Here is a 288,358-nt window from a genome sequence, read left to right as displayed (position 1 = left end):
TCCATCTGAAAAATAAATTCTTTTCCTTAAGTACAAATATGATGAAATATTATCAAGCTATAATTTTCCTTCTCACATAAGCAATAATCCTAAGTTTAATGAATATTTCACTTAATTTCTCTATGATTAAGTTATTACAACTTAATAATAAGAGTAAAGTAGGAACAAAGCTTCACTATTTCTTTTTTTTTTTTTGTAGAGGCAGAGTTTCACTTTATTGCCCTGGGTAGAGTGCCGTGACGTCACACAGCTCACAGCAACCTCCAACTCCTGGGCTTAGGCGATTCTCCTGCCTCAGCCTCCCAAGTAGCCGGGACTACTGGCGCCCACCACAACGCCCGGCTATTTTTTTGTTGCAGTTTGGCCGGGGCTGGGTTTGAACCCGCCACCCTCGGCATATGGGGCCGGTGCCCTGCTCACTGATCCACAGGCGCTGCCCCAAAGCTTCACTATTTCAAAGCACATCTTTTCAGGAAGGTGAACATTTTTGCATGCTGGTTAGAGAAAGCCTACTACAACTTGCAACGAAGCTTATTGACCTAGCAGGGATGGTTTAGTAATGGAAACCACAGATGATAGTATTATAATGACTACTTATTTAAAATGACATTGTTTGCCCAACAATTAGGAGATAAAAAGACATACTGAAAATGTATATACCAAATATTCAATTCATTTGATGGATTTTTAACTTGATCATATTTATCACGGACTACAAGCTAATTCAATGCTGATGAAATAATTTTGTGATTGTCATCTTCCACTTTTAAAGGCTAAAATGATATTGAAGACCTCTAGAAATTAAATAACACGGATAAAGTTCACATTCATAACTGTGCTTGAATTAAGACTTAGCCTTTGCCACCATGGAGTTCCTAACTTGGTTTACATTATACAACAAAAGTAATTATTTTGCTACCATATAAACAAAGATCCATAGGAAGGCATAGGTGCAAATATTTATGGCCTACTACTTCATTGAGAGTATAAGTTAGGGTGCCAAGGAGGAGAGGAGAGAGATGAAGTTTGAAAACGAATTTGGTGAGAGATCCATTATAAACACTAAGAGTCAGAACAGCTTCTGAAGTAATAGAAAGTATATTTATTTCAGGAAGATCACATTAGCTAACAATGTGTGGGAGAATTCAAACAAGGGGGCAATCAAACAAGGAGGCACAGTCCAAGCATTATTTATGGGCAGTAACTGCAGTGAAGCAATGACACTCGTCTCTCTACTAAGTATTTATACTTTAGTAAGCACTTTACAAGCTTACTTACTCTCACCACAAGCAACTCTTGAAGAGATGCTTAAGGCTAACAATGGAGCCATAGGATCTGGAGTGAGGTACAAACTCCTTAACATGGCACATGTGTGAAAGAGAGAGAGAGAAGAGGAGAGGAGGGGAGAGGAGTGGGGAGGAAGGGAGGGGAGGGGAGGAGGGGAGAGAAGAAGAGAGAGAATATGAATTAAGGTTTTCAATTAAGTCTGGGACAATGGTAATAGAGAAGAAGTAATCATTCTAAGATATGTTTTAGAAGTAGAATCAAAGGGATTTTGAGGACAAACTGACATTGAGTGGTGAGTAAAAGAAGCTGGATATGGTAAGCTGGTGTGTTTTTTTGTTGTTGTTTGTTTGGTTTTTGTTTGTTGTTTGGCTTGTCAGTTGGGTAAAGGATTCTTTGCTTAGCAAGGGCTGGAACAGGGAAGATCATGATAGTTTTGAAAAGATGATTTTGAATTCCTTTGGTGGGCATCCAGACAGAGATGCCCATGTTGGAGCTGTAAATACTGCCCTGAAGCCCTGTAAAGAAATAAAATACAAAATGGAGTGCTTGAAAATCTTGAACATGGCTGAAATCCCCAAATGTATGAAATAGCCCAGACTCAAGGGAAGTGTTAGGCAGTTAGCTAGACAGAACAGGGCAGATGATGGAAGTGGCTAGGCTACTTTGGATTGGTCTGGGTCAGGCTGACTGGGGCCATTAAGAACTGGGGTGGGGAGGGGCGGTTGTTACCAAGACCTTGCAGGTGGCTTGCGTTGAGAGGGGTTAAGACCCTAGGAGACTTCCAAGAAGCAGCTGATACTCCTCAAAGTTGTGTATAAAATCTCAAACTGTGCTTTCTACAGAGCCTGCTGTCACTAGGACGGGCCTGGCTTGCTTTCCCACTAAAACTTTTATTTGCTCTTTTCAATTATTTCTCCAGGTAACTGGCACCACCACCCGGCTCTAACAGCACCTTGGGCTGAGTGTGGTGGCTCACGTCTGTAATCCCAGCACTTTGGGAGTCTGAGGTGGGTAGATTGTTTGAGCTCAGGAGTTGGAGACCAGCCTGAGCAAGAGTGAAACCCCGTCTTTACTAAAAATAGAAAACTAGCCCGGCCATGTGGTGGGCACTTGTAGTCGCAGCTACTGGGGAAGCTGAGACAAGAGGATCACTTCTGCCTAACAGTTTGAGGTTGCTGTGAGCTGGTGACACCAGGGCACTCTACCCAGGGGGACAGAGGCTCGTCTCAAACCAAACCAAACCAACCAACCAAACAAACACTCTGGGTTAAGTAGATTTTTAAACTGTAAATGTTAGGGGGCACATTGCTGTGGAGTAAGATGGAAGGACCAAGAAGGGGTGAAGTCAGGAAAGCTAACTGAGAGGTCTCAGGAAAGGCTAAGGGTTCAATCAATTCTGTCAAATGCTGCAGAAAAATACTTCTCAAATACACGTCAACCATTAAAAGAATGCGGCTTCATAGCTACACGGATGAACTTAAGCTCTCACCGAGCTACTCCCAGCCGCCCAGTCGACTTTTCTTTTTTCCCACAAGATGCCAGCCTTTCCCACTCGCGTCCTCCTCGGTCGCTCTGCCCTTTCCGACCTCCCTGCAGGCAGAGAGCAAGTCTCCCCCGCCCCGCAGCGCGCTGGCCTCGCCTCCCACCCCTGGAGCCCCCGCCGCTTCCCGTCTCCTTGGAGACCTTCATTTAAGTAGGTCAGGTAAAGGGCTTCGCTGGACAGAGCGAAACCTCCCGCGCAGCAGCGCCAAGGGCTGCAGCAGAGCCAGAGGAGAGGACGGGGCGGGCAGGCGGCGAGGTGGGCTGGGACCCGGCCCGCCGCGGGCAGGAGCCGCTCCCCGCGTCTCCGGCTCCGGCCTCCCGGGGCGCAGCAGCCGCCGGTCCGGGTCCCAGGGGGTTAGCGCGGGGTGCGGGCGGCGGGCACCTGTCCCTTCTCGGCTGTGCATCCTCCAAGCCGTGTCTTCCAAGTTTCTGTTCTTTCCTTCTTGCTCTACCAGTCCTCAGTCCTTTCCTTTATTCTATGGCCATCCCTCTAGTGGTCAAAAGCTGGCGCCTATTTCTAAACCGATGCACCCCGGGACGCCGCTCTTTCTCCTCTGCAGGCGAGAACACTGTGACTCCTGCAATTGAATTTGAGGAGCTGTTTGGGTGGACGGTGGGGTGGGGAGGACTTGAGCGAGCAGCCGGGAGGTTTCCTCCTTCCCTTTCTTATTATAGTACCTGAGTCTTAAAATTCCACTTTGCATTTAGATTTAAGAGGGAAATTAATAGCATAACCCAGAGGATAGAACAGTCACATCAGATTGTGATAATGGACAGGGTTAAAGCTTTGCAGTTTTGTGGAAAACTATGCGGGTTTAATGATTAGGTATTTCTTTTTGGGTTGTGTTTTATCTGAGGTAAACACCTGCCTATTGCAAAAATAAAGAGGATTTTGTACGCAGAAAGTTGCTTTGGTGAGCTTTAAAGAGCTTTAAAATGATTCTGGGAACCTTTTTATTGTTAAAATGGTATTTTCAGTTTTATGAACACATATAAAGTATGGGGATATTCTTTTTTTTTTTTCTTTGTGCCTTAAATTGAATGTAAAAGTTTTCAGGTCCTTCTAGAGACTCCATATTCCTAGTGGATGCTACACAAGCTTTTCAGATGAAAGGAGTTTTAAAATAAATTGAGTTGAAACAGTTATTGACCATTTCTTCTATTTAAAGTTCATCAACAGTATTTTGAAATATTTTTCATAATGATAGTGTAATTTTAAAATATAAGGAATTATTGCCGTGAACAGCAGTGTGTGGGTGTTCTAGATTTCCATCAACTGAGGTTAAATAATTTCACACAATGCAGTGTAATTTTGTGTGATTGCCTGATAATTCATTTTATTTCTAACACCTCCTTTATATTTAATTAATGCAGTTTCTAGAAGCAAATTCATATATTATTTGTTGCAAAGTACTGTTTCCAATTTTGTTAGGTGGATAAAATTATGCAGCGGATACTTCTCAATGAGCTAATAATTGACTCCATTGGATGAGCAGTCTAAAGCACATGACATCAAAGTGACACACACGTACACCACCTGCAGAATGTCCAGTAGTTTAATTCTGAAGTTCAAAATATACATGTTTAACTGAACTGAATACCCTTGACTTTCCAGATGGAGAAACTAATTATTCTGATCTGGTTACAAGATATTGTTCAGGTAAGACATTTTTGAATGTGCTCCTGTTGGAATAATTTGCTGAAGGGCAGGATAAGACTGCACTGAGTCTATGTTTCTGGAAAATGAAGAGTGTATTGAAGGGACATGACACTAAAATGTAAGATTTAGTACCTAAGAACATTTTTCCTGCTGGGTATTGCACACACGTGGGCATATAGATGGCATCTGTTTTCATTGCTAACAGATTTTTTGGGGGGTGGGTGGGTAATCAGTGAGGGAGAGTTTAGAATTTGATAAAAGACATGGCATAGTAAGTTATTTCAAGGTTAGTTTTTGATATACATACCGTTCTCTTGGGAGTTGAAGGTTTATTTGTCATTTAGGGAACATAAGAGGTCTTTGATCTTGTGGTCTATTTTACCTTGTTTGCTAATATTTTCATCGCATCAAAATGAACTGCGGGTCTAAAATGACTCAGAGTTAAGTCTCTTGTACCCAAATGTGTGTTGCCGAGAATGTCTAGGAAATAATGTGATTTGTAGACGTTAGCAGCAAGGTATACAACTGACACTTTGTTTTTCTTAAGACTTTGAGGCTTCTCCTCTTTGCCAACCCAGAGGGACACCATGCTTCCAAGTTAGAAGCACAGACCTTACATTTTCTTGCTCTTATATTACTTGCTTTTCTTAAGTAATTACATTTATAGATAGAAGAACCAAATAGAATAATCCCTGTGTAAAACTGCTGAAATGTTTTAAATTACAATTTTGGCATATTTTAGGTGTCAATTTCCTCATGACATAAAAACCTAGAATGAGTTTTTACTAGTTTTACAGTTACTTCTCTTTCCTGTTTCAGATCTCAAATAGTTTCCATTACATACCAGTGAATAAACGCACCACAGAAATTGTTATTGAATGGGATGAATTTCCTAAGGGAGGAAATCCTGAATTTTATTTTTTAAAATATCAACTTGTTAATAATGTTGCTCAAAATGTAAGACATCTTTTCGTTTTTAGTTCTGAAAAAATTAAACATAGCATAAATTTGTTTTTACTAAGTATCATATCATAAATAGGAATTTAATAGTTTTTAGTCTTTCTTATTAATACATAAAATGTTAGCACTTCAGTGAATAGTTGACCAAGTTAATATTTAAATTTTTATAGGAATGACTATGTAATTGTCTTTTAAAATTTATATGCTAAAGAAATGATTTTTAAAAGTAATTCATTTAGGTGAAAATGAATATTTTATATATTTATATTCCATATTGAAAACTGCTTCTCATGAAAGAGATATACAAAAGTCAAACTTTTAAGTGATATCTTGACATAGAGATTAATTTTCAATAAAAATTTCTTAAGCAGGTAAATCTCATTATTTACAGAATGTCAAAAGTATTCTCACAGATCCACAAAAGCTTCAGAAATCAATAACACTAGAGGAAAATAAAGACTATCAAATAATTATACAATCTATAAAGTGTGGAAAAATTTTAAGTGAAAAGTCATTTCAAACCTGTAAGTATTTTATATGTGTTGACCAACTTTATCAACTATGTTACCTAACAATAAAAGGTAAATTTTTATTATCAGATATTTTGAATTTTACAGTGATTTACAGGTATATAACAATATCCTAAAATTACATCATAATATAGTATTTTTTAATATAATGTAGATTTTAAAATTTGAATAAAATTATAAACTAAGGTAAGAATATAATTTCCAGTGGCATTTGATGTAGACTAATATGAGTGGGTAGGTGTAGTGGAGATTTTAAGTATAATCCAGATTATGTAAAAAATATACTGTGGATTTGTAATCCAATTCATTCATTCTAGACTAGAAGAAACTCCTGTATATTCTAGAAAAATTTTATGGGTAGATAATATATTTTCCCATCATGGTGAATCTTTTCTAATTCAATATCTTTTGTGTTTCATTCATTGGTATTTGAATCAGAACTAATTATTCTCCGTGATTTTTTAGGTGGAATCTCAACTAGCAATATTAAAATAATAACAACAACTACAAGTGTTTCTTTTAACTGGAGTGTGCTCTCTTCCAAAGATATATCCGTGTCAATATCTTTTAATAATTCTTCACAAATGATGCAAAATAATGTTGTGGATTATGAGTGGGGTAATTTGAAACCTGCAACCTTGTATGCTTTTACATTTGAATTTAAGCAGTTGAATTTGGATTTCATAAATGTATTTCAGAGACTGTATGTTCAAGTTGAAACAGGTATATAGACATTTGGTTTATTATTAATTAATATGCTTATTATGTATTTTGAACATAATCTGGCAGTTCTATTGTTCTTTTTCAAAGTGATCGAGCCAACTATTAATTACTGAAAACTGCTGAGAAATGAATTAGCATAGTCTCTTTTCTAACTATATAATTTTGGTATCTTAGTGATTTATTGAAAAAAAAAAACAATCTTAGCATATTAAGCACCACCTTGCCAACTTTCCATCATTTCCTTTAAATTGTATTAAATGGATTCTTTTTTCCTTAACTCTGGCAGTGGCTTGTATAGATTTCATAGCTCCTTGGGGGCCTTTAAAATACCAATGAGGCCAGGAGTGATAAGGCACGCCCGTAATCCCAGTACTTGGGAGGCCAGGGCAGAAGTATCCCTTGAGGCCAGGAGTTCAAGAGCAGCTTGGGCAACATAGCAAGACCTCATCTCTAATAATAATAATAATAATAATAATGATGATGATGTACCAATGAACAGTCTGATTTTTCAGATATTAAAAGGTGCATTACAGGGGAGTATCTTTCAGTGGTGACCATTTGACTGCAAAAGATCCATTACATTCTATTATAAACAGATCAGGCTTTAATCCTATTTAAAACTTTCCATTATTTATCTCTGATCAGACCTAAGTTTGGAAAACTGAAGGTTTTGGAAAGGGGACTATTTTCCATTTTCTGGTCTTCCTCATTTCACTTCCTCCCACACAGTGGGAAGAGGTATCAGAGAAGAGAACAGGCTCACAGAGGGCTGATGAAGGCAGTACACTCTCTGTGATGGCCTACGCACCCCATTTAAATAAACCACAGTACACGTATTGTACAGGTGAAGTATAGAAACATTCAGTAAGAAAAAGATGGTAAAGTAATGAAAGCATCTCCTCTTCCCCTCTCCTCCTCCCCCTCAGCCTGTGAAAACTCTGCCCCTCTCCTACTCTCCCTTGCTGCAAAAGATCCTTCTCCCATATTATTCATATGCTGGGTTGAGGCACTGGTGAGGTTTCAACATTAGTTAATGAGCACTATCTTCTCTGAATCAGTTGCTGTTTTCTCTGGTCTGTCTCTGGTGTGCCATCTGGGAGAATAAAACCAGGAAACCATTCCAGCTTCTATTGGAAGGTGAACACTTTTGAAGTCAACTGACTGAGAGCAGAATTCTAAGCAAGAGTTGTATCTAGTGATCTAAAATAATAATCACCTGAGACCTATTAAGGAACACTCTACCAGTACAAAAGTAAAGGAAAGGCAACCTAAATAAGATTTCTTTTCTTTTTTTTTTAGAGAGAGAGTCGCACTTTATTGCCCTCAGTAGAGTACTGTGGTGTCACAGCTCACAGCAACCTCCAACTCCTGGACGTAGGCGATTCTCTTGCCTCAGCCTCCCAAGTACCTGGGACTACAGGCACCCACCACAATTCCCGGCTATTTTTTTGTTGCAGTTTGGCCGGGACCGGGTTCAAACCTGCCACCCTCAGTATGTAGAGCAGGCCCCCTACTCACTGAGCCACAGGTGCCACTCAAAGGAAGATTTCTTTAAAAATACCTGTGGTTTTTATTTTAATGAAGAAATAATTAGACAATTTTTCTTTATAACTATAGCCATTTTTTTTAACTATTTTAATTGGTGGTAATTTGTTTAGTATGTGTTCAATAGTAGCTTTAACATTTTTACTGGTTTGAGAGAAATACAGGGAAATTGTACTTTTCATAGAATTATGTTTTCACAGTTAACTTCTATATAAGTTAAGAGCTGCAATTTTGAAACGTTGTGTTACTGAATTTATCTTTAACCTACTTTTCTTTTGGTAGGTTCATGTTCATTAGGATGGGTAGCATTGAAAAATAACTGTTATAGAATTAGCGATGAGGGTAAGCCATGGAATATAGCCCAGCAACATTGTGAGTTATCCTTAAGTTCTGCGCATCTTGTGGACATAAAAAATGAAGAGGAAAAACATTTCATATTTTCGCTTCTCAGGTCAAATAATCAAATAATAATATGGACTGGTCTTAGAGATATAAAGGTCAGTAAGTATCAAGAAATACATATATTATTGTGATAAATAAAACTATTTTATCTATGTTTACTTATCCCTTATTAATCGATTCCTTTCTTTCTTTATTAACTCAATAACTGCAGTAGGACCTCCACCGTTGACCACCTCCCTCCCTACATTGGCTATATCCTTAAGTTGACCTAATTTCTATAGACTGGACATGCACCCCATGTACTCAATGGAAGTTCCCTATGTTGACCTCCTCAGTTTGTTAGCCAGTTTGTTACAGTCCTTTGGGTAGTCAACTTCCAGAGATTCTACTGTATTTATTTAGTACTTCTTATAAGCCACTCTTTTCTCTACCTGTAGAAATTTCATTTTATAGCTATCTGTTACATATTTAATTTTACTTTAATTTTGGTTTTCTCTAGTCCTGTCCTAACTTCATTTGGGTGATCTTATCCATTTCTTCACTTAATTTACCCCCAACCTAATTATTCTCAAATCTTTATCTAGCTCACTTTTCTCTTACAAGTTCCTGACATACATTCATATTTTTTTCCTGATATTCCTCTGGTTCTTCCTGCAGACACTTTAACATTATCAAGACTGAAATTGTCATCTCTCTCATATTAAACCTGCACTGATTTTTTAATTTCTCACCTCTGCAAACAATACAGAAATACAAACCCCCAAACTTGGAAGTTTTTTCCATTTTATTTCTTTCATTCCACACATCCAGGCTTGTGGAGCTCAATTATACTGAAAGAGATAAGGAAGAGCTGAAGATTTTATTTAGTGCTAGTGAGATAAGGAGTGTGTGATATTTTTCTTTTAACATTTCTGACCCTTTGGAGTGTCCCATGAAATTTCTTTCGAGCCAGCATTTTGCAGAAAAACCCAAGACCTAACATAATCATCTTTGCCAAGTCTATCTATGCTTTCTTCACGATGATCTGTTAAAGTTTATTTTCTGGCACTCAAAGATAAATCTGTTCTTAGAGATATAAAGGTCAGTAAGTATCAAGAAATACATATATTATTGTGATAAATAAAACTATTTATATGATAAATTTATATGATAAATTCAGTAACCCGTAAGATGTCCTTACCTGTAGTGACCCAAGGCAAATCCTATCAATTTGATACCAGTTTTTTCATGAAACTTTACATAAGTGGGGGCAAAACTCTGGGCAATATTTAATTGCATTTTTATCACTTGCATATTGAGTTTTCTTTCTCTCTTAGTAGGCAATGAATGAAGCTTTAATAGATATTTCTTGGACCAAAGTTCATCTCAGATGACTTCTTCCCACCATACTAATCTCTTTCAAAGTAGACCAGTTAGTGTACAGATAGTTGTTTCTTATTGTTAGCGTGATTGTTACAAACCATTTAAATTAGAATATACATACTCTTCCAACAGTTATGGTTACTGGTTTCTGTTATAAAGGTCACAGTATCATAGCCAAAGTGGGACTCACAGGAATCATTGTGGTTGCTAGGAATTAGTCAAGATGCAGTCTTTGCTTTAAAGAGTCTTAAAAATAATTTGGGATGTAAATGAAACATCAAAGTAACTATGACATATCCTTTTATAATAATAGCTTAGTGCTGTAGTCCTCCTAATTGTTAAGCACTATTATATGCATTTTACTTGTATGACAGATGGAGAAATCGGGGCACAGGGGGATTAACTTGCCCATACGACTGTGCTTGGGATTGTCTTCTTAATCCTAAACTCTTGACCTCTACATTAAGCTGGTTTTGGAGGTTGTCATCAAAGTCACCTGCTGGGCCCTAATCCTCATACTGGGTCGGGAAAGTAATCCCTTCTTGAAGCAAACCTGTGCTGAATACGTGTGAATTTGTGATTGGACTTCAAAGATAAAGACTGTGTCTTACTCATAATTGCATTCTTAGCTTTAAACTAGCACCAACTTAGTGAAGGAAAGATTAATAGTCTCTTTTCTCCATTTGGGGAAGGCTATATAGGTAACCTTCATTTGGTTCTCACCACATCTTTGTAGTTATAGAAGGCAATATCATTATTTCTCTTTTATGTAAGGGCAATGGATCTCAGACAGGTAGGGCACATAGCTGATAAATGGCCATGCCAGATTTTGAACCTGTATCTGTTTGATCAATTCTCATGCCCTATCCACTTGAAATACTGCCTGTTTTCAAACTACAGTACCACTTATGCAATAAAGCGGACTTTTTGAGGAAACAGTATTCTTCCATTCTGCCGGGCAGAATGGGAATGTGTTGCTTTAAAGTCTCCTTAGACTATCTGAAGTGAGCGTTCTCATTAATCCGCATCCATGCAACTGGGTCAGTGCTCTGTGTGGTTTTAGGGACGGTCTGACAAGCACGATATAGATATAATATCTGTTTTCATATTATTCTCTCCTCAAGAATTACATTTATTTTTTAAGGAGCCAGTATATACTTGGTGTTTTATATACATACTCTCTGAGCCTGTTGACACCATGCAAAGTAGTCATAATTATCTCCTTTGTACAGAAAAGAAAATTGAGTTTCTAAGAGATTCGAAGTTGCCAAGCATAGATAGTAAGTAGCATAAGTTTGATTAGAACCTAGGTGTATTTTGTCAAAGCTTATACTTTCCCTACTACCCTTTTCAAAGAGAGTAGCCACATAACTGTCTAAGGAGATATCCATTACTTAGATGAGAATTGGGGTTGGTGATATTTACCAAGGACATCCTTTAGCAGAAAGTTATCAATAACCTCTCTTGATACATGCAACTTATTTGATGAAATAAAATACCTAATATTTAATGAATATTTGCTTTGTACCTCATTGCATTTATCCCTTTGAATGCACTGCTTCTTAATGATCACAAAATGATAAGAAGTAGGTTGTATTACTATCCTCTGTGTACAGATGAGAAAATAGAGGCTTAGTAGGAGATTCGGTAACTTGTCTAAATACATATGGCTAATGAGCGAATGAAATTGAACTCTGTCTTTAGCTTCTTCTTCCAAAGGAGTTCTAAATAAAAATATGGAAACTGATGATTTAAGAATCTTGGAAAATTTTATAATGATGTGACTAATGAAAATCTTCAAATATACATATTTAAAATGCAGTGATTGAAGATATGACATATTTCCTTTTAATTTGTCCATCTGATTATAGAAAAAAGGTCATCTCAAGTGGACAGATGGATCATCTTTTGGCCTTAAGAAGAATGAAATATTTTCTTTTTCATTGATACCCAAGAATGAAACAGATTGCTACATTTTACAGCAAAATGCAACTGGATCAAACTATTTCTTTAGAAGATTTTTCTGTTATCTTCCATTGCCATATATTTGTGAATATGAATGTAATGACTTTTATTAATATTCTCTCTTATATTCATGCATTTTGGTTTTTCCTTAATTTTAATTTATTCATTATTTTATTTTATTATTTTTATTATGGAATTATAATTTCTAATTAAAAATAATTCTCTTTTATATTTTTCAGTACCTTCTCTGCAAGAAAACTTTTTGTTCTATATAAAAAATGTTGGAACAACTGAAGTTGTATTTACTTGGAATCCTTTGAGTGTTTGGAAAAATTTGAATAAGTGGCTTAAACTGGGATATAAGATCATCATTAAATATTATTTAGATTTTAAAGAATACCATTTTGAAAGTGTGCCCCCACATACTACAGAAAAAGCAATTACCCAACTGTTTCCTGGTCATATGTATAGATTTTTATTCTTTGCAATAAACAAATGGGAGGCAAAAACTTCTTTAAGTCCAATATTCATTGTAGAAACACGTAAGTTGCAAGACATCTGAAAATATAATTTTTCAAATATTTGATACTGTCTTTGGAGGATACTTTCTGAGGATCTGTTATTTTTTCATAGCACTCTGAGAAGACTGGTTAATCATTTTAAATTGCAATGAATCTCTGTACATGTTTGACTTTTCTGTTAAACTATAAGCCCCGTGAGGTAGGAACTACGTTTTATTTGTCTTATAGCACCAACCAACGTGGAGGATATGATCAAGGAATTTTTATGGGATATGGGCTGATATGGGCTCAGAGCAGGAGATAAACAGTTATGCATTCTTGTCTTTAAGAGGTTAACAATGGAGGTCACTAGTGAGGAATAAAAATAAAAGCAAAACTATATAGCAAAATAGAACAACCTCAGCACTCAGCCAGTGGTTCATTCAATAAATACTTACAAGAGTCCACATGCTGAGTGACAGGGGAAAAGTCATGGAAAGGAGAGGCTGAGACTTGAAGGAAGAAAAGTATGTCACGAGTAAAAGTGTAGAGACAAACATTTCTGAAAGAAGGATTGTGCAGACTGACTGGAGAAGAGGATTTCCTTCCACACGAAGGTAAAATCAGTTTGAGATTTGGTGGTGCCAGGTTTGGGAATGCGATGGATGTGTCCCAGATGGTTGGATTTGACCTAAAAGCAATGGAACTCTATTAAGACTATAATATGTGCAAGATAGTGTTTTAAGAATATTAATCTAGACACATTCATTAGGAAAATTACTAAGTGAAATGGTTTGGAGTTGGGAAATAGTTCTGTAAGAAGTGAGTACCTAAATAGAAGTAATAATGGGAATAAAAGGTAAATAATATAGTCTCTGCCCCTGATGTGATGATCAGAGCTGTCATTAGATGAGGTCTGACAAGTTCATGAACTTGCCATGTGTACTTACACTGGCAGCCCTGTGCAAACAACTCAGTAAGATTTCATAACTTTGGTATGACAGTGTCTCCCGGCTGTGTTCGTGTGCACATATGGCAGTGTCTTGCTGAATGCCGGTCATTATTGTAGCGTTTTTGTGACCAACATGAGGACAGCTCTGATGGTCATTCCAGAGAAAGAGTTTCAGAATTGCTTTGAGGTGTGGACTATGTGCTGGTGTCAGAGCATAGCTTCCCTGGGGGAGTATTTTCAAGGTGACTGTAGTGATTTTCAGCAATGAGGTATGCAGCACTTTTTCTAGATGAGTTCACAAACTTTCTTGTCTTAACCTTGTATATAATAATTTCACACACGCCATTTTGATGGTGAAGGTAGCAAAAATAGTGAACAATAATGTTTGTCAAAGATTGTGTCAAGTGCTTTACATTCCTTATTTAATTTTTATAAAAGTTTTAGGAGGCAAGTACTCCTATAATTCCTATTTTAGTCAAGGAAATTGAGTCTCAGAGTGTGAATAATTTGCTCAGGTAGTGGAACTAGAAAGTGAAAAAAACCAGACCTCAAGCTAAAGCATTTGGAAATACTGAGAAGTGAGAGATTATTCTGCCACATCATATCATTAATACAATGTATTTATTTTATTTTATTTTATTTTTTATTTCCCAGGCCCGTTATCAGCCCAAAATTTCAGAGTTATGCATGTTACCCCAACAGAGATATTTTTACAGTGGGATCCTCCAGATTCTGTATTTTTCCATCATTATCTTTTAATTATTTTGGATGTTGAAAACAATAAATCAAAAGAGGTTTTGGTTGAAAAACTCAACACAACAACAATAATTGAAGACCTCAAGTCTTTTCATCGTTATCTGATATATTTGTTTAGTGTAACAGAAAAAGGAACTTTAAGTTGCTTTGAGAAACCTATTTCAGCTGTGACAGGTAAGCAAGGCTGTGTGCTGCCTTAATAACAAACTGCATGTTTCTAAATATTATTTTGCTGAAATTTAATTGTGCCAATCCTCCATAGGTACAAATACTCACAATTTAAAATGTGTTTGAACATTGGATCATAAAGCATGGATTGTAGATACTAAATTTATTTAGATTTACCTGAACTCTTTAAACATTATTCCAATATGCATTTTTTTCCTATCAAAGTTCCCAGGAGACTTTTTAAAGGCTTGGTTGCAAAATTAAGTTATCTTTATTTAACATAATATAAATAAATATTCATAAGGTAGTATAAATATTAGTTTACACAGTTCTTTTTAGTAACAGTAGAGTCAACAAGTCTGCGTATTTTAATCAGTTTCAGTTCTCTATTTTCTCACGTAGTGTGATTGAGGTGACCTCTAGAGGGCAGGCTCATCCCAGGATTTTTTTTTTGGCAAAAACATTTCTACTCTCTTGCTTTTACATGGTAGTTTTTGAATCCTTGTCTAGAAAATAATCATTAAAGCAATCTACTATCCAATTAATAATTCTATTTATACGTTTAAGTATAAGGGTGTATATATATATATATATATTTTTTTTTTTTGAGACAGAGTCTCACTTTGTCACCCTTGGTAGAGTTCCATGGCATCGCAGCTCACAGCAACCTCAAACACTTGGCTTAAGCTGTTCTCTTCCCTCAGCCTCCCAAGTAGCTGGGATTACAGGTGCCCGCCACAAAGCCCAGCTATTTTTGGTTGCAGTTGTCATTGTCGTTTGGCAGGTCTGGGCCGGGCTCGAACCCACCAGCCTCAGTGTATGTAGCTGTCACCTTACTCACTGAGCTAAGAGCACTGAGCCAGGGCTATATTTTTGAAAGATAAACATTATCTTATAAAACAATGTGTAACTGAGCACGTTCTGGCAGTATATCCCTTGGCATGTGTTTCTTGTACGTGTGTATTTAACATGCTAGGTGCACATTTCTTTGATTAGAGTTTCGACAGATAAGCTTTAAGCACACTCAGGCTGAAGCAACAGGAACGGAAAATTTGCACATGCACAACTATAGATTAATTAACCATCCCATACTTATTGAGGATACTTGATATTCTTTCTAAGTAATTGTAATAATAAAAGGTACAAGTTATTGCTTACTAAAAGCAAATGCTTAATGCATTAAATTTTCATTGCTGCAAATGCTAATAAAAATATTTTTGCAATTGGATACTAGATAGAGGTTGTTTTCTCTTCCTCCAGCTCAAACAACGTACAATGCATCCTTCCATTGGCTAATGCTTGGGTGGGTCCCTTACATTTTAGAAAGGTTCTTTCATTAACTCACAGGTAGACTAGGAGGATTTCTCATAGATCCACTAATTTTGAAGCCAACTTAAAAATCTTCCATAATGTGTACTTATTTGTTTAATAGCGAGAAGAAAGATACAGTGTTGAGCCTGCACATTTAATTTCTGAGTAATTTCCTCTGTATATTGGCTGTAAGCTGACATTCTAGTGCATGTCCAGATTTAGTAATCCAATGCTCTTTTACTCTCCTAATGCTGGGATAATATTCTTCTTTTCATTCATTATTCACTCAATAAATTATTTTCAGCATTAGGAACTGGGATAAGCCCTAAAGATGCAGAGATAAGTGAAACTTAGTCTCAGGGGGCTTGCATAGGCATGGGATGAGACAAGACATTAATGAACAGTGACGATGGTATTGCATGAATTATGCTCCCCGGATACTGTGGGAACACAGAGAGAGATAACTTAGCCAGCCTCAGGGTGCAGGAATAATTAAGTATGTGGGCAGTCAGGAAAGGAAGTGGACTCAGCCAGCAGGTGGAGTAAGGAGGCAGAAGGTTGCTTCTGGTAGAGCAAATGGTACGTGCATATGTTAAAAGAGATCAGAGAAGAGGCATCTATCTAGCGAGACACAGAAAGCCAGGGAAGGCTTTTTGAAGACACTGACATTTGAGAACTTTTTTTTTTTTTTTTTTCCTTTGGTTTTTGGCCAGGGCTAGGTTTGAACCTGCCACCTCTGGCATATGGGACCAGCGCCCTACTCCTTGAGCCACAGGCGCCACCCCTGACATTTGAACATTAGGAAATTGCAAAGAGATTGACATGTGGAGACCGGAGGGCATGTAGGAGAGTGTAGAAAATGCAAGACAGGCACAGAACATGCGCAGCCTTGAGTCTTATTAGGGCATATACTTCATTCCACAAAGTTTAACTTGTGGGAGTCATGGAACCTTTTGAGAATGTGGAAAAATTTATTAACTCTTTCTTATAAAAATGTAAATGTATCTATAGAAAATTCTGTCAGCAATTTCAGGGCTATCCCAGACACTCCCAATTCTATCATTTCCTCAATCTCTGCTTCTATGTGGCATTCAGTGGTTTTCCTCTCAGTCCCCATTGTTGTAAATGTTTATAACAATTTTGCATGTATATAAGAGCAAAGATCTAAAATTGTTTTACTCTGGGATCTTGATAGTTTTTCTAATTGGATTATCCCAGCAGTTTCTAAAATTTTCTTGATTTTACCTAAATAGTCAATTTAAACATCAACTACAATTTTGTGAAATTAAACTGTGGAATGAATAGACTAATGGAACCACCCAGAGCAATATTTTCCTGAGAAGTTAAAATGTGGCAGTTAATTGCATTGATAAAGGAGCGAACTTCAAAACAAATAAAAGATCAAATTATGGTTTCTGCAAAGTAATTATAAAAACGATGGAGAATTCTTTAAGGATTATTTAAAGGAAAACCAGTAAAGAGTTTAAATTGTATGATTATCCTTATAAACATGAACTTATGATGTATTGTTGTATCTGAGAACTATTAAAAGATCAGGAGAAAAGCACAGTATAGGACAAACCATTAAAACTGTAAGGAAGGCATTTCCAGAGAATTGTATAGTTGTAAAAATCACAAGGCATAGTATCACCTTGTGCAAGGAAGAAGGTAGCATTATCTTTAGTTATAGAAGTCAGAAAAATATAATTTAAGGTGCAGCTATCTTTATAATATATACCAGTTCTGAAACCCTAAAAATATCCATGTTAATGATTCCTAACTTTGTATTTCCAGTCCAGACTTCTGTCCCTAAGTTCCACCATTGGGCTGTCTACTTATTATCTCTTGTTTTAAAATCTGAGAGAAATCTTAAATTCAGCATGTCCAAAAATGAACTCCAGGTGCTTCCACCCCAATCTGCTTTACTCACAACAGTCCTCGTCTCAATTCATGGTGATTTCTCTCTTTCAGTTATTTAGTCAAAGACCTGGGAGTTATCCTCGACTCTTTTGTTTCCCACACAGCCCTCGCCCCATCTGTCTGGAAATCCTGTTGGTTCATAGCTGAGTAGGGCCTTGTGTGTGACTTCTGCTTGGTACTATACATAGGGAAATTTCAAGGAGCACCTTTCTGGAATCTTCTTAAAAGCATCTTGAAATCACTATTTGATACCACAACTTGCTCCCCAAAGTGACTACAGTCTCTATCTCCCTCACTTTGGTTTACTATTATTTTTCTTTAACACTTATCACCTCTAAAATACTATATGTAATTATTATATGTACTGCTTCTTGTTTGTTTTCACATATTAGAATATAGACTCCATAAAGATAAGGATCTTTATTTTTTATTGATGTTCTTTACATGCCTGGAAGAGTGCCTGACTCAAGTATATTGATAATGGAATGAATAATTTCAATGAATGGAAACATCGTTACTATTGCATTCTTAAAAATCCCAAGTATTTGGCAGCTGCTTGAAAGTTATATTTCTATTTCCCCTCGATTTTTAATGTTTATGTTTAATCATTTTGCTAACTTTTGTATAATAATGAAAAGACATATGTTTCTCTAAACTTCAGTCCTTTGTAAGACGTGGTGACATAAGGATTTGTTAAATTCACTTTCATATTAATATTGACTTCGATTTTTTTTTTACTCAATGGCATGAATAATACTAATTAATAAACTAAGATATGTGTACTTATTTGTTTTTCTAAGGTATTAATCTACCTCAGAAAGTTTATGCTAAACCTGAAGATGTGGGAGAAGACAGTGTAATTCTTCCTTGGGAACCTTCACGAGATAGACACAAGATCCATATTCACATATCAGGTCCTATACCAGGTCCAACTGAAATTAGGAAGCTCTTTATGGAGTATGGTAATAGATTCAAAATTTATAATTTAATCCCTGGAATGACATATGACATTGGAGTGGCAACAATGATCAATGGGAATGTGAGTGAGCTGGTGACTATTCAACAAATTCTAAGTGAGAATCAGATACTTTTCATTTTTATGAGGCATTGGCTAATTTGTGGGTATTATAAAATATTCTCTGATGTGCCCCTCCAGGAGCAGGTGGCATCTTTCAAGTAGATTTCTGGTGTGGTTTATTTAATGTTGGCCTTGGAACTTGAAGCAGTGTGCCTCTCTTTTTTCCCTGAAAATGCTCCATTAAGGCAGCTTTGTCTTGCTATTGAATTTGATCTTAGAGCCACAGGCTCTTGGTTTAAGTCTGAGACCCATGATGTGAATAACTCTGGACAGTGTACCCCACCTGTTTTTGCCTCCTCCTTTGTATTTGTAAAATGAGGAACATATTAGTATGTATTTCATGGGATTATTCTGATTGTAGCTGATTGAATAAATGTAAGGACCTGTAGTACTGCCTGACACATTGTTTGTATGTATAATAATTATTGAATTCACAAAGACATGCCCTTATATTATAGCACATTAGAAGAAAGCACAGTAGAACCACCATCGTGACCACCTCCCTGCAGGGACCACCTCCTTCAGTTGACCTAATTTTCATAGACCATACGTGCGCCACATGTATATTTCAGTATAGTAGGCCTAGTTTCTTGTGTTGACTAGTTGATTACAGTCCTGTGAGTGGTCAACTTACAGAGGTTCTATAGTGTTGACAATAAAATCTTTGGGACCAAAGCAAAAAATATTTCCATATTCTTTCTCAAATCTGATTAATTTAATCAATAACTAATCATTGAGCATTTATTAGTGAGGGAAGCATATTTATTTATTTGTTTGTTTAACCTATTCTTTTTTAAATTAATATGAGTTTAATGGTTACAGACAATTTTGTTAAATGGACATATTGTGTGGTGGTGAAGTCTGAGCTTTTAGTATAACCATTATTTGAATAATACACGTTGTTCCCTTTACGTATCTTCTCATTTCTTATGCCTCTCCTACCCTCCCACATTTCCAAGCCTCTAATGTCCATATGTATGTATTAGTTAGCTCCCACTTGTAAGAGCATGCAATATTTGATTTTCTGTTTCTGAGTTGTTTTACTTAAGATACTGGCCTCCAATTCTAGTAATGTTGCTGAAAAATTAGGATTCCGTTGCTTTTTAATGGCTGAATAGCATTCCACTGTGTGTGTGTGTGTGTGTAATGTACATATACACACACCACATTTCTTTAGTCATGAATTGACAGATACTTAGGTTGACTCCTTATCTTTAATATTGTGAGTAGTGCTGTGATAAACATATGAGTTATAAGTGCAGGTCTTTTTTTATATAGTAAGTTCTTTTCCTTTAGGTAGGTGCCCAGTAGTGAGATTGCTGGATCAAATGGTAAGTCTGTTTTTAGTTCTTTGAGAAGTATCCATACTGTTTTCTATAAAGGTTGTACTAATTTACATTCTCACCAACAGTGCATAAGACTTCCCTTCTTGCTGCGTCCTCACCAATATCTGTTATCTGTTATTTTTTTTTTTACTTTTTAATAGTAGCCATCCTGACTAATATATCTCATTGTTGTTTGAAATTACAAGTTTCTTATGTTTAGTAAAGTTGAGCATTTTTTCACATGCTTGTTGTCCATTTGTATGTCTTCTTTTGCAAAATGTCTATTCATGCTCCTTGCCAACTTTTGAACAGGTTTATTTGTTTTGTTGTTGGTGTTAATTTTGTTTGTAAATTTTGAACATCAGTCTACTGCAGATGCATAGCTTGAAAATATTTCCCCCCATTCTGCAGGCTCTGTATTCACTCTGTTGGTTCTGTCTATTCTTTTGCAGAAGGTAATAGTTTAAGTCTCATTTGTCTATTTTTCTTTTTGTTGCTTGTGCTTTTAAATCTTAGTCATGAATACTTTGCTTAGATCAATGTGCAAAAGAGCTTCCCCTAAGTTTTTTTTCTTTTCATATTTTTATAGTTTCAGGTCTTATGGTTAAGTCATTGACCCATCTTGAATTGATCTTTGTAAATGGTGAGAGGGGTCTAGTTTCAATCTTTCACATACGGCAAAACAATTTCCAACACCGTTTATCAAAAGGGCTGTCCTTTCCCCTGTGTATGTTTGCATCTATGTGCCTATTTTTATGCCAGTACCATGCTGCTTTGATTACTACAGCCTTGTAATACAATCAGAGGTCAGGTAGTGCGGTGACCTCAGCCTAGTTCTTTTTGCTGAGGATTGCTCTTTTTTCAATTGATATAAATTTTAGAATTTTTTACTCAGGTGAAAAATTACATTGGTATTTTGATAGGAATTTCACTGAATCTCTAGGTTCCTTTGGGCACTAGGGTTGTTTTGTGATATTAATTCTTCCAGTCCATAAGCATGAGATGTTTGTTTGCTTGTGTTATCCACAATTTCTTTTTGTAGGTTTTCATGTAGCGATCACTCTCCTCCTTGGTTAAATATATTCATAGTTCTTTTCTTTTCTGTCTTTTTTTTAATGGCTATTATAAATAGGATTCCCTTCCCACAAGCACAGAAAGATATTTGTTTTTTAATGAACTATAATAGGCATTTAGAAGACAATGTAATTTACACATACATTTATTTCCCTTCCCCTTTGAAGCTTGTATGTCTGTTCCTCTCTCTAATTTGTCCTGAATGTAGCGAGCAGAACATGATCTGCAGCTATAATTGTGCACCTGAACCATATAATGTGCCCTTGGGAAGAAGGTGGTACTTATAAGCACAGACCTTGGGACTGGACTGCATGGGTCAGAATTCCATCTCCACCACTTGGCAGCTACATCCTTGACCAAGTTACTCAGGCTCTTTGGTCCTCAGCTTCCTTCTGTCTATAATAAGAATGCTAATTATCTATCTACTTTATGAAGTTAATGTAATTTTAGGACTTGTTGGAGCTAGACACCAAGTAAGCACTAGGAGAGCTTGCTGTTGTGATTTGCATTTCTCAGCACCAGTGGAGTAGTGGAATTTGGAAACTTTGGCCATGCCTAGTACGAAGGGAAACCATTTCAGCTGTTGGAGTGATTTCTCTTTTTGGAGGAACTAACTAAACCCAGGTTTTCTTGAGGAAAGAAGATCTATAGGAGGGCTAGTGTTTGGGTTTCCTTTTATCCTCTAGCCATAGCAGAATAAATTTCATAATATACTAAGCCTCCCCCAGACCTGATTCTATCTTGTCTATGAGAAAAGCCTTTGAATTTGGCCTAGTTCAGTTTGTCTTATGTTGAGAAAACCTAACAGAGCCCCCGATGCTATCACTTCTTTTGGATAGAGCTTTTGTGGGTAAAATAATAAGACTAAGAACAGGCTGAACCTGTTCAAAGTCCCACGATGTGGCAATATGTTTCTTTTCTTTGTTTTTAATGAATTCTTTTTCCACATGATTTTTTTTTTTTACCAGATTTTCAGGATGTAGTTTTGAAGATAAAGCTTAACTTCGTCCTTCTCTATGCCTACCCAGTTTTGCTGACTCTCTGCTTTAAATTGTCATGTGTTAACACAATGAACCCCATTCCCTAAATGGAGCCGATGGAGAACTTCAAACTTATCCACTCGAGGTCATGGCACTGACTTAATATAATTTTAGAACCTACATTAGGCCGCATTTACTTGAAGTCTCTTCTCTTTATAGAAAATGTCAACAGTACCCAAGAACATGGAAGCGAATTGGTTCCATGATTATGCTGGTCACTAATTTCTCAAACCCAGATCCTTTAATTCCTGCTCAAAGCACATTGAGAAGCTTTCACAGATCATCGCCCACAGATTCAGATGGGTCACATGCTTGTGGGATGTCCTTCTTACCTTGTAAAATCCATGATTACTCTTAGACCTTTGTACAAAAGATGACTGTACAGAATTTGAAGAGAAAATCCACAACAATGTTAGTGATGACACAAAAGTTGAGATAATCTAATGGGAAATCTTGGTAAAAAATGCAAGGAAACCACCAGGATACCATCTGGAATCCATTCTGGTTAGTTTACTAAACATTTCTTCCTCAGTACTGAGAAGGGAAAAGGCAGCAAGTGTGACAATTACAGCTGAAGGAGTTGATGGAGTTACTTTACTGAATTTATGTTTTAGGATGTTCACTTCAGGCATATGTGAAAAGTCTTTCTAAAGTTCAGTAGCAGATTCACACTACCAAGTATTAGTTCAGTAATTTAGAACAAGTTCCATTGCATCAAACCGGGTGTGACAAGTAAAACTGAGAAAGAAAGAACCATCTAGTTATTCTGTGAAGGGAAAATATTCTTTTTCAGAATAGACATTTTAGAAGGTATCTGCTTGGGGGGAAAGGCAGACTTAAGAAAATTCTGGATGGTATCCTCAAAATCCACAAACGGAATCCAAATTAAAATTGACCCAAGGGAAAATAATCTGAATAGAAATCGTCTAGAATTTTAAATCTGCTCTAAGTAGCCCAGCAGAGAATTGAGGCACAATCAAGCTCTAATAGAGTCAGGGAGAGGATAAAATGTAAATAAATCCTTCCTCCAAACTAAAGCCGGAACCGTGTTTCTAAAAATGAAACATCATGCCTACTCAAAATCCCTGTAGCCTTGGGGATAGTCTGCCCTCCGTAGCATGGCACGCAAAATGCCCTGCAGAGAGCGTCCAGCCTCAGAGCGGCCCTTGCACGCCCAGTCTCTGACCCTCACAAACAGCTCATGCTTTAACCACCTGAGTGCCCCCTGTTTGGGACTGACCTGGGCACTTTAAACATGAATGCAAATGACCCTGCAATGTAGAGACCAGTTTCCTTCCCAGGGCTGGCATGAGGAAACCTGGGCACAGGGACTAAGTAACTTGCCAAAGAGTCTTCCACTAGGAAAGAGCTGAAAGAGTTTAGAATTCCTTGCACACATGGAGATAACTCTTTTTGGTTTTCATACCTTGTTTATGATTTTTCTCTGACTGGAATTGCCTCAGTAGTACCTTTCTCCCTTTACACATGCTCTTTCTGGTAATCTTGTACTATCTTTTAAGACTCAGATAAAAATACCTTCAACTCTGCAAAGCCTTCCCCAGTGTCCTCTGCTATAAATGATGACTTCCTCCCCTGTTCTAAACAACTTCTTGTTCATGTCACTAGCTCAGGTCTGGCTATTTTGAGATGCTAGTGAGTGAACCAGATATTTCTTTCCTGAGAACGGGAGCCCTTTGAAAGCAGGAACCTGACCTTATTTACTTTATTTGAGCATGGTAAGCATAAAGTTTAATGCATAGGCATTTAATATTCTCACAAATATATAACATGCAAGATAAAATTTAAATACATTTTTAAATTGCTGATTATAAATCTCTCTTTTTTCTTTTAGAGTCCAGAAAAGTCTGGATTGTTATCCCTTATGGAAGTCATAGTACCCCTGTAATCTTATTTGTTCCAATGCCCGGTATTGAAGTGTTTGATGCCATACATATTGTAATTAAAGGAGGACCAAACATAACCAGGCTTTTAACACACAGTAATAAAGTAAATGTTGAAAATTTAACCCAGGCATGTTTTCTTTCCATTATCAGTGGTACTAAATTAAACAATATGTATTATGTGCCTGCTGTAAAAACATGTATTTTCTAGACTTTTCTATTTTGTGTGCCATTTTAAATTGGTAGTCTGTGCTCACTTCAATGCCACTGTTTTCAAGAATCTTCTAAAATAACTTTATTATGTATGCCTCATTCATTGAGCCAGCCCTTTCACTGCCCAAATACATAGGTAGAGCTAACTTATGTAACACTGAGGTCAAGATTTTTTAAAAAAATCTGTACATTAACAAAAAAACACTTGCCTTTTCACCAGAATTTTAAATAACTTAATCCAAGAGTGAGTAATGTGACTAATTTGTTGGACAATTATGAAAACAAGATTATATTTTTTGAGACTGGTGGTCTTGGTAGTCTCAGAGCACAACTAAGCCTTTGTTTGCTCTTATCCATGTTGCTATTTTTCTGGAAAAAATTAGTACACATTTTCCTTAGGTTTATTTTGAATGTTTAAAGTTAATATTTGTTACCATCTACATACTGTATGTTCATATCAAGAATTGCATTTTGAGATTCATATTGATTTATCTTCTCTTTAAGTCACTTAAAAATTTTGCAAATATTAATTCGGAACACTTAGAATGCATGAAATTTATTTAAATGATCCATTCAGTAGATGTGGAAATGAATAGCAAAGACTAATAAATACCATAGAAAAATCACCTGGGGTCCTAAAAGCATTACAATTTTAATGTAGACAATAACATGCTCACTTTCTCCATTATTTGCTCTTCCGGTCCCGTGTCATCCTGGTATCATGTGTCTTCTTCCCCACGAATTAAAACCTTTCCATTTCTGTTTAAACTCAACTTTTCCATAAAATACTCCCAAATGGACTCAGCACCTATTCTCAGTGGTTAGGACAAGGTCCACATGCACCCAGGCTGGCAGGTTAGAACCTGGCCTGGGCATGCTAAACAACAATGACAACTACAACAAAAAAATAGCTGAGTGCTGTGGCTGGTGCCTGTAGTTCCAGCTACTGGGGATGTTGAGGCAAGAGAATCACTTAAGCCCAAGAGTTTGAGGTTGTTGTGAGCTGTGACACCACAGCACTCTACCCAGAGTGACATAGTGAGACTCCTGTCTCAAAAAAAAAAAAAACAACTTCCAAAATGATGTCAGAAATCATATTATTTTGATAGCATTTTAGGATATTTATAATCATTCAATACATGTTTATATTTTATATCTGCTTGCTTATAATTTTGATCTACTTTTTATATTATATATCATCATGGGCAGCATTCTTTTTATTTGGCAATCTCATATTTAAAAACAATTTATCTGAATATACCAATATTTGGAGATTGATATCCCAATATAAAAGATGAAAGTTTAAAGCTGATGATATCTCAACATAAAAGATGAAGGTTTAAAGCTGTCATTTTTCCATTTTCCTAAAATAATCATTTTCCCTTTTGCTAGATGAGATCTTTAAAGTGAGAAAAATGCATACTGAAAGTCATCAGATACAGTTTATTTTTAGCTTTAATGAATATTTGATACAAAGGGGTACCTTTTCCTCTTTGTCTAGACTTTGTATTTCTTTCTCTACCGTCCTTTCATCTTGTCCTAATAGTTTCAGAAACCTTTTGTTCCTTTGAATATTGTGTATTTCTTCCTGTAAATTTGGACCCAGGTAGTTTTTGCTGCAATATCAAGATTGGCTATGTGTAATGGTATTTACCTTGGCTCTCAGTATTACAACTGATTATCATATTTTATAAACTGTCATTGTCTATGGAAGCAACTATTTTTAATGAGGACAGAGACATGGTTCGATTAATACATTTTGTTGTTCTTTTTTTCACATTGTGCTTTTAATTCCCGTGGGAGGGATAAGTTAACACTTAGAGAACATTCAAGAAGAATCTAAGGATGTCACATGTTTTGGTAGGTCTGGAAGCTCCATTGAATATCCAGGAGGACAAAGTTACAGACTCTTCCACAGAAATTCTTCGGACTGGAGCTAATGGGAATTTTGAGAATTATGAAATCACACACATAAACTGTGCTGCTACTTTCATGCTATATTGTTAAGGGGCCCTTGGAGGAATTGAACTTGAGCTTTTCATGCTGAAACCAATACTACTGCATTCTTAACAATACATAGAAGTAAAACTAAATACTCCCAAGTTTTTGTGTTTTGTTTTTGGTTTTTTAATTTTCTTTTGCTTGTATTTGGGGCATTTTTCCAAATGAACCCTTGGTAATTTCTTCCTTGGCATTGACAGTTTCAGGAGATAAATCGAGAAACAGCAACATTCTGTAACCTGGATCCTGCCACTGTGCTTACCTTTTCAGTGCAGATCCAAAAAGAAGATTTTAAAGACAGGGCCCCTAATATAAAAGAAATGCAGACAGATATAGCCTGTGTAAGCACCTTAGGCATTTCTTTAATGTTTAAGTATTTATTTGGTTCTTTAGGAAAGATTCAGTAAGTAGTCCATTCTTCCTAGTTTCTCTTTATGGGTAGCGTCTCTTGTTTCTTTTCCTATTTCCACTAATAGGGGTTATCCCAACATCCTTTGTGTATGTACTGACAGATGGTAGAATTGCTAACTGCCTGGGGTCTGGCCAGATTCTCCATTTACGATTTAATTTCCCTATTTTTCAGTTAAGCAGACAATGAAATGCCATTTTCCCAGTGCAAGCAGCTTACTCTCAATGGCAGATGGTGAATTATCCCTTGGTAGTTATACTATGTATGAAATAAAAGATGACTGGGAAAGATGTATGCAAAATGTATACGTTGTCATATCTAGCGAAGTACATTCGTCAACTTCAACTACTCCCCTAAAATGCGAGAACATTGATTTATGTATTTGCAACCTGGTCATGTCTGGTATTCTTTTACTATGACAACAAAGAAAGAGACTGAGAGAGAATATCTTGGAAATTGTGTTCCTTTTTTATGCACAGAAGAATTTTAAAGAGGAAACAAAGTTTGTGTTATATACACATATGCTAATTTAACTTTTTTCCCTGGGAAAGAAGGAAGAGTTTTCGTTCTTAGACTGTAATTACCTGTCCTGATCATTAACCTTGCTACTCTTCGGTGTTTCGTTAGAATGAGTCCTAAAAACAAATATTTCTGAGATTGGTGGTTGCACAACACCAAGATATGAGCCACTTCCTATGTTTTAGAGAGAAGGGAAATTTCAAGTACAGTACTACTAGGACACACGTTAACTTTATTTCAAAGCTTGAACTCGTTTTTTTGTATTGTACTTTTTTTACTTCTCATATCTACCAGGTAAAATAAAAGGAAGGTCTTGGTTACTCTCAGGGTTTTCAGAAATTCGATCCTAAGTGTGATTCAGGGCTATTTTAACTCAGGTAGTGTGTGCTGTAGCAAATGTTATTTTATTGTCTATGTTTTAAATGCTACAGCCCCCAGTGCAGTTGAATTTATGAACCCCAGCAGAGACTCAAATGCAATGACTGTTGGCTGGCCTTTAGCTGGAAGTCTTCTGGATGGATACATTATTTCAATATCCATTGGAAGTTTAACCAAAGAAGAAATCCTGCCTTCCACCAAAAGGTATGAAAATATTGTAAAGAAGTTATGTCAAATGACATGGAACAAATTTAGCATTTTATCTATTTTAGAAAGCTATGATAGTGGATAAATACAAACAGAAATTGGGAAATTTTGCAAGATAACTTTTTGGACTGCAGTGTGATCAGAATATGTACGGTAATAAGTTGTTTTTGCAAATGAATTTAATAATGACTTTGTTTAAGATATTTCATGCGTTTATGTCTAAAATTCACTTTCTGGGTTAAACTTTCTCTATGTAGGAAGTTATGATTTCTAATTAGCCATTTATGTTTAAGCATAGCAAATTATCTCCATGCTGGCAATAAAAAAAGGAATGTACATAAAATTTTTTTCTGCAGATGTGAGAAAATGGAGTTTTCCAAATGTTTCTGAGCTAAATGTTGTAATATGTGACTTTTCTTCAATGTGTAGGACATTCACAGTTAATAGCCTTTCTCCAGGGACTGACTTTGTAATTGGTGTTATGAGTACCAAGCAGCTAAAGGGAAGCCATCCTACTGTCCTCAGGATGAGCCCTTGTAAGTTCATTTTATATTTAATTAACTTTTCATGGGCAAAAAGAAGGGAAATACTTTTGTTTAAAGACAATATCTAATTAAAAATGACTATGAAGTGGTTTACGATATGCTTGAAGAAGAGGAATACTGCATTTATATGGAGACTGTCTGAGTTCTGTTCCTGCCTCTCTCACTTATTATGTGCCCTTAGGTAAAACAATTAAGTTCTCACTTAGCAAATGAGAATAATTATTCTTGTTCGGATAACAGATCTTGTTACTAAGATCAAATGTGAAACTCTTTTTGAAAAAAGTGCAAACTTCTCTAAAACCATAGGGTACTATTGTCATGAAATACTCAATGTCTTGTTTTCTAATACTTTGACTCTATCTATTAACATTTCATGAAAATAAAAAAAATCTTGGGGTATGAAGAAAATAGGTATCACTCTCTTTTCTATTGCATTATTGGTTTTCAATTTGCTTCTTCTGACATTTTATCATCACTTTACCTATATGCTTTTCTTAAACATACGCTTTTCTCAAACACCTGTTCTGAAGAGCTCTTACACTTAGGCCTAGTCCCATGAAAGTGTGCTCAAGTACCAAGTCTTAGTTACGAGAGGAGGCCTAACTTTAGAAGTTGCAGGGTGAAGGAAAGGAAATTACTTAAAAATGTAGCAGTAGCCTAATCAATTACTTGAGAATAAACTCCCCCCAAAATTAGCAATTATTATACACCGCCATGGTATTACACGCTTAAGTCACTGTGTTGAATTTCTACAGGTCACCCAAAATGTAGGGTGAGGCTCAGAGGTATTTATAACTCACAATTAAAGATGGATTGAAGTTCTTATGACACTCTGCTGCCTCTCATAAAGACCATTCTGCCAAATATCCTGAATAGACGAGAAAAAGTTCCATTTTTTAATGTGATGGCTCATGATTTTCTATCAGTGAAAGGTTTGCTGCTTAGATGTGGGCTGTGTCATTCACACTGTCACCATCGTCACCATTCTCATCATTGTCATCATTGCTGTCATCATTACATCCAATGAGTCACATCAAGTGTCTTTGTCAAGCACTCTATGAAGCATTTTTCTCTGCTTTATATCACTTAACTCCTACGGACAACCTTCATTCTAACAATCATAATGAGATGCATATTTTTACATGTTTTACAAATGAGGATTCTAGGCCTGGAGAATTTCAATAGCTTATACAAGATGACACAGAAATTTGAGCTCACATTTCCCTGACATTGAATTCTGACCTTATAACCATTGAGCTTCAATGGGAAGTCCCCTATCTTATAGGAAAGACTAACTTTTTTGACTTGTGTTTTCTCCAATAAGATAGGTAATTTTTTTCACCCTTCCCATTTTATAATGTGTCTTTTTTCTTCTATAATATATTAGTGATTTTTTGTCTTTTTGTACCTTCTTTTCTTTGAAAGCTGTCTTAAATACATTTGTAATTAGTTGGACTATTAATAAATGTACAAAGTAGAGCTAAAATATGTTGTAGGAATTATAAATTGATTCCCGTTGGAAGGGAACGGTCGTCTCAGAAAAATAGAATATGTGTGAATCAGTTTCACAGGTTTACTGCTGAGTTGAATTCCAATAAACTTAAATCCATATGGAAGTAGACAGAAAATAGTCCATGTAAAATTTGAATTTTAGAGTTGGAATCAGTCTAATAAAATATTATATTTCTTCATTAAGGAAAACAATATTTTAATTTCAAATATGAGTTCGAAATAAAGACACATTACTGATTTGAAAAATAATTTTCTGAAACCTCAGACAAAAATGGGTAAAAAGAAAAGGAGTTTGTGAACTTAAGGAAGGAGCATGTTTCTTTTACTGTATGCAGTGTGTAAAATCATAAATAAATCCTAATTGTACGAACTTCATATAGAATTTTGCGGTGACACAAATACATTTGAAAATCCATAGTTCATATAATTCTATTGTTGGATGAAGATTCCTAGAAAATTATTTTTTCCCTTTCCCTGCAGAGATGGAGAGACTGAATTTAGGGTAAACCATGCACAAGGTCGCACAGTGCTAAAATTGACTAGAAAAACCTAGCCAATCTGTCTCCTATCTGTGTTTTCAAAGTCCAGGTGATCAGTTCAGTCGACATGATGGCAGATGTGTCTTTATTTACGCTATTACTCCGTCGTCTTATTTCACAGCTCTATATCCAGACCCACCATCAGATTTGCTAATTTTGGAGCAAGAAGAAAACAGGAAACATTTGTCTTGGAAACTACTACAAGGAGGCGTTGGAAAATTTCAGGTAAGGGGCAAAACTGCTCTCATGACATCTTGATGTTTACAGAGGTCTTTATTTGACCCCTTTTTGTGGTTGTTTTTACATTAATGGTTTTGGGAAGTTATTGTACCGTTCCTTTAATATAAGATTTTCCCCCAACTAATTTTTAAATTTACTTCGAGAGCACAGAGTTGTCATGGGAGGTGTTCAAATATGTGGAAGAGCTGATCCTTGACTTTCAAGGGGTTACGTTTTCAGTGGGATAACCATGTGCATAAAGGGTTGGGGAAAAGTGAACGAAGGTGTGGTGGTGCTGGAGAAACATGTGTCTGTGGCAGCACAAAATTCCAGAAGTGAAAGCAGGGTGGCGAAAGCCAGTCAGGGTGGCGTGCTGAGGCTCCTTTGCTGTCTCATCCCAAAGGTTTAGTTGAGTGGATGGAGACTTTTAGCTAGGTAGCAGGAGAGGACGAGGCACAGAGGGGCCATCTTCAAACTGTGTCTGTCATAAGGTAAATATGCACATGTTCATTGCTTTTTGTTGTTAATAATGCAACCTGACATCACGTGAGGTCAGATTGTGCCCACCCTATGTCTTATGCTTTTCAAAATAATGTGCTTCTAGTTCAGCACTATTGGTTCGTATTCTATGGGGGCAAACATATCCTGTGGTAGGAGGTGGTAACTTTAGTTGCAAAGGATTGAAAACAACATGAAATTGTCTAAATAATAAAGAAAAAATATATTAATACAAGAGTGCTTCATGGACAACAACAGGAAGGATATAGCTGGATGTTGGGAAGAACTAGAATCCAACTGGTTCTTTTTTAAGGCCACTGAGAACCCAGGCATACTATTCTTTTGGTCCTTTATTTTTCTGAAGACCAGCTTGTCCTGCTAAGCAATGCATGTGGCAAGGAGAAGAATGCCACATAAAATTTCTGAGCACAAATAATTAACAGCCATGGAGAACATCACTTTCTCCCTGAATTCCCAAAGAAGAGAATGATTATTCCAGGTTGCAATGACATCCAATCTAGATCCATTCAACATAAATACATGGAAACTGTCTGCAAAAAATAAATTCTCTAGTCACCAAGTATTGTCAGCTCCATACTAGATATTACACTTGGCTTCTCAGGGCTCCCCGAAGAGCAAACTAATGGAAAGTTCTTTACCAATGTTAAATACCCTGTTTCCCCGAAAATAAGACAGTCTTATATTAAGGTGTGCTCCCAAAGACGCGCTAGGTCTTATTTTCAGGGGACGTCTTATCTTTCCTGTGAGTAGGTCTTATTTTCGAAGGATGTCTTATTTTCAGGGAAACAGGGTAGTAAAATAAAGGTGTCCATGTGTCATGTAAGATAATTAAGTCTATGCCAAAAAGATCATAAGGACACTCATATCTAAAATTTTCCCAAGATTAACACATATTAACTTCAACAAATTTTGTTTTCTTTTTTAGAAGAAAGAATTAAGTGATATACTTACAATATTCTGGTAATTAAATTTTACAAAGTGGAAATTCTTGTTTTGTTCGACTTTCTCAGAGTTCAAAAGATAAGGAACTTTTATTAGTATGGACGAACTGTGAAATTCATTTAAACACTAAATTTTTGTTCTAGTTAGTAATTCTCCGAAACTATCAGATTGCCGGCTTTCTTTTCGTGCACGCTGGGAATACAAAGAGATTTATAGCCTTTAAAAGAATCTCAACACTGTAATGGCACTGAAGGTATAATCTATTCCAAGCATGAAAATAAACATTGGCTTGCATATTTAAGACCTAAAAGAATTCAGTATGAATTAAAAAAAAAATCAAGTATTAACATAGAATATTTATGGAAGTTCACTGTTCTCTTTCTTATGTCTTTCAGCTGGTTTTTTTGAACTCTGATTATATTTTTATTATAGCTAGATCACCACTGTCCAGCAGAAATGCAGAATAAAATAAGTAACGAATGAGAGGCATACGTGTAATTTTTAAGTTTTCAAGTAGAAACATTAGAAAAGTTAAATTTGTTTTAGCAATTTTATGTACCCCAATATATTCAAAATATTAACATGTAACCAATATAAAAATTATTAATGAGATATTTTACATTATTTTTTCATACTAATTCTGCAAAGTCTGGGATCTGTTTTATACTTAGAATGTACCTCATTCAGACTAAACACACATGAAATACTTCATAGATGCGTGTGGCAAGAGAGGACTATTGTCAACTGGATTTCATGATAAACTGGAAGAATTACAAAAATTGGCCCATCAATATCCAGCTCAAATCTGTTTTCCATGAAGCCTCTCTGGGCACATCGGCAGGGAATAGCATTTTCTTGCACAGGGCTTTTATGAAGCATCCCTTTAACTTTTTCTCTGTTACTTTACATATAATATCTTTTACTGTTATTATTGATGTACAAGTGTTAACATCCTTATAAAATTTCCTTGAGGAGCCTGTTATTTCTCCTGAGGGGCAGAGTTCCAAAGTTACTGTGTCCTGAATAAAGCACACTTCTTTCTACTTGGGCACCGTTTCTTCCTTCCGGATCTCCTGTGCTGATATTCTAATGCTATGCATCTTTGATTTAAACGTGTACGTTCAGCTTATCTGTAATTTTACAAGGTGTGGTAGGCAGTATGGTGTCATGGAAGTATCATGGCCCTGGAATTACTTGATTTCAAGTCTGACTTTACTCCTGATAGTGACCTTGGGCAAGTTTTTAATCCTCTTTTGTTCTATTTCTTCATCTGTAAATGAAGATCTTTGTTATTATTCTATAGACTTGTTGCAGGAATTGAGTGTGATAATCTGTTTGGCAAATTCTCCGACATGTAAATTCTATGAGGACAGATGTTTTATCTTCTTCAGTAACTTTTGTGCTATTCCTGAGATAATGTTTTGGTGAACGAATGATGATCAATTTTCCTTTTTTTTTTTAGTTTTTGTGTTTCACATTGTATAGTTAAGAAGCTTCATTTTCTTCTGATTTCTTCCCTACCATCTCCTTTGCCACACAGCAATCAGAGGACTCTTTCTTAAAAATAAAACAAAACATGCCATTCTTGTACTTAAAATTCCTCATTGTGGCTTACAAGATCTTACCTGTCCCTTGAGATACCACTTCTGCTCCTCCCGAGTCCCTTCCATCTCGGGAAAGGAAACTGTTCCCAGTAACTTGCTCAGCTGCCTCAGCTCTTCCCCTTCCCGCATTCCTCAATCTATTGTCTATTCAGCCATTTCTGCCTTTAAAACAGATTCTGAACATGTTCACTTTTCTCCATCTCCCTGGCACCCCTCAGATCCTAGTCACTACCCTTTCTCACCAAGACTAGCAGTCTAGACGATAGATGATAATATTTCTCTTCCTAACTGTTTTCTGTTTCCTTTCTTGATTTCTTTCTTTCTTTCTTTCTTTTTAATTTCAGGTTAATATAAAGGTACGTATGGTTAGGTTACATTGTTTGCATTTGTTAGGTAAAGTCCAAGTTGTAGTTCAACCCCTCACGCAGGAGGTGTGCCATGTACCTCTACATTGTACCTGCTGGGGGGAGCTTACCAAACCTTATCCCCCACCTTCCTTCTTAAATTTAATTGTTTTTTGTCAGGTGGGCTTGTAGTTGTTCATCTACTATTTTTGTATTGGTATTGAGTACATTGGATGCTTGCTTTTCCATTCTTGTGACACTTTACTTAGGAGGATGTTCTCCAAATCCTTCTAGGTAAATACAGAAGATGGGAAGTCTCCTCCTTTGGCTGAATAATATTCCAGGGTGTATATGCACCACCGTTTATTAATCCATTCATAGGGTGATGGGCACTTGAGTTGTTTCCACACACTGGTGATTGTGAATGGAGCTATGCCAAACATTCTAATGCAAATGTCTTTGTGGTAAGATGACTTTTTTCTTTCAGATAGATGCCTAGTTATAGGAATGTAGGATCAAATGGAAGGTCTATTTTTAGCCCTTTGAGGATTCTTCATACTTCTTTCCATAAAGGCTGTACTAGTTTGCAATCTCCCCAACAGTCTCTGCACCCACGTCAGCATCTGCAGCCTTGAGACCTTGTGATGTGGTCTGTGCGCATTGGGATTAGGTGGTATCTCAGGGTGGTTTTGATTTGCATTGCTCTGATGATTAGGGACGATGAGCATTTTTTCACGTGTACATCTGCCATTCGTTTGTCTCCTTGGGAGAAAGTACTTGGATTAGGCATTCAAATGCCTGATTGATTTCTTTACAATTCACATAACATTACTTTAACATCCTCTAGTAGATTTGCATTGCTCTTCAAATAAAATCCCTATTTGCCCTGGTCTCCAGGACCTCATGTGACCGGGCCTTTACCTAAGTATCCTGTCCAGTCAGTTACTGTGCTGCAGCCATACTTGTCTCTCTTCCTGTGCCTCAAACCTGCTAAGCCCACCCCCACTGCAGGCTTTTAATGCTTAATTTTCCCTTTACATAGGCATCTTGCCTGTAGGTGTTTTGTTTTTTTTTTTAATTTCCCCCTTTTGCGTTGGCTTTTTTAAATCATTGTGTTCTCAGCTCAAATATCATCTCATATCCTTCCTTGATTACTAAATCTAAATAAAACCCTTCTAACAGTCACTCTGTGCTTTAGCTGAATTATCTCATTCATTTCTATGCTTGGTGCCACCCCTGGAATGTAACTTCCCTACAATCAGAAGCCTTTTCTGTTTGGTTTACCACACTATCCCTATTGTGTAATATAATGCTTGCCCTTTAATAGACACTAAATAAATATTTGATGAATAAATATAACTTTACATTCACAGTGTTTCTAAATACACTTGGGGATAATTATGGAGAGAAGATATCAATTCTAAATACAGTTATCAAGAAAGGGTGGAATGTAACATGACCTTTTAATAACAAGTAGAATTCAAACGCATGGAAATGAGGAGAGGATATTTTACCCAGGCAAGGTCACAGAGTCAGGAATGACTATTCTATTTTTCATTTGTAAATGTCATTCAATGATAGGGCATCCTGAATAATGAATCATTCATGAAAACCTCCATCCTTTCTACAATGATTCCGTTCATTCCTATGTTCAGTGTAGGTATTCTGTAGTGAAAAGTCTCAGCGTCTGTAATAGTCATTGTAAAATATCTACCTTTCTTACTCTTATCTGTCTGTCTTTTTTCATGGCAAATAACAAATATTCTTCCATGGGGGTTAAGTGAGGCCATACAATTATTTGTTGTTGGATGGATAACCATACAATAACTTTTTATTATATCTATATGAACCCGTTTCTTTCAGAGGCTATTATTAAGTGAAGCTAATTTTAAGGAAGTGTATGAACATTTAGGATTATGATTATTGACCACATTATATCAGTAATGGTTACCTGAGTCTTTCTCAACCAGTGAGATTATTTGTTAAATTTTAATGAATTAGGCAACAGTATCCTGGTTGCTTAGCGAAGTGCACTTGTATAATTGGGATCATTTCTCTGATCATTTAAAATTAATCATCCCAGGTCTCCAAATTATGCTTTGAAAGTGGAAATAAAACACAAATTACGTTTCTAGGAGACATATGCACACTCTACATACATTTTGGAAGGGATAATCCCGTGTGTTTTGAATTGCATTTAAGAAAATTAGTTATGTAATTTTATTATTAGATCACCACACTTTCTTTTCCTTCCACCCTCCATTCATATGACTATGCCAGCACTTCACACTCCATTAAGGTTGTATTCTTATATTATTCACGGTGTTTTCTCCTGCCATCCTTTTCCACAGCTGAATTCTCAGCATTCTGTTCCATCCTCTTATCTGTTCATATGACGCACGAGCAAGGTTGTTTTCAGTGGCCCCTTATGAATCAATAAGCAGTGATCCGCTTCTGGATCCTCCGATTACCTCCCTTGGTTAACAAAGCACATTTCCCATGAGACAGGGACAAATATGTGTGGGGGGGAAGCTTGTCTGACTTCCACTCCATACTGTTGTTTTTTTAAACCCTAATAAAGTTGAAATAATTTCTAAAATTGATGCAATTCCTTTTATTTAGGCATAATCTTACTGTTCTATAAACATGAAATATGAAGTGAAGGAGAATAAAAGTTTTTATACGTCGCCCTTAATGGATTTAAAATCTCCAGGGTATCAGAACTGTCAGATTACTCCACTGAAAATTTCTGAAGGCAATGCCCCTTCTCAATGCTTTAATTATCAACCTGACCTGGGTTACGATTTTATTATTGTATTTTATTATAATTTATTATTCATTCATGTATCTAACAAAAAAATTCAGAATGGCTTTTCTATTGTAGGTGTGTGCCACTGCAGTTTTCTCTCTTGTTAACTTTTACTACTCCCCTGATTGGCATTGACTGGCTTTCGGGGACATCTGTTTAACGGTTCTCCAAATACGGGCTTTCCCTCCAGGCACATGTGGATAAGAGTTCTCTGGAGCTCTCTGGGGCTCCTTTTCAATTGTCCACATCCTTGACATGACAGACCCAGCTCGAGCGGCTCAACCTTTTCAATTCCTCCCAGCTTTCTCTCTCTCTTTTTTTTTTTTCCTGACATTGTTTTTCAGTGCTTTTTGCTTCCAGAGTCTCCTTCCACAGAGGCCGGCCTTTTTGGGTAAAGTCCTGGCAAGATGATTCAAGCCTGACAACTCTCTGTGTTTATACTTGACCCAGGGGAGACTCTGGCATTTTTGTCTGGGCAAAAGTAGTTTTGTGAATTATGTGCAGTGATGCAATCACAGCTCACTGCAGTCTTGAACTCCTGGGCACAAGCAATCCTTCTACCTCAGCCTGCTGAGTAGCTAGAACTTTTGGTTTTAGCCAATTAGCCACCACTCCTGACTAATTTTAAAATTTGTTATATGAGTGGGGTCTCACTATGTTGCCCAGGTGGTCTTGAACTCCTGATCTCAAGTGATTTTCCTGCCTTGGGCTCCCTAAGGACTGGGTGTGAGCCACTGTGCCCAGCTTGTTTCTGTTTTTACTTTCCTTTTCTAGTGCTCAACAGGCATTAGGGAGAGATCAGGAGGTCTGCTGCCTAAGGACATGCCCTCTCCCATTCACCCTGTTTATGGTAATGATTCCCATGGGACGGAGTGTGGGCAGAAGCAGGCTATTGTTCATCCCTTGAACCGCCAGGGAAAAGCCATGATGTTCTACCCTAGGCCAGAACCTTGGGACTCCATCGCTTCTTGCTTTTACCCCCCCCCCCACAGTGTGGGGGGAGTAGGTAGTGGGTACTGTCCCTAGGGTTAACCACCTCCAAAGTGCGATTTTACATAACATTGCAGGATAAGTTTTACTTATTATATAGTATATCTATTATACACATATACACATAAAAAACAGTGCATGCGCACATATAGACACATGAAATGTGTCATAAAACAGTTTGAGACTACTGGTCTGTTATGTAGTTGTCCATTCACCATACTTATTATCATAAGAACTTCACTAAGTTATTCAGTCTCAACTAGCCCCCATTTGCTCCTTGGTGAAGATGGGGAAAGATCACAACCCTAACCTTGAGGTAGTAATCTCTGTAAATATAACTAATAACAGTGTTGGTGCTAAGTTAATCCTTTCTAAATTACATAAAGCATAAATTTATCTCTTTCTTCCTCTAGATATCCTATTGTATGGCATCTAGAAAGAAAAAACTATTTAAAGTAATTGTTGATGGCAACAAAGGCAAAATAAAAAGTTTGACAACAGGCGTGAACTGTGTGTTTCAAATGAAAACAGTTAGAGGCAAAGATTGCAGTGTGCCCGTGAAGAAAAAAGTGACTACACGTAAGGAAATATCATAAAATAAAGTCTTTATTTTATCGTTTGATAACACTTGAAGGTATTTAGGCTCAGCACAATGTGGGTATTTAAAAACATAAAGCCCGATAATTAAGGAATCAATGGTGATAACAATATCAATAAAAGAACTAAAAGAAGCGAACTTCTAAGAAAGTATTTGTGTATCTACCTATGTTGGAAACTGGAGTTTTAAAAATAATCTGAAACCCAATGTATACATATATGTGTGCGTGTTCATATGGTATGTATCACAGACATGGAATATGTAGTTTCTGTCTTCATTTCCCTGAAGTTTTTGAATTCATGGTAAATTGGTTTCGTAATATTTGGGGTTGGAGTAATGGAAGAGTATTAGGTATCTACAGACCTGGTGAAAGTCTGTGAGACCCCCCTCTCTGTGGAGACTTGTGGTAATGCAAGTAGCAGTATTAGTTTCATTGATGAGTGAATTAAAGATGCAGCAATTTAGGAATGCTAACAAGGTTGATGGAACCTGAGGATTACATTTTAAAGTGCTGTTTCTCCTGGCCCTTGCTCCATTCCTTATGCTCCTTCAAATGCATTACCTGTTCACCTTACTGAGTGGTATATAACACAACCATAATTCTATCACTGAATAGCATTTAGGACTACAAACCCTTGGAAATCACAAACCTCAAGAAATGACTCTGTTAAGAGTGATCTATCATTCCTTAAGGGAAAATATTGGGGGACTAAAAAAGGATATGGTTGTGCTGCTTAAATTAAAACCCATAAGTAATGACCTATCCCTCTATTTGCAGAGCTCCACATGTAGGATGGTAGACATGAGTAAATTCAAGGATTATTACATAGATGTTTAAATTTTATTATTGACATTTGCTTTATTTTATATGCATGTGAAATTTCTGTTCATATATAATTTGCCTTTTCAATAGAACCATCTAGGATTTCTGCCTTAACCTTAGAAGCCATGAATACTTCTGCAAATTTAATGTGGAATCAAACAGAGACCAACTTCACTCATTACAAGATTTATATATCAAACAGAACATTTGAAAAAGAATATCATATTTGGGGAATGATGACTGAGCACACAGTTACAAATCTTTCTCTTGGTGTAATTACAGTACCTAGAATAAAAGGCAATGTTCAAGGATCTGACACATTTATCAGGGTTGTTGTAGGTATGCAAATTCTTTTCAATGTTTTAAATATTCACAATTATATTGCATATTGTATTATTTAATATAACATTTCAATAATGGTTTTAGAAATTTGAAAACTTACACTCTCCAAGACTATTTCAGAGGGCACCAACGCTCATTTTGGGGATAAAAATATTCTGAAGAGTTTTGGGATAATCTGTGAAATGGAAATTGGAAGAAATGTTATCTGACACACGGTGCTCAATAAATGTCATTTTAGTTTCTTACTATGCTATTTGCTGCTGTTACAAATTATCACAAGACAGTGGCTTAAGCCAACTCAAATTTATTGTCACGTTGTTCTGTAAGTCTTAAGTCCATCATAGTTTTCTCTGGTTGAATCAGGGTATTGGCAGGGCTGTGTTCCTTTCTGTCCGTCTGGGAGAGAATCTGTTTCCTTGCTCATAAAAGTCGTTTGCAGACTTATTTCCTTGTGTTGTAGAACTGAGGTCATCATTCCCATGTTGGCCATTAGCAGTTGTTTCTGGCTTCTGGATGGCGCCTCATTCCTGGACCTGTGATACTCGTTCCACATCTTCAAAGTCACTCATGCTTCAAATCTCCTCTGCCTTTCCCCATTTTACTGGATTCCTCCGCCTGCCTTGTCTAAGGGCCTGTATGATTAGATTGGGTCTATCTGGATAATTCAGGTTGATCTCTCTGTTTTATGGTTTATGTTCTTAATTCCATCTGCAAAGTTCTTTTCACCACATAACATTCACAGGTTCCAGGATTTAGCCTGTGGGAATCTTTGGAGGCCCATTATTCTGTCTACCATATACACTATTGTTCTTGTAAATGTGAAGTATGTGATAATGCAAAATAGGGAATGAGTTTAGACCTCGGGATTTGATGCTTTTACCTAAGTACTATTGCCAAGTTACCTCGTTCTTTGGGCATCAAGTATGTGAGAAATTTGAATTAGATGACCTCTGATTTCCTATAATTTCTTTTATTTTCTTTCTTTCTTTTCTTTCTTTTTTTTTTTTTTGAGACAGAGTCTCACTCTTTCACACTGGTAGATTGCCATGGCATTGTAGCTCGCAGCAACCTCAACTCTTGGCCTTTGCTACCTCTTGCCTCAGCATCCTGAATATTTGGGACTATAGGCACCTGCCACAATGCCTAGCTAAGTTTGTTTTCTATTTTAGTAAATACAGGGTCACTCTTGCTCAGACTGGTCTTGAACTTCTGAATTCACCTCGGCCTCCTAATGTGCTAGCATTACAGGCCTGAGTCACTGTGTCTGCCCTCTATTTAACATTTTGGTCTCCCTTTGTACATATCCTATTAAGAGCCAGGATTTTCCAAAGAGCTCCCTATGTAGCCATGTTGTTGCATTTGAATTCCTCTTTCTCAAAGTCTAAGGTACCATGGTGTGTAACAGGGTTTATTGCGGCGGTCTTCCCACCTCCACATGTGACCAGGTTTGTTGTGGAGGTCTTCCCACCTCCGTGTGTGACAGGGTTTGTTGCGGAGGTCTTCCCATCTCCGTATGTGTCAGGGTTTGTTGTGGACGTCTTTCCACCTCCACATGTGACAGAGTTTGTTGTGGAGGTCTTCCCAATTAATGTGTAACAGAATTTGTTGTGGAGGTCTTCCCACGTCCATGTGTGACAGGGTTTGTTGGAGGTCTTCTCGCCTCCGTGTGTGACAGGGTTTGTTGTGGAGGTCTTCCCAACTAATGTGTAACAGGGTTTATTGGGGGGGGGAGTCTTTCCACCTCTGCATGTGACAGAGTTTGTTGTGGAGGTCTTTCCACCTCCACATGTGACAGAGTTTGTGGTGGAGGTCTTCCCAATTAATGTGTAACAGAATTTGTTGTGGAGGTCTTCCCACGTCCATGTGTGACAGGGTTTGTTGGAGGTCTTCTCACTTCCGTGTGTGACAGGGTTTGTTGTGGAGGTCTTCCCAACTAATGTGTAACAGGGTTTATTGGGGGGGGGGTCTTTCCACCTCTGCATGTGACAGTTTGTTGTGGAGGTCTTTCCACCTCCACATGTGACGGTTTGTGGTGGAGGCCTTCCCAATTAATGTGTGACAGGATTTGTTGTGGAGGTCTTCCCACGTCCACGTGTGACAGAGTTTGTTTTCGAGGTCTGTCCACCTCCATGTGTGACCAGGTTTGTTGTGGAGGCCTTCTCACCTCCTTGTGTGTCAGGGTTTGTTGTGGAGGTCTTCCCAATTAATGTGTAACAGGATTTGTTGTGGAGGTCTTCCCACCTCCTTGTGTGTCAGGGTTTGTTGGAGGTCTTCCCACCTCCGTGTGTGACAGGGCTTGTTGTGGAGGTCTTCCCACCTCTGAGTCTGACGGGGTTTGTTGGAGGTCTTCCCAACTAACTCTTTTGATCCATTTTTCTTTATAGACACTGACCATAGGATAATATTTCTGTTATTTCTTAGCTTCTGGAAATGCAGTTTAGGTAAAATCCACTGAATTGGCAAAGGAAGAAATTAAGAGATGTCATCATGTTGTATGGTTTGATATGTAGCAATGAACAGTATGTGACTGCTGGACCTTGAAATTTGGCTGGTCCAGATTCAGAGGTGCCACAAATGTAATCTACAGTTAGGATTGAAGAGACTTAGTAGGAAGAAATCAATTTCATTGTCTCAATAATTTTTTTTTTTTTGCAGTTTTTGGCTGGGGCTGGGTTTGAGTCTGCCTCCTCCGGTATATGGGGCCGGCACCCTACTCCTTTGAGCCACAGGCACTCCCTGTCTCGATAATTTATATAGTGATTATATATAAAATGCTTTTGATATATTGTTTTAAATAAAATATATTATCAAAATTCATTTTAAATATTTAGTTTTTAAATGTGGCTACTACAAAATTTAAACTTATATGTGGTGGACATAAAATTTATGTTCAATTTACTACATTAAACTATTTTAAATTGCACACCAACTTTGTGTCCACCTATATATGTTGCTCATGTTACAGATTTATTGGGCAGTGGCGCTTTAGAGAATCATAAGATATATTAGCATTTTTAAGGCTTTAAAATATCCCACAACCAAGAAAAACTGCTTAACTTAAAAAGGACTTATTTGACAAGGCAGTTTGGTCACAGAACATCTATTAATCTCTAACAATAGAAGGTACTCAGGGTTAATTTTTAGGAAATTATAGTCTAGAATAAACATCTACTAAGAGTAGCATTTGCTAGCCTTAATTAAATTAAATTTATGGTGTGATTCTTTTATTTTTCTTAAAACTTCAAATATTTATACTTCATTATGTGATTTTTATTGGTTAATATTAAATGGAGAGCAGTGTTTCTGCTCTATATTTTGCTACCTTCTGAAAGGCTAAATTCCATGGTGAGCAAATCATATATTTATTATACAGTGTATTTTCAGTTAATTGAATCTTCCAGCTCATAACCAGCCGTATTATTCCATAATGATTAAGCATTGCTCCAGCTCTACCTTTTTCTGAAGGCAAGCCTCCCTCTGCCCTGCCCAGACTACCACAATTTCCTATTTAATTAGCTTCCCTACTGCCATTTTTAGCTCTCTCCAATTTACATACATATTTCAGGGTGATATTTTTATACAAAAAAAAAACAAGTCAGATTGCTTTCTTGCTTAAAATTCTTCAATGGCTTCCTGCTGCATTTAGAAAAAAAAAAATCTGAAATCTCTCGGATGGCCTATATGATCATCAGACTGTTTCTCTTTCTTACTTGATCCCAGAAACTATGTTGGCTTTCCTCTGTTCCTCAAGACTCTTCATTTTCAAGACTTCCAATTGCCTTGTTATTTAGACAGGTCTTTACCGAACTCTTGTGATGATTCCAGGCCTTTCCTCTTAATCAGATTGGCAAATTTCCAGACCGCTGTATTCTTCCTTCTCTTGGTGAGACACATTTCTTTCCTAGCCAAGAGTTGCTCAGGGTGTAATCTTAATTCACAGTCTAGGCAACCTTATCTCTTGTCACCACCATCCACCCAATAAGTCCTTCACATCTTACATCTCCCTTCCTAATGTCTTATTTCTGGTCTTTATGAGTTTCTTGCCTAAGACTTCATAGACATAAATTATTTTCCAGGATCTCTGAAGAAATAGTGTTAGCCCTCACATCAAATCAGTAAATCTGAGCTGTAGCTGGTTGCACTGGTCAGTCATCCTAGGCTTTTGCCTATTTTAATGTGAGCTGGAGAGGAGAGTTAAGCTCTTTTCTATCAAGCTTAGAAGAAAGGATATAGCTCTGCATGCAGAATAGTCTAGGAAAAGTATCAGCAATAAAGGAATTCTACTCATCACAACCTCGGTATTTCTCTAAATTTTGCTTTGGGTTTGTAATATTCCTGAAGAGTTATTAGAAAACGGCAGGGGTCAATGTGTAGAAAGGTTGGGGTTGATGCCAAGAAAATGATTGTACCTTTGAGAATGTTGCAGATAATTAATCGATTCATACCAGGATCAGGTACTGGGGAGAAAGTTCTACTATTACCTTTAGAGGAACCCTTCAAAAGAGACAAAGAAAAGGGATTTCAGAAATATTTATCCTCCCCGATATCAAGATATTGACCTACTATGATAAGACTTCTATTTTATGCAATGTACCCTGTTTTGTTGGAAAATGTACATTTTATTTTTTTATTCTATTCATTGTCAAATTATATCTGACTGAAGTATTAACATGATAAATAGAGTTCAATGATTAATTCTGACTCCTCTCTTTTGGAAATGGTGTTAGTTGAGTCTGTATCAGGTATGTTTTTACATGCTTGGCTTGGCTTGGTAACCTCTCTCCCTCCCCCTGTATTGTCTGGAATTTGCTCTAAAGATAAGGCAGATTGCAAGCCTGGCTCATTGGCAGCCAATCAGAAGAACTTTATGTGAAAACTTCTTTCAAGAAGGTACAGTCAGCATAAACAAAATTTTGGAAAAAGTGGAAGCAAAGGTCAAAAAATATGCTTGAAATTGCTAGGAACAATTGGTGCTTTAATACTATCTTATTTCCAATATAAAAAAAATCTATCTTTTCTTTTAGAGAAACATCCAATCAAAGATTTATCAGAAATTCTCATTGTTTAAAAATTTGGTAAAAAGTTTTGGTAGATATTTTTTTCACTGTCTACTCTGTGGTAAATATCTAAGTAATTAGATAACTAGTTTATACTTACTTTGTTTTAACATGATCAATTTTTCAATTAGAGCACAAGTTTTCAAAAACAATCTCACCAACCAACTAATTATCATACATAAGAAATATACCAGAAACAAATACCTACACTAGTATGTAATATTTTTATAATTATACTTAAAAACTACATATATACTAATGTATGACTTTTGATAATTCTGCATGCCTAACCTCCAAGTATAATCATTTGTTGCTGATTTGAGAGCATTCGAAGGACTCCAGGCTTTCTAGCAAAATGATTATTTTGAAACGTGGCCCTTAAAATGTTGACTTTTATTTTTTCCTTTTGAAACTTCATGAGAATAACTTATTTAAATCTCTATTTTTCAATATTCAACCAGAGAAACAGAAAGCCTACAATATTTCTGCACATTCCTCTTCTCTGCACTGGAGCCTGTTCTCTGGCCATGTGGAGAGGCATCGCAGGGATCTGGTTCCTGAGAGTGGCTTTGTTACTATCAAAGATCTTGGAGGTGGAGAATATCAGGTATAGTTTTCACTACCGTACTTGCTGAGCCTCCTTGTATTTATATCTGGTGCTAATAAGAAAGTTCTTTATGAAATTCATCCACCACCCAAAGTTATTCCTTGGAGGGTTTTTAAAACCTAAGATGAAGACAGAATCATTAATGTCAAACCGATGAGTTTAGGCTTCAGCATCAGTGGACTGTTACCTTAGCAACGTCTATGCTTTTTTTTTTTTTAAGTTTACCCTACAGCCATCCATCCAAGGGTTCATGAATAGTTTAACAAAGAAAGGGCAGAGCTATTGAGTAATCCAGGCTCATTAATTGTGTACTTGCCAGGAGGATCTGTCTTTAAATCATTAATGCAGGCAACATTTCTCTCTAGAGCCATCAATGTGATTCTACTGCCTGAAAAATGTAATAATGATGGATTTTCTTATTGTTTTTCTTTTACTTTTTATTGGGACTTCAGAGACACAGGTATTTCCTCTATACTCTTTAAAAGTAAGGGACAATCAATGGGCTGTAGATTTCTTAAGATTCAAATAGTTTACTTGTGACCAGGAAATAGGATAAATAGAAATACTGATTTAGGCTTTGATAGTGTAGTAGGTTTTATAAATGTTTATTTGTTTCATAAGTTGTCTGGTCAATAGTTACATGATACAACAAAGTTATAATTTACAATACTATGGAAACTTTGTGATATTTTAAACAGGGCAGAGTTATCTATAAAAGTGTAAATTTTGTTTGTTGTTAGTAATACTTTAATTCTTTTAATATAATCATTTGCTTCGGTGTTCTAGGTTGATGTTTCCAATGCTGTTCCTGGCACTGGGTATGAAGTAACTATCTCTTCAATTTCTGCTACAACATACAGCTCACCTGTCAGTAGAACAGCCACTACGAATGTAACAAGTGAGCATTTAGGTTTTAAGTTACTTTTTAAATAAGGTATTTGGATGGAATTTAAATACGGTAATTGGATGGAAATAGTTATATTGGCAATTATGTACATTATATGCATGAAAACAGTGTAGAATTAAAGCAAAATGGAAACTTACAAGTTGTAAGTGATCTGCTTACAACTTGAGTTCTACTGGTTTTTTTAGCCTCTTTTATTTTCAAAGTGAAAGATAATTACACTATACTTGTTTTTCAAATGGATCAAAGAGACTTTTAACGATAATGTTTAATACAGAACTATGAAAATAAATTCACTGCATTTACTTAGGAAGGATTATTCAGCTTGGAAGATGGTTTCTTATTAGTTTTTGTGTGTAAACATGCATTAAGTTTCTTTTAAAAATGACTTGGCATCAAAAGTATATTTGGCATGTAGCATTCAGTACCATTTTCATATTTTGCATTCTTATAAAAGAATGTTTTTGGTATTCCCTAAGTACTTAATCTTTTTTATTTTTTTGGTAGCAGAGTTCTGGGGAGTATAAACTCCTTAGTTTGGGGGAACTTCAGGAGTTTATATTTGTAAATACTTTCCTTATGTGTTTTTGTGAAACTATAAGAACTGACTATTTAGCAAAATGATTTTTTTTTTTTTTAATAGAACCAGGGCCTCCAGTCTTCTTAGCAGGGGAAAGAGTCGGATCTGCTGGGATTCTTCTCTCTTGGAATACACCACCTAATCCAAATGGAAAGATTATATCCTACACTGTTAAATATAAGGAAGTTTGCCCGTGGATGCAAACAGTATATGCACAAGTTAGAACAAAGCCAGACAGTCTGGAAGTTCTTCTTACTAATCTAAATCCTGGAACGACGTATGAAATTAAGGTAATTATTTTTCCCACCTGTTTAGGCATTTTTACCTGTATACAATAGATGGCTAAAAAAATGATGAACTGAGCCATGGTCTCATACTCACCTGGAATGTTATAATCTCTTCTTTGTTTCGATTTTGTGTATATTCATATGTTATCTATTTTAACAAGCTTTAGTTTCATGACCTGTTAGAAAATAAATCAGGTTTAAATTAAATAATAAGGCTTTATAAGTGAAAATATTCCATTTTTTTTGATTAAACTTAAAGTTAGCCTTGTTATTTTTCTCCTAACCCTGTTGTATTTGCATTTCTGTTATTGAACTTCGGTATGATGGCGTGGACATTTTTTAAAGTGTCAGTTTTGGCTAAGAATAATGATCAATTTAATTCCATTCAACAAATATTTCTTGAGGATTTATTTGTCTTTTGTGTTTCTAAAAATTTTTAGTACTTTGCAAGGTTAAATATACAAAATTCAATAACATTTTATTTGAATACTAAAGTAAGCACTTATATAAAGAGGTCCTAAATTAGTTAAGCCACAGGAAAATGTTTCCAATTAGTAAGTGATGTCTATGACATTTCCAAGGGATAATAATAAATGCTGATATCTTGTGGCTCTTCTCAGAATAATATCAGTATGTTATTTAAGCCTTGAAGATAATTAAATATAGAGAAGAAAGTCCATAAAATTGATTATGATTATATATAACTAAGAAGCTCTTAATAGATGCTAAGAAATATTGAGAAAGAGAGATTTTGCCAGGAACTTCTTTTGGACTGGAGGTTGCCGATTTGTAGAATAAAGAGCACGATCAGAACAGGAGAGCATGCACCAAGACCAGGGTTGCCACAGTGCAAAAAGAAAAAAAAAGCCCAAACTTTCACTTGTTCATAAGTCAAAATAAAAGATTCGTGATGGCTATTTCGCGAAGAAACATAGGTTAAAGAGAAGGCAACCTTGTTCTGGAATCTGAAAATTTATGTAATATGGATAGTTTCCATAAACATGCACATATTCAGATTAAATCATATGTTAAAATATGGGGATAATAAATAAAGACTAAATTTTAATGTGCTGTAAGAAACTACCAACCTGGTTCTACTTAGATCTATTTTTGCAGAGTTTAAATTTTTATTCCTGTGGATTTTCTTATTTCAGGCCTATTGGGGCCTGCTCTCTATTTCATCTCATACTTTATAAGTCATTGTTGCGACCTATGCTCTTTTCAGATAAATGTTAGCCATTGACAAATTCCATGGGGCATTTGCCATGGTCGATTTTGACATCTTCAGTCTAAGTAATACTGTGGAGGAAATCCTGTCGAGGATTTTACATGTGTTATTTAGTTAGTTCTCAGGATAATTCTATGTGACAGAAGACGTTATTATTCCCAAATTAAAGACAAAATGTAACTTATACCAATTAAATAAATTTCTTAACGTTACTAACTGGGAACCAGTAATGCTACAATGAAACTAAGATTGTCTGATTCTAGTCATGGCATTAGCAAAATTTTGAGAGTTTTATTCTCATTATAATGGCTCATTCTCTGTCTATTCTATTCTATTTAAGTAGATTATTCAAGTCGAAAATAATTTTTATATATTTTAAATTCTCAAATTCTTAGTCTAAATAGTTCATTAATCCTATCTTTGAAAATAGTTTCAATGAATATTTATTTGTGTGATGAGATTGTGAATTTTAAAGTTAGATGCCATGTAATTGGTCTCTTGCATTCATTACAGTTATAGTATACAGTGGATTAACTGATTGAGCTTTGGAAATAAACACAACTACAGCTGGATTCTTGTTGTACCATTTATTCCTGTGTGACCCTGGTCACAGTTTTTGACCTTTCTCAATCAGTTTTCTCATCTATAAAATATTGACAATAATACCTTATATTTTGATTAGATGAATAGGTCTGGATTTGCCTTCTTCAAAGAAGCATCTTTCTCATTTACCTTATGAGCAAGTCAAAGTTTTATTATTTCAGATTATGTTTAATGAGGAAGTAAAATGTTTGAATACACACATATATATATGTATATATATATATTTTTTATCTATTCCAGGTTGCTGCTGAAAACAGTGCTGGCATGGGAGTGTTTAGTGACCCATTTCTTTTCCAAACTGCAGAAAGTGGTAATTTTTCTAAGTCATTTATTCTAAATTGATTTTCTCATGAATTTTTGTGATTAAAATAAATAAGGGTATAAACAAAATCTGATACTAAAATACATAAAATTCTCAGCAGAATGGCCACTCAATTACTTTTTGAGTCCTTTGGGATAGTTACACTGTGTATATAATATATATTTTATATATACTGGGTGCCAAAATTATATACACATTTTAAATAATCTTGTTGGAAGTAAAATTAGTCATTCTCCAAAAGTGTATAAATTACAGGTAAAATGGATATGTAAGGCATGCCTAGGTGTGCTTGACCAGTAATGGTGCCTATAATTCAACATCCAAAAGTAATATACAGATAATATCTCTTAAAATGTTTATACATTTTTTGGTACCCTCTGTATATATATTAAAATATATAATATTTATTAGAATATATAATAATGCATATAAACTATATATTATTCTTTCTAATTACAAAAGTAGTAAGTGAATAAGAAACACATAATGAAATTATCCATTGACTTTGTCATGTAAAAATCTCATACCATTTTCTGGTTGGGCTACTTCTCTCCAATGACTATATGTCTGTGTGACTGTATATTAACAAAAATACGCTTGAACCATGGGTGCAAGTTTATATCCTGCATTTTCCTCTTAACATCAAGTCATAAGGATTTTGTGACATTAGACTCTTGGAAATATGGATTTTAATGATTGTTGTATTTTTCTATAACATGCAGTCATTACCAAACTGAGACACCCCCTCTTCTTTTCTTCAGAGGAAAAATCTTGCTGTTGTCCTTGACATTTCTCTTTCATCTGACTCATCTAATTGATCAGCAACTCCTGCCAGCACCATCAACAAAACATATACCAAATCTCACCGCATTGCGTATCAGGCTCTCCCACACCATTCCCAATAATTGCTGTGTTTATTTTTTCCCATTACAATGCAGCTACCCTGAAGTTTCCTAACTACTCCCTCATAATTTACAGCTCTCCTTTCCAGGACCTCATTTTCTCAGATAATTTATACAACTTTCATTTACAATTTGTATTTTGATATTCTTCTGCACCATGTGAGCCTAAACTTCAGGGATTCAGCACTGTAATACCTGCAATCACTTATTTTGTTTTATTGCAAACATTGGGTTTTATTTTATTTTGATTGATTTCTTATGTTTGTTTTATATTCCAGAGGATAGTGTTAGTTTATTTCATCAGTTTTCCATATCTTACCACAACCTGAATGGGCATATTTTTTTTTCATTCTGGCTTTATATTGCTCTCATATCAACTAAAATAGGACTCAGATTATTATTATCACTACAGTAGATTATCACTATAATCATCTATAGTAATAGACGATTAATGATTGGTAGCAAAGTATGATGAAAATCTGAAGAAAGTTGATTTTGAGGGTGTAGGTATGAAACTCAAAATACAATAATTGCAAGCTATTTGGTGGGTATCCCCTTGATTTTAGGCACTGGAGCATTTCAGAAATGTGCTTATTGGTGCAAATAGATGGATAATTTGTTCCTTTGTTCATATCTAATGATACTACATAATTCCAGAATATTTAAGGAAGTAAGATATGTGTCCCAACTTGTTTGTATATTCACAAACAGCTACTGATTTAAGTATTTTTTATACTTACATGAAGTGTTTCATCAATGCATATATTAGCCCAATTATCCTGAGGAAAAGCTGATTTGTCTCAACTAGAGTTTTTTAATTTAAGCAAAAGTCAATTAAATATTCTTTTAAGGTCTCACATAAATAACTTTTATTTCATATATTTAATTTAATTTCATTTAATTTCATATATCATGGAAATTTTAACAATCCCAAATTATATAAATGCCATTACAATTTCTTTAACTGTTTTTTCCTCTCTGATCCTCTTTTCTCCAGCTCCAGGAAAAGTGGTGAATCTCACAGTTGAGGCCTTCAACTATTCAGCAGTAAACTTGATTTGGTATTTACCTCAGCAACCAAATGGCAAAATTACCAGCTTCAAGATTAGTGTCAAGCATGCCAGAAGCGGAATAGTAGTGAAAGATGTTTCAATCAGAGTAGAGGACATTTTGACTGGAAAACTGCCAGAATGTCATGTAAGTATCATGGAACTGTTTCTATGCCTCAAAAAGGTTAGGTAAACTTATGATGTCAAATTTCTAGCAGCTAGATACTATATATCTTATCAAAGTGGTTATTACTTATTTGATTACTTATAGTATTGGGTTACAATATCATGTTATACACAATTGGCTTTATCCAGCTCTTGGGAATTCAAGAGTGAGATTCAGCTTCACTTAGGGAGCCCCAGAAGGACTTCATAAACGATTAGCATTTGTGATAGTCCATAGTGGAAGGATGAGTTGAGATCATGTAAGGACAGAATTTGAGGTAGAGGATACTTTATAAAGCTCTGAGGTGGAAAAATATAATGTGTAACCAGATAAAAAATAATAATTTTATGTGACAGGAAGGGAGGGTGCGTGCAGACTGAATAATCAAGGTTAAATTTGCAGAGGTAGAGTTCTTCTTTTTTTTTTTTTTGGTATATATCTTTGATGAAGAGTTTGTTGTTTTTCTACTCATTAATGGGAAACCTAGGAAAGTATTATAATAATAATTTTCCTGAAATTATTTTGGCAATATATGTGTTGGAAAACTATTGATGGAAAACAGTCAAGCAATTATCCTGGTCTTAAATACTTTAATTTATAGAGGTCTCAAAATCTTAATTTTTAAAATTTGTATGTATTTTGAATGCACACAATCGCACGTTTGCACATATGCTTACATGTGTACTTACGGCATTATCTTTGAGTATTGATGAGGAAACAAGTGATAGTAACAGTGAGAAAAAGGCTTCTGCTTGGAATCTCATGAAAGTAAAATTATTTTAGCCCTTTGGATCTTGCACTATTAACATGAATTAAAAAAATTCTAACTAATGGTTTTACTGTAGTTGCACATTTGCTTTAAGCCTCTTGAAATTCAGCTTATGAAAACAATGAAGATAAAAAGAATACAATACATATATTCTGTTTTAAGACTGTAGCACATATGGGCATAATTAAAATCCAGGAAATGTGTCCATAACTTAATGTGTTATAATATTACACTACTAACACCCACACATACACACAATTGAAGAATAATATTTTAGCATAAAGGGAAATGAAATTAATTACACTTCTCATGTTTGCCAAGACATAGAACATTATTTTTTCATTGACATTTATTTTATTTACTAGGAAAATAATGAATCTTTTTTATGGAGTACAACCAGCCCTTCTCCAACTCTGGGTAGAGCTACGCCTCCATCGCGTACCACTTATTCATCCAGCACGTTGGCACGGAATAAGCTGGGCTCTGTGTGGAAAGAGCCTATCAGTTTTGTAGTGACACACTTGAGACCTTATACAACTTATCTTTTTGAAGTTTCAGCTGTTACAACTGAAGCAGGTTATATTGATAGTACCATTGTCAGAACACCAGAATCAGGTATGGGTTTATTTTTTATTAGATAAAAAGACTTAAATTATTTATAGAATAATCTCTCATTTTATTCAAATAGATCTTTTTATTATTCTTTTTTATCTTTCAGTACCCCCCCCTTGTAATACATAACAGGCAATCTCATCTGGGATATTTTCAGAGTGCTGTGCTTTTTTGTACTCTAATACTAAAATAAGTATCTAAAAGGAGAAAGAAGATTTGAAAGAAAGGATTCTTGAACTTTAAATCATCATTCTAAAACCAGTTTTTTTTTTCATTTTATAATCCTAACAACTTTTTATAAACGTATCTGCCCTTCTAAATCATCCGCAATCAGGCAGCCCCTTCCCCCACCGCTACTGTTATTACTACACGTGGCAATAACATCTCAAAAGTGGAACATGCATGAGGTTAACATTTCAGCGCCAGATGAAAGCGGTAGCTAAAAAATATACCTTACAGCCTCTTTGCCCTGCTGCTTTCTTCATCTGACAATTAAAAACAGTAATAGTACTTTCCTTATGGTGGTGCTGTTAAAATTAAATAAGTGTAATTAGATATAATTATGACTATCAAATTATAAAAATATATATTTCTAGGTATGGGTATTTTTATATTTGATCATAGTACTATATCAGCATTCGTGTAAACCTATATTTATCTATATGCATTTCATGTGCATATAACATTATATGGGTATTGATATGGTACCATGATATAACAGTTATACATTTTGTGTATGTATTATACAGATAACATATACCTGAGATATTATGTATGTTGTAATATAGTATCAGGAGTTTAGTTGTGATTGCTAATGTTTGAGGATACTTAAAATGATCAATACGGTAATTTCAGTAAAGCATGGAATTATTTTTGCTAATGACACAACTGTCAGCTACTGTTATTCTTTGTGACATATGGATTTGAAGGCTTCTCTTTTGATTTAAAGAAGCCTCTTTGAATTGTACTTTTCCTTCTTTCATACTCTTTCCTTCTTACACAATTAAAAAACAAACTCATGAAAGTCATACAAAGGGAGATTTGATAGACAATAATTTTTTTTTGGAAAAAATATTTGGAATTGCTTCATTTCAATTTAAAAAAGTAAAATGTAAATACATCTCTGACAAACAAACTACGCGTAATTGACATTGTTATTTTGATGTGTTACCAATGTTACAGTTAAATCTTCTAACTGTAGATTATAAATTTCACCTCAGAACAAAATATAAATAATGATATAAAAGTTAAAGATCATTGCCAATAAATTATGAGGGTTACTTCCTTGACCCTTCTACCCATGTCTATAAGAGATTGTCATGCCACAAACCTAGACCCTGTAGAATACAATATACGTGTGCGTACGGGTATAAATGTTCCGGGACAATTTAACATTTACAATGAATATGTTACAATTAAAAGAGGACTAAAACTTGAGCTATATAATCATATATATCATTAAATAAAAGTTTTAATTTTGCACATAAATTAATTGGATGCTCCAGTATGTATTATTCAGATGATGTAATTATATTCCATTTTTTCCTTGTTAAAGTTAAATAACCTTTTGCTACTAATGTGATATATTATTTTCTCTCTTGACTTTGTGTTTCTAATGTGTATTTAATAAAATGCTCTTTTATGTTTAGTACATATTACATATACAGTTTTTCTTATAACCATTTTAGTGCCTGAAGGACCCCCACAAAACTGTGTAACAGGCAACATTACAGGAAAATCTTTTTCAGTTTCATGGGACCCTCCAGCTATAATAACAGGGAAATTTAGTTACAGAGTTGAATTATATGGACCATTTGGTAAGTCTTTTAATTTTGTGGTTACTTCTTAGAGAAGAATTATAAAATATTTTAGTAACATTAAATCCTTTTTAAAAGTATCAAACTCTTTTTAAAAGACTCTAAGATTGAAGCAAATCATATTAAGGTGATAAGGAAGGTAAAGACTTTTTTTTTTTTAAACCATAAGTGAGTATAAGGATGACAAAACATTATTCATGTTCCATATTCTCTGGAAAATATGAAAGAATTAGAAATAACCCTTTAAAGAAAAAAGTGTTAGCAGAGATGTAATCCTTCCAATATTTGAACAAGAGGACTTGGACTTGTATTCATGAAGAACAGTGGGCTTTGATTATATTAAATCGGATTTCCATTTAGAATAAGGAATTTATTTCTAATAATTAGAGAGAGTGCTCTAAAAGTAAGATGGAAAATCTCTGTAACTTCTGCCATATTTTTCTGTGAAACTGATAGTATTCTCAAAAAATTAAGTCTGTTAAAGAAATAATTGGTCAGCTTTAGACAGTGAAAATTTCTGCATCTTTGAAAATAAGCGGGGCATAAACATCCACTTGCCAGAGATATTTTAAAGGGTTCAAATAGTATATTATTAGAAATGGATTGAAAAGGCTCTAAAATTTGTCCCTGATCTCAGATCCTATGGTTCCATGGAAAAAGTTCAATTCAAATAATTATTAAGTAACATATACCTACCTATTGTCATTTTGGGGGGGAGAGATTCGAGAAAGATATAATGTTTCAGCTCATTTAGTTTTGAAATTTCTATATTATGAATCTAATTAGTAACCTTTGTTTCTCATCCCTAAGTAATTTATGCTCCTAAAATTATGAAATATTTGCAGTTCCCCCCAAATGATAGTTGTCTCAAATTACCCATCCAATACACGGAAATAGACATGGACACACAGATATATCTTTCCTGCCTGGTATTATTGTTCAATATTTCACTGAGGTACTTTTTTCATATATAAGGCTGGCTGATAAATCAAGTAAGGCTTTTAGCAACTGTTATATTTAGCATCATGGAAGTGAGAAGTGTTGACCAGAGCATTATGGTGGCATATACGGGGTGAATGTCTGATTGACATAGCGTAAGACGGAATGGGACAAAAGCATTGAAGCAGTGAGCGTAGAAACACTTAGTTTCACTGCAAAGTGAAGCAGGGAACGGAAGTGGCATGGAGATGGGGTAAATGGAGTACTCAGGTTTCTTTTTAGTAGGAAAATCCAAAATGTTTATTTCATGATGGAAATAAGGGCAAAAAGAGAAAAGTTAATGATATGAAAAGGTGAGAATTACTGGAAGGGTGTATGTGTAGGTAGAAGGTAGATCTTTTGCTCAAATGTGGGACTGGTTTGAGATAAGAATACAGATAATAACAGGTCATAAGATAGAGCATATGGTGCAAATGCTGGCAAACGTGGTTGTGTTAGCAGGAGTTTGTGGCAGGTATTTCCAATTGTGAGTGAAGAAGGGGCAGAAGGTATTGGAGGTCTCAGCAGGGAATGGAAAGAGCACTATAATCATCTCGAAGGGTAGAGTGTGATTGGGCCGTTGGACAGTGGAAGTTCAGTAAGATGCCAGGCATCATTTAGGGCCCATGTGAGGTGTGACCATGAATAAAGAGATACTGATCATGGGTTCTATATTTTTCTCCAGTTCCTTTCAGCAAGAGAAGGGGAAGGGAATTGAAGGTTTATGTAAGGCAGTGATTATAATCGACAGTGACATTGAGGTTGGTAAAGAGTGTAATTAAGTAGTAAGGGGCCAAATAAAGCAAAATTAAAATAGGTGGTAAAATCAGTGGCTTTGAGACCCTACTGAACTTAAAAATTCTTGGTTCAGGGTTTTTGAGTAAGTGAAAGACAGGAAAAAGTGATCAGAGAGAATTACATGAAATTGAGATTATGAAAGATGTGCAGTTACTGGTAATGGTGATATCTAAGTTACAATCAGGAAGGAGTAGTTAAGATAGGTCACAGCACTAGAATATTCAGAGAGATTTAAGGCTTATCTCTTGCAGTATAAAATCAGCACAAACTAAGATGACAACCTTGAATTAATAGCTAACCCATGTGGAATGAGAGTAGGTGGCCCTGGGATCAGTAGAAGATTCCTACAGCCAGAAGATGTCTTTGGTGACATGGGATTAAAGGGTGCAGACTTTTATAAGGAGGCAGGGAGAAAAGTCTAAAGTGACGCAGTGTAGGGTCAGGATAGCACCTGCCACCCATGAAGGTAGAGTAGTCTGCCGAGCGGGGTGGGGAACAAACAGACTGCCACTGTCTGAGGAGGCACCGGTGGGAAGGAAGCAGCGTTCTAGGGCCAGAGCCAGTCTGCATAAGGTGGTGAAAGAAATATTGAAGGTACGGTAGAAGATGTTAGGGATGTGGCTGATAGAGTAAGGAATTTTGGTCAGAAGCTAAACTAGAAATGCTTTCTCAATATATCCTCTTACAGAAGATAACAAGACTAGCATTTTAATTGAATACATTTGATTATAAAATACTATTTTTATCTTGATAAAATCTAATGTTTCCCTTTTAAACATGTCAAAAATAAAATGGCAATTCAATGGTGCTTTATAATTTAATGCAAGTAATTTCAAACTGGAAGATTTTCATGTTCATTCTATCATTTTAGTTCATTCTATCATTCTATCATTATATCATTTGATATCAACGTGCTACTAAGTCAAATGTTTAAAATGTACTCACTTTGATACTATAATAAATTTTATTGCCTGGGTGAACGCTTGAATTGTTGCCTTTGGTTCTACACTTAAATATGAAAATAATTACATACTTGATTAAAAAAATAACCCATAGTTATCTTTTACTTTTTGCAGGCCAGATTTTGGATAATATCACAAAAGACCTTAAGTTTGTATTCACTAACCTAACACCATTTACAATATATGATGTCTATGTTGCGGCTGAAACTAGTGCAGGGATTGGACCCAAGTCAAATCTGTCAATAATCACTCCACCAGATGGTAAGAATTTCTCCTTTAGAGAGTTAACAAGATATTTTTGAGTTTTATTGAATTGGTAAAACATAATATTAGAAAGAATTTGGTTTACATTTACTTAATTCATTGATATCTTCTTTTCAAATTACTACCTAATTCATTGTGAGCATATGTTCTTCAGAACATTAAACCCATTGCATGCTTCCCAGTAAAAGGTTCTCAAGATCAAGCAAGATTAGGAAATACGATATACAGGTATCAGCCTGACAGAGATTCAAAATAAATTTTAGCAAAACCTCAGGAAATCATAAGATAAAATTGCTTAACCACATTGTTTAAGGTGGAATTCTTTTTTAATCAAAGAATTAGTATTCAGAAGAATTCCTGTATTCCCAGTGCTTACAACAAAATATGTTAACACATATAATTGAAAGTGTATTCTAAGCGAGTAAGGATTCCTGGGAGGCATATGATACAAATTTAACAGCATTTACTATAGTTAAAGAACAATATTTTTCCTCAAGAAGCTTTCATATTTGTATTTATTAAACATCAATGTTTTAGATGAATAATAGTCTTTGAAAAAAATGTTACCATCCCATTTTATCACATGTATTCCTGGCCTACACTGGACTTGCATTCTATTTAGGGATTGAAATTATTGAAAAAAATACAATAATGTCTTACACTATATTAACACTTGACAAAGTTTCAGATTTTGTTGTGTGGTACTGTTTGTGTGCAGTCATTTACAAGTTAAGTATACACACAGAGAGATACACACACACCCCTAGAGTGGGCATGCATGTATCGGATATTTCATTTGCATGTTTGACCATTAGAGGGCAGCAACTATTAAGAGAATTTTGCATTTCTCCCCTTCAAAGAAGTAACCCTGGATAATTTGTTGAAAGAACATAAAAATTATGTTTTATCGATTTCAAATGAGAGTCCTAATGTATATATAGATTCAATATATGAGTTAAGAAAGAGAGGCACGCTTATAGGGATAATGTTCTCATTTTTTTTTTGTATTAAAGTTTTACCACTGTGATTCTATCAGAAGAGTCTGATAGGGTGGCTTTTCTACTAGACCTTAAGTTTCTCCTGATTTCCACCTACAAAGTGCCCTTAGGCACTTTCCAGAAAGCTAAACAGATTTGTGAATAGCTTTCAAATACAGAAGCACCCTTGACTTCGCATTTTCTCTGCCAACCCAATTTACCCACCAATTTCTGTTCTTGCTATAGAATTAAATGACTCCTGAAATTTTATCTTCCTTCACGTCAGCTAATTTTGATGCTTCTAACGGAATCCACAGTTCAAGGTTATCATTTTGTGTCATCATTCTTGGCCTACCACATTTGACAAAAATAGAGAAATGATAATACACAAGACTCACACAGTGCCATGTTGTTTGTTTTGATCATTTAAACCTTTATTTCCCATTATTTCTACATTTTTGTATTAACGAAATAAGAAGTAAAGTTTACAGGCCTTTTTCCAATACATTTAACATGGTCTATTTTTCATACCCAATCGTTTTGAATGACTGTATGCGAGCTATTTAAAAGTCATCCCTTAGTTTGTGCTGATTTTATACTGGACACTTCTCACTTCCATGATGCTAAATATAACAGTTGCTATGCGAGCTATTTAAAAGTCATCCCTTAGTTTGTGCTGATTCTATACTGACTTTTGTTCTGAGTTTCATCGTACTACCTTTCTGAGCCACTCTTCATAAAAAATATACCCTGGTGGCTCTTGGAGGAGTCTATTGGCAACAGGTGAAATCCACTAAGGCCAGAGTAGCATGTTCCTTACACCCCAGGTCAGCCCTCCTCCGTGGTGTTCTCAGGAGATGCTTTAGTGGACGGCCCCAGCAATGCAGTTAGTGTGGCTTTCTGCTAATGACAACACTAATTAGTCCTGGTCCCACTAATTAAGACCTTGAAATAAAGGAAACTTTAAACTATAAGGGAACAATCTAATAACTTATTAGAACTATCTACTTTCAGTTAAAAATTGGTGTTTTAATCCTTTTTCAATGATTAATAAAACAGGGTTCCTGTATTCTAATTAAGGTTATTCAATTTATTTTCTTCTTATTTAAAAGCAGTCTGTAGTCTATGCAAAAATAATTAGGGCTAGCTTGCTTCTTTTAAATTAATATCTTAAAACAACCTGGGCTCCAATACATCTGCAGATATTGATAGAAAAATGTTGTCCTGCCCTCTGATGGAGCATGACATGTGCAGCCCATTACAGTACTTCAGGTTTCATTAACACTCAGGGTTCATGGGTCAGTCCACTTTGATTAGCAAACAAAACAAACACCCTAGTGTTATAGTAATTCTCCTATATATTGTCTAAGGTTTCTATATATATCCCTTAATATTTAACTGAGTGGATTTCTGCATAGGCATGAAGAGATGGTTTTGGAAAATAATGATAAAAATCTCCACGATTACAAAATGATGTCATAGAGTTGCCCAGTCTAAAATCAGTGCTAAATCATTTTCTTATTTGTATGAGGGGAAAAAAACAAAATAAAACAAACTTTGTTGTTTCAACCTCCCTTAATAGCTTTTCTGTTGCCAGGGTCACGTTATCTTATAATTTTTTTTTTTAATTTCACTATTTCTTAAAAGGAAAGAAACTATTGAAATTCTTAATCTCCCCCAATTACTAGACTGTGGCAGGGAAGGCTTATGTCCTCCGTGATTTCAACTTGTTGCTTTTTGCAAGTGGTGGCAAAACCTTTGTATAAAAATCATGGAGAGCCTGTCAATTTTGCCTTTTTAGGATTTGCCGTGAGTGTAATTTTTCATATATTTTTAAAAATACACTTCTGGAAATTTAATTTGCTATGTAATTTAATTTTCTATGTAATGGCAAAAGACGATTTTAATGTATGGTACTTCCTTCTACCAGTGCTATTTGGCTCCACTTCATTTCTTCTAGTAGCTACTCATTTGAAAACATCACACAACTTGAAATAATTTTTATCCATTATTTGTCTACTTGGTTTCTCATTTATTAATAAAATTTATAAATGTATTGACTTGAGAATGACTCTTAGGTACTGCCCGTAAACAAACACCTTCAAAATTAAAATCATTTTTTGCCATTAGCTAGCAAATTCATCATTCAGCATCACTTTTTATGGTGGAAACAAATGGAATTGGGATAAAGAAAACATGGAATATTTTTTAACAGTCATATATCGACTATGTTTCTCATTTATTAGAAAAAAATTATAAATAAATTGACTTCTGAATTACTATTAGGTATTCTCTTTGAACAACATCTTTTAAATTAAGGCTGAACCATTAATAATTGCCTTGTGTGTTTTTCTTTAGTAAATATTGTATCAATGATAAAGGACTTTGATCTAATCCATACTTCTCTGTAAGAGTTTGTGGTCTAACAGCTCAAGTATCTTTCTAAAGACAAGAAACAATTCTGTCTATTCTGTTTCCTTTATCCCCTAAGTTATTTTTTTTTTTAATTGGAAAAAGAGACAGGTTTGCAATATATATTTTACAGTAATATAAAACCACTTAATCTTTACTTGGTTTATAATTTTAGGCTGGCAACATTTAATTATATTGAGAAGTAGATTATAAATTGATCTATAAAAAATAAACAGTGTCAACTATAACTCTTAGGTTTGGCTAGCAAAATAAGAGTAAATATTTTTTCTGCTGTATTAGGTAATATTTGATATTCTACCACATTATTGTGTTGCATCAAATGGAATCGACCCTTTTATTTATTTTTCAACAGGCAGGCTTCAGTTGTCTGATTAACATCAATGCAATGATTAATTTTTTTTCAATCGAGACTCTACATCAGTTCAAATTAAATAAAAAACACAGCAGATCTTTTCTGTGGTTTATATTATACAATGCTGGTTGAAGTTTCATCTGCATAGAGACTACACACTAAAATTTTGGGGAGAAATGGAATAAGAGCATTTTTATTTAAATAGACTCGCTAATTTTGTACTACTCAGTTCATTAGACAGTTTGTCCACCTTTGGGAAGTGAATATTGGTAAACATAATGGCAGGAATGTAAGTTCAAGGCACAGTATATTTTAAGGAAATAAAACTTGTGCAAGACAAATGACCTTGACCAGAGGGTTTTGTGTCTTATTCCTCCTATTCTAGATGTCTACAACAGTGATCATATGATGAATGGTTAGAGTGCTGAACAATGGATGATGAAATGATTGTCCCAGGATTTAGAGAGTCTTTACTAGTTACTAGAGACAAAGTAACAGTTCTTATTGGATGAAATTTGTAGATTTCATATGTGTGAATCCATATAGCAGTAGTTTGATACATGACTAATTTAATCATAATTATGTTCACTAATTATAAGTAACACTTAAGGGAGTTGTAAAATTATTTTTCAATTACTTTCTATTGTCTTAAAAAAGAAAATGGGATTATTCTCTGTTGGTGATCTTCAGGGATCATAATTTTATGTCATACTTTCTATTTCTTGAAGATTTTATACATTTACAATATTCTCTTAAACCATTTGTTTTTTATAGTAATACCATGTAGTAATAGGAAAGCTATAATCCCATCCATTTTCTAAATGAAGAAAGTGAGGTTTGGAGGGATAAACTGACTATTCATAATGACAAACTGAGCTATAAACAAAAATGGTCAAAATCCCAGTGTGCGTTTATCCCTGTGGTCCTTCACGTCTGTGAAACTGGGAGGTTTCCTATGTGTCATTCTTGGTGACTTTATTACTAGAACTTGTTTTCAGTACTTAGTACTGAAGTTTTATTTCCTTAAAATATACTTTATCTTAACCTAATTGTTAGTTTGTTCCTACTGCCAAGAATGAATTCACCTAAAATTTGAAATCACATGATTAATTTAAAAATCATGAGACAAAACTCAACCAACTCTGAAAACAATTGTATGTAATCAAATAAAAGGCAGTGTAATTGCATTCAAAGCTCCTGGATATTATATCTTGATCTCCTATTATAATTTTTATGAAGCTGTCTTGATTTCAATTGGGCATTAATCATCCCTAAATAGGTGGCTTCTCAGAGAAATTATTATTATTAATTTATTTGTTTTGAACAAATGTCATGACATTTGGATTTTGGAAAATCATTTTGTAATTGTGGGACAGAAGGAAAACTTGCCCTTCTTCCCTAAAAGATTCACTGAAAGATCAAGGCACAAGGCAGTAGATTAATAATTGAAAGAAATTACAAATTTATTTGCTGGGTTCTTGGGGAGAATCACAGAATAATTACCCAACATCCTAATGGGGTCCAGAAGTTTATATATTCTCATTTTAGAGTGGAGGGGAAGATGAGGAGCATGGGAAATTGTATTTAGTGGCAATACCTGGTTACCAGGGAGGATAAATAGATAGTTGAGAAAATGAATGGATGGGAAAATGAATGGATAGTTGAGAAAATGAATGGATGGGAATCATAAATGATTCTTTTTGGAAATTAACCAGAGAAACAGATATTATCTTGATCTTCTTTCCTGAAAGAGATAACAGGTAGGGGAAGGAAAAGCAATTGTTCCTTTGGACAGGTCTACCTGGTTTTATGCAGATAGAGGGAAAGTCCCCATACACGTTGATCTCTAAGGTCCTTTAATTCAAAATACTCTTTGTACCAAGGAATTATATTTTGGGGTGAAATTCCCTGGGCTCCTTCATTCCCCTGTTCATTATTTACATTTTGAGAATAATATTTTGAAATTTAAAATTTAAATATCTATTTATTTGAAGACTCCTATACCGTAGGTGTCTTTTAATAAGTTATTAAATTGTTTTACAGTGTTTTAAGATAGAACTGTTCATATATCCTAAATCATGAGCCAAGAATTTAGGAAATATTTTCATTTGAAAATGTCTTTTTAAATAACTTTTTTCTTTTTTTTCTTCTTCTTCCTCCTCCTCCTCCCCCTCCTCCTCTTCTTCTTCTTCCTTTTTTTTTTTAGTTCCAGGTGCAGTATCTGATTTACAGCTTGCAGAGGTAGAAGGCACACAAGTAAGAATTACTTGGAAGAAACCACAACAACCGAATGGAATTATTAACCAATACCGAGTGAAAGTAATAGTTTCAGAGACAGGAAAAATTTTTGAAGATACTTTGCTCACAGGGAAGAATGAGGTATTGCATTTTCTTTTCTTTTCTTTTTTTCTTTGCAGATTTTGGCCAGGGCCAGGTTTGAATCCACCACCTCCCATATATGGGGCCGGCACCCTACTCACTGAGCCACAGGCACCATCCTACAATTTCATTTCACGTCTTGGTGAGCCCTTTCTGCTTCGTGCTGGCCCTGACAAGTTGGAAGATTTACCTGTACTCAAACATAAAATACCTAACAACTTCCTAGTACAAAGTGAAGCTAATTTGGGACTGTTGATAATTTAGCTAGGTCATACGTTATTAGTGAAGTGCTATTATTCTTTTAAAATTCATTTTTAGCATATGAAAAATGTTAATTGCACCATTAAGCTGGACTAAAGGTTCTCTCATAAGTGAATATTATTATGCTAATTTAGTTAATAAATTATTTGGAAACTCATGGTATGATTTAAATATGTCTTCAAAGGCTGTATTTGCAATTTGGAACAGTTGCCAGGGAAAAGCAGAGTCATTTGAATAGCTGTTGTCAGCAAATGTGTACATCCAATTTGGTCTTGGCAAGCTAAATTTCTGAGAGCTGCCATGATTTAAAAAATAATAATGGCAATTTAATTAAATAAATCATGTAACTAATTAATAGAGATTTAAGTCATTTTATATATTTAAAATGAGAGGACTGGGATCTTGGACAATGTGTTTGCTTCTGTCCACGTTGGAAGTCGTGTTTTCTGTGTCCTGTGTTTCTGTTTGAAAGTGCAGACAACACTGATTTTCCTTCACTGTCTTCATTCACCTCACTGAACCACCTGTTTACCTGTGTGAGGACGCTTTAAGCCTCACACTAGTCTTATCCAGATATCGGCTGCTTCCTGAGGCATGCAAAGAATAAATGTACCTAGGACCACTGCAGCAATCCCTGAGCTGAAGAGACATCCGAAACAGCTCCTGGCTTCTGCTGTTTTGTTTCAGAATTTCTGCTTCTTTTACCTGTGCTGTTACTTCCCACCCACCCCCAACCCCCACAGATACGGTCAATCTTTTCCTAGTCTCAGCCTTCCTCTGCTTCTGGCACTTACCTGGATATGAAAATTGACCATACCATATGTTGAATGCACTCTGGCCACCTTGGAGTCCCTGACATGATTTGGCCTGGCTCATGATGGGAAGGAGGAGGTGAAGTTGAGACGAGGAACAGATACTAGACAGAGATCCTGGGATGGCGGTGGTGACCTGTGAAGGTCCCCACAGGACACATGATAAGAAAGTCTTCCCAGGCAATGAATAGTCCCAGTGTGTCAAGAACAGGGCCTAAAGAGAAACTGACTGGAAGCCTCTCTACCAAGTCGCAGGGTGAGAATTTGCTAATGCCTTGGGCTGGACGTACCACAGATCTCTGACCTGAAGGTCATTGTTGAAGGAACCGTAGTTTAGAGGTGTTGAGGGTGAGCGTTTATGACGCTGCTGTACATCCGATGTTTCTCTTTTTGGTTAATGACATCATCCTCCTCTTTGTTGAAGGTTTCAAACCTTAGAATTACCTCTGACTTGGGGTCTGCTTAGCATTTGATAGACACTTAATATAATATAAAGGTCAGTTATTTCAACCCCCAGACTGGAACTCTCGTGTCTCTGTTTTATTCCTGGGTCCCTATCCCACTCCAGGATCACATAATCTCTTGTCTGAAGTCCTGTTTTTAATCTCTCTATATTGGATTTTCATTGTTGTGTAATAATTTGCCACAAATGTAGCAGCTTAAAACAACTGAGAGTTATTATCACACAGTTCCTGGGGGTTAGGAGCCCAAGCATAGCTCAGATGGGTTCTCTGCTCAGATTCTCATAAGGCTGCAATCAAGGGGCTGCCTGGGCTGTGTTCTCATTGGGAGGCTTGACTAGGGAAGAGTTCACTTCCAGGCTCACTCATGTTTTTGATAGATTTTATTTCCTTTTAGTTGTAGAACTAATAATGGCCTTGGCTTCTTACTGAGTCCTGGGTGGAATCTACCCTCTACTCCTGGAGGACCCCTGCCTTTTCTTGCCACACAGCTGTCCCAAAATGGCCATTTCCTTCATTAAGCCAGCAAACAGGGTCTAAATGATATAATCATGGGCCTGCCATGCCAACCCTTGTGCTTTATTCTATTGGTTAAATGCAAGTCGCAGATCCTACTCAACTCAAGGGGAGGAGAACAAACAAAAGTGTAAACAAGAGGAGGTGGGGGTCTTGGTATCCACCTGAGACGCTAATCACCCTCTCCCAGCCTACTATTTTAGATTTCACACACATGTTAGAATAATCCATCTGGGTATAAGTCTATCATTTGCATTATAAAAATAACTTAACAAAAGTTGAGTACATTTGGGGACGTGTGTATATATCTATTTGGGTCAGCCAGTTCCTCCCTGTCATAGCAGAAAGTCAATACATCTGAGGGTAAATGAATATTAAAAGAGAAATATTAGAATATTATTTAATGATTTTATAAGTAAACACCATAAAACTGAACACAGGATTTAACTGAAGTACTGCTCCTGGGGAGTAAGGCTGGGAACAGGGAGAATCTGAACCAGGAATTACTTTCTTTACAAATCTATCTTCATACCCTTGTACGTATCATGACGATGAATGTGTTTTACACTCAGTGTGACACATGGCAGCTCAAAAAATAAGTCTTTACAGTAATAACAGCAACACAACAAGTTAACTTTTTCTCCCTGAAGACAATGGTCGTAATTTTCCTGAAGCTTAATGTCCTTAGTTTTCCATTGGTAATGGTTTCTGGGCCCTTCGTATCATGGATTACTTTTCCATGTGTATTTTACAGTCTATCAATAATCCTCTTACTTAACTGAACACAATATTCTGTATAGAGTTTGATTAAAGACAAATTAAGCTTAATTATTTTCTCCTTTGGTATAAATGTCCTCATTCAATCAAAACATTTAAAGAATAAAATTAATTTCTTTGGAGCTTCATGCCGCTGAGACTGAAGTCAAAAAAACCTTAAAGGCATTTCTCCATGGACTGTTCTTTGGTTGAATTTCATACTCAGAGCTCATCAGTACTTGTTCTTCTATTAGGAAAATGCCTGAAACATTTTTCTGCAACAGACATCTAGCTGCCTAGTATCACAAAATTTTTCATCCAACATATTCCTCCAGTATATCAAAGTTTCTCACTGATGGATGTGGGAAGAAAGTCAGCTAAGTACTTAGCCAGTTAATAGAATGAGGCTGAGGACAGAGCCTGAAAATAATTTAGTAAAGCATTGAGTTAAGTTTAGTTTATTGAGCACTAGGAACATAAATGGAATAGATTGAATTAAGCTTGAAACTATTAAATGATTCAGAGTCCTTCAGGAGGCTTCCAGGCCTATGCTCATTACAAACTTTTCTTTTTATTACTTCTTGATAACTGCATACATCACATTATAGTCTATATTAAAATACAGATGCATTTCTTAGGAATAAGTCAAACATTTTATTAATTCAATTCAGAAGACCTCCACTTCCTCTGAATTGATAGATATAGTATAGTAGGTTTTTTTTTTTTAAATAAAACCACATGTACTATAATAAAGATTATTACATGGAAAACCAAGATGGTTTACTCAGGTGGATTAGGAATTTAACTCTGAAGACTTCTAATTCTTTCATGTAAATTCCAAGGATTCCTGGGTAGCATGTACAAGGCCTTTCATGTTGATGAATTGTGACATTTCCTAAATCAATGGTGCTCAACCAGCAGTTCCAGGAGACATTTGTTAATCTCTGGAGATACTTTCAATTGTCACAAGTAGGAGGATGCTTCTAGTGGGTAAGGACCAAGGTTCCTGCAATGCGCAGAACAGCTTCCCCAATAGAAAATTATATAACACAGAATGACAACAGTTCTGCAGTTGAGGACCTTGTATTAACTCAAATAGCCTCAAACTACTGGGCATTACAAAGGACATTTGTCCCCTCCTATTACCCTCATGTGCATCCTGCTTCTCTCTGCTTCTTTCCATTACTCTCTTAAATTCTAATTCTTTCCTATCACTTTTGCTCTTACAATTATTATTTTTTTCTCCTTTGAAAAACCTGACTAACTTCTAATCCAATGTCTTTTTAAGGAGGCAAAGTGTGGGAAATATTCATGATATGGCACACTTCGTGACCATTAGTAGCATTCCGAGTTGTTACAAAACCGAGCTTCAAATCATTGCCTTAGTGACGGAAGGTTTTTCAATAGCAGAATTGGAGAGAAATTCACAGAGCCAGAAGCATTAAGGTCAACTCTGATGCTGAAGTGGCAGGTTGTCCACAGAGAGGCTTAACTAAGGTGATTGATGGGATACTATGGTTTAACTCAATAATTTATCTGACATGGGGTAGAAAACATGGAGAGATTTAATGCATAATTACAGTTCAGGAGAAAATTCTTTGTACTACCTCACTCTCCCTTCTACAGCACTTTGTGCACAGTAGATTCTCAAAAGGTGACTGATTGATAGTGGAAACAGCTGTGTGGTTCGTGCATAAACTACTGACTGGAACACCAGAGCATCTCTGAATTATGTGTTTGGGATCTATACCTCCCCGATTTCCCAGTGGGACAGAGCTGAAGTGAGTTGTTGGAAAAAGGAAGACCTTTACCTTGTGCCACATAGGGTTCCCTGTCCAGAGTTCTTTATCACAGTGTTTTTGAAGTATTTAATAGATTGTATGGGACTCCTCCTTCTGTTCAGCATGATACTTTTCTGGCTAAAGTATTAACTAGATTTAGATCATTTTATTTTGTAAATATTATTTGGAGGACTGGAGAGTTTTTGAATCCTTTATTCTTTCATCTCTCAGAAAAGTAAAAATTTAAATAACTTGCCTTTGAAAATAGTTAAATTAACAGAACTAATCTAAAATTTCTTGCCTTTCTGAGTTTTTTTCCCCTGAGCATCTACCATTAAAAAAAATGCTTTGATGTTAATAAGGAATAGAAAATCCTTAAGCATAAAGACAACTCCAAAATATGTCAAGTAATTAAAAGACAGAAGCACCAAAACTTATGAACACCTGCAACCTGTGTTATGAATTTATAATAAATTCTGAAGGTATTGGAATTTGGAATCGAGAAGGAATAGAATAAATTTTTTAAAAGGGGTTTTAGAGGTGAATTTTGAAGCAGAACTTGAAAGGGAATTGACTAAGAGACTAGTTTTTGCAACACGTTCTTTTTTCCCACAACTATTCTACTTTGGAAAATTTCACACAGGCAGAGAAGTAAAGAATATAATAAGCCTCCATAGACCCACTGCTGGGGTCCCAATGTACTTTAAAACAAATCACACACTTCACGTTGTTTTGAGGCTATGTGCCTAAGCATGAGTATTTAAAAAACAAACATTTCAATACAAACAATAATGCCTTGATTACAATGAACAAAATTACTAATATTGTCTTAATGTTGTCTAGACCATATTTCTCTGATTATCTCCAAAGCCTATGTTGATAGATATGTTTTAATTAGAATCCTAAATCCGCACATTATACTTGGTTGTTAAGTCTCTTAAGGCAATATTTTCTTTGATTAATGTTTAGCTTTTATTCAAAAGTTAACATTCTAAACAATCAGCTGTATTATTTGATCAGCTATTTTGTTTCAATCAATTATGCTGGGTAGGAATGGAGAAGGGAAAGAGTCATCTTGTTATCTTAACAAAAAGCACTACTGTATACATCTGTAATCTGTTCCTGATATTTTCACTGCAGCATCTGCCACTTTGGTGAACTTGACATGTGTGAATTACATTATGAGGTCTAGGAACAATTTCAGTTGCTTAAAATATTCCTTAGATTGCAGAGCATGGGATAGGTGAACTATGAGTCTTATTATGTAGTTTTATTCTTTTTTTAAAATGCAGTTTTATTCTTGTCTGTAACTTCACTCTATTATAATCTACAATCATTGATATGCATAGTATATATTCAGCAGTCATGCAGGCCTCTCGCACTTCATATACAAATGAGGACAAATAAATAGGGAAGCAAAACATGTATTAATGTATCAGTATGGCCAGAACACTGACCTTTTGGGGAGTGAGCAGTTAAAATATTTCAGCCATGAAATCTTGGCATGAGGATGTCTAATCTTACCATAACGAAAATAACCAAGTCCAGAAACAAGTATCTGCTTCTTTCCAAAATATAATATTGGTCTCTTGAGAAACAGAGTGATCACAAGGTATTAAAACGATTCAAGAGATGAAATTTCAGAATCTAAAGAAGATAAGAGTCAGGGAAATGATAATCTTTTTAAAAAGCGTGATTCCAAAGTTGCAAGTTCTTCAACAGTTGATTTAAGTCATCAAGTGTAAATGTCACAAGCAGTCTTTATAAATGTTACTTTTAATTACAGTATATAAACGATCCTATGGCTCCAGAAATTATGAACATATTAGAGCCAATGGCAGGATTATACGAAGGTTCAGCGGAGATGTCTTCTGACCTGCACTCACTTGCCTCGTTTCTGTATAATAGTCATCCATATAATATTTTTCCTGCAAGGAGTAGAGCTGACGATGAGAATTCACCAGCTGGTAGGTAAAACTTCATTTTCTATAGAGTGCATTTAAACCACCAGTGCTAGCTAGCAAAGATATGAACCTTAGCTTAGAGTTCAACTGTATTATTAATGGTCCATGGGCTAGAGTCAGATTTTTTTTTAACTGTCAAATAACCTCATGCAGCAAATGGAAATGCCACACAGGCAGAAGCTGGCCCCTCCTAACCCATCTGACCTTCCTCCTAAAGAAAGTAGCACCCTAGAGTTTCTGGCCAAGCTGCAGAGACAATCAGTTATTACAGTTGCCAAAGCAGGTGTGATGGGGAGGGATTAACATATCTTCAAATCATTTACAGGCCTCACACTCTCTGCAGCTTTTGACTAATAGGTTTTCAAATGTCACTAAAGGTAAATAGGTCAGAAAGTTACAACTCTAGTGCATAGTGTGATAAACAGGTGTAGGTGACCCCAATGACGTGGTGATGTCATTAGTGTATACACTTGCTCTTCAGTGTCAGTGGCGCTTCTTGTTTCTAAAAGAAAAATGTCATATATGGCAACCTAAAAAAAAAACACTCGGTAAGGTGACACAGGACTATATTATCTCTCTGGTTTTTCTGAATGGTTAAGTGAGAAGAATATTTTACTGCCTTTTTTCTAACTTGGTGTTTGTCCCATTCTAAATGAAATGTGTTATTTTATTATATTTATGGTAGAATTAGTAAAAAAAATCATATTATATTCAATCTATGTTTATTTCATTTAGTGATTCATTTTGATTGTGCAAGAAAGCCTACGGGCAACACAGAACGGGAAGAGACTCATGATTTCTGATGGAGATGTTTCCTTAAACACTTCAAGTTTCTCCGAATGGCTTATTGATAGTTTTGCAAGCACAAATTCTAAATAAAGTAAAAATCTATCGTTTAAAATCCTTGTTTAGGCATATTTATGTGTCAATTATCCAAACATGCTTGCTTTGAGGAATTACTGGTTTAGTGAATATATGGTGAATTTTGAGTACAAATAAAACTCTTACTTTTTAACTCTTCTACTAAAAGCTAGTATTGATTTATAATATTAGAATTTTACATTGTTACCTACTCTTTCTTCTCAGAAAAATCTTCGCCAGTCTCTTGAGTTATATTTTCTCAGAACACTAATCTTATTTTCAGAATACTGAATAGTGTATAAAAACTAGCAAAGCTATGTTCTGAGCACAAAATGTTTATAAATATTATCAGGGGTATTAAGAATTCATAATAACATTCAGTATGATCTTTAAAGTTAGTGTTTTATATTTACTATTAATTATATACCTAGCTTTAATACAGAGGCATGCACAGAGAGATTAACGAATAATATGCAATCAAGTTTAAGATTTCACAGTGTAAGGAACAATACTTTGATGTGAAGCCAAACATCTTTTTAAAAATTTTACTTATTTCAAATAGTAACGACGAGGAATCAGTATATCATTGATATTGATGCTGCACAGCTGTCTTACATTATCAGGCGACTTACACCTTTCACTGAGCACATGATTAGCGTATCTGCTTTCACGGTCATGGGAGAAGGACCACCAACGGTTCTCAATGTCAGAACACAGGAGCAAGGTAGGAAAGTACTTCCCTTTGAAACGCTCGCCTGCAAATACTGCTCTCACGATATTTTCATTCGTATTAATTGTTTACTATTCTTTTCAAGTTCCTAGCTCCATTCAAATTATAAATTATAAAAATGTTAGTTCTTCATCAATTTTGTTATACTGGGATCCTCCAAAATATCCCAATGGAAAAATAACTCATTATACAATTTATGCCATGGAACTGGATGCGAACAGAGCCTTCCAGATGACTACTACAGATACCCGCTTTCTTATAACAGGTAGAACAAAAAGTTCTTTTTTTTTTTTTTTCTTTAACATTCCTAATCTGATGGAAAATACACATCTCTCTCTGTCTTAAATACTGCGGGACAAATTCTGTGTCATTCCACATTGTGTTGTTCTCAGCTTCCAGGAATATCTTTTAAAATAGATGTGGAAAAAATTGATTAAAGGTGTTTTTCTGTAATTATATGTATCCACAAAGAAATAAAACCCTTGGATCACAAGTTTCATAGAAGCATATTTAACCCAGGGAATATTATATGTGCTACATGAAAATAACACATTCTGAAAGACTAGAATGAATGAATGTGGAAATAAGCTGGACGTCATGTTTGTGCCAAGTCAACTCTACCCTTTGATGTGCCAAAAATGATTTTTTTCAGATTTATATTATTGCCTTAACATTTTACACAAAGCTCAGAGGTCATCAATGGAGACAGGCCCTCAAGCCCAAGGAATTTGAGGAGATTGAGATTATATGGAAGTTGATTTAAATAGTCCCCCTAAATTATTTTCATTAGCCCCGTATTAAATAGCACTAATCCAAAAATGTTATTTTAAAAAATTGCCTATTGTCCTCATAGGATTAAAGAAATATACAAAATACAAAATGAGAGTGGCTGCCTCAACCCATGTTGGAGAAAGTTCTTTGTCTGAAGAGAATGACATCTTTGTGAGAACCTTAGAAGATGGTAAGAACATCAGTTGCAGTTTTAATTTTTTTTTAAAGTGCTGTTACATGCTCACTGCCTTTATCTCATGCCTCCTCTGGTAGCTGAAGGAACAAGCATGAAAACAATACATGCACTTAACATTTTGTTTTCTTCCCCCAGAACCAGAATCATCGCCTCAAGATCTTGACGTAATTGACATTACTGCAAATGAAATATGGTTGAAGTGGTCACCACCTGAAAACCCCAACGGGGTCATTATTGCCTATGAAGTGCTATATAACAATATAGATTCTTTATTTATAAAGAACTCCTCGACAACAAGCATAATTTTAAAGGACTTAAAACCTTATACCCTCTATAACATTTCCGTAAGGTCATACACTAGATATGGCCATGGCAACCAGTTATCTTCTGCGCTGTCTGTGAGGACTTCAGAGACTGGTAAGTTGCTTTCCTTTGATGGTACATAGTGATGTAGTAAAGATAGCTACTAATCACCATACTGTTTATAATTTATACAATCTAAAAACTTTCAATATTTTTCTGGTAGAATACAGAATTCTATTTTATTTCCCTTCAAAAATGTGGGGAAAGGCTTGCTATGTAAAATTTTAAATTCTGAGTCACATATAAAAGAACTCCTAATAAAATTCAGTGAATTTTTCAAATGAAAGACTTTGAGAAACTAAAGAGTCTTTCCATGTGCCTGCAAACTTTGGGTTGAATAGCTACGTGCTTTCAAATTAGGTAAAAGCAGGGACTGCTCATGCAGACGGGGCTCTAAGGAGGTGCGCAGACAGGGCTGCTGCAGGTTGTGGTGCAGAGCCAGAGCACAAAAAGGACGTGCCTGGGGAAGCGTTATTCAGGGGGTAGCATTTGGCGAGGATCTTAATAAGGAGGGTGGAATGGGCAGGAGGATGGTATAGAGGTTGCTGGCTGGGTGGGCAGGGATAGCCCATCTAAAAAAAAAATATAATGCCAGCAAGGAGTTATTTGAGTGAGTTAATTCATTTTCAGTGAAGCTAGAGTGCAATTTAAGATATTGTGCATGATAATCTTCATTTATTATTTATATTGTATTTACAACCACTTGTTGGAGGCATAACTGTTATGCCAACTCCACACTGTAGATTGAGAATTAATAACTAAATATAAAGTTATGGTTTTATACATATATTTAAAATAAATATTTATTGAACCACATGAAATTGCTATTTTTATAGGTCATAGATAACCAAATATCAGCAGCTTTGAGTACTCTTAGTTCAGCCACATACTGTAGGTGAAGTTCTGTCCCAGACTGAGGAGCTAGTAATCTGGGAAAGCAGCTTACCTTTGAATGAAAGTATTCTGTTGAGACTCTCCACAGAAATGAATGAAATAAGATGACCCAAAAGTGCCCATAGAAAACAGCAACAGTTGAAATTGCAGGATTTAGAGAGTTTTAAAGGAAGCACTTTATATCTTTGAAGACTTAAAGTGAAACCTAATTGATATTAAACTACGTATCGGCATGTTTCATTGCCTTCATATATATTATAACTAAAAATAAGTATTTTTGAGCAAACTGTATGCTGTTTAGTGACTCAGTTTTATTTAACAGTGAGTCAATTTTTGAGCATCTGCTAAGTGCCATGGGCTCTGCTAATGGCTTTTACATTTGTCTTTTTTAAATTTCTTGAGAAAGAACTAAGTCATTATTATCTTCATTGTCTAGTGAAAAACTGAACCTCTGAGAGGTTCATTCATTCAATAAACATTCAACAAATATTTTTTTTTCTTTTTCTTTTCTTTTTTTTTTTTTGCAGTTTTTTGCTGGGGCTGGGTTTGAACCTGCCACCTCTGGCATATGGGGCCAGCGCCCTACTCCTTTGAGCCACAAGCACAGCCCACAACAAATATTTACAATATGGGAGGCTCTACTAAACAATTTCCTGTCCTTTTATATTCATCAGTGGGTATTTGTGGGTATTTAATTGCTTAATATCACTGATTTGGTAAGAAAGAAAGTCAGAATTGGAACCCAAACCCCTCTGATTGTGAAGTCCATTTCCTTTCACGGTATATGTTGCTTTGGAAACCACCAATAAAGCAGGTACATTTTAAAGTAAATCGAGGATTTTTCTGTTCATTGCTGTAGTGATATTTTGCTGTTTGGGCTCAGCACAGCTTGGGGAAGGAAAGTAATAACTTTCAAGGAGCCTGTTCTGTTGTTAAAGAATCGCCAAATTGATGAATGCTTATCAAGCACTTTTTTTACTTACATGGCCAGAGCATGAAGAACACTTTAATGATAAATGATCAAGCAATTATTTTGTTTGCTTACTATTACAATGCATGTGATATTTTACTTAGTATATTGAAAAAGTAAATTTAATATCTCTTTCATATGTTTGTATAAGTTTTATTCTAAGGCAGGGATAATAAACCTCAAGTGAATATAAGAATTTAATTTGAGACAATTTAAAATGAGAATTTTATGTTTGGAACGTATCTGAGAAAACATATAAAAGCCTTTATTTTATGTGTAAGGAGACCTACGAGTATTTGGGTAAAATGACTCATGAGTCATAGTACACAAGAAGTAATGTTGGGGCTTGACAGTGGCTCTCCTGACCCCATTTCCGGGCTCATTTAGTAGTCCCCTGAATAGGCTAGAAAAATTAAGCGAAGAGGGAAACAGCTTATCCCATGGTTTACTAGCCCAAGTATAATTGGATTGCCTTGACACTTAGACTCCTCAGACACAAAAAGAGTCCAAACAAAAGACTGTAGGGTCCTTTTAATTTCTGTCTTCTGTCTTGTATCAGAGTAGTCTCAAAGTCTGTGAATTCTCCCCATTAATGGAAACAGTAGACAATGGAATCTACATTAGTGACTTTTTCTAGACCGGTTTGCTACTATTGAGCCATTAATTTTAGCTCCCCGGGCAAAAGAGGAGGCTAGAGTTTTAAGAAAAGCCTCAAGGTGTCATTTGAAGCAGGCAGGCTCAAGAACAGCCATCTGTAACCATCTGCCTGTGCTCATGGCTCAAGAATCTTACTAAATATAAGAAATACACTTTCTACCCTTAACAAAAACCAAGATTCTACCCTTTAATATCGTTTCATGGTAAATAGAGTGATGTGTTAACTTAGTGATGTATTATAGCTACTAATTATACATAGGAGTAAATTATTTGTTCAAATGTCTTCTCTTGCTTAGAGAACCAGAGTTTATTAATGCTTGGAAGTAAAATACTGTAGTGTTAAAATAGGTTGAAACGAGATCGATTACATGTGTATCTGTTAGTGTGTTTGTATTTTAATCATAGAATATTCAATTTACAAACTTGAGATTAATTTTTATTTTCTCATTCTTAGGATGCAAAAATCACTTTAAGAAGTTCCCATACAAATTACTCTTTTGATGATCTATACGTATTCCCTTATCTTTTAAAGACATAACTTTCCTTACAGTAAGCCTTTAACCAAACACCTTGAACATGTTTGATTTGGGGCAACCCCTCTAGGGGATAGTAACTTAGATGTTGACCAAAATTTTGTGTAGAACTCTGTACATTTATTTGTATTAATGAATAGCATTTTAAAAATGGTCTATCTACATTAAAACTATGTATACCAACCATTAGCCTTTGATATGATCGAGGTAACCTGTCTTTTTAGTATTATCATGAACTAAATTATTTCTTTTATCTTTAGACCTCTAATTCAGCTTATTTCAACTGATTATAATCATTACTTTTTTCATACTTTATTTACTATCCAAAATATTTCTACAATTGGAAACACTCTTTATCCTATTTTGGAAAATTCTAAGTGCACCATCACTCTCAAAGTCAGTAAGTCATCAAGTCTGTCTTGCTAAGTCTACCCAAAGATCCACTTACTGGTTATCCTATAAAAATAAATAAGTATAAATCCAAAGGATATCAGCTTGGAGTCAGGAATGCATGTTTATATACTGACAACCAGTGGTAGGCAGATAATTCCAGAGGAACAACTTAAATTCCAAAGAGAATTTTGCAAAATCAGAAGTTTTACTGAGCTCTAAGATTCAAAGAATCACCAATTCCTTTTTTCTTATGATTGAAGCATTCTCAATATAGTATTAGATATATTCCTTATTTGTGAGTATCTCTCTTTTTAATATATTCTGTATCATATTGAACATAGTTATTCACTCACTGAACAGATTTTTATAGATTCCATATCCTTCTCTACAAATTTACTGTTTAATACACACAGAGGGTGCCAAAAATATGCACGTATTTTAAGAAAGGAGAAAACTGTATTAAATTTGTCATACTTGATTTGACTTCTACAATTACAAGAGGTGCTCATTGTGACTTGTATTCATTTATTGTTATCAGTATTACTGATTATTATAATTTTAGTACAATTTTTTCTTTTCTTAAAATATGTACACATTTTTGCACCCTTTGTATATAGCAGTAAATAAAACAAAATCCCTACCTTCATAGAGCATAATGAACTTGTGATGTGAGTTGGAAGACTAAGAAAAGGCTTCACTGAGAAGTTATATTTGCATAGGGATATTAATAATCTATAAGATTATATGAGGCTAAGGAAGGAAAACGTCCTAGAAGGAGGAGTAGAAGGTGCCAAGTTCTTGAAGAGGAAGGGAACTTTTGTGTGGAGAGGAAGAGAAGGGCAGTTCTGCTACTTGAATAGTGTGAGTTGTGGGTAGAGAATTAGCAGATGAGGAGATTAACGTGTAGAGATAGGTCATGAAGACTTCTGGGTGCCATTCTCAGAAGTTTAGAGTTTAGCTTGAATGGGAGAGTATGGAGAATTATGAAACAACATCAGGATATGGTTTACAAGTTTGGATGATTGCTGCTGAATATATTGAATGTGGGAGTCAAGAAAAAAAGTCATGGTGAACTACTAGATTTTTGGTCTGTGTGTCTGGAGGATTGGTGGTGCCACTCAGTGAGATGGGGAAGTCCAGGGAGGAGATCAATATGAAGAAAATTCAAAACTTCTGTTCTAAACCTGTTTGAGATACCCAAGTACCTGTTATGAAGGCAATGACATGAGTAAGTTTGAAACTCAAGGAGAAGATCCAAGGTTTAATATATAATTTGGAGGTCTCACCGTGTCCTTGGTATTCAAAGTCAAAGGATGAGATAGAGTCACATCAGGGTGTGTGTAGCAAGAGACGTCATGATGCTTACAACCATGTACTGGGCAATATGACACATAGACCTACGGGGAAGTCAAGGAAGGGTTAATAAAGGAAAAAGCTGGAGTCATCAGTGATGTAGGAAGAAAATGCCAGGTGAATAAAGATTTTAAAGTAAAAGCAATTAACTTCCTATGTCAAATGATGCTAACAAGTAGAGTAAGATGAGGAAATGCAATTGATTAGTGAGTTGGCAAGATGGAGGTCATTGACGACTTCACAGAAGTAGAATTTGTTTTTAAAAGAGGGAAAAATGCCTAACTGAAATGGAATTAAGAATGGGTGGCCAATATGAAAAGTATAGAAAATGAGTAAAGGCAAATTTTCTGGCTATAAAGTGAAGGATAGAATTGAGCAATAGCTGAAGGGTCAAGTGGAAACAAGAGACTATTTCTACTGTGATAGATATTACAGTGTGTGTACATGTGCTTGAATATCTGAATGACTTCAGGTGTAAAGTCCGAATAGACTGGAGGAACAGAAATAATGCAGAAGTGGAGAGATAGGCTCTCAGAAGGAGGAAGACAAGAAGGCAATTCACGAAAAATTTGTAGTAGGAAGATAATGTAGTTCTCGTCTGAGTGTTTTTATTTTTTCAATGAAACAAGAAGCAAGTTTATCAGATTAGAATAAGGAGAGGGAGGATATATTAAGGGTGTGTGGAGAAAGAAGATGGTGAAAACATATGTAAAAGAGTGGGAGAGTGAATTAAATAGAATACTTCGGCTGCCAGGCAATGAAAAAGATCTGTCTGAGATTGATGTTACAAATTTAAGTGGGGTTAGTCAGCATGAAATGGTATTTTATTCAACCATTCTCAGCTGTTACCTTAAGGATGTGGAACCAGCACAGACTTTCTTTAACTCAAGATGTAATTTTGCCAGGAAACAGAAAGAGTTGATGGAAATTTCGAGGAAGTGGTTATAGTGATTATAGCAGCTAAAGAGTGTAGCCTGAGAATGTAGGGAAATGAAGATGTGAAGGAGATGATAACCAGGGAAACTTTGATGAAGGTCAAAGAATTGTTGGATTGGGAATGTAAAGGGTAAACTGGAAAGATAGGAGGTGGTTGCCAACAAGAGGAATACTAGAAGAATACCAGGAATACTAGAAGCTGGTAGCTAAGGAGAGGTGGGGGAAAGATTATTGAAATTGTAGAGATGAAGGAATACAGAGTCCAAGAAATTGGACAGGTCATTTAGATGGGTGTGAACATCTCTTAGAGTGGTACAGAAGAAGTTAGTTATCCATGTGATAAAATCTTTAAAATGTTTAGAGAAATGGCAGAGCATCTCCAGATTACTGTCTCAAGGAGGGGTAGCTCGTGGTAATATCTGATGGAATGGGCTTCAAAAGCCTCTGTGGTTCTTCAAGAAGAAGAAAAGAGAAAAGATCTATAAATGGAAAAAACGAGTGATAAATACAACTCCCCATGTCTAGGCCTTGTGATTATAGGGATTAAGAGACAAAAACAAACCTGGTACCCAATAGGACTAAGCTATAGGTCCACCATTTCATTCAGAGGCAAAAGTTTAAGAAAGCATTTGGGATATTTGTTGAGGACTTTTTTCAATGTGATAGTTTGGCCTGGGAAAGACACTAGACAAGTTTAGGGTGTTTCAGGTAGAAAAAATAGTAGGATATCTTGGTACTTACTGATATGTCAAACTATGTATTTATTGAATTGTAATCCTCCCCAAAGTTTTAGGAGTATCAACAGTCTTAAGTTAGCTTTTCATATTAAATCTGTTTAAGACACAGAAGACCCGTAACTGATAACCATTGGGGAATCTCCATTTTCAAGGTTTCTGAATTTTATTTCTCTACTATATGATTAGTAGCAATATTTACATGCATGGTATTTAGAATACCAATAAAAAAGCTTCAGCTTCTTTCATTTAAAGGAAAGAATCATTTAACAGGACTCTATAATGGGAATAATATTTAAATATTTAGTTTATATTGCATAATTCTCAAACTTAGCATTATTGTCATTGTTCTATGCAGACAATTGTAAACCATTGTTTTTGCAACTGCGGTCTTTTATCTCTGGTTAAAAAAAAAATATATATATATATATAAATAAATATATAATGTGTGTGTGTGTTTACCTGAAGTGCATTGTCTACAATTTCATTTATTGAAGGTGTATTGATGACATTATCTTTCAGTTTTTAATTGTCTGAATATATTTTTAATTTTCTTTTGTTAATTTTTCTGGGTACAGAATTCTAGTTGTTTTTTTAATTGATGTCAGTTTTTAATCTGTCATTCTTATATAGCTGGTTTTTCTACTTTCTGGTTACCATGATTATCTATATATAATTTTTTTTAAAGTCCTGTTTGGGATTTACTGAGATTTCCTTGATTTGGAGTTTCCTATCTTTCAATAATTTTTGATAAGTCTCAGCCATTATTCTTTTAACTATTTCTTTTTCTTTATTCTTTCTATTATTTTAGCCACGCTTAACATACCATCTGTATCTCTTAACTGTCATTTTATATTTTTTGTAATTCTTTTCTTTGATCCATATTCTTGATACTTTCTTCAGTATTATCATCCTTTTCACTAAAATTCTCTTCATTTCTATTTAGTCTGCTTTTTTAAACATTAAAAGAATTTCAATTTTTAGTTATTTTGTTCTTCTGTTCTAAAAAGTGTATATGGTTCTCCTTCAGACTTGCTCGGTTATTTATATTTTTAACATTATATAAATAATTCTTTGTTCATATTTTAAAATACTTTTGATTTCTCAAATACTAAACATTTGTGTTTTTCTTCTTTGATAATTTATTTGACGTCTCAAACTCTAAGTGTTCTCTGTGTGTATTATTTATTTTTTTCTTTTTTGTGTTTTATATATATATTTTTTGCTGTCTTTCACTATTGAGATCTGATTTGCTTGTGTGTTTTTATTTGATTTTATCATTGAGCTCATATTGTTTGAAACTTTATCTATGAGAAATTTATATGGCTTGAGTCAAATTTGAGTTCCTCCAGAGAGGATTTGTATTTACTTCTTATACTGATAGTTGCTTAGGCGTAATAGCGACCGAGGACTACACTTTTAGTTTAACTTGATTTCACAAGTAAAGGTTTTTTCAGGCTACATCAGACATCATGGATTTGGGCCACGTACACTCATGGGGATAGGCTTGTAATCTAAAGCAACATATTTTTTACTTCTTTTCCACCTCTCCACCCAAAGGATTGGCAAGAGAAAAGCATTTATTTCTGTCCTCTCTGCAAGGTGGGTTTATTTCTCACTCCCCAGTCCCTATTAGTGAACGCACCACCTTGCACCAGTGTGGGAGTCGGCAGACATGGAATCTATGGCACGTGCAGAAGAATTTAAGTTGTCCCAAGAACACATAGATTCAATATAATGGCCCAAGTTAAAATTTCTTTCTTTTGGGGTTTCAGCTCTTTATATTGGAATCTCCCTCATCCTTCAATTGGCCCAAGCTTTATGTTCTTTCCCTGGCAATCTGTGCTGCTCTTAATGCGGAAGCACAGAATCACCAGGGTTAACCAGTAGCTGGGAGGCAACGCTCTCTTCTCAGGCTTCCTAATTTTACTTTTTGGTTTGTTTGTCCTTGGGGGGCTTTTATGGCGGCTTACCATTGATTTCTAACTTTCTGGCCAGCTGCACACAATTTCTTACAGAAAATTTGTCTTAATGTTATGCAGAGTTTTAATTATTTTAAGTAAGATATTCATTTAGTTTAGGATATCTATTCCAGTATCTTGCCAGAATTGGAATCTCACATCTTTGTGCTTGAATATACGTGGAGAATTGCTTATGAACATTGCATTTAGTACAAGAATGTTATTAGGTAAAGAACACTAGTGTTTTATTTAATGATATCCTGGATTCTCAGGAGACAATTTTGCTGTCACATCATACTTGCCAGCCTCATATCTAGGAGGGGTTTCTTGCCTTATCACGGTCCTTGTTAGGGACCCAAACTAACCTACTGACCTTTTAATATTATAACTCATGGAGGGAAGAATCCATTTTTAAGTGTTTTAAATTCTCTTTCTTGTGTCTGTATGTTCTGCAATACAAGATAGCTTCTTACGTTTTCAGTCTTTTAATAAATACATAATCCTAAAATGTTGTTCTGTAGAACCATAATATGCATTTTGTTTTGAATAAAATATTTTTTATATGTTTGGGATATCATTTATCTACATCTTACTATATTTAGGATGTTTATTATAACCACACCCTAGTAAATGCTCACACATCAATAATAGTGCACTACCGTGAGAATTTCAGAAGAGTGGATTGTAGGATGGAATTGCTTTATACATTTATACACATATTTTTGTTTTTTCCAGTACCTGATAGTGCACCAGAAAATATTACCTACAAAAATATATCTTCTGGAGAGATTGAACTATCATTCCTTCCCCCAAATCGTCCCAATGGAGTCATACAAAAATATACAATTTACCTCAAGAGAAGTAATGGAAATGAGGAAAGGACTATAAATACAACCTCGTTAACCCAAAACATCCAAGGTAAAAATCAAATCTAATGTTGGTTATAAACTTTTATATTGACATTGTGGGAATAAAATATTAGCTTAATGTTATGCTATAAATGGCTTCATTGCAATTATTTTCACAAAGTATGGCAATTCTGTATTTTTGGTTAACTAAACGAGGAGATGATTGCAGGTCATATAAAAGAGCACCCCGAGTCCATCCACTTCCACATTACCTGGTATCGTCTCATCTTCATAAGGAGAGCTACTATTGGCAAAGAACTGAATTTTCATTTTGTTTTTATTTTTGGAAGATTGTGGAGTTGAGAGATGTTTTATAGTTTGTCTTTTGTATGCTATTAAGTGATTTTTTAACTATCAATATAATATCTTATTTCTATTTAGGACTAAAGAAATATACCCAGTATTTGATTGAAGTGTCTGCTAGTACCCTCAAAGGTGAAGGCGTTCGGAGTGAACCCATCAGCGTACTGACTGAGGAGGATGGTAAATATAGCCCTGGACGGCGACATAACTTTGATTCCATAAAGCTTCAAGAAACACGTGTATAGAATATAACCTAATGTAAAAACTTGCCTGGGCTTGTATCACTTATGTACCATGCCAATGTTATACAGTGATTTCATTGTCATAGTATAAAAAAGGCTAATAACAGTATATTAACATTCAATAAAATAAAGTATGGAAATGCTTTTTATGCTTCTGAAATCATCAGTACTCTATAAAAAATTAGTAATTCTTTTATTTTAAGGCTAAAAATGTGGTTTGAGTGGTTTGAATATTAACTGATGTATGGCATGACTGTGTTTTTCAACTTTTATGTTCCTAAGAATGGACATGTAAGTTTTGGAGTATATTCTGTTACATCAACATTCAACTGCTTTTGTAGTATTAGGATTAGTTTGTTAATGAGTTGAGGCTATTGTCCAGGCTTCTCTACATAACTGACCGAAATGCTCTCCTCCAATGTTAATACTTTTCTTCCAGATTGAACAAATATATCTTTTCCTAATCCACTTTACTACTGAGACAACTTTACATTGGTACCTTAACCAAGCAATAGACATACATTACCCTAAAAAATGACTTTTGGGTAGTATATTTGGGATTACGATTTGCATCATATGTTTTATATGTTGTGTATTTTCAGACTTTTTTTCCTATGAAAGGAATTCCTGTTGTCATGAGAAGTGGGTCTGGAAGTATTTTAAGTGTTTGCAAAGTATCTTTTTTACTTTTTTAAGTTTCCCCATCTTCAAGTGAGGCTACAACCTGTGGACATTCAGAAGCTGGAATCATTCACTAGGGCAGGATGTACAGAATGTACCATGAGGCAGAAAGGCTTTTCTCTGCATTGCTCTTCTTTGATTCAAAAGAATAAAGTTTTTGGAGCCTTCTTCTCCCTTTGTAGGTCTCTCGCTTTCACCTGAACCAAACATTTCACCTAAGTGCGTGCTCTGAGTTGCCCCGGGTTTTAGTGTGATGCCTACAAGGGTTAGTCTTCCCTAGATACTTCTTTTACTTAATATTCTTCCTTCTTCATTGATGGCAACTTGTCCAAATTTTCATTTTTTTTTCATAGATAGATTCTCTTTTTTCTCAAAGTGAAAATGAATGGGTCAATGGTTAAAGGGTAGGGAAGACTGTTAGTTTTCATTTTTATCTTAAATAATTTCTAAAATAAGATGTGGTAAATCATTTTAGCAAAACCTTTCTGGAAATAGTTCCTACCTCTGTATGTCTAATCAAATAGTTCTGATGGTGAGAATTTGAGATCTTACATGAAGGAGTCAGACACGTAGTCTCATACTTTTTGAGCAGACAGAGCTTTTCTCCATTCAAGTCAATAGTTCCAAAGGGTGTTATGCATCTGAATTTCCAGGAGTGTTAGAAATGTGACATTTGAAGATAAACTTCTATGTAAGTTATTGGCCAACTCATATAATTATTAAGAAACAAGGTAAAGAATAAGACCCTTTTTTTAAAAAAAAAAAATTTGGCAAATAAGAATGGATAAAGGCTTAAAGTAGCTGGGCGTTGTGGTGGGCGCCTGTAGTCCCAACTACTCGGGAGGCTGAGGCAAGAGAATCGCTTAAGCCCGGGAGTTGGAGGTTGCTGTGAGCTGTGTGATGCCATGGCACTCTACTGAGGGCCATAAAGTGAGACTCTGTCTCTACAAAAAAAAAAAAAAAAAAAAAGAATGGATAAAGGCTTAGAAAATTTGCTTTATTGGATGTTGGGAACTTGCCTTTGTGAAGCTTGTGGATTTATAGATGAGATCTAAATTTGATAAATGTATAGACAGATAATTTTTATCATTTTAATTATTGGCATAAATGTTAAAAAATTATTCACTAAGACAGAAGACAGACCTAAGATAGAAGAGAGAGCTTCAGGGAATGTGTAGCCCTGGAAACTTGGTCTAACCTGTGACATAGAAAATGGGTGAAGGCAGAGGGTGAGGGGAGGAAAGACTGAGCCAGGCAGAGGGAGGAAGAGCTTCACAGCGTCGTCTCATTTAGGCTCAGATGCTCTGACATGATAAATTGAATGGATTGCCAAAGTTTCCAACGTTCCTTGTTTCATTTTTGTTTAGATTGTATTTCAGAATACAAATGTGCAAATGATTAAAACTTAGTCTACTATAGTAGATATGCAGGGTTTTGTTAAGGGAGACATGCTAATTATATTTACTTAGCAACGAAAACTTTTACATAAAAAAGAAAGAACTCCAAGATATACTGAAGATTAACTTATAAAAATACCAAGAATTATCTGATGTTCTACACAAGCATCTTAAGAAATTTTATAGAACAGAATAGAAATGCTTAGTCCCAACATGCTGATTTCTAAATTAGTGCTATTTTTGATTTAAGTCCTATTTTTATTTTCAAATAATAAACAATAGTTAGATTTTACAAAGATGCTAGGAAAAAATATTTATTGGTTTTTGCTTTAAAAAATGAAAGAGTTTTCAGAGGCAATTCATATCTTGGGAAACAGACATCTCTAAATGATATATGAATTCTTGTGATAATATTTTGATAGCATTTTTATTGTAGTGCCAGTGAAAATAACAAATACAACTGTCACTATTATTCCTTAGAATTTGCCTCATAAACCTTTCTCTGCTCTATAAATTTATTTTTAAAAAATTATTGTTACTAAAGTAATGAAAAAACACGTAATGTGAGTATACACACAACTGTGGCTGAGATTATGCAGAGAATAAAAAAAATGAAATAACTCTGGTAGCATTTTCTCCAAATTGCTGGAAATAGTGAATTGTACATGAACTATATATAAATTAACATTCTTTAAAAATCTAAACAAGTTTTCTGAATTTCTATTAGCTACCTATGAGTCCTTTTCCTTTACATAATCATAATAAACCAGTTTTTTAGTGTTAAACTTTATATGCAAAAAATTGTATTTCAATATTTTAAAATATTGCTGTGCTGTTACACAGCGTCTAACAAATGCCATTCTAAATGTTTTATCTACGTGGAAATAAAAACTTGGCTAACAGTTTTCATTAGTTTGCAAAATGTTTATTCAATGCAGAATAGCTAAAGTATTTGTATTCTTATACTGGTATAGCAGAATTACAAGCAGATACTGAAATGATTTCTTGTTCATGGGCTACACGGGTGTTTCCTTTGTAAACCATTCCATTCTGAAGACTCTGCGAGCAGACTTTGATATTACTTTACAGTTTAATGATACAAATGAAACTGAAGAATGTAGTTTTCATTTATGAGAGTCCTTCTCGCTACTCTCCCAATGCCATGCTTATCACTTTCTCACTTAACGGATATGTGATTTTTTCCCCCCACATCTTCTTATTGTCAAAGGAGGTCTTTTCCTGTATATTCATTCACTCCAATAAGTTTTTGTTTTTATCAGAGGATAACAATTTGTCAATATGTACTTGAACAGTAGGTGAGTCACTGTGACATACCCCTTGTTCTATTTTCTCATGAAATACTTTTTTCCATTGAATCACAGAAACAGATGTTTTAACACTGCCATGCAAAATCTTCTTTATTATCTCAGCCAGAGAGTAAACAAGGAGTCTCTTGTGCCCATGGAGAAAAACACTAGACCCGATTCCTTTACTAGAAAGTTTCAAATAAAAAATTATGTACATGTCAATTTTAACCTTTTCTTATATATATTTAATAAAATGCAACTTTCTGTACCCTAATATTTCAGCTCCTGATTCTCCTCCTCAAGATTTCTCTGTAAAACAGTTGTCTGGTGTTACTGTGAAGTTGTCATGGCAACCACCCCTGGAGCCAAATGGAATTATCCTCTTTTACACAGTTTATGTCTGGTAAGAATGTTTTTTTTTTTTTTTGGAAATAGTTCTGAGAACAAATATTAATCTGTAACATAATAGGAATGTAGGTTTATTTCAGAATGTTATGCTACATTAAGAACATGATTGTTAATAGGCTAGTTAATATGTTTTTATCAAGAAACAAGTTTTTCTTTGTTCAAATAAAATGATATATTTTTTCAAATAGAACAAAAAATGATGTTATGCATAATTATACAAAATTTCTACTCTTAAAAATCATTCATTGATCAATTTTATGTGAATTCAAGCACATAATTTTAAGGCTTTCTAAACTTTTACACAAATATTCTCTATTTGATCTTTTTGTTTTCTTGAGCAGAATAATTTTAAGTAAAATTTAACTAAAAGAAATATTTTTTCCAGAAATCTATTATTTAAGGTCATTTTTCCATTGAACCCTAAATGGAATATTTATGTTTTCTCATCACCTTCACCCTGAGTAACTATTTATCCTTTGATTTGTGAAAAAGATGAAATTGTACATTGCTCCGCAGGTCAGTTAACAACACTGTTGTTGTTATGAGGCCACACTGCCTCATAAAAACATTGAAGTCTTTACTTGTATTTAGTGTAAATCCTCTTACGAAGACGTATCAGTTATATAACATGTTTTCCAGTGGACTTCAAATATTTCAATTCAAAATACAATTTGTGGCTGGTGCTTATAGCTCAGTGGCTAGGACACTGGCCACATACACCGGGGCTGGCGAGTTCAAACCTGATCCAGACGTCCCAAATAACAATGACAACTACAACAAAAAATATAGCCAGGCATTGTGGCGGGCATCTGTACTCCTAGCTACTCAGGAAGCTGAGGCGAGAGAATCGCTTAAGCCCAAGAGTTGGAGGTTGCTGTGAACTGTGACATCACAGCACTCTACTGAGGGTAACATAGTGAGACTCTGTCTAAAAAAAAAAAAGAAAAAGAAAAAGAAAGAAAATACAATTTGTACAATACCTTACAAAACATAGTCATTTTTATACTTTTGATTTTCTGATTGAAAGGGCCAGCATTGAGAGGCTATGATATTTTAAGGAAGTCCACTTTTATTGTTTCCTAAATTAAGATTTTTCTTTCTCCAATTCTTCCTTAAGCCCTTTGCACATTATTCTTTAAGACTATCCTTTCTGTTTTCATTGCCTGATTCCTAGTCACTTTGCATGGGCATGATGAAATTGGGAATGTCCTAAGATATGCTAGTGAAAGAGCAGCTGCAGGAAGAAGGTAACCATTGGCCTCTGCTACCCTCTCCTCCATTCATTTATTTATTCATTCATTCAGCCATATTGTTAGAGTACCCATATCTCTGTGAATAAGGCACACATAAGACTCTTGACCCCAAGGAGCTTGCATTCTAAAGAGACAACTGAGCTGTGTACCCATCAGCAAAGAAATAGGGGAACATCAGGGGAAACAGGGTTACTTTTGATGGCATGCTCTAGAAAATTCTCTTCTTCAAAGAAGTGGTATTGATCCAGTGATCTGAATGACAAGAGCAAGCTTCTTGTCATGTAAAGATGTGTCCAGAAAGGTAGAACATTCCAGGAGGCGGGACTATCACTTGCACAAGTTCTGGGGGGAAACACAACTTGTCATTTTAATGACCGGGGAGGAGGTGGGTGCGCTGGGAATTAGAGAATCAATGGACAGTAAGACTGGGAAGGAGACACACAAAATTCACAAGTCAAGCAATGATTTGGTTTTCATTTTAACTATTATTAGAATTAATGAAGAATTTCAAGCTCTGAATTCTTTCAGAGAATAAGTTTTAGGGAACAAAAATGTCAGTAAGAATACTAGGTAGGACTCTATTTTAACAGTGTGGTCAAGAGATGATAGTGGCAATGGAGGAGAGAAGAGGGCAGCTTTGAACTACATTAGGGAAGAAGAGCCAACAGGACTTCGTGGTTGACGGGCTGTGGGGATAAGGTAGAGAGATAACTCAACGATGGCTTGATTTTCAAATCAAGGGTGAATACTCTTAGATTTTTTTTTTTACTTACACCATTTACCAAGTTAGAAAAAAAATGTACCCAAAAATGGTTAATAAAGTTAGAATCAAGATTTTTCTGGCTAAAGTTCCCAGCCCTGCACTGGGAGAACCTTCTTGTTCCTCTCCACAGCACACATGCACCTGTCCAGGGGCCTCCTGCTGTTTTATTATAGCACAAAGCACAGCACACGTAGACACACACAGAGGGAGCATTTTAAGCACTGCTGTTTACCTCATTTTTCTCTTTCTGGGCATGAACTGTGAAGGAAAATAGCAGCCACTTGCTCTAGGAACGTAGCCATAATTCTAGTTGTCTATTTTCAGTTCTGAAATGTACAAAAGTAGCAGGATTCACTGGGAATAACAAAAGGAACTTGCGTATATTACACTACCTCTTAAGAATACAGCAAGGTGGGGCGGTGCCTGTGGCTCAGTGAGTAGGGCGCCGGCCCCATATGCCGAGGGTGGCGGGTTCAAACCCAGCCCCGGCCAAACTGCAACAAAAAATAGCCGGGCGTTGTGGTGGGCACCTGTAGTCCCCGCTGCTCGGGAGGCTGAGGCAAGAGAATCGCTTAATCCCAAGAGTTAGAGGTTGCTGTGAGCTGTGTGAGGCCACGGCACTCTACCGAGGGTTATAAAATGAGACTCTGTCTCTACAAAAAAAAAAAAAAAAAAAGAATACAGCAAGGCTTGGATTTTCTGTGCTGCAATTTAGATGTTGTATAAAATACGACCTTATGTGTATTCTCTGTAACTGGGTCTCTGTACTTTTTGCAATGATGGTGGAGGTGGTAAGAGCACCAATTTAAGGTAACTCACTCATTTCTCATTCCCTCTGGGTTTCATTCAATCTCTTTTGGTAAATATCCAGGCACTTTGAAGTTCAGCTCCTTCATTGTGCCTTTTGTGTCCTATTTCAAAAGGTGTTTCTTATTTCTTCTCACTTTTCAACGTAGAATCTGGGTGCAGGGTCGGCCCAGTGAAGGTGCAGGGAGGAAACCTCACCTCGGTGATCTTGTGACTCATCTCGCCTGTACTTTTTAGGATTCATTCTGGCACCAACTTGCAGTTTTCGCCTCAAGGTTGCAGGTTCTTACTTTCTGTTTTATACTTTGTCTTTTCTCACAGTCAGCCTAGCTCCTGGGTCTCTTAGCATTTCTGTCTTGACCCTCAGGTACCAGATGATTTCAGGCAATTTCTCTGCAGCAATTTGCCTTGTGCGCTGTTCAGGAAGGTTCTTCCCTACCCTTCTCTGGCTTGGATGGGCTGCTGGAGAAGCCACAAGATCTTGCTGGACATGGTACCACACTGAACCCAGAGATTTTTAGAGAGTCTTGCCACTTTACTCTCTATGCAGAGAGGAAAGAGCAGGTCCTTTTCATACCGGGGTTTCCTCTCAGGTCTATCTGCGTGTTCCCTAAGATCTTAGGATGTTCACATCTGATGGATGTTTTTGTTTCCTCTCACTTTTTCTTAGTAAAGTTGTTTCTTATTTTTGACTGGTAAAAATTTGCTGTTCCATATGCTTTCCATACAATGACTTAATTGCAAAGCTTTGTGGTCTCAGGTCATCCAAAATTGACTCTTGATGTGTAAACAGACTCTTGATGTAGAAAACACTTTTCCCTCAATAAAACTTGGCTACATTTCACACACACACACATAGATTCATCTTACTGCTTCAACAACCATTTTGTTCATAGCTGCATTTATTATAGAAGAGACTATTACATAGCACATAGTTGAAACTTAATTATTAGTTGCTGAATGAACAAAGAATGTATTTTAAGAGTTAAAGACTTAAGGGCGGTACCTGTGGCTTAGTGGGTAGGGTGCCAGCCCCACATACCGAGGTGGCGAGTTCAAACCCGGCCCCGGCCAAACTGCAACAAAAAATAGCCAGGTGTTGTGGCAGGCGGCTGTAGTCCCAGCTGCTCGGGAGGCTGAGGCAACAGAATTGCCTAAGCCCAGGAGTTGGAGGTTGCTATGAGCTGTGACGCCATGGCACTCTACCAAGGGCAACAAAGTGAGACTCTGTCTCTAAAAAAAAAAAAGAGAGAGAGAGAGAAAAGAGTTTAAGAGTTAATATTTTTTTCTTTCTTTGCATTTCTGCCATCAGAATTTATAAACACAGCATCTACAAATGTGACTCACACAGCGATGTGTACAACATGATTACACATTAACCCCCGTGAGCTACTTGGTGAAGAAACATTTAGACAGAGAGAAGTCACAGCGTGTGCTCTTGTGTGTGTGTAAAATATAACCAAGTTTTATTGAGGGAAAAGTGTTTTCTATATTCTGTTTATACGTCAAAAACTGGTGCTTTGCAGATAATAGACAACTCAGTGGAATAGAGCAACATCACATGAAAACAAGAACCAAAAACAGGGAAAACATCTCAAACTGTTTGAGAATACTATGTATGATAGACATAGTATTTAGACAACTGTTTTAAATTGCACATGAAGTTAATGGACACCCTGTGTGTGTGCGTGTGTGTGTGTGCGCGCACATATGTATCAGTGAGCATCCAGAAAATATATAAATATATATGTTTATAAACAGATGTATAAATAAATGATAATGAAATATACACAGAGATATATTAACATTTCCTTCATCTTATATGATACTTGCTAAAAGTTTTAAACATTAGTGTCTTACTAAGATATTTGGTTGGGATAGTCTTTAAGACATAGAAAGTATGCTGGGCGTAGTGGCTCATGCCTATAATCCCAGCACTCTAGGAAGCTGAGTGGTGGATTGACTGAGCTCACCAGTTCGAGACCAGCTTGAGCCAGATGGAGACCCGCCTCTAAAAATAGCCAGATGTGCTGGCAGGCGCCTGTAGTCCCAGCTACTCAGGAGGCAGAGGCAAGAGAATCACTTGTGCCCAAGAGTTTGAGGTTGCTATGAGCTATAATGCACGGCACTCTACCAAGGATGATAAAGTGAGCCTGTGTCTCAAAAAAACAAAAAACAAACAAACAAAAAATATAGAAAGTGCAGCCAAGTGAATGATCATAATTCTGGGTCCTTTCATTGGTAATTACTAATTATTTGGGAGAGTTTTGTGATGGGAATACGTAGCAGGTATCAAAAGGTAATGCACTTGGGTTTTGAGTCAGTGACACGTGAGTTTGAACTTTGCCTCTATCATTCATTTCTCTGTGATTTTCTTAAAGCCCTTGAATACATGGTAGCTAGCAGTATTAGCAGGATTCCTGTTTTCAGGGGTCCATATTTCTCCTTTAATTCTCTCTTGCCATTATTTCAGTTATTCCAATAATTACCAAATTCTTGTAAGAACTTTTTTTGGGATCTATTGCTCTTTTCCATGTGCATTCAGAATGCAAGCTGCCTACTCTATTTGTTATACTGGGCGACTTCTCTCTTTGTCGTGAATATTTCTCCACAGAATAGCTCACCAGGGGCAGTGTGTAATCATTTCACAGGCATCGCTGTGTGAGTTGCGTTTGTAGGTGCTGTGTTCAGAAATCTGTTTCAATGCATTGCATTTTGCAATAATTTTCCTTCTGAAACTCACTTTATTTTTTTCTTTTTCTTTTTATTATTAAATCATAGCTGTGTACATTAACATGATCATGGGGCACCATACACTGGTTTTATAAACAGTTTGACACATTTTCATCACACTGGTTAACATAGCCTTCCTGGCATTTTCTTGGTTATTGTGTTAAGACATTTACATTCTACATTTACTAAGTTTCACATGTACCCTTGTAAGATGCACCACAGGTGTAATCCCACCAATCATCCCCCCTCCCTCCTCTCCCTCTCCCCCTTCCCCATATTCTTAGGTTATAACTGGATTATAGCTTTCATATGAAAGCCATAAATTAGTTTCATAGTAGGGCTGAGTACATTGGATACTTTTTCTTCCATTCATGAGATACTTTACTAAGAAGAATATGTTCCAGGTCCATCTATGTAAACATGAAAGAGGTAAAGTCTCCATCTTTCTTTAAGGCTGCATAATATTCCATGGTGTACATATACCACAATTTATTAATCCATTCGTGGATCGCTGGGCACTTGGGCTTTTTCCACGACTTAGCAATTATGAATTGGGCTGCAATAAACATTCTGGTACAAATATCTTTGTTATAATGTGATTTTTGGTCTTCTGGATATATACCTAGTAGAGGAATTATAGGATTGAACGGCAGATCTATTTTTAGATCTCTAAGTGTTCTCCAAACATGTTTCCAAAGGAATGTATTAATTTGCATTCCCACCAGCAGTGTAGAAGTGTTCCCTTTTCTCCACATCCACGCCAACATCTCTGGTCTTGGGACTTTGTGATTTGGGCTAATCTTACTGGAGTTAGAAGATATCGCAAGGTAGTTTTGATTTGCATTTCTCTGATGATTAAAAATGTTGAGCACTTTTTCATAGGTCTGTAGGCCGTGTGCCTGTCTTCTTTAGGGAAGTTTCCCTTCAAGTCCCTTGCCCACCCTGCGATGGGACACTTGTTCTTTTCTTGCTTATACGTTTGAGTTCTCTGTGGATTCTGATTATTAAACCTTTGTCGGAGACGTAACCTGCAAATATCTTCTCCCATTCTAAGGGCTGTCTGCTTGCTTTATTTGCTGTGTTCTTGGCTGTGCAGAAGCTTTTTAGTTTGATCAGGTCCCAGTAGTGTATTTTTGAAGCTGCTTCAATTGCCTGGGGTGTTCTCCTCACCCAGATCGATTTCTTCAAGAGTTTTCCCTGCACTCTCTTCTAGTATTTTTATAGTTTCATGTCTTAAATTTAAATCTTTAATCCAGTGAGAGTCTATCTTAGTTAGTGGTGAAAGGTGTGGGTCCAGTTTCAGTCTTCTGCAGGTTGCCAGCCAGTTCACCCAGCACTGTTTGTTAAATAGGGAAACTTTTCCCCAGTGAATGTTTTTAATTGGCTTGTCAAAGATCAAATAACGGTAAGTAGCTGGACTCATTTCTTGGTTCTCTATTCTGTTCCAGACATCTACTTCTCAGTTTTTGTGCTATAACCATGCTGTTTTGATCACTATCAATTTATAGTATAGTCTGAGGTCAGGTAGCGTGATTCCTCCTGCTTTTTCTTTCTGAGTAATGTCTTGGCTATTCAAGTTTTTTTCTGATTCCATATAAAATGAAGTATTATTTTTTTAAGATCTTTAAAGTATGACAGTGAAACTTTAATAGGGATTGCATTAAAATTGTATATTGCTTTGGGTAGTATGGACATTTTAACAATGTTGATTCTTCCCAGCCATGAGCATGATATGTTTTTCCACTTATTAACATTTTCAGCTATTTCTTTTCTTAGAGTTTCATAGTTCTCTTTATAGAGACCTTTCATGTCCTTTGAAACTCACTTTACAAAACAACTTTTATCATCTATCAAGATAGTAAAGTAGCATTCCCCCCTCAGTTATATTAATAAATTATAAATATATGTCTTCAAATGATGCATAATCCTTGCACTCCTAGGGCAACCATAATTAACTAGATTTTTATTATTTATTATTTTATTCTTGTATACATTCTTGTTCTTTTGTTGTTGTTGTTGTTGTGACACAGTCTCATTCTATGCTCTGAGCAGAGTGTAGGGGTGTCATCATAGCTCACTGCAACCCTGTAACCTGATGCTGGGGCCTGAGCCACTGGGCTTACAGGCACCTGCCACGATGCCCAGCTGCGATTTTTATTTTTTGTGGAGACGAGACAGGGTCTCACTCTGGCTCAGACAAGTCTCTGAACTCCTGAGTTCAAGCAGTCCTCCCCCCACAGCCTCCCACCGTGCAAGGATTATGGAGAGAGTTGCCGCACCCGGTGAGGCAGGGTGTTCTAGAACACTGATATAAAGCTTATTTAGTTGTATGTTCTTAAATTCTACTTGAATTTGTTTAACAATTTTGTGTCATTAAAATTTAACAGTATTTTTATTTTTTATTGATTAAGGAGATACTTATATTCCCTTATAACATGCAGGGAAAAGATGTGGACAAAAGTTGATGCTGAAAATTCCAGCTTATACATGAATCTTTGACTTTGAAATCTTTCTCAGTCTTCTTAGCAATGATTATGAGAAGTAATTCTAAAACAGTGAGTCTGACAAATCTTTAAACTCTGTAGGGAGATATGAAATATATAGAACCATAAAAATGATGTTAGTTATTAGAAATATGTGAAATAATTAAAAAGAATTTCTGGAAATATATTAGAAAGACACAATTCTAATGTAGCTCTTTATTAAATGTCACTGGTCAAATAATTTCCTCAGTAACTTAAAAGCTTATCTTTTATGCCACAAAGCAAAGCTAAAAAGTGTATGCATAGTCTTGGGTTTTTCCCAGTTTTGTAAATGTTTTTCATTCTATAAAAAATTACCTAATGGAGTCTACAATGTGATCAATAATCATGATGGGAAGGGGCCATTTCGATTTCCTGAATTTGTCTCTTTTTTAGAATGAAGGTAAAGATAGATTAATGAGTTGTGATTTCTCCACATTATGTACTTGTGGCACAAAATATCTCAGAAAAGTGAAGAAAAGGGCTCAGAGGACAAGTGTAATAGTTACCACTTGGAGACACATGTTTCTTATGTGTATTTTCTTATTTATTCTTATTTGTTTTCAAAAAATACTATGAAGTAAATAACATTTTCCCCATTTTACAGTTGTAGAAACTGAGTCTGTAAGGTTAAAGACTTGTTGAAGGTTACAGAGATAAAGTGCTCAGAGTCAGAATTCATACCCAGATCTAGTCTTACCCCCAAATTATACATTTCCTGCATCAGTAAGATTAAGTATTATAATGGGCCTTTGTTCTAAAAACTAAACTGCATTTATAGAACTAAGGAAGTCTGGTAACAGCATGTATGAAAAAGATTTAGGGAATTATAACAAAATTAAGCTTATTGGATCAAGTCCTAAGGGATATGTCTACTAAAAACACTCACTGGCTTGATATGGGTCTGAATTCATTGATGAACCGTATCTATTTCGAGAGGGTGATAATTATGCTGTTTCATGTGTCAAATCAGTTGGATTATTGGTTAATGCAGTTGAAGCTGTATATGGACAGGATAGAGCTTATTCACGGAGAAGTGATGGGGATGGGGGGGAATGCTTAGGATCAAGGCAAATGAGGGTCTATGGAAAAGATGGGAATGGGTCAAGATTAATGATGGTTGAGATTCTTTTAGTTTCAAATACTGGACCCACCTTAAATAGTCTCAAGCAAAAATGGGATTTATTGACACATGTAGCTGAAATATCCAGGAGTATCCTAGTTGAACATGGCCTCTCAATTAATTTTACCAGGTGTGGTTAGCGGCAAGAAGGTTAGTGGGGTCAAGGGTGAACTGGCCTTCGTGTCGTGAGTATAATGACCCAGGAGAAGGTTGGAGGAGATACCTAATAAGAGAAAAAACAAAATCAAGACACAGGAGACCATCTGCCTTCAGTGAAAACACAACTTGATAATGGAACATATAATAATTCTATTATATTTTCCACTGTGATTTTAAAGCTGATTTTAAAAATCAGCTAAAACCAAGAGTAACACGTCGTGAAAGCAGTGTCAGAATTGTATTTCTTAGGCATGAGAGAGAGTCAACTGTCCAGCCGCAGTTTTGCTCACAGATCTCTTGGAGAGCAGAGAGCTCATGCCTCAGACGGGAGATTGGTGTGTGTCACCTCCATTCTGAAAACAGCTACTAAGAGCAAGAAGGACTAAGGCTGATCCTCACTGCCAGTTCATGTCTCCCTCCTTTTCTGTCCTCTCAGGTCTCAGTTTTACAGCAAACCACTTCTTCTGTACCTAACATACATTCTAAACTGTTTGAATTGAACTTTATGCTCAGGCATTTTTCTACTTTATTCATTAAAATGTTAGTCACAATCCTAAACTACAAAGGAAAAACAAACCCCAAACAGATACATAAGACATACTGGTATCTGAAAAAATTTTTGTTAGCACTTTTTTTGTCTCTGAAGTTAAACCAGTGTATCTAGCAGATGTAGAAACTATATCTAAATACATCTATGTGCTCAATGAAGTGCATTATGAACTTTCTAATTCTGCATTATCTCTGAAACATAATCTGGATTGTTCTTAGAGTAGGCAGGTAATTATCTGCAAGATTTTGCTCTATAGATGAAGGCAGGGAGGTAGTGATACAGAGGTGTCAGATCACATTGAAAAATGTGCTTGAAAAGTCGATTTGAAAATACGTGTAATGCAATTAGATTACTTTAGTTAGTTTTCATAACGACAGAGCTCGGTGTTGGATCAGTAAGTTCTGTAGCATTCTGATGACCTGTGACCAATGACAGGAATATGGAATTGGATAAAGTTCTATGACAAGGCATCTTTTCTGAGATTAATAGCCACAGCATTAAGAGTTTTAAAAGCCCCTCTCCTGTCGTCTCAGTGTAGTCAAAGGGAGCCCTCCTGACTGCTTCTGAAAGAGGATGTCTAATGAAACTGTTTCAAATTGCTCAATAGCCTGGCTCATCCTGCCTGTCTCCCATCACATACTCTGAATCCATATTTTTCTCCCTGTGGTAAGCTTTCCAACTGTTTTTCAGATACTTGTATTTGGAGTGATTGGTGCTTCTGTAAAAGACAACCATGGGTGAAATGTATCTCGTGTGGATTCTTAAATCACTTCAAATCTATTATTCCATTTAATGATTCAAGGCTTCACATATTTCAGTAGTAAAGAACAATGAGCATTTCCCATTCAGAGGGAATATCCACTTACTTCTTAGGTGCCATGTCAGAAGAAAGATGTGAGATTACATAAAACATATACTTTTTCTGTAATATCCATTATATTCCTTTATCTAAATCCTTTTATTGTTCTTAAAATCTGAATTTAAAAAATGCATATTTTTCAACACCACTATATACATGTTCATTCTTTGCTTTTTTTATTAATTTTATTTTTTTATTATTTTTTTAATTTATTTATTTTTATTGTGAAATCATAGCTGTGTACATTAGTGCAATCAAGGGATACAATGTGCGGGTTTCATATACAATCTGAAATATTCTCATCAAACTGTTCAACGTAGCTACCTTCATGGCATTTTCTTAGTTACTGTATGCAGGCATTTGTATTCTGCATTTAGTAAGTTTTGCCTGTACCCATTCTAAGATGCACCGTAGATGTGGCCCCACCCATTACCCTCCCTCCACCAAAATCTATACCCAATTCAAAACTGTGCAAACTGAACTGACATGGCCAAAATGAAATAGTGCTGCCTTTTAGATAGCAGTGTTCTATTTCTTAGCAACAATTTACTCTTTAGATTTTTTTTTTCACCTTTCTAGGAGTTTGGTGCTCATGTGGAGAGTTTTGAGTCAATATTTACCTGACTCGTTCCCTTTTCTGGACTCACATTTTAAATACTTTTAAGATTTTGAATAAATGAGAGGTGTGAGCTCTATGCATGATATACATTATTTTCAAACTCATTTCTGTTAAAAAAGTATACGTATCTCACAGTCTCCTTATTTTAGATACTACTATTTATATATCATTTATTTATCTCTGGAGTAAATATTAATTTTATACAATAAGTAAAAGATGGTTTTATTTTATTTTTTTGTTTATTTTTTAATTTTTTTAATTTTTTTTAATTTTTATTAAATCATAGCTGTGTACATTAATATGATCATGGGGCACCATACACTTGGTCATCTTACAAGGGTATATGTGAATTCTAGTAAATGTGGAATGTAAAGGTCTTAGCAAAATAACTAAGAAAATGCTATGAAAGCTATGTTAACTAGTGTGATGAAGATGGTTTTATTTTATAAATTAATAGTTTAAATAAGATTTTGCACACATTTAGAAACAATAAATGTTTGGACATCTAAAACACTCATATGAAAGGGTATACTGTAGTTACTGTAATACATATTTTTCCTGGAATTGTATTAAAAGTGGTCCAAGCCTACTCTAATTATCAGCGTCTTACTGAAAGTTGATTGAGTTACTGAATATAATTGAAAGCAAAATAAGTTAATTTACTAAAAATGTTCGGAAGTTTACTATTAACAGTATTTTGGAATAAGTGGCATCTTGTTCTATTAATCTGGATTAATATATTTCTGTACCTTAATATTGTTTATTTTAATGTAAGTGTGCACAAAACGTATGTGTTAACTTTTAATTTAAAATTTGATTACACAGACAATATTCTTTTTATTTCTCTCAGGGATAGATCATCATTAAAAACTATTAATGTAACTGAAACATCACTGGAGTTGTCAGATTTGGATTACAACGTTGAATATAATGCCTACGTGACAGCGAGTACAAGGGTTGGTGATGGGAATACAAGAAGCAGCATCATTAACTTTCAAACACCAGAGGGGGGTGAGTTCCTGAGGATGTAAGCCTTTTAAAAGAATATTGTTCTCAGAAAAAGGTATTAATATCAAAATGTATGGTAAGTCTAACACCCAGAATCAATTGCATACAAAATTTCATTTTGGTCAGTTTCTAGCTGTGTGATATTGGAAAAATGAATCTCTCTGTGCCTCAATTTCCCATGGGTATGTGGAAACAATATCTTATCTACCCCATGGGGTCCTTATGAGGATTAAAGAAGGTTACATTTGCAAATTCACTCAACAATGTGAAGTGGAATGAAACACAATAAAATGCAATCACTTCTCCATTTTCCTATGACCCTTTTATTCAATATAGAAATTCTAAGTTAAATTGGAATTTCATGTTATGTATTTCATCTTGCAAACTTGTTACAATGTTGTTTTCAAACACAGGACAGTGGGTATGCTCTGGAGTCGTGATAGTATGTCATGAGTAAGAAATTCGTCAGTTCCCTGCTTGAATATTGTTAAAGCGAGTGTTAGAGAGATGGTCCAATGAACTTCATAAATTTTATTTTTGATATCTAAATGGATGTCATTTCTAGTTTAAGTTTTATTTGAGAAACAATTGTCATCACCTTCACTTATAAATGTAGGTGAAATTCAGGATATTTCAGGCATCTTTGAAAACGCAGGTACAGTTTATTTGTTCAATTCTTTTGTTTTATAGCTCCTAGTGATCCTCCCAAAGATGTTCATTATGTAAACCTCAGCTCTTCATCAATAATTCTTTATTGGAAACCTCCTTTAAAACCTAATGGTATTATACAATTCTATTCTGTTTATTACAGAAATTCTTCTGGTACTTTTATGCAGGTAAGACCTGGATTTTCTTTTAGTTCTTTGTATCTTTCAGTTTTCTTGGCCACGCAGACTTGCCATGGTAAATCATTTACCTTATATTGCTAATTACATACAGTTGTATTTTATAAAATGCCCATTGACATAGAAAAATGTGATGTGGAAATGTCAGCTACATTTTAATCTTTCTCTCCACCCCTCACCCCCAAAACACACACACGGGGGCACACACACACACATACTTCTATTTTAGTTTCACATGTATTAATATTAACAACAATGAAGCTGCCATCTATTTTAAATTCTGTATATTTAGCTATTTATTTATTTTTTATTAAGTCATTTGTACATAGATTATAAATACATTTATGCCATTGTGGGGCTCAATGTGTTGATTATTTGTACAAATTGGAGTGCTTACATCCTACTAATCAATAGAGCCTTCACCTCATATACCCAATTACAGCATTAAGACATTTGTGTTCTACATCTGATAGATCCAACCTGTACTTGCAATATGCTCCATAGGTGTGGTCCCCCTACTAACCCTCCCTCTATCAACCCGCCCCTCTCCCTTCCCCTCTTCTCCCCTTCCTTCATCCTAGGCTGTAGTTGTGTTTCATTTTTCATATGCAAGTGTGAGTGATTATAAATTTGTTTCACAGTAATACTGAGTACATTGAATATTGTTTTCAATTCCTGAGATACGTTACTAAGAAAAATATTTTCAAGCTCCATCCATGTTAAACATAAAAGAGGTCAAGTCTCCATCTTTTTGTAATGCTGCATAGTATTCCATGGTATACATATACCACAATTTATTAATCCATTCATGGGTCGATGGGCACTTGGGCTTCTTCCATGACTTGGCAATTATGAATTGAGCTGCAATGAACAATCTGGTGCAAATATCTTTATATCTTTATTGCCAAATGATTTTTGGTCCTTTGGATATACCCAGAAAAGGAATTGCAGGATAAAATGGCAGGTCTACATTTAGTTAGATTTCTGAATGTTCTCCAAACTTTCTTCCAAAAGGAATGGACTAGCTTACATTCCCACCAGCAGTGCAGAAATGTTCCCTTTTCTCCACATCCACACCAACATCTGTAGTTTTGGGATTTTGTGATGTTGGCTACTCTTACTGGAGTTAGATGGTATCTCAGAGTAGTTTTGGTTTTCATTTCTCTGATGATTAAGATGATGAGTATTTTTTCATGTGTCTGTAGGCCATGCGCCTGTCTTCTTCAGAGAAGCTCTGTTCATGTCTCTTGCCCACAATGAAATTGGATCACTTGTTTTCTTCTTGGTAATAAGTTGGAGTTCTCTGTGGATTCTGGTTATTAGACCTTTGTTGGAAATATAACTTGCAAAAATCCTCTCCCATTCTGAGGGCTATTTGCTTTACTTAGTGTGTTCTTGGAAGTGCCAAAGCTTTTTAATTTGATCAGATCCCAGGAATGTATTTTTGATGTTGCTTCAATTGCCCGGGGTGTCTTCCTCATAAAGTATTCTCCCAGGCCAATTTTCTCAAGCATTTCCCCTGCACTCTCTCTAAGAATTTTTATAGTTTCATGTCTTAAGTTTAAGTCCTTTAACCAGTGAGAGTCAATTTTTGTTAGGGGAGAAAGGTGTAGGTCCAGTTTCAGTCTTTTACAGGTTGCCAGCCAATTCACCCAGCACCATTTATTGAATAGGGAATATTTCCCCCCAATTTATGTTTTTAATAGGATTATCAAAGATCAAATGATGATAAGTGTCTGGGTTCACCTCTTGGTCTTAAATTCTGTTCCATACATCTACCTCTCTATTTTTGTGCCAGTACCAGGCTGTTTTGATCTCTATCGATTTATAGTATAGTCTGAACTCTGGAAGCGTGATTCCTTTAAATTTGTTTTTATTTCTGAGTAATGTCTTGGCTATTCGAGGTTGTTTCTATTTCCATATAAAATGAAGTACTAATTTTTCCAGGTCTTTAAAGTATGACAGAGGTGCTTTAATATAGATAGGATTAAATCTGTAGATTGCTTTAGGTAGTATGGACATTTTAACAATGTTGATTCTTCCCAACCATGAGCATGGTATATTTTTCTATTTGTTAACATCTTCAGCTATTTTTTTTCCTCAGAGTTTTGTAGTTCTCTTTATAGAGATCTTTCATGTCCTTTGTTAGATACACTCCCAGATATTTCATCTTCTTTGGCACTATTGTAAAGGGAATAGAGTCCTTGATTGTTTTTTCCCCTTAACTACTGCTGGTATATATAAAGGTTACAGATTTGTGAGTGTTAATTTTGTATCCTGAGATGTTGCTGTATTCCTTGATCACTTCTAGGAGTTTTGTAGTTGATTCTCTGGGGTTTTCCAGATATACGATCATATCATCTGTGAATTGTGACAGTTTGATCTCCTCTGGTCCTTTTGGATCCCCTTTATTGCCTTCTCTTCCCTGATCGTGGTGGCTAAGACTTCCATTACAATGTTAAAAATCAGTTGAGACAGTGGGCATCCTTGCCTGGTTCCTGATCTGAGTGGAAATGATTTCAATTTTAGTCCATTCAATACGATATTGACTATGGGTTTGCTGTAGATGGCCTCTATCAGTTTAAGAAATGCTCCTTCTATACCTATTTTCTTAAGCATTCTGATCAAGAAAGGATGCTTGATATTATCAAAAGCTTTTTCTGCATCAATCGAGAGAATCATATGGTCTTTGTCTTTTAATTTGTTTATGTGATGTATTGTATTTATGGATTTACATATATTGAACCATCCTTGGGACCCTGGGATAAAACCCATACTGGTCATAATGTATAATTTGTTTGATGTGTTGTTGGATTCTGTTTGCTAGGATCCTATTGAATATTTTTGAATCAATATTCATTAGAGATATTGGTCTATAATTTTTTTTCTTTTCTTGTTGGGTCTTTTCCTGGTTTGGGGATCAGGGTGATATTGCTTCATAGAATGTATTGGGAAGTATTCCTTCTTTTTCTATGTTTTGGAAAAGGTTAATTAATATACGTCCTAGTTCCTCTATAAAGGGTTGGTAGAATTCTAATGTAAAGCCATCTGGTCCTGGGCTTTTCTTTTTGGGGAGATTTCTTATAGTTGATGCTATTTCAGAACTTGTTAGGGGCTTGTTCAACATTTCCACTTCTTTCTGGCTAAGTCTAGGAGGGTGGCATGTTTCAAAGTATTGATCTATTTCCTTCAGATTTTCATACTTCTGAGAATAGAGTTTTATGTAATATTCATTAAGGATTTGTTGAATTTCTGAGGAGTCTGTTGTTATTTGGCTTTTATCATTTCTGATTGATGAAATTAGGGATTTTACTCTTCTACTTATGGTTAGGTTAACCAAAGGTTTATCTATTTTATTGACTTTTTCAAAAACCGAACTTTTTGATTGGTTGATCTGTTGTATGATTCTTTTGTTTTCAATTTCATTTAGTTCTGCTCTAATTTTAGTTATTTCTTTTCTTCTGCTGGGTTTAGGGTTGGAATGTTCTTCCTTTTCCAGTTGCTTGAGATTATTGTTTTGTTTAAAAAATGTGGTAATTTCCTTCTTAATCTCTTCTATGACCCAGCTGTCATTCAGCATGATGTTATTTAGTTTCCATCATTTTTTATGCGTTTGAAGATTCCTGTTGTTACTGAGTTCAACTTTTATTCCATGATGGTCCAAGAAAATACAAGGAATGATCTCTATTCTTTTAAATTTGCTGAGGTTAGACTTGTGACCTAGATGTGATCAATTTTGGAGGATGATCCATGGGCTGATGTGAAGAATGTGTATTTAGTTTTGGTAGGATGAAATGTTCTGTAGATGTCTGTTACATGCAAATGTTGAATGGTTAAGTTTAAGTCTAAAATTTCTTTGCTTAGCTTCTTATTGGAGGATCTATCCAACACTGCCAAAGGCATGTCAAATACTCTGACTGTTATGGTGCTGGAGGAAATCACATTGCTTATGTCTGTTAGAGTCTCTCTTATAAATTGAGGCACATTCTGGTTGGGTGCATAAATGTTAATAATTGAAATCTCATCATGTTGAGTGTTGCCCTTAACAAATATGAAGGGACCATCCTTATCTTTCCTTACATTTGTTGGTTTAAAGCTATTGTATCTGCGAATAAAATTGCAACACCTGCTTTTTTCTGATTTCCATTTGCCTGAATTATAGATGACCATCCCTTCACACTGAGTCCATGTTTATCTTTTAAGGTAAGGTGAGATTCTTGAATTCAGCAGATGTCTGGCCTGAGTGTTTGCATCCAGTTAGCCGACCTGTGCCTCTTTAGAGGGCAATTTAAGCCATTCACATTAATTGAGAGTATTGATAAGCAAGATAGTATTTTGGGTATTGAGTTTTTCAAAAGTCCAGTGGACATTTTTAATCCTTTTGCCACTGTGGAAGTTGAAATTTGATCATAAGTTTCTGAGTGAGTTTACTTTTGTGGTGGAGGATTGTGCTGTTCATTATGGAGGATAGGTCTGAGAATATCCTGGAGAGCTGGTTTAGATAACCAGCTGCAAATTTCTTCAATGTGTGCATGTCATTAAAGTATTTAATTTCTCCATTATAAATGAAACTCAGTTTAGCTGGATACAGGATCCTGGGTTGAAAGTTATTTTGTTTAAGGAGATTAATGGTCAATGACCACCCTCTTCTAGGTTGAAAGTTTTCATCAGAGAGATCTGCAGTCATTCTAATGTTCTTCCCCTTATGTCTTCTAATGTTTTCTTATGTCTTGCTGCTTGCAGAATTTTCTCCTTCATAATAACTTTGGCGAAGCTAATTATAATGTGTCTATGAGAATTTTTATTTAGGTTGAGTGGTGCCAGTGTTCTACAACTGTCTGCTATCTGAATTTCAGAATCTCTTGGTGTGTCTGGAAAATTCGCATTTAATATTTCATGAAGTAAAGCGTCTATATTCTTTGCAGCAACCTCATCAACTATTAGGCAAATATTAGATCTCTTCGAATTATCCCAGAGCTCTCTGAGAGAATGATCCATTTTTGTTCTCCACTTTTTTCCCTCTTTGAGCACTTGGAAGCATTCAAAAGCTTTGTCTTCAGTGTCAGAGATCCTTTCTTCTACCTGCTCTATTCTGTTGCTGAGGGATTCTACTGTATTTCTCAGCTCTTTGAGGGCTGAAAGTTCTTGCCTCAATGTGTCAAAATCTTTGGTGATTTTGTCTTTGAATTTGTTGAATTCTTGAGACATCTTTTGAATTACTCCTTGAAATTCTAATTCCATGTTTACCTTCATTCTGTTGATCTTATTTGCTATCCAAATTCTGAACTCGATTTCTGACATCTCAGCCATTTGTTTATGAATGGGATCTTGTGCTGTGTCTGCCATATCATTCCTTGGGGGGAGTTGATCTACTCTGATTATTCATGTTGCCAGAGTTTTTCTGCTGATTCTGCCTCATGATTGTTTTTCACCATTTGCTAGATGGGAATATAAGGTGAAATTGGATTGGGAGTTCCTGGAGTTGTGGTTAACCACCCCTTTGTCAATGATCTTGGACTGATGACTGCAGCTTTTTCCCCTGTAGCTTTGCAAAGGACCTGTATAGTACTACAGTCTGAGGCTGAGGAAACCTGCTTGGTGTGGTGGGGTTAGGTGTCTCTGTCTTGTATTCAGCTGGTTCTTGTCTGATTCTAGTGGATCAGTGACTCTGGTGAAGTCTTAGCTCTGTAGAAATACAAGCAACTAAGACACTCCACCCCCCTTGGACAACAACTGGAAGAGGAAAATCAACCCTTCCTGTTACCACACAACTAGGGTCCCACCCAAGAGGGTCCTTGGGTGATTGGCCCAGGTTAGTTCCAAACCAACTGACCCAGTCAGTACAAACTCTCAAGTGGAAGAGTTTGAAAGGTCTCCAGAACTAGATGGTGGAGGTCTACTGGCCACTAGTAGACCTCACTAGTCTAATTTGGCTCACTCCAGTGCTCTGTGGAGTCAGAAAGGCTTGCCCAGTAGCAGAGTTGGACCAGGGGGCTTAGTCTCTTTGTCCACATTGCTCCTCTTTCATGCCCAGTCACTGGTGATCCCACAGGGCTGAGGTCCTTTTCCTAAGCAGATGTGCCAGGGCTTTGCACCTGTCAGAGTCAAAGGAAGGCCAATGCCCCCACGGCCCGGCCACTACCCTCTGCCACTAGCCAGCTGGGGGAATTGAGGCCTGCCTGCCACAGGTACTCAATAGCCACTGGCGAGTGTTCCACTTGGACTCAGTCTAATCCTGAGGGTAACAAGTCAGCAAATGCTTTTCTCCCTTAGCCACCGTGCCTTTGCTCCTGCCTTTAAAAAGGCTTGTAGATAAAGTGATATAAATGTAATTATAAAAATTTTTAAACAAATACCTTAAGAGCAGAAGGTAAAAGAAGAATCCAGTTTTATATTACTCTGTATGTCAAGGAGTTTTTTGCTTTGTCTTGCTTTTTTGGGGGAAGAGAAATGGGAACTAGTGAGGCAATTTATATTTTACCAAAATGTTGTTTGTAAACTTAAGATGTTATATTAGTAGAAGACATTCAAATTTGAGATTTTTCTTTCATGCATTTATCAAAAACATAGAAAAATTATTTCAGTCATTCAAAAACAATAGTAAAGCAATTTATGTGTGGCTTATACATGATCATATTTTGGTTCACTTTATCCACCTTTAAATAACAAAATGTAAGCATCTAAATATGGTTTCAATATGATCTACTTATTCAAACCTTGCTGTGTAATATGATCCCATCTGCAATTCCTCTGTCTCAGAACATGTTATCTTTTATTAAATAATCTTAAGAATGCTTTTAAGTGTGACAGCTGCAAGAAGGCACAGGCTAATGATGTTAAAACAGTTCAGAAGTATAGTCTCGTGTTGCTTGAAATTCATCTGTGCTTTCATTTATTCCTATAGTTAATGTTAAAAATAGCATCAATATCTTCATGACTTAATTTTCTATTTTGTATTGATGCAATAGACCAAATTCTCAAAAGGAAAATTATATAGCAAAATAGGTGTGTAGAGTTTTTATTGTTCCTTTTCTTTTCTCCTCTTGCAGAACTTTATAGAGTAGCCCATGTCTGGCATGTCACATTCTTCCTGTTTTCCAGATATCAGCTGCTTGTGTTAGCCTCCTATGCCTTTGCAAACATCTTGAAGAAGAGGGTTGTATGATGTTTGTCTTTATTTACCCTGAAGTTCCATAGCATAGGTTCGATGTTCAATAAATATTTTAATTTCAATAATATAAAGTTGTTGCAATAGACCATCATTATTTTCAGTACATAGTTATAATTATGGAGTATTTGAGTGTGTATTGAAGTGATGTTTCTTTTTATCTGGGGGTATTTAATTATTTTGCTGCTACTTTACAATCCATTTTGTTCTTTATTTAGTTGTTTCATTTTTTCACTTTGTATAGCATATTCAATTTTCTCCATTTTTATTTGTACCTACTTATGTTCTATCTCCTCCAGGTTCCTAGTGTAATGTCTTATATAAAAAGTGATACATGAATATTGGTTAATTAATCAAATTTGAAAGGATTTTACTAAATACCTTCTGACTGTATTTACATATATTATATATAATAAGGGATAAGATTTTAATTTGTTAAAAAATAGATAAATGATTATCTGGATAATTAACCTAGTTTTGTAAATTTCTTACATGTCTATGCATGTTAATTCAAACACTCAGCAGGAATTTATAGGGTGATTCAAATAGTGTGTTACTTATTAGTCATCAAGATCATAGGTAATTGTAATAAATTCTATAACAGAAATTAAAATTTACATTGAAAAGATACATTGGTATTTGTAAGTGGTGTTTATGTAAGCCAGTCATTCCATGTATAAAGTTGACCTATTGGAAGGTATTACAGTTCATGGATCATACTTGGATCACATTTATGTAAGATTGTTAAATTGCTTTAACTTGTTTGTTTTAAAGTAAGTCACCACAAAAGTGGAGTAAATCTTTTATTACACTCACTCTTTGTTTTCCCCCACAAAAATTTGCTGAGTTTAATTTGTTGATCAATTTCAGAACCATTCCAAACACAAATTTAGTTGAGTTGCTTTTCCCATGTTATTCATTTAAATAAAACTAATTAACATTTATTATATTTCATTGTGTGCTGGATATGGTATTAATTGCTTTATGTGCTTCATGTCATCTAATCCTCAAAAAGTTGCCTGTGAAATGTAGATCATTATTTCCATTTTACAGTTAAGGGAAGAGAAGCTTTGAGATTAAATAATTTATCCAGGATTCCACTGTCAGAACTTGAATGTGGGTCTACAGAACCTTCATTTGGTTTGGAATGATTCAGATTACTTTGGATCGATGGACATTTTAGTAAAATTATTCATATTAATTACCCTACGTGCTTTAAAAAACTATTTTCCAATTCATTTCACTTGACTATGTGTTTTGTTTTTAACTTTTGGAGAGAAAGGAAATGATTGCATAAATTCCCTCATAATTCAGAACATTTCTTGAGGCAAATATAACCAGGAGTTAGGCAAGAAGATTTAAAACTTTCTCTAACCCTCTAGATTAGACTGTGAATCTAACAGCCTTCCCTTTCCTCCCAATAATTATAGAAGAAAGAGGACACACGGAAGATAAATAATAGTAACTTTGGGGATTCATTGAAAGAGGCAAACACGTTTGTAGCCCTTCATCATTAGTGGGAAGAAAGAAATTAAAAGTTTTATAGTAACCCAAACTTGTTTAAAATCAGCCAATGCTTTAAAAACTACTTGAACACTCATTAGGAAAATGGACACTGATGGGCACAGTCGCAGCATTGTCCGTTGGCCACGTAGCCTTAATTGTCAGCTTGGAGATTTTACTCTTTACTTTGATTTTTACTCTTTGTTGTTGGGGCATTGGCTTTATAATAGAAAAAGGCACTACTATTTATTCTTCTTTTAGTACAAACATATTTCCAGTTTAATTATTGCAATAAAAATAATTACGTACTTTGATTTTTGTAAAGAATGAACACATTCAAATAATGCTATGATCAATTTATGGATAATAATTATTTTGAAATGTTCATGCATACTAAAAAATACATTCTGAACAGTTAAAATAATATGTTTATTTTGCAGAATTTTACACTCGATGAAGTAACCATTGACAATATGGCCATATCTGCAATAATAGATAAACTGGCAATATTCAGCTACTATACATTTTGGTTAACAGCAAGTACTTCATTTGGAAATGGGAATAAAAGCAGTGACATAGTTCAAGTATATACAGATCAAGACAGTATGTAAATAAAAAGCATTTACTAATCTTTAATAAGACAATTTAAAACTTTTTAATTATTTCAGAAACTTTTTCTATTTCTGTATATATTTAGGATAATATATATTGTATTTATTATAGGAGTTTTAAATTGCATTTACTATAATAGTTATAAAATGATTGCAATAATAACAACGTCTTCTATTCATGAAAACCATCACTATCTACTCATGAAACTTCCAATTCTTTTAGTGCTTTGAAAGATGTTACAGCCATCCAGTGATGGGCGTGAAAAATACTTCTGCATGCATGGAAGAACTTTTTAATAGTTAACATGCTTATCCATTTGCTTTACGAATTAAAAAAAAAAATCTCTAACAACTTATTTCCTTTTCAGATGTTGAATCCACATAGGACTCTATGTAGATCTTACTGCGTTTTACTAATATATCCAGAGTATCATTTCTTTTTTTAAATCCAGAATTTCCTTATTGGCAACTTCCAACGAATCCAGTTTGTGCTGAGTATTCAGAAAATTAATGTCTGGAGCACTTGACATATTTTTTAGGTTTCAGCTTTCAGAATACAATGATAAGTGGATCATTGCACATTTCTCTGGAATTGTTTCTTTTGTCCATTTGTTTGTTTATTTTTGAAAAGATTAGTCTCTTATTAAGAAATGGTGTGCCTAACCTTCTGCTGAGTGTAAAATTCCACGTTTATTATCTGAAGATCAGATACTATAATCATGGGAATGAACACATTCCTTGTTGTTGAAAAATCTTTGAATCATTGACCAAGTCCATCAAAAAAAAAAAATCAGAGATGATAAATGTGTGAAAATGTGCATTTGGAGAGTCTTTATTAAAAAATGTTTTGGTGCAATCTATGTTCAGTGTCATCTTAGATGCAGATCTCTCCCAAAGTTTTTGCCAACCTATACGATTATATCAGATATAATTATAGCACCTTGAATAGTAGGTACTTGCTTAATACTGTTCCAGGTGGATGATAAATTTACATTAATAGAGTCTAGTGATACAACACAACTAATATCTGATAATTAGAATTTTTATATGTAATTTCTCTACTTATAAAAATTTGGTTTGGATGGCTTATGACCAGAGAAATTCTGAAAATAGATATTGGAAAAGCTGCTAGTATTAAGTCTTCCGATTACAAACACGACCTTGGGAAAGTAACTTAATGGGTCTGAGCCTCAGTTTCCTCATGTGTATCATGAGGATAATTTTTAGAAGAAAGAAACTAAAGCTAAAAAAAGAGTTTAGACAATGTAAATTCTCAAGATATTTTCATATCAGAGTATATCTACACACATTCGTATGTATTTATACACACCCAGGCTCTGCGTAGTGGTAGAGAAAAGCCTAGAGAATATTATATAAAATAATATTCACATATATTAAAGATGACAGGATTTATTTTGAATTATTTTAAAAACAATCATTTAGAAGATATTCTATAATAGGTAAATGTTTACCACATCTGCCTTTAAATGATGTTAAGAGCTGATGATGCTAATAACTAAACTCAGTTTGTGAATTGAATTTCTATTTAGGGTAACATCATTTTTTTTATCTTGCCCATTACCTATCATAGTACCTGAAGGGCTTGTTGGAAACCTGACTTATGAGTCTATTTCATCAACTGCGGTAAATGTAAGCTGGGTCCCACCGGCTCAACCAAACGGTCTAGTCTTCTATTATGTTTCATTGAGCTTACAGCAGACTCCTCGCTACGTGAGACCACCTCTAGTTACCTATGAGCGAAGCATATATTTTGACAATCTGGAAAAATACACTGATTATATATTCAAAATCACTCCATCAACAGAAAAGGGATTCTCTGATACCTATACTGCTCAGCTGCACATCAAAACTGAAGAAGATGGTAGGCCAGACCCTTTCATTGCCTATTTAGCAGACAGTAGTTCTTCCCATTTATATGGCTTTCTTATTGGAAACATTATTTTTATAATTATATAGATTCTGTTTATTCTCAAGTAATTATCCTTTCAATAAACACAATAAGCTCTATGTTTCTTAAAATTAGAATAATCTGATGATAAAATTAATTCTCACGATGATTGAAGAAGCCTCTTCTTTGTAATGTGAATTCATTTTTGTTTCACTTAAAATTCTCTTTTTCTTTTATAGTCCCAGAAACTTCACCAATAATCAACACTTTTAAAAACCTTTCCTCTACCTCAATACTCTTGTCATGGGATCCCCCAGTAAAGCCAAATGGTGTGATAATAAGTTATGATTTAATTTTACAAGGACCAAATGAAAATTATTCTTTTGTTATTTTCGATAACTATATAATATTGGAAGAACTTTCACCATTTACACTATATAGTTTTTTTGCTGCCGCAAGAACTAGAAAAGGACTCGGTCCTTCCAGTGTTCTTTTCTTTTACACAGATGAGTCAGGTAAGCCGGAATCCACGTTTCTTCAAGCTGTTTCGCTGTCACAGCTCTTGGTCTTTCTTTTTAAGGAACAGCATGGAGAGTAAAGGATGTCTGATTGTCTGTTTCTAACAGCCTTATGATTATTCCTCTGCTCTGCTGACCCTTTTCTTTTTGTTTAGAAGAACTTTGGAATTGAAATTTCAAGCTTTAGAATTACACTTTCTGTTTAAAGCTTCTTTGGAATTACTGTGTTCCAAGTACAAAAAAAATTACTTATTATATTTGTTTCTGAAATTAAAATAGGATCATTTTATGAATCTTCCTTAACTAGTCTTCAAGAAAGTCACGGTCTGTTTTTATTCTGGAGGTTTCATGAATGTAAGTTTTATGATGTCTTTTCCTGCAGCACCTTTAGCTCCTCCTCAAAACTTGACTTTAATCAACTACACTTCAGACTTTGTGTGGCTGAAATGGAGCCCAAGTCCTCTTCCAGGCGGTATTGTTAAAGTCTATAGTTTTAAAATTCATGAACATGAAACTGATACTATATTTTATAAGGTAGGTGGATATGGTAGTATGCTTATTTCAAAAATTCATGAATCAGATTAAAATCTTTTGACATGTATGGGGAAAATGGACTGCTTTAAATTAAACAAGGACAATCTTTTGAAATTTTTCTTTTTATTTCCTACAATTGAAAGGTGTATATAGGAAACACAAGCAAGCATTTGCCAGATATGTAAGCTGAATACTTCATAGAACAATGCACTTAAATTTGTTATTTCTAGATAGCTACAGTTTAAGAAATAACAGCATCATTTTGTTAATGCTGAAAAGTATATAGTAATTTTGTTCTGGCTAATTTAAAACCTGTTGTAAAATAAGATATATTTTTCTATCTATTGGCAATAGAAGTACTAAGTAATTCTTTTTGCTCTTTTCAGAAAAGTGTTTGTACTGGACTTCTGATTTTTTTTTACTTTCAATACTAATTCATTTGCAACACTAAACACTCATTCCTTCCTTTGTTTTTAGAATCTAGAATCAGTGAAAAATGCCCAAAGAACTAATGCAACAAGGAGTCTCCAATATATACCTATGATTTCTCCCATCTAATTGCCAAAATATGTCATAATTAACTAGTATTTATGATTATTTTCTTTTTTATTTTCCCTCAAAGCAAATGAAATCCTGAAATACTCTTTTTAGAAGTTATATCAAGAAGAGTACAAAATAATTGCAGTAAACATTTCCTTCAATGTCACCTGTATTATATTTATGACTATGGTAAATCATTTCTATAGCATATGTGGCTTACAAACGAATAGCAGGAATCAAAAGCAGTGAGTCACATTGTGTCGTTACAAACAATGGCTTTCCTTCTGGAAACCAAGATATTACTTTAAAATCTGTTAGGCTGAATAGAATTTGAATTATACTACTCCATCATAAATATGGAATCTCTTTCCCAGAAGTGTGAAATTTTGTTAAGGACACAAAGCCTCTAACCCTCTAATATCTATCTCTGGTTCAATCTTAACATCTTCTCATTTTTTATTAGCTTTGTCTGGAGGAGTCATTGAGAAATAGATATCCAAAGGACAAAAGAATTCTTTTCTTAAATTAGCCATATTCCTAACATAATTGTGTCTGGGTATTCAAGTGTGGATGTCTATATATGATTGTAACTCCTCAACATGGCAATCTCTAACATAGATACCCTGTGTCTGGTAAAACAAGGGTGCTGACATCAAATTACCTGGTTCAAGTCCTGCCTTTGAGACTTACTGTGCATATGACAAATATGTTAGCTATGATCACTGTTGTTATACACAGCTTTAAAAAAAGATTGAAAATCTGTTCAGCATTGTGAGTGTTAAGCATGAAATAACAGTATGCAGTATGTGAATATGACTAAGTTATATTCTGGGATTTGCAAATACTGTTTTTTCTAGAAAAACATGCCATTCATATCTCACTAGTTGCAAAAATGCAATCTGTACCATAAACTATGAAATATATTATTTTGGGGGGGGAGGAGAATAGGCTTTTTTTTTTAAAAACAACTACTTTTTATCACTTATTTGTGTCTATTTTCTCTTTTCATCAATTTCCATACTCTTTTTCTTTCAGATTCCTTTCAATGCATGCTCATGCTGTCTTACCACACAGTTGACTGTGTCTGTTTCCCCCTCTGTTTAGCTTTTCTCCTAGTGGGTTGTTCTCTTCCCTTTGCCTTTCATCTATATCCCAACAGTATCAGTTCCTATTATTTTCCATTTTTGTATTTTTTTCTATTTTCAAATTATGCGGGGTGGCCATAAAGCTCATGTGCAATTTAAAATAGTTTAACATAGTAGATTGCACATGAACTTTATGGACACCCTGAAGGTGGGTTTGTGGAGGCAGAATCATTCCCGAACCACTTTAGATGTTACCGTTGTGTCACGGACAGTGAGATCAGTAGATAACTCAGACCTGCCCAAACAAATTACTTATTTAGGCAAAGTTCTGTAATTCCTCAAAAAAGCAACCTTACCATAGACACCCTTATTTCTAGTAAAACAAGGGCTCTGACATCAAATTACCTGGTTCAAGTCTTGCCGTAGAGACTTACCCTTATTTCTAGTAAAACAAGGGCTCTGACATCAAATTACCTGGTTCAAGTCTTGCCGTAGAGACTTACCCTTATTTCTAGTAAAACAAGGGCTCTGACATCAAATTACCTGGTTCAAGTCCTGCCGTAGAGACTTACTGTGCATATGATTAAGTATGTTGGCTATTACAGCTGTTATTGCACAGAGCTTTAAAAAAGATAAAAAATCTGTTCAGCATGGTGGTAGTGTTAAGCATGAAAAAACACTGTGCCATTATGTGACTATGAGAGTAAGTTCATTCTAAGACGTGTAGTATTCAGAGTAGGTTTGTAAGTTTTCACCACTTGCATCCCTGTCTCACGCCGTCCTCTCACGTAAATCTTTTCACTGTATAATAAGCTACTTTTGCACTTACTGCTGTGATACTGTCCCTTCCTAACCAAAATTTACTTGTTTTGTGTTTTGTTTCTCCTCATTTAGGGATTGTTTGTAGATTTCTCTAGTTAATAGAAAACTTCCTTCATAGCAGGTACTATCTCTATGTGTCTTTATAATCTCATGATCATCTAGCAGTATGCCTTGCAAATAGTAAGTAGGAAAAATGAGAAAAAAAGGGGTGGGGGGAGATTTGGTAAGTCCCCAAAGAATGACACTGACTTCCCAGTGATTGTAGGAGTCTAATTGTAAGTACCCCAGGTGTTAATTGCTAAATTTTTGGTGCTGAAATGTTTAATAAATAATCAATATAACTTATACTTTGCCAAATGTAATGTAATATTCTTAAATGTACACGACATAGGAGGGTTCTTTCTCTTTCCATAGAATAATTCATCAATCTTCACTTTTTTTTTGGTTAGAACAATATTTGAATGAAAATTTTATATTTAATGGTAAAATTTTCTATGAGAAAGCACATTCTTCCTTGAGCAACTGTGATACTCTTTTGTTCTTTTTTCATTTCTCATTGTGTCAACTTAGAAAGATAGGAGTTGGCTAGAAAATCTCCCAGGTTTTTTTAATTCACTCTGTATTCCCAATGCCTATGTACAATAGCTGAAGAAGAAATTAATTTATACAGGAGTGTGGTGAGTATTACAAAATGAATTTAGATAAATCCAAGAAAAATCAAGTATCTCTGACCACCCACAAGTTGGATTTAAACTGGGGACTTTAATTTTAGCAAATTTAAAATTTACTTGTTGGAATAATTATATAATTTCAAGTAAAAATCAGGAAACAAAATGAAAACATAATACTTCAATTTAAAAAATATGGCAATTGTGAGATTTTTCAGGGCAAAGAAGTTCCCCAGTTCAACCTTCTCTCCAATGCTGAGCATACTCTATGGTATAAAACACATGTTAATATCTGTTATATTTTAATTAAAACTATGCTTCTTAAACATAGGTTAAATATGACATTGAATAGCTTTGATGTATTAAAATAGTTCTTCCAATGTCAACCAAATTTTTTTTTATAGTGCATTGTGACTAAGAATTTTTTTCTCTGCTTTTCAGAATATTTCAGGTTTTCAAACTGAAGCCAAACTCGTTGGGCTGGAACCAGTAAGCACCTACTCTATCAGCATATCTGCCTTTACCAAAGTCGGAAATGGCAATCAATTTAGTAATGTAGTAAAATTCACAACCCAAGAGTCAGGTTAGACGAAGTTTTTGAACCTAAAATATTTTCTTTATGTTTAACACATTTACCTTCCTCTTCTCAGTTTATGTCATGAAATATCATTATTACTAAATAATGGACTACTTGGTTCCCTGAGAAGAAAGTTGAATTTCAGGACTTTATGATCAGGCTGGGTCTTGTCTGAAATTACATGCTGTTCGTGTGTTTCTACATATATATTTACATGCCATTTTTCCTTTTGAACTGAGGAAGTTGAAATAAAAGACTAGTTTCAGAATAAAGTAGCCTTCTAGAGATCTGTGGAAATTACCTAATTCTTAGGACTACTTGAGACATCTGGAGGAAAAGAAGGGTAATTAACTAGCTATCACTTTTAACAGATTGATTTAGTTATAAAGCAATATCTGTAATTTTCTTTAGGAAGATGAGTTTGTGACATTTGGAGAGCGTGAGTCACTATATGAGCCCTCTCCTTCCATAGTCCTGTGTTAAGATGTGGATGGCACCATGACATGCCCCGGGCCTGATTCATCAGCAGTTTACCTACTTGTGACATGAACATTCACATACCGTGCCCATGTTTTGCCTTTGTGTGTACATTGAATAGTTTTTATTGATGACATATTTATTAATGGCTTAGAAATGAGATATGTACTTTTCTTTATCTTAACTGGGCCAATTTCTTTTTTTTTCTGAGACAGAGTCTCTTTCTAATGACCAGGCTAGGATGCTATGGTGGCCTCAGCCTACCTCACAGCAACCTCAAAGTCCTGAGTTCAAGTGATCCTCTCGCCTCAGCCTCCTAAGTAGCTGGGACTACAGGTGCCCACCATAATGCCTGACTAATTTTCTATCTTTAGTAGAGACAGAGTCTCGCTTTTGCACAACTTAAGCTCAAGCCATCTCCCACCTCGGCCTCCCAGAGTGCTAGGATTACAGGCATGAGCCACCGTGCCCAGCCTTGGCCAATCCCTTAAGGACATATTTTCCATATATTCTTTTTTAGTGAATGTTTATTGAAGGAGTGCAAGATTCTGTTGTAGTCATTTCTTCTAGGCCCATCTGGATGCACTTCCTGCTGTTTTAGTGAATTTCTAAATTCAGATCAGTGACTACTGTCCAAAACATTTTTTACTTAGTGTGACTCTAAGACAAGCTAAATAAATAAATTTATAATGGATAAAGCACATACTATGAAATCAGGGTCTAGATTTGAATGCAAGCTCCATGACTTACTAGTTGTATAATCTTAGCAAAGGCCCATGACTCCTTTAAGACATTTTTTCCTTCACAGAAAAAAAGTGCACAGGAGTAGTCATCTCACAAGCTGTGTCAAAAGTATTCAAAAAGGCCCATATATGCATAAAGCACTTAGTAGAGTGTTGAATGCACAGTAGATGGTCCGTAAATATTTCTGTTGCCAGCATTCCCATGTTACAGATGAAGATGCCATGACTCAGGCAGATTAGATAAAAAGGGCCGTAAGAAAATGAGTGAAGAACTGACTAGAACCTCAGCCTTCTCACATCAAGTGTGCATGGTAATATAAAATGCATGTTGCAAATGAGTGACAGTTCATAAAAATATTCAATATATAAGGAAAAAGCATTTTAAAGATATTTATATATAAGGTTAATAAAAATCAAGACTAATCTTGTAGAAAGCACCCTGTAGACCAACAAATATTTTTATCAGTAAGATAAAATTGTTCTATAAAATTCTATGCTCTGGTTAAATAAAATAAAATATTTATTATAAGGGCTATAATAACCACTGGTTAATTATTTTGAGGTTCACAGAGTTAGTGAAGTAGATGTCTACAAGGTCTAGGTTTATAAACGAAATTTAAGCAAATCATCAACTGTCTCGTGTTATTTTATGAAAATAATTGTTACATGTTTTTGAAAATATTTAAGTGAATAGTTGATGTAATTTAATTTCCAGGTTCTTTGATCAACACATAAATTATCTTTTCTTTAATTTTACACATCCCCGAAGTGTTTTCCCTTAGTTGATGCCTTTATTTTACAGAAGAGGAAAGGTTTACAAGAAATCAATTTAGATCAAGGGAGAGTATTGCAGGCAATTCAGAGGTTACTCGAATATACTTTAAGTCACTATGTTTTCCATAATGGTAGCAAGTTACTTTTTTTGATGTTCATTATTTCTTTTTTTTTTTTTTTGGTAGAGACTGAGTCTCACTTTATGGCCCTCGGTAGAGTGGGGCTCACAGCAACCTCCAATTCCTGGTCTTAAGCGATTCTCTTGCCTCAGCCTCCCGAGTAGCTGGGACTACAGGCGCCCGCCACAATGCCCAGCTATTTTTTGGTTGCAGTTCAGCCGAGGCCGTGTTTGAACCCGCCACCCTCAGTATGTGGGGCCGGCACCTTACCGACTGAGCCACAGGCACCGCCCCGATGTTCATTATTTCTAATCCATGAATTGACTATGTGCTAATTTCCTGCTACCGTTGTCTTCTTACTGTAACAAGAAAAGGTCTCCTATAAATGTCCTCTGATGTGATCAGTTCAATATTGCAAGGATTAATGAGATAGCGTAAAAAAATGGGCCACAGCCCTCTGAGTGAGTGTATGTTAAGAACTTCTTAAGCACACATTGAAAAGTTGATATATTAAATTTACATTCCATCTCTATTCTTAAATATGATTTTACCTAATAACCACATAATTCAATCACTTATCTACTACTATATGTGTAAACATTTTAACTTTGGGCATATGTTTATCTCTTAAGTTCCAGATGTTGTGCAGAATATACAGTGTTTGGCAACTAGCTGGCAGTCAGTTTTAGTAAAATGGAGTCCACCCAAAAAGGCAAATGGAATAATTACTCATTATATGATAACACTTGAAAAGAATTCTACAAAAGTCTCTCCCCAAGATCACATGTACATTTTCACAAAGCTCCTTGCCAATACCTCATACGTCTTTAAAGTGCAAGCTTCAACCTCAGCTGGTGACGGGAATGAAAGCTCGTGCCACATCAGCACGCTACCTGAAGCAGGTAACTAACTTCAAACAACCAACTAACATGAAACATGTATCTAATTGTGGCATACAATTGTCGAAACAATTAGTCATCTTTATAGTACATTTATCTAAAGATACAAGACACATATTAAAAATGACGCCATACTTTTTTAAACTCGTAGTTGCCTGAGTACCAGCTGTGATTTTTCCCCAAGATATTGACGGGTTGAAAGGAGGAAAAAAAGGAGAGAAAATCTGCTTTACTGTGTTTCCACAAATTTTAAAGATACCCACTTATTGAATTTTGCTTTATCGTAATTTGAAAGAAGGAACAAACATGCAATCCTTTTGGTCTGTATTTTTTTCTTAATTGTTTTTATGAAATACTTCCCTGGACTCTAAAGGTTTGCAATATCAGACTCCTTTTCATTCATTTTCTTCCCTACATCCTAGTCTTTACCTTTCATGTTATTGGAATAAACTTATCTGGGTTGCTATGCTCTAGTCAGCAAAACAATTTCTCACTCTCTGTAAGTTGCTCCACTATGACATTATGCTATGTCATCATCTCCTTCATTCTTATACTTTCCCCCTATTCTACCCATTTATATAAATTAATACCCGATTATTTCCTGATAACATGACTTCCCTGGATGTGTGGCCTAATGGGAACTGTGGATATTGGCATAATTATTAACCTCTGGCACATCCAGATTTTTTTTTTATCTTGGAATCATCTTTCAACCTTCTCCCCTTTTGAAATCTGCATCACTACCCTTGAGGCTGTAAACCCAGAACTTCAAGACAAAGTCTTCCTTCTGTCTGATTTCAGCATCAAACTCAGCATCCTTTCCTTCTCATCCTCCCATTGTAACCTTCCTTTGGAATACAGTGTTCCCGCTTCTGGGCTGGAATGATTGCCTTTCAATACCATTTCTTTTGCTCCCTTGATTCCATACCAGGCCATTGTTAGTCTTTGTCCAGGAAGATTCCTAACTCTGAGAAGACCCCCCTGTTGTTTTTCAAGCTGCTGAATATTGCTAGAAAAAACAGAAATGGTTCTGCTTTGGTCAGATAAATTCCTTTTCCATAGCTGCTCTCTAATCTATGTATTCTTTGTTTATACTTTATAGGAAACATGTTTATACACCCTGTACCATAGGAAAATTTTGCTGTCTTTCTGTATCTAGTCTTCTCCCTCTATCATCCATATTTTATCTTCTTACTTATTTGTTTTTTAATTTTTTATTTAATTATTTTGGATACATATAGTTGTATACATTTATAGCACACGTGTTGTTTTGATATAGGCATACAGTATGAATTAATCAAATCAGGGTAATTGGGGTATCCATCACCTCAAGCATTAATCATTTCTCTATGTTACAAACATTTCAATTCCACTCTTTTAATTAAAGCATGCCCTGAATCACTGTTGATTGTAGTCACATTGTTGTGCTATGAGATATTGTTCATTCTATCTAACTGTATCTTTGTACCTATTAACCACCTCCCTGCTATGCTTCCCAGCCTCTGGTAACTATCATCTACTCTCTTTCTCCATGGGATCGATTGTGTTTGATATTTGGCTGCCACATATGAATGAGAACATGTGGGATTTGTCTTTCTGTATTTGCTTTATTTCACGTGACATAATGTTCTCCAGTTCCATTTATGTTGTTGCAAATGATAGGATTTCATTATTTTAGTCCCTATATAATATTCCATTGTGTATATGTACCATAATTTCTTTATCCATTCATCCACTGATGGACCTTTACATTGATTCCAAATCTTGGCTGCTGTGAATAGAACTGCAGCAAACTTGGGAATACTGATATCTTTTCAATGTTCAGAATTTCCCGGCTTTGGATTTATACCCAGCAGTGGAATTGCTGGGTCATATGGTAGTTCTGTTTTTAGTTTTCTGAGGTACCTTCACACTCCTTTCCTTAGTGGTTGCACTCATTTACATTGTCATCAACAGTGTGGGGGGTGTTGCCACCTCTCCACATCCTTGCCAGCATGGATGCCAGCTTTTTTGATAAAAGCTCATTTTACTTGGGGTGAGATGTTATCTCACTGGAGTCTAGATTTGCTTTTCTCTAGTGACTAATGATGTTAAACATTTCTCATGTGCCTGTTGGCCATTTGTATGTCTTCCTTTGAGAAATGTCTATTCAAATCCTTTGTCCATTTTTCAATCAGATTATTTAATTTTTTTTCTATTGAGTTATTGGAGTTCCTTATTTGTTCTTATTAGTTATTTTACTGATCCTATCGAGAACATTGATTTTTCTCTCTTCAGGGTTTATCCATATTTTCATGTATACCAGCGGTTCTCAACCTGTGGGTCGTGACCCCTTAGTAACAATGAAAATACATCCTGCATATCAAATATTTAAATTATGATTCATAACTAGCAAAATTACAGTTGTGAAGTAGCAATGAAAATAATTTTATGGTTGGGAGTTACCACAACATGAGGAACTGTATTAAAGGGTCATGGCATTAGAAGGCATTAAGAATGTTGAGAACCACTGATTCATACTCTCTAGATAACCTCCCTAGAACATTACTCCATCAATTCATTCTACTCTCTCTTGCATTTTATTTCTTGAATATGCACTCAAATTGTTGAACCACTTTGGCATATCACTTCCAAAATGTAGAGGATGTAGGTTACATTAAATCTCCTTATTTTCCTCATTTTTGTATGCCTGATCTTGGCAGTCAATGGGACCCCAAGCCTCATAGTTTTACATAATTCCTTTCTCCATCTGTCCTACTTCTAATCAGATATTATGAGTTCAGTTCCATCACAGCTCTATACTTTGCTCCTTCTGGAATTCGCACTTGACTGCCACCAATGTATATCATGCTCTCGTTGCTTCTGGTAATGACATCCTAACTAGCCTTATCAACAACACAACTTCATTCTCATCTTTCCACCTGCTCACTTTAATTAAGTTGGTTCTAACATAAAAATTTAGTCCATGTATGCATTGACAGTTGAAGTTTATTATCTGGAAAGTAAAGATTAGACATGTATATTTGGAGATCTGAAGGCTAGAGGTGACAATGAAAGGTATAATGTGTAGGAGATGCTTCAGAATACTCCAGATGTTTTACTTACTGTCATTGGCGATAAAATATATCTTATAATTCACCTCTAATTAGAAGCATAACTCCAGCTTATTCTGATACTCTGTAAGTTTGAGGCAGTAGTAGGATGTTACTCAAGAATTTTTAAGACCAGGCAAACAGTGTCAGAAAGGTCCACCAAAGAGTAACAGGTTCTTCCCAGTGGGTGGGCAGCCTATCTTTGCAATGTGAAGTCTGAGAATAGAGAATGTTTTGAATCTAAGCAGGTGGTCTGGTACCAGGTAGAATGGTCTCCATTATTGGACAAGAGCTGAGTCTTAGAGAACTGGGAAATAAAACGCAGGGCAGTAATTCTGAAGTAAATGAGAGAGGTTCAGGACTCATTATTACCGAGTTCACCGGTACTCAATGTGATAGCTTAGTCACAAGAATGAAGCAGGAATTTAATTAGTAGAACTGAGATACATAATCAAAGTGGCAATATGTACTTGTTATACAGCTGCTTGAATTTAAGGTCTAGGTATTTGTAATTGGGAGTTTGAATCGGATCTTCTTGGTATTAAAAGGCAATATAGACGAGGACTGAATGGATTCTAAATCAAAGAATTAGGCACTTACTGGACATGTTATATGATCTATCTCTTTACTTCTAAAGAGCATTGCTTCTCAAAGTTCAGACTTTGGGCTCCGCATCAGAATGTGCATCGGATAGATGTTCAAGTGATTTGTCTTTGCAGGCTTGTTAATATGGTGATTTCTGATAGATTTTCTAATGTTGAACTATACTTGGGTTCCTGGATATCAATTTCTCTTGGCCTTCACATATACTTTTTTTGACTTTTTATTGTGTAAGGGTAACACTAGCTTCATATATATTAATTTCTTCTAATTTTGGAATAGATTGTATAGAATTGGTGTTAGTTATCCTTTAAACATTCAGAATAATTCTCTAGTGAAACTGTCAGCCTACAGAATTCTTTTTACTGAGTTTTGCAATTACATTTATGTGTTCTCAGAATGCAAAGTTGGAGTTGAAACATAATATGAAACCACTTGCAAAAGTGGCACTTCTAAATAATTCATGGGTCCACAAGGAAGTTAGGGAATTAAAAAAAGAGAGAGAGAAAAATTCAGCACCGAGTGTGCTAAAATTGAAAATTACTGAATTGAAATGAATATTCAGCATATCTCTAGAAATGAGGAAATATCTTAGATCAATAATATAAACTCCTCCAAAAAAAGTCTAGAAATAGTAAAGGAAGATAATCCAAATCATGCAGAAGAAAAAGGATAATAGACATAATTACAGAAATAAATGAAAGTGAACATAGAAAAACAATAGGAAAAAATCAGTGAAACAAAGAACTGGTTGTTTGAAAAGATAAATACAATTGAAGAATCTCTAGCAATCCAGCAAAGAAGAAAAATGAAAAAAGATAAAAATTACCAGTATTAGAAATACTGGAGTAGGTGTGGTAGTTATTGTCTAAAAATTTTCTGTCTTGCTAGACTGTATTGTTTATCATGGTTTTTATTTTTTGGCTAAAGAGAGCAGATATTTAAAAAAATTATTTTTAATTATTACGAGTGCATGACTGTTGTAGAGAGCAGATTTTTACTGGGCCTTTTTTAGTTAGCATTTCCGGATTGCTGGCTTCTGGGATATATGAGGCAAAAGGAAAACAAGATTCACCATCACCCCCCTGTAGGGTCCTGGCCTCTCTGGCTCTCTGGCTGGCCTGTCATCTTATCTCTCCTTTTTAGCATTTTCTTTTGGTTGTTTTATATTTAATATCTATGGTTTTCATAGTGGGAGAAATAGGAAAAGTGTACCTACTCCATTTTCCTTAAGGTAGAAGTCCATCTATGGATATATTTTTAATATCATGACTGATACTCTTTTTACCCATGTATTAAAGAGCAAGATATTTAATACATATAAAGTACTGTGCTGGGGATTATTGGGATGACTATGATGAATCAAATATTTTCTGATGTTTTTGAAATTTAGAATGATAGAATTTTAGGTCTTCATTGAATATCATAGATAACCTCATTTAGTTATTTTATTTTGCAGTTACGGGAAACAAAGCACAGAGGTTAATGTCTGCTTGGTTTGCTACAGTAAGTTGTTAACAAAGTTACTACTAGTCCAGAATTCTTTCTGATATGTTATGATGTCTCCCCTACCTTAGAAATTTAATAAATCACATGTGTTCATGGGAGGGAATAAGACTAGCTGTCTTCCATTATTTCAGTGTCCAAATAGAGTCATTGGAGATAGGGAAATTTATTTCCATTATAGGATTTCCCTCATTGTATCTACAAACATGTTTATGATGTGAGTGCATACATACTTTTGTCCAAAAATGGTTTTAAAATTCAGGAAAACTAAATTTCTATCATCAAATCTGTGATTCGCCTATAAAACCAAAAATATTATGAGTTACTATTATAAGATCTATAAAACACTAAAGCCTTTCTGGGAAATATTTCAAGTCCCTAGACTCAGAGTGGTTTGTTGTTGTTGTTGTTGTTGTTGTTTTTTAATCTGGATAGCTTCCAAAAGTGTAATGTTTGCTATTTTGAAATTGTCTTAGGTATCAAAGTCTATATTATAAATTTAAAAGTTGTTTAAATGTAGTTGCTTTAATAAAAAATGAATTTCAGTTACTCTGCATAATTCTCCTCGATCCTATTGACGCTCTAATACTTTTCATTAAGTGGACTTCAGAAAGCCACCCTTGGCTTCGTTCAAGTTCCAGCTAATGCCAGCTGTTCTTTGAGCAGCCTTTTTATTAACTTGTTTAGGAACTGGGGTATATCTTATTACTTTTCCATTCCTATCCTATGCAGCTGTAGCTGATACTTTTCATAACAGCCTGTACATATCAACCTGCCCATTTTTTTCTCGTTCTCTTTTACTTCTCTTTTTAAGTAAATTAAGTGTGTGTGTGTGTGCAAAAGCCCTTTTTCTTTCATTTTTTTCCTGTCTAGTAACCACATTACTGTGGTTTTGAAACTTTGAAAAGTTTCAAAATGTGCCTGTTGTTCGTATGAGGTTATAAACTTCACCCAAAAAAGCTTACTACTGGTGTTAACATTCTGAAATGTAGAATAAATGAATTTTAATGACAACAAATGTCTTAAAAGTTACACTAATTTATATTTAATTGAAAATCAATGCAATGTAAATACAAAGAAAAGGATTTGAAAGGATAGAAGGCTGTTCACCTTACTGTAAAGCTCAACTTAGTGAATTTCAAATGTTGTAAGTTCTATGGCACACCAAACATGCAAATTTGGGGAGACAGCTGTTTTATAAATATGTTCATAAGTAACGGCCACTATGACTTTAAATACTTCTAAAAATAAAGTAAAAGTCACATTTTTAGTACATTAATAAGTTATTGCAATTTGAATTTTCATCACCTCCTCACTGCAACCTTGAATAAGTCACTCACTGGTTTCGTGTCTGGATGCTGTATTCAGAAGAATTACTTCTTTAAAAGTAATTTATGATATTGAAAAGATACCAATATTATTCTATCTAGATGCATGTTAATCTATGTCAATTAAAGGATATATTTAAATTTTTCTGCCCAATTTTATGAAGCTTTATTTCTAAATTAACCTACTTTAGATGGTGTTTACAGAAAAAAAAACCAAGATCCCATTTTATAATTTTTTTAAGCACAGTTACATTAATGGTATTCATTGTGTATGGGGCATCTAACATTTTTTAGACATGAAATTTAAAACTAATTTTATATTAAGGATGGTATTCCAGAGAAACCTTTAACTGTTCAATCACTCACCTAAAAAGTGGGATAGGATGCAATTCTCAGAAGTACTATTGGGAAATTTACCTATAGATTTAACAGGTAACAGATGATGGTTGAAAATAGTTGACATTCTTGGGCTCATCACTAAGGCTTCCTTTCTAGTATGTACATGTGAGAAATACAGTAAAATTCATAATTAGCTTTTCTATTTAAAGTCTAGATATATAAACTGTTATCAAGAAAGTATTAGTGCTAGTACTTTTAATTTCTCTATACATGCATAATTTGTGACTTACTTTGAATATTACTGGTACATTTTCATGGGAAATACTTTCTCTTTTTATTTTTTTATGTTTTCTACTTATGAGAAATTTATATACAGTGAAACGCACAGAACTTATGTGTATAATAAAGTGAATTTTGACCAATGCTTCCACCCACATAACAACCATCGAATCAACAGGCAGAACATTTCCTCATTTCCTTCTTTCATAGAATATTCTCTTGTATACCCACTCTTCAAGACAACCACTGTTCTGATTTCAATCAACACAGATTAGTTTCACTTGTTCTTAAGCTCTAGGTATTCTTTTATATGTGGACTATTTCTTCTATTTCTTTCCACATAATTTTGAAATGTGTGTTGCTATGGTTTCAATAATTTGCTCTTTTATTATTGAGTCATTTTCTATCATATGACTTTCTGTTATTTGTGTGCCTGTTTTCTTTTGGTGGATATATAGAGTGTCTCAAACTAACTGTTATGAATAAAATTTTTATAGATAGTTTGGTACAAATTTTTTTTTTTTATGTGTAGAATTGCTGGGTCATTGCCTAGATATATCTTTAATTTTCAGGAAACTAACAATTTTCTAAAGTGGTTGTACTATGTTAAATACACATCTAAAGCAAGGTATGAGTTCAATTCTCATTCAGAAGAATTTAGTGTTATTAATCTTTTTGATTTAGTCATTTTAGTTGGTGTAAAAGAGTATCCATCTTATTGACATTTTAATTTGTATTTCCCTAATGATTAATGTTGTTAGATACTTTCATGTTGTTAATGGCCATTCTTATACAGGCAGTCTTCGTTTCACGTGGTAGTCTGAGATCATAAAACTTACTATACAATCTGCATTTGTGTAAAGAAATCTTAATAACCAATGGGGAAGATCATGGTTGTTCTATGATATTCAAATATTTTTGTTATAACATTTAAAACTGTCAGTTATAAATATATAGGAAAATAAAAAAGTAATAAAATCAATACTTATCTAGACTTAGTGCACTGATTTAAAACATTAAAATCATTGGGAATTAAAGTTTTTTTTTGTAGAATGCTTATCAAGAGTAGTTGTTTTCTTTTTGTCATTGTTTAGTTTACAATAAAAGAGAAGATATCTTTTCTGTGTCTTGACAAATGTTTACATTCTTTTCAATGTTTAGATCAGCTTCTAAGCTTTTATCCTTTACACTCTCACTGTTATAAAATATCTGCAAGAGTTCCCTTAATGTCAAGTTTTTGGTAGCATTACTTTCTTGGGAACATCTTCCTACTTTTCATCACAATCAGTTTTCTCCTTTACGTCTTTGAGTTCGCCTTTGCTGAGTTAACCGGGCTTAAGGCCTAGTTTCTTGAATAGCAATAGTGTCATCTTTCCCACAGCTGCTATATGTTTTAAAATTCCATTTATATTTGAGTCAAATTTCACTTCTAGCATCATCACTTTTTCTTTGCTACGTATTTTTGGCCAGTGTCACATGAGTCCCTCACTGGGACACAAAGGGGCAACACAACTAGATAATTTGCTGTCTGTGCATGAACTGAATGATAAATTCCCAATGACCAATGGCAGCCTTTGAAAGAAATGACGTCGTTGATTAGTTACTGATTCTGATGTGCGACTGCTACTTATGTAATAATTTTGTGAATGAAAAAGCTAGAAGCAAAGTTTTATTTTTAATAAAATTACTTATAGTTAATAGAATATGATAAATTTAAACCCTGTTTGGGGGAGACAAATGTTATTTAACTTATCCATAGACACAGATATTTAAGCATATGGGATATGCAAAGTAAGAAACGTCTTATCTCCTTTAGGGGAGTTTCTGTTCAGTTCTTCAGTGTATATTTTTCTTGAATTGTTTGTCTTTTTAGTATTGAGTTACAGGAGTTCTTAATGTATTTTACATACAATTTCTTTATTTGATGTATGTATAACAAATATTATCTCTCAGTCAATAGCTCGACTTTCCATTTCATTAATGGTATTCATGGATAAGCAGGTGATTTTAATTTTGATGAAATCCAAATTAGCAATTTTTAAACCGTATGTTAGTACATTTTGCATTCTATCTATGAAACCATGTCTACTTAAAGATCACGAAGATATTATCCTGTTTTATTGCACAAATTTTATAATTTTAGTTTATACCTTTGTGTTTATGATTCATCTTAAATTATATGTGTAATATAATTCAAAGTTCATTTTCTTCATATATTTAGTAATATTTTCCCGAATTATTTGTTGAAATACTTTCTTTACTATTTTTGAATTGCCTTGGAAGCTTTTTCAAAAATTACTTGATCCTATGTGCTGGAATCTATTTTCTTCCATTGATTTATTTATCTATTATCATAATATTACCATACTGTGTTGATTAATATTACTTTATGTCTTGAAGGTAGCTAGTTCAAGTTCTACAAATGTGTTCTTTTTAAAATTGTTTTGAATTGTTTGAGTTATTTTTGGTATTTGCATTAGATCTACTCATTATTATATAAGTTTGCATAAAATATCTGAAATTTAAAGAAGTATATTCCATGTATTTCTCTATGGTTCATTTTGTCATTGTCATACGTTTGATAGCTACATATTTTAAATATTTTACATTATAAACCTCACAATTTATTTTATTAATTTTACTTACAGAGCCAATAGATATTTAAATTAAGAAAAGTCCACATAGCCATATCACATATTTATTGTTTCTGGTCTTCTTCATGTATTTCTGTGGTTATGAGTTCTAACTGGTGTCATTTCCCTTCTGACCGAAGAACTTCCTTCAGCATTTCTTGTAGGCTAATTACGGTCACATAAATTATCTCAGGTTTTGCTTTTATGAAAAAGTAGATATTTTTCCTTCACTTTTGAATGATATTTTCTCTGGACATAGAAGTATAGAAGCATTAGTTGCTCTACTATTTTTCATTTTTAAAATATCATTCTTTTGTTGTCTGATACCTGTTTTTTGCTTTTTTTTTTTTTTTTTTTGTTTTTGTCTTTATGAGACATAAGCCACCATTTGTACCATTAGGTCTTATGTCAGAAATATATAGATAGGCTAATCAAATCTGTAGGTAAATGGTATCCTGGGGAGAACTTCTGTAACTCAAACAAGTAGGACCTCTGTTTTTTCCTGATATAGTTATTTTTTGTGTGTGTCTAAAAATTTTGTTCTATATTTATATGTATAGTATGGGTTCTTTGAAGACTTTTTGCTTTGAATATATATATCTGGAATTAATTGGATGTTACAAAAGAATGTATAATGTGGTCAATATAGAAGCTATAACAAATTAAGTACTCAGAGTACTCAAACAAATCCATATACACATATTCAAAACAGTACTATTCGCAACAGCTAGCAGGTAGAAACAACCCAAATGCACACAAGACGATGAATGAATTGTGTTACATTCATACAATGGAATTCAGCCATTAAAAAATAAGTACTGATATATTCTATAATGTGGGTGAAACTCAAAAACATTAAAGAAGCCAGAAACAAGAAAAAAAAAAAGAAATATATAAATTCTTCTGACACATTTCAAATTTTTTATCTTAACATTTAAGCAGTTTGATAATGATGTAGCTAATGTGATTTTGTTGCATTTATTTTGCTTTGGGGTCACTGAGATTTTTGTATTCATAAATTAATATTTTTCCAAAACTGGAGAAATTTTGTCCATTATTTTAAAAATATATTTTTTACCCCCCTCTTTCTATACTATTCTTTTGGGACTCCAATAACTTCTTGGTATTTCCCTTACATGACTAAGTCTCTATTCGATTCTTACTCATTTTGTTGTTCTTTCAAATTAGAGAAGTCCTATTGATCTATCATCAAGTTCATTAATTCTGCGTTCTTCTACATTTATTCTGCTCTTAAACATATCTATTGCATTTTTCATTTCCGATATCGTACTTTTTAATTGCAGAATTTTCATTTGGTTTTGTTTTATTATTTCTACTTCTGTGCTGAGACTCCCCTTTTGCTTTCTAATTATGATCACATTTTCCATTTAGTCAAATAAAATGTTAATAATAGCTTTTTAAAAATCATTTCCTTTTAATTCCTACATCCTAGTTATCCTATGATCTTTCTGTTGACCATTTTTTCCTTGTGAGGGTGCTTCAGAGTTCCTATCAGTAGTAATTTTCCTGATTGCTTCTAGTAATTTTTTAACTTTTTCTGGACATTGTTGGTGATGCATTGTGAAGACTATGAAGAGTGTTGGCTTTTGTTCTAATGGGGTAGTCATTAAATTAATGAATGAATTTTTTTTTTGATGTGTGACTTAATGCTTTGTTAGTCTCACCCTTCTTTTTAGAGTGACTGCTTTAGTCCTATAATGGAGAGAAAAGCAAATGGATGGCCTTTCTTACATTTCTGTAAGAAGTGTGGGCTGCTTACCAAATCCTCAGTTTGGTGGGAACTCCAAGGTGTGTCTCCTCTATAGTAGGAAGCAGCTAAAATTTCCATTTATTCATACAAATTTTGGGGGTACATATGCAATTTTAGCAGCTACAATTTCTACAGTTTTTTAGCTGTTGCTTGCCACTGTGCTCACTGGATTCTCCATTATGTACATATAATTAAGCTATTAGTCAAAGATTTCAGGAGAGTTTAGACCCAAAATTTGTTTCTAACCCCTCTGCGGCTTCCCTCTTTAACAACTGTTTTAGCAGCCTCATATTCTCATGTACTGACACTTCAATAGTCAACACCTATTTTCCCCATTTTTTCCAAGTTCATAGCTGTTATCTACAAGAAGGTTAATCTGAGACAAGCTATCACCAGATCAGAGTTACCACAGAGATACTGTGATCTGTGACTGGAATATTTTGGTATATAGTTTTAGGCTATTTTTGCCAAATTATATTTTTTAACAAAAGGAGAATCTGAGATCCCTTCATGATTTTGATAAAAATTCTAACCATACCCAGAACTTTGGTGTAGAATACCCTTAATGAATATTTGGTGATGAGTACATACAAGAGGGGTTTATATTTCAATAATAGACATGAAATTAACTTGTCCTTAGCCATTTTTGTTCTTTGAGATCTTTTGGCAATTGGGGCTTTTCTATTGGTTGTTTTAGGCCATAGAGTCCCCATCCTCACACACCTCTGATCCTTTATCTTCTATTGATTGTTTCTCTTCTCTCTCTCCCTTTCTGTCTCCATAAAAAATTTCATATATTTTATTTTCTATTATGGATATTTTTCCAAAGTTGAGATCTAGGACTCCCTTGGTGGGTTTTAATCAGTAAGGTTTTCTGTATAGCCACAGTCCTTAGGAAATCAAAACTTTTTAAAGTAGCATTCAATTACAATTAGCATTTGGTGGCACTTGTCTCCTTGAAATCCATCTATTCCTTCATCTATTAATTTGTTCATTTATTCATTTATTTGCTATTGAAATGTCTGTTAAATTTCAATGAATCTAACATTTTATTTACTCATACCCATCCTCAAGTGAATCCCCACAAACCAAACATCTGAAATTATATGCATACCTAAGTTTCTTTTGATCATTTTTTCCTATTCTATTTCACCGGCCATTCACTATTTATTTTATATAATGGATGTTTATTTTCTCTCAATTCTTTTTTTATTACAAATTATTATGGTAGTGCAAATATTTTTTGTACATGGATCACTTTCATAACACTTGAGTCATTGGTATATGTGTGCCCATTACTCAACAAGTGTTCAGTGTTCCCGTTAAGTAGGTTTTTACTCATGAGCATACATGTTTTTTTACTGATGAGCACACATTATGTATAAAGGGAAGTAAAACTCAATGGAAATTAAGCAGTGGAAATGGGGAGGAAGAGATACACTAAAATCTACCTGACAGGTAAAATGAACACTACTTGAGTGCCAGACACACTTATAACAATGACTCAAATATATAAAACTGATCCATGTAATCAAGTATATTTGTACCCCTGTATTACTAAGTCATGAAGAATGACTTATTTGGATAGAATTAGAGACCATTATTTTAAGTGAAATATCTAAGGAATGGAAAAGCAAATACCCATTCACTACTGACTTGGTTAGAGACACCATTATCTGCTGTTCTGAGTGTTCCATTCAAATTGTCATTCACTCTCATGATTTCAATTACTTACATATACAGATATTGTCCCAAATTGCTTTTACCTGAACTCTTATGCTAATATAAACTTCACCTTTTACATAAATATTTATCCTAACAAAATTTGAATCTAACATTTTATTTACTCATACCCATCCTCAAGTGAATCCCCACAAACCAGTATATCTTTCTAATTTCTTCCTGTCAATGATTTGATTTAGTCTCTAGGTGTTATATATAAGAGCAATCTTAATAGACAATTAAGTCTGCTATCTAATTATTCCCCTAAGAAATGTTTCAGTTAGACTACTTAAAATCTAAGTTGTCATTTTTGATAGTTATTCTCATGAGATCACTTGCTGTATAGAGCTGTCAAAACTAATGACTGTATAAACCAATTCAACTTATTTTGACTTCAAATCAAATATGCATAACCAATTTTCCTTGTAGTGCTCTCCAAAAATGACTTTTTTTCATGAGTTTTACTAAGATATTTTTATAAAGTTATATGTTTAATAATATTAGATGTTGATACTAAAATTTATATAACTATGGTCCATAGAATTTGGGGCTATCAGTTGTCCAACTATACCTGCATTGGAATAGACACTTGAATTTTTTTATGAAATCTTAAGTCTTAGTAATTGATATTGTCTCAGTTCTCTTTCATGATGTATGCGAAATAAATTTCTATTATAAGATTATTTAATTTGTCATTCTAGTATAAATGTGCCAATCCACATTCTCTTCACATTCTCATTTCTGTAGACCACCTACAATCATGTTTGTGTGGCATATGCTTTGATAAATGCTAATCCAGCCACTCTAAAATCTCTTGGATTAGGTCAGATTACCAGAGAGAGGTAATCTGCATGTATACAATTTCTGAAAATGTAGTTTGATTAACATGTATGTGAGAATTATTCTACCCACCTACACAGAGAGACATTTAAAAAAGGCCAAAATTAAATGTACTTAGTATTTACTCTATGAATATTATGAATATTATTGAGGACATTGTTCATTAAATTATATGGTACCCTTTTTATGAGATTTTTTTTTTCAGGAGAAATATCTCTTTGCTTTCAGTACCAGAGATTATTGTATTTTTGTTCATTTGTTCATTTCACTGTCAGAAATTTAATATTGATTTTTTCCCTTGGGATTATTGTTGTAACACTCAGAGCCAAATCTGTAACTTACTTCTACGAAGTCTACAGCATACATTTTGTCTATTAACCTAATACGTGTACTCATTCAATTCATTTTACTCCTACTTTATCTATGCCCCGTAAATCTTCACATTTTGCCAATCTTCCTTTGCAGTTTCTTTTAGTTCTATTCCTAATTATACTTAACCTATCAAATCATTATAATTTACATTGTATTTTATATATACATCAAACCAGTTTCTATCAAATTTATCTTTTCCTAAAAACAAGCCATATGAAGGATCAGGCTTTTCTTTACATTCATTCTTCACCAGTCAGGCTCTATCAGTTCTTCTCTGCTGTCTCTTCCATGCTGAAATGAGTGTAATTCTTTTCATATCTGTAATTCAAGAGGGCAGTTGCCTTGAAATCGTCTAGTTCAACACATAGTTCATGAAAAGAGAAGATACTGGATATAAATGAGGGTTACTGCTGGTCACTTAGGATTACTTCTGAGATAGCCACTGTAGAAAACAGTATAGAGATGCCTAAAGAAATAAACAAAAGAGTTCCATTAAAAAAAAAAAATCTTCAAGTCATACTATATATTTGGCTTCAGATCAGATGTTTTTCTATTTTATCTTTCTAAATACATTTGATTGAAAAATGTGGGCTATATCTTGTACCCCATGAAATCCAGAAGACTGTTTCAGTGAATCAAAATGTGTTCACACAGTAGGTACCAAAACTCGTCTCTCAGACTTTCAGGGACACCAAACTTGATTTTCTCTTTTTTTCTTTTTATTATTATTTCCTTAGTTAAACTATTGTTTTCTAGTCTACGATACTTTCCGGACATTGACAAACATTTTATTACTACTTACTCATCTCTCCTTTTGTTGAAACTTCTTGAACATCTTTTCTTCCACATCTCTACTAATCCTCCATTGATCCCTCAAATTCTAAGCCCCCAGATTTTTTCCTTCGATTTCTTATTGTTTTCACCTTGTTGTGGCTGTTTCTATTATCTAAATGATCTTTGCTTATATATTAAAAGGAGATTACAGTTTAAGACTTGTAACCTGCCTACTCTGCTCAATGTGGATGTCCAATAAATGCTATCAATAAAATTTGAGTTAGTTCAAAACTTATATCTGGTATACAGAAATATGATTTACACTTAAGTTTTCAGGAATTTCAATTTTATATTAATCTATACTATATTAGTGTTAGCAAAGTATACTTTTATTTGTGTATGTTTAGATTGTATATCTATGTCTTGTGCTTCTAAAAGGACAGATTATTTAAAATTTATAGAAACAAAATATTCTTTAGAAACTAGTAAGGATTGGTTGATACATTTTTATGTTTAATAAATTGATTCACATATATACATTTTCAGGCATCTGTAGTACTTAAAGGACAGTACAACTGTGCCCGAAGACACAAATATAGTAATAAATGAAGAATTGAAACTATACCTTCCATTTTAGTGCACTAAACCATGTCTTTGAGAAGTCAATACAAACCAACCACTCTCAGGATACTATCAGGGGAGGTTTTAAATTTCTAATAATTGATATTCAGAAGATTACAAAATTGCCTATTATACACATTGTCATCTTCTAAGTAGAATCTATCAAACAGTCACTGAAAACTTGCCTGAATTTAAAACTGTAATGAATCTTAATTACATAGATCTATAGACTTTCATTTCGACCATGATAAAAGTATTTAACCAATAGGAATAATTTATGAATAAAATGTAATATACTGAATACCTCAGCAGTTAATGTTGATCGCTTCATCACAGTTCGTCATGTTTAGAAAATCTTGGCAAGCTGTGTGATTACTCTAGGAAGCATGGAATGATGTGTTCAAATTAGTACCATCTGTCAGTAGAAAAAGTTTGAGGTTTTTAGTCATTCTTAAAGAATGGCAATCTGATTCTCCATGCTGAAATGAGTGTAATCCTTTTTGTATCTGTAATTCGATAGGGCAATTGCCTTGAACTTGTCTAGTTCAACACACAGTTCATGAAAAGAGAAGATACTGGATATAAATGAGGGTTACTGCTGGTCACTTAGGACTACTTCTGACATAGCCATTGTAGAAAACAGTATAGAGATTCTTAAAGAAATAAACAAAAGAGTTAAGTAAAAAAAAAGTCTGCAAGTCCTACTATATATTTGGCTTCAGATCAGATGTATTTCTGTTGTATCTTTCTAAATACTTTTGATTGAAAGATATGGGCTACATCTTGTACCCCATGAAATCCAGAAGACTGTTTCAGTGAATCAAAATGTGTTCACACAGTCTGCAAGCACTTCCTGAGAGCTCTTATGGTCCAGTGTCTCTTCACTATGCCTGTCACATTTGGGGGAATTATTGCTATTCTTCCCATAGCCAGTTTCCCATAGCTCTTGCCTGGACCTTGTTTCTTGGTCAAGTTAAACTGATACTGTATTTAGACTTTTTCTTTTCTCTTTTTTTTTGCCGTTTTTGGCCAGAGCTGGGTTTGAACCTGCCACCTCTGGTATATGTGGCCAGCACCCTACTCTTTGAGCCACAGACACTGCCTAATTTAGACTTTTTCTCTTCTGAAAAACTTATTTGGAGAATACTAGAGTTTGTGAACCAATATTGATCTGATAAAAATTTTCCTGTGCAGCAAAAATTTGTCATTGAAGTCTTCTTCCCTAAAATATGGACATTAGAGTTGGTCGTCAAACCAGTGGCATCTAGTCTTCTCTCCTGATGTGATCAGGAAAGGGCAGTCCCCTCGGTCTTCTCAGGTTAATTTGCTAGTGAGCTCCCGCCTATAGTGTTGCAGCAAACCACGGGGAAAGGAAATTGAAATGTGAAAAAGGTGGTTTGTGGCAGACAATATAAAGGCAGTGTCTGGACCATACCTTTTGGTTTCCATGGGGGAAAGAACAGAGGGTAAGGTTGTAATGAAAACAGAAAAGCATTATGAAACTTCTCAAGTATCCCATTGCACTTAGAATAATAAAAATCTTGAATTCAGTCTGGAAGGCTCAAGATGATGTGATTCTGCCCTACATCTCTAACTTTCCTCCCACCCATCTCCCTGTGGACCGAAGGCTTCTTGAAGCATTTTCTATGTGCAATGCTCTCTTTCTCTTCAGGATCTTACCAAATCATGATGATTTTCATCTCGGAAGCTTTTTTTTTAATCCTTCTGGTCATTGATGAAATTATCCTTCATGAGTAAAGACTTTCCTGATTATCTACCTAAATCAAGTCCCCTCTTGTAATTTGTAAACATTTGCTCATACATTCAGAAAATATTTATTATATGGCTGTTTTGTTCCAACCTTAATCTAGACTACAATAGATGCAATACATATAATATACAGATTGGCATTATTGTGTACATACAATTTATAAGCAAAGATACATATTTTGGAGTGATTCCTCAATGTTTTTCATTGATATGGATTCAAAAGCAAAAGAAAAATCTTTCTAGATCATTTATGTAAAATATTGTAGTAAAATGCAGATGAAAGCAGACCAGGGTTCTTTGAGGGTAGGATTTCAGGGCAGAACTAAGATTCACAGGAACACAAGTATCAGTTTGAAGTAATGAAGGCTGTAGAAACCAAAAGAGGGATCAGAAAATAAAATGTTTTTCATTCAATGATTATTTATTTATTAAGTACTTTGTCACAGGGATTCTGACAAGTCATAGGCTTGACCTGCCTCTATTAATTAGTAACTCTAGAACATGGTATATAACTTTTAAAGTTATTTTCTCAGATATAAATTGAGATTAATGGCACCTAACTAGTAGGGAAACCCCTCTAGATTGTGAGTTTTACTTTGTGTGTTTAAGCAGTGATTAAGTAAGTTATGATTGGTCATTTTGTAGAGGAAAGTTGTGATGGTTTTCTGTGTATCAGATTATCACAAACTTGGTAGCTTAAAACACCACCTCTTTATTAGCCTATAGCTCTATGGGTCAGAAGTGCAGGCATCATGTGCCCAGGTTTCCTACTTTTCTCACAAGTTAAGTCAAGTTGTTAGTCAACTATATTTTCTTGTGGAGTCCAGAGTCCTTTTCCAAGCTCACAGGGTTATGGCAGAATTTAGTTCCCTGAGGAGGTAAAACTGACCCATTTCTTGGCTACTTCTTGGCAAACTACTGCTCTCAGCTGCTAGGGAGGGCCTGCATCCTTTATCATGTGGTCCCCTCCTTGTTCAAAGCCAGCAATGGAGACATTTTGGTACATTGAATCTGTCTCATCCTTCACATCTTTTTGTTCCCCTTCTGCAACTACCAAGGATAATGTTCTGTTTTTAGAGGACTTTAGTTACAAGGTCAAGCCCACTAGATAGCTCTCTATTTTAGAGTAGACTGGTTTAGACTCGTAATTACAGCAGCAAAATTTGTTCCCATCTGAACCTAGATTAAGTATTTGGTTGAATAAGTGGAAGAAATTCTTTGTATAGGCACTGAGAATCTTCGTGGCATCCACAGATGCAAAGTTGACCAAGACAATCTCTAAACCTATTTAGAATTCTGAGATTCTATGATATTCACATTTATTTGCCTATGGTAGGGGTCCTCAAACTTTTTAAATAGGGGGCCAGTTCACTGTCCCTCAGATCGTTGGAGGGCCAGACTATAAAAAAAAAAAAAAAAAACTATGAACAAATTCCTATGCACACTGCACATATCTTATTTTGAAGTAAAAAAAAAACAAAACGGGAACAAATACAATCACACAGCCTCATGTGGCCCGCGGGCCACAGTTTGAGGACCCCTGCAATATGGGACTCAGCCACCAAGATAAATATAAAAATCTGGCTTCTTTCTTGTTGCTTCCATCTTATTTCTTCTTTCCTGGACAAATCAAATGGTCTTTGAAAAAATTTCCTTTTTTTTTATTGTGCAATTACCAGGCTGGAATTGATAAACTGTCACCCTGAACATCTCATTCTGACACCTTTGATAACTTTTCATGGCCTGGAAAGCTATCCATAATTTCCCCTGACACAGTAAGTCCCCAGGCCATTGTGCCGCCTTTCTGGGGTTTGTATTGCCAACATGAACTATAAGCTTCAATCACACTTGGCTTAGCTTCCATCACCTCCTCTTCTAGGCTTAGCTCTTTTACAATCTGTGAAATCTCATCTCACATGCCTTCTCTTCTCTGAAAACTTTTCCTGAACACCCAAGTCAATAACACTTCTATCATTTATGTTAAAATATTTTGAAAATGTATCATATTCATGTGATCTGAGTTCACATTTAGTGACTAAAGGATTTAAATACATTATGGAAATTCTACTTTTTAGCCAATTTGAAAACCTCTTTTGCTACACATGTTTCTTTATGCCAAAAAGTTTTCTCTAATTGCTTTTCTTTATGATAGGTACAGATAAAAGAGTGTGCTGTAAGTGCTGTATCAAGTATTTTGTTCTTTTAAGGTTAACGTTTAACTGACTACAGTAAGATTTGACAATAGATATTAGTATTTCAAAACAGAGTAATTGAGTGGGGTGGCACCTGTGCCTCAGGGGATAGAGCGCTGGCCCCATACACTGAGGTGGCGGGTTCAAACCCGGCCCTGGCCGAACTGCGACAAAAAAATAGTTGGGCATTGTGGCAGGTGCCTGTAGTCCCAGCTACTTGGGAAGTTGAGGCAAGAGAATCACCTAAGCCCAGGAGTTGGAGATTTCTGTGAGCTGTGACCCACGGGCACTCTACCAAGGGCGATAAAATAAGACTCTGTCTCTACAAAAATAAATAAATAAATAAATAAAAACAGAGTTATTGAGTCTGATCATCTGACTTTAAGTAATTCAATCATCATTTTTCACTGCTTTCTGTCTTCCAGTTTCATGCAAATATAATATATACATGTATTTTATATATACACACACATACTATACGTGGGTCACTACAAAAGTTTTGAGACAGTATTATGTTCCATTATTTCACCTCCAACTTGCTTGGCTTATTGTTGTTGTAGAGGGGGCTTCGTCTGTTTCCATCCGTGCACATTTTATGTTTCTTAATTGTCGTGTACCTCAAAACTTTCATCATGACCCATATATGCAATAGCTTTGTAGATAATTTAGTAAAAAATTAAGAGAAAATCTGAAATTTTACCTCAAGTCCGACCTCTCTATACCGAAATCCTGACTAAAGCATCCATCTACTAGTTGACTTGTGCTCTTGGGTATCTCGGAGGAATTTCAGTTAACATACCCAAAATAAATTCTTAATCTTTGTCCCCAAAGCTTACTTATCCCACCGTCACCCCCTCCTTGTTTAATAATGTCGTCAGCTCTTTATTTGGGCAATCTAAGGAACTCAGAGCTTTTCTTTGCTCCTTTCTTTGTCTAATACGCTACACCCCCCTCATCAGCGGAGCCTTTCAGCTTGCCTTCAGAGGATGGTGGGCATCTCTGTTTCTCTTCATTTTTCATGTTGCTGTTTGACCCAGGCCATGATGGCCCCGGCCTTAAAGTTGCAGTAATCTACTAATTGGTGTCCTTGCTTCCATCCTTGTCTCCCTTCATCAACTCTTAACACAGTAGCTAGGGTGATGAAAACACATGTTAGAACCTGTCATTTCTCTGCTGAAAAGAAAGCCATAACGTCCCATAATGTCACATGCAATCAGCCTTCAGTGTACCTTCTCAGACCTCAGCTCCTACTGGTTACTCAGGGCTCGTTATTCTCCAGATGAAATGGCACGCTGCCAACTGTGGGCATTTAATCATGCAGTGTCCTCTGCTGCAAATTTTTCTACTTGAAATATTCATATGGCGCTAACTCCTCCACCTTTACAAGGAGCTTAGTGTCTTCTCATCCATTTTCTGACTACGTAATTTAAATTTTCAATGTCACTGTAGCTCTCTCCTTCTTCCCTTCCTTATTTCTCCATAAATCTGATCATCTTCCAAAATACTATGTGTTGGCCCTTCATATCCACGGGTTCTCCATCTGTGGATTCAACAAAAAAATATTTGGAAACAAATGCATCTGTGTTAAATATGTACAGACTTTTTTTTTTTTTGCATGAATCCTTAAGCGATACAGGTCAATGACTACATGCACAGCATTTACACTGTATTAGGTATTATAAGTGGTCTAGAGATAATCTGAATTTATATGAGGATGTGCAAAGGTTGAATGCAAATATTATACCATTTTATGTATGGGACCTGAGCATCCTCTGATTTTGGTATTCAGGGAAGCTCCTAGAACCAGTCCTGCACAGATAATGAGAGGTGGACGTGTCCAATACTTTCATTGTATATAGCTCTCCAGAAAGCAAATTTCATGAGGTCAGGAACTTTTGTCTGACCTGGTCGGGAAGGAAACTTTTGTTTCATTCATTGTATTTCCAGTATCTGCAATAGTACCTACATATATTAGGCAGTCCTTAGAAATTTATTAAATGTTGAAATGAATGTGATATATTTATGAAGGAATGATTTTTCTAAATATCTATTTTCTTATTTTAAGTATGAATATTAGCACACTTCATGAACTATAAAATTTTTAGATAAGTCATTGTTATCACACTCTTTATCTCAGTTTTCTGAGCAAAGGCCTCTGAAGATAGGAAAATCATAGTTGAAAAAAGTTATAATACCACTTAGCTTATTTCTTAGTTAGAAAGCTTATATTAGCTTTCTAACCTAATATACTTATATTATGTGCCCAATATACTATTTCTTGAAAACAGGACATGAGCTTTATTATACCTTGAATCCCTAACACCGGGCTCAGAGCTTAATACATGAGAAGCATTTACCAGACCAATAGTTAGTATGAAGTGTAATAAGTGACCACTAGCGGGACCATGTGTATACAGGGGATAAACAGATACCTTACTCTGTGTACTAATATTGGTGTTCTGGATGATGGTCTAGAAAAAATTAATTTTAAGTGTACAGAAGATAAAATAAAAATCAAGTAATCATATAAAGTAATTCATTGAGTAATACTGCTTATTTAAAATTGTTTTATAATGAATACTTACTGTATGTAATATGTGCTTATGTTTATCTAGACATTTAAGTAAAAAAAACTTTCGTGGGAACCAAATATTAAAAAGTCAAACCATGCCTTGGGAAATACTTAGGATGACATGAGCAGGCAATTTTCTTTTGTACCAGTGAAATTTTTGCTTCTATATGAAGCCAAAAACATTTATATAAACTACTTATGATTGACCTTGTAGGAAAAATTAAGTCTGAAAAAAATCGCCATTTTTTTTGTCTTCTAACCTTTTGAAATGGTGGGGCCTGAAGCACAGCCTAAGGTTCTGCTCATTAAGGGTGGGGATCATTTAATCTAAGGTCTATAGTAATTTTGGAGATCTCTACTAGGTGCACCATCATAGAATTATTAATTTTTATTTTTTTATAGACAGGGTCTTGCTTTGTCATGGCTAGAGTGAAGTGGTACAGTCATAGTTCACAGCAGCCTCCAACTTCTGAGTTCAAGCAATTCTGCCTCAGCATGCCGGGTAGCTTGGACTAAGGCACACACCATCAAGCCTGGCCTTAAAAGTGCTGTGACTTCAGACGTTAGAGATTATTCCCGGCTGTGCTGTTTTAAAATTCTATCTTTTTCTTCTGTTTACAAAATGTTTGATAATTCCAATTATGTTTTCCTCCTTTTCCTTTTAATTTTTAGTTCCCAGTGTTCCCACAAATATTGCTCTTTCTAATGTTCGGTCAACTAGCGCAACACTGACGTGGCGAAGGCCTGACGCTATCCGCGGCTACTTTCAAAATTACAAGATTACCATTCAACTTCTCGCTCAAAACTGCGGAGAATGGGAATCTGAAGAATGCATTGAATATCAAAAAGTTCAGTATCTCTATGAAGCTGACCTAACTGAAGAGACAGTGTACGGATTGAAGAAATTTAGATGGTACAGATTCCAGGTGGCTGCCAGCACCAACGCTGGCTATGGCAATGCTTCCAGGTGGATTTCTGCACAAACCCTGCCTGGCCGTAAGTGTCGTCCTGATACCTACATGTGGGTTTCTGTCATATTCTATGTCTCGGTAATAATGATATCTATTTAAGCCAACTCTGTGTAAAATCACTAAATACAGAAATAACTGAGTATACAAACTAGCTTACATGTTTAGTTTTAGTTTTATTGAAATCTAATGAAAAATTCAATTTCGGTCATTAATTAGGGCTTTTCTAAACTCCTAGAGTTTAGAAACCCTTAGAGTCCTAAAACAAAGGGTGAGGGAAGCCTCTCTTGTTATCTACCCTTGGGCCGTACTGACTGTCTGCTAATGCCATGAAGCTTGCCTACCTTTTTTCTTCCTATGTGGGGGCTCCCCTGCCTTTCAGCAGGACTCTACAGCCTTGTCAGTGACTGCAGGCTTGCATACACACGTGTGAGCATAATGACCCTACTGATCTTTCTTTAAGCAGTTTTTGAATTTGTGTTTTCATCTGCACAAAATTCCGAGGCCTTGAAAAACCAAGTGCTCATCTCCCAGCTTGAGATAAGGAGAAGAATAAACAAGAAAAGAAAAGAAACACAAATAATCTCCCAAATGACTCTGCCTTCCACACAGTTTTCAGGACTTTTGCATTCAGGAAAAAGCTCTTTGAATGTTTTTCCATAGAAATCACTCAAAGTGTAGGTAAGGATTGCTTTGGCAACTTGAGTTATATATTTATAACAACAGGTTACCCTGCTTAGTCAGGCAATATCATTAACCCTAATTAAGTAAATACATTTCTATTACTTATCCTGAACCCTGTCTACATAGAGTTGTGGTGGTTTGCCTGCAACATAAATAAATTTCAAATAAAGTCTGGAATGCAAGAGCTCTGAGCAATATGGATGTATTCTCTGAAATGCCATTTCTACCCAAGGCCCAGTCCTCTGGAGCAAAGTTCAGGTCTACCAGGTCACCCAACCCAACCTCACACCAGAGAAGCCCTTCAAATATGGACCATAGTCTTTTTTTTTTTTTTTTTTGTAGAGACAGAGTCTCACTTTATGGCCCTCGGTAGAGTGCCGTGGCGTCACACGGCTCACAGCAACCTCCAACTCCTGAGCTTAAGCGATTCTCTTGCCTCAGCCTCCCGAGTAGCTGGGACTACAGGTGCCTGCCACAACACCCGGCTATTTTTTTGATTGCAGTTCGGCCGGGGCCGGGTTTGAACCCACCACCCTCGGTATATGGGGCCGGCGCCTTACCAACTGAGCCACAGGCGCCGCCCTGGACCGTAGTCTTATATTGACTGAAATTCTTTTTTTTTTTTTTAGAGACAAAGTCTCACTTTGTCGCCCTTGGTAGAGTGCTGTGGCATCACAGCTCACAGCAACCTCCAACTCCTGGGCTTAGGCAATTCTCTTGCCTCAGCCTCCTGAGTAGCTGGTTGATTGAAATTCTTATTAGATAATTTCTTTCAAATTCAAATCACATTTTCTTAAAAATTTGTGGTCCCTATTAGTAGAATAATATATGCACATATATTTGTGAATATATCACTCACAAATAGCTTTTTAGTAGTGAAATAAACTTTGATCTGGAGGCTTTGTTTTCTTGGCCACCAGATGTGTCTCTTGTTACAGTTTGCCAAAGTGCCTGCTATAATGTTTATAACAGTAAATGTCCAAAAGATGCTTGTTAACATATAATAATTCAACATTTGAGGTAGAATCCAGACAACTCGTCCTTCATCACGTTGTCCAATCTTTCCTCTTTTTACTACATTAAGTCTATATCCCTTGTATCTCTTTCTTAATCTCCTTTGCTGAATTCTCCTTATCTTTTTTCTTTTTAACCCTAAGTGTTGGAACGCACAGAGATTCTGTACTTGAACCTTCCCACCCCACTTTTTTTGAGACAATGTCTCACCCTATTCCCATGAGTTGCCTAGCTTACAGCAACCTCAACTGAACTCAAGCAATTCTCCTGCCTTAGCTTCCTGAGTAGCTGGTACTACAGGTGCCTGCCACAATGTCCAGCTAATTTTTTCTTTTCTTTTTTTTTTTTTTAGTAGAGCCGATATCTTGCTTCTTTCTTGGGCTGGTCTTGAATCCCTGAGCTCAAGCAATGCTTCCTGCTTCAGCCTCCCAGAGTGCTAGGATTAGAGGCATGAGTCCCCATGCCTGACCCCTTTCCTCTTCTTTATAAACACACAATCCCTAGGAGATTTTAATCTTAAGTGACTTATTCTATACTACACTTTAAAGTCTACTTGTATATCGATTATTCTCAGACCTCTATTTGCAGCCCGGAATGCTGCCTAGAAAGCCAGGTCAATATATTTATCTGATCAACTGATACCACTAGTCATGTGTGTTGAATATAGTTGCCTAAATTAGGACAAAGTCTAAGCATCAAACCTCCCATCCTCCTCCCTTCCTTATCTTAGTAAGGAATACCCTTATTTATCAGGTTGTCAAAAATAAAAATCTAGACCATTTTCCTTTCCTCCTCAGTTCTGCTAAGGCTTCATTTCAGCTGCACCATCTAATCACGTCCCTCTGTCTGCACTGCTGTGTGTCTGTCTAACCTTCTGATTACTGCAATGGCAACTCCTGGCTGCCAGACTGATCTTTTCAAACCTAACACGTACATATGGTGTCACTTTCTTCATTAAAGCTGCTCAATGAATTCTCGTGGCTCCTAGAAGAAAATACAATTTTTTTAACTTGATTAACAAAGCCCTCCATGATTAGCCTCTTATCTAAAACTTTAACCTCATTTATAGCCACTATCCCTCTCTCCGCTGCTTCCTACTCACTCCAGACTTTTTTTTTGTTGTTGCTTAAACAAGCTAAACTCCAAGAATTTGTGAATTTGCATTTCATTTTCCTTTTGACTAGAATGTCATTTTACTTCCTTTATGTGAGTACTTTCTTGTAATTTCAATCTTTACTTAAACGATTTCTCCTTAGATGAATTTCCCTTGTGACTTAGTTTGAAATAAACATCATCTCCTTTCAATGAACATTGGTCCTTTTTAGATCACTTGTAATTTTTATTTGCTTGTTTGTTTGTAGAGTCTGTCTTGATCATTCCTATTTCCTTATTGCTTAGAATAGTGCTCAGTTCAAGCAGATATTCTTTGAATATTTCCTAAATAAATAAAACTTGGTCAAATAAGCTATGGAGGGTCAGGGCGAAGAAATCATTTTCCCATGTAGATGATGATGAGTGCCACAGTGCCAAAACAAAGGAAAGAGAAATATGGGGAAAAAATCAAATTCAGTTTGGGATTAGTCAGTAAATGCAGGTGTTTTGAGCTAGCTGATTTTGAAAAGAAACTAATTTTTTAATCAAATTAGCTCAGTAACCAAAAGAAATAAGTGCTTCGAGATTAGAACACAGCTAAAGCTGGGGATTTTAGTTGCTTCAGCTGTTAGAAGATTTCATCACAATTAGATGAAAAAATGGGACATTCAACTCAACAAATAAACTTTAAAGTTTCAGAGGTGACTGGAAGTTACCTGAAAGAGTCCAACAGATCCTATAATGAATAAAGCTGGCTACTGTAAGGCAGCTGGGAGTGGTGGAAACCATGGGCAAATTAACTGAGAACCGGGCAGCCACGACTAACTTCTGATAACTATTGTCATATAAGACAGGTTGTGCTACCAGATCTTCTGATGTTTTCAGAGAAATCAGAAAAGTTAGATCATTTTATGTAAAAATATTCAATATTTTGCTTGCAACTAAATGTTTTAAATTAAAAAAAGATCTTAATTGTTCAGACCAAACATGTCGGCAGCCCAGATCCGGTCTACAAACCTCTGATTTTTAACTTTTAACTAAAACATACCTTTGCAAATATGTCTGCTGCCACTACGGGTTCCCATTTTGCTTTTTATGAGCATCTCAATTGAGACATACCCACTTCTACTTACAGTGAGCCAGAGGTGGCTTTTTTAATGCACCATCTCTTGCCATGCACACTTAACACTAGTATAGAAAATGTTTAATGAGCATAATACAACCTATAACACAATCAGTTCAAAAGCTGGTAAATTCAACTAGAAAGCTGGACTTTTAAATAATCCTCAGCTAGGTGTGGTGGTACATGCCTGTAGTCTCAGCTCTGCTGGGTAGGCTAAGGAGGGAGGGTAATTGGAGTCCAGGAGTTCGAGGTTGTTGTGAGCTGTGATCACAACACTCTGGCGTGGGCGACAAAATGAGACCCTGTTTCTTTTTTTTTTTTTTTTTTTGTAGAGACAGAGTCTCACTGTACCGCCCTCGGGTAGAGTGCCGTGGCGTCACACGGCTCACAGCAACCTCCAACTCTTGGGCTTACGCGATTCTCTTGCCTCAGCCTCCCGAGCAGCTGGGACTACAGGCGCCCGCCACAACGCCCGGCTATCTTAACAGGAGAAAAAAAAAAAAAAAAAGAAAAAAAATACTCAGATACTCCACCATGGATGTAGAAAAAAATAATCCCACATCTCAAGTCTTTCAACTTGAATGTCATTCCGTCTACTTCTTACCCTCCCTCCTTTTAAGGTCTATGGCCATATTTCCAGAGGACACAGAAAAAAATTGACTATCAGTTTGATTAAGAGAGAAAGGTAAAACAATATTGTGATAACAGGCATTCTCAAAATCCACAGATTTTCAGATCAGTAGTCATATGTGGTTGAGGGAAATAACCTAGTTTGTTTAGGCTTTGAGTTAATTTCTCTTCCTTTAGTCTCCAGAACAGAGAAATTTTTTGCCTCTAACGAGGAGGGGCCTTTTTAAAATAATAAATATTGTGTATTTGAATTTCCAAATTATATAATTAACACAGTAAAAGAAAAGTTTGGTTATTATATTAAACCACAACTGGTAATCTTACATATTTAACATGAAAGACACTTTTGAGGCAGAGTCTCACTCTGTTGCCCTGAGTAGAGTGCCATCACATTATAGCTCACAGCATCGGGCTCAAAATACCCTCTTGCCTTAGTTTTTCTATTTTTAGTAGAGATGGCCTCAGTTTTTCTATTTTTAGTAGAGATGGGGTCTCATTCTTGCTCAGGCTGCTCTCAACCCCCTGAACTCAGGTGATCTACTCGCCTCGATCTCTCAGAAAGCTAAAGGTGTGAGCCGCCACGCCCAGCAAACACCACATATATTATTGCAACATAATAGGTATGTTGAAATAACATATGATATGATAATAAAAAAAATCTAGAATAGTTAAGCAGCAAAAGTCTTGAAGACCAGTAATATTTTCAATGTAAAAAATAAGTCATACTTAACGTGTTGCTTCTGCATACCAAAGAGGAAAATGTTCTAGGCATTTTGCAAACACAGAAAAAAAATGTGGATGGAGAAAATTAATAAATTTTGTTTTATCTGTGATGGACTCAAAAAAGTGGTATATTGTTTCATATATAAAATAAGAAAAAATGATAATTCTTTGAATTAGAGAAAAGACTACCCAATAGTATAAAATAATATAAAATCACCGTTTCCGGTAAGTGTGCATTGTGTTCTAATGGCATCAAGCATTTACTAGTTTGGTGTCTCGTCAAAACCTGAAGCTCCTTGATAAGGAATTAGCAAGCGATGGCTACTTCAAAGTCAGATTGTTCAAAATTGGAATACTTGAAAGACCTCTCAATTTGTATAGTAAATATTATAAAAGTTTGTATATGGCTTATATAATAAAATAAATACATTGCTGTTAATTCTATCTGAGCTCAGACAGAAGAGCATCAAAATTGAAGATTCAGGAAGAGAAGTTAGAATGTAAGCTGACAGTTAAACTACATTACTCGGTGAATCTGAATGTACCCCTGTAAAATGGAAGAATGAAGGAAACAGTATTCAGCCACCTTAAACTAGCCTTTCTCTCACATGTTCTGATCTAGATAACTGAAGTCAAATAATTGCTTTTCTCCTTACATAATTTGTATAATAGCCGTAATTCCGCTTTATGCTGATGTGTATAGATAAGAATGTAAGCATCAAGGTCACAAATGGCAGAAATATTTAAACGTCAGACTTGGAGATAATTTTACCCATCTCTGCTTTTTTTGATTATCCTTATACCTAAAAGCAATTTGAGTTGCGGTATATTGTTTCATATATAAAATAAGATAAAACAATGATTCTTTGAATTAGAGAAAAGACTAAACAACAATATAAAATAACATGAAATCACTGTGTTAACCACCTCCTTGGCATAGAATAGATACTTACCCTGCTGAGGTTATGATAACTTTAAACAAGCGTATGAAACAAAATGGGACTCTCGTGATGTGCATCTCCTGTAGACCACCAGGACTGGAAGAAAGCAAGAAAAGAAAATTCCTGGGCTAACACTTAGGTTGTGAAAACCACAGGACACCATACTCATGAGGAATTTTAACTACCCAAACATCTGTGAGGTTAAAAAAAAAAAATTCAACAAAACATGCCTCATCAAAGAAGTTTCTAAGGAATGTAACTTTATGATCTAAAAAAAGAAAAAGGAAAACCAAGTAGAGGGCAACGTATACCTTAACGTTCTTTAAAATAAGAAGGTCTTAATGCGTCACTATACACAACATCATTTTTCTTAATTTCTCCTAAACTGTGTAATGCACTTACAATGTGATCAATGTTGCAGTAACAGTATAAAAATCATTCTTTGCCTAAAGAAACGAATATGTACTGACAAGAAATGATGTTAGCCCTGAATAAACAGGCAATTTTATCCCAATACATATGGGAGCCTATTTAGCGGCACTGCATTTTTATTTATTTATTTTTTTATTTGCTCTTTTTTTTTTTTTTTGAGACAGAGTCTCGCTATGTCACCCTTGGTAGAGTGCTGTGCTGTCACAACTCACAGCAACCTCAAACTCTTGGGCTTAAGCAATTCTCTTGCTGCTGCCTCAGCCTCCCAAGTAGCTGGGACTACAGGCGCCCACCACCATGACCCACACCCGGCTATGCAGTGCGTTTTTAGAATGGGCTCTATCTTGCTACTGCTAGAGAAAGCAAATATGATTTATTGTAGACATGATGGCTGTACTCTGCAAAATTATTTAGATGCTGTTGAAAGTCTCCTAATTTAGTTGCACTAGACTCCCAGATGTGTAATTCAAGACCATATCTTTGTCATCTAGACCTGTATGTTGGAGTTTTGGGTATGATCACTCAGGTTTCCACAGAGCAGCTCAAACTCCATATTACCGTCACCCCAAAGTAAACCTTTTCCTCCTGCGTGTTCCCTGTTTTACTGTGTTGCACCACCGTTCCTGCTCAAACGAGCAACCTGGGAGTCATTCTTAATTCTTTTTTAGCTACTCCCATTCTCCAGAGGTCAGTACCTGAGTCCTATTGCGTTTAACCTTCTAAATATCTCTTGAATTTGCTTATTTTTCTTTGGCAAGAGTATTTAAATCCAGACGTTTAATATTTATCTAGTAGATTATTACAAAACACTTCTAAAAGGCATTTTGCCCTCCTTTTCTTCCCTTCATATGCAGTCAGATAACACACTTACCTGATCATGTCATTATTCTGCTGAAAATCTGGCTGTTTTCTATTTGCTGCCTTAAACACCGTAACTGTTAGAAGCTCTACAGTGCCATTCGGGACTGGGCTTTGCTCCTCACACAGGTGTTGTCCTTCTTCTTCAGGCCCCAGGATCTTTGCTCTTCTTTCTTCTATCCTTTCCCTTCTTCTTCTTTGGTGACCAGCTACCTTTTCTTTAGATATTACTTTAAGTATCTCTTTGGGGGAGCCTTCCAGAAATGCTTTCTCCTCTTACTTCCCTAAACTTGTTTCTGAACTAGTAAACATATTGATCATAATTATTTCTCTCTCTCTGGTGGGACTCTTTTCTACTCTTTAATAGTAGAAATGACCAAGTGAACATATCTTATGTACGTTTCCACCCTCTGCGGCTACTTGCTATCTATGACTCATTAGGAATATGGAAGGAAAACATTTTTCTTTTTTTTTTTTTTTATTGTTGGGGATTCATTGAGGGTACAATAAGCCAGGTTACACTGATTGCAATTGTTAGGCAAAGTCCCTCGTGCTTTAATGCAGAAGTATTTCTCTCTCTCTTTTTGGGGGGGCTGGGTTTGAACCCGCCACCTCTGGCATAAGGGGCTGGCCCTACTCCTTTGAGCCACAGGTGCTGCCAATAATGCAGAAGAATTTTCGATATCAAAATTCTCCTTATTCAAAAATAGTTCATACGAAAATTTTTTCAACTCTTTTATTTTTGCTTAAAGCTTTTCTTTCAAACACTTGCTTGGTTATTGCCAAAATTAAAATTGTCTTGGTCAGTTGTCTATATTTGATATGTTCAGCTTTTATTTTGGAAAATCAGTCTGTATATTGTTGATCATTTTGTGATTTTCCTTTTCGTTAATTAACATAAAATATGAATTATTGCATGTAGAAAAGAAATGTGTTCATAGTACATTTAGAAGGATTTTGAACAGTGAAGGAAAATAAGACATAACTATTTCAGAATGGATCAAAACATTAAAAATCTCTACATGATTACTTGAGATAGTGAGCTGGTAATATGAATAGTGAGGCAAAATCATACTATGTCGATGGCACATGAGGAACATAAAGGAAAAAATACAATGTTTATATTTGGGATGTTTAATGTAAATATAAAGGAAACATATTTGAGCAAAATGATAATATAAAGGAAATGATAGTAAGCATATATAATTAAAATATTTAATAAAGTCTTCAACTACATATTTAATGACAAAAGACTTTTCCAGGTTTTCTCTAACTTAAATAAAAGTATTTATTTTTGAAATCCTGATTATATAGCAGAGAAGAATATGTTGTTCAGCAAAATCACTAAAAATTAAACAAAGGATATTATAATTTCAAGTTTAACTCAATTTATTTTTACTCTTCTGAGAATCTTCTTTCTCTCGGCTTAGAAATAAGTGTGAAGTAGACTTAAGGCTTTGTGAGTTTTGGTCTTTAACTTCACCTCAGATTCTACCTTAGCATTAGACCATAGGTCAACAAAAAGTCAGCTCCATTTCTTTTGCATTTATGTAAGAAGTAGAGAAAACTCTGAATTTGACTATGGAAAAGTCCAAATTCTAAAAACATCTTAGGATTATGATGTGTGGTGGTTTGTGCACTCTCTGGTCAGGCCTAATAAGTGAATTAAGAGACCTAAGCTGTTAACATCTTCAACTATTTCTTTTCTCAGAGTTTCATAGTTCTCTTTATAGAGATCTTTCACATCCTTTGTTAGGTAAATTCCCAAACATTTCATCTTCTTTAGCACTACTGTAAAAGGAATAGAGTCCTTGACTGTTTTTTCAGCTTGGGGGTATATATAAAAGCTAATGACTTGTGAGTATTGATTTTGTATCCTGAGATACTGCTGTATTCCTTGTTCACTTCTAAGAGTTCTGTAGTTGAGCACCTGGGGTTTTCCAGGTATAGGAACATATCATCTGTGAAGAATGAAAGTTTGATCTACTCTGAACCTATTTGGTTGGTTACCCTTGATTGCTTTCTCTGGCCTGATTGCGATGGCTAAGACTTCCATTACAATGTTAAATAGCAGTGGAGACAATGGGCAACCTTCCCTGGTTCCTGATCTGAGTGGAAATGTTTTCAATTTTACTCCATTCAATATGATATTGGCTGTGGGTTTGCTATAGATGGCCTTTATCAGTTTGAAAAATGTCCCTCTATACCTATTTTCTTAAGTGTCTGATCATGAAAGGATGCTGGATATTATCAATAAGTGTAGAGTATAAATGTCTTAACACAATAATTAAGAAAGTGCAGTGAAGACTATGTCAACCGGTTTGTTGTATTTCAAATTATTTATGAAACCAGCACATTGTATCCCATAAATGCATTAATGTACATAGCTATGATTTAATTTAAAAAAGAGACCTAAGTTGTACAGTTAATAATAATAACAGCAGCATCTCAACTTATTGAGTGTTTGCTATATGTTGGTCTTATTCTAAATGCCCTACACATTGATTCATTTGTGAGTCTCCTTCATTTCTAGCACAGAGCCTGCAATGTTTGATCTTGCCAAGAATCAGGGTGGTATAAAGCACCAAAAAGTAGAGAGGTGCTAAGTATGATTTCACGGAGAAGATATTCAGGTGAAATCATAATTTAAAGGAAATGATAGTAAGCAAATAAAATTAAATAATTCAATAAAACAATTATATATCCAATGTCAAAAAGCTTCTGCCAGGTCATTAAGCCAGTTTTCCATAATATAAATAAAAAAATCTTAAAATCTCATTTGCATAAGCACATAGGGTATCTTTTCCAACAAAGGAAATTATAAGGATACTTATAAATACTTATAATAATACCATATTATTACTTATAAAGCTAATAATACCATATTATTAGCTTTGACAACTAGGACTAAGAAAGACCTCAAGATATTATATAAGTTTCTAGTACGCAATCCATCCACCTCCGATCCCAAACAAAAATTGACCATGACTTTTTTCTTTTTCTTTTTTTCTTTCTTCTTCTTCTTCTTTTTTTTTTTTTTGTTGCAGTTGTCATTGTTGTTTAGCTGGCCCAGGCCAGGTTCGAACCCACCAGCCTGGGTATATGTGGCCAGCACTCCACCCACTGAGCTACCGGTGCCGCCTGACCATGACTTTTGACATATGTAACCTCAGACTGTATTTTTGAGTTTTCTGATATCCTTGATTTTTATTTTTCCTTTAATGATATATCCTTGGTAACAAAATAGCAACATTTATCCTGGCTCTAAAAGCCATAGAATGGTAATACTATTATCATACTATTATATACTATTATAGTATATATTTATACTGTTACACCATACAGTGGTTATTCTAGGTTGTTCCAGTGCGGAGTTTCACAGTAGCATGAGACTGGTGGTATTTTATCTTCTTATAGAACATGATGACGTGTTACTGTGATAGGAACTTTAGGAATGTAAGAAAGTGGTAGGAAGAACCCTCTTCATGGTGTGTCCAAAATTAAAATAGAATTAAAGGTGGTGGGAGATGCAAATATACAATGTCTGGTGGCTTGTGCATGTCTTCATGTTGAGTACCAGCTCCCAAATTTCCTCCATAGCCACTTCCTTAGCCTTCAGAAAAAACAGAAATATAATCCTCCTTTCCACCTTATTCCAAGGGTTATGATTATTGGCCATCCAATCTGAATAGCAATGTCACTACTTTTTCGAATGGCGTGTAGGTAATTTATAGAGCAGTGGCTTTCACACTATAGTCATTACCGTTACCAGGAGGGTTTCTGATCCAGTGCATCTAGGGTATGGCCTCAAAAATCCCTTAGCTACCACTTCCCCAGTGATGTTGATGGTGCAGGACTGGAGACCACACTGTTTTGTTTTGTTTTGTGGGTTTTTTCTGAAGACCACTTTTCGAGAACTACTATTATATAAAGTTATTTTTATAAACTCGATGTAATTCTAGGAAAAGATTTATTATCTGATTGATCCTAAAGTAATAGTGCTATTTTTTTTAAATGTTTTATTCCTACTTGGCATGGCAAGTATTGAAAGTGAGAGGAATATTTTTTTTTTTTTGGTATTTTGTATTTTTTTTTAACTTAAGCCAGTTTGAAATGAGTAAGAAAATAAGTAATTTAGGAATCAGATAAGATGGTCATATAATTAAGTCTAATCCTATGAACTTCCATGAATCATTCTCAGTATTCAACAAATAATCTAATTTGTCAAGTTCTTAAGCTTGCAGGGTTTCTCATACCTTTGTGCCACACCCTTTGAAGTACCGTCTTGTTGAGAAATGTAACTTAAAACAAGACTAAAGTTTTGTACAATGGAAGGAAATATTTCCCACACCAGTAGTGGTGTTCCTTGTTGGCCAGTGAAATCACGGGGCTCTAAAGAAACATCCAACACTAGGGAAGGATAGCCGGTTTTCACAGAGTTGTGATCAGCGGACAGGGATATGTCCTCAGATACTCTTGGTGTACAGAACTATGGTGAATCAAATTGCTAAGCTTCTTTCGGGGCCTTGATGCCTTGAATTAAGACACAAAGAATCCACTGGGCCATTTAGATTTCCTCTAGTCCCAAGAGCCATCTAAAGCTCAAAGATAAGTCTTCCTGGTGTCTCAAATCAAAGTTAACTCACAGTCGTAGAATTTTCCCACTCCTGTATAGCTGAGAAAAAACAGAGTCCTTCATTTAGTGATGACAGTCCTCAGAAATCTAGTGGTCCAGTATACCAAATCTTGAAATTAAAATACTCAGAATGGCAGACCTTTTAAATAAACTTTATACTGAATTTAAATTCAAATAGATGTGGGCCATTTAAATCACAGGAATACTCAGTTCAAGATTTTTTGAGTTTCTGTCAAGTCATTTATTTATTTATGTTTATTCTCTTAGGAAAGGCACCATTGCATGGTAAACTAGAAATCATAGAGTACTTTCTCTGATGTTTTTCACCAGTAAGTTAGATTTACAGGGATCTACATGTGGAGAAGTTGCTAATAACTCTTTGAATGTGCTTATTCTAAAAGTATAGTATTAGACACACCAAAACTTGTTGGTTCTTAATCAAAGTGGCATAGACGTGTGACATTCAAACTTTTATAGGGACCTGACTAAATGATGGTCTATCCAGACTCACCTTTGAGCTAACACACTTAGCATGGAGACACAGATGGATGGGAAAGATGACCCTGACCCACATAAGACCTACATTCCTGTGCAAGGATAGAAGCATGATAATCAGGAAATGATGGTTGTTAGTTACAGAAAATGCATTATAGTGAAAACCAGGGGGAAAGTGCTTATGAGAGGAAGTGATTGGATTATGGGGAATGAGAGAATAAGGATAGATCATTCCTACTGAGTAAATTTCTGTGATTTATAAGAGAAAGGGTATAGTGATATCTTGGCTCATTACTGATGAGATTCATTTCACAAACAATCCTAAATCAGAATGTGACAGTTTATGGGAAGATAAACAAAGTCTACCAAAGATGCTTATAAGTTACTAAGCTTTTAAACTGGCATGTTTTCCACTCCCCATACCTTCACCACCGTCAGCTTCCTTTATTTTTGTATTTGGCATTCATATTTTAATTTTGTAGCTTTGTAGCTCCCCTTATGTGACACTAGTACTTGATATATTTTATTATGCATTTTTGGAATTTTGATGAATTCCATAAGGAAGTTACCTAAAAGGACTTTGACATTTGTATATGCTTATAAGTACATCATGATATCAGATAGTACTAAAATAATAAGATGCTGTTTTATAATGGATGAATATTTTGGTGTTGTAAATCTTTATGTTGCCTGTGAATTAATCAACTATCCTTCAGTGCTCTAAACAAATGAAATATCTATATTTTATACATAACACATAATACATCATATATATTCAGTAATATATGTTTACTTTTTTGTTTATATTTAGGAGCTCTAGTGCTTCGAGAATACACGCTGATAAAATGCAGTAAGAAATTTTTCATTAACAATTCAACACAGGGAACTTATGTAACAAACAGACCATTTCATTACCAACTCTACTGAAAATGCTTAGAATAATTTTTTCTTAAATAAAAAAGAAAGAAGGAAAAATAATTTGGGAAAAGTTCAAGAAATGGCGCAGCTCAGCAAGGGGCTAAATACTTTGCCTTTTTCTAATGACTGATTAGAGTAAAGGACTTAAAATATTTAGTAGTACAGAGATTAGATGTGTCACAAATGATCTTTGAAGGTCCTTTTCCTCTCATCTCTGCTTGGGGTGGCAGACACTCCTCGAGGAGAGCTTTGATTACTAGTATTAAGGGAGTAAGTGCAGGGTGGACATTTTACTATGAAAGATGAGAAGTTGAGGCAAGGCATTATACTGCTTCCTGGGTTAGTGTACAGACATATTTACAAGCCAAAGTTTCCTTGGAAAATTGTTTTGGAACTGTCTTCAACTGAGATCCTAACTATGGATCCTCACTATGGAGTAGAGATGGGGATATAGTTTCTTAGAAATATTTCTAAACACAAGCTACTATCAATATAGTCGTACAACAATCTCACCAACTTTCTTAGTCACAGAAAATTCTCAACAAGTTGTTCATGAAGTCTGAGTAACAATAATATGCCACCCTGCTTGCCTGCTGGAGTGAGTCTGACAGTGTCGTCCTAACAGCACTGAGTTGGTGTACTTTATACAGGGACATGAGTCAAATATATTCTGGAGATAATCTTTCCTTTTCTGACTTAATTAATTTTGGCCCATTTTTCTGATATAAATTAGATGCCAAACACCACCATCTATTGTGGTCTCCTCTAGTTTGTGATAATAAACTATGACATTTGAATTTTTGCCCACGGTAGCCATTCTTACAAAGACTTTAGCTATGGTCTTAAAGGCTCTGTGCAGTCTGGCCCCTATTTTATTTTAGACTGTCATTCCAGCTCACATGACTTCAGCCTTACTTTGGAATCATTGTTATTCCTAGAAGACATCAGGCATAATCCTGCCTGAGGGCCTTTGCACTGGCCATTCTCCTCTCTGTGACAATCTTCCTCCAAACATCCCATCCTCCCCAACCTCCTTTTCATTTTTCTTTAATGTTATCTGCTTGGTGAGGCATGTCCTGACCATCCTATTTAAAATAGTAACCCCTCAAAACATCCCCATTCCCATTATCCTGCTTCATGGTACAAAACACTTCCTAATATGGTATATAATTTATTTGTATGTTACATGTTAATTTATCTAATTTTTTCTAATATTCTGGAGTATTATTTGTCTCCATTGTTGAAGTAGAAGTTCCATGCTCTTTGTCTGTTTACTTCTCTTATCTATTTCCAACAAGTAAACACCTGGCATGTCGTAGGTGTTCAATAAACAGTGGTTCAATGAAGAAAATGGTTAACAGCTGGAGTTGACGGATAGTTCCAAACCTATCTTGATCATTTGTACAAGTATTGTATCTTTCCAGTGCCTTGCACATAGCAGATGCTTAATAAATATTTATTGGTTCAGTAAATGCATAAATTTAATCTAACAGCCAACTAAACACTTGAGTATAAATAAAGACAAGGGGGCACTAAAATATTTTCCTAGTTTATACCACTTGAAATATGTGGCCTGTCAGAAAATTTTTCTTCTCCATGCTAGTTCTTGCATAGCTAGAAATCAGGTTTTGTAAAAATATTAATAATCAAGGGGCCCGAATATATCTGTACATACCTCTTATCCCATCACCCTCCCCCGCCCGCCTTTTTTTTTTGAGACAGTTTCACTATGTTGCTCTCGATGGAGTGCCCTGACGTCACAGGTCATGGCAACCTCAAACTCTTGGGCTTAAGAGATTCTCTTGCCTCAGTCTCCCAAGTAGTTGGGACTACAGGCACCTGCCACAATGCCCAGCTATTTTTTGTTGTATTTGTCATTGTTGTTTGGTAGGCCTAGGCTGAATTCAAACTCACCAGCTCTGGTGTATGTGGTTGGCACCCGAGTCATGGAGCTACAGGTGCCGAGCCTATCCTATCGCTTTTTATAGAGTCAGAGGCAGAATGCACGGCATTGAAACCCACAAAACATCTTGTATTTTTCCCAGCAGATTTCTCCATGAGGTGAGTATGTAATAGTGTTCCGTAATAGTGGGCCTGGTCCTGAAGCCCACCCACTCCTAACTTAACATCGTGAATAAGGAGATTCAGAGCTGCAGGTTATTTACAAAACAGCGGGCATAAGTCTCTAAGGAATATCCACTTGGAAAAGGTAAGAAGAGGATTGCTGCTCTTGAAACCCCAGTGCATTATTCTGTGAGATCATCCAAAAGTAATTCATTATGCTCGTGGCAGGAGACCACTCTTGCTCTCTCATCTGATGTATGTAATTACCTAAGTAAATTGGACTACAATTTAAGGCAGTTTTCCTCGGGTCATAAACATAGAAGTAATAAGATCAAAAATGTCAGGTTATGCAGGGTGGGTGTGTGTAGATCTAAAGTAAGATATCCTCTGCTTTGGTTGTTGGAGAAACTGTGTACCCAACTCAGTCATCATTGCTAGCACCTCTCAGCTCATCAGAGCTCTGATCCTGGAACGTCCCTCTTTCCACTTTCTCCTGGATGCTTTCCTGGGCAGTATGGATTGTATCCTTGAGCCAGGTGTGTCAATGTTTGTATTATTTTGAAATTTTCAGAAGAAGTCCAAGTAGGAAGGATATATATGTCACCCCAAAGGTATTTTCCCACAAAAACTACCTTATATATATTTGCTAGATTTCTCTATAGTTACATTCAACTACTATCATTAAAATATGTCACTGCTACTATTAAAATAATATTTTGTGTTGAGTTGTGTGACAAAATTCCACTCTTAATATATTTCTAAGAAATAAACTCTAATATGAATCATTCATTCATGTTTTAAGACTATCACTACTATTAACCTCTATTTCAATCGGTTTTGTCCTATGATAACAAAATATCAGAGACAGGGTAATCTGTAAGAGCAGAGATGTGTTTTCTCACAGTTCCAAAGGCTGGAAAATTCAAGATGAAGGTGCAGGCAGGTTCGTTGAGGAAAGGGAAGGAGGCCATGTCCTCACATGGCAAAATGCAGAAGGGCAGGGGTAGTCCTGTTTATAAGGATCCTGTTCCTATTTGTCAGAGCAGGAGTCCTCAGGAATTAACCACCTCTTAAGACCCCACCTCTTTTTAATAAACAAAATAAACCTTTTGTTTATTTTCCACAATTTTTTTTTTACATATACATGTGTTTATTAGGTTTCCACTTTTTGCCTTCACAGAATTAAAAAGGCTTAAAATTCAATAACAATAACAATGTTTACGATAAGGACTAGAAACAAAAACCTCGTAAAGAACAAACGAACATAAATACATTCAAAAAAGAAATCCGACGATTGCAAGACCCCACCTCTTTATGCCATCACACTGACCATCAAGTTTCATCACTTGAGGGCGGCGCCTGTAGCTCAAGGAGTAGGGCGCCGGTCCCATATGCCAGAGGTGGCGGGTTCAAACCCAGCCTCGGCCAAAAAAAAAAAAAAAACCACAAAAAAAAAGTTTCATCACTTGAATTTGGGAAGGGACACATTCGAATCATAGTGACATGTTTAATACTAATACGTATTAAAATAAACCTTTTCGTTCTCTTCAGAACATGTGGTTCACTGAAGCAGATCCACTGGCCATATGTATGCATAGCACTATCCTAATTTGTAAGGAGCTATCTGAAAAAATTTTCTCTAAATCAACAACACGTTTCTATCCTGATCCAGTCTTCCTCATTCTAGGCTCCCCTTTCCAACTGCCAGGTAGACAGCTCAGTCTTCTTGAGGTTCTCATCCTCAGTGGGTACAAATCCATTTTCATCATCTCTTCTCACAGCCTTCTCACACCCCCCAAACCTGAACATATCCTCCGGTGTGCTGTTGTGAACTGTCAGTGTTCTGCTGGGATTAACACGTGAATCAGCTTCACTACTTCTTCTATCTTAGGTTGAACCCACCTCTAATCCTCCCCAGAGTTATTTTTATTAAGTTTTCTAAGTGCCTCTCATTCTATTTTCCTCCTATCTATACCTACTGGCACTAATTTGGGGTTTCATATCTTACCCTGTGTTTTAGGAAATAGCCTAATAGACTCTGTGTCCTTTAGAGCCCTTGACTTTCTCACAGCTATCTGAGTTGTTTTCCTAAATCATTAGAAGAATACTCTCTTTCTCAAACACCTCAATCACATTCTATAATTTAAAGAATGAAGTCCAAGTTCTTCAACATAACAAGTGGTTCCTAGTTCAGGTCCCAGATTACTATTTGAGGCTTGTGGTCTATGATATCTTGAACACTGGTCTATGATATCTTTATTCCCTAAATTTGAGGATTCTGAACCTTATTTGTACCATAGATCCTTTTGACCATCTGATGAAGTTTATGGATCATTTTTTAGAGTAATATTTTTGACTATGTAAAATAATAAACGTAAGAGTACCAAGGAAAGCCCTTCTATGGTAATACAATTCTGTCTGTGGACCCTGTTATTTACGTTTTTGTGGCATTGCCATGATCCCTTAGCATGGCCCCTCATTCTGCTCATCCGTTTATTGAAATCCTGCTCATCTTGCAGAGCCTCCTGCTAGAGTCCCACCTTGTGTCTTTACCTTGCCTCCCCATCAGCGTTCATCACTTCACCCTCTCACAGGAGAATACTATTTATTTATAGTTAATGCTTACCTTTATTCGGCCCTATGTATATTATATTAATTGGCAACAATGTGCCAAATTATCGAAGTAGCCAATTTCACATATTTTGAAGGACTATAAAATATTCATCTGATAGAGAAACTGAGCTCCAGACATTTTGTGTTTAACTAAGATCACAACTTGTTGCTCTCACAGGATTATAAATTATTTGGCAAAGGGAATATTTTCTGTTCCTCTTTACATTTTTTATGGGATATTACATGTTCAGTAATCTTTGCTCGCATGGATTTAAAACTCAGAAATGTGGGGAATTTCTTATCTCCCTCTATTTAGTATCACCTGATTTGGCTCCATGCCCTGGGAGGGCAGAGATGTGTAAACCAGTGTTCCTAAATTAATGTTTATGTCAGATTTAAAGTGTCTAAATCCTGAACATACTACTGACCCTTCTAGTTCTTAGTGGTTTCACAAATTGAAAACTTAACATCGGTGTTTTCTTAAGATTTCTTAAAATATTATCTCATTTTGCACTCTTGGGAAGCAAATCAGGAAAGTAGGACAAATTTAAGAATTTGTTTGAAATCATAATGAATGAGAAAATATGTGAAGATCACACTTTTAATAATAGATCAGAGGAATTGGATGGCCCATTTTCTATTCTTCCCCTTCAATAAAAACAATAAAACCAACCCAACATACATTTTTAAGGCAATATATTTTAACTATAATTCCCTTATACCAGTTTTAATTCTTTAACTGAGCTCTTTTCTCTTTTTGCTGTCAGATACATGTCTGCAAATTTTTAGGTTATCTATTTTAAAATAAAAATACAAAATAAAAGATTTCTTTTACTAAATTAATTTCTTTTTAAAATATTACTTTTTAAAATATTACTTCAAGTGTTAAAATCATTTATTTATTATTTAATTACACATGTGGAAGTGCTTTGTATATACTAACTAGTTTTAAGAATTAAATGTTTTGATTTGAAATACTTGAGCATGCTGTGAAGTATAAATCAATGTCAAATTAATTCACTATGATTCATTGTGACTATCCACTTTTCATGGTATTTCTACCATTGTACTACAGCCGAGACTTACTCTATGCAGCAGAATAATTGGTTTTCTATTGTCATAGCTCCGGATGGTCCTCCTGAAAATGTTCATGTAGTAGCAACCTCACCGTTTAGCATCAATATCAGCTGGAGTGAACCTGCTGTCATTACTGGACCCACTTTTTATCTGATCCATGTCAAATCGGTAAGGTGTATCTTACCTTTTGTAGAAGTCAGTATAGAACCTGGTTAAGAATATGGGTTTAGAACCAGATTATTCAAATTTGAACTTTGCTCTGTTAGGCGTTAGGCAGCTTACTCCACCTATTTGTGTTTCAGCATCCACATGTGTAAAATAAAGATTCATAGCGTACAGAGGACAAAGATTCTGTGAGGAGTAGATTAGTTACTATGAGTAAAGAATTTAGAACATTGCCTGGCCTGTAGTAAGTACCCAATAAATGTAAAGTGTTAGTCACATGTTATCATCATATTTATTCTCAGGGTGTAGATTTTATATGCATACACACACACAGGTGGTTATGTTGATGTTAACACACATATCTGGTTTAAAATACAGTGGAAAGGGACTCATAATACAGAGTGAACAGAGAAAAAGCAATAAAGACAGTATCTCCCCAATAGGAAAATGTCAGAGCTAAGTCCTGAAAAAATAATTCAAGCAGAACATTATAGGAAAATGGGAATAGAGATAGAAAATAGTAAACTTCATTCAAAAAAAGAATCAAGTACTTCAGCAAAGCCAGGGCATAGCAGTCAGCACGAAGAGTGGGTGTTGAGAGATGAGGCTAGATCGGGAGGCCGGCTCTGTTACACCTGGCACAAATCAGGATGTATGTTAAGGTTGGTGAAGTGCCTGCCACTTTGTGCAATCCATTGGTGTGGTTGCCTCGTAGAGCACGGTTTGAGAGCGGTGTGGGAGCAAAATCCAGCAAGGTGACAGAAAACTATGAGTAAATTGGGCAGCACCTGTGACTCAAAGGAGTAGGTCACCGGCCCCATATACCGGAGGTGGTGGGTTCAAACCCAACCCCAGCCAAAAAAAGAAACCATGAGTAACTGGACAAGGAAAAATAAAGAACAGAGGAAATGTAGCAAGAGGACAGAATGAAAAATAATTTAAATCTACAGGATTTATTAAAAAATCAAGCAACTCATGATGGTGAGTGAGAGGAGGAGTCAAGGATACCTGTAAGATACAGGACCTATTAAAGTACAAGGAGCAGATCTGTAGAGGAAATGGATGAGTTTGGTACTAGACACACGAGTGTGAGGTGCCTGGGAGTCCTCACATGAAGACACCCCTCACAGTGTTAGATATGGATCTGGAGCTCAGGCGAGAAATTCTGTATTTGCAATTTGGACAGCGTTGTATTTATAGGAGATAGAATTATAGGAGTGGATGAGATTCACTACAAAGATATATCCTGGGGTCCTGGGAAAGGCAAACATTTAAATAAAAGACCACTGAAGAGACCAAATTGGGGTAGACGGCCATTCAGAAGGAAACCCAGGCACGACAGTCAAACCCTTTACCTAAGACAGCAATTATTTACTCAACAATGTAGATGATGTAGAATCCGGCTACATCATCCGGCTATCTGGCTAGGATAAGGATTGGGAAGATTTCCTCTGCTCCCTGCTTAGATTTTTCTGGGCGTAATTACCACTCTTTTCTAGCGGCATCTACTATATTAAATTGAGTAACTTATGATGAATACTTCTCTCCCATTTGTTCTGCTCTGTCTCCTCTCTAATTTTTATAATTGCATTATGTCTTTGGAGAATTTCTTAGAAGGAGATACTTACATCCCAATAGACCTGTCATCACTAAAACAAATTTTAAGAGATTATTGGTGCATCTGTTCTCCCAGCCTGCAGTCTATGTTTTGAACATATTTGTGAAGATTTTAGCACACAATTATCCAACCACAATTAATGTGAATGACGAAAGCTCTGGGAATATACATTAAAAACAAACTTAAAGAATGACAAAGCTGTGCTCTAGCAAATGAAAGGCAGTTTGTTAACAAAAAGCAGCATTCCCTTAGAATTTGATGATGCTTAAAAAAAAGAAAAAGAAAATGCTTTGGAGAGCAATTTTGTAATCTCATTCTTGTAGCCTTCTTGTCGAGTTTTAAAATGAATACAGAAAGTAAAATGATGAGAAGATAACTAATGTTTCAATTACTTAATTTATTCCAGTTTTCAGTTCACCTCTTGATTTGAATTATTACATCTCATGTAGCAATATTTTGATGTAAACAACATCGCCTTCATTTTGCATAATGGGGCACTGAGGTCCTGTGAAGACAACTTCTCACTAAGTTAATACTTGACTAAAACCAGCAGACATGGTGCCACAGGGGAAAGAAAGAGCCATAAAATAGCAAATAAAATTTGCCAATTTAAACGTAACCTCACCAGAACGCCTATGGATCAGCAGTAGCAAAAACAGCTTCAAACAGATTCTAGTACTTCACAGTTTTTCTAGGATTCTCGGAACTAAGTAGAAACATTTTTCTTTCCCTTCCCTCATTTAATGCGCACTTTTACATACACCCAAAGTGCCAGAACTGTGCTGGGTGTTGGATACGTAGAAGTGAACGAATTGGATAGAGCTTATCAGCAGCATATCTCATAGATTCACAATTATCACTACTCAAGAGTCAGTCCCCCCAGACTAAGGAAGATCACATATCATTGCACTGAAGATTTATGGTGCAGCCTGTCCTCTGCAAAACATTAGCCACACAGCATGACACTTTTTCCTTATAAAACTTAAACAAAAATGGACAACATTATATAAAGATGTATAGGTACAAATACCAACCTGGTTGATTCTGCTGGAAATTAATGCATTTTGTAGTCATATTCATTATTCTCTTTATTCTTGCGCTTAACAAATAGTTACTGAATAGCTTCTGTTCCTCAAGGTCAGGATGAAAGTAGCTCACACTCGAAGGGGAGACCCTGGAATATAAACAGCTCACTGTAGAGGGTGAGATATGAAGTTTGGGAGTGAGGGATATAAGCTAGCAAAATAATTAAAGAAGACCTGGAATTTAGAAGAGACTTCTCAGAGCAGATTAAATTTGTTCTTGGACAAATGAATAGAGTGCACCAGATTGGAAGGGGTACAAGTGACGTAGGAAGAGGAAGCAGAGTCTAATTACTGTTATTAGTCATAATGTCACACTTCAAAAATGATCAAATATAATATGAGCCTTCAGACTTTGAATTGATTGAAAAAAAGTAGGGGTCAAAAAGGACTGAAGTTTCAGTCCCAGTCGAGCAGATAGGTAATAGTTAACAACAACAAAGGTGGAGAATGTTTAATAAGGTTGGATATAACTGGATGGGGGAAGAGGGAAAGGGAGAGGAGGAAGGGCGGAGGTGGGTGGAGGGAGGGGGATTGGTGGGCTTATACCTGCGGTGCATCTTACAAGGGTACATGTGAAACTTTGTAAATGTAGAATATAAATGTCTTAACACGATACCTAAGAAAATGCCAGGAAGGCTATGTTATCCAGTGTGATGAAAATGTGTCAAATGGTCTATAAAACCAGTGTATGGTGCCCCATGATCATATTAATGTACACAGCTATGATTTAATAAAAATAAATAAATAATAATAATAAGGTTGGATAGTGAACTTCTGTACTTGGTGAGTTTGATAACCCAGAATTCTTTTTGAATTTAGTTAAATATTTTTAAAGATATGATATAACACATGCATGCCATGTCATATTTTTATGACATCATTTTTTACCTCTTGTTTTAATGGAAAGCATTTGAATATTACAATTGATCTTAATTTACAAGATCAAGTCCAGTGACCTTGTGGCAGTGTATAGTTTCAGATACTTGAAAGACCTGGACTCAGGTCTTATCTCAGATATTGAGTAGAAGTAGAATCTTGAGACACCTTAACTCTACAAAATCAGAATTCAAATAGCTGTAGTGGTAACACAACTATTTGAATTGAGGCAAGTGACACAACACAGTAGTCAAAGGGAAGCCTTTGATGGAGCTCTGATGAAAAGAGACCCACGCTCCGCTGTAGGGGTCAACTTCTACTCGGCTCTAGATAATACTTATTCAACATGAATATAAGCTTAGTCTTTAGGAAAATTCAAAAAGCCATACTTTCATGTGATGAAATAGTGACAATTAATTTAATGCATACATGCTTTCCGCTAATGGAACATGTTTCTGATCAATACAATTCCCCTGTTGCTTATCATTTTGGCAGTTCAGAGAAGTGGGGGTGTTTCCATCCATTGCTCTGTTTTAAGGTGGGGATGATTAACTGGATTGTTTGCCATACTGTTTATTATTTATCACCCTTTGGCTCTGTTTCTCATAGCAAAATCTTTAATAAAAAAAAAAAAAAACTTTTGAGGAGCACCTGTAGCTCAAAGGAGTGGGGTGCCGGTCCCATATACCAGAGGTGGTGGGTTCAAACCCAGCCCCGGCCAAAAACTGCAAAAAAAAAAAATACAAATTCAAATAAAAATAAAATAAATTTTAAAAAAACTTTTATTGAAAAGCATTTAAAGAACATGTTGAACTAAAAATAAATAATCTTTCAAAGTTATGAGGGAGGGTCAAATTAAAAATGAACTTGATTTTAAAATGTTCAATTCAGGTGCTGTGCATAAAACCTGATTTTGAAATGTTCAATTCAGGTGCCTAAAAGAAATATGCATAATAGGATTTTGAAATTTCTCATGATTATCTTCGGAAAGGCTCTTCTATTTAGCGCTAGACACTTTAGCTATGCTTAATGTCTAGAGTGAATAGGCCAAAAATCTCCATGAACAATGTTTGAACAAATACAGCTATATTTAATGAACCTACGCGTGTTCATTTGGACACATTTAATAATTATGCCTTGCACAGTTGAGGACTTTCCCAGTGCAATGCAGAGTGCTAAGTCAGAGTTTTTCAAACTGCAGTCAGGTCAAGAATTTGTAAATGAATTGGAATACAATAAAAAAGAGCAGCAAATGTCAAAGTGCATTTAAGGTATGTTTTTGAAAATTGTGTTTCAGTTATAAAATACATGAGTATTTATGCTAATGTATCTATCTATCTTTCTTCTGAATTATGTTACAAAGAGTGTTTCTTTTTATGGAGTTTCTTTTTATGGGTAACAGTTTAAAAAAATCAAAATCTCTGTGCCAGCTACTTCAGACATGCTCTTTCTAAATCTCAATAAAACACAATAAATAGGTGTTGTCATCCAATTTCACATACGTAGAAAGTAAGAGGCCGAGAGCATAAGTGGTTTGTCAAATGCTGCAAGAGCTCGAAGTGTCCAGTGTGGGGTATGAACCTGGATGGCAGGGGACCAAAACCTCTGTACTTTCTTCTGTAAAGTTTTGGAATAGAAAGTAGAGTTCCTCCGACCGCACAGATAATTTTGGCTTTTTAATTTGATGGGTTGATTGATCGTGAATGGTTGTTTGTATTCTTCTCTTTTACTATCAATTAGTGAAATAGCTACGAATCAGTAAACTGTTACAGTGGCGTTTTTGATTTCCTAGGGCAATCCGATGGTAAAATAGAAATAAATCAGTCTTGGCTCGATAACTGTATGTGTATACCTCACGTAGCTTTGTACATCATGTTTGGCAATTGGATCTCAAGTGGTGATTCCTTAATTGTTACTTACTTTTTCCAATAGGTAGACAATGATGAATTTAATATTACTTTCCTCAAGTCGAATGAGGAAAATAAAACCATAGAAGTTAAAGATTTAAACATATTCACAAAGTATTCTGTGGTCATCACGGCATTTACTGGAAACATTAGTGCCGCCTATGTAGAAGGGAAGCCCAGTGCTGAAGTGATTGTCACTACTTTAGAATCAGGTAAGGAGAATTTTTCATCCTTGCTAAAAATCAACAGAGATTGAGCTAGATTTCCTACAGGATTCACACTCCACCCTAAAGGAGAAGTTTTAAATGCCTATGAACAAAAATGTAATGGATTACTGCAATTGACAAAAATGAAGCTTTCTATTTATACTTTTCAGGAAAGTGGAATGATGTATAATATTCAATCTTTGTAAATACAGAAACACATGAAAAGTGCCCAAATATGCTTTGAACTTGTTTAACCTGCTAAATGTTTCTGAAATTGAGTTAACTTTCCTGAGAGATATTTTTTCCTACTGTCTGTAGCCAATAATGCTTCATCTAATTTCCCATTTCAGTTATTTCTGTCCCATGACTAGAATAAAAATTGAAGTAATAATACTCTCTGACTAAATAATCTGGAATTCAAAAATTAGAATCCAGGTCAAGTTTATCATAGCTGTTTTGTCACTTAGTCAAATGATATCGTTTATGTACAACTATTTGGTAAATGTCAGAATCTAAACTGATTTTCTCAAGTCCCTTTGAATAATAAGATTGTAAGTAACAGAATTAAATGGGAAAGTCAACGTCCCTGAGCTTGCTTGCCCCATCCTGATGTCATCAGATATGTGATTGGAAAGAGCAGGTGAAGGGAGGTGTTGCTATAGTTTTATTTGTTGCTAAATGTAAAGTAAGTATCAAAGATGAAACTATTTTTCAGCTAGTTTTTTCATGATGTTATATTCTCTATTCATTTTGTCTATAAAGTCATAATTCTACATCACAAGGTAAATGTTATCCTTGGCCACTAAAATTCCACTGATGTCTGTTTGCTGCGAAGTATCCCAGATACCTGATTATACTTTTTCTACTTCTCCCCATCCTACCTATCCGCGAGGAAAGACCGATGAATGTGCCACATTTATATCACAGGCATTGGTTGTCAACTCTCAGTGTGCTATTTCTCACGGATATCATAATTTAATAAATTTTTGCTGAATCTCTAAGACTGAAATTTTACACTTAGTTCCAAGGATATTTGAGGGGTAAGAAATCTTTCATCAATAAAGAATTTCTTTTCTCATCCAACCTCCAACCTAATTTTAAATTTAAAATATCATCAATTATTAAAAGAAAATATACTTCTTATGTGTCATAAAAAATGTATAACAGCATAAACGAAAAGATGTCTCTTTCAATCAACTTTATCCTTATTTTATCTTTGCATGTTTCCACTTAAAATGAAAGAGATAGTTGGCACAGTATGATGCTTATTTGTTTATCTCCCTTTTTTCTCACTGTTTACTTTTTTTTTGCAAGATTAACAGAGGTTGAACATCTGAAATATTTAGCCAAACATTAACTTTCTTCATGGAAATTTTTTGCTTAGCATGGAAGACTATAGTCGTTTCAACTTGATCGGAATAAATGTATTTCTTCAATCAGTCGTTTATATAAAGGACACTAATTATGCTGTACAGCAAAATCTAGCTCCTGTATTCATAAAATAATTTTAATCTCATATTATAATTTAATTTGAAAATAAATTTATGGCTGCTGAGCTTGTCATGTTAAGCTGTTTTTATTTGTTTAGAACAAACAAATATTACTCAAAACTTAGGACTTTATTTTTTTATTTTTTATTGACTCATGAACACATAGATTATATATACATTAATGCATTTATGGGGTACAATGTGCTGATTTCATATACTACCCTGTTCCCCGAAAATAAGACATCCTCCGAAAATAAGACCTACTTATAGGAAAGATAAGACGTCCTAGCGCATCTTTGGGAGCACACCTTAAAATAAGACACTGTCTTATTTTCGGGGAAACAGGGTATTAGGAACGCTTACGTCGCACTGGTTATCTTATTTACTTAATTATTGTGTTAAGACATTTATACTCTATACTTAACAGATCTGACATGTACCCTTGCAATATGCACCATAGGCACTTTAAAAAATATAGTTCAAAAAATTAGTAGAAGATATAAATAGATATTTCAGCACAGAGAAGTGGCAAACAAACACACAGGAAGACAGGCTTTCACCACCTTCAGGCATTAGGGAAACGCACATTCAAAGCACAGTGGGATTTCACCATGTCTATACTAGAACAGATACAATAATAACTTTTAAAATAACAATCATACAAAATGCCAGCACTATTCAAAAAGACTGTACCTGTTGCACATTCCTAGTGGGAATGTAAAACAGTGTAGCCACACCGGAAAATAGCTTGACAGTTTCTTGTAAGACTAAGAAACTGTCTTTGTATTTGTATTTGCTATGTGACCCAGCAATCATACTTCTGGGCATTGACCAAATGAAACCAAAAACATATTCACACAAGCATCTGTGTGTGAATGTTAGTAAAGAGTTTCATTATTGGTAACAAAAACTGGAAACAGCCCAAATGTCTTTCCATGATTGATCAAACCGTGGTAGGTTCATAAAGTGGAATATTACTCAGCAATGAAAAGAATGAACGAGTGATACGTAGAGCAACCCTGGGGGACCTCAAGGTCATCAGGGTGTTGTCGTTCTCAGAATGAAAAACCTACAGAGATGGGAGCACGATTAGTGTGGTGGGGAGGCATGTAGCAAACACACAAGGGGGTAGCAGGAGAGATTTTCTTTAGTGTGATATAAATTTGTCATCTTGCTTGTAGTTGTGGTTACAGGAATCTATACATGGCATAAAATGGCATAAAGCTACAGACTTATATATGAAAGCATGAAAATGTGCTGAAATTGGGATAAGGCCTGTAGTCCAGTTATCAGCACTGTACCCAGGTTAATTTCCTGGTTTGATATAACTTATATATATATAAGATAAAATCTTATATAACTCCAGTTCTATAAGATTCCATGACCAGGGAGATGTGTACATAGGGTACATTCAACCCCATGTACTATTCTTACAATGCCCTGTGAATCTATATTATTTTAAAATGAAAATTTTAAAAACCATAGTAATACATTCTCTATAAAAATAAAGGCATATCAAAGTTAAAATAAAAACGGAAACAAACTATATCGCCATTATGTTTTCTGAGAATTATAGACGTCTGTGATCCCATGACACGTAGGCCATAAATAATTTGTTTAAATAATTTGTGTAATACTGTTTAAAAACAGAAATTTGAGGCAAATAAATTTTATGTGGAGATCAAAAATAACACAATTAAAAAAATTGTTGAATTATTTCACTTTAGCCCCTAAGGATCCACCTACCAATATGACATTTCAGAAAATACCAGATGAAGTTACAAAATTCCAGTTAACATTCCTTCCTCCTTCTCAACCTAATGGAAACATCCAAGTATATCAAGCTTTGGTTTATCAAGAAGATGATCCTACTGCTTTTCAGATTCGCAACCTCAGTATTATCCAGAAAACGGACACATCTGTCATTGCAGTGTTGGAAGGATTAAAAGGTGGACATACGTATAATATCAGTGTAAGCATCTGTAGTTCTTAATTATTTAGTATTAATTATTACTATTTAAATTATGAAGTTAGTTTATAAACTCAGTGTTCTAAAATGTTGTAGTTTGTAGTGAATATTACCTATCATTTAGTGAGGTTATTTGATATTTTAACATAAAAAAGAAACAAATAAATTGCCTATTTCCTGCTGCAGTACAGCAAATACTGTTAAAAGGCACAGACCACCAAGAAGTTTGCATAAAAATGGTAGAAATACAGAAATAAAAAAATATATGAGAGAAATGCATATTAAAAGTAAAAGAGCAATGATTAATATAAAGAGATAATTCTGCTAAAAGAAAACTATGTGTGATTATAAAAAATGAAAAAGTAAACTTCAAAGACAAAAGGCAGATATAGCTACGCGTTTAAAATTTACATACCTTTTGCACAACATGACTAATAGCTTACAGTGTGATATTTTAATTCTGTGTGTGAGTTCAGACGCACACAATTTATTTCATTCTTTGCCCATATTTGTATCGTGTTTTGGAATTTTCAAATAGAAGTATATAATTCAAAAAAATCATCTTTCAAGCAACATGGAATCCATTCAAGTAGCTTAGTAAGTAATCCTCCTACCAACTCTTTATATCATGTTGATTATCAGAATACTGATGTGGATATGCGAAATGAATATATCTATTTCTATTTATTATTTCTGTCATTCAATTTAAGTTTGTATATTGATATAATCCATCTTGTTGCAATTCTTTCGGCATGTCTTATTGAATGGACCACCGTGATAAAGAATCGTAGAAGGCTGGTGGTTTAGAGAATGAAATTATCTGGCTTCAGATGCTGGAGTCAGTGTCTGATCTTTATCAAACCTGTGCTTCAGTTTTCATATGTGAAAAATTGTTAGTAGAAAAAATAACTTTCTTGGAGGATATTTGTAAGGATTAAGGTAGTGAGGGCTGTATTAGTTTTGGCTATTACAAGTAAAAGAGAAAATGGAAAATAAAACAAATTGTAACAAATTAATAGATAATATAAAAATTCAGATCCTTTGTAAAGTATAGTTTACAATATTTTTAATACCTTGAAGTTTTTTAGAATGTATACCTTTGCACCTGTCCTGATCCACTGAATGAAAACCTGCATGTTTACATTGAAACACAAATGACTTCTTTGCGTGCTGCAATTTGAGACATGCTCCCAACGTTTTCACATATTATTTTACTTAAATGTTACACTGTAACAGAAGAAATAAATAAACAGAAAGAAATAAAAATAATTAACCAGACTATAACATCACATTTGATTTTTAATATGTCCTTTTAAAAATTTATGAATGCCAATAAATATTTCCTTTAGGTATTTTTTAACCAGATTTTATGGTCTTGGTTTATTTACCATATGTACCACATAATATATAATATGACAGTTTTAATCCACTAAAACAATTCCAAAGCATCTATGGTGTTGAAGAGTTGGCCACTTATTTATAAAGCAAATTAACTCCAATAAAGATGTTGTATACTGAATTGTGTTTATCAAGCACAATGAAATTACTCAAGAATGTAGTCTTTATTTTACATAGCAAGATAAAGTGAATAAAAGAAGATTCCATGTCTACGACCTTTTAAGCACAGAGGTAATCGAAAGGACTCGCATTTTGTAAATCACTCCCTGTATATACAAAAGGAAATGCTTTATGTGTATATGCCGTGTTATGAGGGTTATAGCATCAGATACCTTGGGGCAGGGGTGAAGAAGGGCATAAAGGCCAACTTTCAGAGGGATGATTTAATACAGGAAAATGGGGAGGCTAGAGGAATAGGATTTCATCTCAGAGAAGGGAAAAAAGGGGATCTTGAATACAGATTTAAAGAAAGCCTGAGTTACCTCCTAGCTACGGAGAGGAGGAACAGATGTCGGAGTAGGTGAAGAGAGTGTGTTGATGAAGTGGCTTGACTGTCCTGTTCCTCCTACGAGTTCAAACTGAAGTCACAGTCCTCCCTGGTCTCTGGGACAGGGCTGGTAGGTCACTCAGCCTTTGTTCTTTGGGTTAGTGCCAGAAGATCAGTTTTAAGAAATATTTGTTGATGTTTTCCCTACCTATACATATTGTATTCATTTAACTGGATGTCAGAAACTGTCATAATAGACTACATGCAATTGTTTTCAAAAAGGGGAATCGTTTTAAAATTATATATATCATAATAAGTTATAATACACATTAGCAGTAACTTAAAATAGTAACAAAATGTTTCTTTGTCTTAGGTTTATGCAATCAATAGCGCTGGTGCAGGGCCAAAGGTTCAGATGAGAATAACCATGGATATCAAAGGTATACACGTGAGCTGCCATCCTAGGAAACGCGATTGTCTTAACTGAACAATGATTATAATTTGAATTTCGCACTTGAGTTAAAGATGTAGGCAAATCTTTCAATGATACATATGCCTGCAATAAGCACGTAAAAAGTAACGATGCATGCTTATCAAAGCTACAGTGACTATGTCTAAATAATGATGCAAATTGCCATGTTAAAAGAATGCTCATATTTTATATTTCTTTTCCTCTAAGTTTAAATTTTTCAAAGATAGTCCGTTATTTTATATGTTTAAATTTTATTGAAAAGAAAACTTGTTTAAATCGGCTTTGACTAGATTCCTTCAGTATTTACTGAGCTATATGTTTGATTTCATGATTCTGGCTATAAAGTAGATTTATCAATTCATTATTCCGGTAGGTAATTTTTATAGAGAATGTAACTAAAATTTAGGCCTCTCCCCTTCAAAAAAAAAAAAAAGGCCCCACAAAACCCCAAGGAAAGATTGTTAAGAGAAATTTGAACCATTCAGCACTGCTTTCTAAGACCGAAAGCAACAAAGTAATTGTGCCGTGGCTCTAAAGATGTCTAATGAAACCTTCAGAGAGATTCAAAAAACTGAACTGGGTGGACATTTTGTAGAATTCTACCTTATATTTTTCCTTATAAAGCAAAAAAGTAACTTTTCTCAATCTTTTGAGAAGGACAGCAGAGCGCAGTGATTACAAGTACAGACATCAGTCTGGGGATAGGGTCAAACTTTTGAGATTGAATTCTGGATTGGCCCCTTGATATCTGTTCAACTTTCAGTAACTTTCTTCACCTCTGTAAGCCTGTAAAATGGAGATAATATTAGTTCCTAAATCACAGGTAGTTGTGAAGGTTAAAAGACATAATCTTGGAAACACCTTTGGGACAGTGTCTGGCAACTTGTACTATGAAGAATAGAAACATTATTCCCTGTTAGATGAAGTTGATATATTTTGTCTTTTCATCAATAAATACTTGATATAATTTTTATACTATGTATAAATAATATGTGTGTGATTTTAACGGGTAAATTACATACATTGGAATGTACAAACGCACAAGTCTTTGAAAATATCAATTGCTTCACAAAATGACTTCCCAAAGAAGAGCATTATTCATACAATCTTAATTTCTCTTTGTTATTCAGTGGCAGACACATAGCTGTGCAGACAGCAGTAGATGCTTTATTTTTATGCTTCAGTAACACTTCCTGTGACAGGTGCTTTGTCCATCCCCTGTGACGATCTTTAGTTCAAACTTCCATTCCTTAGCTAAGGCAGGCAGACTTCTGACTAGTCTAAAGAAAATATAGACACAAGTGGCAGTTGTGTGGTCCTAAAGAAATTAATTTTTCTCTACTAATACCATGATATTATTTGTGACATGTAGTATTGAATTAATAGTAGTCTCATTAAATTTGCATTTGGCAGGTAATATGCAGGTGGATGTTAATGCCTGATGCTGGATGCTTTTAACTGGAAACCATTGCTTGGGGCTCCCTAGTGGTCTGGCTGGAAGTCGCGGAGCTCCCTGAAACCCTACTCTATTCTTGTTTAATCCTTCCTACTGCTCTTTCGTGGGCGTCACACCTGTGATCTGCTCCTGCTCCTGCTCTCTGTCCCTTAATTCTTTCTAGATATTTTCTCCATAAGCCTCTTTCACATTTAATCACATTTAGCCTTTACTTTTCAGAGCACCCAAACTGAGGCACAAACAAGAAGTCTGCCTTTGAATCTGCTGCTCAAAAGAGAGTGACCTAAAGAAACAAGTCTAAAAATTTTGGTTCAAGTCTTGATATTTAGCTTTGAAAGCTATGTGACATAAGCTCCTTTCTTTATTTCTAAAATGAAAACAATATTGCCAGTTGTATGGATTTATTGAGAGGCTTTTGTCTGTTTTTTTTTTATTATTATTTCTAATGTTTTCTAAGACTATTGTGAAATAGCAAACAGAAGCTTTACTAAAAGATTTTAAAATATGGAAATTGAGATTTGGTTAAGTAACTTTCTGATGTTCAAAGGATATATATACAGAGTGGCTATACAGCTTGTGTGCAATTGTCTATTTTAAATTGAACATGAACGTTACGGCCACACTGTGTATGTGTGTCTGTGTACATACACACACACACACACACACACACATAGATATATAGCCATAAGAAGAAATGGAATAAGCAAGGCTTCTACAGATATTTATTTTGGAGATATTTGTAAACATTGTTGGTAAAACATGAATTATCTTGGCACTTTTATTTTTTTTTCTTGGCACTTTTAGAAATAATTCTGCAATATCTATTAAAGCGGAAAAAAAATGTGTGTATATTTATCTTTTGTTCCAAAAAATCTTCTCTTGGGAATCTCTTTCTTAGAAATAAAAAGATCAGTAAAGAAAGCTGACTGAACAGGCTAATTATTGCAGTAAACATCCAAAAGCTGGAGAAAAAGCAAATTCTCATGGCTAGGGGAATGTTGAATGAGTGACACGTGAGATATAGTAAGATGAATGAGTTAACACCATACCTGGTGACTTGACAAGAGTTACACACGTCATATTTCAGCAAAAAAGCAATATCTGGGGTAATTGTAATACATAAGAGGGCCATGTTACAAGAATCAAAGAGCAAGAAGAGTCTGTTATGTAAGACTATTCATGTATTTTAATGATGATTATGTGAACATTGAGAAAAATATGGAAACTATCATTCAGATGTTTGGTGTGGATTAACTGTGGGAGGGTGCTGGTATGACTGGAACGGAAATCAGTGAGCCACCTAAGAACCCAGGGGCCTGAGTTGGTTGTAGCAAAATACGGATGACCGCCCACCAGAGCAGAACTCAAAGTGCTGATGCAGACTTCAGCCCATGGAGATTGTTTTTTTAATCTTCACAGTGTTTTAAAGAACACGTAAAAAAAAAAAAATCAAATAATCTAGGGCTCCTGTTGTCCAGATTTCTGTCATGGGAAACTTGTTTGAGAGTAGTGTTAATAAAATTCTATAGCAATTTATTTTTTTTTTGTTTGTTTTTGAGACAGAGTCTCACTTTGTTTGTCCCCAGTAGAGTGTGTGGCATCACAGCTCACAGCAACCTCAAACTCTTGGGCTCAAGCGATTGTCTTGCTTCAGCCTCCTGAGTAGCTGGGACTACAGTTGCCCACCACAGTGCCCAGCTATTTTTAGAGGCTGGTCTCGCTCTGGCTCAGGTGATCCACCCACCTTGGCCTTCCAAAGTGCTGGGATTACAGGTGTGAGCCACCATACCCAGCCCTTACAAAATTTTTTTTTTCTACCAAAAAAAAAAAAGAATACAAATAAAGAAGACATTCCAAAGTAGTAAAACTTTTCTCAAAACAAAAGAAAAAGTAATTTCTTACTATTTGATTAAATAAAATTTACTTACATTTCATTAAGGTTAAAAATAAATAAATGAAGTTAGAAAAAAGAAAAACTACACTAAAATATCAGTAAGATGTAAACATTTTTGCATATATATATATATTGAATTTTTTTAAGATGTAAAAAAGGAATCAGATGTCTGAAAGTCACACCTAGGCCTCGTTACCTCAGGCAAGCCTCACAAACATAATTATACCTTCCGAAGATAATAATTGCCAAATATATGCTAAATCCAAACACAATTCCCTTCTGTGTATTATTTATGTTTATAATCACTTTAATCATAAATTATTTGCCTGAAATGAGAATTTGAATTTTTCTTCTTTTTGGAAACAAAAAATTCTATTATAGTGATATTTTCTCCTTGTTTTTAGCTCCAGCGCGACCAAAAAACAAGCCAATCCCTATTTATGATGCTACAGGAAAACTGCTGGTGACTTCCACAACTATTACAATCAGAATGCCAATATGTTACTACAGTGATGATCACGGGCCAATCAAAAATATCCAAGTGCTTGTGGCAGAAACAGGAGGTAACAAGATAAACACTAGTTTATCTTATTATGTTGGGGAATGTGAATTGCTACACACTGAAAACATTTTAGTTCAAAATTAGCAATATAAGATTATTTCCCAGTTATCACAGAACTCTTGTAATTAATGGATAGTATTATCATTATTTATAGCAATCCGTTGTTGATTCAAGTATTTTACCAATATAATAAAAGGCATAGTTAAAATATGTGATTTATTTATTTTATATTCTACTAGGATTATTTTTGTTTTGGCAAGATGGAGTCTCGATGGCTTCTTTAGAGTTGTGAATAAGAAAGTTGTCCTTGGCTAAGGGATGTTCTTTCTTTACCTGAGAAATCATCCTCCCTATCAATGCCTGTAACTTCAGATGTGATGGGGAAGGACAGAGTTACCTGCCTTTCTTTCTTCTTTTCTTTTCTTTTTTTTTATTAAATCATAGCTGTGTACATTAATGCAATCATGGGGCACCATACCCTGGTTTCATAGACCGTTTGACACATTTTCATCACACTGGTTAACATAGCCTCAGTTGAATCATCTGATGGTTCATAAAGTGACCAATGTGTCCAGATTCCCCTTGGGTAATTATTGTATAAAAATACTCTTTACAAATGTGAAAATGCATTCATCTAATACTTATAATCATCATTCCTCTTTTTCTGAAAACAGTCCAGCTTGATGGAAATGTAACCAAGTGGTATGATGCATATTTTAATAAAGCAAGGCCATATTTTACGAACGAAGGCTTTCCTAACCCTCCATGTACAGAGGGAAAGACAAAGTTTAGTGGCAATGAAGACATCTACGTTATAGGTGCTGATAACACATGTATGATTCGTGGCAATGAAGATAAAATTTGCAATGGACCTCTGAAGCCCAAAAAGCAATACTTGTGAGTATAGCACGTATCTACCACGCATCAGGTCAGCAAGCTCGTCAATAGCTCCTGATACTTATGAGTATAGCATGTATGTATCTACCACGCATCAGGTCAGCAAGCTCATCAATAGCTCCTGATACTTGTGAGGATAGCACGTATGTATCTACCACACATCAGGTCAGCAAGCTCGTCAATAGCTCCTGATACTTGTGAGCAGAGCACGTATGTATCTACCACACATCAGGTCAGCAAGGTCGTCAGTAGCTCCTGATACTTGTGAGGATAGCACGTATCTACCACGCATCAGGTCAGCAAGCTCCTCAATAGCTCCTGATACTTGTGAGGATAGCACGTATCTACCATGCATCAGGTCAGCAAGCTCCTCAATAGCTCCCCTCTATCCGCCATCCTTGCTGATAAACACTGGATGTCTACCAGTGCCTTGTAGTGACTTGATCTTTTAGGCTTTCAGAATGGAAAGATAACAAGGCATTCTTCTTACATTCCATAAACATACAGTTTTATAGGGGAAACAAGCAAACATAAATGTAATTATGATTTTATATGAAATAATTACAAAGGACAAGATGAAACATGTGCTACTGGAGAACCTAAGAATACAGGAGCATTTATTTCTTTCTGTAGAGTGACTAAGGTGTTTTTGCCATGAGGGCTGACATAAGTTTTTAGAGACACTACCCTATTCTTCAGTTACGATGACTTCCCCTTATGATACTTGTAGCAATAACTTTCTTTTATTTATTTATTTTTTTTATTTTCATATATACATGTATTCATTAGGCTTCCACTTTTTGCCTTCACAAAATTAAAAAGGCTTAAAATTTAACAACAATAACAATGTTTAAGATAAGGGCCAGAAACAAAAACCTCGCAAAGAACAAACGAAAGCAAATACATTCAGAAAAGAAATCAGACAATTGCTGCAACGAAGTATTAAGCAATAATAACAATAGTAATGCAAAGAAAGTAACATTCACATTGTCAAAGAAAAGTATATCCATTATAGAATGCTTTGACTCTGAGGTTTAGTATGGAGTCATCAATTAAATACTTATTACTTTTTTTCCCAAAGTATCAAAGAATAGACAACTAATATTTATAAATAAAGATAAAAGATAATTTCAAAAATAGACCATGCCAAATCTTATAGACAATAGAAAAAGAAGAAACACTTCAAAATCACTCTACTTAATCTGGATCCCCCTGATATTAAACTTAGACAAAATATATTATTACAAAGGGGAAATTACAAACATAATTCACTTATAAATGCAGTATCCTGTATCCTAAACAACATATTAACAAGTTGAAGTAAAAATTAATGTTTAAGTAATGGACTTTAGTCAAAATCAAATCCAATTTATGTGCAAATTAGTCACTATTTTCTTTCTTCTTTTTTTTCTTTTCCTTATCCTCACCCCCTCCCTCTTTCTCTGTCCCCTCGCCTCTTCCCCCATGCCCCACCATGTAATTAATTGTCATTAATTGTCATTGTAGCAAACTTTCTTTTGTATTTTTTTTATTTTTTGAGACAAAGTCTCACTTTGTCACCCTGGGTAGAGTGCCATGGCGTCAGGTTTAAAAGCAACCTCAAACTCTTGGGCCTCAAGCATTCCTTAGGTTCCTGGGTAGCTGGGACTATAGGAACCCACCACAACAACCAGCTATTTTTCTTCTTTTTTTTAGTTAAGAAGGGGTCTTGCTCTTGCTTGGGTTGAGCTCAAACTCCTAACCTCAGGCAATTCACCCATCTTAGTTTCACAGAGTTCTAGGACTACAGACATGGGCCACTGCACCTGGCCAGCAATAACTTTCTACTTTTATCCGGACAAACATCAGAATGAGTGATGGAAATCCTCACTATTCTCTTTAATATTTGATATTTTATAATCCTTAATAAGCCAACATATTAAAATCAGTGCTGATAGTTTAGCCTGATTAAATTTATTTTTCAAAAGTGATTAATTTTTTCCTGTGGAATTGACTACATTACTTTTGTATTGTAAGACTGCTGTTGAAAATCATTTTAATCTTACTCGATTTTCAAAATATACTTTTTACCACTAATTTCTAAAAAAGCATATGTTTTCATTTTTCCTTAAAGCCTTATCAAATTCTTCATAAATGTCCTAGGCCAAATTATCATTAAATAAGTTAGAGAAATTAGATGATTGAAAAAATACTGCTTTATTATCTATCGTTTAATGTAATTACTTTGGTGTAAGTTCTAGGTTATTGCCTGAATTGTACCCATCATACACGACAGTTATGAAAATGCTATACCACAACTTCCATATTTATTTTTATTTATTGTTTATTTTGCATGTTTCTTTCCAAAAAGACTCTTGGTACGACACATAGAAGCACAAAGACTGTCTAATGATGGAGATTAATCATGTGTTGCCATTTATTGGTTTCATATTTTTAAATGCCTTGTGTTTTTCACGCATAAATGAGGCAAATTTCCATTGTTATGAGGATGTTAGGATCACCACATAATTTTTAAGCTTGATCTTCTTCTGTATCCATTTTGTATTTCAAATGCTAGAAAAAGCCTAAAAATTTTGCAAATATAACTGTGCACACACAGAAATAAGAAGCATTGTTATTAATTTGTTGATGAATAAATAAGACAAGTTCTTTATTATCATTCTAATCTGATTCACTTGTATTTGGAAAGGTGGTTGAAGTACAAAAGTTATTATGCCTTATATTTGTAAAGTACATTAATGTAACACACTTTCACAGAGATTAAAACATTTCATTCAAAGAAATCTCTGAGGGAGACGATCTGCTTCATTTGCTTAAAATACCGACTGCTCATGAGGTTGCCAAATTTTTGGTCAGTGCCCCACCTAATTCAACAGACTCAAGTACAAGATAACTATTCATCTCATATAGATATGGTATGGTGATTCAATTCTAAATTTGCATCTTGTAAATTTATTTCTCTTGAAAAAAAAAAAAACATAGTTTTCCTAATTGTTTGTTATATTGTTTATTGAAAAAAGACATATGACATTCAAAAGTTGTTGGTTTTTAATTTTTAATTTTCTTATTTTATAGATTTAAATTTAGAGCCACAAATATCATGGGACAATTTACAGATTCTGATTATTCTGACCCTGTTAAAACTTCAGGTAAGTCATATTTTGTCATGTAATTTAAACTATAATTTCAACATTTATCATGTTTGGAACATTTATTAGCAAACATGTTTATCAATTCATGACTGACTGACCTTAAGTACAAATTCATTTACATGTTAATTAGCCTAAGTAAGTGAAAAAGATAAGGGTGTTTGTAATATTCCTTTGAAAGATTGATGTTCCATCTGTTCAAATCTGGGCACAGATTTTGTTAGGGTATTGCTTCTGTGCTAAGATGTACTAACATTATTCTAAATAGATATCTATTTGACCCTCTTAAAATACAATCCTACATATAAATCATTTTTACCTAATAATAGATAAACAGGCTTATGGAAGTTTTCTTTAAATAATCTTATAAACTAGATGCATATATGTTCTTTTAATAGAGTTATTTCCTTTCAAACAATTCCTTCATGGGTTGTTCTCCATTACACTTATCTAGATCGGGCCTAAATACAACATGAAACAGTTTAGTCCGATGCATGTATGTCAACATCATCATCACCTTTACCATAATCACATCTAACATCAACTTGTTGTTAGACACTTCTGTGCTCGACACACTTCTAGACTCTTTGCGTGTATTATCTGATGAACTGTTCACAACTATCCTTTCATTTGGGTCAGTGCTTCTCAAGCATGGTGATTTTATACCCTAGGAAATATTTGGCAATGTCTGGAGCCATTTTTGGTTGCCACAAAACAGTGGTGGTGGTGGTGCTACGGGTGTACGCTACTACTCCAGGGGGCAGCAGTCGGCAATGCTGCCGAATTTCCAAAATGCACAGGACAGCCCATAATATTAATAGGGCAAAGGATGAGAAACCTTGAGCTAAGTGCTATTGTTCACCCCATTTTACAGATGAAGAAACCAAGGTCCCGATTGTTTAAGTAATTAAGTGACTGGGTCAGGAGTCCAGCATCATATTCTATAACTATCGCACTTCGAATACAAGATTTAGACATGGCTTCAAATCTTGGGTCTGTCACTTGAGCAAATGATTTCATTTCTATAAATCTCAATTTCCTTATTTGGAAAAATTATGATGAGAGTACCTTCTGTGAGGGTTGTTGAAAGGTTTAAATAAAACAACTTATATAAATATATTCATATTTTAGTTCTTAATGGCTTCTTTTTGTATTGATTATAATCAAAGATTTTAGAAATATCTTTATTTAGGATAAATTATTTCTCTAGGATTTTATTGGAAGGATTGCAACTTCCTATTTCTTTGGCACAAAGCCCCCAACTCATCCATTTGTATTAGCTCAGGGAAGCAGGTGAATCATGGAACCCTGGGGCCACTTGAGAATGTGGGACTGTGTGTTGCTCATATTCTGGTGAGCTGTTGCTCTGTATACCATGAGCTGCAAATAGATTTCAGTGATAGTTGTGACTGGAAGAAAAAAAATTATTTCACCATGTTCAGCCAAAAATTTTCATCAGATAGTGGAAGTATTATTTGCATACAAAGCCAGTGTTTGTTACCTCTTCATAATTTAGGAAACTTTCTATCTTGTGCAAATAAAGAAGGGATATTTAGTTTACATTAACATTTGCAGAGAAATAGCATATGTTTAGTATTTAGTTTTTGCATAAAAATTTGTAGAGAAATAACATATGAATTTATTTGGCTAAACTGTTTAATTTCATGAAATCATTAGTTTGGTTAATTTTGCCCTATTATGTAATCATGTAAGGTAGCAGGTTAGTCTTGTGGTTTTGAAATTGTGTCCAGTGTTTCTTCCAGGGATGGGTGATTGTGTCGCCCACTGCTACCACCACTCTTGTAGTCCTACTGTCATCAACGTACTTCAGAAGTCATTATGGCAGCTAAAGAATGAGCCTGATGCATTCACTCAGGAAAGATAAAAACCAGGCAATTGTTTTTGTATATTAGGAACATGATCCTTCATAGGAACAGTGCTGAAAGGAGCTGGCCTTGCAGTTGTGTGTTGTGTATGTGTCTCTCATCAGCTTCCTGGTATCAGACAGATTATTGATGGGACAGCAACATGTTCAGTTATCTTAGCAGCAAAGTTAAGACATTCAGGCTACAGAAATGAGAAAGAAAAGCCATAAACAGGGTGAGCACCAGGCATCAGGAACCGTGCGTTCCGGGACGCAATTCCTTCGATGGTGCCGAGGATGGCCTCATCCAGCACTGAGGGCAGGCTTCAGGAGCTCCTCAGAGATGTCTACTCTTTCTTCCCTCCACTCACAGCCAGGGTAGTAAGACGCAGCAACCAGTTCTGGGGTGTAGCAGAAGTGCACAGTCAGTTCTCCGGTGCCTTTTTTGGAATCATAACCAACACAGCGTCAATCATCGGTACTAAGTTTATGTTCCCTGTGGACAGCAGGAGTCTAGAGAGGGTAGAAGATGTGAAAGGGAGGACAATTAATGACAATTAAGGTTATGGGGGGTGAGCAGAAAGAGGGACAGAGGGAGGGGGGTGGGGCCTTGGTGTGTGTCACACTTTATGGGGGCAAGACATGATTGCAAGAGGGACTTTGCCTAACAATTGCAATGAGTATAACCTGGCTTATTGTACCCTCAATGAATCCCCAACAATAAAAAAAAAAAAAAGGAAAGGAAGGGCAGATGATGGGATCCTGCCAAGATTAGGGAAGGAGACACTGGGGAAATGTAGCCTGGACACAGGAGGTAAAAAGCTGTTGGGCTGGTAAGGAATGCTGAGAAAGAAGAGTCCCATGTATCTATTATCAAATTGCTCAAAGTTCAGAATATTACTGCATACCAGGCTACTCAGACAATGATCTTCCAAGGACTCTCTGCTGACAGACAGCAGCTTTATAATTGGCTTTGCCCTGTAATCCTTGCTCTACTGACCACATGGGGTTCTGCTATTCAGATAGCCATTTACAACTAGTAAAACAGCAACAGAAATGAAGGAGGTTCTAGGAGTGTAATTCCTGGTTGTGGTGAAAGTGAGAGCACACCACTGGCACAGAAATCCTGATGGCTAGCAAAGTCACCCGGACGTTTTTGCTGGTTAATGAATTTAACACCATCGATTTCTGTCGTCACATCTGCTTTCTATCAGACTAGGGGAGGTTGTGGCTCTGGGGCCATCAGATTCATCTTCATGGAGCAGGCAACAAACAGCACCCTCTCGAAATAGCCCTGGTCTATTTGACATTAGTAGGAAACCATGGAGTCAGAAGAGTTACTGGCAAAAGAACTTTGCCAAGGAAGGTAATGTAGAAGGTCTGAAAAAGGAAACAAAGCTGACCATTTCTGCCATGGTCAATGGCAGAATGACTTCATGGCTATGAGCATGAGGGCAATCAAATAATAAATGGCACTGATACACTACTCCTCTGTCAACAGAGGATAACAAAGGATGACTGAGTTCTTTTTTCTCTCAAACATGTCATGTGTTAGGATACTTGATATCATTTACAGCACACTGGTGGCTCCCGATATTCTTACTGAGCTGGCTAAAGACATAGGTGTATATGTAATTTCAATTCATTGAGAGACATCTAGGTCCTATCTAAGTCATGAAACCATCAGAAAATAAGCATTTGTTCACTAGTATTTTGTACACCACAGTGAGCTCTAAGCTGAATTGTCTCTGAATTGAAATTTCAGGATTTAAGAGTCTTTGCAGTGCTGTTTCTGCAAATAGTTTTGATAGTATTTGTGACTCTCAGAGTCGTTATTATTTAGAAGTCAAAATTAGGGGCAAAAGATTTGTCATAGACCTATCAACTAAAAAAAAGGGGGAGGTTTTATGTTTAGTGAAAAGGGTTAACAGAAGTACAAGTGGGAGGGGCCAGGTTGGGCGTGGCTGGGTCAAGGTGAGTCTGTGGACAAGCAGTTTGCACACAGGGAATCTTTATGGCCTGTAGGAATAAACAGGGGAAAGGGCACATGCTTTTTAAAAAAATACTAAATAAATACATAAAACTAATTTGATATTATTTTCACTCGAACTTCAACATGAACATTTTTATTGACAAAATTCACAAGAAGGACACAATTTTTTAAAAAATCTTCCTTAGGAACATCAGTTTATGGAAGCTGCTTAGAGGCAATGTTTTGATAACAAGGTTTAATTATAGAGGATTCCTATGATTTGGAAACGAGACACCTTTTTCTACACCTTTCAGGGTTCTCATTAAAGCTGAACAAGATGAAATCTTAAACCCCACAACAAAGACACTCTGGGCATTCGCTTTTTGCATTTGTCATAACACTTCTTATTTAATTATTGTGCTAACAATGCAAAGTTCCAATATGCTCACTTAGACTCAGAAATAGGGAGTTGCTATGTGTCTTTTGCTGCAAAGGGATCACTTTCCCCGAGGCATCCAAGGAGCAAAGTTTTGCTTTATCATGGACGCAGTGGTAATGCATGGTGAACTTCACACTTAGGCACAGTTTATGCATTTTTAGTATACATTGAATGTATGTGACTGTGGGTTAGTTATTTGACAAATTAAGTTCTGAAATCTTGTTTCTAAAATAGCAATACTAATATGTAGTACCTGCCTCATCAGCTGACTGAGAGATTGCATCAGATGAAGGAACAAAGGAATGAATATGAAAAGTTTATTAAAAAAAAAACCTGATACTGTTTAGACATCAAGCCTTTTAAGTGGTTTTGCATATCAACTAATGCGTTCTTCACTGCAGCTCTATAACATAAGCTCCTATTTATAGATCTCCCCAATTCACAGGCAAGAAATCTGTGAAGCACTGGGATGTTAAGCCACTTGACCGAGGTCTTCAACCTTGGCAAAGTTGTGGCAACACCAGCTCCCAGACCCAGGCAGCGTGACTCCTGTGAGAGCCGTGGCTATAGAAACTGTGCACAGGCAGCTTTCAATGTTACGGCCGAGAGGTTTCTGATTCTGCATACCTCCTATCCTTGCTATACCATTTTCTCTTCTAGATATTTTTAATTATTTTCAGCTGATTTCTTTTCTTACCTTCTTGTCTTGGCATTTTGAGGTTCGCATTGACAGATGAGTGTAGCAGCCCGTATAGCCTGTGGCTAGGAGGAGTGAGAGTTAAGAGAAATATGGGGACAGCTCAATAATGAACACCTTGGTGGAAAGGGCATGGAGAGGGATTTAGCTCTCCGAACAAGCATGAGAGTTCGCCAGATGAGAGCAAGTGGTGAATTGGCAGTCTCTACACCTGTGGTGTTGAGAGGCACGAGATCAGCCTTATATTAGGCTGGAGGAGAAGTCAGTCGGGAGCATGCGCATTCTATCACAGACTCGCTTACTCTGACTCTGTCTCCTCTCCTGCCTGCAGAACCCCAGCATGGGGTCTCTCTCAAGTTCTACTAAAGACAGATCTATCTATTCTAAGACTGCTTTACTCTCTCTAAGACAGCTAAAGTAGATAGCCCTCAGGCACCTGACAGAAATGGTTCCTGAGCAAGGTAGCTTAGTGGTCCGCGTGCGGAACCTAGTTAAGCCCAGCGGACACCTGGCCAGTCCCCGGCCCTGACAAGTTGTGGCAGCAGTGGGCTGTGACAAGTGAGCATGTGTTGTTTTTGTGCCCAAAGATAGGATAATTCCTCTTTTCTTTTTAACAATGAATGAGTGTGACATCCCCACCCCTTGGCAAATACTTTATTTTCTACTTCTAAAATGTTGCCAAAATGAACAAAAATGACATCTTTCTAAGGTGTCTTCGTTTACATACGCAGTGTTTTTAAATATTTATCAAATATTGACAAACGATAATTGATACACATATGGGTACGAAATGATGCTGTAATATTTGTGAACAATGTGCAATGATTGGATCAAGCTAATTAACATATTCCTTATCTCAAATACTTATTTATTCCTTCTAACTACACTTATTGAATTATGAAATTGAGAAACTTTTAGTAAGTTCTTTGCTCAGTATTTGAATATCCCAGATGCCTAACACTGGGCCAAACAAGAAGATGAACTTTTTGTACTTTATTCCTGTTATAAGAACTTTATTAAGACTAAGATCTTCTGCTTTATATGCACCTGTATCAGGTATCAGACATTGTACTATGAGCTTTATATATGTGTTATTCAATTTAACCTGCTTCTTAGGAATATAAAAGATACTTGAGAAGTTAGATCCACATGCTGAGTTTAAATGATCTTTTCAATCAGAAGGTGATATGAAAAAATTAGTATTTTATAATTAGGATTTGGTAAATTGCAGCAGCGTAATGTAGTATGTAAAGAAACCTTTTAATTGGAGCTGTCACAGGGTTTTAATTCTAGTCAGGAAATGACTTGTGCCTGTTACTAAAGGAATCATGTTTATATTTTCAAGTAGAAGAATCCCACTTAATGTGAAAGGATTTGGAGAAGTGACTTCATTCTGTACTGTTAATGCTCTGCAGGTCCATGCACAGCAGTGAATCAGAAAGTGTACTCTACAATCAGGGAACATTTTGTCCTCTCCTAGTGGTGCTTTTGTAATACATGTGCCCAAAGGATTACATATTGTTTATTAATGTATTACATGTCATTTCCTCACTTGGCCAGTCCTTTAAAATGGTAATCTAATCTGAATTTTTTTTTTTTGTGGTCTGTGAAGACTTTTTTTTTTTCATGCTGAGTTCTAAGGCCCAGTGATTCATTATTACCTGATAAAGATGATTCTTTATTCATCTTCATGCCTCCTTTTCCAAGCAATCCAATTAAAGTCAGCATGTGAAAATTCATAAAACCATTCACATTTTAATGTAGAAAATGGTGTCTCTAAAATACTTTATGACGTATTGATTTTGCATTTTCTAAATTTAGCTGGAGATTCTAGAAGACCGTGTAATTCTGATAACTGTTTAAAATGCAGTATTTATTCAAATCTATCATTCAGACGAACCACAGGAGCCCTTTCATATTGGTAACATTTTACGAGCACTCATCCTGGAAAAAATGATGAAACGTTAATCACTGCATATTTTACAGATAGTTAACCTATTATGTCACTCAACTAGAATGCATTTTATAATAAAATTATAAATCTCAGAACTTAAAATTGGTTACAATTATAATTATTGCCATGCCTACAGTAGTTATGCCTAAGTAAATGATACATAATTTTATATATGTAATTCCATGCTTGATCAACCTAAAAATATATAATATCTATTTCAAAATCAATGCATTTGTTCATTAGTAAATTTAGCAAATATGTATTGAACACTTAACATGTGCCCAGTATAAATTATCCAGAACATGGGATAATTTCATATAAAATAAAGATCCCTGTTCTCAGGGGGATTATATTCTAAAGAAAAGGACAAATAATAAGCAATAAGAATAACAAATAAATGAATTATAACCTATGTTAAAACATGATAAGAGCGATGGAGTAAAGAAAAGAGAGAGGGCTGTGGAAGGGGGATAAAAAAAATGTAGGAAACTGTGTCCTTCAATTTTAAGCATGGTAGTTTGTTATTCTGCTCAGGCTGCCATGACAACGTACTATGGACTGGATGTCTCAGACAGCAGAAGTGTATTTGCTTACTGGTATGGGGGATAAAATTGTAAGGTTAAGATTCCTGCCCATCAGGTATCTGGTGAGGACTGGCATACACATGGCTGCCCTCTCTCTGTATCATCATATGGCCTCTTCGTGGTGCATGAGTGGAGATGGGAGAAGGGGGGAGAGAGAGAGAGAGAGAGAGAGAGAGAACAAGCTTTCTTGTATTTCTTGTATTTCTTGTATTTCACTAATCGAACAGGTCAGGGCCCACTCTTTGACTTCATTTAACCGTAGTTACCTCCTTACTCCAGACATGGCCACATGTGAGATTAAGGCTTCAACATATGAAGCCTTAATGTGGGACCCATACATGTTCAGTCCATAATAGATGGTCATCAAGAAGGTGTTATTTGGGCAAATCTTTGAAGGAAATAAAAAGGCTACCCAGACATACAAGGGTATGCATTTCCAGGCAGAGGAAGTAGCTGCTGCAAAATCCCTGTGTCAACAATCACCTTGTGTCACTCCTCAAAGGAAGTTAGTCTGGTTCTAGAGAAGTGAGCAAGCTGGGAATTGGAAGGGCAGTCAGGTGGTAGCACCTCTCTGATTGGAGAATTATTGAGGGACCAGATCACATAGGCTGTTGGAAGGACTTTGCTTTTATCTTAGAGAGATAAGGAGATTTCCAGCAGAGGGGGAATGTTTTTTTTTTTTTTTTTTTTTTTGTTTTGTTTTTTTAAGAGACAGTCTATCACTCTTGGTAGAGTGGCATGGCGTCACAGCTCACAGCAACCTCCAGCTCTTGGGCTAAGTGATTCTCTTGCCTCAACCTCCCGAGTAGCTGGGATGACAGGCGGCTGCCACAAGGCCCGGCTATTTTTTTGTTGCACTTTGTCAGGGGCCGGGCTTGAACCCGTCACCCTCGGTATATGGGGCTGGTGCCCTACTCACTGAGCCACAGGTGCCACCCCAGGGGGAATATTTTAAAAGGATTGCCCTTACTGGATGCTGAAAATAGGGGGAAGGACAAAGGTGGATTCTGGAAGACTTTAAGTGCCTGTGCAACAAGGCATGTGAGAGAGGACAGCAGCCCAGCTCGGGGTCCGGCAGCAGGGCTGGTGCAAAGTAAGCAGACTGTAGATAAGAGTCTGAGGGCACGATCCTGAACCCCAAACACCTCTGACGGGATTTAATAATTAGTAACATTTTGCCACCTTTGTTTTATTCATGCATCGGTTCACTTATTCCTGACATATTTTTAAGTCAGTCATGGAAGGCATGATATTCTACCCCTAAACACTTGAGTATATCTCTCTAATAAGTATGTTTGTTATGTTGCCTTAGTTAAGCAAAATTAACAATAAATCATTGATATGTAATACTATCTATATACACATTTGTATATCACCCCCTGAATTTTTTTCTTTATAGTTAATTTGTGTGAATCAGGGTCCAAATAAGAGTTTGAACATGACCTTTCTCACTCTTTCTCCTCCTTTTTCATAGACCCATTGAAGCTGCCAGAGGAAGTTTCCTGGGAGAGGGCCCATATTCTGGGTCTATCTGCTTGATTCTCCTTGGTGTCTTTTTTGTTTTTTTCTTCTTTCCTCTATTTATAAATTCAAAATAAGTTCTAAGAGTTTAAATATTCACAGTCAATATTTTTGTCAGGGTTGCTTCACAGGGATTACTGCCTAGATCAAAACACCTTTTCGTGAAGGAAGTGCATAATATCTGATTTGTGTACTTGGTGCTAAAGATCAATAGGTTGTGAAGCTAGTGAATGATGCCCCATGATCATATCAATGTACACAGCTATGATTTAATAATAATAAAAAAAAAAGATCAATAGGTTGAGCGGTAGTAACAGCATGGTTCTTCATTGGAAAGTTGTTTCTTCCACTTATAACTAGGAAATAATCTATGGGGTGATATTTTGCTATCCTATTAATATCTAAGTCCCCATTAACCTTTCTCTTAATGATTTTAGAATGCATTTATGATTGCTACCTAAATTATTTTCATTAAGAATTAAAATTGTTAGGCAGCGCCTGTGGCTCAGTGAGTATGGGGCCGACCACATATACTGAGGGTGGTGGGTTCGAACCTGGCCCCAGCCAAACTGCAACAAAAAAATAGCCGAGTGTTGTGGTGGGCGCCTGTAGTTCCAGCTACTCAGGAGGCTGAGGCAAGAGAATCACCTAAGCCCAAGAGCTGGAGGTTGCTGTGATCTGTGACACGACAGCACTCTACTGAGGGCGATAAAGTGAGACTCTGTCTCTAAAAAAAAGAAAAAAGAAAGAATTTAAAATTGTTAACTCTAATTTTATCATTCCTTCTACATTTATTAAACAAAACTATTCTCTAAGAGGTTTGTCTTATTAACTAATGCTTCTTTTTTTTTTTTTTTAGTTTTTGGCCAGGGCTGGGTTTGAACCCACTACCTCCAGCATATGGGATCGGCGCCCTACTTCTTTGAGCCACAGGCACTACCCACTAAGGCTGTTTTTTAAAAAATATGAAATACAATTCATATTCATAAGAAAGCTAACACATTATAAAATTTAATCGTGAATTAATTACAAATATTAAGAGTGAGGAGATGGTCTAGCTGAACAATGTTTTTTGTTTTTTTTTTTTTGAGACAGAGTTTCACTCAGTTGCCCTGGGTAGAGTGCTCTGGTGTCACAGCTCACAGCAACCTCAAACACTTGGGCTCAAGTGATTCTCTTCCCTCAACTTTAGAAACTACAGGCGCCCGCCACAACGCCCAGCTAGTTTTTATTTTTTACTTTTTAGAGACAGGGTCTCACTCTGCTCAGGCTGGTCTTGAACTCCTGAGTTCAGGCAATCCACCCTCCTCAGCCTCCCAGAGTGCTAGGGTTACAGGTATGAGCCACTGTGCCCGGCCCTAAACAATGTTTACAAATCAGTATTTTTCTTTTCTCTTTTACTGAATATTAGGACTCATATATTCAATCAGTATCAGTTTTTACAAGTATTTTTTATCATGCTCGTGCCGTTTTCTCTTTGGCCAGCAAGGGTTCTTCAGGGTGATTGATCTTTTGTCCTTGATTAGGCTCTGTTAGCTTCCTAGCTTTGTGGCACTATTATATGTATTAAATTCATTTTGTTCCTTATTATCATTTTGGAATTGTCATCTTTTCAAAGTTCCCTGGTTTCTTTTGAAGGAAAGGGCACATACATTGAAAATAGAGCCAGTGGGATCTCCTCCCATGTCTTGGACGTGTTACATGAAAGAGAAAGTCAAGTCTGACTCCATGGCTTTTATCCTGAGCAACTGAAACAATGGAGTTGATGATGGAGCTTTGCAGTTGAGAGGAGGGATGCGTCGTAGTTCAGCTTTGAAAATACCGATTTTTTAAGTTTTAAATATAATTTTAAATAAAGATGTCTAGTAAGCAATTGAATATATTGTATGTCTAAAGCTTGATAGATGAAAATATAGTAGTATTTGTCCTAGAGATAAAAATTAAAACTGTGAGGCAGGATGGGCTCACAAAGGGAGCAAGTTTAGATAAGAAAAAGAGGACTCAGGATTGAGCCACAAAGTTAAAAGACCTGAGAGAGTAAGATGAATAGAAGACCCCATGTGTTTAACTAGCATTCTTCAGTAACATGCCAAGAAAAAAAATGTCTGTGGTCTGTATCCCATGATAATATTTAATAATGATGATATCTCTCTTCTCCAGGTGAAGGCCTTTCAGAAAGAACTGTAGAGATCATTCTGTCAGTCACCTTGTGTATTCTTTCCATAATTCTTCTTGGAACTGCTGTCTTTGCATTTGCAAGGTAAGATTTATTTGTGCTTACGTTCCCAGGATGCTTTGTGTACGCTCCATAAGTCATAGTCTAATCAGGAGACAGAAGCCATGACAGTTATTTGAATGGGAAACATTTATTTTTTTAATTGATGGATAAAACGTATATACTTATCATGCACAATATGACGTTTTAAAGCATGTATAAATCTAACCATAAAAAGGAAGGAAAGCCTTCGATTTGGATTGGAAACATTTAATGTGAAGAACTGGTAACTGGTAGAAATGGTTGATGAGAAAAGGAGGTAAAAGGCTGAGAAGTAGAAAATGTAGTGAAGCAGCTTTCTCTTTAGTGTCAGGGAGAGGACAGTAAAGAAAGCTCAGAAGTGGAAAAAGATCTCTCTGAAGGCTGACATGGAACGGCTACAAATGGGCCTATGACCTTTCAGTGTACTAGAAGTATGGCAGGGGGCAGAGGACGGAACTGTGCTGTAGAAGCTATCATCACTATTAGATGACAGGCAAGCTGGACTTGGTAATAGAAGCCTCCCATTTTGCTGGTTGGTGTGAGCTGGAGCTGCTTGGACCAATGTGATAGGGAGAGTATGCACTTCAGAGGCAACAAGAATTCACTCAGGTGGGCTGTCGAGCCCAAAATAAATAAAATAACGCAGCAGGGAACCCGGAAGGGCAATGCTTGGTTACTCCAGTGCCCTCCACTGACAAAGATTCTCACTCTGCCACCTGGCAAAAGGAAAGTGCAGGGTCCAGTTCTAATTTCACAAAGCAGGGCGAAGAAGGGAGGATTTGTAGCTGAGGGCAATAAGTGACAACCCAAATGCAGATGTTTCCAGGCCTTCTACGTGTTTTGGGAATGATTCATAACTCTGATATGTCTAATTTAAACTATTCCAATCAGATTTGAATTTTAAAGTTTACACAGAAGAAATCATTTTTACAATGAGGACACCACGTGTAAAATGTCTTACCTCTTTATATGGCGGCCCCCCTTCTCATGCTTACTTTATCAACACGACTGGGCTGAGTCTTCCAAGCATCCCTTCCAATTCCTTATATCAGCTTTCTAATTCCCATGTTGTTTATAGGACCTCCGTGGAAATGTGACTTCTGACCTAAAATCTAGTTTCATGAGGCAGAATGTCAGGTTAAAGAGATCCTCTATTTGAAAAATAACCACTTCACTAACTCCCAGTTAGTTCCTTAGAATATTTTAAATGAAGAATGTTCTGTATTCTGAATGCCATGCTTCATCTGTTTCATCATGTATCTCTTGAATCATCATTTTAATGGGTTATTTGAAAGGCCCTCAAAAAAGACATTTTCCCCACACCACATACTATTCATATATTTTAAAGTTTAGTGACAGAAAGTTATTATACCAGGCACTTGGAAAGATGTAGGTCTTGTCCCTTCCCCGAGGCAGGTTTGCATCTTATCATTTCCCTGCTCCAAAATCTTTTGAGCATTTCCTGACAAGACGAACTCTTTACATGGGCAGAAAATGGTTCCCCCCTTTCCCTAAAACTGTCCTACACACTTCTCTTCAGCCAAGGGGGGGTCTGTTCTCACCTGAATATTCCTCAGAGTTTTATACAACTCTGCATTCAGCCTAAAATGTGCTCTCTCTTCTTTCTCCTCCTGCAACATCAAGGTCAAATTCTGCTTCTTCACTGCCTCCAAATAATAGTAGTTATAATAACATATAATACTTTTATGACTAATCAGGTATTGTCTTATGAGTCGTAATTTGATTATTTTTCTTCTTATCCTTTTTCTACATTTAGATCCTGTCTTTGACTAACCCTGAGAGTAGAGAACATGTTTTAAACTTTCTATCCCGTCCTTAGTACCTGACTAATAATCAATAAATATTTGAAATATAATAGATAGACTAGCTAACTATTACTTTATAATATACCATATTGTGTCAAGGGGAAATAAGCATGAAAAGGGCTTAAAAGAAAAAGATTTTGATTTAATTCTCAGACTCATGAGACTTTCATTTTTGAACCTGAGTTTTAAAATAAAGATTATGTGTATAATCATATACAAATTCAATGAGATTTTTCAGAAGACACTTTTATGTATCATATTTTCATGCATGTAAACACAAGGGAGCTTCGTCCTATAGCAGCAGTATTGATACCACTGAATTATTTCCATTTTGGCATTTTCCTTTTTCTGACAAATCAAAGTGACAGCTGGCGAGGGAGGCGAAACAAGCTCATGCCATCGGTCTCCTTGACTTTACAGTTTAAATATGCTGATGGATCTGACCTTGAGCAACTAATTTTCACGAAGTTTGGAATTGCTTACAAAAAGAAAAAAAAAACTAGAATAGTGGACTAGACTCTATAAAATTAAAACAGGAAAGAAGAATTTGAGTAGCTATAAATGTGCAATATATTCAGAGATGTGATTTTAATATTTGACTGGGTGTCTTTATTTAAAAAGAAAAAAAATCTATCATCTGATTTCTCTGCTATTCCTTGCTTGGGCTCCATGGCACTTGTTTTAGAATTCGACAGAAGCAGAAAGAGGGTGGTACCTATTCTCCTCGGGATGCAGAAATCATTGACACTAAATTCAAGCTGGACCAGTTCATCACAGTGGCAGACCTGGAGCTGAAGGACGAGAGATTAACGCGGTGAGCGCTCTCCTCTGGGTGAGCAGTGGTCCAGAGGGCCTGGAGCCATGACCCTATTCTGACCTTTGCTTGTTGGAAGTGTTTGTGGGGGCTCCAATTTACACAGGTCACAGAGATCTTCTTTCAAAGAGTGACCTCCGTCTTCTACACACTTCTCACTGGTGTTCGGAAAATCACTTAATCTTCCTAATATTTTGAGTTCAATATGAACCTCGGGCTACAATGTTCGACCAAGATTTTTTTTTTCCTGAGACAAAATATTTTTTACACATTAAACCTTTGACATTATGGTTAATAATTCACTTCATATGATTTATTTTTTACATCAGATTTTTCTGGATGGGTCTACATTTTTTAATCATAAATTTAGATTAATTGAATTTATAACTACTTGATATTGGTCACATCATTTTGAGAAGAGCTGTTCTTATAGCTTATTTTAATATAAAATTACATGAAAGTCTAAGTTGTATATGATGTCATTTTAAAAATTGCTTGGTATTCTAAAATTAAATATAAGGTAAAAATTACCTAGAAGGAAAAGTAAGAACATGTGTACTAAATATGTATCATTGGTATGTATTGCAAATAGTAAAGTGAATAATTTTGAAGAAAAAATAATTTTAAATACTTTTAAAAGTATTATAAGTTATTCAAAATGTTGACACATTAAAAAAGTTATCTATTCAGGGTGGTGCCTTTGGCTCAAAGGAGTAGGACACCGGCCCCATATGCTGGAGGTGGTGGGTTCAAACCCAGCCCTGGCCAAAAACTGCCAAAAAATAAAAGTTATCTATTCAGAAAATTAGACTATTTTCCTAAGTTTAAATTTTTATGAGATTCGTATATGTGATATATATAAACACAAAATAATTTTTGCCAAGTACTTGTATAGCTTTGTTAAAATTTTAAAAATTTTGAAAATGCAGCATCAAAGGTCTTGGACTTCAAGGATTAATCATTTGTAGTTGTCACTTGTAAAAGTCTGTCTTTACCTAGTAGATTGATCTTGCAAGCATATTTCCAGCACATCTAAAAATATCTAATATGTGTTACAAATGTAAGTATCATCTGATAAACAGGGTCCTTCCAAATGCTATAAAGTGAAGGTTATTCCATGTTTTCTAGGCAATTTGGTTTGTTGGATGCGAAAAGTTACTTTTTTAGCATTGATCTTTGTTTATATTCTAATATAGAATTTTAATACAAAATGGGTATGTGTAAGTTGGTTATATATTACCTGCGACATAGTTTCTATATAAGCAACATTATGTGTAAAAGATCAAATATTATGTATCTTACTGGAATCAATAAAAGATTCCCAGAGGAACCCCCCTCTGTTAAACCATATCAAGGAAAATGAGCGCATTGCCAGTACTAGACTATCGCAGTCTCGGATGGGTCATTCTGCATAGTAAAAATAAAAAATGTTTCTTCTCCTGTTCCCACCATGGGCCACCTAATTTTAGTCGTACCTTGCCAGCTTCCTTTCTGCACTCTCTCCTGAACTCCTTGACCCCTCTGCAGCCCTTTGGATCCCATCCCCTTCTTATACACCTGAGGTTGTATAAGAAATAAGATTCAACTCTCTCCATGCCATTAATTGTAGCTATTTGAATAATTTACTTGTATCTACTCATGTTAATATATGAACTTGTGAAACGGTTAACACTTGCATAGCACTTTCATTTAAAAAATAATCTTTCTTAACCATCTAAAAGTCGTTAGTAAGTAGATATTTAGGAAATATGATACTGTGAAGTAAAAAACAATGATGTCTACATTTGATATATTATGCTTTTAAACAGTTTGGGGAAAGTATTCCTTATCAAAGAGGTTATGTTCTAGGCAGTCTGGAGTGCGATTAGGTCCCCTAAGCTCTGTGTGTTTTCACAGCTTGCCTCTTTCTCCACTTCTGAACACTGAGTACAGCAATTATCAAAAAGTTATAAGCTTTTTGTTTTTATTTTTTCACAGTGACTTCATGGCAGCCACAGATAAGTTTCAGATAATGGAGAAGGTGGACAAGGCCTGCGGAGATTGTTTATTATTAGATGTTTAGAGACTGCCTTATTTGACCTTGACACCTCATTATTTATTTTCCTACTTCTTTATTTATTTAGTCATAGGTCACATTATTTGTAAAGGATTCAGAAGTAAAATAATAATATATCTTAAATAATTTTTATTTAGGACATAGAAAATTAGTATATATTACCCCTACGTAATAGCGAGGCTGGCAATACTAGTTTTCATGCTTTTCCCTTTCTTATTTGTTATGATTCCGGCACACATAACTGTACAGGTATAATATACTTGTTTGTAATTCTAAAGGCACATAACAATATGCTGTGCTGGCTTTGCTGCAAAAATTCATTAAAATAACAATTAAGTGATTTGGACATTAACCCTTCATTACCCAGATCTCCCTCTGGCTTTACTATTATTTCAAGACTTTTATATTTATCAAGTCACCAATAAATTATAAAATAAGACTAGAAAAAATAATAACTAGTGGTTTCATCACTAGCTGTATGCACATATGCTTGGAGCCTGTCCTTCAGTGAAGCTCTTTTTTTTTTTTTGAGACAAGAGTCTCACTATGTTGCCCTCGGTAGAGTGCCGTGCCGTCACAGCTCATAGCAACCTTAAACTCTTGGGCTTAAGCAATTCTCTTGCCTCAGCCTCTCAAGTAGCTAGGACTACAGGCGCCTGCCACAACGCCCACTGATTTTTTGTTGCAGTGGTCATGGTTTAGCTGGCCCGGGCTGGATTCGAACCCACCAGCCTCAGTGGATGTGGCTGACTCCATAACCACTGTGCTACAGGTGTCGAGCCTTCAGTGAAGCTCTTAATGCTCTTTCCCTGATTTTGGGGTGCTTAAAGGTTAAATCCATTCAGAGTCAGAGATTAAAGGTAGATTCTGAGAGTGAATAATCAAGGAGTTTGAATGAGTGTTCTAAATTCGGGGATTAACTCTTGCCTTGTCTTTGTTACAGACAGGAAAGAACTTTGATGATTTCCTTTAAATTTTGGCCCAACTAACATAATCCCTTTGTACCTGAGAGTTAGGCATCATCTTTTTCTCTGAACCTGCCAAATTTTTTATGCTAAGTAGAGCTTATAATTTTGCTTGGTGCTGTGTGTGTTTCCACGTCCAAAGGAGAAATGAAAGAATTTCTAATCAATAATTAAATTATTATTTTTCAGAGTTACCTAGTTGTCAACAAAATGATGGTGCTTGGTACTAAATCCTTTCAAGGATTCAAGGTTTTATATTTAAGAAACTAACTATTTTGTGCTCTCTTCCTTTATACTTACATTTGAAAGCCTGTCTTGCATTTCTTGTTGAATGTAAACTCTCATTATTTAATTATAGTCCACTTGGTTTTACAAGGAGTTTGAAGCTTTCTCTTACTTTACACTTTTTCTTACCAAAGGAGAACAGAAGTCAAATAAACATTCGGTACTCCTTAACTCCATGAGGAAATTCAGGGATATGCCAAGAGAATGTTTTAAATTCTCATTGGAATGATAATTATATTATGTGTAAAAAATTATGCACACTCTACATCTAAATTTACACAACACAAGATATATTTCTTTATAAAAATATTTAATAATTTGGGCTCACCTATTTCACATTCATCAAATTAGGAAAGGATCCTTGGGTTTTGTTATTTGATAAACAAAAGCAAATAGCACTTTGTGATGATTCTTGAAAAACACAGCCATTGAAGTGAGAAAGTTTTCTAGGAGGCCATAGTGGCAAGACCAGCAGACACACACAGGTGTGAGACAAACCTGTAGCTTTAAGGTCACCGAGTCTGACTGACCCTGTAGGTTGTCTTTAACTAGATTAACTGCAATAAAATTTACTTTCCCAAGACAGTTATAACACATAAAATTAAATTAACCTACAGAATTTTTGTAAGCTAAAGATTCTATTTGCTAAATATAAGTTTATCTTTCACTATTTTATTTCACACTTAAGGTATAGAAGTTTTGTTTTCTGTGGTGACTAAATTAGGAAAAAATAGTAAAATAATATTTATCAATAAATATGACTTAATATTTAAGCCTTACTTAAAAGAAAGTCAATGAATTTGAGGCTTCAATTTTTTTCTGAAAATTATGTGCATCATTTTATATTACCTACCCCTCCTCTTTTACTTGAGTGAATGTAATGACACATTATTTTAAACCTTAAGGCCTAAGTCAGTACTCATGAATAAAAGTAAGATTCTTAACAAAATAAAGCAAACAATTGAATGATATATAAAAATTGCTATCTTAAGATAATCTTTCTTTGATGATTTTCTTCAAAAACTTTTGAAGTGTTCACGTTGAATTGTCAAATACGTGGTATATAATTATGTCTTCAGAAAGCTTACAATTTAAAGAATCCTAAGAATGTGCTTTGTAAACTATAAATAAGAATGCATTTGGCATTGTTATTGCTATTTAGATCTGTAAAATTGAAAACGACCCCAATCTATTTTTAACATAGAGAGTGTGCCAACATAATAATTGCTACTATTTACGGGCAACTATTATGTGTTAAGCTCTGCATGTAATGATTTCACTTAATTCTTTCAATCCTTATGGTAAGTACTCTGTTTTACAGAAGGAAAAAAAATTGTCCTTAGAGAGGTTAAGTAACTGTCTGATAAGGTCGTATAGTTAGGAAGTAGGAGAGCTACAATGCTAGCCCGGGTCTGTCTCTGAGGTCTCAAGACATACCTGCTTGTGTGTGTGTGTGTGTAACTGTAAAGCTTTTACTAGAAGAGATCAGTGCTAACTCTGTTAAACAGAGAAGGACTTGTGGTTTTATTTCAGCAGCATTTTCTAGGCGGAACATGAATCTAAGGGCAAAATCTTTTGATGATTTTTATTGTCTCCGATAGGGGACAAAGAAGTGATGGTGTTTCAGTGTTGGATCAAACTTGCAGAAACTAGAATGCTTTTAGCAGTGCCATTCTTATTTTGGCTTCAAGAAAAATACATACTTTTTGACTGATATATGAAATCCTGTGTAAAATAAATTTGCAGTTTGTCAATATTCGTTGATGAATTCTGGTCATTCATTTTACTTCTGTTCTAAACTTAAGCTGTCTTTGGAAACAATAGTGAAAATATGTGAATACAGAATGCAACCACGTCCTGCAAGTAGAATGAAGTTTGAGATATTTGATGCTCTTGTTCCTATAGTAGCAAATCAAAAATAATGCAGTATGTTTGTATGCTAAGAAAATAATGACTCTTTACTTCCAGATACTCTTCATTTTTCTTTAGACGCAAGGAGATTTTTGTCATCCAGTAAGTTACTGTGGTAATGCAGAGTTCTGCTGTGACTATTTTAATCTTGTCAGGTGGTGTGGTCTATATTTTAAAATACATGATATTGACTGTATTGTTTAATGTGCTATTATTTTCCAAAGCCCCTCCAAAAAAATCTGTTCTTTCTACTTACAAGGTGTCCTCTCTGATTTTGCATGCTACTGATATGGTAAAATCAATCTTATCAAAATGCACATTGACTCGTAATGTGCATGTCCTGACAATTTGCTGTGATCTTGTGCTGTGTTAGCTTTCACAGTCAATGAAATTTTCCCCTAGATTTCTTTACAGGCTTCTCGTTCTATTATTACCATGACACAAGAGCCGAGTTCTCCATCTGATGAGTGGAGACTGGATTCACACTTCATACCAGTTCATTTCTGCAACTGTAGGTGGTGACCTGTAAGGACTGGGACAATGACATTTCCTGTTCTCTGACTCTCTGGTACATGCACAGAGTAGCAGATTGCTGGAAAATTTGTCTCCATTCTAATATGCAGCCACCTGCGCCTGCTTCCAGGCACTGCCTTGACGCTCAGAAATGCCATTCACACCCTGAAACAAAACTGTGTTGATTCATTCTAAAAGTAGCAAAGCAGAAAGTCAGCAGTAGCAGGGATCCCAGGAATTGATTGAGTGCCTCAGCACTCAAAAATTTCTTCACGCAAAGAACATCAATGGGGGCAGAGAATAAGAAGGGATTCGATTTCAAAATCACAGATCTAGCACAGAGGAATCATTCTTCACGAGCCACAAGGCTGGTTGCATCCTAACATCCCGGCTGACTGAATTGTACACAGTATTGTTGACCGAATTGTACACAGTATTGTTAAAACAGAAGAAGCTAGGTCTATTTCTGCCCTCTTGTTCTTGTAGTAGCAAATCAAATGTAGAATTTTTGGAATCATGGGTAACATCGTTCTATTTTAGATCAATTCTCAGTGAAGGAATTAAAATGGTTTCATGGAAATATATTTTCCTCATAGAGTTTTCTTGATAGAATTCAAACATTTGTCAAAGTAAGATGCTGCTGACTAAAGATTTAATTGATCATACCATAGATAATACATTGACTTTTGTCTAGCACTCAAAGCTGACTTCTGGGCACTCCAGACTCATAGGTGATTAAGAATAAGATGCGTTTACCGTTTGTTTTTTTCTTTATGCCATTAGGCATTGATTTCAGAGACAAATATCTCATTTTTACAGAACCCTCACTATCTCTATCACTAAACTTTCTTTCCTTGAATCAGTGAATAGTATCCTGCTCAGTCATAATCCTTAGCTTAACAGAGATCAGCTTAATAGTTTGGGTAAATCAGCACCTTCATATTGATAGAACACCTTTACATGCGTCCTATTAACATAGATATGTCTTATTCCAAATCTAATTTTCTGGTGTTTCCTTCTAACCTTTAACAAAGGAACATCATGGCTTACTCATCACCCTTGCTAACAGTTCAGGCTATAGCAACTTCCTTGCTGGTGTTACCCGTTCTGGCTCCTTTTTGTTAAGTCCTCATAGAGAACCCCGGTCCACCTCTCCCTGTGGCTGGCAGCAGCTTCTTCATCTTCTCTAACTACCACTTCTGCTCTATTGCCACTGAGGTGGCTAATTTGTGTGTGTGGTTTTTTTTATTAGTATTAGATCATAGCTGTGTACATTAATGCGATCATGGGGCACCATGCACTGGTTTTATAAACAGTTCGACACATTTTCATCATACTGGTTAACACAGCATTCCTGGCATTTTCTTAGTTGTTGTGTTAAGACAATCATATTCTGCATTCACTAAGTTTCACATGTACCCTTGTAAGATGCACCGCAGGTGTAATCCCACCAATCACCCTCCCTCTGCCCCACCTCCCCTCCCTCTCCCCCTTCCCCATCTTCTTAGGTTATAACTGGGTTATAGCTAATATCTGTGGTTTTATTTGACAATACATAGTTGACAAAATAAAAGGTTTATTTGAAATTGCTAATGTTGAGAGAGGCTTAGGAAGATGGAAAATTCAACTTCTGCCACACTGGAATCATACCTCTGCCCCTTGACTTCGGCAAGAATTCACATTTCCTTTCAATCTGCTAGTCCATTTCATTTTGTTTGAATACAAGAAACATCACCCCTCAAGTTGGGCACCTCTCCAGTGCCAGTCACTGTTCTAGGCACTGGAAATAATGTCATGAAAGAAAGCAAGAGACAGCGCCTGCAAAGAGCTGTTTTTCAAACTGCTAGAGCTCCTTTTAACCCTATTTGTCTGACACATATGAGAAGACAGGTTGAAAAAGTAATATATAGCGTATAGCACTTACTAATTGATTGTTTTACTAATTAAATGAGGAAAGTATTATATTACTCACTTATTCAGGTGGTATGTTTCCCTTATAAAGCAGAGTTTTACCGTCAAATGCATAATACTAACCATTGCTTAGGATATTTTAAATTTATATGAAAGAACACAGAAAAATCAGTTATTTTGTAAAATAAAAGGAAGGGTCTGAAAAGACATTTTAAACCCTAGAACAAAGGAAAACAATAGGAAAGAACAAAAAACACTTTGGAAAGTGTTACAGTTGATTCTTTGGATAAATGATACAATATTAGAAAAGTAGATGTACATTTATGAATAGTTAGTGACTTGATTAAATAAACTCAAAACTTGCACTTAGTATTACACAAAAATTAGAAATGTTAATTAATTGATTTTTAGATTCATAACAGATTTGTTATTTGAATAACAAGTACACACATTAAGGTATACAAATACCTATTTTTGCATCAAAGCTATAAATTTGAAATTTTCTTTATTTTAATCTAATGTAGCTGGTTCAGTAGAAAAAATAAAGCTTCTTAATTTGTCCTCTGCCACTGGTAATGCTGATTTAAGCTGCTCCTCCATAGGCTATCCTCCATGGCGCTCTATTAGGATTGTAATTAATTCCCCATAGATTTCAAGTAATTGACCTTGAGGGAAGCTGAGTCTCTGTGACAATATGGTCTTCAATCACCACTGCCAACATAAATAAATGGTTCCTCTCTAGATCCGTCAGGAGTAATCTGAGCAGAATTTAAGTTTTTGATAGACTTTAAAGAAATGAGCCCAGATGTGAAATAATACCCTTTTCAACCAAAAGGCATAGGATTTAAGACGGCATTTAGCCCTTTATATTGGAAAGTGGTCAGTTATCTTATTGAAATCTGGACCGTTCCCAGATTGATTTGTTCACTAATGAACTGAATATAATTCGGCAGGAACCTTCACTATAGTAAATGAATACAAATACCCTACCAGTCTAAAAATGTTTTCAATGTATTAATTTTTTCAAAAAAGTTTTTTTTAATGTTAATAAAAATTTTCTCTTTGAATTTCTTTGCGGGTCATTTCAATCCTTGATTTGAAAATAGCACTCCCTTGAAATGACATTGTTGATTTTCATGCATCAATTTCTGTGAGTTTTTTGATGCTTATCTAACCAAATAATTTTTTCCTACAAGGAATTTAATTGCCTCATAAATGAAAAATTAATAAATTTTCCTTACAGTGTGTCTCACCTTTTTTTAATTGTCTCTACAATTTGTTCAAATTAATATTTTTCTATGTAAAGATAAAAGTTTAAAACCTCACAGAATAGCCAGGCATTGTGGTGGGCGCCTGTAGTCTCAGCTATTTGGGAGGCTGAGGCAAGAGAACCGCTTAAGCCCAAGAGTTAGAGGTTGCTGGGATCTGTGATGCTAAAGCACTCTACAGAGGGCGATGTAATGAGTTTCTGTCTCAGTAATAGTAATAATAATAATAGTAAATAAAACCTTACAGAAAAATACAATTTAGGTTGCAGCCAATGCCTAAGGGATAAATACACTCACACAACATGAGGCTGAGAATCAAAGTATGGGGACTGTAAAGAAGAGTGAAGGGGGAAAATTAATTTTTATGTGAAATACTCAGGTATTTATAGTAAATTTATAGTAAATTTTATAGTAAAATTTCCTCTAAATTTGATCTTTCCTGAGAAATATTTCAAGATTTCATTTCACATGTGATTGTGTGAAATCACATATGCATAAACTGGCAATTACATAAAAACTAGACTATTATAACCTTGTTCCTTGTTTTATGTGAACACAAATATGAAAAGCAGATTTGTAAAGCAATGGGGTTTAGAGAGTGATACAAAAGAAAATAAAGTCAGATCAGACTTCACTTCTTTTGTTATTGATACAGTTAATGCCTAATTTTTGAAACAATCGGATAGGTAAGAGCAAATTTACTGTTCATATTATCTAACTTCCTAACAAAGTATCTAGGACTTTTTAACTTCCAATGTTAGGTACTGTAATATAGCCTTTGTTTAGATTTACATACTGTTTATTGATGAATCTACTGATCATACTTATTTAAAGCTTTGAGTTAGGACCGCCTAAGACTTCTCAGTTTCTTAATATTTTAGTGAAAAAAATTCATTCAATTCAGATATTCTCTCATGATAACTAGAGCCTTATATTTTTGCCTCTCTGTATCTGGATTGGAATTTATCCATAATTTTATTTTTAGAAATGACTAATTCAGGGTGGCACCTGTGGCTCAAAGGGGTAGGGCACTGGCCCCATATGCCGGAGGTGGTGGGTTCAAACCCAGCCCTGGCCAAAAACTGCAAAAAAATTAAAAAAAAAAAAAAAAAGAAAGAAATGACTAATTCAGTGTTTACTATAAGTTACATTGTGGGGAACATAGAAGAAGCCAATTGTTAACCCTTGCCAAGCTCTCAAGTATACATGAACCAAACCATTTATATTTTTAATAATTTAAATAGCCATAGTACTTAAATAGCCAGTAGAAGGTGATTTGGCCTCAGAAATTTTATTTCAAGGAGAAAAGAATTTTTTCCCTTTTTTTATTTTTTTTAGTAGAACATAATAAGGTGCATGGAGAAGTTGACATTTGAACTAGATATTAAAGAATACGCAGAATTTAGTTGTGGGGGAGACACCTGGAATGATAATAAATTAAGAGGAAGGAGCGCTGGGAGACCCCCCTGAAATGCAAACAGGGGGTGTGAAGGGAAGATAACAAAGAATAATGTCAGAAACGTGGATGTGGTGAGAAGTGCTTTCCCATGATTTTATAAAAATTGAATTACGGCCAGTATATTAGAGATTTGTTTGGATTCTTGAATTGAGAACTTCAAGTCCAGACTCAGATTTGAAACCTGCATATTTGTGACCACCCTTTAAGCTGATTGGAAAAAGTACAATAGGAACCCTTGCTGTTTAATTTAGCACAATCCAGTCTACCCATTTTTTGAGTGAAGTTAAGAAAATAATCTTTCGGTAAAAAAAAAAAAAATCTTATATCAGTATCAATTGTAGGACAGTATGGGTAGGAGCAGCTTAAATTATACAAAATAAACTAGAAATAGTAATTATAATTTTAATAAAAGTAATTAACACTTGTGTGTTGCTTACAAAGCCAATGACTTTTCTAGGTCCTTTATATAATATATGTAAACTTGATTTACATGTATTTTCCCAATTTTTCAAGTTAGAAAACTGAAGCACAGAAAAATTAAGTAGTGTTCTCAGGACAATATAGCTGTTAGTTGTTGGAAGAGGTATTTGAAGCCAATAAGGACATGACATTAATAAAGCCAGAATTCACAAATACCCACTCAAATCAAATCACTTGTCAGTCGAGATTCAAAGTTAGTATCTTTATGGAGGATTTTCAAATTCAAGATGAAATAAGAATAAAATACATATAATATATATATATAATTTATAAACATATAAAATAAAAGTAACTTTCTGTAGAGTTTTTCACTGAAAAGAAATGGACTTACCAGAAAATATGTATGTTTATTCAATTAATTATAATTTCTGAAATGAAAAATGGAGATAATTGAACAATAAAGATGTGAATAATAGTATTATGCATGAGCTATGTCATGGTCATTTATAGTTTACTGTAATTACTCACGTGTGGTATTGCTTGGAGTTTAACAAATGTGTACTGATTCTTCAAATGATGTACTAGCGGTGTCCCAGAAACCAGTACCAGTTAGATTCCAGCAATCCCAGTGAAAATATTTTCCAGTACAACTTCAAATAATTCCAGTTCCTTTGGGAAAAGAGAGTCTTTCCACTACAGAGTGGTAGTCTGATAGTCCTTTAATAGGTGGACCATGAGCCTGCCACCAAATCAGATTAGTGTGTTTGAATTTTATCAAACAGAGGTAGAATAATGTTCCCTGTTATAATAAAAATGATCTCCACCCAGCTCAATAATTTCCATTGCCATGTGTAGCCGAGAAATAGGTCTTGATAATTCAGTCATCTTAGTCATTTGTAATTTAAGTTTAATAAATCACAATTTGCCCAACCCAACCCTCATTCCTTTCCTATTTCTGGAAAATCTGATGCATAGGTCATTGGGCCACCAGTTATCTAATGGGGGCTAGGTAATGTGGGTCTAGCCTGTGGTTACATTTTTCTTGTACCCCTTGCTGAGGGGTAATTATTTCCACCAGCGGTTGATTTTTGCCTCAGTCTCCACTGCATCTGTCATCTGTTACCACGTCAAAGATATTTCCAGGGTGTCCAATTTTTAGATACTCTGTTTTCCCTTCCCCAAATCAAGGAAAGATTCAGCCATCTCCATGTTTATCTAAGTAGAGTCAGGAATTCTCTGCTGCCTTCTTAGAATCACTTTAGGGTATTATACGAAGCTCTGAGCTTATCCTCCAAAACTGTTTGCTCAGCTATTACAACTTTATCACTTTGATGCTGTGTTTGATAATGAATGCTCTACCAGCTTAAACCCTCAGAAGCTGAGAGACCCTTCTGCTGAGGGACATTCATCATTAACTGAGAATTCTATTATTATTCTTGATAATACCTGAACCAGAACACCCATATTTTTCACCAATTCCTTTCCTGTAATGAAACATACTTCCTTTTGACTCATTTTTTTTTTCATTGAACCTATCTCTTTGTGACCATTTTCATAATATTTTTATGCCAGTTATTTTCTCTTATTCATCCTTTACTTCAGAACCAACATCTCCTTATAAAGCAGGTCATTATGAAAGTTTTGAGACAGACTGTATTATGGTCCATTATTTCACTTCCAAGAAATACAGTTGGCAGCATCCTTTTTGATTCACTGTGCAAGTCTCAACTTGCTCAGTTTATTGGTGGTATTAGGAGGGCTGAATCTGTTTCTGTCTGTGTGGGTTTTACATTTCTTGATTTTTGTATATCTCAAAATTTTCATAATGACACATATAAAGAATACAGTAAAATTATCCCTAATATCACTTAACATTGAAACCTTTGAAAAAATTGTATCTTCTTTGCTTTTATTTCATTACATGTTGTGCCTTTTGTGTTTTTTGCTGTGGTAATTTGGTATGCATGACGCGGTGCTGTTTATCACGTGCCCATCTCTAAGTTTGTGTGTGTTGCATAATCTATTTAGCTGTTAAAATTTATTTCAATTTCTTCAGAGCATAAATACCTTGGCCAAAGATCTGTCGTAAGGGATATTCTAAAATAACTGAAATGACTGTAATTTCAGTCATACCTGTTTCATTCAAACTTACTCCTGAAACAAGATATGGGAATATGATATTATTTTTCATAGATCCATTTTCCCGAGTTAAGCACTTTCTATAGATAGATAAAATATTTTTAAAATCTTGCTTTTATTCCACTAAATACTCTGAAATATGTAGTATTTATATACTGTTTTAATGTAGTGCCCTAATTGCCAAACAATATAACAGTAACACTTTTTAGCAGAAGAGAGAAGATAGAATATTATTTGATCATATGTGAGTCCCAATAAGATAATTTACATATATATTATTTAACATAATAATCACATATTTATTAAAGGCATGGTACAGTCTATGTTATTGATTTACATAATTTTCTGACTTTAATCTAGAACTCTCAAAATAGCTGCCTCCTTCAACTCACAATGCATTTAACACAATCTCTGTTGCAGGTTACTTAGTTATAGAAAATCCATCAAGTAAGTTTAAGTATTTTTTTCTACTTTTTGAATATCAACTTTAGACTTACTGACTCAAGTGAATCTTAATGTGTGGTTCCCTTTCTTGAATGTTTGTTGGAAAAACCTCCAAGCTGGATGTAAATCATAAAAGCATGACTAATTGCATGGTAACCAGAGAAATGCTTTCTCTCTCTCTCAGGGTGAAGCCTGCATGTCTGTGTTTTAGCTTGGGAAGTAATATGGGGATATTTAAACTCCTTGGGGTTTAAAAACCATGTCGTTACGGGAATGAGGTCACTGCAATATTTTATATCTTCTAAAACCTTGTAATGTATAAAATGTTTTCTGTATGACAAAGAAGTCTTATGTACTTTAGGATTCAATGATAACTTCATGCCCTTACATTTACTTGAAAATGTTTTTCATTAAAATGTGAAATCCTTCATTTAAAGTCCCTGACAAAAATCATTCGGGGATGAATACACAGAAAGTGAACTTAAAAGAGAAACAAGTCATTTTGTAAATATTACAGAGTGACTTTAAATGGCTTTGCTGTTTGTGGGTTTTGAGATGTCCCTTTGTGCAACTTCAACTTGTTAACAGTGCAGCCCGTGTGCATGTGAAAGCAAGCAAACATAATCTAACACGACTCCGTTTTATACCTTTCTTTATTTGGAGGCCAATAAGCAAGAAGTCTTTCCTGCAACATGTTGAAGAGCTCTGCACAAACAACAACCTAAAGTTCCAAGAAGAATTTTCGGTATGTTACTAGCAGTTGTCACAACACTGCGAGACCTCCAGTAGTTTCATGTGTCACGTTTCATGTCCATTTTAAGCAGGCGAGGCCATGGAGGACGCTGGCCTTGATAATCAATACCCAATTACCAGGTTGATTGTTTGGATAGTAATGCTACCCTGAGCAGCCTCTGGTGCAACCTGATCGGAATGATTCACCTACTGCATCAGGAACGGTGCTCTCCGCAGACCTCCCCGCAAGGGCAGCCTGACCTTGGCCCCTCTCTGCTCTTTCTTTCCGATGTGGCTGCAAATCCGAAGTGTCATGTTCTTTAGTTTTTGTTTGATTCCAGGTTTGGATCACACTATACATGGGGTCTTCTATTTAAATAAATATCTTACATATAGACATTAAATAATTTTATTTTTATTAGTCTGCATCTTTCACAATAGTGGTATAGATGAACGTGGAAAAGGAGCTTCATGTTTCCAGAAACTGCAAAAATACTGTTATTTCTACAACTGTCCAAAAATTAAAAAATTAAATAAATATAGGTAAGGACATGTTTTGTGAAACTTATTTTTAAATTACCATGAATTAAATGCTATATCACATTATAGAAATGTGTAAAATTAAGAACTTATTACTTTTAAACTATTTAAAAGTTGGCAAAAAATTGTTTGTAAATATTTCATATATATGTACAATTGAAATTATTGTAAAGCATAAAGTAGACACTTGTAAACATCTTTCCTAACTTAGATTTTTATTTTATATTGTAAAAATAAAACGGATTTCTGAATGTCATCAAAAAATTTGCTATTTTTTGTGCATTTCTTAGTATGTAAACTTATGAAACAAAGGATCAAATGATTGGCTTAAAATTAAGGTTATAATATTTCAGTCTCTCAGGGAGTAATAACAAAAATGTGAGAAGATTAATGGTATTTCCTGCAGTTTTTTGGTTACGCTTCTTAAGTAATATTGGTCTGGACTTAGCAAAATCAATGGTACCATAAAATTTTTCTTAACATTTATACAGCAAGAACTCTCAATTTGGGGGGAGCAAAAGTTTAATTTCACTACAATAAGAGTGAAAATAATTACATTATGCATGACTGAGTAGATAAAAAGTTTTATTAGCAATAATATTTTTGTACATATTTTATTGAGAAGGGTTTTAGTTTAACTCTTTTGAAAACCACGATTTTAAGATCTTGGCTTTAATTATTTTTTTTCCTCCTAATGCTTTGTTAAGTATTTTTAACGAACAGTATTCTGCTGTACGCTTTTTAAAATTGTGCTATAATTGACAAATGTATATTTGATGAATATATTTGATAAACCTTTTAACTCAGATCATATTCACTCATGCCGTAAATATTGATCAGCTCCTACAATGTGACAGACATTGTATTTGGCACATTGATAGATATCAGTTCAGCACCTACCAGCCGAGTGACCTTGGGCGTATTATTGAATAGATGTCAGTTCGGCACCTACCAGCCGAGTGACCTTGGGTGTATTACTGAATAGATATCAGTTCGGCACCTACCAGCCAAGTGACCTTGGGTGTATTACTGAATAAATGTCAGTTCGGCACCTACAAGCCGAGTGACCTTGGGTGTATTACTGAATAGATGTCAGTTTGACACCTACCAGCCGAGTGACCTTGGGCGTATTACTGAAACTCTGTGTGTCTCCGTGTCCTCATTTGGAACATGAGAATATCTACTTCATTGAGCTGTGAATACTGAAGGGATTGAATATGTACAATACTCAGATCAATAGCTGATTCAAGGATAGCTATTAAGATGATAATTCTTATTATAAAGAGGCTCCTATTATAGTAAGAATGGCAGACATACACAAAAACATTACAAGTACGCTGCATCACAATAGAGAGACCTATAAAGAAGTGAGGATCAGTTCTGTCTGGATATCAGTCAGAAAAGACTTCATTGAAAAGGTGACCTTTAAAGTGAACTTTAGTATGAGCAGAGATTCCATAAAAATCCACAGAGAGGGAGTGAGAGCAGAAGTGTAAAGATGTGAAGCAGGCTAACTCATCCATTAGGCCGCTGAGAAGTATGGAAACAGTAAGAGAAAGAGTTAAATGGGGATGACTGTTGAGGCCCCGTGTTCCCTGAAGAGAGTGAGACTGTCCCATGTGACGTTTCTAACCAAATGATCCATCTGGTCATTGGTATTGCTTACTAAGGCCAGAGTTGGTTAAATGTATAAGTGGAAATTTTATGTAAAGTAATTATAAAATACAAGTATCAGTTTTGGTCCATTTTAAACTCACCCTCCCCCTTCTTCTTTATGTGTCAAACCTTTGTTCTAGGACTCCCATTTGGTTAAAAAATTATTTTATAAACCTTTGTTACCAACACAGGAGAATTCAGATGCTTATACCATCTTTCTCCCTGACACATAACTACATGTAAACAACTAAAGAAAAGTAAGAAGAAAAGGAGAATTATCCAATTAAAAGAAGTGATTCCTAACGATGATGTCTAAAAAGTTATAAGAAAAACGTTTTAACACCTTTTTAGAAATTCAGCAAGTTCAGATTTCTCAAATGAAAAACTATAAATACCATAAATGCAAAACACCAGTTCAACAAAATAATCAACACATTTTCTTGCACCAGCTTTAATAATGATGCTTGTTTCACAAGGAGCAAGGTAGGTAGATAGTATGATTTTTCATCAAAATGTCAGCAGTAGGTCTTCTTGACCCTTAATCTGTGTCTGATAATTCTCAATTGTGCTCTTGTTTTCCACCGCCGATGTAACAATGCCCACTGAGAACACGGATTGAGCTTTGGCATTTTTTCAAACTGACCAATGTTGTACTGATTAATAGGCATGAAATCACACTGCCCAAGGAGAAAAAACAAAAAATAAATCATTGAAATCTCTTCTTCTTATTAAGTAGACATTAAAATAATAAATAATAGTCAGTGTGCACCTGATGAAACTGTTAGTAGCATATGGGAAATGGTCACTCGCATGGCTGCCACGCCGTGGGGCCTCCCAAAGTGCAAGAACATCAGCTCAGAAAAAGCCACAGCCAGCTGACCAACTTTGCTCAGGATATTTATGGTGAAGTTCAGGCAAAGTCATTAGTATTATTTTGACCTTATTTCCACAGTTATGATAGTTTTAATTTAAATTTTTTTTTAAAGTTTTAGAACGAAGAATTTTGTTTCTCACTAAGTGGAATTTCTTGTTTGCTTCTGATAAATGTAAACTTTGCCATAACTCTGTTTCACAGGAATTGCCAAAATTTCTTCAGGATCTTTCTTCAACTGATGCTGACTTGCCTTGGAATAGAGCGAAAAATCGCTTTCCAAACATAAAACCATGTACGTGCACTTACTGTTTCTGGTTTAGCGCGGAAGTGTTTTAAAATGACCACCTACTTTTGTTATATTTGTTGTTATTTTGTAAATGTATTTTATGACATATTAATTGAATTATAGTACTGTATTTTCTTAGCAACTCCGATCAAATTGTATCTCTTGTGCGTTTGTTGCATTGATTAAAGTTAGCAAACAGAGTTTCCAGCTTGTTCAGACGTGTTCACTCATGCTGGTGAAAGAAACCCCAGACCTAATCATTTTTAGCTTTGTAATATAACCCAAGTCACAAACCTGTTTAACATCCTCCTGCCAACCCAGTCTCAATTTCAAAGAGAAAGTTCTAATTTTCACAAAGTTAACTTTGTGCATTAATTTCTCTTAAGAGCATGGCAGAGCTTTCTTATAAAACATTAAAAACTGATTTCAAAATATTCATTGAAGATCAGAAAATGTGTGCTTATGTGAATTGGTTTTACAAAGGAGGCAGGAGTGTGCTTCACCATAGTCAACACCGGTTAAAAACCAAGCTGTAAAGTAGCTATAATGTAACAGCCACCTTTATGGGCAAGTGAAACCTATTCTCACTCTCCCTCTCTCTCTTACTCTCCTCCTCTCTCCCCTCCGTCCCTCCCTCCTGGAATAAACATAAAAGATGCTTAAACTCAGTCTTGTCCCCCACTGTGCTTGCAGAGAACCCACAAAGCTGAAGAGACATAATTTTTCCCTGTAGAGAATGAATCTAAGCGAATTTGAATTTCACCTTGAGCCAGCTAAGTGTAGTTCCCAGTTTCTCTCCCCTGAGGAATGTAAGATTGGTCGAATTGTTTAGCCTACTGGTCAAATATCATGGCACATTTTGGAAGATATTAGCTTACAAGGCTTTAAGATACTAGAATTAGCAGCAAATACTTGCAGAAGAAATTTCCAAATCTCTATTTCTTAGAACAACTATGACCTTCAGAATATTCTAACACCATGGAGAACGTTTTGTCCCGTTGTTGACTAAGTTATAAGCAGGCATAACTAGTGAACAGAAATCTGACAGCCTCCTTCCTTAATTCCAAAACTAGTTAAAACATCATTAAAACAGTTGGATCAGATGAAATTCTATATCTTGTGGACATAAATTATTTCCAGGAATTTGTTTAAAATTCTCATCTCTAAATGTAAACACACTGAACAGGTAATGTAATTACTAACAATATGGCTAAGTCATTTTAACATATAATATACACTTAAGTTTTAAGAACATGAGAACATGTATTGGGTGCTTACTATAAGCTTTCATACAAGTTTTCCTTGTGAGGATTACACAAATTATATACTATAACTACATCTTATAGCTGAGGTAACTGAGGAGCCAGGAGGTTAAGCAATTCACCCAATTGTGTGGTACGTAGATCATCTGGAATTTAAACCCAAATCCAGTATTTTTTCCTTTATGAAAACAACAACAAAAATCTCCTTTAAAATAATAAGTATTAATAAGTATTTCATGTATGTCCCATGCTTAGCTAACATTATCATTGGAAATTTCAATTATAATATCAACTTAGTAAAAATTCTTAGGAAAAAACAATTTCTGATATTTTTCTTTGATCAAAAATGAGGAATACAGAGTATCCAATTTTACCACAACTTAAAATATTCTGAAGAATAATAATTAAAAACATCATACTAAAGAAAGAAAAGGCAGATAAATTAAAGGAAAAAAACACACTGGTCCAGAAATAGATGTAAATGCCTAGAGAAATCTAGTGGATAGTTAAAGTATTATTTTGAATCAGGGAGAAGAAAAGATGAAATGATAGAAAAAAGGTGATTATTTGTTGTTTCAATTGGCCATGTGATAAAGGATACCTGTACCTCATGTAAAAAAAAAAATCAATATTCTAATGGATCAAAGATTGAAATACCTAAAACAAAACCAGACAATGTTTTGAAAGTTCAAGAAGAAATTACAAATAAATTTGTAAAATAAGAATATTTCATGTGACAAACGACTTTGATAAATGATACATAATCCAGAAGCCGTAAGGAAAGAAAATAGATAATTTGATTATGTAATAATATCAACTTTGTGTATCACCAGATTGATAAATGAGTCAAAGGCAAATAATAAACTAAGAAGAAAGTTTTAATACATATGACGAAAGACTATGTAACTTTTGGTTTTGGCATAACATAATTTTAAAAAATAGAAAAATGGTAAAAAAAATTAATAGGCAGTTAATAGAAAAGGCATTTAAAATGTTCTATTAACATAAGCAAAGCAGCTCTATTTCACTCACAATTGAAGAATATCTATCAAAAGGTATAAATTGTTTAATAATATCTTATGATATGCAAGAAAAACAGAATTGTCTAAACACTTTAGAGTATGAATTGATACAATTAAAGAAAAATTTAGAAATGTCTTTCAAATATTTAAGTGCATTTGGGAATTTTACTACTATTAGTGTATTCTACATATATGCAAAAAACTGCATATATGCAAAAAATTCAGTTCAATTTATTCATCATTTTATAATAAAAGAGTTAAGTAAGTATATTATATTCAAACCCTGAAATATATTACAAAAACAATGAGCTAGGTAATAACTTTCTGCTGGCATGGAAAGATATAGTTAAATGAAAAAAGCAATTTTCAGAACACAATATATATCAGAAAATTACCATTTGTAGGTAATTTTCTAAGAACGTCTATAGAAAATTCTGGAAATACATGCTAGAACATATTAATAGTCATTGTCTCTGAGTGGTAAAAATATGGGGCCAGAGGAACTTCTTTAAATTTACATGAATCTGTCAAGTGGAGTGTTATATCATGAACGTCTCTGTGTTACTTGTACATATAATAAAAACGTGTGACAATGTTAAAAGCCAACTGCCATTGATTCCTTGTATTTTCTTCTAGATAATAATAACAGAGTGAAGCTGATAGCTGATGCTAGTGTTCCAGGATCAGATTATATTAATGCCAGCTATGTTTCTGTAAGTTACTATTTTTGTACAATTTATCTTTTCATAAATTATAATAACTGAAATTGAGTTTACCCCCCCCCAACTATTTAAAACAACAAATTCGTCACAACCTCTAAGGATCTTAATATGCTAGTTATTTAAAACAATACTGTATACCTCTACTTCATAGGTAAAGATCTCTTAACAAAGATCATGACTTCTCAACAATTATTTCACTAATACGTGGCAGATGTTCAACTTCAAGCTACCATCCTTGGTCTTTCCACTACTGTATTCTCTGTGCATAATGAGGTCTGCCAATTTCTTTTTCAATTAAAAATTAGTTAAGTGGTCAGTCATGTCCATATAGCATAAAAACCTATTATGCACTTCTTCCCCTCTAGATCTGAAGTCCTTCAAAGGGGTGTGATGCCTCTACCCTCAGCTGCTTGCAGAATGTGTACTTGATTATAGCTACTTGATAAATGTATCTTAACAACTGGGAGAGAACTGTGATATGCCTAATGTACTGTTCTGCACATTATAGATGGATTGGGTTGGAATGAAAATTGAATGTGACAAAATTATTTTTCTTTCCTTTTGTTTCTCTATAGCTATTTTATTCCATTAATATCCATCACCAGACATTGAAACCTTTATGCACACAAGACCTATGCTTAGTTGACACATTCATGGACTCTTAAAGTAGGAATTGTCCAGATGGTCATTTAATTTGATCATTCACCTTGAAACTCTTTCAAAAAGATTTCTTAAAATTAAATGCCAGCCTCTCCTGCCATCAATTCATCCCCTTCCTCCAAAGGCAGATGGTTCTATACCTGAAAAAATCTATTATCCAGTTGTCTTCCTAAGACAACCTATGTTCCTTTTTATTTTCACCCACTAATGTAATTCGGATACATACAAGGTTAACCGTCCTAATTATGGTGACCTTATAGATACTTGAAAGTTCCTTCTAGTGCCTATATCCCCACATAGGTTTCTTTTTCATTATTTCAAAGTATATGGGGACACAAATGTTTTTGGTTTCATGGATTATTTTTGTAATGCTTGAGTCAGGGCTACAAATGTGCCCATCACCCAGACATGTTCACTCTACCTTTTAGATCAGTTCTCAACCTGTGGGTCGTGACCCATAGGAACCATATTAAAGGGCCGTGGCATAAGGAAGTTTGAGAACCACTGTTTTAGATATACTTTCACCCATCTCCTTCCCCCTGCTTGATTTCCACTGAGCTTTACTTTGCTCTGGGAAGATACGTGCTCATCAGTTAATTCCAATTTAATAATGAGTACATGTGATATTCGTTTTTCCATTCTTTAGATACTTCCCTCAGGATAATGATCTCCAGTTCCAGGCAAATTGTTTCAAAAACCATGAACTCATCTTTTTTTATGGCTAACATTCCGTAGTATACGTATACCACATTTTGTTAATCTACTTGTGATTTGGTGGGCACTTGAGTTGATAACTCATCTTTTCAATTGTGAATTATGCTGCAATAAACATTTGAGTGCTGGTGTCTTTTTGATAAAATAATTTTGGGTAAATACCCAAAAGCAGGTTTGCTGGTTTGAATGGTAAGTCTGCTTTTAGTTCTCTGAGGAATCTGGGTTTTCCATAGAGGTTGTACTAATTTGCAGTCCCACCAACATTGTATTAAGTATTCCTTTCTCTCTGCTTTCACTCCAGCATCTAGTTTTTTATTGGACTTTTTCAGAAAAGCCATTGTAACTGGGGTAAGGTTTTAATTTGTCTTTCCCTGATGATTAGTGACAGTAAGCATTTTTTAAATATGTTTATTGGTCATTTGACTATCTATTTTGAAAAGCTTCTGTTTATGTATTTTGCTACTTTTTTTCTGGAGTTGTTTGTTTTATGCTGGAGTTCTTTGTAGATTCTGGTCATCAGCCCTTTATCAGATGTATAGCATGGGAATATTTTCCTCATATTTTAGGTTGTTTATTTGCTTTGCTGGTGATTTCCTTAGCTGTGCAGAAGCTTTTAAATTAAGTTTTATTTATTTATTTTTGTTGGTGGTATAAGTGTCAATGGAGTCTTACTAATAAATCATTTGACTAGGCCAATACATAGAAGCATTTTTCCTACATTTTCTTATAGAATTTTTGTGGTTTGATGCCTTACATTTAAGTATTTTTATCCATTTTGAAATAATTTTGTGAGTGGTGAGAGATATGGGTCCTATTTAATTCTTCTGCATGTGGCTATCCCATTTCCCAGAACTATTTATTGAATAAGGCTTCTTCCCCCAGTGTATGTTGTTGTCTGCTTTGTCAAAGATCAGTTGGTTGTATATAGATGATTTTATGTCTGGGTTCTCTATTCTGTTCCACTGTTCTGCGTTTCAATTTTTGTCTCATGCGGTTTTGGTTACTGTAGCCTCATAGTAAAGTAGGAAGTCTTCACAGACCTAGAAAAAATAATTCTATACTTCGTGTGGAAGCAGGGAAGCACCAGGATAGCCAAAGCAACCTTAAACAAAAAGAACAAATCTAGAGGTTTCCATAGGTTTCTTTTTCTTTTCTTTTTTTTTTTATTAAATCATAACTGTATACATTGATATGATCATGGGGCATCATACACTCGCTTCATAGACCATTTGACACATTTTCATCACAATGGTTAACATAGCCTTCCTGGCATTATCTCAGTTACTGTGCCAAAACATTTACATTCTACATTTACCAAGTTTCGCAAATACCCCTGTAAGATGCACCACAGGTGTGATCCCACCGATCCCCCTCCCTCTACCCACCACCCCCCTCCCTCCCCTCCCTTTCCCACTTCCCCCTATTGTTAGGTTGTAACTGGGTAATAGCTTTCATGTGAGAGCCCCAAATTACTTTCATAGTAGGGCTGAGTACATTGGGTACTTTTTCTTCCATTCTTGAGATACTTTACTAAGAAGAATATGTTCCAGCTCCATCCATGTAAACATGAAAGAGGTAAAGTCTCCATCTTTCTTTAAGGCTGCATAATATTCTCACAGGTCTTTTAGCCCAGGCCTGTCCTTCCCTTCAGTTCTATCCAGGCCCTTCTCTGTGATGCTCCATCCTTCCCACAGTATCAGACATTCCTGTCCTGTGTACTAGTCCTTGCAAGCCTCTGTGAAGGAGCAAAAGAAGAATTAATTCTAAATCCTATACTGGTTTATAATTATTCCAAAATTACAATTACACAAGATATGACAATTAAGTTCACAAACTTATCTAGACAAAGTGCTTTGAAGGGTGGACTAGGTGTTGGCAGCAATGCTCACCGTCCCAAGGGGAGTACTTTAAAGGGGAAAGTGTGATATTCAGCAATGAAGTATGTAGCATTTTTTTCTAGGATTGCCTGACCTTGTTTGTTGGGTCCTATATCAAAGGAGATTATAATGAGGGAATTTAAGACTTCTTAACAGGGGAAGGAGGGATTGGAGAAGTTCAGGTATCCTTTAAATTTCATCTTATTTTTTTGTTAGAACTTTAAATCTGTATTTATATAACCACAAGAATATACTATTATGATAAAATTTTATTCATTTATCAAATGATTGATTCCCCTTGAAAATGTAATACTTTCTTCCCGAGACATTTTGGCAAACCCTTATACTTGCTAATTTCCATTGTAGGATAGGGTGTAGACTCAGAGCACAGTGAAATTTTACTTTGATCTGTATAATGACGTAGATATGCACTCAGATATTTACATTTAACCAGTGCTCTAGTAATCAGATGTCTTGTGACAGCATAGAGGAGGACAAGGGCAAGTGCTTGTATAGTTACCAAAAAGTAGATATAAATAATAGTTCATTCATTTGCTCTGATGTTCCACCAGAGATGACAGTACAGAATATTAATATGATTAAGAAAAAATTGGACAATTTTATTAGGTATTGCTGAACCACTCAGATTATATAAGCAAAGTAATTTTAAATATTATATGTTGTCAGCAGACACTGGTGAACAAATAATAAAGCAGTATGAGCATAAACTGAGAAGCCTGAAGATATATATTCTGCAACAATAAGTGATGTTGTAATATAATAAATCTTACAGAAAAGTCACCAGGACGTATACAATGTGTGCATCACCATTGCTGAGCTACATGGCCCACAGGCTTAGACTGAAAGTGCTCTACACGAAGGCAGACTCTGTGTTACACAGGCTGTGTCCTGAATTGCTCTTACTTTTCAGAGAAATCTTCGCCTGGAATGCCAGGAACATATGGGAATAGCCATAATGATGATACTGTTGAGAGTCCTCATTTCTCCACCTCCAAATTCAGGCAATATTCACCTCAGAAAGAATGTCTGACATCTAATTTCCTCCTACTCCCTAATGTGGTCCCATGGCACTTCCATCTGAAAGTTTGTGAATACTCGTCCTGGGAGTAAAAGACAGTGGCCATCTATGAATGGATTCTGGGTTCCTGATTCTTTGGAAGCTAGGGACCATGGGAAGGGAACTGTAAAGGGAAGACAGAGGAAAACCTATCCAACTTTTCAGATGAAAAAGTGAAAGAATTCTGGGAAATGATAAGGGGAGGATCAGTGGATGGTCTCAGAGATGTTCTTTCAGACTAGAAAAATCCAGGCCAGGGTCTGTAGCAAGGTCAATATGCCAACGTTCCTCTGTTCTTGGACACTCCTGGGAGCGGTTCCTCTGGAGCTAGGACTCAGGGAGAGCCCGGAAACTTCGATGAAGAAGAACTATGAGAAAGGTAGACAGGAGAAGAGATATTGCAGTCCTGTAAGCAGTCACGAACTGTACATACAACTTTAGAAATATTTTCAAGAGTCACGAACTTTTCAGAGTTTCAAGAGTCACGAACTGTACATACAACTTTAGAAATATTTTCAAGAGTCACGAGTGAAAATATATTGATTTTAGGGACAGGAAGAAAACTCTGAACTCTCAAAATTATCTCTCTGTGAACCTGTGGTGCCTGTCACTAGTGTAACTAGGTGACATCTTTTGGAAGGATATAATTAGGAATTAAAGGCTATGATGCAAATGAGCTGTAGTAATATCAGAAACATCAGATTTGTTCCCATTTTAATACTAAAGGATATTGAATCCCTGCAAAAGTGAAATGATGACAAGGAGAAACATATTATAAATCAATTGATTAAAATTAATTGTTCTCTTTTCCTTGTCCCTGCACACTGTGTAAATTAGCATAGACTTTGTCATATTCTAACTTACATTGCATCTCTCTGATTGAGGAAGATCATAGCTTCTGGGTACTATATGAGGACCTTTTCTATGTGCCATCTAACAGCGGGGATTTGGTCTTCATGATCTGAATATTATCCATTCAATATGCATTGATGACCCCCCAAAATAGACACATACAGAAACATATACATATATGCTACTTAGGCATATTATTTACAAGGATATGCTAGGTAGTTTGGGAGATATTAAGATGAAGAATCTCTGGAATCATGTAAGTGGAGGAAAAAATATATATATACACACACATATGTGTATGTATCTATATTTGTGTATATTTATATGCATTTATATATTCTTGTATATGCATATATTTATGTATAAATATTATTATGTATGTATATGTTTGTGCCCATATATGTACTTGTATATATGTACATTGTCCCACTATTTACTCCCTTGAAAATAAGATCTAATATATGATTGAAATTTTAGAATAATTACCAACCAATACAGAATATAATTATATATTTTTATATAAGCACTTATATATGTATACCCAAACTTATACATATAGGGATGCGTAAATATGTCACTATAAATGCCCAGAACATTTTGTTTAGGATAATAAATAAAGTAATTGATAGTGTTTATTGAATTAAACATCACTACACATTCCATATTTTTTCCCCTAGACCTAAGCCCACTTGCTTTCACAGATGGATAAATAAAGAGAACTTGTCCAAGGACATATGTAGGCTGTAAAATGTCTTTATATCCTACCTAATCCTCAGTATATCTCCTACCTAATCCTCAGCTATACTTATTTTGTCCTAGCCCCTAGTAATAGCCAGCACTTACACTTGGACACTACATAACACCTCCCCTTGCCTCTCAACATCCTAGGTTGAGAAATTCTCTCTTCTTTATGATCAGTTTTACTCATCTAGCAGCCAAACAAACATGGTAATTTCTTTTCTTTTATAAATTTATTTATTTTATGTTGGGGATTCACTGAGGGTACAAAGAACCAAGTTTCATTGATTGCATTTGTTGGGTAAAGTCCCTCTTATAATTGTGTCCCACCCCCAAAAGGTATGTCACACACTGTGACCCCCACCCCCTCCTTTTCTCTCTCTGTTCTTCCTTTCCCCCACCCCCTCCCTCCTTCCCTCTTTCTGCTCTCCCCTTCCCCCACCTCCTACTAGGTCATCCTAGTACTAGGTCATCAACTATCCTCATATGAGAATTGAGTACATAGGATTCTTGTTTCTCCATTCTTGTGATGCTTTACTGAGAATAATGTCTTCCACTTCTATCCAGGTTAACACAAAGGATGAAGAGTCTCCATCTATTTTAATGGCTGAATAGTATTCCATGGTGTATATATATATATATACCACAGCTTGTTAATCCATTCCTGGGATAGTGGGCTTTTAGGCTGTTTCCACATTTTGGTGATTGTAAATTGAGCTGCAATAAACAGTCTAGTGCAAGTGTCCTATGGTAAAAGGATTCTTTTACTTCTGGGGAGATGTTCAGTAATGGGATTGCAGGATCAAATGGGAGGTCTAGCTTGAGTTCCTTGAGGATTCCCCATACTTCCTTCCAAAAAGGTTGTATTAGTTTGTAGTCCCACCAGAATTGTAAAAGTGTTCCCTTCTCTCCATATCCATGCCAGCATCTGCAGTTTTGAGATTTTGTGATGTAGACCATTCTTGCTGAGGTTAGATGATATTTCAGGGTGGTTTTGATTTACATTTCTCTGATAATTAGGGACGGTGAGAAATTTTTTATATGATTGCTAGCCATTCATCTGTCTTCTTTAGAGAAGGTTCTATTTGTCTCTCTTGCCCATTGATATATGGGATCATTGGCTTTTTTCATGTGGATTAATTTGAGTTCTCTGTAGATTCTAGTTTTCAAGCTTTTGTCTGATTCAAAATATGTGAATATTTAAGTCCCATTTGTTTATTTTTGTTGTTGTAATTGCCACTAGAGTCTTCTTCATAAAGTCTTTCCCCAGGATGATATCTTCAAGTGTTTTTCCTATCCTTTCTTTGAAGATTTTTATCGTTTCCTGCCTTAAATTTAGGTCTTTTATCCATCTTGAATCAATTCTTGTGAGTGGAGAAAAGTGTGGGTTCAGTTTCAGTCTTTTATATGTGGATATCCAGTTCTCCCAGCACCATTTATTGAATAGAGATTCTTTCCCCCAGTGTATGTTCTTGTTTGGTTTATCAATGATTGGGTGACTATAAGATGTTAGTTTCATTTCCTGGTTTTCTATTTGGTTCCATGTCTCAATTTTTGTGCCAGAAATAGAAAAACATTTCCTGGGTTTCTATTTGATTCCATGTCTCAATTTTTGTGCCAGTACCATGCCGTTTTGACCACTATGGCCTTGCAATTTCTTCCATCTTAAAAAGGTCTTGATATTACAGCTCTCTCTAGCTACCTCCCCATTGTTCTGTGTCCTAGTTATACCTGAGCCCTGTGAAGAGTTGTCTCTATTTACTATCTTCAGTTTCTTTTACTCATCTCTTCAGATTGTTCCAAGAAGGCTTTCATGATATGCAAGCACAGCATTGTACCAGCTATTTTTAGGTTCACCAATTAACTTCTCAAAAAACTAGCATCAATTCTTAGCCCCCACTCTATTTAGCCTGTCAGCAGCTCTGACTCTTTCATCTTAGTCTTACTGCTTCTTTCTCTTCACCTAGACCTCCAGACATTGAAATGATCTAGAATTCAATCTTTGTATTTGCTCTTTCCAAACTCATTTCCTGAATGATCCCATCCATTCTAGTGACTTTAAGAAAGAGAAATGTGCTTATTACTCTCAAATTTATGTCTCTAGTTTGGATTTCTTCCAAACTCTAAACTCATTTGCCTAATTGCATTCATGACATTCTCACTCAAATCTCTAATAGCTATTTTGAGTTTAATATGTCAATGCAAATTCCTGGGTTTCCCTGCACATCTATTCATCCTCAGAACTTGAAAGCACAGGCAACAAAAGCAAAATAGACAAATGAGTTTATATCAAACAAAAAAGTATGTGTGTATCAAACAATCAAAAAATGAAGAGAGCAGAATGGGAGAAAATATTTGAAAATAAGTTATACCCAGAATATATGAGGAGCTCAATTCAACAACAAAACCCAAATAATTAAATTTAAAAATGGGCCAATGAGCCAAATAGAGATTTAACAAAAGAAGAGATACAAACGTCCAACATGTGTATGGAAAATTGCTCAATCATCAGAGAAATGAAGATCAAAACCAGAATTTGATGTCTTCTCACCCCAATTAGAATGATTTATCAAACAACAAAAAATAAATGCCTCCAGGTATTCAGAGAAAGGGAAACTCTTATACACCATTTGGGGGAATGTTAGCTGGTACAGCCACTATGGGAAATAGTATGTAGGTTCCTCAAATTCTAAAAATAAAACTAGCTTCTGGTCCACCAATCCCTCTATTCTATATAAATGTATGATAGGAGATTAAAATTAGACATTGGAATTTTTTACTTCGGATTTTCTAGACTGTTAAAATATACAATATTTTAAAGTATCATGTCATTCAATAACCGGTCTATTTTTTCATGTATCAATTGAAAAATAAAATGCTCTAGCTGTGTAACTAGTAAAGCAGTGTGTGAAATTTTGTCTTTCTAGGGCTATTTATGTCCCAATGAATTTATTGCCACTCAAGGTCCACTACCAGGAACAGTTGGAGATTTTTGGAGAATGGTGTGGGAAACTAGAGCAAAAACATTAGTAATGCTAACCCAATGTTTTGAAAAAGGACGGGTAAGTTTACAAAAAAATCTATTCAAAAGTTGTGTTAAAATATGTAAGAATATTTCAGCCAGAACTGTGAATCATTAATAACTCAGATATCTATAAATCTATTTTGACATATTGACAATAACTCTGCTACATGTCAGTGTAACAATGACTCTTATGAAGGAATTTTCTCTGAATGCAGATCAGATGCCATCAATACTGGCCAGAGGATAACAAGCCAGTTACTGTCTTTGGAGATATAGTGATTACAAAACTAATGGAGGATGTTCAAATAGATTGGACTATCCGGGATCTCAAAATTGAAAGGGTAAAAAAAACGGGTGTGGGAACATGACATAAAATGTGGGTGATCTATATATTTAAAGAAAAATTAACTTCTAGAACTACGCCTTTCAAGAAGTATTCAACAATACTTCTATTGTTTTCTAAACAGAATTTTCACTTGATATCTGACTTCAGTGTCTGCCATTGTTTTTAATTCCAAAATTATTTGGGTAAATTGTATATTAACCAATTTGTATTTTAAAAAGAGCAGAAAAAGGAGGAAAAATAACTTGCTCACTAGGTTTATTTATTTAATGAAGAAACTGTAATGTTTGACTGGAGACCAATTTCTCAAATTATTCATCTCTTTATGAGTCTTAACAATTTGATTTTCTTTGCAATCCAGAATGAATTCCGAAGAGTACAGGATCCCAATTTACTGATTTATGGAATAGCTATATACACAGAAAATGATACAAATATCTTTATACTCTTTGACATATAGGACCCTCAATACCTGTGTTTTGAATAATTTGTGAATGTGTTTAATTCGGGAATCAAAATTATCAAAATTATATTATGAAGTATTAATGTGGGTGCTACAAAATAGTCTAGTATACTTGGATACGACTGCTGTAACATCTATTAGCAAGCTTTCTTCTTACTTTCATTCATATTGAAAGGTAGTTTTCTTTTTTGTACTTTTTTTTTTTTTTGACAAAGTCTCACTTTGTCATCCTGGGTAGAGTGCCATGGCAATATCATAGCTCACAACAACCTCAAACTCTTGGGCTTAAGTAATCTTCCTGCTTCAGCATCCTGAGTAACTGGGACTACCCGTGCCCACCAGGACACCTGGCTAGTTTTTCTTTTTCTTTTTTTTTTTTTCATTAAAGAACTTAAGACAATCAATTTTAATTTTCTTTATGCATTGACTCAGAGGTCATCATTTTTCAAGCTGTCATTCACAAATCTATTTTATTTCTCCTTATAGAATTGCCATGTATCAGTCGCCATCTCTATTAGGAAAACAATTATTGCCTTACTTGCTGTGTGTCAATAGTAACATGCTTTCAAATCTGTACCTCTCCAGTGCACATGCAATTGTATTACAGTAGATATCAAAGAAGTGAAGAGCTGACATTTGAAGAGTGTAATGTGAGCCAAGAAGTTGGATTCATTTATTTCTTACTACAACTGGCTTTCAATACCCATAGGTTGTGTGTCCATAAGTATAACTGTTTACACAGAACTTACATTATAGTTTTTCTATTTTTAGTAGAGATGGGGTCTCACTCTTGCCCAGGCTGGTCTTGAACTCCCAATCTCAAGCAATCTACCTGCCTCAGCCTTCCAGAGTGCTAGGATTATAGGCATGAGCCAACAGAGCCAGCCAAGTTCTCTTTATTGTGACAATAGAAGACCTTTCTTATAGGAAATAATGAAAACAAACTTTGTTCAATTTGGTAAACAGTTGTTTTTAAAACAACCAAAATTTGGGCTATTCACTATCTTCAACCTTCATTGTGATACTTAAATAATTTTTTCCTTCATGAATTTGTACTCTGTCTAGCATGGGGATTGCATGACTGTTCGACAGTGTAACTTTACAGCTTGGCCTGAGCATGGTGTTCCTGAAAACAGTGCTCCGCTAATTCATTTTGTGAAGTTGGTTCGAGCAAGCAGAGCACATGACACCACACCTATGATTGTGCACTGCAGGTAAGAAATTGGTATTTGTGGAGCTTTCTATAAAATGTTCCGAATGGCCTTAAAACACATTAGTCATTTTGTTATTATGATATAATTGATATTTTCCATAGAATGTCAATATAGATTTGTTCCAACTTGCAGTTCTCAGATTTTTAGCATTCAGGATTTGTGGACACTTTGGGTGGTTTGTGTCCTCTAACGTGATAGCTCTGAATCAGTCTTAACCTGAGTCTGTTTCACAATTGGAGTTTAGAGATAAGAGGAAAACGTAGTACCTGACACGTCTACAACAAGTAGATTCATAGGTACAGAATAGGATTGTGGATACTGACAAAGAGGGAGATGGAGAGTTATTATCTAATCAGTACAGAGTTTCTATTTGGGATGAAGAAAAAAAATCTGTAAACAGCTGGGTGTGGTGGCTGATGCCTGTAATCCTAGCACTCTGGGAGGCTGGGGTGGGTCCCTGAATGTGGGAATTCAAGACGAGCCTGAACAAGAGTGAGACCCTGTCTCTACTAAATACTGTCTCTAGAAAACCTAACCAGACATCATAGTGGCCTTATGTATTCCCAGCTACTCAGGAGGCTGAAGCAAGAGCCTCGCTTGAGCCCAACAGTTTGAGGCTGCTGTGGGCTAGGACTCCACAGCATTCTACCCAGGGCCTCACACTGAGTCTCTGTCTCAAAAAAGAAAAAGAAAAAGAAAAAGTTCTGCAAATGGATAGTGGTGACATTCACACAACACTGGGAATGTACTTAATGCCACTGAATTGTATACGTAAAATGGTTAAAATGGCAAATTCTATGTTAGTTATCTTTTACTACAATAAAAATCTTTTTACAAGATAATTAAACATATTTCCCATGGGGAAAAAAAAGCCTAAACACATTTTAGCTTGTTATAGATAGCAAATGTTTAGTACAGAAATATTACACGTATGTATATTGCTTTTGGAAAAAGTTAATATATAAAATTCCTGAAGTTATAAAGCATAATTTTTTGTTAAGTTTTTATTTATTTAGGGCGGCACCTGTGGCTCGGTGGGTAGGGTGCCAGCCCCATAAACTGAGGGTGGAGGGTTTGAACCTAGCCCCGGCCAAACTACAACAAAAAAATAGCCAGACATTGTTGTGGGTGCCTGTAGTCCCAGCTACTCGGGAGGCTGAGGCAAGAGAATAGCCTAAGCCCGGGAGTTGGAGGTTGCTGTGAGCTGTGATGCCACAGCACTCTACTGAGAGCAAGAAAGTGAGACTCTGTCTCTACCAAAAAAAAAAAAAAATCTATATATATATAGATAGATAGATAGATTTATTTATTTATTTATTGTTAAAATTTTAGGATATTACAGGGGTACATACATTTTAGTTACATAATTTGCTTTTGTACATTTCAGATCAAAGTTATGTGTGCCCTTCTCCCAGAATGTGTACATTGTAACCATTAGATGTGAATTAATCCAACCCCTTCTCCCCACTCCCACCTGATTCCTGCCAAATTTTGCTTCCATATGTGCACGTAAGTGTTAATCAGTTAGTTTCAATTTAGTATTGAGTACATGTCGCTTTTTGTTTTTTGTTTTTTGTGTTGTTTTTTTTTGGGGGGGGGGAGGTTTTTTGCAGTTTTTGGCCGGGGCTGGGTTTGAACCTCCAGCATATGGGGCTGGCGCCCTACTCCTTTGAGCCACAGGCGCCAGCCCTGTCATTTTTTTGTTTTTCCATTCTTAACGATACTTCACTTAGAGGAATTGTCTCCAATTGTATCCAAATTGTTGCAAAAGGCATTAATTCATCTTTTTATGGTACTATATGGTACACATACATGGAGTACGTCATTTTAGTAATCCAATCATGTATTGTCTGCAGTTGGGTTGTTTCCACATTTTTACAATTATGGATCGTGCTGCTATAAACATTCAAGTGCAATTGTATTTATGATAAAATTACCTTTTTTTCTTTGGGTAAATGTGTAGTAGTGGAATTTTGCAGATCTATAAAAAAATAATTCCATGCTTAGTATGGAACCAGAAAAGATCCTGAACAGCCAAGGCAACCTTACATCATAAGAACAAAGCAAGAAGCATCACTTTACCAGACTTCAATCTATAGTACAAGTTACTTACTTGTAACCAAAACAGCACAGTACTGACACAAAAACAGAGACATAGACTTATGGATTATAACCCAGAGATGAAACATCTTCATATTCCCATTAAAATTTTATCAAGCAAATAAAAACATACACTTGGGGAAAGAATCCCTATTCAACAAATGGTGCAGGGAAAACTAGATAGCCACATAACAGGACTGAGACAGTCTCCACACCTCTCACCAGTTACAAAAATTGATTCACGATGTGTAATAGACTTAAACCTAAGGCATGAAACAATAAGAATTATAGAAGAAAATGTTAGAAAAATTCTTATAAATATTGAAGACCCCAAAAGCAATCACAGCAACAATAAAAATAAACAAATGGGACCTTTTCAAATTAAAAAGTTTCTGCACGGCCAAGAACACAATCAATAAAGTAAATAGACAACCACAGAACAGGAGAAAAGATTTGCATGCTATGCATCTGTAAAGGGCTAACACCCAGAATCTACAAAGATTAAGCAAATCAGCAAGAAAAACATCAAACTACCCCATTAAAAAAGTGGACAAAAGACACGAACAGAAATTTTTCAAATGAAGATAATCTAATGGCCAACAAACACATGAAAAAATGCTCAAAATCTCTAATTATTAGAGAAATGCAAATCCAACCCCCAGTGAGATCTCACCAAACTTCAGTGAGAATGGCTCTTGTCAAAAAGTCCCAAAACAAGTGTTGGCATGGATGTAGAGAGAAAGAAATAGTGCTGGTGGAACTGGAAATTAGTACAATCTCCGTGAAAAGGAGATAACTCAAAAAACTAAAAGTAGACCAACCAGCTTATCCAGCAATTCTACTATTAGGTATTTACCCCCCTCCAAATTTTTGAGGAGATAACTCAAAAAACTAAAAGTAGACCAATCAGCTTATCCAGCAATTCTACTATTAGGTATTTACCCCCCTCCAAATTTTTTTTGCAGTTTTTGGCTGGGGCTGGGTTTGAACCCTCCACCTCCGGCATATGGGGCCAGTGCCCTACTCCTTTAAGCCACAGGCGCCGCCCCCTCCTCCAAATTTTTAAACTAATAATACCTTTTAATAATTTTTTCTAACAAGAGTGTACTATAATTAATATGGTTAAATATGGTATGTAATAAATGATAAATTTACTCAAGTTTTAAACTTTTGGTTAGAGATAAAATCTCAGCATATAAGTAAAATGATTATGTATTTTCCATGTAATTTCTATAATTTCTGGATTTTTAAATTATAAGAGTAACACAAAGTCAAACAATTAAGTTTGCAAATTCATCCTAGGAAAAGTGCTGTATGCCTCATTGCTGAATGTCACTAAATTCACCTTTGAAGTGCTCCTCCTGGGAAGCTATGGCCTGACTCCAGTGCCTAGTCTACCCTTTAAAGCACTTTTTCTAGGATGAATTTGACAATTTAATTGTCAGATCTCATATGACCAGAGCTATGGTGACCATGGCAGAAAAAGAGTTCCCAGATTGCTTTGAAGGGTGGACTAGACACTGTCATTGGTGTGTAGCCTTCCTAGGGGAGGACTTTGAAGGTAGCTATAGTTATATTCAACAATGAGGTATGTAGCACTTTTTCTAGGGTGAGTTTACAAACTTAATTGTCAAGCCTCGTATATAAATGCTTGTTCATTATAAACTATATGAACAATGTTTATATTTATAAAACATGTAGAACCAAAAGTAAAAGCTTCAACTTCACACTTCTAATTTAAAATATGTGCATATACATACAAACTTGAACATAATTGCATATAATCTAAATAGTCTAACACTTTGCTTCTAAAGTCAGTGGTTGCTTTTCTGCCAGGATCATTGATGACTACCACCTTCAATGAACAGTAGCTACCTTCTGCTTCTCCATATCCTGTATATATACTACCACTGGCATTAAAGCCACTTAAAAAGGAAATTATAATGCTTTCTCTTTTCTAAACTTCAAAAAGAATCCCCCCAAAAAAACCCAAATTGTGATTTAACAGTTAAAAGTGATATGGAAAAAGTATGTCTGTTATCAATGATCTTCAAATATAATTAAATACTTTAAAACTGTCTACTAAATGTCTCCAACCCATCTTGTTACCTCCACTTTAGACTTCTACATTTAGTCTAATTCAACGTGACAGTCTGAATGACTAAAGAATTCTAGAAATTTGGAATGTCCCAAACAGAACCCTTGATGCAGTCTCCAAACAAAAGCCCTTCTCCTTACTGTTTCCTATCTTGTGAAACCACATGTCCCTTCGGCCTGGGCCAAGAGCCTGGAGTCATCCTTGGCTCTGCTTCCACTCACATCCCGGCAAAGACTCTGATCTGTGCCACCTCCCGCCTCTCCACGGTATTCTCACCTGGAGGTCTCCCTGCTCTTTTTTGAAGACACAGAACCTGCTCCCACTCAGATTTGTTTTCATTTTCCTTCCTCTGGCCCCCATGGTCCTCTCCCAGATAACCATATGGCATGCTTCCTAACCTTATACAAGATTCTTTTCAAATATTACATTATTAGAGAAGCTTTCTTGTTGACCCTATCTAATCTGTCACCCTCTGTCTCCTTCATTTCATTCATCTCTTTTCATGGTACTTGTTACTCCTGGGCGCATTCTTTGCCTGTTTATTCATGTCCCATTTTCCTCTAATGCGCTCCCAAAGTACAGAGAGTACTTTCTTTTGAGCACCTCTGTACCCCAGATGCCCAGAACAGTGTTTGGCACTCATGGAATGATTCAATGACTGATTACTCTGGGTAATTACTACGTATTACCAGGACCAGTTTTGTGTTCTAAAACCTATGATCTCTAAGGTCAAATCATAGGAAACTCCTGATATTTTACTGTTTCTTATCTATACAAACAACAGTGTGATGTGAATGAAAGTGCTATTTATAAGGCTAGATGACCTTTCACATATGTTTTTTTCAGATCAACTTCCTATATTAAACATTTAAATACCTAGGGATCTTGTCTTTCTCATAGGAATTTCTGATTCAATCTTGTGCAGTTTGTCAGTTAACAGTTTCTATGGAGCACATGCCTGTCCTTGAGTTTTAAAGTAATTTCTTAAAAGAAAATAGCTGGTCGATTTTATTATCTGCAGGACATCATAAGAAGGTCTAGAGAAAAAGTGAAAAGCTCGCATGAGAGATGATTTTTCACCATGATTCAGAGGAAATGCTATATGGGCTAAATATTTGAGATTTTTTAATATTTACCATTTCTACTGATCACTAAAAATATTGCTAATCAAAGTTTCTGTTGTTAACAATGTTTAATGATTTTTAAAATCTTCCTTATACTTCTCTAACAACACCCTTAAAATATTATGAAATGAGAAAATAATTTCAACTGGCTACAAAAAAGAAAAGGTTAAATATTTGATAGAATATTAATGATAATCATCTCACCCTGTTAAACACTATTTATAACAATAAAAATCCAAAGAAGCTCTAAAAAAAAAATCTGCCACACCTGGAGACCATTCTTGTGAATGAAGTATCACAAGAATGGAAAAACAAACACCATATTTACTCAGTAGTAAATTGAAACTAGTCGATCAACACTTATTTGGACATAATGGAAGAAAACTAACAGGAATGAGATAGGTGGGAGGGAGGAGGAGGAGTTGGGTTAATTCACACCGAATGGGGATAATACACATATTCTGGGTGATGGGCACACTTACAACTTTGATCTTAAAAGTACAAAGCAAACTATGTAACCAAAATGTGTATATGCCTGTAATATTCTGAAAAAAATTTTTACACAAATTTTTAAGAAGTTATTGTATAAGTAAAGTCTCACAAGAATGGAGAAGCAAGAATCCAACATACTCAATTCTAATATGAAACCAGTCGACAATCTAATTCATATCCTCATAACAGAAAAACTCAAATCAATTCAACAAGTGGGGCCAGGGGAATGAAGGAGCGGGGAGACCAGATGAAGGCAGGGAATGGGGAACATGGTGTCTGGTGCACCTCTTGGGGGAGGGACACCATTATAAGACAGACTTTACCTAAAAAATGCAATCAATATGAACTAATTCTTTGCACCCTCAGTGAGCCCCAAACAATTAAAAAAAGGTGATTGTTTATTGTTTCATTCATATATAGGGCAATTTCAAACTGCTATGTATTTAAACATCTTTTTAACCAGACATGAAATCATAAAAGCTTGAATACATGAACTGTTCCTCAAATATAATTTCAGATTTATCAAAGTAAACCTATATAATAGAAATTTTAGAAAACAAAAGCAAGTATAAAATGTATTGCTATCATGGCTCATTGTCACCTTCAGCACGAATCATTTTTGTGTTAATTTCACTTTCCCTGCAGTGCTGGAGTTGGAAGAACCGGAGTTTTTATAGCTCTGGACCACTTAATACAGCATATAAATGACCATGACTTTGTGGATATCTATGGACTAGTAGCTGAGCTAAGGAGCGAGAGAATGTGCATGGTGCAGAATCTGGTAAGACAGCTAAACCTGTCCTCACTTGATGTTAGCCCTAGAATTTCTACACAGACCATTTTAGGGGCAGCAGCCTGGTTAGACATAGGCCCAAAGCTGTATTTGCAAAGAGGGAACTGTTATAATATTTTGGGAGGAGAACTGATAAATGTCATGGAAGCACCAAAGCCCACCTGCCATAGTCACCCTTCAGCACCGGCACTGACTGAACATCTCAAATTTTTTATGGTGATAGGCATGGAGAAAATAATTAATAAAATCTATTCATCTTTATCACTTATGAATTTTATTCATTCATATTCATCCCTGTTGGATATCAATGATTACATGGCACATTATCAACTAAATAACCAAGAGCTTTTCGTTTGTTGTTTTGGTTTGTAATAAAAAAAAAAAGTGTGAAATATATGATTTTTTTTAAATCACACAGTATGATAGTGATGAGACTAAACACCCTCTATTGCAGTGGTTTTCAACCTGGGGGTAGGACCCACAGGAACTGTATTAAAGGGCCGCAGCGTTAGGAAGGTTGAGAACCACTGCTCTATTGAGTGTCTAGTGGTTTCCAAGTACTGTACTAGATCTTTTATGTGTATTATCTTATTTAATCCTGATTTAATCCTTTATTTGGGAAGGAAGGCCAATACATCAATCAATAGACTAGGTAACATTGGCTCTGTTTCACAAATAGAGAAGCAGATGTTTTAAGTGATATTTCAAGGTAATATTACTAGTAAGTGTCAGAGCCAATATTCAAACCCTAGTTTAACCACAATATATGAGAGGTTCTTATTTGTAGCTTTGGATTGGTGTTTGTGTAGACTAGACATAGAAATAGACATTGTCTTGCAGTAAATGCACAGATCTGTTGTAACAGTATTTTCCTAATTGTATCCAAGAAAACAAAAGCAGCATCAAAGTTATTCAAGATATGAGAAAATGGGGTTCTCTGCTAATATAAGTCTGAGAAAGAAATTAAACTGATCTTTCAACACGGAATTTCTTAGAGACGTTATGTTAATGTGCATTAACAGTTAGTGGGCAACTTGTCCCAAACTTAGGCGATTGGGACTCTTTCAACCGTTTTTGACTTCAACCCTATAATACCATGTTTGGGAACATTAATCCTCTTAGGAAATTGCTATTCTAGACAAGAGAAATCCAAACTTTTTGGACTTACTATCCTTTTCAGGAAAAATGAAAGTCAACTCCAATACAGGTGTATTCTATGTACACACACACATGTATCTAGTGTATAAGTGTATATGCAGATATGTATACACACATATACAATGACGTAGTTTGTATAAGTAATAAATTATGAAACATAAGCAAAATAAGAAATGGAAACATGAGATAAAAATCAAATAATCAATATTCTGAAAACTTGACTAATTTCTGTGGCTTCATATACCCTTAGGTATTTTCAAAAGAGAAAACATGCACATAGGCTAAAATACTTCCAGTTTGATATTGGTTTTAAATATGCATTTGAAACTAATTACGATTTTTAAAAGAAGTGATCTAAGTATTTTGTCAGCTCTGATTACACTGTTGTTATTTTTACCTCCTGGTATGGAGGAGGTACAAGTTTATTCTAGGAGTATGAAGAATGTCACCTCTGCCAGTTTCTTGTCCTTCATTTGGGCTGGCATGTCTCTTTGCAGGAATCATTTTCACCCTCTTTAATTCCGTGAAGATTGGTCAGGTAAAAGTAAATAATGTCATCCTTCCACATTCCTTCACGTTATCAGTTTTCCCTGAGGATACTTCAGACATGGAATACGCCATGTGACCAGGACCAACTTCATGGGTAGACATCCTGTGTAGTATCACAGATCCTCATGGCTCACAAAGGCCCCGCAGTTGGTCTAATGTTTGCTGTTAATGTCTTCAAACTCTTCATAATTAAATTTTGAGGGAGGAATTTCACAGGTCCCAAAAAGCCCTACAAATTTTGTAACTGGTCCTTAGCCAAGGGTCTCAGGTGGGTTCCAACATCAATCCAACTATTAGCCATTATTAAGATTCATTTTCCTTCTTATGGTGACTTAAAAATAAAGATAAATTAAAAGCTAACATTTTCCTTCCATGCTCCTCTGCATGCCCAGACACACAGGGGATCAGTACTCTCTAGTTGGTGCTCTTGGCTAAGACAGAGAGTAGAACTGACTGTTTCCTTCTAGTCAAGAGTCAATTTTCAAATAATAAAAGTTCCATGCTCCAAAAAAAAAAAAAAAATATTCCATGCTCCGAAACTTCGTAGAACTCCACATTGTAAAGAATGTGTTCAAGAACATCTATTAACAATTTTACACAATTTATTACTAAATATATGTTATAAACTTCACACCTTATGCCTGTTTAACTCTCCAGAGTAAAAAGTCACAGCTTAGGTAGGGGATAGGAAACTTCCAAGGTTTTTGAAATTAGAGAACTCAGCTAACGGCTGGGTCTGTAACTTGTTACAATTTAGCTTGTCTGAGCTACTTCTCCTTCGTACCATAGCTGTATAACACTAAACAAGATTTTTTTTTCTTTTTCCTTTCTTTTTTTTTTTTAATATTAAGTAAGAAAAAAAGTACCTAAATTGCCAACATAGTGTCCAGCAGGCAGTAAGTGTCCAACCAGATTTAGAGGGATTCCCTCTTTGCTGAAGGGCAGGAGTTTGAAATTTGCTTTCAATTGTTTATTTTAACAAAATAAACCCTGTTATTATCTTTCACCTGAAATGAAAATCAGGAAATCAGGAATCAGCCCTTGGCTCTAATTTTTACAAGCCAGCATTGTCTTGCACAAGAGGGATTTCTATTGCACTCAGGAGTAATCTCAGCTTCTATGAAGAAAGCTCAGGTCTCAGCAAATACTACAGCAGCCCTGGGCAGGGAGGGGTAGGGAGGCAGGAGCCTCAGCAACATCCTGTGACCCATACCCAGGAAAGATCTTCGACCCCTTTGCCTCAAGAAACAGAAAACCAAGCTGGGGGAGCCAGAAGGTGTGGACGGATAAAGTCACAACTGTTAGGTACAGTGCATACTGTCTGGGTGAAGGGCACACTTGTAACTTTGACTCAATCTATACAAAAACAAGTATTAAACAAAACGTGTACTACCAAATATTCTGAAATTAAAAAACAAAAAACAGTGCATTAAAGCTTCAGGAGATTTGAAAGGTCTTTCTTTCTAAGAGAATGCTCTGGAGTGAAAAAAAAAAATCCTAAGATACTATTGGTGCCTCAAATAAGAGTTAATCTACATTAGTCCTTTTCTGATCAAGATTCTCCTGAAAATTTACTAGCATGAACTTCATATTGTGGAAGAGAAAAAGCTAACATGCAGTGGAACCTCCATAGTTGACAGATTCTCTACATTAACCACCTCCTTAAGTTGACCTAGTTTTCGAAGACCAGACACGCACCATGGGTACCTATCAGTACAGTGGGTCCGATTCTTTATGCTGACCACCTCCCTGTGATTACCAGTTTGTTACAATTCCTGCTATGGTCAACTTAACGGAGTTTCTACTGTATTTTGGGTGCCACGTTTTTTTGCCAGGCATTTTATTTAAGACCTTTAAATCACACAATACAGATTTTACTATTCCTTATATGAGGAAATTGAGAGAATCAGGAAAAGTTTAATTCTTTAGGTAACTCGGCTAACTAAGGTAGAGACTGAGAAGGAAAGTTTTTCACCACACTACACGCCTCCTTGACAGTAACACACTGTGGCAGAGGGAACTTGGAGCCTGGAGGACCATCCGGTGGAGCTCAGCCTGCTTTGCTGGCAAAGCTTACACGCATCATTCTTTCTAGTGGAGAAGAGGAGATTGGGACAGCCAGAAGCTTCACATATCAAATATGACCTCAAATTCAAATGCATTTTAAAAAAATACCAGAACTCACAAATTTAAATTATTTTCAAAGAAATTATGTTGTGTCAATATATTGCTGCAAAAAAAATGTGTCACATACATTTGAACATACTCTTTTGGAATTACATTGACAAGGAATTTACTAAGAATTTTAATAGAATCTTTACTACTTTATAACAACACTTCATCTTACACCGAAATTGAATTCTGTAAAACTGATCATGGCCTCACTTCCTTCTAACCTGACCCCTAAAGACTCCAGGATGTTCTCCACATTACATCTGCCCTAAAATGGTAAATGCTGGCTGTGGGAATTAACTACATCAACAAACATTTATTACTCAGCTACTATGTGCCAGGCACTATTACAGGTGATGGGACCGTGGCAGAGCAGGACACAGTCTGCACTCATAGAAATGACATCCCAGCAACGAAACCATCTTGTAATCCACGAAGAAATACCTATTCCTACTAATGATCAGCCATTTCTGAAGATAATTTCAATAGAGGAGTTCTGAAAAAAAGCTTGTAAGGTACAATAGCAATAGATAGGAATATAATCTCCAAAGAGGACCACTTTTGAGGAGTTTCTGTTTAAATTTACATATATGTCTAAAACATTTGGTGATTTGCCTTTCAAGCCAGATATGGGGGTGGGGTGTCTGTACAAATAAGGGTGATCTAAAATATAAATATTTTAGCCTTAACTACTGGGAAAGTACAAACTCAGAAATGCTAAGAGGTTATTGAATTATGTTGATTAAATTTAAAGAATTCAGATGGTATACAATTTAACCCAAACATTCAGATGAAATGTTAAGAGTCCTTGTTCAGCACCTCAATACTTGGATATTTTAGTGGCCAATTTCTTTATATTTATAAATCAGAACCAGATACTTGACATTAAATAGGCAAATGTCCATATGATTAGCAGGATTATGAAGTATATTTCAGATGTATTGATGGCTTCTAGATATGCTCACTCACAAATCTGAAAAGTATATTTAGTATCCGCATTCCAACAGTCATTCAAACGAGAACTGTAAGAGAAATAATTAGATCTAATAACATAAAGGAAGTTCATAAACAAACTTAGGTAATGTAATTTTCTACTTTTTATAATCGCAGCCAAGAAGAATATATTAACACTTGGTTTTTAAGAACAAGTATTAGAGGCGGAAAAAAAAAACAACAAACTTGAAGCTACAAGAAACCACAGGAATTTAGAAAGTCCTGTGTTTGAAATGTAGGAAATAATTTATACAGTGTGTCAATCTGTGCCTCTAACTTAGCTATTTAACATTTATTGAATTCAATACTGTTTTTTTGCTTTAATGATCTAACACCTCTTCTGAGAAAAATCTCTACCCCGTTTGTTGAACCACTTTTTCTTTGGTGTCTAGGCACAATATATCTTTTTACACCAGTGCATTTTGGATCTCTTATCAAATAAAGGAAGTAATCAGCCCATCTGCTTTGTTAACTATTCAGCACTTCAAAAGATGGACTCTTTGGATGCCATGGAAGGTAAACAGAAACAACTTGTACCTAATTTATTAGTTTGCCACCTGCAGAAGGAACATTATTTTCATAATAACCATATGTTTAAAATGTTTTAGAAGCTGGGCTAGTGCACAGTTTAAATTTTTCATTTTTCTTTAATCCAAGTCAAGGTTATAGCTTTTCCATCTGCAGTGTATTTTTGCCCTGAAACATTTAAGCCTTTTGAAATGTTATCTTTAATACTCTCTTGTAACATGTCACTTTATGTTATAGGTGATGTTGAGCTTGAATGGGAAGAAACCACCATGTAAACATTTCAGACTAAAGACTACAACTGGAAGATATTTTCAAACCCCAGGGGCCAAAATTATCCCCTCATTCTTCTTAATTGAAATGTGCAACCTTAAAGAGAACTCTGCACTCCCCTTACTGTGCCTTACCAAATGGATTGACCATTTCATGAATACTTTTAGAAAATAGCTAATTCAGAATACTTATTTGTTTTATGCAGAACAAACATTATAATTTAAAATGTTTAAGAGAAGGCATCCCAAAAGCGTTTGGAGTCCTTCATATTTTTGGAATAAGCCAAATATAAAATAATCATATTAGTATTAATGTGTCAGTGTGAATTTTCCCTTTGTATTGGATTTAATTTTGAACAAAAGTTGTAGTTGTTGATTCAGTAGTGCTATTCCGGCCTCCAGGGTGTTGACGTTTCTTGTGGATAACTTCCAAGACTGTCATAATGATCTGTGCTTCCATGTACACCCCTGTGTTTTGAATCCTCTGTTTTATGAGTGCTGAGATATCATCTCATGATCCCGAACAGCTGAACAGTAACCCTCTGACACTGCAGGGATTCCTAAGCCTTTATACAACACACAGTAGCTCTTTGGGGACACTGAGGGCTATTTAAATTGCATTGTGATCAGGCAAGAAAAAAGAAAATATAAACGCGTGATTGCACACTGGATATTACAGAGTACTTTGATAGCCTGCCTACCTTTGTACACTTCCAGGCACAGGTTGTACCACTGTATTGTATGTTCAAATACATAGTGCATTGAATCATAGTATTTGCCCTTCAGATATATATTCAAGTCAATGTTAACAATCTTGAAGAATTTCTTCAGCAGCAGGGTATGTGAACAATGATACTAACGTGTATGATACTAATGATACTAACGTGTAGTGCTAACGTGTAGTGCGTTGCGAGCTTGTAACTAGCGATGTGTTTCTGTGGTGCCAACAGAGACTTCTGAAAAGAGTGTATGAAAAGGTCTTTATTTCATTTACTGAAGTTTATTGCTCAGAAGTATATTTGGTGGAACTGAAAATAAAGAAATTATCCAGGTTGTAGCAAATTAGAGGTTTTTGGGTTTTTTTTTTTTTTTTTATTAAATCATAGCTGTGCACATTAATGTGATCATGGGGCACCATACCCTGGTTTCATAGACTCTTTGACACATTTCCATCACACTGGTTAACATAACCTTCCTGGCATTTTCCTAGTTATTGTGCTAAGACATTTACATTCCACATTTACTAAGTTTCACATATACCCTAGTAAGATGCACGGCAGGTGTAATCTCACTAATCCGCAGAATGAGGGGGATTAATGAGATTTTGGGAGGTTTTTTTTTTTTTTTTTTTTAAGAATATCTTTCAGGCTCCATGTTACTAAATAGTGACAATGATGTACTAAGTGAATTTTGAATTATATAAAATTATTTTGTCAGATTTCAACTAATGGTCATAAAAATAAATAGTATTAATCATTCTATTTCTTCTATGATATGCTTATTTCTGTTAGAATACACATATAAAAATGTGATGACGAATAAAATTGAATTTTAATGAATTTTGTAGCATGATTTCAGCATTTGAATAGAAATTTGATTTTGTATCGATATTAACATAATTGATAATTATATAACATATATCGTAAGATAAAAAGTGTCAGATATAATAATGTAGCATAATTTATATGATCTAAATTAAGATATAATCATCCCCAGGGCAGCCATAGAGAATAAGTAATTTTAATATGACATTTACCATCCAAGAAATGAAATTTTTTTGTCTCATAGGCAGTCTCTTGAAAAGTTTTACGTTTTCTCCCTGTCTTTTCATGGAAAAAAGTATAAATAAATAATAATACACAATCCAGTACTGTTTCAACTAGCAAGTTTATACTATGGAAAGTTACAGAGCACAGTGGAAAACGATGAGAACTCTGAAAAGATTCTTAAAAAGTCCTTCAGTTTCCCTCATGTCAGTTACTGAAAACATGTGGTGAGCCAGTTTTTCTGTATTCATGAAAGACTGATAACATAATAGTTCCTTCTACAGACCAGTGCATTTTCTATTTTATCTGCATGAAGCAGACGTAGAGAACTCACAGGATTAGGGTTCACCCATGTATATATGCATATGTGCGCACATAAAGCTGAGTCGTCACACCAGGTCTCCCCTAAAACAATGCTGTGTTAAAGTTTATACAAATCACCCCATGATTGTTAAACTACAGCTTTTGCGTCAGTAAAAATAGAATAGTCCTAAGAGTCATTTCTACCAAGAACTTCAGTTATACTATTATTGCCTAATCTCAGGCCACAGATTGAATAATGCATGAATTTCTAAAAGACATTACTCAGAATCAGGATACTTTTAGATCTACCTGAACTTATTTAAAATACGTTTTTAAAAAGATTTGTTTTTATTATAAAAATATTTGTAATGGAGCACTTATTAAATGTATAAAGCTCTCCAGTTATCAAGAAATTATAACTGAAATTAAATTGAAATTCACTCATTAATGATAGCTAGATTTTCTTTTAATTATTCTACGCAAGGGCCAATTTAGAGCCAACATCTATAAGTAGCTACTAAGTGCTAATTAAAATAACAAGGAACATCTGTAACATTTTTAGCTCTGATTTGTCAAAATAAGTTGCCGCACATGTACAGTAAATGAGCAACATGTGTTTCGTATGAACCAAATGAAACTGGATCCTCTCAGAATGATCTGCCAGAGACTTACCACCTCTATTTTCAACCTGCTTTAATGTGCACAATTTTCTACCTTCAGTTTATAAATTAATGTGTAATAAGCCTTCTGCAGAAAAATTAATTAAACCTTGACCTCTTAAAGGGGGATGGAGATTTACTTCATATATTATACCAAACATTATTTTTAAATATGAAATTTAAATTCAGCAACATATTCTGTAAGTCTACACCAATATTGTGATAAGCAAGTCAGTTTTCATCAACAAGTTTATAGAAAACTCGTAGTGAAATTTTTTAATGAGGTCTAGGACACAGAATGATCTGAAATTCTCAACTCAATAATATTAAAAAGTGAAGATATAAAAAAAAGTTTATAAAGCATAATTTGGCAAAACAGCTTCCCTTCTTAGGACAAGTATTTTTCATGCTAAATGACTTCATGAATACAGTTTCCACGTGGACTTGTACACCCATCAGCTTATGGGGGTGTTCTAAGAAACATATTTGACCACACATGTGAAAATGTTTTGAAAAATAGCATGAACTTTACAAAGTCAAGATAATGTTGGCCAGGCATAGCGGCTCATGCCTATAATACCAGCACTTTGGAAGGCTAAGACAGGAGCATCACTTGAGGCCGTGAGTTGGGGACCAGCAAAACCCCTATCTCCACAAAAACAACCCCAAATTAGCTGGGTGTGTTGCATACAATTGTAGTCCAGTTGTTCAGGAGGCTGAGGTAGAGGAATTGTTTCACTTGAGATCAGGAGTTCCAGGCTGCAGTGAGATGCAGTGAAGGATAGAATGAGACCATGCCACTAAAAAAGCAAAAAAAGAGATAATCTCTTATCAGGGCTGGTCAGTGCATAATGTTTATAAGTAAGATAATGCATCCAATTTTTGGATTGGATGGTACTTTGGCATATTAATGCAATATTTGCATATCTGTTTCACATGCACAAACTGAAGGGAAAATTATGGCAGAGACATCAGGTTCTGCTAAATGAAACCACTGATCCTTTTTAAATAAATGAGTGCATTCTGAAGGAATTTTTGGATGCAAATGAATATACAGACATGTACAAAAATAACATAAAATATGATTTGGAAAATAAGTAAGAAAATTTTAATTTCAAGTGATTCAAGTGGACATTTGGAATCAGTGTCTGCAATATTGTCCTTTAAAAATAGAACTCATTGAATAGAAGGTAATGAAAAGCATCATTCTCCTCTGTTAATGATTATTCTTCTGATGTCACAACCACAGATTTTTAAAATACCCATCAAAAGTATTATGAGATTGGGAAGTCATTTTAGTAAATTGTAACTGTTTTATCACATTTATATATCCATCATCCTTATTAATCCTTACAAAATTCTTTAAGATCAGCAGCGTCCTATATTACAGGAAAATAATGAAAGCTTAATTATTGTACCCAAAACCACATTCATTAGTAAAAGTGGAAACTGAAGTAAAACTTTGTTTCTGTGTTTCCCCCAAAAGTACTCTTGCCATAACATTATGCAGGTCTCTACACAGCCATACAAATAACATGCTTTGCATAATGTAAGTATTTTATAAAGTAGGGTCATAATCATTATCTGCCCCAATTCCCAAGTAGAGAGCCTCTGCTAATCATGAAAATAAGTGACAGAATCCAAAAATATTTTCATAGGTAAATAAGCTCTTCCCCCTTTTCTTAGAGATACAATTTCCCTCTGTCACCCAGGCTCAAGCACAGTGGTGTGATCACAGCCCACTGCAACTTCAAACTCCTGGGCTAGGAGATCCTCCTGCCTCAGCCTCTCAAGTTGCTAGCACCACAGGCATGTGCCACCACTCCCAGCTAGCTTTTAATTTTTATTTATTTATTTATTTATTTATTTACTTATTTTTGGTAGAGTCAGGTCTCACTTTGTTGTCCAGCGTAATCTTGGACTCTTGGCCTCCTACATCCTCCTGACTTGATGTCCCAAATTGGTGATTCCAGGCATGAGCCATTGTCCCAGCCCTGTTAATACACTCTCAGGATGAATTTAAGAGAGCAAAAATGAAAGTTTTGATGAATACTATAATATTAAAGAGGGAAAGTGAAAGAAATAAAAGAAAGATTCAAAAATGAAGGAAAAGTACTGGGATTTATGAATTTATAGAAAAAGGGAGGAGTATTTTAAGTCAAAAATCTCTGTAGTATTTTTATACACATATTTCATGTGCATATGTATACATCAAATACTATCAACCACTTTACCATGGTAATAATGAAACAAAGTGAGAAGAGTAAGAAAAAGAGAGAAAAAAGGAGAAATAGGAGAACATGAAGATATAGAAGCAAGAAAAATAAAAGAAGTGTTGCTGTGGTTGGATATCTAAATCTTTCAAGGGTGCCTGACCCTGTGCTACGTCATAGCATGGGTTGGAATGTTATGTAATTTAAGCCCCACCTGTGCAATAAAGTGCATTAAGATAGTAGGAAACTCAAGCACGGACAGATGAGGAAGATCGTCCACATTACCACAGAGAGTGCCTGATCGTCCTGGTATTTAAATCCACCACTCCTTGGTTGGGGTCCATGTTTCTTTCACAAGAACGTACTCATTCAAATTTTATGTTGAAAAGCATCAGGAGCCTGAGAAGAATCAGATCTCAAAAAGACAGTTTTAACCCTGTTATCTGCTGACACCCATTTTAAAGCTTTTCAACAAGTGCAGGGGATAGCAGGGAATTTGGACATGTGAAGAGTATCTATTTGTTTGAGTTTTCCAATTAATATTTGTCTTTCTATTGTTTATCCTATTTCTTGTTTTCTGTTATTAATTCTTCTGTTATAATTATATTTCTATAAATGTACATTTTCTAAACCTGGAACCAGACTGGATGTGCATTTTGGGCGCCTGTGGCTCAGTGAGTAGGGCGCTGGCCCCATATACCGAGGGTGGTGGGTTCAAACCCAGCCCCGGCTGAACTGCAACCAAAAAATAGCCAGGCGTTGCAGCGGGCACCTGTAGTCCCAGCTGCTTAGGAGGCTGAGGCAGGAGAATTGCTGAAGCCCAAGAGCTAGAGGTTGCTGTGAGTTGTGTGACATCATGGCACTTCACTGAAGGCGGTAAAGTGAGACTCTGTCTCTATGAAAAAAAAAAAAAAGCAACAACAATTTGTACCTCAGTTTCCTCATTCCCAGAATGGAGATACATGATAATAGCTATCTCATAAGTCTGTTGAACAGTCCTAGAGTAAACACTCAGTAAGGTTTAGATTGCAATGTGCATGAAGATAATAAGAGTGATTATGATGGGTTTTTTCGTAAGAACTCAATTTTTAAAGGCAATAAAGAAAAGAAATACCTGTTCAGGAGGCCAAAGAATATAAAATATCCTGGCTTCTGTTCAGAGACAATGTAAGCCAACAGATAACAAAATGACATATCCAAAGAGCTGAAAGAGCCAGAAGTCATATCATGCTCAGTGGTAAAATACTGATGGCCTTCACTCTGAAGTCAAGAAGAAGGCAAGGACAAATAGTGGGATGACACCTGTGGTGCATAATGCAAGGGTACATGTTGGATCTATTACCATAGAGTATAAACGTCTTAACACAATAATTAAGTAAATGAGATGAGGTATATATTAACCAGTGTGATGTAATTGTTCCTAATTCTATATGAAATCAGCACATTGTACCCCATAAATGCATTAATGTATACATGATCTGTGTGTTTACAATTTAACAAAAAAAAAAAAGAAAGAAAGAAAGAAAAAGGCAAGGATGCTTGCTTTTACAACTTCTATTCAACACTGTCCGGGTGTTACACTATGGCTCCTAGCCATTGCAATAAGGCAAGAAAAAGAATAAAGGGAATAAAACTAGTAAAGGAAGAAATAAAACTATATAATCATGTATGAGAAAATCTTGAGGAATCTACAAAAACAAATCTGCTAGATATAATAAGAAGCTTTAAAAAAAAGTCACAGGATATAAAGTTAAGATACAAAAACCAATTTTATTTCTATGTACTAATGAGGAACAATTTGAAATGACAATTAAAGACATCACTAAAAAAAAAAAATAAAAACATCACTAAAAATGCATCCAGAGGGAGGGTAAATGGTGGGACCACACCTATGGAGCATATTGCAAGGGTGCAAGTCAAATCTATCAAGTATAGAACATAAGTGTCATAACACAATAATCAAGTAAATGAGGTGAAAGCTATATTAGTTTGATGTAAGCACTCCAAATTGTATAAAAAGCAACACATTGTACCCCATAAATGCACAAATGTATTCATGATCTATGTGTATATGACACATAGACAAGGAAAAATAAATAAATAAAAGCAGATAATCTAAGATAGCTAAAAAAAATGCATCCACAAACACGAAAAGCTTAAGGATAAATTTAAGAAAATATATGCAAAACTATACACTAAAATAAAATCAAACATTAATAAGAATTAAAAATACCCAAATAAATTTCTTAATATAAGTGTTCATAAATGTTAAAATGCCATGTAGTTAGGACGTTAATGATTTTCATATTGATTTATCAATTCAGTAGAATATCAATAAACATTTCATAAGACTTTTTTTTAGAAATCTATTAGCTGGTTTTTAGCTGGGTGTTGTGGCGGGGCACCTGTAGTCCTAGCTACTCGGGAGGCTGAGGCAAGAGAATCTCTTAAGCCCAGGAGTTGAAGGTTGTTGTGAGCTGTGATGCCACAGTGCTCTACTGAGGGCGATAAAGTGAGACTCTGTCTCTAAAAAAAAAAAAAAAAAGAAAGAAAGAGAGAGAGAGAGAAAAAAGAAATGTATTAGCTGGTTTTACAGTTTACGTGGAGATAATGCAAAAGATCTAGATTAACTGAAACAATCTGAATAGAACACATCTGAACATAAACATCTGAATATAAATCGAATAATTTATAACATAAATTCATTTTGAAAGAAAAACCAGAAAGTCAAAAAATAAACCCACATATACATGGCTAATTGGTTTACAACAAAGATGACAAGGTAATTTAATGGGTGAACATGATAGTCTTTTCAACAGATGGTGTTGGAACAACTGGACTCTCTATGAAAAATCGTGAATTATCCCTTGTATCTCATATAACACAAACATTAAATTGAAGTGTATCTCAGCTGTAAATGCAAAGGCTAAAACTGTAAGGCTTACGGGGAAAAAAGGTTGAGAAAAAATCTTGATAAATTTTGACAAGCAAAGATCTCTTACACAGAATATAAACAAAAAACAACAACAAAAAGAAAATATTGATAAATTGCCCTTCATCAAAGGGCACAGACTTCCTGGCTCGGCACCTGTAGCTCAGTGGCTCAGGCCCCAGCCACATACACTGGAGCTGGCGGATTCGAATCCAGCCTGGGCCTGCCAAGCAACAATGACAGCTACAACCAAAAAAAAAAAAAATAGCTGGGTGTTCTGGCGGGCACCTGTAGTCCCAGCTACTTGGGAGGCTGAGGCAAGAGAATAGCTTGAGCCCAAGAGTTTGAGGTTTCTATGAGCTGTGACACCACAGCACTCTACTGACAGTGACAACAGTGAGACTCTGTTTCAAAAAAAAAAAAGAAACAAAAAGAAAAAAAGAAAAATGGCATCCTGCTATTCAAAAAACACAATTAAGAAAACTAAGCCACAGCCTTGAAGAATGGGAGAAAATATCCATAGTACATGAAGTAGGATACAAGTCCTAAGACACATCCAGAATGTACGCACATTTACAAAGAAACACCCGCACACACAGATGGCCAATACATGGATTGATGTCAAGCAAGTACTCATACAAAAGGTGTCCAACAGCATTCGATATTAGGAATTTCAAATTAAAATCACATGATACCACCACACCACACCCCCAAAAGAACGACTACAATCCATACACGCAATAGAATCATTACAATTAAAATGACTAGAAATACCAAGTAATCCTGGCCAAGATTAAAAGCAGCTGGAACTCGAAATATAAAATAGTAAAATCACTACGGAAAATATTCTGGTGGTTTCTCACAAAGTTCAACATGCTACTATTATCACCGTGCCATCCAATGTTACTACCCCTAGTCATGTATTTAAGAGAAATTAAGATATATTTCCAGGAAAGGACTTGTATTAATGTTCTTAGCAGCTTTATTCACAATAACCAAACAATGAGGAGTCCGCATTCTCATCAACAGGAATGGATAAACAAATTGTGGTTTAGCTGGAAAATGAAATAGACATGAGCTACTGATAGACTCACGGACGGGGAGAGTTCTCAGAAACACTCCACTTGATAAAAAAAGCTAGACACAAGAGAGTACTAGCAGAAATAGTCATTTATACAAAGTTCTGGAATAGGACAAGATAATTTAAGCGATAGAAATCAAATAAATGATTTCCTGGGGTGTGGCATATGTGAGGAATTAACTGGAATAAACAATAGGAGACATTTTGCGAGTGATGAGAGTGTTCTATATATTAAATACAGGGATATTCATGTGTAAAATGTCTTAAATTATATACAATACAACGACTGCGTAACCCAATAAAAGTAATTAAAGCAACAGAAGAATAACAAAAATATAATTTCAAGATAATTAGAATATTCTATTTACATAAAGTTTTCAAAATACAAGTAGTACGTATTTTTATAGATGTACTCCTTATGCAGATATAAAATCATGAAATGAAATGATTTCCCCTGGCATGAGAAAAATGTAGGTAGGGCGATAGATTGAGATGGAACTGGGCCGTACACAGGGCTTCACGTACACTTGTTAATTTTTGTTTTAAAATTTGAAATATATCTGGCAACATTGCTAGATATACAGATTTGCTAACATTAAGTAATGAATAAAAAAATTGATTACATTGTGCTTTATAGTTTTATTTGTATTTGAAATATTTAATAATTTTAAAATCCTGATTACATCTTAAATTTTAATGTTATTAAAATAAATGGCACGACAACCTGGCTGGAGCTAGGTTGTCTAGGTTGTCAAAGTGTCTGGGTCTCCTGTGCGACAGAGTGCCATGTGGAGAAAAACATCTACGTACATTCGGTAATTACTTACTCCATTCCCAAAGCACTAACAATTGGTGTTTTAAACATTAAAAATAAAACTTGACATGCTCCAAGTTCTTTCCAGAGAATTCATTATGCTCCTGTTCACTTAGCATTTATAACCAGTCGATGTATAACCAGATGATGAATTCACTTACTGGACCCCTTCATTTGAACAGGGAGCTGGTTTCATCGATCTGAGTGTGCTACATTTACAAAGTTGATGACAGGATTAGCAGGAGCTTTATGTATTGATGTTCTTTCTAAAGAAGATACTTAGAATTGTAATATGAATTATTTTCATAACAGAGACTATTATAATTTTATTTGCCATGATTCACAGCCTTCTCTATTGAATTCTCACCAGGCTCCAGGTCTAAGGACATGACAAATGTTAATTCATTAATCTCATGACAATTCTGGAAGTGATTATTTGCCTTTTACAGGTAAGTAAACCAAAGCAAAAAGAGGTTAGATAAATTGTCCAAGGTTATACATGAGATACACAAACGAGCTTCAACTTGAACACGGGAAGCCTGGCTTCCCAGCCTGCAGAGTTTGCCCCCACAACCCCTGCTACGGGACACAGACACCCCTAGACCCATAATAAGATCTTACCTACCTGGACTTAGTGCCTCCACGTAAACTCTAAATACTCTCATTCTCAAGAAGGGAAGCTTCTGGATGTTTTCTATCATAGTCTATTTTGTGCACATTAAATTATTCCCAACACGTTGGGAGTCAGGAAGAGTGGCAGCCTTTATATTCAAGGATCTCGTCCTCCCCTGTTACTCACTGCCTTCTCCAGCATACATTTGGTCTAAACCACATGGTATTGTTTGCTTGCCTTTCCAACTGGCTTCACTTTGTTGCCAGATGTTTGCTCCTGTCTCTCAGCTCTGACCATTCCACTGATCAGTTCAGTAGATTTTTATGAAACATTGAATTAAATTCATATCTTAAAAGTGAATTTTCCACAAGATTCCTCTTTTTCTTTCCCCTCGACCTAAATCAAATTAGACTACTCACTGCTTGTGAAAACCAACCCTAAGCATTTTCAATGCGAGGCTCTGTCTTCCTCAGTAACTATTGGCTTTCTCAGGACCTTTCTGAAGGCATTTTTGTCCACTTTTGTCCACTGCCTTTCTCTATTTACTAGATTGTCAGCTACTTAACCAGGAAGATTTCTCGTAATTTTTCCAAGTAGCATTTTAGCATAAGCTCTTACACAGGAGAGAAACAAATGTGTTAAGTTGAAAGTTCCCCTTAGCAAAAGTAAGATAATGTTGCCTGTGTGATAATGTATTTTCCCACCAATTCACACATGCTGAAACATCTTCACAGTCAGAGAGCAAACAAACAATGATTGGGTTAAAGATAAATGAAGAGGGAGAGCGAGGGAAACTGGCATGTAGTAATATATCGTTTGTTCTTGATGTTCTTGATGATTGGCTATCTGGAATGAAACCAAGAACTTGAGGGTGTGCAAAAAAGCCTTAAAACAACTGAAAATGACCCAAACAAATTTTGTCCAATTAAGCAACTTCTTTGGGGGAACTTGCCATCCTCTCAATTTATTCAAGCCCTTCTGTTCCTTTTTAGTTATTGTTTCAGGTTAATTGAGGATACAAAGAATTAGGTTACACTGTTTGCATTTGTTAGGTGAAGTCCCTTTTAAAATTGTGTTCCACTCCCAAAAGGTGTGCCATACACGGTAAGGTATGTAGTGCCCCTTAAGAGGGAGGACCCCCATCCCCTACACTGCTCCCCTTTCCCCACCCCTCTTGCCTCCCCCACCTTGAATGGACTTGAGTTTTTCTCTTATGTGGCTATGTATTAGATCACCTACTGGCTTCATATTAGAATTGAGTACATTGGATTCTTGCTTCTCCATTCTTGTGATACTTTACTAAGAAGAAAGTGTTCCACCTCCATTCGGGTTAATACAAAAGATGTTAAGTTTCCATCTTTTTTAGTGGCTGAATAGTATTCCATGGTATACATATACCACAGCTTGTTAATCCATTCCTGGGTTGGTGGGCATTTAGGTTGTTTGCACGTTTTGGCAATTGTAAATCCCATTACTAGGCATATACCCAGAAGAAAAAACAAAACTCATTCTATCATAAGGACGTTTACACTAGATAAACGTTTATCTAGTGTAAACGTCCTTATGATAGAATGAGTTTTGTTTTTTCTTCTGGGTATATGCCTAGTAATGTGATTACAAGATCAAATGGGAGGTCTAATTTGAGTTGTTTGAGGATTCTCCATACTTCTTTCCAAAAGGTTGTATTAGCTGGCAGTCCCACTAAGGCTACAATAATCAAAACAGCATGATATTGGTGCAAAAATAGGGACACAGACATATGGAATGGAATAGAAAACTAAGAGATGAAACCAGCCTCTTATAGCCATCTGACCTTTGATAAACTAAACAAAAGCATACGGGGGTGGGGCAGAATCCCTATTCAACAAATGGTGTAGGGCTGAGAGAACTGGACAATCACACGTAGAACTGGACCCACACCTTTTACCACTTACAAAAAAATGACTAAAATGACTAAAAATGGTCCACTAAAACTGGATCCACACCTTTTACCACTTACAAAAAAATGACTCAAGATGGATAAAAGATTCAAATCTAAGACATGAAACAATAAAAATCTTAGAAGAAAGTGTAGGATAAACTTATGATGATGTTGGACTGTGCAATTGAGCAAGTTATTAACAATTATTAATTTAATTTATTATTAAATTATTTATTAATTTCTTAATTAATTTTTTTTTACATTATAGATACTCCAACAAACTCGGTTTCCCAGTTCACAACAATCCAGACATAGCAAACCTTATGGCTGTTTTCTGAAATTGTGTGCACCCACCCACCGCCCCCCACACACAACTCCCTATTAAAAAGCACGCATACCTTCAAAACCTAAAAAATTTAGGGCCATTCACTGAAATTTAACATATTTCAGTAGCCACAAGAAAAAAACAAAAATAAATAGTAGGGTCAAAGTTCCTGTATCTTTAAGAAAACATTTTCTTCCCTTTGAATTTCACTATGTTTATTTTTAAGGGGACAGAAAGGGGAGTAGCATACTTGTTCAAGAATTTGCGTGTCATCCTTGTGCAGGAGCTATGCTAATCTTCTCTGTATTGTCCTAATTTTAGTATATGTGCTGTCGAGGTGAGCACTAGAATATTTTTTTAAAGATCTCATCAAAACTCATTAGACTAAAAAGATAGGGTAAGGCAATTTCAGAAGCAACCTGGAACGAGATACCCTACAGGGGCGAAGCAGGTGCTGAAGACACAGATGAAGATCTGAGTTCGGCTGAGTTCGGCTTGGTGTCTGCCAAGGTGCACAGGCACAGAGGCAGACACCAAGTCCAGAGAGTACAGTAGAGGGCAACAGGTGCTAAACCAGGTTACCAGGACACATGAGAGCAAACGAGTCAGAGGCAGCATATTGTAACAGGCAGGTGAAGCAAAGTGAAAGAGAATCTCACAACGGGTGCTGTGCAGCTCCACGTCAAACCAGGGGCAGGGAAGTGGGTCAGCAAGGAGCAGGGTTCTGCTGACCAGCTAATTCAGGGGTGGCTCACTTCCTTAGGCTCATACAGAAAATAGAGGCCGGGCAGAATTCAATGACTTCATCTCCTGAATCTGTATGTCTATGTGTTTATCTTTCACAGCACCTAAGAGTACGGGATAAATGCTAACTGAATGAGGGAATGAATGAATGAATTAAAATATTTTTAAGTCACTTAAAGTACTAAAACAATTTTAGAGGCAAAAATGCATCAAAATTAGGTACTAAAACTGTACTATCACTAATCCGATCAAAGCATAAAGAAAATAAAGAAAACATAAATAACAGAGTTAAAATTGCCGTTGCTTGGTACAAAACTATGACACACCTAGACAATATAGATATTATCTAAATATTATCTATTTAGACTGAAAAAATTATAAGTAATAAATTCTTTAATGTAAGTAATGGCACAGTAAGTATGCAAAACCTATATGCAACCAGTTATGAGTGAAAGATGTAATGAGAAAAATCAGTTAACTTACAGCGTCCAAAATATTATAACATGTTAAGAGGTTAAACTTATGCTACATTCTGAAGAAAACTATAAAAGAGAAAAATTTTAAATAAAATTTTTTCAGTAAAAATTTAAAATATAATTTTTTCAGTAAAAGAAGCCTACTATAAAGAACATGGTTCTTCTCCAATTACTTGAGAGAGTAAATATGCCAACTTAAACATCCTATTAGTATCTGATTATTTCAAATTTGAAAAAATAATTTCTTAAGTTCCTCTGTGAGAATAAGTACCAAAAAATAGTTCTCAAACTTTTAAGTAATGAAGGCAATGAGAAAAGCATGGCTTTTCCATTTGTTAAAATATTTTACTATCTAAAATCAAAAGTGTATCATTGAGATGAAAAGCAGCCATTGGTATCCTCAATGAAACAGGTAAGTTTTCCTAATACAGACTGTATTCTAAGATTTTAATAGTAATAAAATATTACTTACTTATGGAAAAAAATATAAATTATTCAGTAAATGATGGTAGGGAATTTGGCTGCTAAGAAAAAATGAAATCTTGAAGGGGCAGCACCTGTGGCTCAAAGGAGTAGAGCCCTGGCCCCATATACCGGAGGCGGCGGGTTCAAACCTGGCCCTGGCCAAAAACTGCAAAAAAAAAAAAAAAAAAAAAATTGAAATCAAGAAACCAAACCTTTGCCAGAAAACAAAATAGATTATAAATAGAAAAACTCTTATATATCTCAAGGCCTTGTTTCCCTTTAAAGTCCATAAATAATCTCACTCTTAGTATAATAGTTCACTCAAGGTTTAATGCTCAGTAGATCCTACCACCTCAATGTTAGACTTTACAGATTCTCCACAATTTATAAGAATTGAAGTTTAGACCATTAAACTACTTGAAGTAACCTTATTTCAACAAATTTAATGAAAGCAGCCTATAATATAATGTTATAATTAGGAAGACCTGTTATAATCAAATAAAATGGACACCAGGCCTGAAAAATCCCAGAGCAGACAAAGGCAGTTAGGCCTTGAAAATAACCTAAACCTTGTTCCACTTGCGAATATAAGCAGAACTTGACTTGAGCCATTTCTTGTAAATGCCAGTGTTAGAAGAAAAAGAAAAGTAAACTCAACAAATCAAAAGTCACCAACTAACTTAAAATTCAATAACTGGGGACTTGCCAGTAGAATAGACCAAATAAGGCATCTGCGTAACCGTGACCAATCCAATAGTCTCTTGGTCTTGTCGCTCACATTCATCCTATGAAAGCTTTCTGCGCGAGTTTCTTCAACAGAGCTTAAAACTTCTTAAACTTTGCCTCTTCCCCATTCGTGAATCACTGTTTGCTCACATAAACTTTTTAAAAATTTTGTGTCAGTTAATCTTTTAACAGAACATATTCACATAACTGAATTTCCCAGATAACTGAAGCTTATAATTTGGAGCAGGCTACCTTGTTTCCTGCTCCCACAAAACTCATCTCTACATGTGAGAAGCAATTCAATCTGACCAGAAAGCTCAGCATCAGTCCAGTCTCTGTGCAGCTATTAATTAGTCTGTACCCAGAGAAGTAAGGTATATGCCTTCAATATTTTACAGAAAAAAAAAAAAAAATCACTGGGGCGGCGCCTGTTGCTCAAGTAGTAGGGCGCAGGTCCCATATGCCGGAGGTGGCGGGTTCAAACCCAGTCCCGGCCAAAAAACAAAAAAAAAAATCCCAATTTGAGAGAGGTTTCTGCAAATTTGACAAATAATTTTTTATAAAACAAACAATATACAAGGATAGGTGATTTACCCTAGCATTTCTTTTCTGTATATTTATTTTCGCTTTAAATGTACAATGTAAAAATCTTGGGCTGATATTAGCTCTCTTGGGGATATTGTGGGAAAGAGTTAATATATCTAAACAACTTTAAAGGATAACTGGTCTATAGTAAGTATTCAATATATATTGGTGTTTCCATTATCCTTACCATCATGTGAGAATTCTGATTTTATAATAATTGAATTATGGTTTTATTTCTTCTTGGAATTATATTCTAGAATCTATGTTTTAAAGTAGAACTTCACTGAAGTAAAGGATTTGTATTTCATAAGTGACCAATGCTATTTATAATTGAAATGATACTGATGTTTACTAATGTAAAATAAGTGAACCATGTATTTGGGGGGGGGGGAATTTATGGTTCCTTAAAGCCAAGATTCAGTTTAGGTTGAAGTAAAACAAGAAAATCATATTGGAATATAATTAATCTTACTTTTGCTTAACGTATTAGAATTTAAGATGGATTTTAATTTTTTGTTTGCTAACTTTTAATTAAAATCATCGCTAGGTACATTTATGGCATCCAATGCAATGATTCGATACACAATATGGAATGCTTAAATCAAACTGATGAACACTGCTATGGCCTTACTTACTTGTTTTTTGTGGTAAGATGGATTCTTAATCAGCTGTTAGCTTTTCTTTTATCTAACTTTAGTGTGTCCATCAATAATGGGCGCGCAGTAAGTGTTGGATATTGTGCTGGGCCAGAGATTCTCAAACTTAGCTGTGCTTTATAATTATTTGCCATGTTTTTCGGGTACTTCCAACATGCAGCCAAGTTTGCAAACCACTTTAATCCCGTCAACAACTCTGCTAGCATTGACAGAAATATTCTGGTTCAGTTGGGCTGCTGTGGATGTTGAGAATCTAAATATTAATAAGCTCCCAGTGAATCCCAGGAAGTCATTGAATCCCAGGATCACTGCTTCATAAATCTTGAGGCCTGATTATTTCAACAGTATCATTTGGTTAATGTGACCGTTTTAAAGGCCTCTTATACATGGGCTATCTACTCCTCATATACAACACTGAAAATAATTTTTTTTTAAATTGAAGTTATACTAGATGAAGTGTTTTACAAATTGAGTTATTTTAAGATACGTTAAAATATTTTTATTACTATAAATCCAACACTTTGTGCGGACGTTGAAGGATACAAAAAGAGAGGGTAAGACTTGATTTCTTTTGCTGGGTTCCATGCTATTCTGACTTCTTTAGGTGCCCAGGAAACCTTGAAAGTGCAAGGTTCAGGAAGTAAAAAGGTAGCAACACAGACCAGCTTCTGGAGAGCATTTTGGAGAATGGCCAAGAGTAAGGTTAATACACGTCCTGAGGCCCTCACTCATACAAGCTAATTCCCTCTCATTGATTCTCATTAACACAGAGGCTGGGGACATCAATGATAGCCAGGTATTTGGGAGCTGAGTGACCAGGAGCAAGTAACTCATCGGTGCTTTTAAAATGTCCTTCTAATAGGAAATCATACTTCCTATACACAGCATGAGTGTATAAACACAAAAATTCAAGATTTAATTGTGACATCCAGACTTGTGTCTAAAACTTAGAAATTTCGGCTACAAAAGACAAATCCTATCATAAAATGTTTTCTGAGAAAAGAGCCTCTGATCCCATAAAGTTGATAGGGTTCACCTTTTGGGGGCAGAACACAAATATAAGAGGGTCCTTATCCAACAAAAGCAATTAATGTAACTTGCTTCTGGGTACCCTCAATGAATCCCCAACAATAAAAAAAAAAAGAAGAATTTCTACTAATAAAAAAGTTACCCAATTACTTTCTTGCACAAATTTAAACATACATCTTTTGGGCAAAGCACCCAATAAAATGTAAATAAATACCAAATAGAAATACGTAACAAGTAAGAAAAATGTCTCTTTAAAGCACACTCAAAGAAGATGAATGACGGTTTCAAAAATTATCATTTTCATTCATTCACACACAAAGATTGCATAGTATCTATTATAGATCAAATAGTCTTCTATAATCAAAATTAATTATTACACAGTTTCTGCCTTTAAATAGTGGATGATATGAACAAATAAACATTGTAGCACAATGTCATAAATGCTAGGATATGGATAATCATGGAACTAGGTATTATAATCACTATAAGCTGTGTAAAAAGAGACAATTGTGAAAAACTAGTATAGTTTGATGATCTACACTCCGCAAATGGTCTCCTCGTCTTTCCATCCAGACTGCACTTTGTTGTAGGGGCATCTGGGAGATAGCATTAAGTGCTTCCAAGTTTTTGTGGCTTGTGTGCCCCCAAATCATATTCCCAAGAAAGCAAATCATTAAAAAGGAGAAAGACTTTATCCTAAGACATTTTGTATCAATCTAGTATCAGTATTTTTTTTTTTTGCAAAGGTATAACCCACATTAATTTTTTTTCTTCTCCCTTTCTTCCAAGTATTTTTTTATTAATTTTAAATCATATCTGTGTACATTAATGCAATCATGGGGCACCATACATTGGTTTTATAAACAGTTTGACACATTTTCATCACACTGGTTAATATGGCCTTCCTGGCATTTTCTTAGTTATTGTGTTAAGACATTTACATTCTACATTTACTAAGTTTCACATATACCCTTGTAAGATGCACTGCAGGTGTAATCCCACCTATCATCCCTCCCTCCGTCCATCCTCCCCCCTCCCTCCCCTCCCACTCCCCATTCCCCAAATTCTAACTCCAGTAAGATTAGCCCATATCACAAAATCCCAAGACCAGAGATGGTGACGTGGATGTGGAGAAAAGGGAACACTTCTGCACTGCTGGTGGGAATGCAAATTAATACATTCCTTTTGGAAAGATGTTTGGAGAACACTTAGAGATCTAAAAATAGACCTGCCATTCAATCCTATAATTCCTGTACTAGACATATACCCAGAAGACCAAAAATCACATTACAACAAAGATATTTGCACCAGGATGTTTATTACAGCCCAATTCACAATTGCTAAGTCATGGAAAAAGCTCAAGTGCCCATTGATCCACAAATGGATTAATAAATTGTGGTATATGTACACCATGGAATATTATGCAGCCTTAAAGAAAGATGGAGACTTTACCTCTTTCATGTTTACATGGATGGAGCTGGAACTTATTCTTCTTAGTAAAGTATCTCAAGAATGGAAGAAAAAGTATCCAATGTACTCAGCCCTACTATGAAGCTAATTTATGGCTTTCATTTGAAAGCTATAACCTAGTTATAACCTAGTATCAGTATTTTAAGCATTTTAAATAGTTTGAGATTATGCATTGATTTTCCATGCCTTGTGATTTTTTTAAAGAATTAATTTTAAAAGAAGTCCAATGGTAAGTCTGAAGTTAGAATTACTTTACAACCTCACTTTTCCCCTTTAGCCTTTCTTTCTCTCACTCTCACCCACACTCTTTGTCTCCTTCTTCCTTTTCCTCCCCTCTACTTTTCTCTCTTTCTCTCTCTCTGTTCATCTCCATTCTTTGTTTTTACTGTAATAGACTATTAAAAGCTCCAGGGCTCCAGAAAGTTCTTGCCACTCACTTTTGAAGGTCGATCTAAATTACTGCACCCTCAGAAAATTTCACACTACTCTTATGAGATCTTGAAACATTTTACTTCATTTTTTTCCCTGTGGCTAAGATAATGTATTTATAAACTCCTTAAATAACTCACCACTGCCAAAAGTAGTATTACAGTGTTATCATATATCCAAAAGCCAATTTTATCATCACTTTAATCTTCAAAAGATAACTTATTTCATTGAAAAGTCTGGGATTTTCTTCAAAGTCAGGAAAAAATTCACTTTTTGGTGAATTAACATGGATAAGATTAAAGAAAAATCCCATTGAAATGTAGAAAACTATTTAAAATACCAAATCCTCAAAGAAATAAAAATAAAGTTTGGAAACATAAGACATCTGGGTATTTGAGAATCATACATGTAAAGATTAAAGAATTAATATATGGAAAGGATGTCGTAGTCCTTTTTTAAGTAGTATATGTTCTGAGTGCTATTGCATCATAACACAAAATCAAAAAGACTAAACTACATTAGTGCGGGGAAAAAATGGTAAAAGGATATCAAAACAATCCAAAGTCACTTCTTATATCATTTTTTAAGTATAGCAACCACCAAATAATTGCTGCCTTTTGGCAAACCCCGACTATAAACGATTCCCAGAATGGGCACAACACATTGGTAAAGTGCAAAGCGACCCTTGATTTTCACATTCTTTCTTTGTGATGTGATTTTTCACTGACCCCAAACAAAAACTGAACACACAGGAAAATAGCTTCTTGTGGTGCTGTGGAAAAATCATGCCATTGCACAGTCCGGACTAATTTTATTACAAATAAACATTATACACATCTGCAGCATGTTTTATGTTTATGCCCTTTAATCCTCAAAATGAGGGGGTTTTCTAACCATGAATATAAATTAGCAAATGGCCCATATTTCACAAAGGGATGCAATAAGCATTCTCTGTTGCCTGGGATCTGTTAGCACTTCCAGCCACGGTTGTGAAATGAGCTTGCTCACATAGAGCATGCACACGCTCCTCCCAAATGAGAGACAGAGAGAAAAAAAAATTCTCTGTAAGCAGTTTATAATTAGGGATCTACTAGATTTACTCAGGTCAGGTGTAAGGAGAGATGCAGGTTAGGAAAAGAGGCATTGGCACAGATTTACTGCTGTCATGATTATTGAGTCCTGATAGAGAGAACTAATTGATTTTGCTCCTTGCACTTTTTAAGAGGTCAGCCTAGAGTTTTCCTTTATGGGAGGAGGTAACGGAGCAAGCGGGAAACTATAGTATGGACTCTGTGACAAGCTTTAGGGCTCTGGTGTTACATGGTCCCCTGAAATGCAGAAAGAACGTCCAGTGAAAAGCCTATCAGAAAAGTCTGTAAAAACCTTAAGTTGCTGCAACAGCTGAGTGAAGAGAATAGTTCTACTGAAAGGAAATTAATGAACATGTGTCAAATGGGCAGTTGGTGTCAATTCCTAAAGGATTTGGAAGTGAGAAGTGGAGTTGAGGAAACCACGTTAAAGAATGTCATCCCTTCCTAAAAATCCATCATACGAGTCGTGCTTGTCAGAATCCACATTACAGTGTTCAGCAGAAGAGAATGCCCTATTACGGGATCTCCAACAGCCTATGAGCATCTGTTTTCTTAGAAACAAATTTAGAAAGCAATTCTATCCTCAGCCTACGTGGTAATCCTTGGATCAAACCGCGCCCACCATTTTCAGAAAGAAATGACCCTTTCAAGTCCAAAGTAACTTATTTTCTAAGTGAGTTAAAAATATTTAGAACTAAGATGCTTTTTTAGCCTTTTTCAGTAGTAATCTCACTTAAAAGAAAATGTTCTATATTCTGTCGACTAATAAATAAATAAAAATTAAAGTTCAAAAATCCTTTTTTCCTGATTTTTAAACTTAACTAAACGTGGAATAAACACAGATTGAAAATGTGAAGTGTATTCCATCTCCATCTTAGGAGGATACTACATGAAAAAGATTTACTCACAAAGATGTTCTTTATAAATGGTTTACACAAAATAATTTGTTACATTTCAGTAGAATTTATACCAATAAAAAAGCAAAACAATTATATTGAAATGTAACTTGCTTCAGCACATCTAAATCATAGGAGACTTAAAAAATGAAATAAAATCGCTCTTTCAAAAGATCCTAGGATGCCGTTTTTCATGGGCTTTTTTGTAGAAATAGATAAGACCCATGTTCATTTTTGCCTTATTTTTCTCTTTGTTTCCATTGATCGCATTTACATTTAGACACCTCAATGATCAGTCATCTCAATAATTTTAAATGAGCATATAAAAGATGAGATGTTCCACCAGAAAAGACTCTCCTGTATGTGAGTGTTATCTTTTGGCTTGGTGTTCAGAGGCCCTGTGTGCTAGTTCCAGACACCTTTCATCTGCTGAGATCCTTTGCTCGCCCTCAACTCCAGTCCTTGTAACTACTCTAAGTGGGGCTGACTGATGGGGGAAGAGACAAAGGTAGGACGCATTATTGTATAACTCCATGCTAGGAAAGTGTGGTCTCTCCATCTTTACCCTATAGTAGTGTGCTAAACTATTCTATCTCTTCCCTGCTTCTTCTCACTGCTTGTTTTAAAATTATGAAATAGACCACGTGTTTCAAGTATCCTAATTTGAACATCTATTTTGTGACAGGCTGAGTACTGTGATGTGTACATCATTATGTACCTGGAAAAATACCATTGTGTCATTATTTACTAATGGGACAGAAATTTGCATCTCAGCTACCAGCTTCTGCCTCTCTTAGCCACATAACTAGACAAAGCCAAAGTTATCAGAAAGGTTCCCAAATAAAACTCGAAACTCTTCTAAGTTAGGTTGCTCCTTGATTATTCTTTTGGTCACTATCAGGAGGTCGAGAATAAGAACTTCTTTTTGCTTGTATGAATCATGAGCCAGGCGCTTGTGCACGGCATGTGATACTGGGCAAACAGATTAAATTCTCTTCGCTTGCTTTCTCCTTCTTTAAAAGGTACACAAGTACACACATACAATACACTTGGTAAAATATTGAGACGATATAATAAGATCACTCATTTAAACCACTGCAAAAGAGGGCCTATCGCTTTCTTTCCTGATAGAATAATAGCTATGACTATATGAAATAAAAAACAAGTATATTACTACATTGTATTCTATTCATCAGAAGAGCCAATTTTTGAACATCATATTGCTACAACTGAAGAATCTTAAATCTTATGATAGTTTAGACTTAAATACAAGAAAGTAAAAGAAAAACCTATTTAAATGGTTTAATAAAAAGATGATACTTGTATCACAAAATGATACAGCAAGTCTTTTCTAAAACCACAACACCTCGTCCAGATCCTAAAATCAAGGACATGTTGAACATGTAATGCCTATGCTCAAAAAACTTTTGGCACATTTCTATTGCTTACTAATCTAAAAACAAACATGTATTATCCCTAGAAAAAAATGTCTGGGCTTCTGAAACAGTGTGAGATATGTGTATATATCTGATTAAACAACTATTTTTCCTAAACTAATGGAGAAACTTTATGGACTAAATGTGTTTGTACAGTGGTGACTATTTGTCATGGTGGACTCTGACTAAGCATTAAAGCACCAAACATTTTGGGCAATATGTCATAACCAGCCACTTGGAGGGCAGTAACAAAATACTTGGCTAACCATTCTATATTAGAGACATCTGTTTAGGTTAGTAAGCTAGTAACATCAGGCACTACTCTAATTTGGATCATCTGAATATCATAATTTATTTCATTTTTTAGAAGACATAAATGACATAGAGAAATAAGTCCACATATATTCAACATTTTAAATATTACTGATATGGACCACCATAAAAAAATGCTTATATAATATTTTCAGTGGAAAAATGTAATAATCATAGTTATATTTAAATAAAATCATGTAATATAAGATTTACACTATAAGACATTACATCATGTAAAATTCTGTTCATATAGAAAATGAGAAAATGAAAGAGCTTGCTTTATTGGGGTAAACTAGATGGATGTTTCTTCAATCATAGTTTAAATAACATATTAATGTATATTGAATGCTTATGTGTCAGACACCGTATGCTGGATTTCATTGACATTGCTTAGATATATTATTAAAAAAAAACTTATAAAGTAATGTTATTTCCATTTTACTTATTTATTTAGAGACCTTCATTTTGTCACCCAGACTGGAATGCAGTGGTGTCATCATAGGTCACTGAAACCGCTACGTCCTGGGCTCAAGTGATCCTCTCAAAGTGATAGGATTACAGGTGGGAGCCACTGTGCCCAGCCATTTTATAGACGACTTAATTGAAATTTAGAGAAGTTATAAATCTTGCTTAAGGTCAAATGATTAGCAAATGATTGAGCTGAACTTACAACTTCATCTGACTAATATTAAACCCCATATTTGTAGTCACAATACATTTTAAAGAAAAAAGTCTACTTTATATATCCTCCAGTCTGTACATTGTTCTTACTTATGAATAGACATAAGCTCATGTGGTGTTTTTCTGAGAAATAAGGTGACTGATTCATTCTGATTTGCCAGGAATCTTCCCAGTTTTACCACTGAAAGTCAGGCCTCCTGAATCCCCACTCAGTCCTAAACAAACCCACATCAACTGGTCACTCACCAATTGGTAGGAAAAATCCTAATGTTTGCAAAATTTTACTTTCACATTCAAAAATCTGGGTGACAAGGGAAGAGGAAGGCAGAATTATGAAGAAGACTTTATTTTTTGTACCAAAGAGTGTTTCTTGGTTAGAAGAACATTCCTTGTTACCTTGCCTGGAAATTATGCCTCCTAAGTGTCATTTTGTGGCTAGTCATGAGCTGAACACAGAATTTTAGGACCCATGTCCCTATAGTCATACTGAATGACAATCAGGGCTGAGAACACAGAGCAAACTATACACTTCTTGAAAGATCTGAAGAGCAGCCTGTTTCCCCCTTAGCTTGTCCTAGACTTATTTCTTTGGTGTTGTTTTTAAAAGGCTGCCCCCCCCACAAGCCTCTCAGCTGAAGCCCTCCCTAGTCTAGGCCCAGCCCCACTTCTCTGCAAGACTCCCTGCCTCCACCTGGAGAGGGCAGAGGATTTGCCTTCACTATCTTTCCTTTTTCTCTCTCTGCCTGTGCCCCTCCCCCATGTCCTCTGAAGTGACTCAAATGTTCTGTCAATCTAGGTGTAAACCTATTTTTACCACAAATCAGGAATCTCTCAGCACAAACTGTCTGCCGATTAGGTAAGTTACTGGTGCGGGAGCTCATTTTTCTCACTGAGCTGGCACAAATTTAAAATATTCATGTGTCCCTTCTGAATTTTGTCTTTCAGTTTCCTCCTATTATTTAGGGACACTCTCTGCCACTGCTGGGTGGCCTTCCGCCTGAGGTTCTGTTCATTTTCCTTCTCTCCTTCCCCTTCTCTTTCTCCTTTTTTCTCCCCTCTTTTCTTTCTTCTCTCACTTGTCATAGCTGGAAAACTTAGAATCAGCTCTGATCTTTCCATCACACATCCTACCTTCTACTTTCTCAGCTAAGATTGAAATTTTCTTGAACTCAATGATGGAACAATGTAATGAAATCCCTCATATATAATCCTCAAAAATATCTTCACCCCATTTCCGACACTCATCGGTGTCTCTGTGTTTATATATTCCTGAGCTTCCTCTGTCACCATAATCCTGATACACAGGTTTTCCAAAAATCTGAACTTGGCTCCCTAGAATTGCTGAAAGGACATTTTAGGAACTTCAGCCCCAAACCGTGTACCCTCAAGTCTCCTGTTCAGGAGAGACTCTCCCTTGTTATTTCCTCTACCATATACAGAACCACATTTCTTTCCTTCCAAATTCCTGTCTTGGTCATTCATTTTTGTGACTTTTAGTTCATGTTCTTGTCCCTCAGTAAACTGTAAATTTAATGAAGATGTAAATACATGAAATACTAGTACTAGACTCACTCGTTTCAATATTCTCACTTTGATTATACGATTAACACAAATAAGTCCTCAAATTTATCTTGAATTTCCTTCTCACCAACTCTAGCTTTTTCAATGAATTCACTATGGCTATTTCCATCAGAGGCCTCATGAACTGAGTAGAAGAAGGAGAATTAATATTTGTTGAGTGCATGTGCCATATCATGAGTTTAAAATGCATTATTCTATTTCACGCTAACAATAAGCCTGTGGTAGGTATATTTATCTATATTAAACATGCCATCTGATCTCTTTTATAACTGGAGTTTGGAACACATCATTAAGAATGGCGAAAACTTAGATTCTGTTTTGCTCCAAAGCTCTGATCTTTCCATCACACATACTACCTTCTTAAAGGCTCACAGCTAAGAACCACTGTTGGTTGAGATAGCCATAATCCTTACTCTCACACTCTTTTCCATGTAAAAGAATTGGACACATTTAAGCTTTTTTGGTGGAAAAAATTACTTACAAATTACGAATAATTAAGCATGGAGTAAGAGGAATAGGATGGCAAACTACTTGGGAACTTTCAATTCTATCACCAACCTAGTTTCATATTACAAATGAACTCTATCCCCTTGGGGTGATTTATTAATTAATTATAATTACTCCCTTGTTATTAATTACTTTTTCCATAATTAAAAAGAACTGTAAGTGAACTATTTAAAACTTGGAGGATTTCAGTTTACGTTAACCTGTTGTGACCACTCGTCAAGGTCTGTGTCTTCCAAGTTCTACCGAGAAATAACGTAGTTGCAATTACAGCCGTCTCATGTTTTGTAAACAGTTTGAGTTCCAAGAATCCGTGAGTATTTTCCCATTGATCTAATCTAACACAGGATGGTTATTTTCCAAGTTGGCACATCTCTCTTCTCTCCTCCCACCTTCTACCCTCAACCTCCGGAATAACAACAACAACAAAGAAGGGGGTATGTTTAAACTAAGGTGAACACTAACACTGGTTTTATTGGCCTGAGTTCTAGAGCAGGTTGGGAAAGGGCTTTGTAATTTAACAAATAAAAAGTCAATGGATGAAGACTGACTTTATACAAAAAACAAAACAAACAAACAAATATCTGTAAAGGAAGTTGCTGTTGCTGGCATGGTGGTTCATGCCTATAATCCTAGCACTCTGGGTGGCCAAAGCCAGTGGATTGCTTGACCTCAAGAGTTTGAGAACCCCTGAGCAAGAACAAGACCCTCTCTCTATATTAGTAGCTGGAAGTTATGGCAGGCACCTGTAGTACCAGCTACTCAGAAGGCTGAGTCAAGAGGATCATTTGAGCCCAAGAGTTTGAGTCTGCCATAAGCTATGACACCAGCTCTACCCAGGGTGAAAAAGTGAGAGTCTGTCTCAAAAAAAAAAAAAAAAAAAAAGGAGAAGGAGAAGGAATTTGATCTTGACCGACATACCAAAATTTTTTCTACTTTTTTAACACAATCTTTTCTTTTGATATTTCTAAACTGGTTGTTTCTCCAGGGGCAACGCTTGAAGGAAGGAAGCAGGAAAAAGCTGGACTTTCATGTTCTTCTCCAGGTTCATGATGGGAAGACATTCTAACATCTGAGACTTCTAAATCCAGCGGTGAGTCTAGGAAGGGTCATCCCTAAATGTTACTTCTAGTACCCAACCTTCAAAAATACTTAGTAGTGATATTTTTCTTAGCTTATTTTTCTCTGTCCCTAATAATTCCAGTAATAAAAGTACTTTTCTAAAGAGCTCTGTAGAGTATGCTACATTTTTAAGTGATTTCACATTTTAAAAAATTTCATCTTCATAACAACCCTGGGGAATATGAATGTCTTTTCCCATCATACTGATGTTATAAATGAAGATTTTAGATAGAAAGGTTGACTAAATCCTTACAGGCCCCAAACCACTGTGTTCTAGGCCTTCCACATCCAGATTTCAAGGCTACTTCTCCCAATTTTTGTCTCTTCGTTAATTTAACTCCCCCCCATAGATTCAAACTTCATGAGAAGAGGAATTTTATGTTGTTGTTGTTGTTACTGTCTTATCTTTACCACCCGGGAAACTATCTGGCACTTAGTAGGTACCAAATAAATGATGAATAAACAGATTTCAGTCATTGTTGCCTTAATACTTGAACAAGAATTATATTATAATGTTACTGGTTAAAAATTAATTTTTCATATTGTCTTCACCTTTATAAGAGATGGTATAAAATGTGGTGAGGAGCACAAGCTAATTTTCCATAATGGATGTTAGATTATACCCTGAGTTGTTAAAGCCTTCCACCTGCAGTCTTAATTGCTGACATTAGCAACCAAGAAACTGGTAGAAATATAGAAGAAAATATCACAAAAGAAGTAATGACTCATCTTTGTGATCCCTCCCATTCTCTAAACCTAAGAATGATTCTCAGATGTAATAAGGGATTATGCAGCTACATAGAAACAAAAACATAAAAACAGCCTATAACATCAAAACTTAGTATCCCAGACCTAAGGTGGCTCAATAGAGGCCATAGAGGATCATCTTCTGGAATAAGCCCTTTGAGTCAAAATGTTAGCAAATTTCTAAATTATCTGATAGTTGAAACCTCCCTGCATTATCTTCAGGTTCTTCATTAAAAGAACAAAGATCATAAAGAAAATAGTCTATAATCATCATACTGCTTGGAACGGAGTAACACGACCTTATGTTCCCATCTGTTTTTTCAGGCACTGGCTATAAAAGGCAAAAAACCAAGGTTGACTGTCATTCTGAGACCATTTATAGCTAGGGGAGTCCTTCTCTGGGTGTAAGAAGGAAAGGAAAGGAAGAGAAGAGAGCAAAGCAAAGGGAAAAAAAAAGGAATGAAAAAAGAGGGATTAAAAGAAAACTCTCTTCAGTAGCCTTTATTCTTCTCTCACACGAATTGGTCTTAGCCCTAACATAGCTTTTTGCTGTAATAAAAACTAATGTTCAGCATGCAGCGATATGCTTTCTATGCATTCATCATTTAATCGAACTTTCACCGAAACTATATAAGGCAACAATTATTGTTTTCAAAAAGTTGAGACTAGTACTTACCTATGAACATATAAATAGAAATCAAACTAGCTAGGACTTGAAGAGACTACTTTGGAATCTAGAACTCATAGGCCCCCTGGACTTCACCTTTGTATTGTGTCTTATCCCAAGAACAATATATGCACCACAGGGAAGCTACAATAATAATTTAAAAAATTCTGTAACATTTCCTTGCTTGTGCCTTAGTGGCTAGCTTTGTCATCTGAATCCTATCAAGAAACTTATTTGGAGTCAATGGTTAGTGAGAATGCAAATAACAAAAGTGGTGCGCACACAGTGTGTCGAACAGGAGTCCTACAGAGGTAATCTGGAGGGGAGCACAGAGAATCTGAAATATCAAGGAGCTGTGGGGTGCGTCTTGTTTTGACTAAAACTATTTTTAAGGAGGAGCTTCTTATTGCACGCATGGCAGCCCTATTCTCCATCCCACCCCTCACCTCATATGTACCACTGCTCCACAGTGGAACCCTACAGAATTCAAATCTTGGTTGCCCCTTTCAAAAAAAAAAAAAAGAAGGTAGCCAAGATCCTTCTATGGAAGGATCATCCAAAGAGTCATTTCAGACATTACCGTGGGATGAGAGTACCCTTCAGCAACTCTTTCTAGCTCCCAAATCATCTCACAGCCTTAGTAAAAGAGAAGAAAGAGATTTACCTGCTTTTATTGAGGCTGACACCTGAAAGCCATGTATAACCTTTGAAGGACTGTAATGGTTTTAATCACAGGAATAGCATCTTTTTAAGAGGCAGGAGAGAGAAAGAAGCTGAACCATTCTGCAAATATTAACCAGGCTATTTTGGAGCAATGGCTATTGCTTTAGAAATCTTTCATCATGGATCTATACTTAGAATTCAGACGTGTGTGCGGGGGGAGGGGAATGGAACAGCATTAAACCCCAGTTGTTTTAAGTTGTCCCATAAGCAGGTTAATGTCTGTCCAAAATGGAAGTGTTTAATGCTTTGATTAAATTACATGATTCTTCCTGTGTATTTTGTTTTAACCTATTCTGCCTATAGTCATATCACTCTGGGAGGTGACACTTCTCAGTTTTCTTTCAAACTAGATGTTATGGAGTCACTAGCTGCAGTCACACATTGGTAGACTGATACTCCATGACAGCTAAAAGTTGGATTGAGTTTCAGGAGCTGCTATATATAAAGCTGGGTCGACTTATGTCACCGCACTAATTAAATGCCATCTGGGTGGTTCCTGTGGGTTTTTGAGTCCATCACCCAGTTCAGATAGAGTCAGAAGCCAAGGAGTAGAACATGATGATGGACCTTTTTGAAACTGGCTCCTACTTCTTCTACTTGGATGGAGAAAATGTTACTCTGCAGCCCTTAGAAGTGGCAGAGGGCTCTCCTCTGTATACAGGGAGTGATGGGACCCTGTCCCCCTGCCAGGACCAAATGCCCCCGGAAGCCGGGAGCGACAGCAGTGGAGAGGAACACGTTCTGGCGCCCCCAGGCCTACAGCCCCCCCACTGCCCCGGCCAGTGTCTGATCTGGGCTTGCAAGACCTGCAAGAGAAAATCTGCCCCCACGGACCGACGAAAAGCCGCCACCCTGCGCGAAAGGAGGCGGCTAAAGAAAATAAACGAGGCCTTCGAGGCACTGAAGCGGCGGACTGTGGCCAACCCCAACCAGAGGCTGCCCAAGGTGGAGATTCTACGCAGCGCCATCAGCTACATTGAGCGGCTCCAGGACGTGCTGCACCGGCTGGACCAGCAGGAGAAGACGCAGGAGCTGGGCGTGGGCCCCTTCAGTGACAGACCCCAGCACGAAGACGTAAGCCTGGACGCTGCCGGGCCGGGAAACGCCTTCCTTAGGGGGCCTTAACCTCCAGCTGCTGGGTCTGGTTCCCTCCCCTTCTCGCCTGCCCCTCCCGCTCCCTCTCTAATGAACCCCCCGTGACCCTAGACGACCCGGAGCCTGCAGTAGGCAGGAAATGTGTCCCCGGCCCGAGGGAACAGAAAACCCCCAGGTTCCCCAACACTCCCGGAACCGAAGTCTTTTTCCTAATCTGCTGCCTTGGTTCTCTCTCCAGCTTGAGGGTGCGGATTTCCTGCGCACCTGCAGCTCCCAGTGGCCAAGTGTTTCGGATCATTCCAGGGGGCTCCTGATAACTACTAAGGAAGGTAAAGTAAAGGAAAGGGCACGGAGCTGCACCAGAGAAAATCCGGGACGGGGCTAGGGTGCGGGTTCAGGGCCGGAAGGGCTCGAAGCGATAGTGCGGACGCGCCCTGGAACAAAGACGAGGTTTGCTCGCAGGACCGGCTCGGCGGCGAGCGCGGGGAGCGCGGGGAAAGCGGGCCGAGTCTGTCTTCCTTCCTGAGTGCTACGTGTGTGTTTGGTTTTGTGTGTGTGTTCAGGCGGAGCAAGCATTGATTCGTCTGCCTCGAGTAGCCTTCGATGCCTTTCTTCCATCGTGGACAGTATTTCCTCGGAGGAACGCAAACTCCCCTGCGTGGAGGAGGTGGCGGAGAAGTAACTCCAGGCGGACTAGTGAGGCGCTCTCCACGCAGAAGCAGGAAGATCCCGCCCGCCCTCCTTGGCTTCATCCTTTAGATCAGGTCATAGTACATTAATATTTAGGAATCCAGGCCCAGGAGTTTAAGAAAGACAAGGAGACATTCACAAAGAAATTTCCAAAACGTGTGCACGCTCAAATGAAAAAGCCTTCTGGCTTTTACTTTTTGGAACCCCAAGTGGCTTGGGTCTAGAGCCCTTATTTTGTTTTTGTTTGGTTTTGTAATTTATTAACTTTTATTATGATGATTTTGTGCCATATTCAAAAGAAGTTCATTCCTGTCTAAAAGCAAAGTGGGAACGTTGCATTTAATGTTGGTAATATTTAATGTATTTTTGTAAATAGTCTTAGTATTTTCATTTTTTAAGTAAACCTAAGAACTATATATTTTAAATGTGGAATGACATATTGTATATAAAATGTGCGAGGATCCTGGTATTATAATATTAAAAATAAGTTTCTATATGAACAAAGTTGGTCCTAATTTGAATTGGAAAAATATTTTGAGGTCACATGTACAAAAATAAAGAGGAGCCATATTTTAATGTAGACACTGCACAGGCCCATTTATTTGGGTGTTTCCTTTAAGGCTGATTTAAAAGGGGAGAAATCAGTTGTTTGCCTTTGTCTGAATTAAACTGGGCATTTTTCTATCTCATGAAAACCTCACAGTTGTGATAGGGAGTGAAGAGTAAGTATCAGAAGGAATCAGTCATGTTTTTCCTTTATCAGCATACATTTTTTTCCTGTTTTCTGCTATACTATCCTTGAAGATCTGGGTGAAGCTGACTTACAACAGTTTACAATTGAATATTTTCAGTCAGTGAGATCTTATTGCTGAGCAACATAGCAAGACCCTACCAAAATAAGTAAATAATTAAGAAAATAACCCGGAGTGGTAGCTCCTGCCTATAGTCCCAGTTACTAGAGAGGCTGAGGCAGGAGGATGGCTTGAGCCCAGGCATTTGAGGTTGCATTAAACTATGATCTGGCCAAGACCTACTCTGTCAAAAACAATGGCCACGCAAAAACTTTTTCTTCATTTTCCTAAATGATAGATCTGTAGCTGATTTAGTTCAAATTGTCGTTCCTCTTTAATTTGGCAGGCCACTCCTTCTTGAAGAAACATTGATAGGTTGTACACAGGGGCTGCTCTGGTGCTAATTACGAACCTTTGGTCCCTGCCCAGTTTTCTTGAACTAGACTGGTCCTTAGCCCACTGAAATATCCTCAAGACTTCCTTTGGCTTGGGTTTGTTTTCCAAATAGAAAGATAAAAGAAGGGGGCAATCAGTCTCTTGAGATGGGGGCCGGGGGGGGGGGCGGGGGGGGAGTGTTCTTGAAAGGGGGATTGCTTTAAGAGAGGCAAGGGTTAAATGGTTGAGAGCAAAAGTCAACAACAACACACATGAAACCTCTTAGCAGGGCCCAACAGCAAAGCCCCAGAGAGGCCAGAGCCCCAGGAGCCCCTCACCAGGAAGATTTTACAGCATTCATGCCTCAAGAAGAAATGACACCAAGAAATGCATTGGAAAGTGGAGCAGAGGAAAGAAGCAAGCCATTCCTTTCCAATCTACACTTCACTCTTAACTTTCTGTAAAGGGCAACTTCACTCCCTTCTTCTTAACTTCTATACCCCCAGCTAGTCTTGAGTTCACAGATTGAAGATGAGTTTGAATTCAGCATTTCCCAGCCCTACCTTGCTTCCTAACCCTCCAAAGTCTGGACTTCCCCGTCCCACACCACAGAAGTTCCAGATATCTCCACAGACAGCGTCCCCTATGGGCGTGGAGCTGTATCTTGCCCCTTCTCAGAACAGAAGACCTCCTCCTAGGGGAGTTGACTTTATTTTTTGAGTATATGGATAATTGGAATTTCTTCTAAAATACTTTTTAAAATGTAGAAAAGTTCTTCAAAGGAACTGACATTGACACATACCCTTTAAAGTTTTGAGAGAAGCAGGTGGGAGATTTGGTAGATAGGAACTGCTGAGTCTCTGTGAAGAATTGAGTACCTATATCATTAAATCCGGGCTGCTATTAAAGTAGCGTTGGGCTGGTTGCCACTGACTCTTAGCGCTGTTTCCTCTCTTGTAAAATAACGGGGGCAGTAATCATCGTGCCTAACTCCTGAGGTTTTGAAGATTCACTGCAGTAACACTGCACTTTAACACTGTGTAAAGTGCCTGGCTAAAACGGGACAAAGCAAACATTAGTGTCAACTCCCTTTTTCCTTACCAAATCTAAATTGAGCATCAGAGCCTGCCCTTCCACCAAAATACATAATGTATTTTGCTGGCTCTGGCTGGGGAAAGCATTGATGCCAATGAAAACGAAAGCAACATACACGAACCTTTCTTAGCATTTTACATGCTAACACATAATCCTACAACCACCTGTGGGAGACCTACTGTTATTCTACCAAAGAGAAGAAGTGCCTGCATCTGAGTATCATACGGAGCCAAGACTGAGAGCCAGGCAATTATCAATGCATTCACACCTGTGCTCTCAACCACGGGCCAAAGAGAAGTCTTGGGAACTTAACAAGGAACATTTTATGGCCCATAGAATAATTTGCTCTCTTTGACATTTATTTTCCAAAAGCTCTTTCTCAAGACTGGCTAGTTAATGAAGTCCAAATTAAAGCAGTGACTAAGAAATAAATGGTAAAGCACTTCAATTATCCAACCAGAAATGTGTGAATATGTCTGGCTGTAGATACCCATTAATCATGCTTACTATACATTTACGGTTTTTTTCCTGAGAATCAATAAAAATTTGCCCTAACACATGCACTTAACTTTTAAAAAATCAGATCAATTACACAACTGAAATAAAATAGTGTAATTGATCAGATGTCCTCATTTACTTTATCACTGCACATATATTTCTAGTAAGGTTTGTATAATAAACTGTTTAGCAGCAGAATGCTTTAATCAATTCATAGAACTTACTTGGTGATGGATTTTATTCAGTCTTTGCAAACCAGATCTTCTGTTTCTCTTAGTTGTGTAACTCGAGAAATTGTTTGAAATAAGTTTGCCTATGGAAGTCTCTTCATTAAATACAGCAACTGTTCCCCAAAGACTTTATGTGACCTCAACTGCTGCAGCTGACATGTTAGGCTTCCCAGTGAGATCACTGGTGTGTTTGCAATTAAAATGTTTTTGTTTGATATTGATGATGATAATCTTCACCAAGGCCAACGCCAAAACAAACAGGGCTATGAGAGCAGAAAATCAAGACATAATAACTTAGTAATGATAAGCAGTTTGGGAAGGAATTCAAGCCTCTTTCCCCAGGCAAGTTTAAGGTTATCAAGTAAAAGATAATGACTGATTTTCTTTGTTATATTACTATAGAAATAAATTGTGGAACATCAAATGTCAGCTTTCCAAACTAATTTTAATTATCATACCCGGGTCATTGAACTCCAGCTCCAACATTATGGAAATCCACTTATGTCTAATGGTCTCATTTTTTTTTCCTTAAACTCTTTCATGTTTTGGGGGTGGAGGGAATGCTAAAATTTAGTATTCTCAACTACTCTTGAAACTCTCAAATAAATCTTGGGATGCTAATCGTGACCTCCTTTATCCCTATTAAGAAATTTTTTGACTAAAGTTAGAAGAATTTACCCATTTGTGTTTTTCTTCTAGTAACATTTCATTTCAAAACTTCTCCCCCACAAACATCATACCTGGATATTTTTAAACAATGTTTTAGTTTAAATATAAATATCTTATTGCTTAATCCAATGTATTGACAAATTAACAATAACATGATATTTTCTCAAAGACCCAAGCTATTGACATTTCTTCTACAGATCCCTCTAGTCATTTTCTTAACTAATCTAAACTTACAAAAGATGAGGCTCTTTCCTGGAGTTTCCAATCCCCCCTAAAGCAAATTTTTGTAAGCCTAGTTCAGAGTCTGTCTGTGTGATGAAATAGCTATGCCATGTGCTGGAACAAAGATAATTCTGTAAAAACTAGCTACTTTCTCTACTCAGAAGGCTGCTAAATGTCCTAACTTAGGCCTTTGATCTCTCCTGGAAGTCTTATTCAAGCAGAGGCCAATGTCTTCCTCAGCTGTCTTCTCCACAAATTCTTCAGCCAGCTCTGGCAGGTACTAATGTGTTTACTTAGGTGTGCCTGATTCCCAGAGCTAATAGCAGTTTGCAATTGTTTAACATATTGTGAACTCATCTATAATAAGCAAAAATATCAACAGCACCGCTCTTTGTCCAGGAGTGGATAAGGGTCTGCAGTATGAGGTGAAAGTGAATTGACATGGATTTATCTTTCTATATGTGTTGAGTTTCTGCATGGAGAATTTTCAGTAATGCAGAATTCCCAGTAAAATGGGCAAAATTGACTAGGAAAGGAAGTTATGAGCATCATTTTGGTGGTGTGGTCTGTCCACCAACACTAATTTGTTGCTATAATGCTTAAAGTAAAATGAAGTATGCTAAAAAACATAAGTTAATATTGTGTAAAGGCCATTGGAATTTTAACCTGTTTACCAATCTAAGCAGGTTATTTATTTTGTTCAGAATGGCAAATTTAAAAAAATGTAAATAAATAATTTATCTACTTCACCAGAACGCTGGTGAGTATTCACTTATCACACTGGGTGTGGTAAGGTTTTTTTTCCCTCCACTGTCCACTGTGAGCCTTTCCTAGCAGATAGTCAACTGTGAAATATATGTTCTAACATCCTGTTTGCATATTTTATAAATGTGAGTTTTCTCTGCATGTAAGAAACTTACTTCTGTGGAATTACAGTGGAAATGGACAATATTTTCATTCTTTCTGTAAGGAGCAAAAGCCAATCTAGTCTGATTTTAAATAAAAAGGACACGTTGATATGGAGGTGTTTTTTAAAGCAATTTTTATACTTTGCCCGAGTTGCCCTGTTCATTTCCTTACTTAAAAAAAAAAACGTTATTTTTCTCAATGGCACTGCCCACCCAGCCCCTCAGGGTTCTCTTGCGAGGGCTCTGTGAGGAAAGGAGCAGGGGGCCCACCTGAGTCCAGGGCCCCCATCGCCTGGAGCACCGGCCTTCCTCCCCTCCCGCCCGGACCGCAGTTTAGAAGTTCTCTCTCTCTCTCTCTCTCTCTCTGGTGCTCTGAGATCCTATTCTCAGCACTAGTCCCGAGCCCTTTCAACCCCGTACCCCATTCCCCCCTGGCAAGTCCCATGAAGCGCCGGGCGCTTGTGTTTTGGGGCTGTTTTAGTTCCCTTGCCCGCGGCCCTCGGGTGAATTTGTTTGGGGACCACCTTACGGAGCCGGCCCTAACCTCTGAGAACCACCGTTGCTGACAGAGGCTCCCGAGTGACCGCATCTCCGGGCCTGAGAGCCGAGGGAAGGATGCCGAGCTTTCGCTCCTTCCTGCTCTGGAGAGCTAAGGAAGTGCTCCGAGCCCGCCTTGATACTAGAACAAAACAAACAAACCACCTCTAGGGGCGGAAGGCCCGAGCTCTAAATGACCGAGTGCCTGGTTTCCAAACCTGTGTGACCTTGGGGCAAATTGCCTAATCCCTGGAGCTTGCATTTGCTTTCTTTTAAAAATGGGTCCCACAGGGTCTCTGAGTTAATGCATGGAAAGGGTTGAGAACTGGGCTCAGCAGATAGAAAACTCTCAGTAATGGTTAGCTACAAATACATCACGCCCAGAGGACTGGGTACAAAGTACGTTAAGTGCTTTCAGAAATTAGCCGAAAGGAAGCAGAAGCACAACCTCGATCTTTCACTTGAACTTTAAGGATAAAGTTTGTGTCCAAATCACAGCTCCATTTTAGCTGTGCCAAAATGTGCTAATATGTAGATTCCACAGGCAATAAAAATGGTCTGGCTGCCGACAGAGCCTGTGGGATCCGGCTGAGAATTTCTGGGGGAGAAGATCAACCTATTGGATTTCAGAGGTAACAGTGTGCTGGGCGCTCAATATTTCCACCAGCACGGGCTGAGTCTTAGATTCCACCTGGGCTCTTCAGGAACATGACTCTTTATCTGGTGCAGATCTGGGTACTATGTTCATTTCAACCGCATAGATTTGTTAATAGCCCTAAGAAAGGTGCAGATGGATTTCCCAACCGTCAGTGATTAAAAAGCCCATTGGTATGAGAGGGAGCTGGATTTTCACACAGGATCTTTGTTTTAGGGATGATGGGACAGAAGAGAAGGGACAGTGACGGGTATGGCTATCAAATCTTAGTGCCGGACACTGTCAGAGTACTGCCCCTGGTTTGGGAGCCTTCAGGGCAGAGGGAAGATCTCATCCTGAAAAAGTTGGCATTTCTCTGGCTCCTGCAGATGCTGCTTCAATGACCCAGGGATGCTTTAGGAAAGTAATTTTGAGAAAAAAAAATACAAAAATAACTTGGGATCCGCAATATTTAGTGGATTTGATGAACCTAGCTTGAGTTGAGAACACTTCCTCTTCTTTTAATGGGGCCACAAGTGCGGTCTTAAACCCTAGATATTTGTGTAGACCTTAAGTAGTTGCTTTTCCTAAATATAAACAGCACCTCCCCAAGTGATCTGAAAATGTGGTAAGGGTGGAGGAGGATTGGTAAAAGCCAATTAATAGATTCATTCTCATTCAAATGGTAACCTTCTCCTCTCTCGCTTCTACCCATCAAAGTTCCAAAGACCCTGCTGTGACTGCTTTTCTGGAAGGCTTTTGTCATCGAAGTGTGTGAAGTTACTCAAGGTCTGAGGAGTTGGAAATTTTACACGAGCTGAGGATGGCTGTGCCAGCAGCTGGGACGCATCTGTAACGGTGTTAGTTTGCCTGAAAGCAGAAAATTAGCAATCCCCAAGCCCAGCTTGGCTGTTTAGTCTGTAGAAATGACAGGGTGGAACAGAGAGAGAGGGAGAAAGGAAACTCGCCCCTGGACAGGGAGTTTTCCCTCTAAAACTGAGCCTCTTCGACTGCAAATCTTAGAGATGTGTTCATTCAGCAGAGGTCTTTGGTCTGCTGAAGTCTAGGGAGGAGGCCTGGTACAGAGGAGGAGGCACCCAGCAAATATGTGTTGAAGGGGGAAAGGAGGGAAGCTGGGAGGGGGGGGAATTCTCCAGGTCACCTGCACCCACCTGCTTTCAGATTACCCCACATTTAGAAAGAATTCAGAGCCAGCCCTGAAAGAAAAGGACCTGGCCTACCTGTCCTCAATAACATAGAGCCTCAAAAACTCTGACCAGAGTTTTACCATCTCAATCTATCCAAAATAGATTTTTAAAGGCAAACTTTATAGATTCACTCCATGATTGAAAGTGTCACTTCAAGTTTTTAGTAACTTATTCACTCCACTGGCTGGAAAAAAAAAAAAAAAAAACACCCTCAAATAAAAAAGAGAAACACTTAAAAATAAGGTCTTAGGAGGGCAGGTCAGTTCTTGGTGTCAGCTCAAGGGGATTTCTAATTATTATTATTTTTTTAAATGTGCAAGAAATTGCAAAAGGTTGGACTTCCTTTCTTTCCTTTGTTTGTGACATCCTTGAAGGGTCCCTTGGTTTAGGTTATGTAGAGAGTACAAGTGGCAGGTTGGGGAACCGTCCAGGCCCCAGCAGAAATGCAGTAAAACCATTAGCGTCAAACGGGGTACTAAACAGCAAATTGTCTCTAGAGGAAAAGAGGAGGTTTGCCCAGACAGCCCCCACGGGGGTTGTGGTAGGATATGCTAATAGTGCCGGCCACTGGGGCCAGCCTCCCTCCCCCAAGAATATATAAAGAGCCCCAACCCCAGCTAGTCAGCCCAGGGCAGCAGGCGCCTGCCCTTGTTAATTACCAGAGAAACCCACCGGGAGCTCCGTCCGGGATTTGCTTGTCTGAAGCAGCACCAGGCTCCGGTTTCTCCTCTGTCCCTTTCACTGCAGACCAGGTGCACCGCCTGCCTCTCGGCAGGATGGACTTGGTGGACAGCTGCCAGTTTTCGCCTTCTGAGTACTTCTACGACGGCTCCGGCATCCCTTCCCCCGAGGGTGAGTTTGGGGATGAGTTTGAGCCCAGAGTGGCTGCCTTCAGGGCGCACAAAGCAGAGCTGCAGGGCTCGGATGAGGACGAACACGTGCGGGCTCCTACCGGCCACCACCAGGCTGGACACTGTCTCATGTGGGCCTGCAAAGCCTGCAAGAGGAAGTCCACCACCATGGATCGGCGGAGGGCAGCCACCATGCGCGAGCGGAGGCGCCTGAAGAAGGTCAACCAGGCCTTCGAGACGCTCAAGAGGTGCACCACTGCCAACCCCAACCAGAGGCTGCCCAAGGTGGAGATCCTCAGGAATGCCATCCGCTACATCGAGAGTCTGCAAGAGCTGCTGAGGGCACAGGTGGAGAACTACTACGGCCTGCCGGGACAGAGCTGCTCCGAGCCCACCAGCCCCACCTCCAGCTGCTCCGACGGCGTGGTAAGCGTAGCTCCAGCACCTGCTAGGCGACCCTGATCTTACCTAAAAATTCTGACGCCTCATTTAAACCAGATATGGTGGGGGGAGTAGAGGACAAGAGAACCGATGGATTGCTTTAAGACAGAGAGGTCTTGTTCAGGAAACAGGAGCTAAACAAGATTTTAGTTTGATTTCTATCAGGTTCTAGATGTGCACTGCAATCGGCATGTGAGATGGAAGATGGCTGCGCATCAAATGTTTTCTCCATTACTTAGCTTATTTCCAAAATATACCACCTGTGGATTTTGCCATATCCTTAACCTCTGAAGGCAGGTAATGAAGAAATGGAGAAAAAAAAAAATACCCACATGTCCCCAGTGCCTGCTCTGCCAAGGCCTGGCTGGGAGGAGATGTTGATGCATTCTTTTCAGAGGGTGTTTTCTGCAACGCTGCCAGGTTTTAATGTGTTTTTGCCCTGGGAAAGTGTTCTTTCCCTGAATAACTGTGGCTTCCTTTCACTGCAATCCATTTTGCATGGTTAACCCAGTGCACATTGCTGCTGAGTCCCACCCCCTCTTCCCTCTGCTGCTTCTCTCCTCTTCTTGAAGCACAGAGATTGACCTCTGTGCCCTGGGGATGTGGAGGGGGCTAACCTTTCCCAAATCAAGGCAATGACCACTGAGAGTATAGTCAGTGTCCAAAGCTGGTGGGCTAGTCCTGCCTCAGCCAAGGGCAGAGCATCTTTTGCCAAGTCCTGAAAACAAATTTCTTTTGTGTCTCTCATTACAGCCTGAATGTAACAGTCCTGTCTGGTCCAGAAAAAGCAGCAGTTTTGACAGTGTCTACTGTACTGATGTACCAAATGGTAAGAATTGATAGCTTCAGAGGAGTTTAAAAACCAGTTCAAGTTTACAATTCAGCCTATAAAGCAGACAGAGTCTGTTCATCCAGGTAGTAATGGGAAAAGGAATGGAAGAGATGGTCCTTACAGAAAAGCTTTGGCAAAACAAAATAAACACACATCTGCTCCAAATCCCCCTAGCTGGCATGCACACACGCGCGTGTACACACACACTAATATGCACTTTTGCTTGAAATATCCCCATTCCCCAGCTCCACCCCCAAGATATTTGCTACACATTTCTATGTTGGCTTTCTATGACCACCTGACCACTGGTGTCAAAGGATCTGACCTACGTTTTAAGGGATAATGTAAGCAAGTCTATCTGGGGATAATTTTTTAATGCTCTTCTGCTTGTATCTTTAGTATATGCTGCAGATAAAAGTTCCTTATCCAGCTTGGATTGCTTATCCAGCATAGTGGACCGGATCACCTCCTCAGAGCAACCAGGGTTGCCTCTCCAGGACCCAGCCTCTCTCTCCCCGATTGCCAGTACCGATTCACAGCCCACAACTCCAGGGGCCTCGAGTTCCAGGCTTATCTATCATGTGCTATAAACTAGACCAGTTCTGCCAGGAGGGCCTATTACACAGAAGGAAGGAGGCCCTGAGTCCTAAACCAAGACAGCCTGTATATAAAAAATTATTTCCAGTTGTAAATTTGTAAATACTTTCTTGAAACTTTATAAGAATGTGCATTTGACTAAAAAGTCACCCTTGCAATTACTACTTTATCTTTCTTCTTTGCTTTAGAAATATGCTTCTATATAATATTGTTTCTGAAGATAGTCATGATGCTTAACTTATATACATATTTTTATAAATAATACTCATCAAAATATTATCTCCAGTATTTGGATTTTTTTTCTTTAAAACATTAGAGTAGCTGGGATCAGTTAAAGGGAATTTTAAATATATTTAACTTTTGTTTTTCTCTTTAATCCTTTAGCTGTTTTTGTATTAAATAAACATATCACAACACTGCCTAACAGTATATACTTCGATCTTTTTTTATAATAAACACATCTTTTTGTAAGCAAAAAAAATAATACTTTATGGGTAATTTCAAGATATAAGAAATTTTGGAAATTCCACCATAAATAAAATTGTTTACTACAAGAAATACTTTGGTTCATGACTTTTTAAAAGTATACCTCTGATAAAACTACTAATTATTGACATGAAATCTTTAAGGCTGGGCTGAAAATACTTAAAATTTGGCTTTCCAGATAAATCTGAATATTTACCATCTCATGGACCCAATTTAGGTTCTGTTGATATCACAAGTGAAAATATTGTATTTCCATTTTAAACATACTTCAAGGGAGCCTGCTAAAATTTTCCTTTATCTTAGGACTATGCTGTATAATGTTAAGTATTTTTGTGTATGTGAAGGGTAAATAGAAGTTATTCAGGATAATAGCATGTTTAAACAAAAAAAGGGTGATGTTTACATCTTCTTGCTACCTATAGAACATTAAATCCTGAGTTGTCATAGTTGCTTTTCTTCCGGGGTAGGGCTCTGGCCCCATATGCGGGAGGTGGTAAGTTCAAACCCAGCCCCAGCCAAAAACCGAAAAAATATATATATATTATTATACTCTGGTTTCTCTTCAGATTGCACAAATCTTTCTCCTTTTACCTGCCTGAAAATATCTTGATACCATAATATCATATTATTGAAGATTTATACATATTGGGCTGAGATTTGTGTATTAAGAGAGCCAGCCTGAGAAAACTGAAACAAATTATAGTAAAGCAAAGCAGATTGTGTGTTCTCTCGTTTTTACAGCTTTTTACATTTTATTTTATTAATTTTTGTTGTGTATATGTGCACGTGTGCATGAAATAGACATGTGTCTTTCCTTGTTTATCACCCTTAAATCTCCTCTAGACAAATTAATATGAAAAAACTGAACAATTACTTAGGTTGAGACAATCACTGGGGTAATTCTCACAACTTTACCATGGAGAGACATAAAAAGGAAGTATCTCTGAAAGATGTAAAGTAGCTGTTTACAGAGAACAATATAGATATCATTCTCTAATTTTATATTAGTTTAAATTGCTGGGGTTTGTGGTTACATATATTATTCAAATGAAGAGTACAGACCTTCCACCAGAGCAAGGTGATGCTTCTGTATGGCCCCTTTTCTCTGATGTGATTTTCTTGAGCTTGTGCAGTCATGCGGCTTCAATGAATGAGAATCAGGGAATCATTCCATAAGAAAGACTGAGTTAAAAAATATTGTGGACACTGTCGCTCTGTTAGCCCCTGACGGGATGCTGACTTTCAGCAAACAGATAAATCTTCCTTTATGCATGATTTGGGAATCTGAGAATTTTAGGTGAAGAGAATTCAGGAAGGCCTGGTGGAGATTCACATACATTTCAGCCTAAGTTGAGTTATTTACTTTTGTTAGATACTGTGCTACATACATTTTCTCCTTTGGACACTCCTATGGAGAGGTTGGAGATTTGTTTTTAGTAGAATCAGAAAGGAAAAAACAATTCAAATATTAGTTTGCTTTTTAAGTTCAATTTTTAAGCACATTATCATATTTTGTTTCCGTTTATAAAATTCAGCAGAGAAATAATGACTTTTTTAGTACAAGTGAATGAAAAATTTTTTCTTACCAAATACTAATCATTTCTGTTACTATTCTTGGTGAATAGTATAATAATTCAGAGTAGTTAGAGTATACCAGTGGTCCAAGCCAGTTTGTTCCATGCATCCCATTTCCCATGTTCTAATATGGAGGCCTCTGGATACTCAGTAAACAACTCAGCACAATACATCATTAGGCATCGTACACACTTCTTTTTGGATAAGGGGCCTCGGGAAATTGGTTTTCTGAAAGAAGATCCTATCTTCTTTCTTCCAAGATAGTAGAGAAGATAAAAAAAGAGTGGAACTGACAAAAGCTTCTAGTATGGGTAGGTTTTTGTCATCTATAAATTTACAGTGAACAAGTGGCTGCCTCTGAGTTTGTATCCGGCCACTTCATCTCAGCTGGTAGAAAGCACACAACTAATCTACAGTCAAATGTATTGGAGCCACTAGGACAGTATTTCCTCCCTCATCTGCAAACCTGGGAGGACGTTCCAGGAAATGAGAGTCCAAGAGCCTTGTGTTCCTTATGGGAAATAGAAGCTCACTGAGTCCCATATGAAAACAGAGTCCCCTGAAGTTATGGAAATTGGTGAGTGCTACATGGATGATGGTTGCTATTTAGCTCAGAGTGTCTCCATTTCTTCTCCCGTGAAAGATGCAAGTCTGATAAAAAATAGTGGCTATATTTTACCCATAAATTCTCCTTTAAGATATCATTCTAATAAAGACTTAATCTGATAGGTGGTATTTCCTGAAATTCTCTGTGGGGTTATAAGAGTTACTAGATTCAAGTGGTAATTTAATTCTCTGACTGGCAGAAGTGATATTTCTGGGAATGGCATTAGAGCACAGCTATTTGTAACTTCAGAAAAGCCCTGCTTGAATGGCAAAGTACCCCCTGAAAATATTGCCACTGGATGTGCCACAATGTCACAAAAAACACAGACCATCAAATTTATTTTTTAAAGAAGTTTGATTAGCCATATTTTAGCTTATAATAATATTTTAAATAGTAACCACTAAAATTATTATAATGTTAAAATTTTATTAAACTCATCCTCCTTTGTAAGGGGGAAAATCGGCTAATTCTATCTGCATTTACGTCACTACTTCACTTTATTAGATTAATCAGGAAATAATGTAAAGCAGCAACTACCGAATCTGAGTATTTATCATTATGCAAATAAGAAAGTTGAGGCTTGGCCAGGGAAGGTGGCTCATGTCTGTAATGCTAGCACTGTGGGAGGCTGAGGCAGGAGAATCAACTGAGTTCGGGAGTTTGAGAAAAGCCTGAGCAAGAGTGAGACCCCAGCTCTACTAAAGATAGAAAAACTAGCCAGGTGTCAATGGTGAGCACCTGCCGGTCCAGCTACCCAGGAGGCTGAGACAAGGGGATTGCCTGAGCCCAAGTTTGAGGTTGCTGTAAGCTAGGACACCACAGCACTCTATCCAGGGAACAGAATGAGACTCTGTCAAAAAAAAAAAAAAAAGGAAGGAAGACAGAAAGCTGAGGCTTAAGGTTAATAATTTGCCCATGAACTCAGTTGGCTGTTTGGGTTTCTTCATGGCACATGTTCCAGGAGGCTCCAGCAGAAGTTACAAGGCTTATTACTGACGATTCTTTAAGTTCCAGAATATTACATCTGTTCCATTCTTCTGGTCAAACAAATTACTAATGTCAGCCCAGAATCAAGAAGAAGCAAATTAAACTTCACTTTTCAGTGAAGGAAATAGTAAAGAATTTGTGTACATATTTAACTCACCAGGAGGAGCAGTGTATACTTGCTGTATCTATTTTGTTACTTTTCGCACATTCTGCTAATTGTAATCCAGTTCTGCCCACGGATAACCCTTGAATCAGAGGACTGTGCCAGTCCAGCTTACACCTCTAGGCCAGGAGTCTTCCCTGATCTTCAGTCATGTACATCCGACTACCTTCTTAAACCTTTTAGAAGTCCTCTTTCCCCTCCCCTCCCTCTACATGGGCTGGTTTTCAGCATTGACATCACCAGTCATGGAAGTGTGATTATTCCTAATGTTTCGATCTCTCTCACTCTCCCGTCTAATTTATTACACAATCCTATGAGTTTACTTTTTAAAATACTTCTCAAATCATTACCCTTCATCCAAACTATGTCTATGTCTTTCCAGGAATCTCACAAGATCCTCTTCATGCATCCCTCTGTAATTACTTTGGATCTTCCAGTTCTGTGTCAGGGTCCACGTTTATCTGTGAGGACTGTCCCTTTTCTCTTCTCGGGTCATGTGGTTCGGGGGGGATTGACAGTAACATCTGGATCCAGAAGGCAAAAAGTCATTCTGCCCTGGCAATGAGTACATCCTCTCGCTTGGTCATAATGATTGTTTCATGGATAGACTAGTGATCAACGAGTTCAATAAATGTCAGTCCCAGGATGTTTATTAGAACTCCAGAGAAAAGGAGGTCCCCTTTCTGTTGAGGTGGCTATGTGTGAGATTTTTGATTTTAGGGTTCCAGCTGTCATTTCACCCCCAGGACAGGAAGTCCTGCCTAAAAATAAAGTGGACAGAGTAGAAAGCAGAGCTGTGATGTAGCGGGATCTATTTCTGAAATCATTGAGCATCCAGATCTGAAAATGCTTTTGGCCACGCTTTACAACCCTGAAGCCAACAAATGATCTTTCTTCTTAAACCAGGATGAGCAGGAATCTTGTCTATTAAAAATCAATTCTAATACGTAGGCTGACCAAAATTTATGAACTACATGGTTTGATTCAAATACATACTTTGAAATAAGCAGACCTTCCCCCCTCAGAAACAGGGAAATACATTATCAGTTAGCAATGGGCATTCAAGTGAAAGGTCATGACATAGATGGTGCTAGAGAAATTAGGATGGGTTATATACAGGCTGCAATTATAGGGAAGAATCCAGGGGTGAGTAGTACAGAGTATGTTCAGAGAAAGAATGGGTCACAGTACCCACCATATGCCCCCAACCGAGGTGCTGGGGTTATATCTCAGATTTACCACTAATGAGCAGAGGCAACTTAGATAAACGACTTAAATTCTTTTTTTTTTTTTTTGAGATACTTTTTTTTTTTTTTTTATTGTTGGGGATTCATTGAGGGTACAATAAGCCAGGTTACATTGATTGCAATTGTTAGGTAAAGTCCCTCTTGCAATCATGTCTTGCCCCCATAAAGTGTGACACACACCAAGGCCCCACCCCCCTCCCTCTGTCCCTCTTTCTGCTTTTCCTCCCCTCCCATAACCTTAATTGTCATTAATTGTCCTCATATCAAAATTGAGTACATAGGATTCATGCTTTTCCATTCTTGTGATGCTTTACTAAGAATAATGTCTTCCACTTCCATCCAGGTTAATACGAAGGATGTAAAGTCTCCATTTTTTTTAATAGCTGAATAGTATTCCATGGTATACATATACCACAGCTTGTTAATCCATTCCTGGGTTGGTGGGCATTTAGGCTGTTTCCACATTTTGGCGATATCATCTAACCCCAGTGAGAATGGCCCACATCACAAAATCTCAAAACTGCAGATGCTGGCGTGGATGTGGAGAGAAGGGAACACTTTTACACTGCTGGTGGGACTGCAAACTAGTACCTTTCTGGAAGGAAGTATGGAGAAACCCCAAAGCACTCAAGCTAGACCTCCCATTTGATCCTGCAATCCCATTACTGGGCATCTACCTAGAAGGAAAAAAAATCCTTTTATCATAAGGACACTTGTACTAGACTGTTTATTGCAGCTCAATTTACGACTTAAATTCTTAAAAGCTGTTTTCTCACTTATAAATGTGAATAACAGTATATGTCACATGGGTTGTGAATACTGCACGAAGACATAAAAATTTTTAGCCCAGGGTCTAGTACATAAAAATACTCATCAAATGATAATAGTTGAGATTTAGAATGAAGCCTTGCAAACTCCTGAGGAGAGGATCTTTGGAACTGTTTCGAGTCCTAAAGTACCCTGTAGCTTTAGTAGCCTCGGGCCCATGTAATTCCTCGTGTGATTATTACTCCTCACAAATCCTGTATATGAGCCAGCTTGAGTGGATCTGCAACAAAAAGAATCACTTGAAAACATCTTCAAATGCTAACCTGCAAGTTATTCTTCAGAGAATCGCTCATATCTTCCTGTGGTCAACTAACATTTCCCCCCGGCGGCAAGCTTAACAAAGACAGACTTGAATTCACCTGCTTCTCCCACATACCTTATTTCATTCTGTGGTATCATTGTCCAAACATTTTAGAATTATTTTTGATTTTGTTCTTTTCCTCGAAGTAATTAATTTAGTGTGTCTAGACCATAAAGCAAAAGGAAATTATTAAGATAGTGGTAGCAGTAGCAACAGAAGGAAGTGAAGAAGTGTATTTCCTCAGTGAGTGTCACTATTCCACACTGGAACATTTTTACAATCAGCTCGAGATTTATGATATTTACCTACATTTAATAGAATAAGATTCCTTTTTTAGTAAAAAAAAAAAAAAAAAGTGTTTCAAATGAAACGTCTTATAATCAATGGGATGTTAGGGAAATGTTATATTAACATTAAGAAAAGACATGTATAAAGGACATCTATTAAATATTTCTCTTATTATCAGAAGCTGGTTTTACATGTATTATTAATATTGATCATTAGTAGATAAAAAAAGTTATCTACATTCATAAGAGTGTCTACTCTGTATCCAAAAACCTTTGTTGGTCTGATATGCATTACCTCTAACTAAGCATAAAAACGGCTCAAGGAATGGAGTTTTACCAGTTCAGGCTCTTACTGAGGAAGGGCTTACACACAGAGAATGCATGTAACATGATCAGTTTACAAGTAGGGCTCTCGTTAATTCTCCTAGTACAGCCCCACGAAGCCGCCAGAGTGTGGTGGAAACCTAAGGCAAGCTGAGTATTTTGAGGAAATAACGAAGATTTTGAAAATGGTATTTTGGTATTCTGGTAGCTGGGAATAGGGAGGGGGTCGAGTCAGGAGCACTCCCTAGGATTTAGTGATAGCCCTCACATAAGGTGATGTTGTCCTACAGCCCTGGCTGAGCTGTCCAACACAAGGGGGTTCTCAATAAACGTTGTTGACTGATTGAACCACTGGGTGCGTCTGCATGGTGCCAGACATCTGGATCTAAAGAGTGAAATCCAGTCATCCAGATGTTTAGGTTACATGATATGTCACCATCAAACATTTAGAAACTTTTAACTGATCGCTTTTTTTTTTTTTTTTTTACTTTTCATCCAGATGGACGGCACTGAATGAACTTGAGTTTGTGCCAATCACTATTCCCTGATTTTTTTACTTGGATAGTTAATCCTGTTGCTAATGCTAATGAATCACTAAAAGTGAATGGTGAATATCACAAACAAGTGAATATCACAAACAAGTGAATGCATAAGAGCCACTAAATAATGAAGAAAATGAAAGTTTCCCATTATCAGAGGTGTATTTTAAAGAGCGTTTATTGTGGTTTCCCTTCTATATATCCAAAGAAATTTCACTGGGTTGGGTGTCTCAAGCTTACAACATTACAGTTCTTTATTATTTTTTTTCACATCAAAGCTAACTCTGAGAATATTTCACAGATAATTAAATGTTAATATGTTCCTTCTGTTCGCACTTTTCTCAGTTAAAATGTGATACAGAAAGTGACGCACTGTAATCCTGTGTTCAGTTCATGGGAAGCAAACATTATTCTCCTCAACATTACGTATGCCAATGTATTTTAACAATCCCAATTTTGACAAGACCACATAATGCTCCCAATAGGTAATAATGATAAGATAAAATAAATGTGTCTTTGTTCTTTGAAACATTATCTCCAAATTAAATATAACTTGAAAACAAGTACATTGGTTTATCATTGAAGGTAATTCCTTTAAATTAAAGCAATTGTATGTCCAGATGCTAACTTAAATTGAGAAGTGAAAGATTTTTAGAAATAAGGTCTAATAACCTTGAACTCTTGGGCTCAGGGTATCCTCCCACCTCAGCTTCCACAGGCTAGTACCACCACACCAAGCTACTAATAAATAAACTTTATTCATTCATTTATTTGTGCATGTATGCATTTATTTATTTATTTTTATTTATTTAGTAGAGCTGAGGTCTTCCTATGTTGCCCAGAACTCCTGGCCTCAATCAATCTTCCCAGCCTGGGCCCCCCAAAGTGCTGCGATTACAGGTGGGAGCCACTGTTTCTAGTCAAAAAGTAGAAATTTAAGTAGAACAATTGACTCATTGGGTGTTTGGTGTACATGATGATAAAGCTATGGATTGGACTGCTGTGGATTGGACTATTTTTTTCTTGAAGAAATTCCTGAGTTTTTAAAGTTGCCCCTTTAAATCATTTGTTTGGCTTGATGTTCTCTGATGACTAGGAATAGCAGAGACTAGGCAGATGAGCTGTCTACGTAGAGGCATGACAGGGGAATGGAGATAACTGCCTGGGGATTAAACTCCACTGCTTTTAGTTATTAACATACTTGGGAAAGAATGTGAGTTGGTGGCTAAAAAATATTAGAAGTATGGTTTATTTCTTTGTTATTTTTCTACCAGGTCATGCATTGCCTGAATGCAGAACTGCTCTCTGAATCCCTAACACCTCATCTTGGTTCAGGCACATTAAGGGTATAAAGTAAATACTCATTGAATAAATTTCTATATTCTCATATCCATTTGTATACATGAGTAGACCTGCTATGGGGGAGATTTAAATGTCTCTCCATATCTAACTGTAAATCAGAAAATCTATCTGCTTTAAATGTTATAATCTCTTTCAGAAAAACAGGATATATGATATGAATAGTCCCATACAA

The 288,358-nt window shown here is 35.8% G+C and overlaps 4 protein-coding genes, 1 long non-coding RNA gene and 1 other non-coding gene across 7 annotated transcripts; 4 read left to right on the top strand and 2 right to left on the bottom strand.

Moving 5' to 3' along the window:
* Positions 1-3,035: 3,035 nt before the first annotated feature.
* Positions 3,036-41,110, top strand: LOC128580901 (uncharacterized). Its single transcript, XM_053583360.1, has 16 exons — positions 3,036-3,085; positions 4,445-4,489; positions 5,309-5,446; positions 5,841-5,973; positions 6,445-6,702; positions 8,530-8,744; positions 11,883-12,072; positions 12,216-12,518; positions 14,083-14,358; positions 18,384-18,656; positions 23,953-24,099; positions 27,575-27,725; positions 28,158-28,264; positions 30,446-30,549; positions 38,165-38,330; positions 40,920-41,110. Exons 2-16 carry the CDS (start codon positions 4,445-4,447, stop codon positions 41,108-41,110), a joined length of 2,697 nt encoding a protein of 898 aa, XP_053439335.1. The 5' UTR covers positions 3,036-3,085.
* Positions 41,111-45,581: 4,471 nt separating this feature from the next.
* PTPRQ (protein tyrosine phosphatase receptor type Q) lies at positions 45,582-240,538 on the top strand. The gene is made up of 45 exons (XM_053585939.1): positions 45,582-45,638; positions 45,965-46,076; positions 46,726-46,952; positions 49,021-49,090; positions 51,002-51,201; positions 52,354-52,603; positions 54,289-54,417; positions 57,270-57,416; positions 63,388-63,560; positions 69,934-70,114; positions 71,535-71,696; positions 71,788-71,967; positions 72,556-72,663; positions 72,805-73,086; positions 82,199-82,381; positions 82,753-82,854; positions 86,584-86,704; positions 98,948-99,108; positions 99,796-99,941; positions 109,062-109,224; positions 110,824-111,114; positions 111,381-111,656; positions 112,042-112,193; positions 115,750-115,891; positions 118,631-118,900; positions 141,981-142,304; positions 161,623-161,744; positions 167,253-167,439; positions 170,651-170,895; positions 173,151-173,217; positions 177,004-177,162; positions 177,836-178,058; positions 181,134-181,207; positions 192,399-192,498; positions 195,007-195,135; positions 208,483-208,509; positions 209,170-209,251; positions 212,510-212,600; positions 215,515-215,591; positions 224,447-224,581; positions 224,760-224,885; positions 226,416-226,564; positions 233,024-233,159; positions 238,436-238,559; positions 238,809-240,538. Exons 1-45 carry the CDS (start codon positions 45,582-45,584, stop codon positions 238,844-238,846), a joined length of 6,900 nt encoding a protein of 2,299 aa, XP_053441914.1. The 3' UTR covers positions 238,847-240,538.
* Positions 218,819-267,863, bottom strand: LOC128582237 (uncharacterized). Of its 2 annotated transcripts, XR_008379009.1 has the most exons (5): positions 267,749-267,863; positions 246,187-246,307; positions 243,440-243,562; positions 242,260-242,368; positions 218,819-218,960 (listed from the first exon to the last, which is right to left on the bottom strand). It is a non-coding gene; the product is annotated as an uncharacterized LOC128582237 (long non-coding RNA). The 2 variants fall into 2 exon arrangements; XR_008379008.1 differs by lacking the exon at positions 243,440-243,562.
* Positions 251,706-251,812, bottom strand: LOC128582772 (U6 spliceosomal RNA). The gene has a single exon (XR_008379216.1). It is a non-coding gene; the product is annotated as a U6 spliceosomal RNA (small nuclear RNA).
* A 413-nt stretch (positions 267,864-268,276) lies between the features above and the next one.
* MYF6 (myogenic factor 6) lies at positions 268,277-270,088 on the top strand. The gene is made up of 3 exons (XM_053584715.1): positions 268,277-268,881; positions 269,141-269,231; positions 269,466-270,088. The coding sequence occupies exons 1-3, from the start codon at positions 268,363-268,365 to the stop codon at positions 269,582-269,584; spliced, it is 729 nt and encodes a 242-aa protein (XP_053440690.1). The 5' UTR covers positions 268,277-268,362; the 3' UTR covers positions 269,585-270,088.
* Positions 270,089-277,404: 7,316 nt separating this feature from the next.
* MYF5 (myogenic factor 5) lies at positions 277,405-280,002 on the top strand. The gene is made up of 3 exons (XM_053585178.1): positions 277,405-278,036; positions 278,805-278,880; positions 279,283-280,002. Exons 1-3 carry the CDS (start codon positions 277,536-277,538, stop codon positions 279,471-279,473), a joined length of 768 nt encoding a protein of 255 aa, XP_053441153.1. The 5' UTR covers positions 277,405-277,535; the 3' UTR covers positions 279,474-280,002.
* The last annotated feature ends 8,356 nt before the right edge of the window (positions 280,003-288,358 follow it).

Source organism: Nycticebus coucang, chromosome 3, assembly GCF_027406575.1.
Source record: "Nycticebus coucang isolate mNycCou1 chromosome 3, mNycCou1.pri, whole genome shotgun sequence".
NCBI lineage: Eukaryota > Metazoa > Chordata > Mammalia > Primates > Lorisidae > Nycticebus > Nycticebus coucang.
The sequence above is the reverse complement of the archived record's forward strand: the minus strand, read 5'-3'. Positions and strand labels throughout refer to the sequence as shown.

What these genes read in the sequence shown, in the direction of transcription:
- PTPRQ (XM_053585939.1), top strand. Translation starts at nt 45,582, where the DNA reads ATGATGGATTTTCTTATTGTTTTTCTTTTACTTTTTATTGGGACTTCA. An exon ending in TTTTACACAGTTTATGTCTG is followed by an intron (nt 86,705 to 98,947) that starts GTAAGAATGTTT and finishes TATTTCTCTCAG; the next exon opens with GGATAGATCATCATTAAAAA. An exon ending in GCTGTCTTTGCATTTGCAAG is followed by an intron (nt 192,499 to 195,006) that starts GTAAGATTTATT and finishes CACTTGTTTTAG; the next exon opens with AATTCGACAGAAGCAGAAAG.
- LOC128580901 (XM_053583360.1), top strand. Translation starts at nt 4,445, where the DNA reads ATGGAGAAACTAATTATTCTGATCTGGTTACAAGATATTGTTCAG. An exon ending in TGAAAAGTCATTTCAAACCT is followed by an intron (nt 5,974 to 6,444) that starts GTAAGTATTTTA and finishes GTGATTTTTTAG; the next exon opens with GTGGAATCTCAACTAGCAAT. An exon ending in ACCTATTTCAGCTGTGACAG is followed by an intron (nt 14,359 to 18,383) that starts GTAAGCAAGGCT and finishes TGTTTTTCTAAG; the next exon opens with GTATTAATCTACCTCAGAAA.
- MYF5 (XM_053585178.1), top strand. Translation starts at nt 277,536, where the DNA reads ATGGACTTGGTGGACAGCTGCCAGTTTTCGCCTTCTGAGTACTTCTAC. An exon ending in CCAGCTGCTCCGACGGCGTG is followed by an intron (nt 278,037 to 278,804) that starts GTAAGCGTAGCT and finishes CTCTCATTACAG; the next exon opens with CCTGAATGTAACAGTCCTGT. An exon ending in CTGTACTGATGTACCAAATG is followed by an intron (nt 278,881 to 279,282) that starts GTAAGAATTGAT and finishes TTGTATCTTTAG; the next exon opens with TATATGCTGCAGATAAAAGT.
- MYF6 (XM_053584715.1), top strand. Translation starts at nt 268,363, where the DNA reads ATGATGATGGACCTTTTTGAAACTGGCTCCTACTTCTTCTACTTGGAT. An exon ending in ACAGACCCCAGCACGAAGAC is followed by an intron (nt 268,882 to 269,140) that starts GTAAGCCTGGAC and finishes TTCTCTCTCCAG; the next exon opens with CTTGAGGGTGCGGATTTCCT. An exon ending in CCTGATAACTACTAAGGAAG is followed by an intron (nt 269,232 to 269,465) that starts GTAAAGTAAAGG and finishes GTGTGTGTTCAG; the next exon opens with GCGGAGCAAGCATTGATTCG.